Raw genomic sequence first — 234,137 nt, forward strand, 5'->3', positions numbered from 1 at the left:
AGGCATGTAGGAGGAGCCAGCTGCCGGCCCCATATGGTGGCTCTGCCCACTAACTCTGCCAGCACCTGGGGAGGAGGGGCTCCGGGGAGAAAGTGGGGGAAGAGGGGGCAGAACTGCTTTGGGCAGGAGTGTGGCTTTGGGGTGTTGTTGGTGGGTTTTGTTTCAGCCCCCCCACGGGGAGCAGGGTTGAGTGGCCAGCTGCTCTATGTACACTGTCTGGGCGACTTCTCATGCGACTCTTAGCCCTTGTACAAACGAGGCTCAGAGAGGTACAGCCACCCGCCTCAGGTCACACAGCTCGCGAGAGGCAGCGTGGGAGAGCCCGTGCCTGTGACGTCGGGCCTGTGCCCAGGACCCCCGTGTGTGGGTCTCTGGACAGGGGCCCCCAGCCTTGAGGGCGGGCGCTCCTGGCAGGTGGCGGGGTTGGTGTCTCTGACCCTCCCTCGCTGGGCTGCCCCTCAGGTACAAAGGCTTCATCAAGGACTGCCCCAGCGGGCAGCTGGACTCGGCGGGCTTCCAGAAGATCTACAAGCAGTTCTTCCCGTTCGGAGACCCCACCAAGTTCGCCACGTTTGTTTTCAACGTCTTTGATGAAAACAAGGTGAGCTGGGATGGCGGGGCCTCCCCCACAGCAGCTGCTCAGCCCTGGGGTTCCCGCAGCGGCTCCATACCCACTCTCTCCCCCAGTGTTCCCTCCGGGAGGAGGAACAACACGTGTGCACACTCAAAAGCGCACGTACACAGATACACACGAGCGCATGCACACCCACACATGCATACACACAGATGCAGGCATTCATTGTGCACGTGCTCACACCAGCACACACAGGCACCACCCAGAGATAGTGCGTGTGCATACCTATACCGTGTGCACACACGTGTGTACATGCATGCATGCACGTGTATACCTCAATGTTTTTCTTACCAGGACCAAATGCAGATGCCTCCAGGGACAGTAGCAGGCGTTATAGTTGGCACAGACATTCACTGAACATGTTACAGCCCTTCATGTGAGAGCTTACAACCCACGGGCGTGTCAGTTTTTCCCCCCAAAGCTTATTGGGTTTTTTTTGTTTTTGTTTTTTTTTAGAATACATTTTTATTGATTTCAGAGAGAAAGGGAGATGGAGAGAGGGATAGAAACATCACTGATGAGAGAGAATCATTGATCGGCTGCCTCCTGCAAGTCCCACACTGGGGATCAAGCCTGCAACCTGGGCATGTGCCCTGACCAGGATCGAACCTGTGACCTTCTGGTTCATAGGTCGATGCTCAACCACTGAGCCACGCAGGCGGGGCGGGCGTGTCATGTAAATATTCCATTTGCCGATGAGGAAACTGAGGTCTGAGAATCAGACAGTGTGGAGTCTTTCGGGCCTGGCACCTTTCACTGAGCACCACGGTTTCACGGCTTCTGAGCTGTTGCGCGTCCCCTCCTGGCGGTGGCCGCGCTGGCAGCTGGTGGATCCAGGCTTGGGCGTCCGCGGTCCTCTGGACTTGGTCCCACGCCAGCACTCCTCTGGCTCCCGGTGCTCGCGGTGGGTCTACTGTGACTTGTCCCCACGCTCCCGCTCTTGGGCGCTCGGGCTGTTTCTGTTCCGTGAGGCCCTGGCTTCCGCCCCGGGTGACTCCACGCTGACAGTCACCCTGCTTGGCCCTGGGGAGAGCTTCCTGGCCTCAGTTTCCTCATTTGCAAAACAGATAGGTAGGATTGCACCGTCTGGAGCCCTGTCTTCAGGAGCCCGGAGCCTGTGGGTCTAGGCCCGGGGGAGGGGACCTCCAGGCTCTCCCAGAGGTGGAGCCTGTGTTGTGGCCTCACCCCTTCCTCCCGCCCCTCCCGCCCGACCTGTCCCATTTCTAATCCGACCCCCTCCCCTCTCCTTCCTCCCCTTCCTGGTTCTGTCCCTCATCCTTCACTCCCACCCTCTCCATGTGGCGTCTGTCTGCCACGCTCTCGGTGCCCGCTGCTGCTCCCACCACCTGCCCAAGGTCTGGCCTGACCAGGTGGCCTGACTGACCGAGGCCACCTGCCCCTCTCTCCTGCCAGGACGGACGGATCGAGTTCTCTGAGTTCATCCAGGCGCTGTCGGTGACCTCGAGGGGGACCCTGGACGAGAAGCTGCGGTGTAAGTCCACCCTCGGGCTCCACTGGGCGGCCCCCGGCCGGGGATGGCCAGAGACGGGGCCAGGCCCTCTGTCCCAGCTGAGAGAGTGGCCCAGACCTGCTGTCGCTTCAGGTCCGAGGAGGGCTCCGGAGGTGGCCGTGCGGGAAGAACATGGCTTAGGCGGGCGGACAGATGGGGCAGGAGCTGAGGGGACATTCAGGCGGGTGCAGACATGGGACGCGGCCACTGCAGCCTGGAGTTAAAGACCCACTTCAAGTGCCGGACCCACGTGGGAGGCCGCTGTTCTGATGACTGATCTCATTCATTCACCCATTTACTCGTTCACCCAACGGATATTGACCAATCAGGGTCACATGTCTGTGCCGGGCAGGAGGCCAGGAACCCGGGAGGGGGGTCGGAGGGGGTCAGATAGACGGGCACCTGCTCTCACGGCTCAGTCTAGCATGAGACGTGATTTTTTAAAATCCCATAAAACCGAGACAGGAAGAGGGAGGTGAGAGCTGGCAGGGGGGAACTGACCCTGCGGTGAGTCAGAGCCGAGCTGGGCGTGGAGGGAGCTAGCTGGCTGGTAGGAAGCAGGGAGGAGGGCTCCAGGCAGGGGATGCGGAGGAGCGGGGACGAGAGGGTGCAGAGGGCAGCGGTGCGGGCCCACGCTGGCGCGGGTGACGGGAGGGAAGCTGATGAGAAGATGGAAACAGCCGGCCGGAGCGCGCTGCTCCCTAAGACGTTCGCACTGCGTTGTCTCAGCAGCGAGAAAACCCTGCAGTCTCTCTGTGTTGTTTTTTTTAAGGATAAAAGGGGTTGCCCTGGCCGGTAGTTCAGTGGTCAGAGTGCTCACCAAAGGGTTGTGGGTTCCATTCCTGGTCAAGGGCACACACCTGGGTTGCAGGTTCTAAGCCGAGGGGAGCATCTCTCACATCGATGTCTTCCTTTCTCCCTCCCTCTCTCTCTCCCATCTCTCCCTCCTTCCCTCTCTCCCACTCTCTCTAAAAGTCAATGGAAAAATATCCTCAGGTGAGGATTAACAACCACAGAAATAAGAAAAGAGGATTTTATTTATGCAAAAGCTCCTTGTCCCCTGGGCGAATTGTTTTATTTTCTGAGTTGGCCACAGGGACTGGAATGGGAGAGGCTGTGGCGGGGAGGCCGCGGGGAGGGGGGGGACCCTCAGGACTCCTCCTGGGCCAGTCCTCCCTCCCAGCTTCAGCCCTGGAGGCCTCGCACTGGCCGAGGCCCCCTCCTATTTACTCCCAGTTTCTTTCTTCCCAGTCCTAGTTGAAATGGTGCGTGCATGTGCGTGTGCATGCGTGTGCGTGTGCGTGTGCGTGCGTGTGTGTGTCTGCCTGTTGGTCCTGATGGAAGTATTTGCTGACTGGGTGAGGCATGGGTGAGGCATGGCTGTGGGCCCCCATCGCGTGCAGAGGTGCAGAGGGCGGAAGGCGGGAGCAGAGCTGCCCCTGCTCTGGGCCCTGGTGACCGCCTGGCTGGTTGATTGCAGGGGCCTTCAAGCTCTACGACCTGGATAACGACGGCTACATCACCAGGACTGAGATGCTGGACATAGTGGACGCCATTTACCAGATGGTGGTGAGAGCGCGGGGTCCCGCTGGTAGGAGATTGGGGGGCAGCCAGTTGAGTGGCTCTGCTTGGCCCACAGGGACCACCCCGGGGGGCCGCTCTCCTGCGGGGGGGTGAGTTGGCGGGGTGAGGGTCAGTCACTGCCTGGGGCCACTCGTACTTCTCCGTCCTGGGAGAAAGGTGGGGGCTGGGCTGCTCCAGCAGAATGGCAGAGAGGGAGGGGCGCTGGGCGTGAGGGGGAGAGGCCGTCCTCACCGGGCCGCAGCCCAGGTCTGCGGGGCAAATGTTTGGCCCAACGCCAAAGCCCAGAGCGCGGGAGCCCAGCCCCACCTTGTCTGTCCCCGGCAGGGGAACACCGTGGAGCTCCCCGAGGAGGAGAACACCCCCGAGAAGAGAGTGGACCGGATCTTCGCCATGATGGACAAGGTGAGGCCGTGGGGAGGCTGGGCTGACTGGGGAGGGGGGTGGACAGCTGGGGCCAGGCCCTGGGTCCTCACAGGTCCCACTGAGCACCTGTGGGCCTGGCTCAGGCAGGCAGCACGGCCTGGGGAGGGGTCCAGTGGCCTGGTGGGCAGCCGTCCCCGTCAAGCCTGTTTGAAGTAAGTTTGCCGAAGAGTTTTTCTCCCATAAACCGCGATTCTCAGCCGTTGTTATTTGTGCCACCGACCTTTTGGCATCTGGAGAAGTCTGTGGTTATCAGATAGATGCATAGGATCACCCAGGAAGCGGATTGTTCTGGAATACAGCTGTCACATGTTTTAAGAAGACCCCGCGATGCAGTATTCCAGGGGCCTCTTTATGCACACTTTAGTAATGACCTATCGCGTTGGGCCTAGCCACCCCATATTTTTGAAGCAATGATACACGTATGCGCTGCCTGCAGCAGCTGTGATGTGCTATGACCTTCCCGTGACCTCCACAGTTGGCAAGGTCACAGATACCGCTGCTTCGGATGGGGACCCTCACCCAGGTTCGTCCTGGGAGGAAAAGCTGAATTTCAGGGAGAGGATGGTGAAAAGAACAATCTCGTCTTTGCCATCTGAGCTCACAGACCTGCTGGATTCTATCCACGGGCCCCAGGTTAAGAAGCCCTTTACGTCAAACTTCCTTTGACCTGCAGTAATGTTGCTTTAAATGGGGGTCTGATATCAGGGCGGCCGGGAAGCCCAGCGTCCGTCGCTTGCCTTCAGTGAAAGAATATTAGTTACAGGGACGTCGGGCTCATTGTGATACGCCGCCGGCTGCCGGCTGGAGACAGGCGCTGGCCTGAAGCTCTGAGCCTGAGGCCTGTGCTTCCTGCATTTAAAAAGGGCGACGAGCCCGGCCAGTGTGGCTCCGTGGTTGAGCGTCGCCCCTTGAACCAAGAGGTCTCTGGTTCGATTCCTGGTCAGGGCATAAGCCTGGGTTGCAGGCTCAATCCCCAGTAGGGGCGTGCAGGAGGCAGCCAATGGATGTCTCTCTCTCTCTCTCTCTATTCCTCTCTCTTCCTCTCTAAAATAAATAAAAACATTTTTTTTTTTAAAGGGGAGAGCTTAGCCCGCAGCAGAGCGGGGTCAGGACATGTGGGCTGGGGCTCCGCTGCTCTCTTGATAATAATGAAAACGTGTGCAGAGTGGGGAGCAGGGAGCGCCCACTTCCTCACAGGTGGGCCAGTGGAAGTCAGTGCTGAGACCCTTAAATCTCCAGGTCATCCTTCCCTCACCCGGGGAAGCCAGGCCCACCCTGCAGTCAGACAGGGTGCTCATTCTGGCTTCCCCGGCTACCAGCCAGGGGACTCTGGGTGGGTGACCGAGCCTCAGTTTCCTCCCAGTAAAATGGGGGTAAGAGCAACGCCTCTTCTTGGGCTGGGCGTGGGGATCCCATGAGATCAGCCCGTGCACTTAGCACATGTGGGTGCACAGCAGGCGAGCTGGGAGGACGACCTGTTGGGCTGGGGGACCCCGGCCATGCTTTCCCACCGGAGGTCTCTGCTCACAGGTCTCCTGGAAGGGATACTGGCCAAGACCACCCCTCCCGAGACACCCCCTAAGTCCCTGTGCATGAGCTGCACCGGCCTCCTCCCAGGGCCCCCCGGGTCCAGGACAGACGCTCCAGGGACCGCTGGCGCCCCTCCAGGAGTGACCGGAGAAATGCATTAGGCGCTCAGCCCTTTGGGGTTAGCCACCGTGTACGGAATTCACAGCAGCGATAACGGTGACTCCGGAGTTCGGGGCGCCTCCAGCTCCAGCTCAATGCCCCGCGGAGGCCAGCAAGTCCTCTGTCCCCGATGAGGAAGCGGGCAGAGCCAGGCTCAGGGCGGCCAGCCAGGAAGCGTCGGTCTGACTCCTGACTCTTCTCACCTGGCCCGCTGCGCTGCCTCCTGACTCGCTGGGGGAGCTCTCTGGGGACCAGCCCTGGGCCAGGGGCCAGGCCCGCGCCTGTCCTCGGAGGCTGGCTGTCCCTCCCGCTCAGCCGCTGCCTCTCTGCTTGCAGAACGCGGACGGGAAGCTGACGCTGCAGGAGTTCCAGGAGGGGTCCAAGGCCGACCCCTCCATCGTGCAGGCGCTGTCCCTCTATGACGGGCTGGTATAGTCCACGCCCAGAGCTGGGGTGAGTCAAGGGGGACCTGGGGCCTGCAGGGGGGCGGGGGGTGGGGAGGAATCCCAGCCACAGGACGCCGAGGGTTGGCAGAGAAGTGCCTGCCCAACGTGGGGTCTGCCCGGTGCGGGCACGGCGGGTGGGGGCGGCCCCCGAGGCAGGGCCTTCAGATCAGCCCGAGGCCTCTGCTGCGGCCGACGACTGTCCTCCTGGCTTCCTTCTCGTCCTCTCCTGCGTCTGCTCTGCCTTCCCTGTGAGTCCCATGTGGGCGGGGGAGGGAGTGGATGACCCCCGAGGTCCTGTCCGGCCATGAACACTCGTACACGCCGTCTGGTGGACACATGTGTGCGCGTGCTGGCTGTTCGTCTCCGGTGACAGCATGGCGGGTGGACTCTGACATAACTCACGGAGACGTGCGAACGCTCTGTCTAGGAGGCCCGTCCTGCCCCCCCAAGAAAAAGTCAGATGGTGCCATTAATTTATTTAACACTCTTTGTTGTGTCCTCACAGCTTTCTGTGGAAGTATCTGTGTATGTATTTCCCGCGGCAACAATGAGTTCAGAACCATATGTTGTTCACGCGTTTTTGTTTTTTTTTTAATGGACAATTTATAGAAATCATTTATTTTTTTTTCTTTTGGAGACTCAGCGCTAAGAAAAGAGATGTTTAAACTGTTTCACCCTCGTTGGCTTGCCGTTCACATCCTGTTGTGCCCACAGGCTGTCCTTAACCTGACTGGTGTAGACACGTATCGCATCCTCACCAGCAACATGTCGACCAAGAAGGTGTACCTTTGTTTTCAAGACGCGCCTTTCCGAGTGACAGGATCCAGCTCCCACCAGCTCGTCCCCGCCACCCTCCTCTTTCCTGTGGCTCTTCCAGAGCCTCCCAGATAGTAATCATGTCCGTTTTGCCTTCTATCATTTGTGCAATTGATTTGCCTTCTCAGATTCCCGATGTATCCTAATTCCCGGACAAGTTACTGTTACAGAATTCAGCATCTGCATCAGCAAATGTTGTTGGAGACCATCCTTTTTCATAGCTGCATAGTATTCCGTCATAGAGCGGGGCCATAACTTAACCAGTCCCGTGGTGTGGGGCCTTGGGTTGTGGAGAATTTTGGGGGTGGGTTAAAGAAGTTCTCTATTACGGAAGCATTCACACCCAGTGGTAGAGAGAGTAGTGTAACACCGTGTCCCCAACAGCCAGCTTCAGAGTCGCCAACTCACAGCCGATCCTGCACCATCCCTACCCTCCCTCACACACACCCACACTGGGTATTCTGAAGCACGTTCAAGACATCATATTGTTTCATACATAAATAATTTCAAAATGTGTTCCAAAGAACGGCTCTTTAAAAAACCCCCACAATACCCCAACTTCAGGATTAATTCCTAATATTGCCCGAGCTTCAGTGGGTATCCCAGTTTCTTGTTGCCTCCCCAGGTTTGTTCACCTTGTTTATTGGAATCAGAATCTGAGTAGGGTCCACATGTTGCAATTGGTTGAGCGGTCTCTTAAGTGTATTTTAATCATTAAATTTTCCCCTTCCTTTTCTTCTCCTTCTTGCTGTTGGTCCAGAAACACCTTCCATAGAGGTTCCACGGTGTGGGGTCTGCGGGTTGCGCCCCGTGGTGGTGTGAACACCACCTTCTGCTCCCTGTTCTCCCTGGAAAGGGGCGGTCAGACCTGCAGGCTCGCTGCACGTCAGTGCGACCCACTTCGGGGAGAACACCTCACGGGTGGGGTTGTGTGTGTCCACGAGGTGGCACGTGATGACTGGCGCTGTCAGCACCATTCATTCATTCCTTCATTCATTCCTTCCTTCATTCCTTCCTTCATTCCTTCATTCATTCCTTCATTCATTCCTTCGTTCACAAGTGGTGCAAAATGAAGTCACCCCAGCTGCCGTCCCTGCCTCGCATGAGCTGCAGGCTTCCCTGCAGTCGCTCTTTGGTTACCCCAAGTCCTAGGCTCGAACAGGAAAGTCAGGGTAGATACTTGATTCTCCCCCTTGATGAGTTTTCCAAGTTGGATTTCCAACAGCCTTCATCGCTGACCAATGACTTTCCTATGTACATGTATATGCACGTAATCATGGCTTTCTGGATGAATGCATTCAGGGACTTCCATCATGTCTGTGGCTTTAAGCAGCAGACACAGTGCTGCCCAGCATCAGGGCTCACAGGTCCCTGCGGAAGGGGAGGAGCGTGGCTGGGAAGTCAGCCGAGCCCCCGGGGGCTGGCAGGGGCCATCGGGAGGCTGGGGGGACACGGGCCTCTCTCGGGGCGCTCTGACCTCCCTTGGGGTGGCTGCTCCTGTCCTCTGTCTCGCGTTGCCGTTGCCCCTTCCCCCAATGGCCACCCAAATCTGGGCCTCGCGGGGCCTTCTGACTTGCCCAGGCCGCCCGCACACAGCTCCTGCTGGCCCCGACCGCGTTTCAGATCCTCACACCGATCAGGAGAGGGGCCCCTTTGAGTCAGACACTGACACCTGTCCCAGGTGGGGGGCAGGGACGTGCGATGCAACACGGATGTGGAGCAGGTGATGGGAAGGGTGTGTGGGTGGTGCAGACAGTAACAGGCTGTTCCCCAGGCTGCCTTTTTTTTTTTTTTAATTGATTGAGGTAAAATTCACATGACATGAGATTAACCATTTTAAAGTGAACAATTCAGTGGCATAAAGTACAGTCACAGTGTTGTGCAAGCACCACCTCTATCTAGTTCTAAAGTATTCGTATCACTCCAAAATAATGCCTCCCGTCGCGCACTCTCCCCCCACCCGCCGCCACCAAGCCTTTGGCAATCACTCACCTGCCCTCTGTGCCCAGATCTGCCCCTGGGGGGAATTTTATATAAATGGACTCCCACGTCATGTGGGCTTCTGTGTCTGGCTCCCGTCACTCAAGGTTCTTCCACGTTGCTAGGCCTCCTGACTGCACGCGGACCCTCTCGTCAGTTCTTCATTCCTTTCCCTGGCTGAGTGGTAGTCCCCTGTGTGGATGGACCACGTGTTTACCCATCATCCCCTGATGGACACCTGGGTTGTTTCCACCTGTTGGCCATTGTGCATGATGCTGCTGTGAACACTGGGGGAGCATGGACTTATTTGAGTCTCTATGTTCGATTTTTTGGGGGTAGATGCCTCGGAGCGGAATTGCTGGGTCCTGTGGGAACCGCAAGTTTAACTTTCGGAGGAAGCACCAAACGGTTCCACTGCAGCTGCACCTTTTATATTCCCAGCAGCGATGGACAAGGGCTCCAATTTCTCCACACCCTTGCCAACACTGCTTCTTTTCTGTTTTTTTATTCTTTTTTTTTTTTTTTATGATAAGTCATCCTCGTGGGTGCGACGTGGTGTGTCTCGTTGTGGTTTCAATTTGCGTTTCCCCATCACTGATTCTCACCTTCTCATGCGCTTCTCAGCCATCCCACACCTTGTTCTTACTGGTTGCAAACTGGTTCATCCCATGGCTACGTCCTCCCTATCCAGCCAGTGCCCTGAGTGTGTACCCTGGGCTCGCTCCCTCCCTCCCTCCCTCCCTCCCTCCCTCCCTCCCAACCTCGTAATCTTGCTGTTACAGATGATACTTTAGGAAACGTTTATTTCTGAAGAGTAAATGCAAAGCACCCCCCCATGAGTGGGTCAGGGGGTGTGCACGTTGCCAGGCCCCCTGACTTCACGCGGACCCTCTCGCCGACTCTCCCGCCAGCTCTGCATGCCCTGCAGCCGCTCTGAACCCTCCTCCCCTCCTTGTGTCTTCCAGATGCCTGGGAAACTTGCCTCCTCCCGTGCCATGAGCCGCCTCCGCCCCGGCCCCGACACCGCCCTCCTGTGCCCACCTTGCCATTCTCCACGGGGCTGCCCCTGAACAGCGAGGCCCGGCTCTCCCCTCCTCCCGCCAACTCCCCCCTGCCCCCGCCTGCTGCACCCACCGCCGCCTGAAGCCACCGGCTCCAATCGCCCACCACCTCTGCTTGTCCAGAAAACACCATGAGACGGCAAAGGCTCCAGCCGTCTGCGAAGCCTGGGGCGCAGCTGCTTCGCAGGCAGCGCTCCGTCCCCTGCTCTCCCGCGCGTCTGCTTTTGTTTTTTATTTCAAACAGACATTGAAAAAGAAAAAAACAAAACACCTACCTTCTGTTCTAGAAGATCCGGACTGACAGGTGGGGAGAAGGCCTTGGGGACCTTGGAGAACTCTGCCTTGTCCGTCGGCCACCAGGGAGGCCACGGAGGCCCCGGCCTGGCCCCGGGTGGGCCCGCGTGTCCGTGTCGGGGGCTGCGTGATGCCCGTTACTTGTCGCCCCGTCCTCGGGCAGCCCACCGCCCGCGTGGCCGGGAGGACTGATCACGACGGTGATGACTCTGACGGCGTGCTGTGCTTTTCGCGGGGAAAGTGAGGTGGTTTTTTATATCCGTATATAACTATCCCTGTTATTTATTGGTTGTTAACTGTTGCTGCTGCCTCTGTGTCCAAAGCTCCCGTTTACATGTGCAGCCCTCGCCCACCTGCCAGCAGCGGCCGAGAAGCCAAGAACTTTGTTTTTTCAGATGCTGTGTTTGATGTTTGGAGAGGGGGAAGGCGGGCTTCTTAACTGGCCACCGCTCTGTTCCCTCCGGCCCGGATGCCTCCTCCTTGAACCCCTTTCTCTGTTCCCGTCCACACTCCGCGGTCCTGTGTCCTCCCCCGGTCCTCAGCACCTTTCTGAGGACAAACGGGGGGCATCTTTCGGTTTCTCGGCTCTTGCTTTGGTGTCTGTAGCAGCGAGGAGAGCGGACGGCTTGTCCTGCCTGGGACCTGCGCCAGGCAGGGCGGCTACAGAGGGAAAGATTGAGGACGTGGAGGAGCCTTTGCACACAGGTCAGCAGAAGTGGGGACTCGTCCTCCCTCCGGGTGGGCAGGCTCCCCTCTCTGCTCTCCTGCCTGCCTGGCACCTGGCCCGACGCTGGACCGGAGGGAAGAGAAGGGTGCAGGTCACCCCGTTCAGGTGGTGGCTGCTCTTGGGGCTGTGCCCACCTGCGCTCACAGGAAGAGTTTTAGCTCCATCTGCCCCTAGAAAGGGCGGCCCCAGAACGGCCACCAGGAAAGCCAGACGACCTTGGATGGAGGCCAGGAGCCCGAGGCCTGCTCCGGCTCCGAGTCTGTGAGCCACCCGGCCCTGTCTTGCCCCAGCTGCCCCCAGCAGAGCCCTGAGGCCTGGCTGAGTGACGTGGAAGGCCCCTCTGTGCTGACACGGTGTGATTCCAAGTGGGAGTTACCTGCGCGTGCCGATCCACTGGTGTGTGTGGCTCAGTGTGCCAGCCCCAGCAGACACGGGGCGTCTGCGGCCCAGATCTTCAGGGGCACGGCGGCCCTGGTGTGGGGTGTGGGCTCAGGTGACTCCAGAACTAGGACCTGAGTCGAGTTCCCGCTGCTGATCGCCCACTCAGCCCGGCCCTAGAGCCGGGCCCCCGTCCCCACTTTGAATTGTCCTCCGTCTCCACGTGGCACTTCCCAGGAGGCCGGGCTCCTGCTAATGAGGCCTCAGACCCTCCCCAGAGGACGCCCTCTGAGAGGGGCTCTGCCGTGGGCTGCATGTCTGCCGACCCCAGAACCTGCCCTTCTCACACACGCGGGCCCGTCGGCTGCACGCTGCCCCCGCTGTCAGCCCCCAGGTCCCGCGGGGACGGGAGCAGCAGTTCCATTTTCACAGGTGACTTTGAAGGCCGGGCTCTTCGAGGCCCTGTGGTCACCTTTCTGCTCCGGCCGCTGGCCCAGGAGGCCCAGGTCCCACCTCTAATCCCGCAGTCCCCTTGCCTGGCTCTGACCTGGGACCCCAGGGCCCCTTGGGGCTGGAGGGGAAGAGAGAGTGGGCCCCTCCCAGGTCAGATTGCTTTCTGGCCTCTGCCTGAGCCTCGGCCGCTTCTCCGGTCCAGCGGGAAGGATGCGGTTGCACAGCCTGCCCCGGAGGCACCGCGGGAAAGGGGCTGCGGCTGAAGGTTCTCTGGGATCAAGGACGTGGCCTTCCCCCCCCCCCCCCCCCCCCGCCCGGGCTGAGGCCGATTCCCAGGCAAACGTAGAGCATCTGTGTGCGGGACCCTCCTCCACCGTCCAGGGAGGCGGAGCAAGTGGTACCACGGGCCCAGGCTTCAGGGCGCACCTTGGGGACGCGCCCCGAGACAGCTCCGACTGCCAGAGGCCCCCCTTCTTCCCGGCAGCGCGCTAGACACGGGCATTTGTGCCGAGGTTGCCAGGCAGGGACAGTCTGTCCCCTTCTCTCACCAGGCCCCTGGCTGTGGCCCCTGGGAACCCAGAGCAGCCCGTGGGCCTCTCCCTTTTCCACCCGAGGCCCAGCCCTGTGACCCCGTGCGATGCTGCTCCCTGGCGACTCCAGACCAGCCGGGGGCCTGGCTCTCGGTCCCTCTGCCCAGCCTCGCTCCCGGGCCCAGGAGCAGGGCCCAGCCTCTTCCTTGCAGCCTCTTCCTCGCTTTGTGTGGATGGTACTTGGGAGAAGGCCATGGGTTCCCGTGTTTAACCAGGCAGCGTTCAGGGAAGGTCAGGCGAACGCGTCCCTCTCTCCCCTGTTTGACAGCCAGCTCCATAGACGACAGACACGCCTGAGCTTCCTGGGACTTTGTCTCTTCTCTCTGGGGGTGTGTGTGGGGGGTGGATGTGGGTCGGGGGGAGAGATTGGGGGGCCCGAGTTTCCTGGGCAGAGGCAGCCTCTCCCTGGAGATAGCCTCATGCCTGCCACCCCAGCTTCCACATCTAAGGGATCCAAGAAGGGAATGGGAGCGCCCCCTGGTGGCGGTAAGCTGCAAAGGCTCAACTGGGTAAATAGGTGATGCCGGAGGGTGGGAGGCGGCCGGTGGTGGGGAGGGAGTCAGGGGCTGTGACCTCCCCTCAGCCCTGGCCTCCAGCCCCACATTATTGACGGTGTGTTTCCCGGATGCCCCTCTCTAGGTGTCCCCCCGGGATGAGTTAGTTAGCGTAAGGGCACTGTGATGAGAAGGCCTGCTGCCCCCCCCCCCCCTTTTTAAAATATCTGCGGAATAAACCCAATGGTCGATTTTTGAATGAATAAAAGGCTTTTGTTGAATAAACAGCTGGTCCCATCTCTGTCTTGGCATCTAGGCCCAGGCTCTGTCTACTCCTGAGGACTGGGACAGATGCAGACTGCAGCCTGCCCCGCCCGCCCTCTCCCCCCTTCCCCCTCCCCGCCCGGCCGGGCTGTCCATGGTCATTTCCCCAGGTCTTTGCTGGAGAGGGACCTGCCCCAGACGCTGAGCAAGTGACTTCGGTTCAGTGGGACTCCGTTTCTCCATCCCTCAGGTGGCGGTGAGAATGCCCACCTCAGGGGCATGGTAGGAGCGGAACTGAGCGGCCAGTGCAGGGCTCGGACAGGCTTGGCACCCCCATGGGAGCCTGCAGCTTAGGAAAGGAATTTGGGGAACTCTTACCCAAAACACAAAAAGGCAGTGCTCCCCGCTGCGGCGTTTTCTCTGTTTGCCTCCCAGCCCTCGGCCTCTTTCTGGGGTGCGGTCCTGTCTGACTCGCTGGCTGTGTCTCCGGAGGGGGCAGGGCGAGGCCCCGGGTGGGCAGGCGCCAGGGGCATGCCGGCCTCCTCATGCTACTCTGTATGTCGTCCATGTCACGCCAATTAAACACGCTTCCTGATGTGCTCGCCTCCCTGTGTGGACCTGTTGCTGCGTCTGTTTCTGTTCTTTTTCGTTTCACCTTAGGTCTCTTCTTCCTCCTGTGACACCCTTTCTCTTGCTTGGGGTGTCGTTCCCTGGTCTCCCCTGGAGAAGTGCTGTGCCCAGGGGGAGCCTTGGGCAGAATGGCCAGCCGGGCACGTCGAGGAGTGTTTCTCGGAGGCCGGAGCGGAGCAGGGCGAGCCTCCAGCGCGCGCGTCGCTCCCAGCACCTCCGTTCCGGCCTGTGGCATCTGTCTGTTCGGAGTCTCTGAAGGGGTTTCTGAAGGTGTGGAAATGTGTGAAAGCAACTGGCCTAGACCAGTGCTCTCAGATTGTGGGTGTCCGCAACCCCCGAGGCTTGTTAACCCAGATTGCCGGCCTCACTGCCCGTTGCTGGTGCTGCCTGTCTGGGGGGCCACACTTTGAGAACTGGGGGGCTGTGTGCACTATGGGACACCCGGCTGGGTCCTAAAGGGGAGTCCTGCCTCCATGCGCCCGGGTCCAGCTAATCCTTCATTCCCTTGGATGTCTCCCCCCCTCTGTGATGTGTGGACACTGAGGACCCAGAGATCTGTCGCTCACTCGTGGAGAGGTGATCGGGAGGGCGTGGGTAGAGGAGCAGCTCCTGTGGGGACTCTCAGAAAGGCACCCCGAGATTGGCAGCCACGTGGCTGCATCTGGCAGGGTCCCCCTCAGCCTGGTCCTGGGATCTTGGTGGGATTTCCTCTTTCCCCTCGTGGCAAGTAACCACGTGTTTGCTCAACACGCGTGGGGCCCACAGGCGCTGGGTGCCTGCAGACGGGGTCAGAGGAGGCAGGTCCCCGCCTTCCCGCTGAGGACACCTCAATCCAGAGAACAGCAGCAGGCACTGTGGCCGCAGGTGCATACCTGCCGGTGAGAAACACACCATCGCTCTTGAGAGACACGTGACATCGAGGCTGATGGGTCAAGCAGCCAGTTAGAGTGAACCACCCCCTCCCCTGGAAAAATAGGTTGCATTTCAGAGTTGGTTTTGTGAAAGGGATTGTCAGACCGACACCACCTAAGACAGAGCTGCTGGGCCCAGCAAAACTTCCAGTTGGCGCTGAAGCAGCCACGGAAAAGGGGGTGCAAACACGGCCTCCATGGCCACGCCAGGCGCCCCGCTTCCTGCCTCGCTCTGGCAGGGATGAGACACACGGAAGCGAATCAGAGGCAGTGTGGGAGGCAGAGGCAGTGTGGGAGCGCAGTGGTTAGGGTGCAGGTTCAGACTCAGACCTGAAGGCAGAGGCAGTGTGGGAGCGCAGTGGTTAGGGTGCAGGTTCAGACTCAGACCTGGTTCCCAGCCAGGCTCCACCACCCGACATTGGGCATGTGTTCTGACAGTTTTCTCATAAAAATGTGGCACCCCCAATTAGAGGCAGGCAACGGCTCCATGGCCCCTCTCAACAACCTTGCCACCAGAGGGAATATTACAACAGAAGCAGGTCTTATTCTGCCAAATGCTCAGACGTTTGCTAGCAAACAGGGACCAACACAGTCATCCCCCCGGACGTGTCCGTCCAAGGAGTCGGGGCAGGGGGGCGGGCAGGACCTCTAACATCCTTTCGCTAATGAACAGACTCTAGTGCGGCTTTTAATAACAGTCTATATTTACAACGCTAACGTGGCCCCTTCTGGAGAGGGGTTCCTGTTCAGGGCATTTCAAATACTGAGGGACTGTCCCCGAGTGGAGATCGGAGGTCATTTACACGCACACACAACTCCATTCTACCAATGAATTGAAATGAAATGAATTTTCAGGACGCCTCTCTCTGGGAAGACCCAGATCTGGCTGGAGGAGCCCGTGTGGGGGTAGCTGGAGCAATGGCCCAGCATCAGGCCAGCCCACAGTGGGCATTTGCTGTCGCTGAAGGTGACTCAGTCTTTTCCAGGCAGCTTGGGGAGGCGTCTAGGGGACGAGGTCCAGAGCCCCTGTGGGCACAGGACATCATAACCCCTTGCTCTGGGTCAGTCTGCACTCACCTGCCCCTGCCCAGCCCGCCCTGGGTGGCTCACTGGGAGGGGAGGCCCAGTGAAGGCCCAGACCCCCACTCATACTCAGCCCCCCTTTCCTGGGATGGCTTGGACTGGCCTGGGTTGGACAGCCCGGGCGAACCCCGCAGATGGCTCCGTTTCTTCCCACTGTGGGCCTTTCACTCCGTCCCCCAAACCCCAAAGTCACATCTGCATGCTAGAAAGTGTCTCCCTAAATGTTACTCCCCAGAGGCCGGCTTGGGGCACCTCCGCACAGAGAAGAAAAGGGAGAGTGGGGAACGCCATGTGGACCTCTGCCCTGCTTGCTGCCTCCCTGGCGTGGCCCCCTGCAGCCTGCCCTGGCCCCGTGACAGGGCCCAGGTCACATCCAGGAACCGAAACTTTATATCCTCCAGGGTCCCAGGTCTGGAGGAGCCTCAGGGTGGCATGAAAGGGGCTTGGAAGGACGCCCGAATTTAGGAAAAGTGAGCTCGGAGAGGTGCGGTCCAGCCTTCTACCTGACCACATCTCTTGATCCATTTATAGCCGCTCACCGGGCTGCATGTTATAAAGGACTACATTTCCCAGCCTCCCTTGTAGCCGAGTGCGGCCACATGACTCAGTTCTGACCAATGGGATGAGAGCGATGAGCACAACTTCCCTTCCTGCCACCCCTTCCCGCTGACGGGACCAAGGACCAGGCAACAAGACACCTGGAGCGGCCACCAGCCCTGGACCATTTACGCCGGTACCGTTAGGAGGGAGAGAAACACACCTCTAACTTGATTGAGCCGGCTTGGGTCTCTGTGCAAAAACAGCCAAACTTATATTCTACCTAATACACCGAGGGGTCCACTGGGTCATTTTAAATATATTTTATTGATTTTTTACAGAGAGGAAGGGAGAGGGATAGAGAGTCAGAAACATTGACGAGAAACATCAATTCAGCTGCCTCCTGCACGCCCCCTACTGGGGATGTGCCCACAACCAAGGTACATGCCCTTGACCGGAATCGAACCTGGGACCCTTCAGTCTGCAGGCCGACGCTCTATCCACTGAGCCAAACCGGTTGTGGCCACTGGGTCATTTTAAATGATCAGGTGCCACCTACAAATGTTTCCTCTAAAGTCTCCATGGTTGCCAAAGCGATATAGTAAAAACGTGTGCAGCGGTGTGCTCCCCGCATCACCTCTTCTCACTCACACCTTCCCATCTCCTCTCCTTCCCCTCTGCCCTCCTCCAGGGCACAGGGGCCCAGGGGCCCAGTGGGAAGGACCTCTGAGGGAGGGCATTATTTTGCTGAATGACTAAAGGTCTGGGGGGGAGAGAAAGGGGGTGTTGGCCCTGGATAAGGTGGGAGGCCCCAGGGGACTAGGCCAGCTGGGTTTCCCCGGGGAAACCACAGTGAGGGTGCTGGCAGCCTGGCCTGACATTGGACGCAGGACCTTGCCAGCCGCCTTGAGACAGGGAGACCAGAACTCCCATGGTCTCTTCAAACTCCTGCCCTAGAAACAGTGCCCTTTCCCCAGCCCAAGCAGATCTTAGAGGTAACAGATGTGACCAAGGGTAAAATACCATTGTTCGGAGAGTGCGAGAAGGGCAGGCCAGAGCCACTTTGGTACCGTTGTCACCCCACGGAGGGTGGATCCTACTATAGTCACTGGGCTGCTGGTTGCCTTAGAGGCAAGGAGGTGTCTTTGCAATATTGTGGGAAACCACTTTAATTTTTGAGGATTCTGAAGGCCCAAATGAGTATGTGTCAGCTGCCTCCTGCATGCCCCCTACTGGGGATGGAGCCCCCAATCTGGGCATGTGCCCTGACTAGGAATCAACCAGCAATCTTTTGGTGCACGGGATGATGCTCAACCACTGGGCAACACTGGCCAGGGCTGAGGGTTTCTTTTATTGTTTGTGTTTATCTGGTCTTGGTATCAGGGTAATCAATGCTGGTCTCACAAAATGAGTATAAAGCGCTCCCTTTTCTTTTATCGGGTAGAATTTTGTCCCCCTTTAAATATTTAGTGTAATTCACCAGGAAGTAATCTGGGCCAAGGAGTCCTCCTTTTTGGAACGTTTTAAAACTACAGATTCCATGTCTTTGCTCTATAGGATGAGCCAGGTTATCTATTTCACCTCGGGGACTTGTGGTACTTTGTAGCTGTTGAGGAATTTGTCCATTTCGTCCACATTATTGGGTTTATGTGCACAGAGTTGCTCTCACTAGTCCCTTCTTATCCCTTTATTGTCTGTGTGGTCTGTAATGATATCCCTGTTTTCGTCCCTGCTAGTCATAAATTTCCTCTCCTTTTTTGCTTTGCAAGTCTTGCTAGAAGTTTATTCATTTTACTGATCTTTTCAGAGAACCAAGTTTTGGTTTCACTGTTTTTCTCTACAGGCTTTCTGATTTCAACTTCATCAATTTTAATTCTTTGTTTTCTTCCTTATGGTTTAGCCTTATTTTGATCTTCTTTTTCTAGTATATTGATTTCAGAGAGGAAGGGAAAGGGAGAGAGAAAAATCAGTGATGAGAGAGAATGATTGATTGGCTGCCTCCTGCACACCCCACACTGGGATTGAGCCCACCGCCTGGGCATGTGCCCTCACCAGGAATCAAACCATGACCTCCTGGTTCATAGGTTGACGCTCAACCGCTGAGCCACGCCGGCCGGGATTTTTCTAGTTTCTCAATGTGGAAGCCTAGATTACTGATTTGAGACCTTCCTTCTTTTCTGACATGAGCATTTCATGCTATAAACTCTCCCCAAGCACCACTTTACCTTCCCCCCAAGTATGTTGGTGCGTTGCCTCTTTATTTTCCTTATTGACTTCTAGGTCCCTTCCACTGTTTGAGAGCATACTTGGTCTGTGTTAATTCTCTTACATTTGTTAAGGTTCCCTGTGACCCAGATACGGGCTCTCTTGGTGACTGTCCCACTTGCAGTCGAAAGGACTGTGCATTCTGACATTGCTGGGTGGAGTGTTCTATAAATGCCAACTGGGCACTGGTGGTTGACTGTCTATCTCCTGATTCTACCAATGACTGAGAGAAGCTGAGGACCCCTGTGTAGGTGTCGGTTAAGCACGGGACAACATGCTGCTCATGAAGGACAAGACGGCTTGCTCCCCAGGAGGCTGAGTCCTCCCTGCTGCCTTGGTGTTGCTCATTGCTCAGTCCCGGGAGGCAGACACATGTGGGTTTGAATCCCACCGGTCCCCCTGCTCCCTAAGGGGAGTTCATGGTGAGTGGTTGGGTTTCAGACACCACCTATGTACATCCGAACTCATATATACCCAGAACTTATTGAACACTAGAGGCCTGATGCATGAAGATACGTGCAAGAATGGGCCTTCCTTCCCCTGGCTGCCAGCACCACCTTTGCTCTGGCCTGGAGCTGCCTTTCTGCCTTCCCACACTGCCCAGAGGCCCAGAGTGGCTGGGGTGGTGCGGAATGCCTGCGTTGTCACCATAGCGACGACGCAAGCGTCCCAACCTGCCCTGCCCCCTCAGCACCTGCGTATGTAAATTAACCCACAATCTTTGTTGGGTTAATTTGCATACTCACTCCTGATTGGCTTGTGGGCATCATGAAGGTACGGTCAATTTCCATCTTTCTCTTTTATTAGTGTAGATCAGGGGTCCTCAAACTATGGGCCGCGCCACATGCAAATACAAATATTGTATTTGTTCCCATTTTGTTTTTTTACTTCAAAATAAGATATGTGCAGTGTGCATAGGAATTTGTTCATAGTTTTTTTTAAACTATAGTCCGGCCCTCCAACGGTCTGAGGGACAGTGAACTGGCCCCCTGTTTAAAAAGTTTGAGGACCCCTGGTGTAGATGTTTAATGGACTCCCATGCTATTGGAAAGAGAAAAGAATCAATTGGGAAGGGCGAGGAGAGCGGCAGTGAGGAGAGGAAAGAGACCTGGAGAGGGACTGTGAGGATGAGGCTTTCGAGGGAGGCGTGTTGAAAGGGACTGTTAGGAGGCTGAGTGGGGGGCTGTAGGGTGGAACGCCCCTTGCCAATACGCCAGAGTTTCCAGGAGTGAAGACCGACTTGACTGTGAGGCCTTGGAGCCACACCGTGTACCCTTTGGCTATGACTTCTTGCCCAGCTGGGCTCAAAGGTCGGACAGAGGCCGAGCTGTCGGGTTCAATGCATTAATTTGGGGGACACCCTACAGGAGCTTGGGGAGTAGGTTTTCTCTCTTTCCAGGCCCAGAAGGTGCAGAACTGTGTTCCCCACGCCAGCAGGGGGACTTGGCGGGGACGGCAGGAGCCGGAGCTCAGGGAACTCCTTGATGTTGAAAGAGCTCTATTTAAAGTGCATCGCTTGCTCCAAGAGCAGGTCGTCATCTCCCTCGGTGAGCGCACTTTTCTGGTTATAATCAGAAAACACATTTCCCCTCGTTCAAGGTCACAGAGCTCGGAGGAACCCCTGGGGTGGGGCCTGAATTGGAGATATTTGGGAGAAAAGGGGAAACAACCTATCCCAAATCCTGAACGCGCCTTCTCCTGTCCCTCCCTCCGCAACCCCTTGGGCTCTAAGTGGGAAGGGGATGAGAGCCGAGATAATGACCCAGCAATTACTGAGTGTGAGCTGGAGGCCAGATCGCTTCCCACACTGTGACAGTGCCGGGGCAGGAGGATGCTCCGTGAATGTCTGCTGACTGACTAACACTGACCTGCTCTGCCAATGGTGTCTCAGTGCTCAGGGGTTTTGCTCCTTTTAACCATAAGCCAGTTGCCATCTCAAGAGAAAGGCGCACGAAGCCATTTCCTGAATAAAGTAACATTGCTCCACCTTCGGTATTTAGGACTTTTGTTATAAAAGGTGGAAACCCAACCCAAGAGAGCCTCGGCAGGAAAAGAGAAATTACCACCTCATTGAACGACACCACAGAAAGTCTGGAGGGAGCAGGGACTCCAGGGACTTCTCTCTCTTCCTCTCTGCTTCTTGTTTCTGCTGGCATCACACTCTCCTCCTGCAGATGGCCTCCGCCCTGGAGGTGGGAACAGGGCTGCTGGCAGCCCCCCATTCACCACCCATGAGTCCCATCACCCAGAGGCAACAGTGGAAACATCCCAGGGAAGGATTTTGATGGGCTCTCCTAGAGTCACATGAGCAGTCACGGTAGCTGGAGAAATGGGACAACATGATTGGTTCAGCCGGGGCCATGTGACCACTCTTTGGTTGGAGGAAGTCTGTTGGAACCCATTACCAGAAGGAATGGAGCAGCGTTCTTAATGGTAGACAACCGAAGCTAGCCTTTGCTGCTTTAAGCAGCACGATTGGGCGCTCACACTGAGCTAGAAAATTAATGCTCCGTGCTTCCATCACAGCTCTAGTCTGACCACTAGAGGCCATGGCTGGTACCCCAGCCCCCGCCCCGGCACACCAGGAACTTGATTTTGCTGCCACTGCCATGAGGGGGGGGGGGGGGGGGCGCGGGGGCGGGCACGGGGCGGTACCAGCTTCTTTGTGCCTGGCTCTGGACCCAAAGGCCAGCACCAGTGTATTTGATGGGCAGAGCCCATGACACACCCCCGTGCCTCAGCCGCAAGGCGGGTGGGAAATCCAGGAACTGGCCTTCTAGCATGTTGGGTGGCCAGCACTCACAGGGCATGCACACTCCAGGGCACATACTGGACAATTTGTGCAGAAACCACTAAGCACTTTATTCCCGAGGCTTTTTCCTGCGATGGAGGCCTGTTTTTACTAAATGTCAAAGGAGACGTAATCAGATCTCTTTTTGTAACGCAGTCCATCTCATAAATCTTGGCACTTGGCAAGCAGCTGCTCTTCATGCTAAGGAGGTCACGGCCTGCTGTCTGGGCCGGGGAGCACCATTTCTCTCTTTCAGATTTTCCAAGTGGGGTTTCTCGGGAAGCAGCTCCAGGCGCCATTAATTTAAAAATCGTTCCTCTAAACCAGGGGTGGGCAAGCTTTTTGACTCGAGGGCCACAATGGGTTCTTAAACTGGACCGGAGGGCCGGAACAAAAGCATGGATGGAGTGTTTGTGTGAACTAATATAAATTCAAAGTAAACATCATTACATAAAAATAGGTACGGTCTTTTTTTTTTTTTTTTTTTTTTTTTTTTTTTAGTTTTATTCATTTCAAACGGGCCGGATCCGGCCCGCGGGCCGTAGTTTGCCCACGGCTGGTCTAAACCCTTTTGCAATCTCTGCTTTAATCAAAGGTCAGCTGTCCTGGTGCAACTGTCAGGCTCCATCTGTTCTCTTGATTGACATCATGTTAGGGGCACTGGACCCCTGGGGGGAGATTTCTGTGGGGAAATTGAATCCGCAGGAAGTTAAGGGAGACTGGGCCGGGGTGCGGGGCGGTGGCAGAATCCAGGGCCCCACGGCCGCTGGCCTCCCCAGGCCCCCCCCTCCCCCCGCCCCGGCCACTGGGAAAGCCTTACTCTGGTTTTCCACCCGCCTCCCCGGGCACCACGCCCTGCCCTTTTCTTCTGAATTGTAGTAAAATACACACGACATAAAATTCACCGTTTAAAGTATTTTACAGTGCACACTTCAGTGGCATTTAGGACATGCACAATGCCGTGCAACCATCACCTCTGTCTTGTTCCAGAACATTTTATCACCCCAAAAAGAGACGCTGCTCCCACCCCCAGCCCTAGAGAGCCGTGAATCAGCTTTCTGTCCCCAGACTTGCCTATTTCGTATTGTGGGCCTTTCCAGATTCCAGGTATGTGGCCTTTTGCGTCGGCTTCTTTCACTTACCATGATGTTTTTAAGGTTCACCCCGCAGTAGCACGCGCCATTCCTTGTACTTGCAGAATAATATTCTGTTGTATGGATGGACCACATTCTGTTTATCCGTTCGCCTGTGATGGACGTTCAGGTTGTCTCTACCTTTTGGCTACTGGGAGTGATGCTGCTATAAACATTGCCGTACAGGTTTTTGTTTGAAGATCCATTTTCAGTTCTCTGGGGTGTATACCTAGGAGTGGACTTGCTGGACCATCTAGAGCAGCGGTTCTCAACCTGTGGGTCGCGACCCCTTTGGGGATCGAACGACCCTTTCACAGGGGTCGCCTAAGACCATCGGAAAACACATATATAATTCCATATTGTTTTTGTGATGAATCACTATGCTTTAATTATGTTCAATTTGTAACCATGAAATTGGGGGTCACCACAACATGAGGAACTGTATGAAAGGGTCATGGCATTAGGAAGGTTGAGAACCACTGATATAGAGGAAGGGAGAGGGAGAGAGGGATAGAAATATCAATGATGAGAGCGAATCATTGATCGGTTGCCTCCTACATGCCCCCTACTGGAGCCCACAACCCGGTCATGTGCCCTGACCCGTGACCTCCTGGTTCATAGGTCAATGCTCAACCACTGAGCCACACTGGCCGGGCCTTTTTAACTTTTGAGGAACCACTAAACCGTTTCCACAGCGGCTGCCCCACCGAACATCCCCGCTGCCCTGCTCTTTTTGACCCCGCGTCCTTCAATGCTGTGCCGTAATTTTTCTTGGCCGTCACGCACCATTTCCATTACCTTGGAGACAGGCTCTCAGAATCCTTTGTTGACAAGAGCCAGTCTGCTGAACAGTCCAAGCTAATGTTCTGATGGGAAAGGGCTGGGGACGTCGTGTCTCAGCCAAGTGCTGCATCCCAGAGGCTTCTGGAATCAAGTCGCTTCATCTTTGCTGCTTAACACGGAGGGGTGGTGCCCAGCAGGAGGGGAAGCATCTGTGACAGGAGGGTCCTGATCTGGGGTCAGGTGGGCCCGTATGGAATCGCTGGCTCTCCCGACTCCGTCCCCCAGACAAAACCCGTCCAATTCTGACCATGCTCTTCAGGCACCGGGGTCAGATTACTCAGCTAACGGGAGAGTCTAAATTAAGCCGTATTTTAATTGTACTGACTAAGCTGGTGGGCTTATAAAGCAATGAATGAAAGGGCGAGAGCTTTTCTTGTTCTATTCACCCATTATTTGCTGAGGTCTTACTTTGCCAGGTGCTCGGCTAGGGCTTGGGGATGCAGGAGACTGAGTCAAGGGTGCTGTCTGTCCTTTGGGGGCACTTCCTGCAGTGGGCAATGGCAGCTCTTCCCTCGGGGTACCTCAGCCCCTTCCCGGGGGGTTGAATTCCAAAGTCAACATATAAGAAGAAATCTAGGCTTTGGCTAGTTTGGCTCAGTGGATAGAGCGCCGACCTGTGGACTGAAGTGTTCCGGGTTTGATTCTGGTCAAGGTCACATGCCAGGGTTGTGGGCTTGGTCCCCATTGGTTGGGGCGGGGGGGGGGGGAGGGAGAGGGAGGAGGCGCATGCAGGAGGCAGCCAATCCATGATTCACTCTCATCATTGATGTTTCTCTCGCTTCCTTTCCCTTCCTCTCTGAAATCAATAAGAATATATTTAAAATGTTTTTTTTAAAGAAATCTAGGTAAAGAAAAAATTGTTTGATAATCACTTAAATTACTCATGAAAAGGCATGTATGTGATTTTCTGTTTGCTGATGGAGAGGAAATAATTGTGTAGAACTGTACACCACACCAGGAAAAAACAAAAGGAGAGGCATGTCTCAGTGAGAATGTTTTGGGCTTCGAATAGCAGAGAATGCAACCCACCTGGCTTAACGCTAAGGAAAATGCATTGGCCACGTGACGAGAAAGCCACCGATAGGGAAGCACCAAAGCACTCTTTTAGTTTCCCTTCCCGCCAGGCTGGCTTCCTCATGGTCTCAGGCTGCAAAGCTCAGGGCTCCCATGCAGGCCCAGCAGGTGGAAGAGCAGGGGCCTTTTTTTCCTTGTGCCTCTTTTCCCAGAAGCTTTATCATTTAGCTCTTACTCTTAGGCCTGTGAAACATCTCAAATGGATTTTTGTGTATGGCGTGAGGTAGGGATCCAGGTTCACTGCTTTTTCCATATAGTTATCCAGCTGTTCCAACACCATTCGCTGAGAAGACCTTCCTTTCCCCACGGGCACCTCTGTCGAGAATCAATTGCCCATGTATGTGCGAATCTGTTTCTGGACTCTCTTTTCTGTCCCATTGGCCTGTCCCTCTTCCTTTTTGCCTGTACCACACTGTCGTCGTTACTGCTGCTTTAGAGTAAGGCTTCAGACCATATCGTTTGTTCTTTTGTGTCTCTTCTGGAGACAGGCTAGCCCACACTCCTGCATGTCCCATTGGCCAGAACTGCATTAAAAGCCCCTTCCCAACCCACAGGGGTAACCTGGCCCATCAGGACCTCCCTTGGAGAGAGAGAAGGGTCACCCGCCCTCAAGTCACCTGGAAGAAGAATGGACACCTGAATCAGAAAGCTGGGGCAAAGCCAGGCTCTCCAGGAAGTGGGGGCCGGGGGCGGGGCGGGAGCCTTTAGGGTAAGAAGCCAAAAGCGTCGGCCAAAATGGGATTTATAATTATAAGAGAAAGAATAAAAGGGACTGAGCACATTTCTACTCATTCCAGATATTCTTGCCAGCCACCGATGACAATGATAAAGGTGACATCATGGCTTTCTCTACAGCACAGGGAGCAAGGACCACCTGCGGATGAGGCTGGCTCCTTCTCCACCCACGACAGCTTCAGGGGCTCAGTGCCACGTGAGCTCCATCCGGAGGACTGTGGGCCAGGTCTGGGGGGTGGGGAGCGAATCTTAGCTGCTGGCTCTGGTTTAGCTCATTTGTTTGTTTTTGAAAACATGGGGATGGGCAACGGTTCCTGTGTCTCTTGAGCTGCTCAGCTATTTCTTGGGACGCTCTCAAGCCATTCCTTATGGTACATGTGTTTTGGAGGCTGGTCCCATCGAGGGACTGGGCTCAGCAGTAAATCACTCGGGTGCCTGGCTGCTCGGAGCCCTCGCACAGTGGTGCTGAGTGGAGCTTCCTGGCTCCTCGTCCTTATCCTCAGTAGCTCCATCTTTCCAAGTTGTTTGTCAGTTCCTTCAACTCTCTGCTAGTCCTGCCCTCCAGGCCCTCACCTAATTCTTTTTGTTTGTTTTTTAGATTTAAAAAATGTTTCATTGACTTCAGAGAGAGAGAGAGAGAATTAGAAACATCAATAATGAGAGAGAATCATTGATAGGCTGCCTCCTGCACGCCCCCTACTGGGGATTGATCCCTCAATCCGGGCATGTGCCTTGACCAGGAATCAAACCATGACCTCCTGGTTCATGGGTCGACACTCAACCACTGAGCAACACCGGCTGGGCCCTCCCCTATTTCTTTCATTCCTTCCCAGAGAAGAGAAATGAGGCTGTGAGACTTCCTACTTCTCAGGTCCTGGTTGTGTGCGTCTACAGCAGGGGTGGGCAAACTTTTTGACTCCAGGGCCACAATGGGTTCTTAAACTGGACCAGAGGGCCGGAACAAAAGCATGGATGGAGTGTTTGTGTGAACTAATATAAATTCAAAGTAAACATCATTACATAAAAGGGTACGGTCTTTTTTTTTTATTAGTTTTATTCATTTCAAACGGGCCGGATCCGGCCCGCGGGCCGTAGTTTGCCCACGGCTGGTCTACAGACTGAGGGGCAGACTCACCTGCTCTCTACATGGTTGTTTCTCTCTCTCTCTCTCTCTCTCTCTCCTCTCATTTTGCCCAGGCAGTTTGGTTGAATATGGGTAGGAGATGAGTTTCCAGCATTTCAAAGGAGCTAAGTGTCTGAAACTTGAGTCCGAATCCAGCCCGAGTTGCTGCTCCCACATTTGTTCTGGAAGTTCTGCAGCTGGGAGCTCTGTACCAACCCTCCCGCCCCCACCCGCCCTGTGTCTGAGGCAGCGTGGAGGGGTGGATCCATCCTAGGCTCTGGGGAAAGGCAGATAGGAATGCAAAGTTCAGCCTGGACACAGGCCTTCACCTCTGCCTCAGTGTCCTCACCTGTCAGGTGAAGAGGGGACATTGATCTGAGTGGCTGGGCTGTTGGGGGGATCTAATGAGAGGGCGTTCCTCAGGTGATGGGCTCTCAGTGAGGACTGGGCAGACGCTCTCCACTGCCAGCCCCACTGGTAGGGAGGGGCCACCTTCCTTTAACCGCCCAAGTCCTGGGTTCTGATCAAGCCCCCCAGCTGGTCTTGGATCCCTAGTGTAGGCAGAGTGGACAGGCCTGGACGGCCAGGCCCCTGGTGCTCTCCACAGCAAACATGTGGTATGTTAGGAAACAAGCAGCTCCGCTGAGACCGCCCTGCTGGCAACAGAAGAAAAATGTGGATTATCTTGAGTTCAGAACTCGGATCCCAGGTGGCCTGGAGAGTCGAGATGGTAGGATGGGAGATGATTGATGAGGTTTTGGTTGTTTCCTCTGGGCCTCCTGTGCTCATGCTCGGTGCTGCCATGGTTACATACATGGAGGCACGGAGCACCCAGAGAGGCCCATGCTTGGGGCAGCACCCCTGGCCACCCTGGGTGGGAGGGGGTGCCCACCCAAGGCTCCCTTCCATGGCAACTGGTGGAGGCTTCGCCAGGTGAGCTCAGATGGTCTCTTGCATCCTGCCTTTGTCTCCAAGGGACCCCTGGTGGTGGTTGCAGAGTGGTGGGGCTGCAAGAACCAGGGAGGTCATCTCGTTAGCCCCGCCCACCTCAAATAATTCCACAAATGGGGAAACGAAGGGCCAGAGAGGGAGAGCCTTGCGCTAGGTCACAAGGCTATTTCAGGACTCAGATTCATGGTCCACTTGCCCTTGGGATCAGGCCTAGGAGAAGCATCTCACTTTCTTCGGGGCCAGCTCTGCTCTGACGTCCTCCGGGAGTAGGTTTATGGCTCCTTGGTGTCTCTAAGATCTACCCTTGGAACTTCTGCCGCTGTGACCTTTCGAAATGCAAATCGGATCATGTTGACCCCACTCCTCCTTCAGTAGCTTCTCAGGGCCTTTGGAAAAACCCCATGACCTTCACAAGACACTTAAGGTCCTTCAAGATCTGGCCTTTGTCCCCTGCTCTGCTGTCACCCTCCAGGCTCACTGGGCCAGAGTAGGTCACTCCTGTCCTCTTGCCTTTGCACATGCTGTTCCTGGCCCTCAAATGCCCTTCCCCTCTGTTCTTGCAGGCGTCTCAGCTCACTCTGTGGCCTCCTCTGACCCCTTAGGCTCAGACACTCCTTCCTCTGAGCTCCCAGAGCTCTTGGTAATTCCTCTATTAGCACTTATGTCATCGCCTTGGAATTATTTGTTTACGTGTATCTTCTCCCCAGGGTAGAAAGCATGTCTTGCACATCTGTATGCCCCCCTCCCCCAACAGTGCCTAGCAGAGTGCCTGACACGCAGCTTAGGTTCAGCGAATGTTTGTAGAGTGAATGACTGAAGTACTTGTTTGTCCCCAAAGGTCCCCTGTACTCTACCTGCTATGTCACTGTCTGTGAGCGCTGCCTGACTCCTGGCTCCTGTCCACCTTTGCTGTCCACAGCTGGGGCCTCTCTTCTCTCTCCAACAGCTGGCCCAGCCCTGGCCAGCCCTGGGGCCAATCATGGCCTTAGCCCAGTGAGATTTAAAGAGCCCATGTCCAGAAGTACAGGTGACTCAACCTCCCATGAGCTTGGACCCAAGTTCTGCTCTCACCTGGGTCTGGGCACTTGGTTCCGCCCGTATCCCACAAGGCAGGTGGCTCCACAGCGACCATTTCCTCCAGACCCCAGCCCTGCTTACACGTGGGCCTCGCCCTGGTCTAGAACACGGTCCCTGAGGATGTGTGCGGCCTCCCCCGCCAGGACCAGCACTCAGCTACCAGGCATCTGACACCCCCTGACCCATTCACGTGGCATTCCTTCCTTGGACACCTGCTATGTGCCAGGCACCGGGTCTCTGCTGCCCCAGAGCTCACAGGTGGGGTAGGAGGGACAGCCCTGCCACATAGATGACATTGGGAATAGCGTGATCAGTGCTAGACAAGGGCCAACACGGGCTGTGGGGTCACAGGGCAAGGTGCTGAAGCAGCCGCAGAAGTGGGGTGTGACCCAAGATGGCTGGGGAGGCAGGAGGTATGGGGAGGGGGTGGGGCTCTGGAGGGGCAAGGGCTGGAGAAATTTCCCCTCTTCACCCCCCACCCCCCCATCACAGACGCAGAGCCCTCAGCCATGTTTGCGGGGCTGCCTGCACCTGTCCTGGGAGCCTGGTCTTCTCAGAGGAGGGGCTGAGGGAGGGGCGGGGAACTGCCCAGTCGTCCAAGGCTTAGACCAGGCAGGCCACAAACGCTGTCGTCTTCTCTCTCTCTCTCTCTCTCTCTCTCTCTCTCTCTCTCTCTCTCTCTTTTAACAAGTTTTTATTTAATTTATATTTAATTTATTATTTTATTTTTAAAATCCTCACCCGAGGATATTTTTCCATTGATTTTTAGGGAGAGTGGAAGAGAGAGGGAAAGACAGAGAGCAATATCGATGTGAGAGAAACACGTCGATTGGTTGCCTCCTGCACATGCCCCAACCAGGGCCTGGGCTGGGGAGAAGCCTGCAATGGAGGTATGCACCCTTGACCGGAATTGAACCTGAAACCCTTCAGTCCACAGGCTGACGCTCTATCCACTGAGCCGAACCTAGGGGATGGATATATATATATAATTTTAGCGAGAGGAAGGGGGGGTTGGAGAGAAACATCGATGTGAGAGAGAAACATCCATTGGTTGCCTCCCGTACGCATCCCAACCAAGGTTTCAACTTAGATAGGACCCTGGCTGGGAATCGAACCTGTGACCTTTCCGTGCACAGGATGATGCTCCAAACAAGTCAGCCACCCTGGCCAGGCGAGAGCTCTTCTTTATTCAGGCAGCATTTGGTGAGGTCCCCATCATGTGCCAGGACTGGGCTGGAAACTGATGGGGGAACCCGGACACAGTCCCGGCCTCAAGGGGCTCCTAGGTCAATGGGGAGAGTCGCCCAGGGTAGAAATAAACCAGGAGGGCACAGCCCGAGATGAGCAATGGCGGTGGAAGGGAGGGGATGGCTAGCCGGAGCCCAGGAAGCACCGCCCGCACCTCCCAGGTGTCCCAGAACCTTCACACCAGTCCATGGGGCCGGGGGAGGGGGCCGGGCAGAGGGGCACCCATCTTCTGGAGCCATCAGATGACCTGTGACCTCCCAGGCAGCAGAAGCGAGGGTCCTGGGAATCTTTCTAGATCTGGCTTCTAGTCCTTTCTCCACCACTTGAGAGCTGAGTGACTGGGCAAATGACTTACCTCAGTTTGTAAATGCCTGCACCTCAGTTTGCTTCTCTGTAAAATGGGGTTAGAGTCAGTGCCTCCCTCTACGGTTGCAGCGAGCATTGGAGGAAATAACCGTGTGAAGACGCTTAGCACATAGTAGGTGCTCATCGTCTGGTGCTGGATTGTGATCACGGTAACAATTTCAACAACCGGGAAGCACAGATCCCTGTGGATCCGTGTGTGGGGCGGGGCAGGGCGTTTATGGGGAGCGGGGTGGAGGGAACAACTCAGCCAGCCTCCGCGGCGGCCAGAACTCCAGGACCGGGCTGTTGCGTCACCCCTCCCTCCCCCTCCCCCCTGCAGGGCGCGTGTCAGAGGCGCAGGTGTCCGCGGCCCCGTGCAGCCGCATCCCTTACCGCCTGGGCCGCCCCCGCGCCGCCTGCTGCGGGCGGTCCGCCCCGCGTCCTCCCCTAACCTTGGGTCTGGCCTGGCGAGCCGCGGGGGCCGGGAAAGTTTGAGTCACCGTAGGGGGCGGGCCCGTGACCCTGAACGGGGTGGGCTCTAGGACCCGCCTCGGGCTCCCAGCAGGGGGACCCCGCCTCGCCTCGCCTTGAGCCCCTGTCCCGAGCGCACGCACCGTCCGCGCGCCGCGCCGCAGCCGTAGCCGTGCACTGGGCGGCCGCGGAGCGCGCGGGACACACGGGACGGTCCGTTCGCCACGACCTGCGCCTCGGCCGCCGAGGCCCGTGGCCGCGCTCAGCACGATGCCCCCGGCGCTGCTCCTGCGGCTGCTGCTGGCCGTCTCCGCGGCGGCGGCCAGCGAGCCCGGGTCGGCGCTGGCCCCCGCCACGGGCGACGCCACCCTGGCCATCGTCTTCGACGTCACCGGCTCCATGTGGGACGACCTGGTGCAGGTGATGGACGGCGCCTCGCGCATCCTGGAGCGCAGCCTGAGCCACCGCAGCCGGGCCATCGCCAACTATGCGCTGGTGCCCTTCCACGACCCAGGTAGCGCTCCCACGGTGCCCTCCCCTGACCCAGAAGCGCCCACCGCGGCCCGTCCGCGCCCTGTGGCAGCGCTTAATCGCCCGCCCGCCCGCGGTGGCAGGCGCACCTGGACGCCCAGGGCTGCGCGCAGGCGGGGCGGGTGGGGCGCCTTCTGAGCGCTGGCGCGCAGCCCACCCGGGCACCGGGCACCAGGGCAGGTCCGACACCGCCCCGTCCTTCCCCGGGACCCGCAGTCCCCCGTCCCGCGCCTTGCGAGGTCAGGTGACTGGCAGAGAACTGGGGGGCGCTGCGTTCAAGTGCTGCGCAGCCACCTCCTGGCTGTGCGACTTGGGCAAGTGACCCCACCTTCTGGAGACTCACTTTCCTGGGTGAGAACTGCCTCCCAAAGTGCTGAGCCGTTGAAAGGAGGCATCGTGGACGAGCCTTTGCGTTTTCACTTTCTGTTAATTCTTAGAATCCGCGCCCAGCACGGGCTGGGAGGCCAGGAGAGCCGCTAGGCCAGGTGAACTCCCTCCTGCCCAGCTGGCCCGTCACCTGTTTCCCAGGGAAAACAGCAGCTCCCGCGGGCCAGGTCGCCTCACCCACAGCCCTGCTCCCACTGCCTGGTCCCCGCGCCCCAACACCTGTCCCCTCCAGCCCCTAACTCTCAGCTCAGTGTTGGGGACATGCGTTTGACAAGGGCCCCTGGGAGACCCCACTGTGGGGCCTTCTGGGAGAAACAGCTGAGGATGGTTCCCCACGTTCCTCTGAGCGAGAGGACGGCTCCCCCCAGCATTTCTCAATTAACAAACTCCGACTTACAGCACCAGGGGGGAGGGGAGCACGCCGAGCACCTGCCTGCCCACCTGCTGATCCCAGTTACTGTTTCACTGTTTGCTTTATCTCCTTGCGCCATCGACTCACCTTTCTATCAGAGGGTAGCTTTAGAAAGCCAAACTGAACAATCCAACTTGCAAAATTGTACTGCAAAGTGTTCTTGCGCTGAAAACCCACAGTGCCCAGGCTGTGAGGCGGCCAGCCCTGTGGGAAGAGTTTGCCCCCGTCACTCAGCATCACTCCGGATTCCGGAAGGATGGGCAGCGGTGGGTGTGACCCGACCCTGTAGTCCTCGGTCCCTCCGCTTCCAGGAGCTCCGGTTCCGGAGGGTCCAAAGCCCAGAGCCAGGGAGCTAGGAAGGTATTTCCGGGAGCATCCAAAGCACAGCTCCCCCCTCAGGGGCAGGGGCAGTCAGGTGGGGGAGCTGGGAAGATGTGAGGTGTGTCCTGGGCCTTCTGCTCAGACACAGGTCACCCCCCCTCCCCCAACTCTCTCCCTTCTGGATCATTCTTGGGCTTCCAATGCCATCCCCCTTCTCTTACACTTAGAGAAACTGAGGCTCAGGACATGAATGGGACTTACCCCAGGCCACCTGCCAGGGTGATGTAATTTGTCCCTAAAACGCTGGGCTGCAGTTGCAGAGCAAGGGAGCAGCCTGTTGGAACCCAACCTGGCGTCCCGGACTGGGCCTCCCGCGGGCTGTCCTCACTGCCCCCTCTCTGGCCATCAGCTTCCCTAAGCCCCCTTCCACCCCCTCCTCTCCTGTCCTCCTGGGTGCTGAGCGGGTGCAGGACGCTCCAGCCTTCACCCCATCCTCTGTGAAGCAGGGAACCAGCCCTCCTCCCTCCCGACAGGCACCCCAGGTCCAGGCATGGGGGGCGGCTCAGTGTTTATGGAGCCCCTGCTGTGTGCACAGCCTGTGAGCCGCCCAGGGTGAAGGGGCAGGAGCCAGTGGCTGCTGGAGACAAGGCAGACTGAGAGGAGGACGTGGCTGTGCTGGCGCAGGTGCACGGAGGGCTCCAAGCATTTCCCTGGCCGATGCCAGGCGCTGGGGACCCGGGGAAGCCGCGTGCTTCCTGAGCTCGCTGGGTGGCGGCTGGCGTGTGGGCACCGGTGGGTGGGAGGAGGGCTGAAATGGGAAAGCTGGGAGAGGCCAGATGGGTCTGGGCTCTGACTTCGGGGCTGAGGATCTGGAGCGGGGAGATTTCCTTCTATGGCTGTGAGCTGCCGCTGCAGGGATTGGAGCTGTGGTGTAGGTTAGCTGTGCCTTTTGAATCAGCCAATGGCATCCCTTTGGTGGAAGGGGAGCTGGAGAAATGGGGGTTTTAGCTGATTCTGCACCCCCCCGCCCCCCAGGGCTGCGTGCCTGCAGGAGCCTCTGCAAGGAAAGCCCCGTCCTCACCCCCAGGACCTGCCTGTGCGGGGCAGGTGGCGGAGGTTCTGGGCTGCTCTCGCGCGGAGATAAACCAGGACCTGTGCTTTGGCAAGGCGTTTCCAAGTGTGTAAATGAGGAAAGTGGAAAGTTCCCAAACTAGCGAGTTAGAATTTTGCTAATGGTTTCATTTTGGCCGAAAACGTGATTGTTTTCAGTGTTTCCTTATTAAAATACTGCAGAAGCATCTCGTCTTTTGTCTGCATCTTTTGATTTTTTTTTATTTTTTTTTTAGGATTAAGTTTCTCCAAGTGGAATTCTTAGGACATTTTTAGCACACGGAGTAGGTGGACGATCCTTCAAATTGTTTTACAAAATGTTTTGAGAGTTTAAACTTCTACCAGAAGCATTTGAGGGGCTGTTTCAGAGAAGCTGTGCCTACCACTGGGAATTAGGATAAAAACAGCCCCCCTCCCCCCAGTTCAAAAGATGGAAAATGGTATCTTCTTGCTTCCATTGCTAGTGAGGTTCAGTGCGTTTTCACGTGTCATGCGATTGTTTTTGGTGTGAATCTCTTTTGTAAATGTGAGTTCCTTTTCCCACTGGGTTTTTATTGGTTTTCTCATCAGTTGAGGACTTGATATTGATGATATTAACTGGATTTTGTCATGTGGTTAGTATTTTTCCTGGTTGTTGGCTTTTTGCATTGTTCGTCATTCCTGATGTTCTGAGGTTTAAATGTTTATGTTTTAAGTCTTAAATATAGTGGAATCCGCAGACGTATCCCTTTGTAATTTCTTGACTTTCATGCTTACGAAATACTTTTTTTTTTTTTCTATCACAAAATCAGTTAGGTACACGGTCTAAGCTTTTCCATTTATTTTCTCTTTTTCTTGTTGTATTTAATTCTTTAACCTGAAATTTAAAAAAATTGATGCATGGTGTAAAAAATAATCTACTGTAACTGCTTTAGAATGGAATAATTAATTGGTTAGATACATTTGGTTGAATAATCCATTCATTTGGATCCTGCCTTTATCTCAGATTACTCTATTAAGAATTTATTAATGATTATTTTTTTATCCTCTCCCCTAGGATATATATATATTTTTTAATTTTAGAGAGGGAAGGAGGGGGAGAGAGAGAAACAGCATGTGAGAGACAAACAGCAATCAGTTGCCTCCCGCGTGTGCCCTGACCAGGAATCGAACGGCAGCCTCTCTGGTGCCCGGGACGAGGCTCCAACAACGGAGCCACCTGCCAGGACCTCTGACAAGAACTGACCTGCGCTTCCCGTCCTGTCCCGTGGGGTGGCACTTCTCCTGGGAGCACATCAGAGTCACCATTCGGCTTCATCCTGTCTACTAAGAGGGCCCACCCTTCCTTGTATTCTTTTTTCTTAAAGTAAAACTCACCCCCCCACCCCCAGCTTTATTGAGGTGTAATTGGCACATTCTCTCGGGCTTGTTCACAGTGGAGAAGTGTTGACTCCATAGACTTGTAAATCGCAAAATGATTTAAGCAGCGTTAGCTAATACCTTCGTCCGTCACTTAATTCTTTCTTTTTTTTTCCGCGGCGAGAACATTTAAGATCTGCTCTCTTGGCAACAGCCAAGGATGTGACACGGTCTTACTGACTACAATCACACGCTGTACGCTAGAGCCCCAGCCCGTACCCATCTCATCATTGGACGTTCGTGCCCCTTGCCAGCATCTCCCCGTGTCCCCCCGTCCCCCAGCCCCTGGTAAACACCCGGGCTGTGTCTATGAATTCGGCTTTTTTTAGATTCCACATAGAAGGGAGACCATAGAGTATTTGTCTTTCTCTGTCTACTCATTTCACTTGGCACAGCGCCCTCCACGTTGGCACAGACAGGAGTTCCTCCTTCTAGCTGTATCTATTCATCAGCAGGCAGTTAAAAAAGTTTCATCAACTCTAAGTTTTAGAACAGCTGTAGATTTATAGGATTATTGCAAAGACAGTACGGAAAGTTCCCAGTTTCCCCACAACCAGTTTCCCCGTTATTAGCATCGTATGTTGGGCATTTACCACAATGAAAGGGTCGATAAAGATAGTTTTTTAGTAACTAAAGCCCGTTCTCTATCCACATGTGTGTCTTCGGTTTTTCCTTAATGTCGTTTTTCTGTCCCAGAATCCCATCCGGGGTCCTATGTTTCGTTCTCATGTCCCCTTAGGCTCCTCTTGGTGGTGACAGTGTCTCAGACCTTGCTTTCGACGAGCTTGACCAGCGTTGCTCTGGTGTCTGGTCCCTGAGCTGTGGTTTGTCCAATGTTTTTCTCCAGTCAGACTGGGCAGTGGGAGGAACATGCTCATCGCATTGTATCGAGCGCACGTGCTCTCAAGATGACTTCTCACTGTTGATGTTGACCTTGATCACCTGGCTGAGGTTGGCAGGTGTCTCTGCTGTGAAGTTACTTTATTTTTTTTCTTCCCTTTCCATACTGTCCTCTTGGGAGGGCAGCCCCTATGTGAGTAGGGGATGGAGCACGTATATAAGTCATGTGGATTCTTCTATATGAGAGACTTCTCTCTTCTCCCATACAGTTATTGGTTCAGTGTGGCTCCCGGATATTTACTGTATACTTTGGGCTATCACCTAATACTGCCTTATTTAGTTGCTCAATATTTCCCACCTGGGGTCGTCAGCAGCTCTTGCCCCTGGCTCCCGTGTGCCTTTGGCATACCCCATTGTTGTATATATATTTTTAAGCACTATCTTACTTTCTGGCACTACGAGTGGGTCCAGATTCATTTGATACATGTCCTGCCCTGTCCTGGGATTAGCAATTTCTCTCAGGCACCCTGGTTCCTTTTATAGTAGTTTTAGAAACGAGGATCTGCGGGCTTGGGGTGCTGGTTGCTGCTAGGGTGTCATTGCTGCTAGAACCTAGCTGAGAGAGCAAGGAGGTAGATGTATATCGAAACGGTGCCTACATCTGTGTCTATAAATCTCTACGCAACGGTCTGTACGCACGTTGAGCTGAACATGAGTTCCTACCGATGCCTCCAAGCCTGTGTCTATGCGGATTGCTCTGACCTCCTGCCTTTGCTTACCTATGGCCTTCCATCCCCAGAGGGACAGACCCTCCACTCACGTAACTGCTCCCTCCCAGCGTGCTCGGGGGCTGGTGTCAGCGCTGTCCGCTCACACCCACGGAACAGCTTTGCTAAGCCGAGTCCAGTTCTTTTGCCTTGAGTCTGAAGGCTGCTCATTTCCAGAGTTCCCGAGGCCGGCACCATATGGATGTTCTTTCTGCCCCTCTTCTTCGTTTTCAAAATATCCGTGGACACTTCTTCTTTCCGATGAAACATAGAAAAACTCAATCAACGTCCCCCAAAAATGCTCGCTGTGATGTTGCTTGGAACGGCGTTCAATCTTGATTAGGGGAAGAGTTGTCATTTTTTAAAAATGTCGATTGTTTCCATCCCGGACACATGCCTCTCCCTTTAGCCACAGATTTCCTTCGTTTAGTGGAGATTTATAGTCTTTTCTCCCTCCACCCATTTCTTTTAAAAATCATCTCTAAATATTTGGTTTTTCTGTTACTATTTTGACCACGAATTTCTTTCCCATTACATTTTTTGCAAATGAGTATTGCTAGCATGTTGGAAAGCAATTCATTCTCATATATTTATTTTGCTTCCAACTTTCTTAACTGAAGTTTTTTTTTTTTTTAAAGCTAGTTCTATTTTTTTTTTGTGTGTGTAATGTCTTGAGTTTTCTAGGTTGACAGGCGCAGCCTGTCCAAATTATAACGCTGTCTCCTCTCCCCAGTCAGAGGTTTCCCCGCTAGAAATGGGTCGTGGTGTCACCGGCGGGAACTCCGGGGTCACTGCAGAATAAACGGGGTGGCTGGGCCGCTCTCGCCCCACTCGTGACCTCTCACTGTCCTGTGATGTCGCCCTTGTCTGTGGTTTCCTCACCAGGTGAAGGACACGCTTCCATTCCTAATTTCCTAAGGGTCCCACAAAACAGAAACACCCCAAAGCAGGAACAAACCCACGGGGATGGACGCTGCCTGTAGCCCGGGACTTCCCGTCTGTGCTGAGCCGGTCTGCTGCCGACCTGTGGCTGGGGTTCCTCGTTTTGAACTCTTTCCACATCCCTTGCCTGCGCCCTGCTGGGTCGGCTGGTGGGTGCTTCTTTAAGATACCGCTGGAGGTGACGCGCCAGTGTTTCTTGTAGGAGTTTTGCATTTTGTTTCAATGCATAGAATCAATAAGGGCTATTCTTCCTTTGTGGTCTTGTTTTAGTATCCGGGCTTAGCTCTTTCGGTTAATGAATTCAGTTTCCGTCCATGTTGCAAAATTAGTACAGCCTTGTAAATATTCCACTAATTCTACTCTCAAGGGATGCAAACACTTTTTAATAGTGTTGTGTCCTTGCAGATCGTGTGTGTCATTCCCTCACATACATATATATATCCCCTTACTTTTTTTTATTTTAGAGAAAATGGATTGTACTGTGCATCCTGCTTGCAGCTTGCTTCCACCCCCCCCCCCATGATGAATCATAGATTTCTTTCTCTATCAGGAAATGGAGACCCACCTCACTGTTTTGTTCTGTTTTTAAAACACACACACACACATTTTAATTTCAGAGAGGAAGGAAGAGGGAGAGAGAGAGAAGCACCAGTGATGAGAGTGAATCATTGATTGGCTGCTTCCTGCACGCCCCGCACCAGGGATAGAGCCCAAACCCGGGCGTGTGCCCTGACTGGGAACCAAACTGGGACCTTCTGGTTCATGGGGAGACGCTAACCACTGATCAACACCAGCTGGGCCCACTTCACTGTTTTTAATGACCACAGAAGACACTACCGAAGGGACCTCAATTTATCTTAGTCTTACCTGGATTTACCCAGGGATTCCCATATGGTGGCAAATGGGTGGCCTTCCGTTTCTCTATAATAAATGCAGACATATTTGCTGACACATCTGTAGGCGAGGGCCCCAGAAATGCAGTCGCCTTATGAAAGCCTCTGGTCATTTTCAGTTTTGACAGCTGTTACCAAACCGTCCTCCACGCACACGGCACCGTTATGCCCTCCTGCCAGCAGGGTAGGAGCCTGCGTTTTGCCCACACCTCTGCTGCACCTGGGGACCTCACGCTCCCCTTTTTGGTGGAGGGGGTAGGTGAGCAATGTGACCCCGTTCAGTGTCTGATTGTCAGGGAGTCTGAGCATCTCCTCTGGGCCCCAGGTCCGCCGCCAGCTTTGCTCGGTGGTTTAGTCAGCCAGGGGCGTGGGTGCAGCAGGCAGAGCAAACGTGGTCCGTTTACAGACCGGCCTGTGAGCTGGGCGGCCCGGCTTCTGGCCGCACGGTCTGCGGGGTGTGTGTGTGTGTGTGTGTGTGTGTGTGTGTGTGTGTATTGTGACTGACTATTACCCAGCTTTTCATCATGAAATAGACACCATCAGTCTTGCCCCGAGGGGAAAACCCAGCCCCTTGGCCCCGGTGCTCCTCCGCGTGGAGGCTTGGAGGTCTGAGCTGTGCGCTGCTCCGAGGATGGCTGCCACATCTGCCCAGCTGTTTGGCACATGCCTGCCTCCAGTCACGAACCTCCCTCCCCCGCAGGATCGGGCAGGAGGGACTGGGAACAGGTTCCCGGGTGGTTGGGGAGCTTGGATCTGGGCTCAGACAAGCCCCGGTGTGAACCCATCTCTGCGGCTTCCTTGTTGTACGACCTCGGCAGCCCTTTTGCCGCCTGGGCCTCAAAGTCGCGTCTATGACATGGGGGTGATAGTAGACTTCGTAGGTTGCTGCACGTTTTTTTCTGAGTGAGTGCATACAAAGTGCGTAGAAGGTAACTGGGGACTTCGTAAATATTAACCCAGTGGTAGCTGCCATCACCATCATCATCATCATCGCCATCGCCACCGCCACCAGTGCTGCAGGCAGTATATGGCTTGTGGCAAAGGGCACAGGCTTGGAACCAAACTCGGGCGTAGTTCTAAGTTGAATCGAGTCCTCACACAGTTCAAGTCCTCTCCGCATCCTCCGCATGTGACTTTATTTGGAAACGGGGCCATTGAAGATGTCCTGGATTAGGATGAGGTCAGACTGCAGTGGGGCGGGCCAGCGTGCCCGAGGGCCTTATAAGAAGCGAAGGGACAGAGGCACCCAGGGAGGAGGCCCTGTGACAGCCGGCAGAGTTGGAGGGATGATGTGACTGCAAGTCCAGGAACAGCTACCTTGCCAAGTAGAACCGTGACCGGAATCGGCTCCCTGTGACCCGTCTTGATCTTCCATGAAAGGAGGCGCAACCTTCAGCCCTCAACTCCCCCAGCAGGAAGCACAGAGACGGCAGACAAGGGGGAGGGGGTCCTTCCAACTGGAGGACGGCTCATTGGTGATAACCCACAGTCCCAACTCCATTTCTCACGTTGCTGCAAAGGGGGGAGAACGGCTCCAGCGCCGGGAGCCGTCGGGACAGGCTGACATGGATGACAGTTCATGACGCGGGGCGCAGGGCCCACAGTCACAGCCGCGCCCTGCGGCGCCTCACCCGGTGTGCAGCCCCCCGCAGTCGCTGCCGATTCCTGAGCAGGGTCACGTGAGCAAAGCCGGGCACCAGGATGGTGGTTCCACCTTGGCAGGTGGACAGACCAGAGGCGGGGACATCTGGGAAGGGAAGACAGTAACGAGGTGACTGAATTTGCAGCCAGTGTCTTCACGAACGGCCTTGTCTTTGACCCAGACATTCTGCTCACGGGCCTCCCTCCAAGGAAACGAACTGCCGCTCTCATGTGAGGTATGGGAAGACGTTCTCGGTGACATTGTTCGTGATAAAAATTGGAGCGAAGACAAGATGGGATTAGGCAGGCCCGTTATTAGATGTTTATACAAAGGAAGGCCTTGGCAGCCGTCACAGGTGGTTTTGGGCCGAGGACTTGGCCTCCTGGAAAGATGCTCGCAATATGCTGTTCAGAGAAAAAAAAAAAAAAAGTTAAAAATAGTGTGTTATTTACACTTACATAAAAGTCTGCTTACAGGGGTCTGCACTTATGGAAGATTGTGGAGAGCAGCGAGTGTTTGGACAGGCTCAAGCCTTGGACTGAGGAGAGGGCACAGTCCTCTCATGGCCACGTGCAAGTCCCAGCTTGGAGGGCAGGGCCCTCCCAGCACAATCATAGCCAACAGCTATGGTTGTGAGCTTGAACCTATGGTCCGAACACGTGGCCCCACGTGCCTGAGTGATGTGGGCTCGATAGAGTTCAGGTGAATGTAGTTGAGTAGGCTCGAAACCCAGGAGAATGTTGTAAACATCTTGGCCACGCCCTTACTTTGCCTCGTGGATTCTGGCTATAAAATAAAGACACGGCTTGTGGTCCCTGGCCTGTCTCTCCATCTGGGAACAGCGTCCCATCCAGACCCAGCTTTCTTGTCTGTCTTTTCTCCATCCTTTACCTCCTCGCCCCCCTTCAGGGTCACTGAACCAGGCTGAGCTGGCGTGGCACATAAGGCGCCCTGGGGCTGAGTATGCCGTGGCTGTGCCAGCTCGCCACTGAAGATATACGTTTACAAATAAGCATACGAGTTTTGAAGGTTAGATGTAAAAATAGAAAGGACGATTTCTGGTTGGTGGGATCCCCTAGTTTGCCTGTCCAGGATTTCTGTGTCCAGTGCACAGGGGGTAAGTGTCAAGAGCTCAGATTCTGGAGTTGTGCAGACCTACATGCCTGTCCCAGCTCTGCCGCTTCCTGGCTGTGTGTCTTTGGGCAGGTACTTAACCTCTCTGGGCTTCCGTTTTCTTCTCTGTAAAATGTGCCTAAGCCTTGGACCTGGGGTGCCAGGGAGGACTCCGTGAGCTCATCCTCAGGACGCATCTCAGCACGTGGCCTGGTACTTAGTAAGTGCGGAGTCAACGTGTCACCAATGCCACACGTGAATTTACATGCATTTGTATTATTATGTGGCAAAGAAATAACAAACGTTGAATAAAATGATGGCTTTTCTTGGTCAAAGGAGGATTTGAGGACTCATTGGAGCAGGGCTGTCCTTGCCTGTCTGCCTCCCGTGAGGCTGCGGGCTGGAGCGTGGATAAGAACTTGTTCGTGTCAGCAGGGCCAGCCCCATTCGCTGAGCCTCCGCCCGTGCCAAGCTCCCTGCCAGGCGTTGCCCTGCCTCCTGGCTGCACTGCGTCCTCGCGCTGGTCCTCAGCGAGGATGGTATTCTCCGCCTCGTGTTGCAGATGGGGAGACGGAAGCCAGGGACAGTGAAGTAAGCGCCGAGAGGCCCCATGGCCGGTGCAGGGCGGAGCCAGGAGTCCAGGCAGCTCCGTCTGAGGTCAAGGGCCGAGAGCTTGGCTGCAGGCATTGCTGTTCAAGGCGGGAGGGGGGCGGCGGGCGCAGGGAAGGCTCGGTGAAGTCCAGCGCAGGCACGGAAGGGGGTGCTGGGCGTGATGGGTAAATGCAGAGCACGGAGGCTGGGGCCTGGAGTGTGGGGTGCTCTCAGAGTGTACGGCCGACAAGCTGCGGTCTGGACGCCTCCTCAATGGTGGATGAATGCTGGGTGATTCCACCGGCTCTCTGCTAGGGTCTGCTGACCAGTTAATACGTGTGGGGACTTTGGGGTGACTGGAATTTAGAATTCTTAAACTAAAAAATAGTCCATTGCTAGAGTTCACCAAGGAATCAAATGAACAATTTTTCTTCTTTTAAAAAAATATATATTTTTATTGATTTCAGAGAGGAAGGGAGAGGAAGAGAGATTGAAACATCAATGATGAGAAAGAATCATTGATCAGCTGCCTCCTGCACGCCCCCTACTGGGGATCAAGCCCGCAACCAGGGCATGTGCCCTGACTGGGAATCGAACCGTGACCTCCTGATTCATATGTTGATGCTCAACCACTGAGCCACACCGGCCAGGCAACAATTTCTCAAAGAGATCAGATGTCTGAAAAACTTCGCAAACTCCTATCATCCACATGGCCAGCATGGCCAGTTGAAAGTCTAGTCTGTTTCTGTGTCTTTCAATTACTGCCATTGGGGGGGTGGGGGTGGGGGGATTTTTTTTACTAGGAAACATTTCAAATACGTACAAAGTAAGCAGAGAGTACAATGAATTCCCACATACGCATCACCCCGCATCACTGAATATCAGGAAAACGCTGCCATTCTTGTCTATACCTCCTCCCACCCGCCACCCTACCTCCCCCCCCCCTCAGGGATCATTTTTATAGTTCGTTTCTTACGAGGTGAAATTTACATACATTGAAATGCACAAGTCCCCGCTTCCCATTCTGACACGGATGCAGCTGGGGCACCCACACTCCTATCACAATATAGAACGTCTCCTTTGCGTCTCCCTGCCCCCTAGACACCCTCTGTCCTGGTTTTTTCACCTTAGGGGAGTCTGCCTGCTCCAGAAGGTTCTATAAATGGAACCATGTAGTGTGCACGCTGTGTCTGGCTTCCCTCCTGCAGCGTGACGTCTGTGAGATGCACCGTGTAGCTGCCTGCACTGGTAGCCTGTTCTCTCTCCTTGGGAGCAGGCTGTGATGATGTGAACATACCGGAGTTTGTTTATTCATTCACCAGTGACGGACGGCTGGCTTCTTTCCATTTCGGGGCCCTTAGGAGTACAGCTGCTGTGAGCGGTTGAGCACATGTCTGGTGGACGCGTGTTCTCATTTCTCTTGGGTAAATACCTGGACGCGGACGGACTGGGTCGTGCGGCAGGTGCACGTTGAATGTTTTGGAGATTTCCATCGGTCTCCCGGAGCGGCTGACGGTTCTGCGTTGCCACCGGCCGTGGGTGCAGGTTGCGGTTGCTCTGTGTCCCCCCAGCGTTGGGTGCAGGCAACCTTGGTGGCTGGATTCTGCTCCTTTTAAATGAGCTAATATACGGGTGGAGTTTCTGGGAGATGTTCCCCTGGCTGATCAGCGGGGTGTTGCACGGTCGCTGGGAGGTCCAAAACATGATGTGCTCAATGCTGTTCCTGTGTCTTCCCAGAATTCCTTCCCCACCGACGATCAGGGCGGTTCCTGGGGGCGTTGGGGTCACAGAAGATGGGGCACTGCGGTTGTGAGGGAGGAGCTGGGCTGCCCGTGCCTCAGCTCTGCACGCCCCTGGAGCTCCGGGCCTGCTTGGAGCACGCAGGGGGCCAAGCGGTCTGCCCCGCTTACAGGCCTGGAAGCTGCTCCCTCACCACGTCCCATTTTGCAGGGGGTCCCTGAGGCCCAGACCTCGGCCCCTCTCACCACGGGGGGCACATCGTGGAACTGCTGCCCCAGCCATGCAGGCCGTGCACCTGGGGGTCCACGCCCACCTGCCCCCTCTCTTTCCCCTGCAGACATTGGCCCTGTGACCCTCACGGAGGACCCAGCGGTGTTCCAGAGGGAGTTGAGAGAACTCTACGTGCAGGTGGGCTGTCCTGCCCCTGGCTGCTGGCTCTCTGGGCCTTTCTTCCCGGGCCCTGCCAGAGGCCAAGGTCTTCTCAGACGCCCGGGGGCCAAGATGGGCTTCTGGCAAGGGCCAGTACCTGCCTCCCCGCTCTGCCTGGACCTGCACCGTGTGCCTTCGGGGTCCTTCCTCTTATTCAGTGACCAGGTACCTGCAGGAGGCCCTGTGCCTGGCACATAGTAGGTGCTTATGATTTAGTGAATGGACAGAGGGGTGGCAGGAGGGTGTGGTAGCTGAGAGGATCCGAGAAGTTCCAGTTCAGACCCCAAACCCAGGCTCCAGACCGGGCCAGCTGCCCCGTGGCCACCTGAGCTTCTGTGCTGCACTGCACACCCTGGTTCGGCATCTGTCCTTGCCCCGCCCCCTGCGCCCCTCCTTCGAGACCAGGAGCTTCCTGAAGGCAGGGACCCGAGGGCCCAGAACAGGGCCGGGACAGAGAGGGTGAAGGTGGGGTGAATGTGTGAGCCCAGGAGAGAGGCGTTTACTGCAAAGGAACCACGTGCAGACGTGCTGCTGGGCTGGGCTGCAGACCCGGGTGGCACAGGGCCGGCTTCCTGCTCCAGAGAGCGCCCGGCTGGTGGCAGGGAGGGGAGGCAGGTGTGTGTGTGTGTGTGTGTGTGTGTGCATTTGGGATGCATGCAGGACAGGGGTACACAGAGGGTTTAGGGAGGCAGTTTTGAATGCTTTCCTAGCGCCCACCTCTCCTCCTCCTGGCCTCCCTTCCCCCTCAGTCCTCCAGGCCTTGGCTGACACGTGGCTTCTTTGGGGCCTCTGTTGGATGTCCCCGTGCTCCCTCCCTCCTCCCACATTTGTAACACTCATCACGATGGTAATTAAATCATCGTGTTGTGCTTATTGATGTGGCGTCTGCCTCCCACACCGAGCCCCTGGGCAGGCCCGTCACTCCTGCGCGGCTGCGTGAATGAATGATGCTGAGCATCTGAGGTGAAAGCCGGTGGGTGCTGCGTTGTGTGTCAGGATGGGGACTGACCCCTGGCTGGCAGGACAGAGGCAGCTCAAGCGATCCCCCCTCCTGCTGGTTTCGGAGGTGCTCCTAGTGGGTCCCCCTAGGGGAGGCGGGCAGCGGCTGCTGACACGCCCTGTCCTCCAGGGAGGCGGTGACTGCCCCGAGATGAGCGTGGGGGCCATCAAGGCCGCCGTGGAGGTCTCCTACCCCGGCTCCTTCATCTTCGTCTTCTCAGACGCCCGGGCCAAGGACTATCACAAAAAGGATGAGCTGCTGCGGCTCCTGCAGCTGAAACAGTCGCAGGTGAGCGAACCGCCCGGGGGCTTGCGTGTGGGGACTGCAGGGGAGCTGGGGTCTCCAGCATGGGCATCCCTGAGCCCCGACGACAGCAAAGTCCAGGTGCTTCTTGTCTACCACCCGGGGTCCAGCCTCCGCCAGCCACGCCGGCCACCCCCCAGCCCCGAGCTGGTCTGGTGAACTCCAAGTGTGTGCTCATGCTCCGGGTCCCCGCCCGCCAGGGCCCGCGCCTCCCCGGGGAGGCCCGTCCTTGACAAACCCCACACCGCTCTCGCCTTACACACCCTGTCAGTGTCCGCACCATCCGTCTTCCTCCTGGCGCCCCGTCTCAGGACCTGGCTGGCTGAGGGGAGGGGGAGGGCTGTGGTGGGGACGCAGAGGGCTGCTGCTGGACATCCTGGGGCGGGACAGCTGCTCTGTGGTCCCATCGACGACAAACTCGGTTCTTCTAACTCTGCAGCCTCAGGGCCCCTCGGAGCAGAGTCGATTTCCATTCCCTTCCTTGTAAGCTGAATAGCCGCTCCGGTTCATGGCGTACCTTCGTGTTCCCGGGCCTGCGCCGACCCCTTGGCCTGCGCCAGTCCTGACCCCGCACCGCCCGGGGGGGTGCTCTTCTCCCCATTTGACAGATGTGTCACCTGAGCCCAGAGAGGAGAAAGGGCTCGCCCCGTCCCTCCTCCCTGTTTCGTCCCTGCCACTCACAGCCGAGGGAGGTGGCCGGGGAAGCCATGAGCCAGGCTGCGTGTCCCTCTTCCAGGTGGTCTTCGTGCTGACAGGGGACTGTGGTGACCGCACGCATCCTGGCTACCTGGCCTACGAGGAGATCGCTGCCACCAGCTCTGGGCAGGTGTTCCACCTGGACAAGCAGCAGGTGACCGAGGTGAGCCTTCCCTGACGTCCTGTGTCTCGGGCGTCGGGTCGCCATCACAGGTGAGCGGTGCCGAGTGTGGGGCTGGCCACGGTCCGGACTCACTCAGGTCGGCACCGACCCGGTGTCTGCGTCCTTGTCTCGCTCTCGGACCCGTGCCTGCCCTTCCTGTCCCCCGGGCCCCATCGGCCACCCAGGGCTCCCCCCGCTTTCCCTCTGTGCCGCAAGGCCATTCCTTCCCAGGAGCCAGAGGGGTCCTTCCAGGACCTGCCGGGCAGTTTTCACAGGCAGGAGCAAGAACACTCCCTGCCGTGGTGTAAATCCTGCCTTGGCTCCCTTCGCGCTGCCCCGGGAGCTCGCTGAGCAGAGCTGGAAAGGGACGCTCAGGCCGACGTTCTCGAGCCCGTGAGCTGGCTCCAGCATCCCGCTGGATTCCTCTGAAACAGATCCCACACACAGGCCCTCCTGTTGTCCCCTGGGAAGGTGCACACCTTCTCTGACCGCTGCCTCTCTGATCCCTTCACCTGGGTTCGCCCCTTTGCCCGCCGCCCCCGCCCTGCTGGCCTCTGCTATTGCTGCAGGGCCCCTGTCTTTCCTACCCCAGGGCCTTTGCTTATGCGCCTTGTTCTCTGCACTCTGCCTTCTGGCTCCTGCTCATCTTCCCAGTCTTAGCGGAAATACTCCTCCTCAGGGAGACCTTCTGACTGCCCGTCAAGATTAAGTCTCCTTTCCTGCCCTCCCCGTGCGGCTCTGCATCACTGTAATTTTACAACCGTGAGCTCCCCGAGGCTGACCCCACCCCCCACCCCCCACCCCTGTTCTCTCCCTTGAGGCAGGGAACCTGGGCGAATCCACCCGCTCATGGCCACGGTGCCAGACTTCCTGCCCGGGAGCCTGGCTACTGTATCCCCAGCACCTCGTCCAGCCACCAGCGCAGAGCAGGTGCTTGGTGAATGGCCGGGGAGTGGACAGACGGGGTCCCTTGTGCCTGAGGCCCTGGGAGGAGAAGGCAGCCCCACGTCTCCTGCTGGAGAGGGTTTCTTGTCTTGCGTATTTATGTTCTGAAGGGAACGGGCCAGGCGTGTTTGGATTAGCGTCTTAACTCCCTGTTGGCAGATGGCGTTCATGGTTCTCTGCGACACATTAGGCTGTGATTTTTGGCTTGTCCGTCTATTCTGGCCCGGAGCCGGCCAAGTCAGGGTGGAAGGCATTTCACAGTGTGGGGATGGCTTGGTCCGGTCCTTGTTTTTGGGGGAGACCTGCTTGGACAATTGCAGGGGAACTGGGGTCCTGCTAGGGCCACCGACAGGTGGGCAAGGACGGCTTGCCCAGGTGTGGGGCTGGGACCCCACCCCCCACCCCCCACCCTCCACCCCTGTTCTCTCCCTTGAGGCAGGGAACCTGGGCGAATCCACCCGCTCGTGGCCACGGTGCCAGACTTCCTGCCCGGGAGCCTGGCTGGGCAGCGCTCGGTGGGACCGCCGACGGCTAGGATTAGCCGCCTCCGGGTAGGGGCCTGGATCCCTCTCCTTCCTGGACACACAGCTCTGCCATTTGTTAGCTTAATGCCTTGGACCTGGCCCCTTCCAGATGTTCCCAGACATTCGGCAAAGCCTGGGAACGCGGCCGGGCAGCCAGGGCTGCGGTCATCCTTCCAGGAGGGGGACGGGGCCTTCGGCCCAGCCAAGGCGCTGCAGCTGGGAGGAGCCGCAGAAGCTGCAGCAGTCCCGCCGTGTGCAGCAGCCCTCCTACCTGTTCAGAGCGGGTCCAGGTGGCCGGGAGACACCTTCCGCGCTCCCGCCGCCCCTGGTTGACTGTGCACCTACTATGTGCCAGGGCAGCCGAAAGTGCTGGGCACAGAGGGATACTGTGTCTGGCGCAGGTCCCAGTGCTTTTGAGAATGGAGCTTTCTCCAGTTGTGGGGTTAGCCTCACGGAACCAGGGCCCCCCCCCCCCCCCCCCTGGCCAGGGGGATTTGCAGCCTTTGCCATCCCGTAGCAGACGGGGGAGGCAGGCAACACGGCCCCGGGGCCTGTCCTGAAATAGGCAGTTCTGATGGAGACTGAGCTGGGTCCTGGCTGCCACTTGCCCCAGCACAGCTGTCCTCCAGGCTTCCCACCCGCTCAGTACCCTGGGTCAGAATCTGTGGGCAGTCCCATCAGCCTGCAGCCTGCCTGGGCCCTGGGAAGCCCCGTGCCGGGGACCCAGACCCTTCCCCTGTCTGGCACCAGCAGGTGCTAATATGGAAAGTGCCCAGATTCTGTGCATCTGCTCGGCCAGGGGAAAGGTGAGGGCCTTCTGGGACAGTCAGGGGGTGGGGAGGGCCTGCCCAGGTGGTTCTGATTAACGGATCAGGAGGCACGGGCCCGGAGATGACTTCATCCTGGACCCTTCCCAGAGGAGGAGGTGGGGGAGCGTCAGGGCCACACGCTGGCTCAGACTCCAGCTGCCACCTGTGGGCAGTGTGCCCCAGAGCACAGCGTGAGCCTCTCTGAGCCTCCGTGTCCTCGCGCGCACCGCGGGGCTATGAGAGCCCCCGCCTGGTGAGACGGCAGTGAGGGCGCAAGGAAGACGCGCGTGGGAAGCCCTGGGCGCAGGGCCCGGCCGAGGGAGCCCTTGGCGAGGGTGGGTGACGGCTGTGACTGCGGCCCTGTGCTCGGGAAAGCAGGGCCTGGGACAGGTGCCCGGGGCGCCCAGTTGGCAGGGGCTAGAACTCTCCCTTCATCCATGCCCACCAGCTTCCTGAAGCTACAGGGCCCAGGATGGGGCCCTCAGTGTTCCAATCTGTGGCTCTGAGGCCCATTGGGGCCCTGGCTTCCCCTCTCTGCTGCTTCAGCTGCCTTGGCTGTCAAGTGTTGTGGGAGGAGCCTTGGGGGATGGCGGATCTGCCTGGAAGGGCTGACCAGCAGCCATCTGGCCAGGGTAGCAAGCCCAGAGTCTTCATTCCTTCCCCACCAGTGACAGAGATGGGCCCCCATGCACTGCTGGCTCCCAGGCCCCCGGTCCCGCTAACATCTGGAAGCCATTGCTTTCACCAAATAAACACCATGCTTGCTAGATGCAGGCTCTCTTCTCGGAAGGCTCCCTGGATTCCACTCTGAGCCCTGGGGGCATCGCGGGGGCCAGAAGGCCTTGCCCCCAGACCTGACCTCAATATGGGCAAGAGGGTCAGCCCATCCCCCTCTCCTCTCCCCACCCCCCACCCCCCAGACCTCCCAGCTCCTGAGTGGTGATGTGCTTACAGCACAGGCCCCGTGGGCAGGCCGCCTCCTGGCGAGGTCACTGGCATTCTGCCCCATCTCAGCCCTCCCCATGGCTCAGTAGCCTAAACTCCCGGGCCTCTTCCCTAAACAGAACATTCGAGAATGAGCTTAAAACAACAGTTGCAACACGGTAGCGGTGTGACTTGTCTGGGTAATTGTCCACTGTGCTGCCACCGCCCCCTGGCAGCTTTGCTCAGCTATGATTCCCCCCGGCCCCTGACAAGGCCTGGCCCCGGGGAAGACTGGTCCCAGAGCCGTTCCTGTGCCGCCGGGGGAGCCGCCTCACTGACTTTGCCAGCTTCTGTCCAGCTGGGAGCCCTGGCGGCGGCTTCCTCCCGGCCGCCCCCGCACGGATGAAGAATGTTGGTGAAGACAGGTGGGACCTTTTCAAGAGAAACATTACTTCGAAGGCCAGGCAAAACAGAAGATGGAGTAGCTCCAGGCCTAGGAACAGATGCTTTTCCAGAACACATCATTCTTAGCCCGTGTTAACTTAAATCTGGCTATAAAATCTAGGCACACAGGTTCTAGCTCAGTCTAAACAAATCATATACATTTTCTAAACCTTGGGCAAGTCTTCCAATTCCGTGCCTTTCCTTGGGAGATCGATGGGAGGCAGAGCTAAAGGAGAATGATTCAGAGCAAGCATGGCCAACAGATAGCATGCGAGACACCACTTTCTAATGTCATATCCATGGCAGACATTGCTAATCAATCACAGAGCTGTTTAAAATTGAGGCAGGATGTGGCTTCTTATTTCTTCTTCTAACAGTATTCCAGGAAGCCGATTCCTGTTGATTAGAGTTGCCAAGCAACAGGATACCACTATGGTTGCTCAGATATACAGTGGGGCCTTGACTTATGAGTGTCCCGACTAACGAGTTTTTCGAGATACGAGCCGCCTCTCGGCCGGTTTTTTGCTTTGAGTTGCAAGCTGAAATTCGGGTTACGAGCCAGCTTCAGATACCCCACCGCTAGTTGGTGCAGCGAACGTCACAGTGAACGCCACAACATCAGCCCAGCGTCACGTGTCTCCCTCGTTCACTTTTTGATTTGACTTACGAGTAATTTGAGTTACGAGCTCCGTCACGGAACGAATTAAACTCGTAAGTCAAGGCCCCACTGTATAGAAACGGGGTGGGGCAAAAGTAGGTTTACAGTTGTTGGTATGGAAGATAATACAATGTGTATTCTTTATAAGTGACTTTTACTTTAATAAATTACTACAAGGCCCTGCCTGTTGTGGTTCAGTTGGTTGGGCATCGTCCCGTGCATGGAAGAGTTGCTGGTTTGATTCCCAGTCAGGGTACATGCTCAGGTTTTGGGCTTGATCCCTGGTAAGGGGCAGCTGATCGATATTTCTCTCCCCCTCTCCCTTTCTCTTTAAAAATCAAACCCTAGCCAGTTTGGCTCGGTGGATAGAGCGTTGGCCTGCGGACTGAAGGGCCCCAGGTTCGATTCTGGTCAAAGGCACATGCCTGGGTTGCGGGCTCAGTCCAATGTGCAGGAGGCAGCCGATCAATGATTCCCTCTCATCATTTGCTGGGAGCCGGTCCATCCTTGCTGTTTCAAGGGACCTGGCATATATGGCATACGGTTCTTAATATGTTTGCTCACCTTCTTGGCGCTGTGTTTTAACCAAGGTCACCTCTCCGAGAAAGGTTGAATCCCCAGGTAGGGATTTTCCCCTGAAGTTAGAGAGGGAATAAAACCCCTCAACTAAGTGCCAGGCGGGTAATTAATCACTTTAACTATGAACAATCATGCTTAAGCTACATAATCTTTACTCCCTGGAATGGAGATAAGAAACGCCCTAACCTTTGTAATAGAGATTGATAGGATTGAATCAACTGGTATAAATACAGATGTAACAAGACAGCAAGAGACAGAAGTTAGAAGACAGAATTCAGAAGACAGAACCTACACGGAGCCTGGAGACAGAAGAGCTTCGCTGGAGAGAGCATGGCAGGGGATCCTGGACAGAGGCTGGCCTCAGAGCCTGGAGATGGAGCCTAGCGAGAGAACATGGCAAAAGATCCTGGACTGAACCTGACTACAGAAATATGGCAAGAGAACCTGACTAGAACCTGGTGACTGAACCTGGCTGGAGATCTCAGACAGAACCTGGCTGGAGAACCTAACAAGACAACATGGACACAGAACCTGGCTGGAGATCCTAAGCAGAACCTCTCTGGAGATTCAGACCAGAACTTGGCTGGAGATCCGGGCTAGAGATCCTGGCTAGGCTGCTGATCAACTGAACGCTGTCTCCGTGTCCTTCCTTCTTCGCCGACTCCATCCACACCTTTGGGGACCCCTGGACCCGCTGGGGTTGGACCCCGGCAATCATTGATGTTTCTATCTCTCTCTTCCTCTCCCTTCCTCTCTGAGATAAATAAAAATATATATATATTTTTAAAAAATCAATAAAAAGTCTTTAAAAAATTACTGTGAAAAATGTCAAAGATATAGAAAAATAAAAAGAACTTAGGTACCAGCTAGATCCAGCAATTAACATTTTAGCTCCACCTGCTTCATTTCTCTGTATACTTTTTGCTGAATGATGACACCTTATCCATAAATAATCCAGCATGGATTTTTAAAAAATAGTCTACAATATTACCGAATTAAGCGTACTTTGCTAGTATCATCTGATGTTGAGTCCACATTCAAATTTCCTCAGTGTCTTTTTGTTGTTGTTGTTAATCTTCACTCGAAATTTTTCCATTGATTTTTAGGGCGAGTGAAAGAGAGAGGGAAAGTCAGAGAGAAACATCGATGTGAGAAAAACACATCGATTGTTTGCCTCCTGCATGTGCCCCAGCCAGGGCTCGGGCTGGGGAGGAGCCCGCCACCGAGGTACGTGCCCTTGACCGGAATCAAACCCGGGACCCTGTGGTCTGCAGGCCGATGCTCTGCCCACTGAGCCAAACCGGCTAGGGCCCTCAAAATGTCTTTATAACCGTTTTTGCCCGATGGGACTTCATCACGGGCGGTGCATGTCGTCTGGTTGTCATGGCTACGGAGCCCTCTTACATCTGGAGCAGGCCACCCTCTGTACATGCCACTGGCTTGTCGATGAGGCACCGCCTTCATAATGTCCCATGTTCCGGATCCAGCTGATGGCTTCCTTATGGCGTGAACTTCGTCTCCTATATTTCCCCTGAACTGGGGGTTAGCGCTACACGCCTGTCTAGATGGAAGCCAACATGTTTGGCAGGAATAGTTCATAGCTGGTGCTGTGTGTATTCTCTATTACATCACACCAGCAGGCGAATGTCTGACTGTCCCACTCCTCCTGGAGAGAAGCGTGATTACTGGGTTGGGGTGTCGACAGCCAGCTCTCTGCATCGGAGGCCATGCGTGTCCCGTGTGACTCAGGTGGTCTGTGGGGTAGCGCTGGGGCTGCATGCGGACGTCCAGCCCCCCATCGCCCTTTCACCCACGGTGTGAGCATCCACTGAGGATGCGCTCCCGGAACACTTACTTCATGAGGGGCTGCATGATGATTTCCTAGTTGCATCATTCCTTCCGCGTTTGCCAGTGGGCGCTCTTCCAGGAAGGAGGGCTTTTGCTCATCGGAAGGAAGGATTCGGTTTGTCCGAAGCCCAGCTCCGATCAGAAGGGCAGGGATCACACTTAGTTCTTTCTCTTTAATGAAGAAGTCTCCTTCACTGGTGACAAGTGAGGTTTTACTGTTTTGAATTTTGCACTTCTTTTTGGAGGAGTATTATGGGCATGTGGGTTACATAATGCAGTGTGTTTTGATCGATGACTGTTACTCTACTTGGGGCTCAAATTTTTCTAAATTTAGCCAGTGGGGCTTCTGCAAGCCGGTGGCCGTGTCCTCTGGCTATGTCCCCGTTCGTCTTGGAGGACTTCCTCGCTTTATGGAGTTATCGGCTGCCCCAGGTTTGCATTGTAAATTGCCTGCCCCGGACTCAGAATCAGCCATCTCTCCAAGGAACCCTATTTCGGAATGGTATTAGGTTCTAATTCACTCCGAGTGGATTTAATATATATATATATGTATATGTATATGTATATATATATTATTGATTTCAGAAAGGAAGGGAGAGGGAGAGAGAGATAGAAACATCAATGATGAGAGAGAATCACCGATCGGCTGCCTCCTGCACACGCTGGGGATTGAGCCCGCAGCTGGGGCATGTGCCCTTGACCTGAATCAAACCCGGAACCCTTCAGTCTGCAGGCCAGTGCTCTATCCACTGAGCCAAACCGGCTAGGGCTGGAGTGGATTTATAGAGAATTAGACACCCGCAGTTCTCTGTGACACTTGGCTGTAAGAGGAAGTCTGGGCTCAGAAAACATTAACCTCCTCAGCGCCGTGCTTTATCCTACAAGTTCCCAGAACAGCCTCGCAGTCACAGTGTGAGAGGCTGTCAGCTGAAAGCCGCTCCGCACGTTTCTTTGCATGTCCCTTTGTCCTCAGTGTGCCCCCCACTGAGCACAGGAGTTCAACTCCTGGGTTTTCAACTCCCTGGAGGTTAATTTTTTCTCTCTGTGGTCATGGTACCCATCTCTCCTCCAGTCGGGGGTGTGCCCTGTGTTTCAGTTTTAGGGTTTGCACAGGATGCTTCCTTGACGTAACTTGGAGGGGAAGGAGAGGTTCTGACGGGAGGGGCTGCCCCTCTCCCTCTTTCCTGGTTTTCTGGCTGGGACCTGGGAGGCTTGGCTGCTGAAAGGAAGAGGTGTGAGCTGCGAGTGGGTGCTGGTGGAATTGAGGGAGCCATCTGTCTACAGGGTGAACCTGGGGTGGGTGCTGGTGGAATTGAGGGAGCCGTCTGCATCCAAAGGGTGAACCTGGGATGGGGGATGGTGGGTGTGGTCTGAGGCCCCTTGGGGGGTGATGGTGAACTACATTGGTCTGGGGCAGTGGTTCTCAACCTTCCTAATGCCGCGATCCTTTAATACAGTTCCTCATGTTGTGGTGACCTCCAATTTCATTGTTACAAATTGAACATAATTAAAGCATAGCGATTAATCACAAAACAATATGTAATTATATATGTGTTTTCTGATGGTCTTAGGTGACCCCTGTGAAAGGGTCGTTCGACCCCCAAAGGGGTCGCGACCCACAGGTTGAGAACCACTGGTCTGGAGCAAGATTCCAGATCTCCAGGGTTCATCTGTGTGTAGGAGGCATCAGGAGGGCTGCCTGGAGGAGGTGATGGGGGCCATAGAAGTTGGCCAGGTGAAGGAGGGAAGAGTCTTCCCAGCAGAAGGGCACTCCTTGCTCCTTCCCTCCGAGCTGAGTCCTCTGGATGCCTCAGTTCAGATGTCACAGCTCTGAGCCCACAGGCTGGGGATGTGGGTAATGCCCAGAATTGGGCCTGGTCAGGCTCGGGGGAGTGTGGGGTGCCTTCCAGATGACCTGGAAAGCCTGTATGCTGCCCGAAACCCATGGGAGAAGCCAGGTTCTGCATACAGCTGGCAGCCTGTTAAGGACCCTCCATCAGTGGGCCAGACACACGTAAGACAAGGTAACATGTTGGCGTCAGCTTCTCACACCTGCCTCCCAGGTGCTGAAGTGGGTGGAGTCAGCGATCCAGGCGTCCAAGGTGCACCTGCTGTCCACGGACCATGAGGAACAGGGCGAGCACTCGTGGAGGATCCCCTTCGACCCCAGCCTGAAGGAGGTCACCATCTCCCTGAGCGGCCCGGGCCCCGAGATCGAAGTCCGAGACCCGCTGGGTATGTGCGCCCCTCCTCTTTGGCCCCAGGATTGAGCTGGGAGTCAGGATGGGACAACGAGAGAGACCCGTGGTGACAGGGGTCTGGACACAAGGCTCTGGGAGCAAGGAGGGTGGGGGGTGCCAGGTGGGGGCAGAGAGGGTCCCGTGGTGGGTGAGGAAGCAGGAGGCTGGAAGAAGCCAGGTGAGGGGAATCAAGATGAGGACAGCCCTGGGATGGGAGGCTTCCACGGAGTCCTTCCCCACGCGCTCTAGAGGTCCCCACAGTAGCCTGGCGGGTCAGTGAGAGCACGGATTAGTGGCATGTAGTACAGATGGAAGCTGGGGTTCAGGGAGCTGGTTTGGACCTGGCCACCTGGCTCCCCGGTGCTCCGAGGATGTCATGAGAACCTCAGGCTATAGGCCAGGAGTGCATCCCACACCTGGGGAGGGGGAGGGGGGCGTGCAGAATGAGGGGGAGGCCCCAGCACTGCCAAAGGCCTCTCGTCAGTTTCTCTGGGAAGATGAGGCTGGTGTTTGGAGAGCCACGGGTTCCTGGGGATAGGGTGGGCCTCTGTCACCCCCCGGGAAAGTGTTGGGGACTGAGCGTCACTGGGGCTTCCATAGGGAGGATCCTGCAGAAGGACGAGGGCCTCAACGTGCTTCTCAACATCCCTGACTCGGCCAAGGTGGTGGCCTTTAAGCCGGAGCATCCTGGGCTCTGGTCCATCAAGGTAGGGGGCACTGGGTTCCCGGGCTGTGGGGAGCCCAAGCCACATGGAGTTGGGACACCATCTCCTTCCTGTCTGGCCTGGGGAGCCTGGGGTCCTGGGAAGCTGAGGGCTGGAGCTTGGGTAGTGATGTGGACATATCAATAGAAGTAAAGGGTCAAAAACAGAGGAGGGGTATTCTGCTTTGCAGCCGTGAGAGAAAGTGGAGTGGTTGGGTTAGTTAGGGGATGTTTAGGAAGGACGTGGAGAAATGACTTGAGCGTCCTGAGATGGGTAACAGAGCCCTGTCCCGGGAGAAGGCACAAAAGAAGCAAGGGTGGCCTCGGGGGAAGGCTTCGAGGAACAGTCCTGGTGGGGCGGGGCGGCGCTCCTGGAGCTGGGGCGTGGGGGTCGAGGGCCCCGGTGACCTGGGCCTGGGCTTGTGCTAGGTCTACAGCAGCGGCCGCCATTCGGTGAGGATCACGGGCATCAGCGACATCAACTTCCGCGCCGGCTTCTCCACTCAGCCCTCCCTGGACCTCAACCACACCATCGAGTGGCCCCTGCAAGGTGCATGCTCCTGGAGCTGCCTTCCGAGGGGCGGGGCTTGCCCGTGGGAAACAGGGGAGGGGTGGGGGCCGACTGTGAGTGGGCGGCTGTGGACAGGTGGCCCAGGCTGGGTTCCCACACCATGGGGCCAGGCCCCAGCCCCGGTGACATAGTGGCCATGTCCCTTTAGAACAGTGGTTCTCAACCTTCTGGCCCTTTAAATACAGTTCCTCATGTGGGGACCCAACCATAAAATTATTTTCGTTGCTACTTCATAACTGTCATGTTGCTATTGTGATGAATCATCATGTAAATATCTGATCTGCAGGATGGTCTTAGGCGACCCCTGTGAAAGGGTCGTTCGACCACTAAAGGGGTCGCGACCCACAGGTTGAGAACCGCTGCTTTAGAACATGCTCCACTACTGAGTTCACACCTTCCCCTTCTTCTGGGTCAAAACTTGTTTACCAAGAGCCTGGCTCCTCCAGTTTCCCACTTTGACGCTGTGTGGAGTGGAGGGGATGCAGCCTTGGGGGCCACTGGCTGGATGAACAGTGGCATTTCAGGACCATGGACAGGAGCAAGCCCCCCCCTCTCCTTGTCCCACCCCTAGTGTGAATGTCCCAGGGAAGGGAAGGTGAGGTAGCTGGTGAAGGAGGACCAAGTGGGCTGATCCCTGGCCGATTGACTGATAAACCAAGGGCCGCTCCTTGGGGAGGATCATGGAGCCCAGCACAGATGCCAGCACCTCCTCCCTCGCCCTTCCCTCTGCAGGGGTGCCCATCTCCCTGGTGATCAACTCCACGGGCCTGCAGGCCCCTGGCCGCATCGACTCGGTGGAGCTCTCACGCAGTTCAGGGCAGCCCCTCCTGACTCTGCCCACGCAGCTGCTCTCCAACGGATCCGCCCATCAGCTGTGGGGTGGGCCACCCTTCCATGCCCCCCAGGAGCGCTTCTACCTCAAGGTCAAGGGCGAGGACCACGAGGGGAACCCCCTCCTTCGTGTCTCTGGAGTTGCCTATAGTGGGGTGGCCCCAGGTGAGTGAGTGGCTCTTGCCACCCCTAGATTTCTGTCTCAGTTGCCAACCCATGTCTTCTGGGAGCCCTCCTGGTTTGATTAGATTCAGGAGTGTGTTCATTGACTTCTGTGGGCAGCAAGCTCTGCAAGGATTATGCTGAGTACTGAGCTGCTTCCGATGTAGCCCTCAGCTCAGATATGTAGTACAAAGTCATCCTTCACCCATGCATTCATCTATTTATCCATACATGCATCTGTCCACCGTACTCACTCATCCATCCAAACATCTACCTACCCATCCATTCACCCATCCACCCATCCACCCATCCACCCATCCATCCATCCATCCACCCACCCACCCACCCACCCACCCATCTATCCATCCATCCATCCATTCATCCATCCACCCACCCACCCACCCACCCACCCATTCATCCATCCATCCATCCATCCATCCATCCATCCACCCACCCACCCATCTATCCATCCATCCATCCATCCATCCATCCACCCATCCACCCACCCACCCACCCACCCATTCATCCACCCATCCATCCACCCATCCATCCATCCACCCATTTATTCATCCAAATATCCACCCACCTGTCTATTCAACATTTCATTTTGTGTCATTCAGAATGTGGACACAACAGTGGGCAGGGCAGTGGGTATGGCCTTTTGTTCTTATAGTCACTGTATAATCATGATCTTGCTAATACTAATTTAGCCATCATTTTGAGCACTTCCCTTGGGGCAGTCCTGGGCCAAGCCCACTTATCACACATTCACTCCTCGAATGCTTATAACATTTCTGAGATGTGTTTCCATTTTATAGATGAAGAAATTGAGGCCACTAAAAAAAAAAAAATTTTAGTAAAAGAAAAAGAAACGGAGGCCACCCACCTCCCAGGGTTGCTTGGAAGGTTCCTTAAGCTAATGCACACAGAGACGGCTCGTGGGGCCACTCAGGGTCTGCACCCAGGATGTGGGGGTTGTGGACCATGTTGGGTTGGTTCCCACACGTGTTGACTTTCTGCTGGTTTTCTGTGTGTCCCTGAGGTCTCACATCCTGTCTGGAAGCTTCCAGAGGGCAGGGTGGAGTCTCTGGCTGTCCAGCTCGTCTCTGGGCCTGGCAGGGGCATCTCAGTTCACTGGCCACTGGCTTCCATACTGGGCTCCACTCCCTCCTGCCCGCTCCCCCTTCCCATGTGGTGGCCTGGGAGGAGCTCACAGAGGTGGCTCACTGACATTCCAGGGTCCTTGCTGGGGATCTCAGCGAGGGGCGGACTCCTCTGTCCACATCACTGGGGGCGGGGGCAGGCCGGGGGGCACCAAGGCGCCCATGGTGAGGTGGAGGACTTGCAGACCCTGCTTTCCAGCCCCCTGCGGGCCTCCACTCCCCACAGTGGTCCCCGGCCACCTGGCCTTTGCAGCTTTGAGAGGACTTTTCAGAAAGAAATTTCAGCAGCAGAGTCACAGCCTGTGCTTCTCTCTCCTGCTCTTTGCGATGGATCCGGGAGTTTGGAGTTTAGCTCTGGCTCTTGGTCGGCACCTCGGCTCTAGATGAAGGTGTGTCTGTGGGGCAGGCAGCGGCGCGGCTTGGCCTTTTTGCGTCCTACCCTACCTCCCAGGTTCGGGAGGCTGGCGGTTCGGCTGAGAGCAGGAGGCTCTGGGTTTGGAGACGTGGAGGTGTGGGGGCTGGGCCTGGGGTCGCCGGGCCCTTGCAGCTCACAGAAGAGGAAGCCGAGCCGGCCTTGCAGAGGCTTCCAGTGTGTGTGTGTGCTGGAGGGGTGGCGGGGGGGGGGGGGGGTGGGGGCGGGGGGAGCTGGCTGCTTTGCACACAGCTGAGGACGTGGCTGGATGGTCCGGCGTCCCTCTCCCCTGGGACGTGGCAGGCAGCCTGCAGCATGATGTCACCGCCGCCCTCCCACCCCGGCTCTGTGCTCAGAGGAGGTCTGGCACACGGTCAGCCCGCACAGCATCTCCGGTGGGGACGCGGAGGGGGCAACACAGGGCTGAGCGCATGCCCCATCACCCCGCGAGGCATGGGCTCCGCCAGGGACCCTGCGGGGTGGTTCTCAGACTTCCACTGAAGTAACTCCAATAGCCAAGGAGAGAACGTGTCACCCCCAAGGCCAGGGTCAGGCGAGGGGGGCAGTGGTGTCTGCTGAGGGCCCCCAGGGGCTCATCACAAGCTGTGAGATTTCATTGAAGTCTCTTATTTTATCTCAAAAATGCGTGTGAATTTTGCCTTTGCAGCCCTGCTCCAACTATGCTTATTTTTGAATAAAAAAGGCTCCTCCCCTCCAACATCTTTGGGGAGAACTGACCCTCGGGCAGATGAGCAGTTGATGCCCCACCCCCACCCCTGGGGCGCCCCGTCTGGTCTCGGGCCTGATACAGTTGAGAGAATGGGGCACAGACCGGCCCGGCCCATCGCAGCCAGGGTGTCACAAACCATACAGGCAGAGCTTTCGTGGGCGCTTCCCACGCACCTCGCACCTCCTCATGCCAGCGACCAGCCCCACTTTACAGAGGCCTCTGCTCCTGGCTCCTCCCTGTGGGTGTGTGGCTGGGCGTAGGGCCAGCGGCTGTGGGGAGCAGGGCGGCCTGCTGAGCACTGGTCCTTGCCTGCAGGCGGGCCCCTGGTCAGCATGCCCCCCAGGATCCACGGCTACCTACACCAGCCCCTGCTGGTCTCCTGCTCCGTGCACAGCGCCCTCCCCTTCCGGCTGCAGCTGCGGCGGCACGGAGCCAGGCTGGGCGAGGAGCGGCACTTGCAGTGAGTCGCCCATGGGCAGCCCGTTGTCCTCGGCCACTGGGCTCCGGGGGTCCCGATGCCCTCGGGGAGCTGAGGGGAGTGGGTGGCAGGAGAGGGACCTGGGGCTTGGTCCTATTGTCCTCCAGGGCAGCCCAGCCTGGGCACCTCTCAGTGGGGCCAGGGATGGGGGAGGGTAGCCCCTGAGGTTCCCGCCACTGCTGGGCCATCACGGGGCTGCCTTCGCTTGCAGAAAACTCAACCCGTGCAGGGCCTTGCCCACGGGGCCAGGGCAGGAAAGACTCTCCCCTTTATGGATGGAAGTCCAGAGCTCAGAGAGGGGCAGGGACTTGCACAGAGCCACACAGCATCCTGTGGAATTTGCATGTCCTTGGCTGCCCGCTCCTCTTATCAGGCCTCCAAGAGGATTTGCCGCCCCCCCGCCCCCGGGCAGGGTTCAGAGGAACAGGGCCCCAGAGGGTGGGGGAGGCGGGGGACCCTGGCTGGGGGCAGTGTGACCGTGCGTGCCCGCCTGTCGTGTGTTCGCAGGGAGTCGGGGAACAGCAGCTGGGAGATCCCGCGGGCCTCCAAGGCCGAGGAAGGCACGTACGAGTGCACAGCGGTCAGCAGGGCTGGGACCGGACGGGCGCAGGCCCAGGTCATCGTCACAGGTCTGTCCCTCCCCGTCTCCCCTCCCCACCCGCTTGCTGACTTTTCCCGCCAGGATTTCCATCCAGGGAGCCTCAGTCCGTGGGGGAGCGTGCCAGCCAGCTGCTGGGGACTGTCCATCACCGAGTCTGGCTGCCGCGGCCCCTGCCCGCCGGCCCCGCTGGGGCTGTCTCACCCCGGATGGCCCGGATGGCGGGTCTCAGTTGGAGAGAGGTTGGGAACCTCGGCTCTGGCCGCGCTCCCCTGCCCAGCCTTCCTCCCACCCCTGATTGCTTGATCTGGACTTTGGGACTTGCCGGCCCCCAGACCTTTCCGGGGCCACTGTCCATCTTGCAGCCCCGACACCTGTGCCTCCACGTCCCCACGGAATGGCACCATTCAGCGCAGGAAGGTTGGAAATGCCACCGACCATCTCGACAGGAAATTGGTTTTATTTATTTTTTTACATTATTTTTTTAAAATGAAATTTTATTGATGTCAGAGAGGAAGAGAGAGAGATAGAAACATCAATGATGAGAGAGAAGCATTGATTGGCTGCCTCCTGTACGTCCCCCACTGGGGATCGAGCCCTTAACCCGGACATGTGCCATTGACCGGAATCGAACCTGGGACCCTTCAGTCCGCAGGCCGACGCTCTATGCACAGAACCAGGCCGGCCAGGGCTGGCTTTATTTCTTAAACTGAACCCCAGCTCTGGGGAAGAGAAGGGAAGGAGCCAGACAGCGTGGCGAGCGAGGCCTTCCGCACCCTCGGATCTTACACAAAGCGGGAGGAAGACTGGGAAACAGGCCGGGGTGGAGCGGCCTGGCGCCCTGCCAGAGGCGCTCTCCGGATGCGTTGACTTGCTTCCTTTCAGACCTTTACCTGCGCGCGCGTTTCACCGAAAATGGGAGACTAGTTACATACTTACAACAACCCGCGCTGTTATCACCTCACAATAGAGCACGTGAGCACACATGCTTAGGGCGGGAACTAACAAAAATGTGCCTTTTCTAAGTGCTGGTGAGCAAAGAGAAGTAGAGAGGCGTCAGGAAACTTGTCCGCCCGTTACTGAGAGTTCGCAGTGGCTCCCCGCTTTCCGTATCTGCTCTCTCTCCTCTCGGCTAAACTGTGTTAAACTCAAACTCAGGGCTTCGACTTTCAAGTCCCTGTCACTGCCTAATGCGCTACAGCCAGCGTCTACTGCTGGCCTCCCCCCAACACACAGGGGCCCCCGTCTGCACGCTGGCATATCGGGGTGCATCGGCATGATACATTGGTGTAAATTTGTTTAAAGAGAAATTCATGGCCGTAGTCATCCTGTAACCAGACAGTCAGTGGGTCTGCGCTGCCTGTCACTGCGTGAGCCAATCCAGCGGAGACGCGGTTGAGTCGTTATGAGTGTTTATTCAATCCTGCCGGCAGACATCTCCGCCCCCCACCATAAGCCAGCTGCTCATACTGGGTAGGATAGCGATGACATGGGGAAGTAGCCAAAGGGTGTGCCCAGTGGGCAGTTCACAGGTCATGGGGGCTGGAGACCTGCAGAGGCCCGTGGGCATGCACAGGCTGGGGGTCTTCAAAGGGCTGGCGGCTCTGGCTTCTGCAACAAGGCTTGCTATCTCCCCATGACAACAGGCAGCTCCCGGATGGGGAGGAGGGGCGCACTTCCAGGTGAGCCCCCAGGTCCCCCGTGGAACCCCCAGCCAGGCTGGAAGGTGCCTTCTTGAGTCAGAACAGAGCAATCGCGGTTCACAGAGCTTGATTAATATTTCCTCCAGTTCTAGCTGGTCCCCAGGATTCCATTTCTGCCCCTGCCAGCTGCCGAGGTCCGAGGCTCCACTTGCCTGGACGTCGTGGTCACTGCCCATGTGGCCTGTTGGATCCAGGTCCCCCTGCGGGTTCTCAGGCCCACGCCCCTGGTAGCGGGCCTCTAACCTCGCCACTTCCTGTGGCTTCTTCTTGGCGAGACGGCGGTTCTCTTTGCTCTCCTGTCTCTGGGGCAGAGGCCTCCTTCCTACATTCGTGTGTAACAGTAGCCCCGCTGCTTGCACAGAGCGTGGCTTTTACTCATTAATCTTTCCCTCCTGAGGGTTCGTTTGGAACCCCAGCTTTATCCCCAAGGGTGCAAATATTGGCTCAAAGCGTAGCTTTCGTTAGACACCGCAGTTGGCTGCCGGGAGCAGAGCGCGCACTCGCCACGCAGCCCTCGGTGGGTGTGTGATGGCGACAGGCAATGCGCCCTCCCGGGTGGCACCGTCCTGATGGTGAGCGGACGCCGGTTAACCTCCCTGCTGGCCGAAGCCTCCGGACGGCCACGGTGCTGGGTTCTGGCATCGGGACCCCACGGGGACCAGCAGGCCGTCCTCCCGAGTCAGCCCCGGCGAACCTCCCACGCGTGTGTCCTTGCAGACCCTCCGCCACAGCTGGTCCCGGCGCCCAACGTGACCGTGTCCCCAGGGGAGACGGCCATCCTGTCCTGCCGGGTCCTGGGCGAGGCCCCCCACAACCTGACGTGGGTGCGGGACTGGCGGGTCCTGCCGGCCTCCACGGGCCGAGTCAGGCAGCTGGACGACCTGTCCCTGGAGGTCAGCGCCGTCGTCCCCAGCGACGGCGGGCGGTACCAGTGCATAGCCAGCAACGCGAACGGGGTCACGAGGGCATCCGCCTGGCTCCTGGTGCGAGGTGAGGCTCTTCCTGCGTGGCTGTGCTCCCAGTTCCACACGCTGCCCAGTCTTTATCCCCAAAGCCCGTCCCTCCATCCCTCTGTCCCTCCGTCCCTCCATCCCTCTGTCCCTCCGTCCCTCCCTGTGCCCAGACATGGCCTCTGGCAGGCAACCTCAACCCTCCCCCTGTTTTTTGAACCTTCAGAGAAAGGAGTCTGAGCCTCAGAGCTTATGCCTAGTGGTTCTCACTCGTGGGAAGTTCATCCTCTTATCTAACCTAAATTTCTACTGCTGGAAGCCAAGCCAATTTCACTGTGTCCTGACCTTTTCCAGAGCCATTGAGCACCTGCCTTGCCAACCCCCCCCACCCCAATATGTAGGATAGGGATGGAACACTGGCAACTGCTGAAGCCCAGAGGTCAGGGGTGGGCAGCACTGACCAGATAGGGATGGAGGAGACAGTTGGAGGAGCACTTGTCTGGGAGTCTTAGGACAGAGCCGCCCCGCTGGGGTGCTGTATCCCCAAGTGTGAAAGTGTCGTAACAAGTGTGCTCTCCGGTGCCAGCGACCCCTCTTGGCGCCTGGGGGTGTGGGGAAGGGTCCTGAGGTTGCCTGGGGGTGTGGGGAAGGATTCTGAGGCCGTGTATGGGACACAGCTATGGGAGGGGCGTGTTCCCACTTCTAGGCGAGGGCCATGAGCTCTGTGGGAGCCTGGCAGGTCTGGCGTGCTTTCTGCGTTTGGGGCCAGCACTTGTGCCGGCCTTGGGGTCACTCAGGGTCACCGGAGGCGAGAGCCATCCCAGCCCTGGCAGCTGCCGGGCATCTCCCTAAGCCTGTCCGAGGTGCTCAGCCCAGAGGGGAACTCCAGGGAGCTCCCACCGGGGGCACAGGAAAGCAGTCCCCGTGCGCCCGGGGGATGTGCCTGGGTGGCTGCCTGGTCAGCCCTCGTCCCCAGGGAGGCCACTCCTGGGATTCAGGGCTTTTGCCTCCTGTGTCTCTGCCGTCGGTGGCCATGGCCGTGGCCGTGGCCGTGGCCGTGGGAGGGCAGGGTCCCAGGGCTGGGGGCTGGGCCGGCCCGGCTGCTCTGACAGGCTCTGTCCTGCCGCCCACTCCGAACCGCAGAGGCCCCGAAGGTGAGCATCCACACCAGGTCCCAGCGCTTCTCCCAGGGCGTGGAGGTGAGGGTCAGCTGCTCGGCGTCTGGGTACCCTGCACCCCACATCTCCTGGAGCCGTGACGGTCACACCCTGCAAGAGGACAGCAGGTGAGGGGCCCAGGGCCTGGGGCTCCGGGACTGGAAACAGGGGACCAGGACCCCCAGGCACCTGTCCCAGCCTCAGTCCTCTTACCCCTAAACGGGGAGGAGCACGGTCCTGCCCTCCTCCGGGGACCATGTGAGGCTCAGGAGCCCAGTCACTCTGGAAACGAGACGATGCCTCAGGGAGGGCTCCGGGGTCAGGAGCCACAGCAGCAGAGTCCAGCAGACCTGTGCTTGGGTCCCGCCGCTGCCAGTCAGGCTGTGTGACCTTGGGCAAGTCACCGAACCTCTCTGAGCCTCATGAATGAAAACAGACAATGCGTGTACAGCGCTGAGCTCACAGCTCGGCACAGGGCGGTGCGGGGTGGTGGTCCCTGGCGACGTTAGTGAGTTTGTTATTAACGATGACGGAGGGACCCTTGCACGGCCCGACCTGATCAACCCCTTGCCGTTGACCATGACTCCAGAATCCACGTGGATGGCCAGGGAACCCTCATCATTCAGGGACTGGCCCCAGAGGATGCTGGGAATTACAGCTGCCGGGCTGCTAACGAGGTTGGCACAGACGAGGAAACGGTCACCCTCTACCACACAGGTACTCGGGCCACGGGCATCTGGGGAGAGGGGCCTCCCTCCCTCCCTCCCTTTCTTCCTCTCTCTCGTCCACAAATACTTATTGAGCAGCTGCTACATGCCAGGCGGTGGGGACACAGCCGTGACACAGGTCCCTGTCTAGGGGGGAGGCATAAAACATAAGGAAGGCACTTTTGGGTGGTGAGGATGCGCAGAGCAGGGTGGGGTGGGTGATGGGTGACATGCGGGGGGGGGGGGGTGCCTGTCACACACAGGACCCGCTGAGGCCTCCTGAGGGACAGGATGGCAGGCAGAGGGGCCGGAGGGGTCATGAGTCTTGGGTGCTCAGGGGGCTGCCGGGAGGCAGGGGCGGGGTGGGGGGGGGCGGGGCCGGGGAGCGGCTGGCACCCCCTGGAGGGCATTCCTGGGTTTGGCAGGTTCAGTGAGGAGCTTTAGGGGTTGGTCCAGGAGTGACCGCTTTCACTTCAGGTCCTGGGCGGGAAGCTTGCAAAAAGTGGGCTGTGGCTAAATTTTCCTGGGGTGACCATCTCAAGGTGGGGGATGGGGAGGAGGCAGAGTGCTCCGCTCCCCCTCTCTCCCCTCCCCGCCCCCAGCTGTGGAAGCCACATTCTCAGTCTAGGGAGTGTGGTACCTCATTTCCCATCTGCCCCCCTCGCCCCCACGCAGACCCACCCTCGGTCTCCGCCGTCAGCGCGGTGGTGCTCGCCGCTGTGGGACAGGAGGCCGTGCTGGCGTGCGAGGTGTCCGGGGTGCCGCCGCCCCGGCTCGTCTGGTATCGAGGTACGTGGGGTGGGGAGAGGGCCCCGGGGATCCGATTTCCAGGACAGTCACTGGGGAGGGGGCACTCCGAACGGGTGCCTGGGGAGAAATGGCCCATCTCAGCAGCCCTCACCCCCTCAACCACAGTCCACGCAGCTGATGCAGGGCGGCTCGGGAGTGAGGAGCAGGTTTGGTTCCGGCTCCCTGGGCGCCCGTGGGTGGGGGCTTGGCATCTCTGAGCTGGCTCCCTGTCGGGGAAGCAGGAAACCCCAGGTGGTTGTGAGGATGAGATGAGTCCACGCAAGCAAAGTGTCTAGAACGAGCTGGCGCCCGGCTGCGCTCAGAGCTCCTAGAGAGGGAGGCGGCGGTGCTGGGATGGCCTGGGAGACGGAGGAACAGCCACGACTGTTCCGAGGCTCTTGGGGTTCGCGGGGGTGGAGTGTCCGCGGTGCTGGACGCCCAGCTGGAGGTTGGATGGGCAGGAGCTGTTCCACCGGTGGGCGTGGGTTCGGGGCTGCTGCCTCGGACATGGGCTCCTGCTCCGGTGTCAGCCAGAGCCCCGTGGTGCCCCCACCTGGACACGCTCCGTCCTTTGCAGCCGCTGTCTGCACCTGGGCTCTGAGAGAGGCAGGGATTCACTCAGACCACCGGCGGGCGCGGGGGCTCAGAGTGTGAGCATCCTGTCCCAGGGCCCCAGCCGGCGGGGGCAGAGGGCGCGGGACCCCTGATGTACCCTTAAAAAGGAATGAAGTTCAGGTGTGTGACGATGTGAGTGTATTTAACCCCACAGAAGTGTGCACATAACCGTGGTGAAGATGGTGAATTTTTTAAAAAATATATATTTTATTGATTTTTTACAGAGAGGAAGGGAGAGGGACAGAGAGTTAGAAACGTCGATGAGAGAGAAACATTGATCGGCTGCCTCCTGCACACCTCCTACTGGGGATGTGCCCGCAACCCAGGTACATGCCCTTGACCCGGAATCGAACCTGGGACCCTTCAGTCTGCAGGCCGAAGCTCTATCCACTGAGCCAAACCGGTTAGGGCAAGATGGTGAATTTTATGTTCTGTGTTTCTTTACCACAGCTTTTTAAATTTGTAAAAAAGAACCAGAAAAAGACAAAAAGAAAAAAGAATGCCATTCTGATACAACATGGATGGTCGTTGAAAACATTATGCTAAGTGAAATAAGCCAGACACGGAAGACACATATTATCTGATTCCACGTACATGAGGTCCCTAGAACGTGCTCATCCATAGAGACAGAGTAGAAAGGTGGTCGCGGGGGGCGGGGGATGAAGCGTGGAATTCGTGTCTGAGGGGCAGTTTCGGTTTGGGAAGATGAAGGAGTTTTGTGGGTGGACATAGTGATGGGTGCACAACACTGGGGATGCACTTCATGCCACGGATCGGACACTGAACGTGTTTACGATGGCAAAAATGTGTGTGACGTGTGTTACCACAAGTGAAAAACTAAATTACACGTTAAAAGGGGTTCAGAATCAGGTGGTCTGTCAGCCAGCCGCCTGGAGGAGAAATAACGGGGGGCCTCAGAGAGGCAGGCATGGGGGGTGTGGTCATCTCGGGGTGACCAGGCCCCTCCCAGAGCTGATCCAAGCCTCAGTCTGGACCCGGGGCAGAGGGTGGGGACCCAGTAGGGAGTCCCGGGCAAGGAGTTTTTGGGTGAAGAGCCTGTTACATGGAGGGAGACAGCCTGGGCCTCCCTCCTCCACAGAGGGGCTCAGGGGACTGACTGAGTGGTGCTGACTTTAAAAGGTTTAATTGCGGTAAAAGACACAGGAAAAATTTACCATCTTCACCATGTTTAGGTGCAAGTTCAGTGGCATCAGGGACACCCCACCGTCGTACAACCGTCACCACCATCCATCTCCAGAACTCTTCATCTGGCAAAACCACAGCTCTGTCCCCAGACTTTCTGGGGAACCTTCCCCCACCGCCCCAGGCCCCAGCCTGTGCGTCGCAGGAGCCTGGGGTCAGGGAGGCTGCGCCCCAGCCCCCCACGGTGACCGCGGGCCGAGCCTGATGCCTTCTCCTCTTTGGTCCAGAGGGTCTCGAGATGATCCTGGCCCCCGAGGCCTCGAGCTCTGGGGCGCTGCGGATTCCGGTGGCTCAGGAGAGGGATGCTGGCGTCTACACCTGCCGAGCCGTCAACGAGTTGGGCGCAGCCTCTGCGGAAATCCGGCTGGAGGTTGGACGTGAGTGTTCGCCTGTCCCCGCCTGCCCGCCCCTCTGCCCCACCGCCGAGCCGGGAGGAGAGAACCCCTCCAGGTAGCCGGCCAGTGCGGGGTTCCGAGCACTTGGGGACAAGGAGGTCCGAGGGAGATGGGTATGCATTACCTCTTTTTTTCCTTTTATTTTTTTAAATTGATTTCGGAGAGGGAGAGAGAGGGAGAGGGAGAGAGAGAGAGATAGAAACATCAATGATGAGAGAAGCATTGATCGGCTGCCTCCTGCACGCCCCCTACTGGGCATGTACCCAGGCATGGACCCTTGATTGGAATTGAACCCAGGTTCTTTCAGTCCTCAGGCCGACGCTCTATCCACTGAGCCAAACAGGCTAGGGCTCTTTTTTCCCTTTTTATTAAATTTATTGGGGTGACACTGGTGAACAAGATTCTACAGGCTTTAGGTGCACAATTCCAGAATGCGTCGTCTGTACACGGTACTGTGTGTTCACCACTCCAAGTCAAGTCCCCGTCCATCACCATGTATCCCCCCTATGCCCACCTCCCCCACCCCCTCTCCCTGCTGTATTACCTCTCACTGGGTCACAGTTGCCCCAAAACTTGGTGGCTTAAAATAATAAACATGTTTTCCCTCTCGGTTCTGGAGGGCTAGGGTTCTGAGAGGGGCTTCGCTGGCGGGCACATCCCCACTGAGCTCACTGACGTGGCTGCTGGGGGGAGGCCTCGTCCTTACCACGCGGGCTTCTGCAGCCTCTTGGGACATGGCTCCCCCAGGAGTAAGGAAGAGAGAGAGAGAGAGAGAGAGAGAGAGAGAGAGAGAGAGAGAGAGAGAGAGAGAGAGGAGATCCTTAGAATCAGCTACTGCCTTGGAAGTGACCTGCCATGACTGTGCCAGCTAAATTCTGTGGCTCACACAGACCAGCCTTGGACCACAGTGGGTGGGAGGGCTGCCGGGATGTGAGTACCAGGAGGCAGGTGTCACAGAGCCATCCTGGAGGCCGCCTATCACAGAGGCGAGCCTGGGCGTTGTCATCCTGAAACCTGCACTCCAGGCTCATCTCCATCACTTACCATCTGTGTTTGGTCAGGTTATCGAGCCTCAGTTTCCCCCAGCTGACCATACCACTGCATTTTTTTTATTGTAGAGAGAGAGACGGAGGGAGAGGGAGAGGAAGAGAGAAATATTGATGAGAGAAGCATCAACATCCATCGGCTGCCTCTTGCACACCCGCTACTGGGGATTGAGTCCACAACTCCAGCATGTGCCCTGACTGGGAATCGAACTGGTGACCTCTTGGTGCATGGTCAATGCTCAACCACTGAGCCACACTGGCCAGGCCAAACTACTTTATTGGGTTGCTGTGAGGGCTCAGTGACCTCAGGCACATAATGCTTTGCACATGGTCGGCCCATCCTGACTGCTTAGTAAACGAGGGGTGATGATCCCCTTCTCACAGAGGGCAGTCTGTTCTCTTCTGTGGCTGTACATGGCCTTGGCTGTGCGGGCCGCGATGTCTGAGTTCCAGGCCTGGGTCCCGGCACTGGGAGCTGCTCGGAAGTCGTCGGCACAGCTCCCTGGCAGGCTGAGCCGGGACGGATTGGGCTCTGAGGGTTTGCTGCAGCCACAACGGAGAGACAGGTGCTGGGAGATCTGGGAGGTGCAGAGAATCTGGAATGTGCTTTTCTGGGGCTGGGTGGGTCAGGCTAGGGGCTCCCCTAGGAGATAGAGCCCTGGGTGGGGCAGGCCCAGTCAGGAGGCTCTGGGCCTGGTGGGGACTGTGCGTATCAGGGTTGGGCTCCTGCCAGGTTTGGGGCACCCTTAGCCTTCATTCATTTGTTCCATCATTCATTCCTCTAATACGTGGTCACCAGGTGGACCAGGCCCTGTGCTCCAGGGCCGGTGTTGGGGACACAGTGGCATCTGCCTTTGGGTAGCTGGTGGGGTCAGTGGGAATACTCAGTGGCATCCTGGGGGTCTGTGGGTGCCCTGGAAAGGGGGCTGACCCAACACTGGGGGTTTGGGAAGGCTTCTTGGAGGAGGTGATGTCCAAGCTGAGCCCAGAGCTGTCATTCAGGTGGCGAGCTGTGGAACATGTTCCAGGCAAAGGGAACAGCATGTGCAGACGCCCCCGTGACAAGAGAAGCTCAGCAGGGAGTGCGGGATAGAGAGGATGGGGAGAGGGGCAGCTGAGGCGGCTGCTACCTGCTGTAGGTCACTCCCGGCCTGGCTTCAGGCGCTGGGCAAGGTCCGGGCTTTGTCCTGTGGGGGCGGCGAGAGGTTTTAAGGAAGAAAGCTATGGGCTCAGACCTTCCTGCATGGCTGGGCTCTTGGGTGGGGCAGGGTGGGTGTGGAAAGCCACGGGCTTAGAGCCTGATGATGATACAAGCAGAAGCTAACACTTCTGTGAGTGGCCATGTGCCAGGGCCAGCTCCAAGCAGGGTTCATGCACTCACATGTAATCCTCTCAGCCCTTGGGGTGAGTGCTCTCATGATCTCCTTTACAGATGGGGAAAATGAGCACAGAGAGGTTAAGTAACTTGCCCAAGGTCACAGAGCTGGCAAGTGGCAGAGCTGGGATCTGAACCCAGGGTCCCAGCCTTTAGCCCCTGGACTCGATCCTGATGCTCACCAGCAGGGTGAGCTCGGATGTGGTCTCTGAGATGTTGTATGAGGAAGAGAGAAGAAAGGCCTGCTCAGTGCCACTGTCTTAGCGATTAGCCAGTAGGTTCTGGGTGGGCAGAGAGGCTGCTCCGGGGGTGGCTGCACTTGGCATTCCTGCGGGCTCGTCCTTTGCCCCCTGTCTGATTTCTTTTTAGCAGAGCCTTCTTTCTGCGGGGCCCAGGCTGACATGCTGCCGGATCCTGTCGTTTGCCTGCCGGCCATTGGCCTTGGGGCCACCTCCCCACGTCAGAGAGAAGAGGCAGCTGGCATCTTAAAGGCAGGCTTCTGGGGCACTGTGCCACTGTGGCCTCTGGCTTTGAGGTCAGGGCAGCGGTGGACGGTGGCCCAGCACCTGTGTGCCGGGGCTTTGGCCTGGTGGCAGTGGTGGGAAATGGAATGTCCTGCCCATCTGGATGGCAGCTGTGGTCCAGCCTTCCTGGCCAGGCTGGCGGAGCCTTCCCCGGCCAAGCACAGGTGGGCGCCGTGCCCACATCCTGCCGGGGAGCTGGGAACTGCCCTCCTGGTGGCGTTCGGGCGCTGGAGGAGGGGGCCTCCTGCCGTGGGGTACGCCGGCCTGGTCTGTGGACCAGCTGCAGGCTTGGCACCGGCTCTGCACCTGGCCTCCCGTAGTCGAGTCCTGCTGCTCATTTGGCCAAATTATTTACCTCTCGACGCCTCGCTTTCCTCATCTGTGAAATGGGGACGATAGTAATAGACCTTGCCCAGGGGGTCCTGGGAGATTTAAGGAGAGGACGGGCTTTGTTCAGGGCTCGCGTGGGTAATATTCATCGCACGTGCAGTAGGCCGGGGGGCTGACGAGGGGCTGTTGAGGCAGAGTGGGGTACACTGATTTGTGCCCTGGCTGGTGACTGACTCCGTGGCAGGCGCCCCTCCCCAAGTTCGGTGCCTTTTCTATGACTTTAAAGACTTCACCCCGCTGATTTCTCTCTAAATGGATGAGTACCCACCCTCTCTCTGCCCTCTCATCTCAGTCCCAGCCTCCTGTGGGGTCCACCTTGCCCATCGGTATCGTCTTCGGGCCTGAGACCTCTCCCTCTTCCTGGTCAAACTGAGTCAAGGCTGACTGTGCACTCCTTCCCACCGACCCAGGGCTCCAGGCCATGGAATCGGGGGTTGGCCAAGGAGACTGGAGGTGGCTACCGCGGCTCAAATGATGAGAAAGCTCCAGAACCTTAAGATATTTGAGCCAGGGTAAAAATAGACTTACCTCTTACAGTGGGGAAACTGAGGCCCAGAGTGGTGAAGGGGTCACCCGGGGTGCCCAGTGGGGCCTGCCCAGGCTGTGGGCCTGCAGGCCGGTGTCCCTGGCCTGGGGACCGAGCGGGAGGAAGGGCAGCTGGCACCTCTCATGGTTGCCTCTTGGCAGCTGTTGGAACCCATGGGGTCTTTCCCCTGGGAAATTCCTGGAGGGGGAGCGGCCCCAGCTAACAGCACCCTCAGCTCCTCTGAAGATGAGAGGGCAGCAGGGGGAAGGCAGGGGGAGCCCTGGGAGCTGTGAGGAGGGGGCTTGGAGCCTGAAAGCTGAGGTGGCTGCGCCTCACGGACGGGGCCTTGGGAAGAACGCTGGGCGGCAGCCTGGCCCTCAGCCCGCCTGGTGCTGCAGGACTCAGGCCCCCGCCCCCTCCTCTGGCCAACGCGGGGACCAGAGGACCTTCAGCTCTGGCACCCGAGGGTTCTGGGGTCCCGCCTTTTGGAGGCTCCAGGTGAGGGTGGGGGACAGCTACAGAGCAGGGTGAGTCACAGTGTCCCGGGCAGGGTCTGAGTCTGGGATTGGCTCCTTTGGGATTCACCCTGAGAGGGGATGTGGGAGCTGGGTGCGGCTCTGGCTGGGGCTCGGCCAAGTTGTCCCCGAGGGCATCGGGGATGCAGGGTGCGGTGTCTGGGAGCCTGGGCCTTGGCCGCAGCCGGACCTGGGCTCGGCCCCTGACTTTAAGTCGTGCCCTTGGTTAGGTTCTTGCACCTCCCTGACCCTCAGTTTCCTCATCTGTGAAATGGGGGTTGCAGTGATGCCTCTTCCTAAGCCTGTTGAGACCATGAATGAACTCACATTCCTGGAAGCTCCGTCGCGATGCCTGTCCCTTGGCAGGCATTTGAAATGCTGCCCTTTATATGTATTCTTTGCTTATCATGATAAGGGTCTGTCCCATCTCAGGGGGAGGTTCGGGCCTCGGAGGAGGAGGAGGAAGAGTGTGCGCCTCACAGTAGCCCAGATTCGGGAGACAAAGTCAGGCTGTTTGGGGTCTAAGGAGGGAGCCAGAGAGAGTAGCTGGGAGGCCTGCCTGGAGGAGGGAGGTTGGAGCCGAGCCCTGCAGGCAGGCTGAGTGGGGTGGAGAAGGCAGGCTTTGGGGGGCAGGGGGGACGGCAGAGCCGTGCCCCCAGGCCCAGGCCCCTGCAGGCCCAAGGACCCGTCTGAGACGAGCCTGGGGCAGAGCCTTTCTGGGATTTTGAGTCTCGGCTGCCAGGCCCCGAGGAGAAATGGCGCGGTGGCGTCTGAGGTGGGGTCCAAGACTATCTTCCTCCTTGTAATTTTCCAAATTGTGTTTACATCTCCCTGGAACTTCCCTAATCCCCGAGGCCCGGAGGGAGTTTGACGTCATGATTTGGACGGACAGGGGGATTTCTGGAAAGAGATGGAAGGAACCGAGAGGTGGGGTGTTTTCCGTGGAGCTGGATGTGAAGTGTAACAAAAGGCTGGGGGCCTTCTGGCCGTGGGTCTGGGGCCAGGACCCGAGGCCAGGGTCCAGCGGCTGCAGGGCCAGGCCCGGGACCTGGCTGGAGTTGGGCTGCTTCTGGCCTGTTGCAGGGCCCCAAGGGTTGTAAGAGTCTGTTTTGGGAAATATCTCATCTTTCCTCCCCGACTGTAAAATAGGACAACGCTTAGAGAAACTGTTTGGAGGAAACGCTACCATCTATTAGCAGTGGTGACCGTGGGGAGGGGCACGGGCTCTGGGGATGCGAGGGGCAGAAATTAGGGGAAATCCTCGTGTGTGTTTACATTTTTTATAACTCAGGTGAGCAGGGAAGCCTGTGCAGAAATGTTGTCCTGGTGTAATTTTTTTAAAAATTAATTTTATGCCCAGCCGGCATGGCTCAGTGGTTCAGTGTCGACCTATGAACCAGGAGGTCACGGTTCGCTTCCCAGTCAGGGCACATGCCCGGGGTTGCCGGCTCCATCTCCAGTGTGGGGCGTGCAGGAGGCAGACGATCAATGATTCTCTCACCATTGATGTTTCTCTCTCTCTCCCTCTCCCCTCCTCTCTGAAATCAATAAAAATATATTTTTAAAAAATAACGAAAATAAAAAATTTATCTTTATTATTGAAAGTATTACAGATGTTGCATCCCCCCCACTAACCCCCCCCCTCTTCCCCACTCCTGTCCCCTCCCCACTGGTGTCGTTATTACTGCAGCCACTTTCTCTCCCAGTGTCCCCGTTTGGACCATAGAGCCTAAGGTCACGTTATTCCTACAAAGCACATTTGGTTCTGTAGCAGTGTTTCATATGCTCATTGCAACAAGTCCCGCAAACAGAAAGCCGTAGAGGGGAGATTAAGGATGGCTGCCAACCCCCCACAAAGGCCCTTTGGGGTGGCGTCACTAAAGGGGCCGTGGAGATGGTCGCTCAAGTCCAAGACGCCTGCTAAAGGAAGCTCCCCGTCCCAGGAGCAGGGCGACGGGCCTCAGAGGTTGTGACCTGCAGGCCTCCGAGGTGGGCTTCCCCGAGGCGTCTCTGCCAGGAGCAGGCGCGTGGCCCCGTGGCCAGCCCCGCACAGGCCTCTGAGGCGCCCCTGAGAGCGCTCCAGGGTGGGTCCCGCCCAGCTTAGGGTGGCCTTGGGGCCCTGACTCATCAGCCCCCAGGTGCAGGCCAGGCTGGAGGCCGGAACAGTCCCCTGGGGGCCAGGCGGGGCCAGCCCTGACGGTCACCTCCCTGCAGATGCGCCCCGGCTGATGGAGCTGCCCCGGGAGGTCGCCGTGGAGCTGGGCAGGAGCGCCCTCCTGGCCTGTCGGGCCACAGGCCGCCCGCCCCCGACCGTCACCTGGCGCCGTGGGGACAGCCAGCCGCTGGAGCCGGGCCGGGCCAGCAGGACCCGGCAGCCCGAGTCAGGGGTGCTGTTTTTTGAAAGTAAGAGCTTGGAGCTGGGGGAGGTGGGCAGGGAGACAGGGTGGCCCCAGTCTGGGTGGCTGGGAGCAGGACCCTGAGCCCAGCCCTGACCGTGGGTGATATTTGGGGTCGTGTTTAACTGGGCAACTCTGGTCAAGTCATTTCACTACCCTGAACTGGTCATAGTAACGACGGTGACAGTGTTACCACCTGGGTTTAATATTATGGGTGTTAGCCATCGCCATCATCATCATCATTGCCATCACCACCACCAATCACCATCACCACCACCAATCACCATCACCACCACCAATCACCATCACCACCACCAATCACCATCACCACCACCAATCACCATCACCACCACCAATCACCATCATCACCACCAATCACCATCACCACCACCAATCACCATCACCACCACCAATCACCATCACCACCACCAATCACCATCACCACCCCTGCTAAAGCTACACTGTGCTATGTGCGCGGCTGGATGCTGGGCACAGTGTCCACGTCATCTTACTGATCCTTTTCCTAATCACACTGCAAGGCATAGGTATGGATGAATTAGCCCCATTCTACAGATGAGCAGGTTGAGGCCTTCTCACCCTTCCACGCCCGGCCGTATCCCCCATCCCTCTCCTCTCTGCCATCCCCGCCCTCCCACCTGACCCCTGCAGGGCCAGGCTGTGCCACGGGCTCCCTCTGTGCTGGAGAGCCGCGCCTGCGGGGGCTGGAGCCGTGCCGTGGCCCCCAACAGTCAGGCCCCCCTCTTTCCTGCCCCTCAGGTGTGGTCCCTGAAGACCAGGCCCCGTATGTCTGTGAAGCACAAAATGTCTTTGGGAAGGTCCAGGCGGAGACCCGGCTCCTGGTGACTGGACACGGTTCGCTGGTGGATCTGGGGAGGCGGGGAGGTGGGAGGTGGGACACCCAGGGAGCTGCCCCCATGACCACCCATCCTTTGGGACAAATGTGTCCGTGGCCAGGTATCCGAGGGGAGCCAGCTTCCTGGGCAGGTTCCCGGGGGCGGGGAGGGTGGAGCCTCTGTCCCCACAGATGCCCACGGGATCCAGGGTGACCAGCACCCTGTCCTTCCCCACAGCCCCCCCACAGATCGCCAGCGGCGCCCCCACCGTGCGGGTGCTGGAGAGGCAGCCCGTGTCGCTGCCCTGCATCATCCTGGCCGGGAGGCCCTTCCCTGAGAGGCGCTGGCTCAAGGCCGGCCAGCCAGTGAGTGCCGGGCCCTCCGGGGGTAGAGGGGGAGGGGGAGGGGGGCAGCGGGATATGGGGGTGGGGTGGGGGGGTGGCTGTCGCATTCACACCTTGGCCTCCGCTCTGCTGCTCCCTGGTTGTAGAAGGTCCTCATCCTTCCCTGCCTCTTTCTAGAACCTTCTCTGATAATGTGCTGAGAGCATTGTCACCCTCTGAAGCAGGGGGGGGGGGGGGGCGGCGCCCCTTCTCTGCCATTGGATGTTTATAACATCGTTCGCAGGCCGTACAGCAGCATCAGCTTGAAAACCAGCCTGCTCTGTTCGGCCAGACACTTAATTAACTCGCCCCTCGCGCCTTGGCAGGGCTGGGCCAAAGGAGTGCGTGGGCCTTGCGTGGGCCTTGCGTGGGCCTTGCGTGGGCCTTGCATGGGCCTTGCGTGGGCCTTACGTGGGCCGTGGGCCGGACGTGCCCCACCCCTGCTCTAAAGCCCACCGGCCCCCTGGGAGCTCAGCAGGGGGGTCTGGCCTCCGTTAGTGCTGAGGTCTAGGGAGCGGGAATGTCGGGGGCACAGACACCTCGCACTGGTCACCCCGTTCTGGCTCAGGGCAGAGAAGTGACCTGTGCGGTTGAATACCCGCCCGACTGCCTAGCTCGGTGCTGGGCGCACGGTGGCTGCTGTACCCTGTCTTCTCTTCCCCTCTCCTGTGCACGCCTTTGCCCCCCTTCCCCTCAGTTCCTCTGCACTGTCCTCAGACACGGCGGGGGGAGGGGGGTCCTTGTGCCCTTGAGGCTTTAAGGCGGTGCCCTCACCCCCATTGAACTTCAAAGCCCCAGAGACGCTGCAGCGATTGTGGGGCTGCTTTTCTGTTCCCGCCGCCCCGGTCCTGGCACCGCTGTCTGGGCCCCGGTGCAGAGCAGACGGTGCTTCTCGAGACGGGGGGACCTCCCAGGGGAGACCCCCATCGCCCCGGCTTGGGTCGGGCGTCTCGTCCTGTCCAGTGGCCATGGGAGAGTGGAGTGAGGGAGGTGCTAGGGGTGAGGCCCACCTACCCCTGAATGAGTCTTTGGAAAGGACTGGGGGCTGAGCAGTCATAGCATCACCCCCCTTCCCCGCCAGCTCCCCCACCTTCTCTCGTCCAGCCTGCGCCCTGCGGGCCTGGCAGGCAGTGTGGCCTCTGAGGGCTCTGCAGGGGCCTGTGCTCTGAGCTGGTGCTTCCCCCTCACAGCTCCCGGCCGGCAGCCGGCACTCGGTGCGAGCTGATGGCAGCCTCCACCTGGACCGGGCGCTGCAGGAGGACGCGGGGAAGTACAGCTGCGTGGTCACCAACACGGCCGGCTCCCAGCACAGGCACGTGCAGCTGGTCGTCCAGGGTGAGTCCTGGGGCCCAAGGTTGTGGGGTGGGGCCGGGGGCTGGCCGGGATGGGGGAGGGTGCGTGGGGGAAACTTGATCTTGAATACCTTTGTTTAAAAAAAAATTGCACAAGTAGTACATAGTCACTGTAGGAAATTTAGAGACCAGACAGGTAAGTAAAAAAATACTCCTATAGCCCTAGCTGGTTTGGCTCAGTGGATAGAGCATCGGCCTGCGGACTCAAGGGTCCCAGGTTCGATTCCAGTCAAGGGCATGTACCTTGGTTGCGGGCACATCCCCAGTACGGGGTGTGCAGGAGGCAGCTGATTGATGTTTCTCTCTCATCGATATTTCTAACTATCCCTCTCCCTTCCTCTCTGTAAAAAATCAATAAAATATATTTTTAAAAAATACTCCTATAATACGCAAAGCTAAGATTAACCAGAATAACTTTACATTTTAGTGTGTATCTTTCATACTGTATGCACGTGTGAGCTTGCACACACACCAATCCTATCTAATAAAAGAGAAAAATGGTAATTGGCGTACGACGATACCCTTTTCATTGGCTAATCAGGGCTATATGCAAATTAACTGCCAACTATGATTGGCAGTTAACTGCCAACAAGATGGCAGTTAATTTGCATATGTAGGCACAATGCAGGGAGGCGAAAGGGAAAGCAGGAAGAAGCCCCCTGCCACTGACAGTGATCGGAAACCCAGGGGGGAGCTAAGAGCTGGGGGGCAGGGCAAAGGCAGCCCTGGAGCCGCCTTTGCCCTGCCCCCCAGCCATGATCGGAGAATCAGGCGCCTTTGCCGCCCTGGCCAGTGATAGCAGGAAGTAGGGGTGGAGCCAGCGATGGGAGCTGGGCACGGTCGAAGCTGGCAGTCCCGGGAGCTAGGGGTCCCTTGCCTGGGCCTAAAGTGAAGCCCACGATCGCGGCGCCCCCCGCTGCCACTGCGGGTCCCCGCTGCCTGGGCCAGACGCCTAGGCCAGAGGTGTTAGGCCTGGGCAGGGGCGGAGCCTGCAACCACGGGGAGCTGGGGGTCCCCTGCCCAGGCCTGACACCTCTGCCGGAGGCCTCAGGCCTGGTCAAGGGGCCGATCCGGTGATTGGTGATCGGAGGGTGATGAGGGTCAACTCCTCTGGCCGAGGCATCAGGCCTGGGTGGGGGGTGGAGCCGGGGATTGGGGGGATATGATGGTCCCCTTGCCCAGGCCTGAAGCCTGGGTCAGAGGCGTCCGGCTTGGGCGGGGGGTGGAGCAAGCGATCAGAGGGAGATGGGGGTCCCCTGCCCAGGCATGATTCCTGGGCCAGAGGCCTCAGGTCTGGGCGGGGGCCAGAGCCAGTGATCAGGGGGAGATGGGGGTCCCCTATCCAATCCTGACACCTCTGGCGGAGGCGTCAGGCCTGGGCAAGGGGCCGATCCTGCGATTGGAGGGTGATGGGGGTCAACACCTGAGGGCTCCCAGTATGTGAGAGGGGGCAGGCTGGGCTGAGGGACACTCCCCCCCCCCCACACACCCAGTGCACGAATTTCGTGCACCGGGCCCCTAGTATATATATATATATATATATATATATATACATATATATATATATATATATATATATATATATAATAAATTGTATATACGTTATATACTTTTAAAAAGTAGTTTTATTAATTTTAGAGAAAGAGAAAGGGAGAGGGAGAGAGAGAGAAAAAAAAAACATTGAAGTGACAGCGAAACATTGATTGGCTGCCTCCTGCATGTCCCCTACTGGGGATCGAGCCCATAACCCCAGGCATATGACCTGATCAGGAATGAAACGGGTAATTTTTTGGTTCATGAGACGACACTAAACCAACTGAGCCACACTGGCCAGGGCTAAGTCACATATTCTTTGTATAAATTATATATGCGTCTGTATTTCTACCCTGTGTATGAATTCCTTATAAACACAAACACATACATGTTTTAAGCCACGCTAGGGCCACATCATTACACCGCTGTCTGAGCCTGCGTGTTGCCCATGGCACTAGGTTTTATGATGTTTTCTATCAGTAAGTTCCCAGAGCCTCGGCCTAAGGCTGCGTGCGCTGCGTGGATGAGCCGTGAGCCTCTAGCCCAGGAATGGTGAACCGATGACACGCGTGTCAGAGGTGACACGCGAACTCATTTTTTTGGTTGATTTTTCTTTGTTAAATGGCATTTAAATATATAAAATAAATATCAAAAATATAAGTCTTTGTTTTACTATGGTTGCAAATATCAAAAAATTTCTATATGTAACACAGCACCAGAGTTAAGTTAGGGGTTTTCAAAATGCTGACACACTGAGCTCAAAAGGTTCGCCATCACTGCTCTAGCCTGTCCCCTCGCGTGAGCACCCCGGGGTCACCGTCCGTGCCTCCACCTTTGCCCACGGGGCCGAGTGTCCTTAGGATAAACCCCTTACTGTGGAGCTGAGCTGAGTCCCGGAGGTGGCCCATTTTTAGGGCTTTTCGGGCGTTTTTCCCAGTTCCTCTCCCACACACAGCGCCCGAGTCCCGGCTTCCCTTCGCCCTCCCACCCGGGTACCTCCGTCCTCTTTTGTGTAAGACGAGACGTTTAAAGGAAGCCTGGTTATATTTTGTCACTTACCACGCCTGTTAATACCCCCTTTTAAAAAAACCTTGTTTCATAAAATCCCCACGGGGTGAGCGGGAAGAATCCACTATTCTCCATTTTTTAGGGGAAAACCAACGTTCGGGCGGAGGCTGAGTCTAGAGCCCACAGGGGTCAGAGGTGGGGTGCAGGCCACTCGGAGACCTCTGTGGGGTTCTGCGGATGCTTCACTTCATTGTCATCACTGCTCCAGCAGTGGGCTTCCTGAAGTTAAGGAGGCTGGGGCTCAGAGAGGGGAGGAGCTCCTCCAGGTCGCAGGGTCAGTGGGCCAGGCTGCCTTCGCAGAGCGAGTCCCGGGGGTCGGGTGGGTGTGTGAACACGCTCCGGTCCCCCCCTCCCTCCCGCCACTCCTCTTAGAGACCCCGTTTCTGTGCTCGCAGATCGGGTGGTGCCCAGGATGGCTGTGGCATTTGTTCCCAAGTCCACTTGTTCTGTGAATTCTGTTTTTTGCCGTTTCTCATCCATCCACCCTCAGAGAGTGGGCAGTGACTTGGGGTCCATTTAGTTGTTTTTGCTGATCAAGGAGTATGGGTGCCAAGAGTCGAAACGGTTTATCCAAAGCCCCAGAGCGCAGAAACAGCACGGTGGGTTCCCAGGCACGGCTGCCCTCTGCCTGGGGCCTGACCGCACAGCAGCGGTGGCTGAGGGACCACGCCTTAGTGTTCCGCTGCTGACACTGTTGTTTTTAAATTGTGTTAAAATCTACATAACAGAGCTTACCGTTTAAAAAATATTGTTATTAACTTCAGAGAGGAAGGGAGATGGAGAGAGGCAGAAACATCAATGATGAGGGAGAATCATTGATCGGCTGCCTTCTGCATGCTCCCTGATTGGGGATCGAGCCCGCAACCCGGCATGTGCCCTGACTGGGAATCGAACCGGTGACCTCTTGGTTCCTGGGTCGATGCTCAACCGCTGAGCCACACTTGCCGGGCCCCATTTTAACCATTTTTAAGGGCACAATCTAGTGAGTGGCACGAAGTGGATTTACAGTTGCCTAACCGTCCCCACCATCATCTCCAGAGCTTGCTCATCTTCCCAAACGGAAACTCTGTCCCCGTGAAACACTGACTCCCACCCTCCCCCAGCCCCGGCGCCCCGCATTCTGCGTCCTGGCTCTATGGTTTGCCCACTCCGGGCGCCTCGGATAGAGGGAGTCACGGAGTATTTGTCCTTCTGCGTCTGGCTTATCCCCCTTGGCATCATGTCCTCAAGCTCGTGCCTGGGGCAGCACCAGATCTTTCCTCCTTGTCAAAGCTGGGGGATGCTCAGCATGGACACACCGAATCCTGTTTGCCCATCGTCCGTTGATGGATATTTGATTGTTTCTGCTTTTGGCCAGTGAGGATATGGCTGTGAACTGTGGTTTACAAAACTGGTTTGTTTTTTAAAAGTGCCCCCTAGAATCCGGTCCACTGCCACCCACCACGTCACCAACGAAGGGGTTCCGGCCTCTCTCCCCTGCGTCGCCTCAGGAGTCCCCACCCCCACCGTCACCTGGACCAAGGTAGGCGGAGCCCGTGACCACTGAGGGTAACAGAGGGCCAGGCCCCGTGCATCATGGGAGGGGAGCGATGCACGTTGCCGTGGGTGTGGGCTCCGCTGACGTCACTCACCAGTGACTCCACCACAGGAGACCAATGCCCTGACCTCCGGCGGTCCCCACTACAACGTGAGCAAGGATGGCACCTTGGTCATCGCCCAGCCGTCCCCCCGGGACGCAGGGGCCTACGTCTGCACGGCCACCAACAGCGTGGGCTTCTCCAGCCAGGAGATGCGGCTGTCCGTCAACAGTGAGTGAAGGCTGCCCCCATCCTGGGGGTGGGGGGCTCGGCAGGCGTGGGGTCAGGACCGGGACCCTGACCGTATGGCATCTTCCCTGGGCCCTGATCTACCTGCCCCCACACTCTCCCCAAGGAACGCTCCAGCCAGAGCTGGCCTCCCGGAGCGCTGTCCCTAGCAGTGAGGACGTGCTCAGAGAGCGGCTCCCACTTGCGTAGACGTGAAGTCGTGTGGTGGTTGTCTTCCTCCGTTTTGGCCTTTGTAGCCAGTGTGGGGAAGCTGTCACCCTAACAAGCCTCGGAAAGACACGCAGCCCTATGCTGGGCCCCCGCCCCCCACCTGGGCACCCCCCTGCCAGCCTCTCCTCCTGATGCTCTGTGCCCAGACCCTCTGACTTCCTTCCAGTTCCTCGAATGGGCCATCGTGCTGCAGGGCCTTTGCACGTGCGGTTCCTTCTGTTTAGATTGCCCTCCCCCACCTCTTGGCCCAGCCGACTCCTCCCATCCACAGATCTCAGTTCTCCCTGATCCCTTGGGCTGAGTCAAATCACCTTGCTGTGGAGGGTGGACGAGACCCTTCACAATGCCCGTCACAACTGTGAGCACATAAATATAGTGCACGAGCCGTTGGGCACCTGTGCTCCCTGTGGCCCCGGGCGCTGTGAGGACCAGGGCGGGGCCTGGCCTTGCTGCTATTTCCCCGTGGGCACCGCAGAGCTGGGCCCTCGGTAGCCGTCTGGCTGACTGAGCAGGCGCACGGCCGGTCTTCTATCGCTTACTCTCAGAGCCAGTCTTCATGTTGCAAACATTTTTTTGCCAGCGGGGTCTCTCTCAGCGTCATGATGTATAGGGAGCTGCACGCGGCTGCCTGGGCCTCCACATCCCCGGCTGGCTGGCCTGTGTGGTTATGGGTGCCCGGACAGGTCCTGGGTGCCTTCCGTGTATGAGCACGTGGCTGGAAATGGGGGGGGCGGCATAGAGAAGGAGGGATTCGGGGTAGTCTCTGCCATCAGGAGCCTCCGCCTCATATGAGAGCCAGGTGTTGGGCACAGGTTAGTGTAACCCCCGATGGGGTTGGAGGAGGCCAGAGGGAGACTGGGTGTCACCTGGTGATGGGGTGTCACCTGGTGTCTGATGTCCTGGGAGGAAGTGGGATGATCATGGGGGACAAGGTGGAGAGGGAAGAGGTGGAGGAAGGACCCGCCCGAATGTCCCCAGGGAGGGAGCAGCAGATGAAGAGAAGCTAGAAGCTGGGACGGGGGCACCGTGTCCGTGTCATCCTAGCAGAACAAGCTTCCAGAGGGAGGGCGGTGGTGGAGAGATTGGGGGTGGGGGAGGGACCAGGGAAACCATCGGGTCTAGCCTACCCCCAAACCTGCACTCCCCCATGATGACAGAGCCACACCCATCCTCTGCACCTCCCGGGAGGCAGTGCCACCTCAGCTTCCTGGGGGAGCTGCCCTGGTCTCCTGGGGCCTCGTCCCATGGCCCCCTGACCTGCTCACAGTTTCTGCCTGTTTCCACCAACAGCCAAGCCCAGGATCCACGGGAATTTCTCACATGATGCCGGCGAGCCTCTGAGAGTCACAGCCAAGGCCGGTGACGAGGTGACCCTGGACTGCGAGGCCCAAGGCTCCCCACCCCCACTGGTCACCTGGACCAAGGACTCGCACCCTGTGCCAGCCGCCCCTGACAGGTAACCCAGGTGCACGGGCAGGGGAAGAGCTTGGGGTTTAGGGGGAACCTGGCCTCAGGTGGCCAGTGGCCAGTGACCGGGCGTGTGAGGACCCTGCGGATGCTCCACAGGCTGTGCGTTCCCTTCTGCACGCAGCGCTTTTGTCCCTGGTCCCCTGACGCCACTCCGAGGACCCGCAGAGGGTCCGTGACGCCCAGGGCGAGACCCCTCGGAAATGGCAGGCGCCCCGTGTTTCACACCCTGGCTGCTGGGAGCTGCCCGCAGACTCTCCTGTGATCGGCACAGCAGCCCCCGATCTGAGCTGAACTGAGGCTTCTCTCTAACTGTCGGGTGTCCTGGGAGTGAGAGGGGGCTGGCTTGGGTCTCCTTCAAAGCCAGGCCGCACGCCCCCAGGCAGGGGTGTGGGGGTGGTGGTTCCAGACAAGGGAGCCTTGACACTCCTGAGGCCCTTGACCCTCGGAGGCGGGGGGCGGCTGCGGCTCAGGCCGGTGACATCAGCCCTGGCAAGGCCTTTGAGACGTTCCAGACGAAGGTCTGTGCCCCCCCCACCCCTCTGACACCCACACGTGGGTCTCTATCTCAGAACATCTGTTTGCTGAGGCGTTCCAAACCTCCAGCCTGCAGGCAGCCGGGGTCCTGTGCCTGGGCTGGTGCCCCCACCCCATGCCCTGTGGGTGTCTCTGCAGCTCCAGGTGTGAGTGGGGGTGGGGGTAGGCAGTGGGGGGGGGGGGGCAAGGAGCCTGCATCTCTCCCTGGAGAGCCTGGTCCCAGCCCCTTGGCTGGGCGGTGGCCGGCAGCCAGGTGCTTGTGAATTTACGACTTGCTGCTGACACGGCAAACCGCAATTCCCACGCGCTCAGCCCTCTTGTTGTGATGTGCGACGGACCAGCCGGGAGCCGTAAATCTGGGGAGCCGCTTTTGCAATCCTGGGTTCTGCTCTGTTCCTTCTCCCCTGCCCTCTCCGCCTCTTGCCGGCTTCCAGCTCTCTGAGATTTATGAGCTCCGGGAGTTGATCTCAATGAGGAGGAACACAGGCCCGGGGCGGGCGGGGTGAGGAGCGCAGACCCTGGAGCCCATCAGCCTTGAGCGCTGATCCCAGCGGGCCCGTCGAGTCGTGCGGCCGCGGGTCTCCATCTGCAGCGTGGCCGCGGTTTAAACAGTGCTCGTGCGGCTGGTGATGGATGTGCGACGCTTGGTCCGTCCCGAGTGCCCGAGCGCCGCTCCCCCTGACGGTTTCCTGCTGCTGCTCACAAACTGAAGCGTCGCTTCCAGCTTTTAAGAGAGGTCACATCTGTTACCCCGTTTCACTCGCATCCCCTTTGCTCAGTAGAAAAGCTTTATTGAGATGTAACTCACATGCTGTACAGTTCTAAGTCCGGGTGCGTTCCGAGTTGTGCAGTCATCACCGCCATCAGTTTACATTTCCAGCTTCTCTCCGTCCCTCCCAGAGCCCCCATCCTCACTGGCAGCCACTTCCCCTCCTGCCCCCGCCCCGGCAGCCACCAGCCTGCTTCCTGCCTTTGGATTCATCTGTTCTGGACGTTCCGTCTGCATGGAGTCCTGCCGTGTGTGGCTTTCGCGCCCAGCCCCTCTCTGGGAGCAGCATGCTTCTCGGTTCCTGCATGTTGTGGCGGCGTCAGACCTTCGCTCCTCTCTGTGGCTGAGCGATGTTCCCCGGTGCGGTGCCCTGGCCACCGTGCGTCATCGATCCGTGCGCCCTTGGAGGGGCATTTGGGTTTGCGCTTGTTGGTGACTGCGGACAGCCTCCCGACTGCGGATGGCATTTAAGCCGTTTGCGAACGTCACTCGCAGCTCCGGGTCCTGTGGTTCCTGGGCCCCCAGAGTGGTTCCTGGGCGCCCCTCTTCCATTTCTGTGAAACGTCCAGCACGCGGACAGCTTCCCACACAGAGCCCAGCTCAGTCTTCTCACAGACACACAGCCTTTCGCCCAGAAACTGGAGATTTAAAAACTGCATGGAAACACCAAGCGGGGGCAGGGGTGGTGACGGAGGTGGGTAGGGGACAGGCGTGCTGTCTGCCTGCTCTTCCTCGTCTTCCTCCTTTTCCTTCTCTCTTTTTTAAAAATATATTTTTATTGATTTCAGAGAGGAACAGAGAGGGAGAGAGAGAGAGAAACATCGATGATGATAGAGAATCATGGATCAGCTGCCTCCTGCACGCCACACACTGGGGATCGAGCCCGCAACCCGGGCATGTGCCCTGCCTGGGAATCGAACTGTGACCTCCTGGTTCATAGGTTGATGCCCAACCACGGAGCCATGCCGGCCAGGCGATCCTTTTCCTTCTCTGAGGGCGTCCCAAGGCTGAGCCTCAAAGCTGCCACACGGGGGGTCTGGGCAGCTGCCGCCCTCAGCCACCTGCCCGTGTGCACAGCCCTTTCCCGTGTGTTCACGTGCAGGCGTTTGCGGAACAAAACGTGGCGCGTCTTCTCTTCCGCCCTCATCGTCGACACTGCTCTCCGTTCACCCACTTTCTTGATTCCTCCCGGCCCACGTCACTTGCTTGTCATTTAAAGGACAAAATAACATTCCGGGCGTTTGTCTCTTCCATGTCGCTAAGCTATTCTCTGGGGCACGCGCGTTGCCAGCTGTCGGCGCTAATGAGCGGGCTCTTGGAACATCTTGCACAAATGCTCCTCCGTCTCCTGGTCACTTCCTTGGGGGATAGTTGCGAGAACACGCGGCGAGTCCGGGGGGGGCGGGGGGGGGGGCTGGTCAGTGAGTGCCTCTGACCATGCAGACAGCTGTGTGCAAACAGCCCGTGCAAGCTGTGAATTCACAGTTGAAGGTGGCACGATTTCATGAGCAACTCTTGTGCCCAGGACTGTGCCGAAACCGCGCCGCAGAGGACACGGGCCCGGCTGTGTGAGGTCAGGGCCAGAGACCTGGGGTCCTCTCCCAGCCTCGCCCCCGGCTCGCTGGGTGAACTTGGCCCTCCGTCTTCCCGTCTGAGAAATGAAAGGGTTGGACAGGCAACAGTGGCCAGAGAGCATCTTGCGGCTCTGGTCCCCGGGTCCACCCGGGAATGCCGGGGCGAGGCGGTGTTGCTAGGCAACAGTGTTTGTTTGTGGCTCTGATGTGTAGCTGGGACAGCTGCTAGCTCTCCTGGCCCGGCTCACACTCCCGGGGGCAGCCGGCCAGGGTCCCGTACTGGGCCAGATCCAGCCACATCAGGGGGAGCGGAGGGGGCAGCCGGCCAGGGCGGGCGATCTACACGCCCAACCCCTCGCTGGCCCAGTTACCCCCCGACACAGAGGTGGGGGTGGCAGCTGGGCTTCTAGTGACCCAGGACAAAAAGCCATTCCCCCCTGGCATGGCATGGACTGCCCAGGGCCCCTTGTGGGGTCTTCACCTTGGTGGGTCCTCACAGCTCAGCCTGCTGCCCGACCTGGTGGCCCTGAGGTCTTGGTCTTGTCAGCCTATGGCCAGTGGCTCTCTTTCTGGAAAACTTGGCAGTGAGTTAAGCTCTGAGCTGACGGGTGAGGTCACTGCGGTGGCTGGCAGGGCCGTAGCAGAGAGGGGGGTTGCGTCCCGGGTCTGCCCTGACCAGCTGGTGGCCGTGGAGGCCTCTGCAACGCGGGCTGAGGGCATAGGACCTGCCTGCGTGCAGGTGTGGCTGTTGGGAGCTTCACGTGAGAATGTCCATGGGGGGCGCTCCACTGTGCGGGGCACATAGGACCACCCCGTAGGCGGCAGCCGCCCGTGAGCATGGCTCGGTGTAGGTTTCTCGGGCTCATGGATGGCGCTTCTCCCTCTCGCATATGTTGTCCTTTGGGGTGTCTCGGGCCCCTCGGCCTGGATCCCCAGCTGGCTTTTCCATGCGGGGCTTCCTCATAAGGGTCTGTGATGCAGGGAGGCCCCAGCGAGGAGATGAGGGTCGAGCGGCCTTTGGCGGCTGAAGGCCCGGCTGCCTGGTGCGGGTGGGTGGGCCCTTGCTCTGTGCAGGCTCAGGCCCCGCTCTGGTGCCAGCAGATGGGCACGTGGGGGTGTCCGTGGGGAGGGCTGAGCATCTGCAGCCACTGACCTTTCTTCTGGAAGGGTCTGTGCCAGCGGTTCTCAACCTGTGGGTCACGACCCCTTTGGCGGTCGAATGACCCTTTCACAGGGGTCGCCTAAGACCATCGGAAAACACATATATAATTCCATATTGTTTTTGTGATTAATCGCTATGCTTTAATTACGTTCAATTTGTAACAATGAAATTGGGGGTCACCACAACGTGAGGAACTGTGTTAAAGGGTCACGGCACTAGGAAGGTTGAGAACCACTGGTCTGTGCTCTCGGGGTGATGGGTCCTTTAGAAACGGGGACAGTGGTACCAACAGCATGGGACCCAGCAGGAGGGACTGGGTGCAGACACACCCCTGACTCGGAGCAATCTGCGGATGGAGCACTCCCTCAAACCCGCGGCACCGGCCCACCTGGCCCCCCTCTGTGTCCAGAGAATGAATGAATGAATGAATGAATGAATGAATGAATGAATGGATGGGTGGATGGATGGATGGATGGATGGACGGATGAGCAATTGGCTGAACTGGGCTCCACGCAGCTCAGCGCCAGCGAAGTGCAACCTGCCTGGACTCACCAGGGAAGGCTCCATGGAAGAGCCGGAGCCGGTGCTGCCTGGAAGGAGTCTGGGGGGGCAGGAGAGTGTCCTTGGGCGGCAGGGAACAGTGTGGGCGGGTGGGAAGGGGAGCTGTGCGTGGACTGCTGGGATTTGCCGCCAAACATTTCTTGAGCACCCTCTGTGTGTCAGGACGTGTGCTAAGGGCTGGGACACGGCAGGAGCCTGGGCGCGCCTGGCCTCCCCCTCACGGAGCCATCTGACAGGACAGGTGATCACGGGTGTGATGAGCGCCGTGACGGCTCCAGGAGGTGTTCACCGGGAGCAGGGCACTGCCGGGGCGGCAGGGTGGCTGCCTGAGCGCCAAGGACGAGAGCGACCTGGAGGGTGACTGGCCGGGGTCGCAGTGAGGTGTGCGCTGGGAGTGCGGTGTGCGCTGGGAGTGAGGTGTGCGCTGGGAGTGAGGTGTGCGCTGGGAGTGAGGTGTGGCCTGGGACATGCATGCTTCTGGGCACTCCCTCTCAGGTGCCCTTTGGTCTCTCCGGGCAGGTAGGCCCCCCTTGGAGCTCGCAGGACCAGGGGGACCCAGCGGGGTAGTGGGTCCCTCTCAGGTCCACATCCCCCATCTGCGTGGCTGTGTGAACCTTGGAGCTGACAGGCAGCGAAGGCTCGAGCCCGATGGATGTCATAAACAGGAAATTCCCCGAGAATCTGGGCGCCGCACGGAGCCATCTGGACACTCACGCCACCAGGAAGGAGCAGCTGCCGCTAATTACGCCACACGCACACCGCAGCACTGTGCTCCCCACTGCTCCCCGCTCCCCCTGGCCCCGGAGCCCACCCCTGGGCTGCAGCCCCCAAACCTGCCGAGTTTCTGGGAACGTGGAGGAAGAGCTGGGTCACAAGCCAGCTGGTGAGGAAAGGGCAGGCAGCTGTGGGAGTCCGCAGGCTGCACCTTCCAGCCTTGGGCACCAAGGCAGCCTTCCTGGGGGAGGTGATGTCTAAGTATTGAGGTGTGAGCAGGTGCGGTCCAGGTGAACAGGAGGTGGAGGAGTGTCCCAGGCAGGAAGGCAGCATGAGCAGAGGCGCGGAGGTGGGAAGGGCCTGGCCCCTGAGGAAGAGCATGGTGCAGTGCTACACTGGGAGGCCGGGTGGGATTGGGGGACTGGCCTGGGGGTCTGTCCAAGCCGTGACACTGTGCTTGGGTTCTGTCCAGCAAGCAGTGGGCAGCGGCGGGGGACGGTGGTTACAGTGAAGTGCGATGTGGCCAGACAGGCACTGAGAGCGAGCACAGGCTCTGTGGGGCCGGCCTCAGCTTGTCCGTCTGGGAAATGGACTCACCTCTTCCGTTTCTTCCTTTGTGCCTAGGGAGCAGGTTCTAGGAAGCGACCTGGGGCTGCTCCCAGGAAAGACACATTGTTTACATTTCTGGAAGTTTCTTTTGTATTTTTTTTTTTTTTGTCTCCAGGTGCTCCCACTTCCTATTCCATTAAGGCAGTGGTTCTCAACCTTCCTAATGCCGCGACCCTTTAATACAGCTCCTCATGTTATGGTGACCCCCAACCATAACATTATTTTCGTGGCTACTTCATCACTGTAATTTTGCTACTGTTATGAATCGTCATGTAAATATCTGATATGCAGGATGTATTTTCATTGTTACAAATTGAACATAATCAAAGCATAGTGATTAATCACAAAAACAATATGTAATTATATAATGTTTTTCCGATGGTCTTAGGCGACCCCTGTGAAAGGGTCGTTCGACCCCCAAAGGGGTCGCGGCCCACAGGTTGAGAACCGCTGCTTTAAGGGCTTGGTGAGGGAGGCAGCAAGGGGTTCTGTGGTCTTTCGAGTCCCAGAAGGCAACCTCTGAGATAAAGGAGCCCGGAGCTGCCTTTTTGAATATGAAGTCCTGGGGTTCAGAGATGTTGACCGCCCTGCCTGAGGTTGCACAGCGTGTCCTTAGCAAACACTGGACCTCAGATCCAGAACGCTGGCTCCCAGCCCTGACCTCTTTCCACTGACCTACGCTGGCCCTGCTTCGCCAGCCAGGTTCGCTGAGACGTCCTGGAGGAAACCGCATCCCTGCCCCGAGTGGATGGAGTGTGCAGGTTTCAGCCTCCAACTGACTCGGCCTTTGCTGGGGGATGTCAACATTAATCTACTTATAAAAGAAGGAAATGAGATGAGAAAAGCCAAGGGGAGAGGGCGCCATGCAGGGGGGAGGTTTGCCCGTCACCGGGACAAATACGGCCCGTGTGGCCTCTTCCCTCACGGTGGACCTGCTCAGGGCTGCCCAGCTTGTGGGAGAGGGCAGGGCCCAGGCAGGGTGGGCGGGGCTCTTGCTAACAGCAGGGCTGTTCCCTGAGCACTTACTATGTCCCGGCACCGTGGGCTTTGCCGGCCTCGTGTCACTCGGTGCTCGCCCTCTCCTGTGACTCCCGATGGGGACGCCGAGGCTGGGGAGCTGCAGTGCTTGGCCCAAGGTCAGCCTGCAAGAGGCACAAGGGTGGGTCATGCCGGGGCCACTTGCCGTCACAGCCCGGCTCCCATCGGCTCTGCCGTGCCGCTTCTCAGGATGGGGCACTTCCAGTCAATGTTCCCAGTGGATGGTCCCCTGACATCTGTCTCAGAGCCGCCTGGGGCCTGGGAATCTGCATGTTTCGCAGATAGCTAGGAGATTCTTTTTAAAAAAAAATATATATATATATATATATTTTATTGATTTCAGAGGGGAAGGGAGAGGGAGAGAGAGATAGAAACATCAATGATGAGAGAGAAACATCAATTGGCTGCCGCCTTCAGTGCTGCTACTGGGGGTCGAGCCCACAATCCGGGCATGTGCCCTACGTGACCTCCTCCTGGTTCATAGTTTGATAGTCAGCCACTGAACCACAGCGCCGGGCACAGCTAGGAGATTCAGGTGAGACGCCCTAGCCTACAGGTGTGAGTGATGGTCTCCACCTGGAAGAGCTGATGGTGTTCAGGTCTGTGGCCTAGGAGTCCTGCTCCTATGTGTGGGGGACACCATACGGCTCTGTGTGTGGGGGACACCAGACGGCTCTGTGCGTGGGGGACACCATACAGCTCTGTGCGTGGGGGACACCAGACAGCTCTGTGCGTGAGGGACACCATACAGCTCTGTGCGTGGGGGACACCATACAGCTCTGTGCGTGGGGGACACCAGACAGCTCTGTGCGTGGGGGACACCATACAGCTCTGTGCGTGAGGGACACCATACAGCTCTGTGCGTGGGGGATACCAGACAGCTCTGTGCGTGAGGGACACCATACAGCTCTGTGCGTGAGGGACACCATACAGCTCTGTGCGTGGGGGACACCAGACAGCTCTGTGCGTGAGGGACACCATACAGCTCTGTGCGTGGGGGACACCAGACAGCTCTGTGCGTGGGGGACACCAGACAGCTCTGTGCGTGGGGGACACCAGACAGCTCTGTGCGTGGGGGACACCAGACAGCTCTGTGCGTGGGGGACACCAGACAGCTCTGTGCGTGGGGGACACCATACAGCTCTGTGCGTGGGGGACACCAGACAGCTCTGTGCGTGGGGGACACCATACAGCTCTGTGCGTGAGGGACACCATACAGCTCTGTGCGTGGGGGACACCAGACAGCTCTGTGCGTGAGGGACACCATACAGCTCTGTGCGTGAGGGACACCATACAGCTCTGTGCGTGGGGGACACCAGACAGCTCTGTGCGTGGGGGACACCAGACAGCTCTGTGCGTGGGGGACACCATACAGCTCTGTGCGTGGGGGACACCATACAGCTCTGTGCGTGGGGGACACCAGACAGCTCTGTGCGTGGGGGACACCAGACAGCTCTGTGCGTGGGGGACACCATACAGCTCTGTGCGTGGGGGACACCAGACAGCTCTGTGTTTGGGGGACACCATGCAGCTCTGTGCGTGGGGGACACCATACAGCTCTGTGCGTGGGGGACACCATACAGCTCTGTGTGTGGGGGACACCAGACAGCTCTGTGCATGGGGGACACCATATGGCTCTGTGCGTGGGGGACATACCAGACAGCTCTGTGCAGAGAGCTCTGGCGGTGAAAGAGCAAGAGGAGAAAGACGGGAGGGAAAGAAAGAGAAAGGAAAGAAAAATATATGTGTTTAAACGTCCACCAAACGGGGAGTAAATTAAGCACCTGTGGCCTGATCACACAAGGGAATACTATATAACAGTGAAAAATGAATGGGGTAGCCCTACACACATACTCATGATGCCATTATGTGTTTTAAACAATACAAAACTGCACTGTGGATTGTTTATGGATGCACTGTTGTCACCATGGTAACAGCTGACCTCTGTGGCGTCCTAGTCTGTTCCAGGCACTGGGCTGTGAATTAGGTCATTCGCTGTCTGGACAATTCTGTGTGGGATACAAACACTACTGTCGTCTCTGTTTTCCAAAATGAGACAACTGAGGCACAGAGAGGTTAAGTGACTTGCCCAACGTCGTGTAGCAAGCCCATGGCAGGACAGGGTGGCCTGGTCCAGTGCCGGGGATCTCGAGTCCACCACCCAACGAATCATGTACAGCCGTCCTCGGAGGACTTGCCCAAGTGCCTGCTGGGTGCCCCAGACACACCGGGGGAGGGGGCGGCTGGACGGGGGGCTGTTGCCTCGGTTTACAGATGGGGGTGCAGGGGCCCAGCAGGGCAGAGCTGGCAGCCCAGGCCATGCAGAGTGAACCGCAGCAGCAGCAGCGACCAGTTGGAGAAACGCACGCCCAGCACTTCGCCTGCAGCTGCCTGGGAGACGGGATGACCGTCACCCCATTTTGCCGGGGAGAAAACTGAGAAAGGGGAGTGCGACCCAGAAACGTGGGCTCTAGAGCCCAGCTGGAGCCTGGTGAGCACAGGCTGGGGCGTTGGCCCGTGGAGTTCCCACCCCCTTGCTGGCCACAGCCAGTGGCCACAGTTGCCTCTCTGCTTATGGGGGTAGGGGCCGCGAGGACCAGCACATATGGTGACATCATGTCTGCATGAGCCTGGCTGGGGGTCCCGGACCCTGTGGGATGGGACTCGGTGACCTCAGCAAGGTGGGCAGGATGGGGGAGCTTCCTCCTCAGGCCCAGCACAGTGCTGGGCAGTAGACCCTGCAGAGCACCTGGCACTTCGCCGCAGAGGCCCCCCGCTGGCAGATGCTCCCCCAAAGCCATGGGAAGGGCCTCCAAATGCAGCCTCTTCCCCCCACCCCCGCCCCCACTCAGGGGAGGGTTGAGGGGTGGCACGTGTGTGCGTTAGAGGAGGGGAGTCAGCTGGGGTCCAGCAGCGAGCCGGTGCGGGCCCGGGGTCGAGCCAACGCAGGGTCGGTTCCCCAGCCCCAGTCCCTCTTAGCTGCCCATTCTACAGATGAGGAAGTGGAGGCTCCAAGAGGCAAAGGGACTTCCTTCGTCCAGCTAGGAAAGGTTCAGAGTTTGGACTTGAACCCAAGCTGGCAGCCTTCTAATTCGGTGCTCTCTGTTTCACCGGTGGGGCGAGACCTGGCCTGGCTGGCAGTTCAGGGAAGGGGAGGTGGGGCAGGGGGAGCAGGGGGAGCCGGGAGGGTGGGTGCTGGCACTGCTTTCGCCCTCGCAGGCTTCCTGGGGACGGTGGCTGCCTTGAGTTGGGTCCAGAGGCCTGAGGTCGGTTGGGGTCTCACCGGTGCCCCTCACTCCTGCAGGCATCGCCTCCTCCCGTCGGGCTCCCTGCGTCTGGCCCAGGCCCAGGCAGGTGACAGCGGTCTCTACCAGTGCAGAGCCAGTAACCCCGCAGGGTCTGCCGCTCGGCACTACGTCCTCGGCGTGCAAGGTAGGCCGGGCTGGTGGCTCCTGTCAGACCCATGGTTCTGCCCTGACTTCTCAGGCCTGCTCAGTGCCCCTCCCCCAGCTCCCTGTGCCAGCTCTGTCACCTCCTCAGGGAGGCCTCCAGCTTCCCCATCACCCCTACTTCCTGCCCATCTCAAGCCACGTCTCCTCCCACCCCCTCTCCTGTACCCCTCCACCCCCTCTCCTGTACCCCTCCACCCCCTCTCCTGTACCCTTGGTTGCTGAGCGCAGGGAGCAGGGCCCAGCAGTGGGGACTTGGGGAGGGACCCACAGAGGGTTCTGGTCCCAGCCCATTGGGGGGCCTGGGTCCCCTTCACAGAAGCCGGCGGTGGAGTCACTCCGCCAAAGAGGCAGGGAGCTTGTCATCTCCAAGAGCCCCCAGGAATCAGGGGGGTCAGCCAACCAAGGCGCTTGGGCTGCGCCCGGGCCACGCCCAGCCCGCCTGCTGTTTGCATCTGGCCACGGGCGGAGAAGGGTGTCTCCATTTGGAAAGGCGTGGGGGAAGGGCGACGTTCTGTGACGTGTGGACACTGTATGACATTCAAGTTTCAGGCCGTAGATGCACGTTTTAGTGGCACGTAGCCTGCAGTTCCTTTACGTCTGGTCTGTGGCTGCTCGCGCCGTAAGCTGTAACGGCAGAGCTGAGCAGTTGAGACAGACCGTCTGGTCTGCAAAGCCTAAAATATTGAGTGTTTGGCCCTTAACAGAAAAAGCCGACCCCTGATCTAAGCCAACTGCCCATTTCACAGGTGGGGAGGCTGAGGCTCAGAGAGAGAAGGGACTCAAAGGTTTGCTGAGGTTTCGGGCCCACGAGAGGGGCACGCAGCAGGGGGCAGGGTGAGGAGCAGGGTGGGTTAAATCCTGACTCTGCCGCCCCCCTGGCTGTGTGACCTTAAGCCGCTGCTCGGCCTCCCTGAGCCTTAGTTTTCTTTCCTGTAAAATCCCGGAGTTGTCAGAAGGGGTACCGATGGCATCAGGCACTCAGCAGAGCGGAAGCTGTAACTGTTTTCAGCAAGTGGGGGTGGCGTGGACGGGGCAGGTACCCCTGGTGCCCTGGCCCAGGGGCTGATCTGTGCCCAGGGGCCAGGTTCCCATGTAACGGTCCTTTCTCGGCTCTTCCTCCAAAGCTGGGGGGGAGTGGGTGTTCCTCACCTTCCCCTGAGGGCCCAGACCACAGTCCCAGGCATCCGCTCAGCACCCAGAGCAGGGGGCCCGTGGAGTCCACGTGTTTTCCCGGACCCGGGGCCAAACCCCCAGGAGGCTGCCTGGGCTCCTGGTCACACAGACCCGGGGCTGGGACCGCTCCAGCTGCGGGTGTGGGTGACTCTGCAAATGGGAGCAGCTTACCTGCCCCTGGGAAGGCCCACAGGAGAGGGAGGGGGGACGCCCCGAGAATACTTCTGGGAAGGAGGTGAGCACCGGCAGCCTCCTGAACTCAGGGCAGGAGGATGGAGATGAGCGAGGGGAGTGCCCGCCAGGACAGGCCAGGCCAGGCCGAGCAGCTGTTTCGATCCCGGGCGGCTGTGAGGAGGGGCACGGAGGCTCTGGCCCAGCCGTGCAGGGTCCTGTGGCTGCGAGGACAGAGCTGGCATTTAAACCTTCCCCTCTGTGTGTGCTGCCTCCCAACCTTACTGTCCACCCAGAGTCAGTCCCTCTGGCCCCAGCCTCAGTTTCCCCATCCGGCACTATTATGTGGGGTGTCTCCCAAAAAGGTATACACACTTTGATTATACATTCCAGTGGGTTAGATCTGAAAAGAAAGAAGCATCAATAGAGCTATCTGCTGCTAAGTGTATATACATTTTGGGGGGACACCCCGTATTTCCCAGCTGTTGGTTTTCAAATGACATTGGGTGTACTTGGGTCTGGGGTAGGGCTGAGGGGAGGGGTGAGGGTTGGGGGAATGAGGAGTGGGGAGTGTTGAAGGGGGGGTGGGGAGGGTGGAAGGGGCTGGGGGAGCCCTCTCCATGGATCTGGCCTCTGTGACTCCCCCCAGGGCCCCCGCCTTGAACCCCTCCCCATGTCCCTGTCAGTCCCCCCTCAGGTGCAGCCAGGCCCGCGGGTCCTGAAGGTCCTGGCGGGTGAAGCTGTGGACCTGAACTGCGTGGCCGAGGGCACCCCAGAGCCCAGGCTGAACTGGTCCAAGGACGGGGAGGCCCTGCGGGGCGGGGGGCCCGAGGGCTCCGTCCATTTTGCAGCCATCCGAACTTCTGACGCCGGCATGTACCGCTGCGAGGCTGCCAACAGCGCCGGGGTAGACACCTGGGAGCTGGAGCTCAGGGTGCTGGGTGAGTCCCTGAACCCCACATCTCACCGCTCCCCACCTTCCCAACAGCGGCCTGGCCTTCCAAGATGCTTGTCTGCTCTTCTGGGCTCAGGACCTGCTTGGCCCCTGCCTTCCTCCTTCCCCAAGCCCCGTTGTAGAGCCTTTGTCAGCCCCGTGGGTACTCTGTCCACCGGGGAAGTGATTGACGAGCAGGGCCGGGGCCCCAGTCCAGCCCCCTCCACTTACCAGCTGGACAACTCTAGGCCAGTCATTTACACTCTCTGACCTCAGTTTTCTCACCTGTGAAATGGGTTTGATAATACGTGAGGGGTCAGCGAGGGAATGTGCAAAGCACCGGGTGCATGGGAAGATCTGGGCCAGTGGCTGCTGTGAATTTAAACAAACCTGGAAAGCGCAGCTGGAGGGGAAACCCCGCCTCTCCAGCCCTTGGGCCCTGTGTGGCCCTGGTGGCTTCTCCGTAGGCCACCCCGTGGGGGGCCAGCCAGCACCATGGCCCTGACTCCCTCACCCTGAGGCTGAGGGCTGCAGCACAGGGCTTGCACCCGCTTATGTCGGGCTGGGGCTCTGGAGGGGGGGCACCCTCCCCAGTGGCCCTGGACCAAGCTTTGGGCCGGGGGAGTGAGCGTGGCCACATCACCTCCCACCAGAGCCACCGCACTGGGGAGCCGATGAGACCAGCGGGCTGCTGGAGAGAGTGGCAGGGGAGAACGCCAGCCTGCCGTGCCCTGCCAGAGGTGAGGCTGGGCCAGGGTGGGCCCCGCTGGGAGGGGCTTCCCTCCGCACTCCAGTGCCCTGGGTCACACGCTGTGGGCAGTGCCATGGGTTATGGGGGATATGGCAGCCTCACTTCTAGCCAGGGCCACGCCAGGCATTTCATCCCACCCACACCCGATAGGATGGGATTAGCATTAGCTCGTTCAGGCCTAGAGAGGTGAGGCAGCTGCCTGAGGTGGCTCAGCCAGACGGTGGCTCACAGGGCGTGGTGTGGTGTGACCCAGCCCCTGCCCAGGTAAGCCCTGGCCCTCTGCACCTGGGGATTGTAGCAGCTGGGGCTGAGGAAGGCCCAGGTCCTTGTGGATCGGGGCTTGGTGGCCCTGCCTCTCCTCAGGCCCCCGACTTCCTCACAGAGGATGGACTCACAGTCCTGAGCAAACCAGCCCCCCCGAGACCCCCTTTGGGGCGGCAGCTGTGTGGGAAGTGACAGCCACTCTGTGGCCACCTGCCCCGCGTTGAACCATCCCGGCTGTGTGCGCGGGGGCCGTGGACGCCTCCTTCCTGAGCCTCGGTTTTCTCATCTGTAGAATGGGGCCATGCCCGCCCCTTCACGCAGGGCTGCTGCTGGGAGGGCCCAGTGAGGCAGCCTGAGTTTTAGGTCCCGGCACCGTGCCTGGCACATAGCAGGGGCCTGAGGGAAAGTGTGGAGGAAACGAATGTGAGTGAATGAATGCAGATCCGCGCCTGCCGAGTTGCTGCTCTTGGCTTTGGGCCCTTCTGGGACCCGAGAGGACACGCTGTCGGCGCTGTGCGTGGATGGCGCTCTCAGGAAGGCTGGTGTCGGGGTGTCCGGGGGGCAGGTGGCAGCTCACTGAAGGCCTGGCAGGAGCCGGGGCCTGGTTCTGGTCTCAGCTGTGCTTCCTCCAACCACAGGGCCCAGGGTAGGCTCTGGACCAGGTCTGAGGGGGAGGCCGGCAGGAGGCAGGCACCCCGTGGGCTCTGTGGGGTCCTTCCTGTCTGCAGAGCTGCCCACCTGCAGGAACCCAGTCGCCCTGCCCTTGACCATGCCGCCACCTTGTGTCGGTCTCTGGTAATAGCAGCCCCACTGCGCTCTCTGGAGGTGGGACCCACCCACCCAGACCGGCTTCCTGTGCTGGGTGCCTCCTGGCTGCCCACAGCCAGGGCCCTGTCCTCTGGGCTGGGCTTCGGCCGCATCAGCATAACGGAAGCCCCTCTGGTAAACACTGCCCCGCCCTGGCCGGCACCTGCCCCCCTGGCTGCCCCCTTTTCACGCGGGCGGCTGCCTGGTGGGCAGTGCTGGGCTCTGGCGGTCGCCAGCCCTGTGACTGTGGGCTGGAGGGCTCGGAAGCTAAGGGAGGCTGGTAGCTGCGGTGGGTGGCACCTTCGCCTCCCCCTGGGGTGGATGGGGGTGCTGGCCCCTGTAAGTGGGAGCGGGGAGGTGGGGGGCAGCTCTGAGCGCCCTGGCATCTTCGCCCGCCGTGCAGTTCTGTGTTAGAGCTCTGGCGGGTTAGACTTTATTTTATTTTTGCATTAAAGCTCCAGTTTGGGCACTTCCTCCCCACCCTCCCCTCCCCCTCTAACCTCCCTACCGCCAGCTAGCAGGGCTGCCTTTCTGTGCGCCCAGTGGATCCTTTAGCGCTAGGGGTCCTCAGACTTTTTAAACAGGGGGCCAGTTCACTGTCCCTCAGACCGTTGGAGGGCCAGACTATAGTTTAAAAAAAACAATGAACAAATTCCTATGCACACTGCACATATCTTATTTTGAAGTAAAAAACCAAAACGGGAACAAATACAATATCTGTATTTGCATGTGGCCCCCGGGCCGTAGTTTGAGGACCCCTGTTAGCCTCTTTCCTCTGTCCAGCTGGAATAAAAAAGAAGAATAAGTATCTTAATTAATGGAGGGAAAGTTCCAGGGTTCAAAGCCCGGTGCCCCTCCAGGCAGTAGCTCTGAAGTCCTGGTCCTCTGCAGTGGTGGGTGGGAAGGTGGGAGCAGCGGGGGGGGGGGGGGGGGGGGGGAGGGGGCTGTCGGGGAAGCTGAAGGTGCTGAGAGGGGTGTGTGGTGTGTGGCGTGTGGCGTGTGGTGTGTGCTGTGTGTTGTGTGCTGTGTGCTGTGTGCTGTGTGTTTGCTGTGTGCTGTATGGTGTGGCGTGTGGTGTGTGGTGTGTGGCGTGTGGTGTGTGGTGTGTGTTTGCTGTGTGCTGTATGGTGTGGCGTGTGGCGTGTGGCGTGTGGCGGGGCATGTGTTGTACTGCGTGTGTTCGTGCACATGTCCCCACAGTAGGGGGCAGGCCCTGGGCAGTGGGACCCTCTGACAGGAAACCTCAGCGATTCCACCAGGAAACAGAGCCCTGGGTGGGGTTAGCTCGCCCGCAGGTGCGCAGAGGGCGGCTGCGGGCCCTCCCTTGGCCCCAGGCAGCCGCAGGGACCCGGCTTTGAGGAGGAGCAGCGTGGCGTGGGGCAGGGATGCTCCCGAGAGATGACACCGAGGGCGCCTGGAATGTGCCGTAGCTTGGTCCTGCCCCCACGCCCACCCCTCCTTCCCTCCCATGGCCCTTCCTCTAAGAGTGAGGGAGACCGAGGGGGTGTGTCGCAAGGGCGCCCCCTGCCAGGGAGGTGGCAGGTGAAGTGCGGGCTGTTGATGATCAGTGTCAGCAGTGACCGCGAGTCCCGCTGACCAGTGGTGGCGGAGGATGATGGGGGGACCGAGGTGCCCAGGGTGCTGACCGGTGAGTTTGGGAGAGCGGCCCCTAGAGGCTCCCCCTCCTCCACAGCACCTGCTGTGTGCCAGGCACTGGGCCTGCCTCTGGGGGAGCAGCAGGGAACCAAGCAAAGACCTGGCCCCTGTGGGGGAGGCAGACAATAGACAAAGAAACCTAAGGGGGGGACCGATGTCCCTGAGGAAGTGGGAGGTGGTGGCAAAGGAACGCAGGGCAGGGCAGGGCAGGGACGCGGGCGCGGTGGGTGCGGTCCCGGCGAGGCGGGGCTCGGAGGGGACAGGGAGCTCTCAGCCGTGGAGGGTGTGGCCATGCAGCTGGGGGGGGGGGTGTGGAGGGGGAGAGGCAGGTGTTCATGCTGCTGACCCCCCGACCCCCGCCCCCCGGCCAGGGACACCCCAGCCGCAGGTCACGTGGCGGAAGGGCCCGTCCTCGGAGCCCCTGCGCGGCCGGCCGGGCCTGGCGGTGCTGGACGGAGGCTCCCTGTTCCTGGCCTCGGTCTCCCCCAGCGACGGCGGAGACTATGAGTGCCAGGCCACCAACGAGGCGGGCGCCGCATCCCGGAGGGCCAAGCTGGTGGTGCTCGGTGAGCATGGCTGCGCGGGGCGGCGGGCACCCACCTCCGTGGGGGCAGAGCTCCCCGCAGGGGCCGGGGTGGGAGGCTGAGGGCAGCGGGCACCCACCTTCGTGGGTGCAGAGCTCCCCGCAGGGGCCGGGGTGGGAGGCTGAGGGCAGCGGGCACCCACCTCCGTGGGGGCAGAGCTCCCCGCAGGGGCCGGGGTGGGAGGCTGAGGGCAGCGGGACAGGGGGCACCCACCTCCGTGGGGGCAGAGCTCCCCGCAGGGGCCGGGGTGGGAGGCTGAGGGCAGCAGGACAGTGGCGGGCGGCATGGCACCCCTTCCCCTGAGAGGCCCCCCAGGAGTGTGAGGGGCGAGCCCGGAGCGCCATCCGCGGCTGGGAAGTGGTCTAGGGGGTGCCTTCCTTTACGGTGAGCACCGATGGCCGCCTCCACGAGACCTGCACCCCCTCGAGTACCCCCCGCCCAGGGTGCTGTGTGCAGAGGAAAGAGCCCTTTCCCTCCACGTGGCCATCCTGGAGGGCGGAGGGGGGTGGGGGAGCCATTTTAAGGCTCCTCATGGGCCTCCTTCGGCCCCCCTGTGACCAGCCCCCCAGCTCGCCCTGTGCGGACTTGCCTGGAAGTCTATCTGTCACAAAGACCGACCGAGGAGACTGCACCTCGGGGCCCTTGCAGGGGAGCCTGCCGATGGGTTGGGTGTAGACCTGGCTGGGTCGGCCCTCCAGCATCTTGCAAAGCGGAGTGTCAGAGAGGGCGCCACTGGCTGGGCACAGCGGGGACCCCAGACTCGGGGGCTGCCTGTGCAGGCAGCTGCGGCTCCGGGGAGGGAGGCTCCTCTACCTCTCCTTGTGCCCAGTGCCCCCCAGCATCCGGGAGGACGGACGCAGGGCCAACGTGTCGGGCATGGCCGGGCAGGCCCTGACGCTGGAGTGTGATGCCAACGGCTTCCCAGCCCCTGAGATCACGTGGTTCAAGGATGGGCAGCTGGTGGGTGTCCCCTGGGGCGGCCCGGGGAGGGTGGGTTTGGCTGGGGTACGGGCTTTCCTGACTGGTTTGGCAGGGAGATGTGACAAGTCTCTTTAGGGATGCACTGGGGCTCGGGGCAGGGGAGAACTGAGGTCTCACAGTGAAGCCTGGAGGGCTGCATGGTGGCGGGGGCGCGGCACTGCTCTAGGAGTTAGAAGCCCCAGGTTCCTGTCACCAGCCAGCTCTGTGGACCTTAGTTCTCTTATTGCTAATGGTCTGGTACCCCGTCACCTGCTCCCTCTGACCTCTCTGCCCAGATCCCCGAGGGGGACAGCCACCGCCTCCTGAACGAGGCCCGGGCCCTCCACCTCCCCAGGATCCAGGCGGGCGATTCTGGCCTCTACTCCTGCCGGGCGGAGAACGCGGCGGGCACCGCCCAGCGGGACTTCGAGCTTCTCGTGCTCAGTGAGTGAGGCCTGAGCCCCTCCCCTGTGAGGCGGGCAGGGGACAGGGGCGCTGTGTGTGCTGAGAGCAGGGGCACAGAGGGGCCCACACCGGCCCAGCTCCTCACACAGCTCAGGGCAGACATTCGACAGTCACGTGACTGGCCAAGCAGCCACTGCTGTCACGTGCGTAGTGCAGGCTGTGCAGGGAGCACAGTGGGGGCTCCCAGGCAGGACGTGGAGGGAAGGGCGCACCAGGAGGGGGACCTGCATGGCCAGGGCCCTCGGTGGGCGGGGCTGCAGGTTGGAGCCGTTCCACCCCCTGCCCTTCTTGTCCTCAGTCCCACCTTCTGTGCTTGGAGCCGGGGCTGCCCAGGAGGTGCTGGGCCTGGCTGGTGCCCAGGTGGAGCTAGAGTGCCGGACCTCGGGGGTCCCTACTCCCCAGGTGGAATGGACCAAGGACAGACAGTGAGTGGCCCGCCTAGCGGACAGCCCGGGGTGGTGCCCATGCCTGGGCCGGTGGATGGGGGGCTCTGGGGAGGTTGAACTTGGGGGGGGGGCTTGACAGGCATCGCACGTGCCACCAGGGCCCAGGCAGAGGGCAGCGTGGGCACCTCCCACCCCAGCTTGGGGTCACCCAGGTGAGACCCCACTCTCACTCAGCAGGGTTTTCTCATCACTCAGCCTTCCTTTTTTTTTTTTTTTTTTTTTAAATGTTTTTGGGGTGAGGGGGAATCCACATAACCTGACATCAACCACCTAATGCCCACAGTTCAGTGGCATTTGGCACATCCATGGTGTTGCACGAGCATCTGTCTGCCTAGTTCCAGAACATTTCATCTCCCCAGGAGACCCATGCCCATTGGCAGCCACTCCCCCACCCAGCAGCCCCCACCCGCAACCACCCCAGCAGCCCCCACCCGCAGCCACCCCAGCAGCCCCCACCCGCAACCACCCCGGCAGCCCCCACCCGCAACCACCCCGGCAGCCCCCACTCGCAACCACCCCGGCAGCCCCCACCCACAGCCACCCCAGCAGCCCCCACCCACAACCACCCCAACAGCCCCCACCCGCAACCACCCCGGCAGCCCCCACCCACAGCCACCCCAGCAGCCCCCACCTGCAACCACCCCAACAGCCCCCACCCGCTCTCTGTCTGCAGCTGCACCTGCATTTCCTGCACGTTCCACGCAGCTACACAGTCCGGCTCATCCCACTTAGCACAGTCTGGGCTCACCACGGTGTGGCAGGCTCAGCACCGACTTCCCCCAGTGCCCCGCCGGCGCCAGGCACTGGGCCTGTTGGCACCTTTCGGCGACTGTGACTCTCTCAGCCTCTTTGTCGTCCAGGCGGCCGCCCCTGCTCGCCTCGACCCGAGTCGCACTGTCCTGACCTCCTTTCCAGGCCCGTCCTTCCTGGGGACCCGCACGTCCAGCTCCTGGAGGACGGCCAGCTGCTCAGAATCACCAGCAGCCACCTGGGCGACGAGGGGCGGTACCAGTGCATGGCCATCAGCCCGGCCGGCCAGCAGGCCAAGGACTTTCAGCTCAGAATCCACTGTGAGCCCGGCCCCTGCCCGCCCCCTGCCCGGCCCCAGCCCCGGCCCTGCTCCTCCCTGGGCTGCTGGCCATGCTCCCCTCAGCTGCCCACTGCACAGAGGAAGGCGAGAGCAGAATCGGGGGGCTGGGGAACGAGCCCCAGGCCAGCAACGCTGGGGAGGAGGGGGACAGGGAATCCGGACCAAGTTCCCCAAGCCCCGTGGTCCCATCCCACTTCGCAAGCTGTCCTACACCTGCTACCGCGCGGGGCGATCGTTTCTTTAACTTTTTTTTTTAAAAAAATCAAGTCCCTTTCTTTACGTGGAATGAATTTCTTTAAAAAGATATTTATGTCTCAGCTGTAAGTGGAAGCCAGGCCCACTTGGCCTTCCGGGGAGGGAGGAGGCTGCAAAACCCAAGCACTGAGAGGAAGGCCCTGGAAGTGCTGGGGCGCCAGCTGCCTGCAGAGGGCGCTGCGCTGTCTGCTCTCCGTGGTGGAGGGCCTGGTGGAAAGTGCTAGAAAGGTCCAGAGTGTAGTCTATCACCGGAGCCTTCTCCTTTGTGTGATCAGCTGGGAGGAGCTCTGTGAGACGCAGTGTCACTTCACGCTGTGGCCTGCGTCCTGCCCGTGGGAACCCGATTGCGTCCAGCCCCTCCTTTTACAGATGGGGAGGCTGAGCCCAGCGAGGGGACGTGACCTACCTGGTCACACAGCCAGTTAGAGGCAGAGTGGGGTCCAGGGCGTCCCCCCCACCCCCACCTCGTCCACCTCCTGTGCAGCCGGCAGCTTTCCACGTCAGCATACCCCGTGCCACCTCTCCTGTCTCCCCGACTCCCTCTCCTGCCGCCGAAGCTGCGACGTGTGCAGTGCTTGGGGCACGGGCACGTGCAAGCCACTCGGGGTGGGGGCTCCCTGTGACCACCCCCCCATTGTCCTCAGCACCCCCCACCATCTGGGGCTCCAACGAGACAAGCGAGGTGGCCGTCATAGAGGGCCACCCGGCGCGGCTCCTGTGTGAGGCCCGCGGCGTGCCTGCTCCTGACATCACCTGGTTCAAGGACGGGGCCCCGCTGCCCCCCAGCCCCAAGGCTGTGTACACCCGGGGCGGCCGGCAGCTGCAGCTGGGGCGGGCCCAGGGCTCGGACACGGGCGTCTACACCTGCCAGGCCCGCAACCCCGTGGGCGTCGCGGAGAAGGCCGCCAGGCTGGAGGTGTACGGTGAGTGGCCGGGGGTCAGCGCGAGCGGGGTCAGCTGGGCGAGCGGAGGGAGGGACTCTGGGCTGCGGAGGCGAGGGAGTGGCTAGAGAAGGGTCACCTCAATCTCCCTTCCCTCCTACAGGCGAGGAAACAGGCCAGGGTCAGAGGGCCTGTCTCGGGGCCCAGGCAGAGCCGAGTGGAGGACCCCGAGTTCCTCTCAAGATTTAGGGCTTTTCACGAAACCACACCCAAACCCTCTACCCGTAATTAACTTCTCTGAGGGAGCCACTGACTGTGAGCCAACCCCCAGGTCCTCACAGTATCAGCTCCTCTGTCAGCCGCAGGACCAGGCCCTCGTCTCTCCACCCACCGATGAGCGCGGTGGGCCCTGGGGATGTGATGGCCCCCAGTTCACACCTGGGGGGGGGCGGTGACCATAAACTTTGCACGGTTAACCTTGGTGATGGCCGCCTCGAGGGGCTGGCTCGGAGGCCCTGCAGAGAACGCAGGAAAGATGTGTGGAGGTGGGCAGGGGTGGGGCTGGGCAGGGCCTGGTGAGGTTTGGAGGGTGGGGTGCAGGCCAGTGGGTCATCCTGGCCCCTAATGAGGAGTCGGCTCAGGAGCTCTGGCCCCCAAAGATGCAGACACTTGGGCACTGGAGCCCTAGGGACCCCAAAGGACAGTTGGGCTGTGTGGGGTCTCTGAGGGTGAGCCAGATGCAGCCTGGGGAGCCTCCCTCTGGGGTCTGAGCCCCTCCTGGAAATTGGTTGGGGAATGCGTGTGTGCGTTTTCATAGGGACTTACGACCCAAACAAGGTTGAGAGGCACATCCTAGTCCGGCATCGCTCCATGTGCCCTGGCGAGGCCTCTGTGGGCTCAGCACCACGGCGGCCTTCCCCAAGAGGAAGAGAGAAGCTGCCCCCTTGGCCATCACGCGCCGTCTGGGCCCCAGTCGTCCCGTCTGCCCCCGCAGGCTGGAGGGGGGACTTGTAGGAACAGTGGCTTTGGTCTTAAGCCCGGGGAGCCTGTCGCTTTGAGTGCAGTGGGCCCTGAGCCCTACTGTGTGCCATTCCCAGAGACACACAAGCCGTTGTTCTGCTTCTGATGAGCCCGCAGGGGTAGCAGGGTCAGAGAAGATGCCAGCCGCGGGGAGGGGCCACCCAGGGGCAGAGGAGGGAGGGATGCTCCAGCCAGGGGCCTGGGGCAGGCTTCCCGCAGGAGCTGATCTCTGAGCTTCGGCCAGTGCAGGTGGGGGAGGAGGCTCGTCCCATGATGTGGGGTGTGCAGGGGGCTGAACCAGGGCTGGTGGGGAACTCCCGTCCCTGAGCGGCCCCTGCCTCTTCCCTAGTCCCGCCCACCATCGAGGGCGCCGGCGAAGGGCCTCACTTGGTGAAGGCGGTGGCTGGCAGACCCTTGGGCCTGGAGTGCGTGGCCAGAGGCTACCCACCCCCCACCCTGTCCTGGCACCACGAGGGGCTGCCCCTGGCGGAGAGCAACGGGACGTGGCTGGAGGCGGGCGGCGGCCTGCTGAGCCTGGACAGCCTGGGGGAGGCGGCCGGAGGCCTGTACAGCTGCGTGGCCAGCAGCCCCGCGGGGGAGGCCGTGCTGCAATACGCCGTGGACGTGCAGGGTGAGCCGGACCTGTCCCGCCCGAGCCACCGGGCTGTGAGCCCCTCCTCCCACACCTGCCACGTGCCAGTGACCGCAGCCCCTCTGGGGAGCTGCCTCTGGTCAATGGGCGTTTACCTAGAAATCCCTGAGGCCCAATGCGGGGTTGTGGGCAGTGGTCCTGGGGACAGGCGGGGAGGGGCCTTCCCCTGGATAGACATCTCTCGGGCTGATTCGGGGCTGGCCCGTGGGGCTAGAGATGGGGAGGGAGCGAGGCAGGCGGGACACCTGAGCCCTGGGTCTGGTGGTGAGACAGACGTTGAATAAATAGGGCAAGCCTCAGGGGTGATCCTGGAAGGCCCCCTGTAGGAGGGGGGAACATGAATGGTGGGGTGTGGCTTGGGCCTTGTTCTGGGGGCACAGGGGACTTAGGAGGGCTTTAGGCAGGGATTTACTCAGCGCTAACCACCCACTGGGGGGTCCGGCCTGCAGTGCCCCCGCAGCTGCTGGTGGCCGAAGGCTTGGGCCAGGTGACCACCCTCGTGGGACAGCCCCTGGAGATTCCCTGCCAGGCCTCAGGCTCCCCGGTGCCCACTATCCAGTGCGTATGTGGGGGGCCGGAGGGTGAAGGCCAGGCCTGCGGCTGGGGTGTGGGCAGAGAGCGCATGCTTTGGAGGTGGGTGGGGTCAAGAGGCACCCCCTTCCCAGAGGCAAGAAAAAGGCCAGAGACGTGCGAGCAGGCGGAGACGCTGCCGGGCCTCCTGCGTGTCCTGCTGGCCCTGCCTCCCCTGGCCTCAGGCTGACCGTCCCCCTTCCCACCCGCCTTAGATGGCTGCAGAACGGCCGCCCGGCCGAGGAGCTGGTGGGGGTGCAGGTGGCCTCCCAGGGGACCACCCTGCACATCGACCACGTGGAGCCGGGCCACGCGGGCCTCTTCTCCTGCCAGGCCACCAACGAGGCAGGCACCGCAGGGGCCGAGGTGGAGCTGTCTGTGCACGGTGAGGGGCCATGGGCAGCCCGAGGCCGGGGGAGGGGAGCCTGGACCGAGGCCATCTGCGCCTCTGGCCGGTCTGGGGGGCCTGGGGGGGACAGGGGGCTGGTCTTCTCTAGATAGTCCAGCTGGGCTGTACTTCCCAGCTCCCCAAAGAGAAGAGGCGTGAGAGGCTGGCCTGAGCTGTCCACCCCACTTGTCGTCTGTCCAGTCCTCAGGCCCTCGCTTTTCTCCCCAGTCTTCCCTCTCTGTCCACTGACCACCACGCGCTTCATTCAACTCTTTAAATACATCCGCTCTCTCACCTCCGTGCCTGCAAATGCTGTTTCTGTTCCCGGAACATTCTCCTTCTTTGCCTCCTAGCACCTCTTTATTTTTCAGGTCTGTCCTAAAACACCCCTTCCTCCCAGAAGCCCTCCTTGATGTCACTGTGGTGCTAATCCACACTGCCCACCCTCTCTTGGCTATCGCTCGCCACCCACTGGATTGGGAGTGCTTGTTTGGTTGTCCACCTCTCGGAGCTCTGAGAGGACAGCACAGTGGCCACCATTCCTTACTGTGTCCCAGTGCCTAGTTCACTTCGGGGCTCAGAGTAGATGCTCAATGATGGATGGATGGATGGATGGGATAGATGGATAGGTGGGTGGATGGATGGATAGGTGGATGGATGGATAGGTGGGTAGATGGATGGATAGGTGGATGGATGGATAGGTGGGTGGATGGATGGATAGGTGGATGGATGGATGGATAGGTGGGTGGGTGGGTGGATGGGTGGGTGGGTGGATGGGTGGATAGATGGATAGGTGGGTGGATGGGTGGGTGGATGGGTAGATGGATGGATGGGTGGGTGGATGGGTGGGTGGATGGGTGGGTGGATGGATGGGTGGATAGATGGATAGGTGGTTGGATGGGTAGATGGATGGGTGGGTGGATGGATGGGTGGGTGGGTGGGTGGATGGTTGGGTGGGTGGATGGGTGGGTGGGTAGATGGATGGGTGGGTGGATGGATGGGTGGGTGGATGGGTGGGTGGGTGGATGGTTGGGTGGGTGGGTGGATGGGAGACTTTTTAAAGAAAGGAAAGACCCACCCTGCTGGGTCCAGTCTGGCGCTCTTCCCCAAAGCCAGGTGTCTAGGGCTTGAGTGGGGGGAGGCTAGAGGGCAGCTCTGCAAGGCCACTCCTAATTCCCCAGGCATGAGGGGGCGGCTGGGCACCACTGCACCCTCCTGACCCTGACCTGGTCCTCCCTGCCTCTGCCCTGCCCAGAGCTCCCATCGGCGGTCATCGTCGGCGGTGAGAACATCACAGCCCCCTTCCTGCAGCCTGTGACCCTCCGGTGTGCGGGGACCGGGGTGCCTACCCCCAGCCTCCGCTGGTGGAAGGATGGGGTGGCCCTGGCAGCCTCGGGGGGGAACCTGCAGGTACATTTCAGGGGCCCTCGGGCTCGCGGGGCAACCTTGCACAGGAGGCGGAGCCACTTTCTAGGGGCCCTGGAAGCCCCAGCAGGACCCTGGGAGCCTGGGGGCAGGACCAGCAAAGAACCCATTCAGCTGGGAATTCTCAGTGGACTGAAGAGGGGGGACCTTTAACCTAGTCCACGTCCCCAGAGCTTCAGCTGCCAGAAGGAGAAAGTGGGGGGAAGGGGAGGGTCCCCAAGATCAGGGGGATTCCCTGGAGTCTAAGTGTGTGGTTCGGAACTGCACCCAGAGCCAAACTCGTCCCCATGCCTCCCTTCTCCTGCTCTTGGCGTCAGCGCAGCCTGGCCACTTGTCCTGTCCCAGCATCATTCTGAGTGACTCCCGGTTCTGGACCCCGTGCCCCCACCCCCGCCTCCCCGTGACACGCCTCTGCCTCCCCCGCCCCAGATTGAGAAGGTGGACCTGAGGGACGAAGGCGTCTACACCTGTGTCGCCACTAACTTGGCCGGCGAGAGCAGAAAGGATGCGGTGCTCAAGGTTTTGGGTGAGGACATGGGTGATGAGTGGTGGGGGACCCTTTGAGGGCCCTCGGGGCTGCTGTGGGGGCCGGGGGGGGATGGGGTTTAACATCTAGTCGTGCACTTGACTTTAGAAGTAGAAAGTCATCTGCTCACTCGTCCGGTGTGGCTCGGTGGTTGAGTGTCGGCCTACGAACCAGGAGGTCAGGGTTCGATTCCCAGTCAGGGCACATGCCTGGGTTGCGGGCTCAATCCCCAGGGTGGGACATGCAGGAGGCAGCCAATCCATGATTCTCTCTCATCATTGATGTTTCTGTCTCTCCCTCTCCCTTCCTCTCTGAAATCAACACAAATATATTTTTTATAAAAAGAAAAAGGAACGTCCGTTCTGTGGCCCCCATAGGTGGCTTTCTGAGGGGTTTTTAAGGGACACCCTTGTCCGCACCCCTATTTACCTTTGCTGTCTTATTCGGTTTGGGGGTTCCTTTACATCCTTGCATATGTGGGCAGGTCCTTGCACTTGCCACTTGCCATGGCTCTCCGGGTTCCGCCTGCCCACTGGGGTGGGCTGTTCCTGGGGGTGGGTGCTGGGCGGTCCTGGTACGATTGCAATGAAGACTTATTCTGTGTGTGGTTCAGGAGTGGGGTTCCTTGGTCAGAGGCCATGAGCCGTTGGGGGGCTCTTGTTGCCCAGGACCTTTCAGGAAGGCTGGGGGGGAGACGTTGGGATGGCTGAGATCTGAGCTACCCACCAAGCGAGGGCATGCCCTGTCTCCCCTAGTGCCCCCCAACATTGAGCCGGTCCCCGCCAACAAGGCAGTGCTGGAAAATGCCTCCGTGACCTTGGAGTGCCTGGCTTCCGGCGTGCCCCCTCCAGGTAAGCCCCTCCCGGCGAGGGAAAGCCACCTGCCGCCGGCCCCAGCCCCACCTGGTGAGGTTGCCGGTGCCCAGGCACCGCGCGGGTTGTGGACAATCAGGCTGCCATCCGCAGGCCCTTCTCCCTATTCCTTGCATTTTCCTCTCTTCCTTCCCCACAGCTGTTCACCCAGGGCCCATTAAATGCCTGTCACCGCCAGGCCCAGAGCCTTTGCGCTGGTGTCTGCCCTTGACCTTGGCCCGAAGGCCCAGAAGCGAGTGCCCTGGTGTCTGAAGCGAACCCGCAGGGCTTTGGAGTTGTAACGTCACAGGGCCACCCCGGGGCTGGGGGCGAGGGCCGGGCCGCCAAGTTGCCAAGTCGCTGTCTGGCCCCTTCTCTAGACTAACAGTTGAGGGGAGGGCTGGGAGCTTGGGGCTGGGTGCGGGTGTTCGCAGCCAGGATGGGCCCAGGAGGAGGGCCCTGTCCCCCGTTTGAACCAGGTCCACCCAGTTTTGCTGGGTAGCGAGCCCTACGGTTATCGCCCCATCCGATGGGGCAAATACCCTGTCAGGTTCAGGGACGGGCCCTGGCAGGATGCGAGGAGCTGAAGATACATGGAGCTAATGCTCCCTGTTTATGAGGCTGCCGTGTTGGGGTGCTCTGGGTTCTCCTCTAAAGCAGGAGCTGAGGGGGCCAGGCCGGCTTTGACTCTCCTTGCTCTCGGCTGCCCACCCCCTGGGGCTTCCTCTCTGCCCTTGGTCCTATCTCAGGCAACACTGCCCATTACACAGCACAGTCTGAGGGGCTGGCAGGATCCCCAGTGTCTCTTCTCTCCCCAGACATCTCCTGGTTCAAGGGCCGCCAGCCTGTCTCTGCTTGGAAGGGAGTCACGGTGTCAGCTGACGGGAGAGTTCTCCTCATTGAGAGAGCCCGACCTTCGGACGCTGGGAGCTACCGCTGTGTGGCGTCCAATGTGGCGGGTCGCACGGAGCTGCAGTACGGCCTGCGGGTCAATGGTGAGCTGCACTAGGACCAAGGGGTCCTTGTGCAAAAATTACTCTCCATCTATTTGTCTACAAATCTACTCAGTATCCATCCATTCACCATCCACCCACCTACTCATCCATCCTCCCTTCCTTCCTTCTGCCCATCATCCACCTATCCATTATCCACTCATCCATCTATAGTTCCTTGCATCCATAATTCATCCATTCACCATCCATACATCTATTCATCCATCCTTTCTTCCTTCCATCCATCATCCATTCGTTTTCCCGCTCATCATTCATCCATGTATCCATCCTTTCTTCCACCCACCATCCATCTACCCATCCATCATCCATTCATCCATCTACCGTTTTATCCATCCATTATCCATCCTTCTATCCATGCATGGAAATACCCAGCTGTCCACCCATTGATCCAATCATCTGTCCAATTCTCTGCCCATTCCTCCACCCATCTAACAATCCATCTGTCTACCCACCCACCCATCCATCCATTCAGCCACCCATTCCTCCGTCTACCCATCTTCTATGCAACCACATTTATGAAGGACACGCTCTGGGACAGCAAACCCTGGTGCTGCAGCCCTGAGAAGACAGGCCCATGCTTCCTGCTGGTGGAGGGTACCGTGGTAGATCATTACCCAGAGCACTGTTTCCTGATGCTGTGACAAGAGCTAGTAAAGGCGAGGTGCAGCTGAGGGCCTGGAACCAGGCTCTGACCTGGCCTGGGGGGTCTGGGAGGCGTCTTTGAGAGCTGGATGCCGAAATAGAGACCGCCTGCAGAGACCTGGGGAGTTGAGGAAAGGCAAGGAGGCTGGGGGCCTGGCGCTCACAGAACAAGAGGAAGAGGGGCCAGGCTGGGGAGATGGCCAGGTGGATGCTGGAGGGCTCCGGTCTTTGTCCCAAGAGCAGTGGGGAACTGGGCAGGAGCCCTGGACATCCTGGCTTGTGGCTCCCAGATACAGTGGACTCACGAGGGGCTGCCTGTAGGAGAGCGTTTAATCTGATGCCCCTGAGCTGGAAAACAAAGCCTGCCCCATGATATGCTGAGCAGAAGGCCCAGGTTCGGGTGCTGCTGGCCAACCTCGGCCCGAGGCCTTGCCCTCCTGGAGCCCTGGATTCTCATCTGCAGAGGCCTCAGGATGGTTTGGAAAGGATGAGATGAGCACTAGCCGGTTTGGCTTGGTGGATAGAGCATCGGCCTGGGGATGGAAGGGTCCCGGGTTCGATTCTGGTCAAGGGCACATGCCCAGGGTTGTGAGCTCGATCCCCAGCAGGGGTTGTGCAAGAGGCAGCCGATCAATGATTCCCTCTCATCATTGATGTTTCTATCTCTCCCTCTCCCTTCCTCTCTGAAATCAATAAAAAATATATATATTTATTTAACAAAAAGGATGAGATGAACAGCCTTGAGAATTGTGCAGGGCTGTGCCCATGTTGAGTGGCTGTCCCTGCGCTTTTGCGTGTGGCCTGGGAGGGGGGTGCCCAGCCAGGTGCCCTCTCTGTGATGTCCCCAGTGGGGCTCAGCCTGTGTTCTGTGTCACCCCCGCCCTGCAGTGCCTCCGCGCATCACGCTGCCGCCCAGCCTGCCGGGCCCCGTGCTGCTCGGCGCCCCGGTCCGGCTGACCTGCAGCGCCACCGGCAGCCCCAGCCCCACCCTGCTGTGGCTGAAGGATGGAAACCCCGTGTCCACGGCAGGGACCTCCGGCCTCCAGGTCAGCAGGGCTGGGTGGCCCGCTACCTCCCTGCCGCCTCAGGGGGTGCTGGGGGCAGAGGCCCGGCCCTGGGAGCTCCATGGGGAGGGAGAAGCAGTGACCGCCCCGGACGGCTGGTGGGAGGGGGGCAGGGACTGCTAAGTGGAGAGTCTCAAGCATCGTCTCCAGAAACAAGGCCCCCCCAAGTGTGTGAGTTAGAATGCCCAGTAGCTGCAGGAAATGCATAAGAAGAAACAGGTGAAAGCAATTTTAATAGACATTTTGGTTAACCCAGTAGTATATCCAAAAAGCATCATTTCATCATCATCAATGTGGAAAGTGATTAACGAGACGTTTTGCATTCTTTTCGTACTAACTCTGCAACCCGCTGCGTATCCTACGCGTGCCGGCCGCCTCCCAAGGGCTCACTAGCCGCAGCGAAGCTACAGTGTGGGGAGCCGCTACAGTGTTTGGACAGGTTCAAGCCTCGGACTGAGGAGCGGGCACAGTCCTCTCATGGCCACATGCAAGTCCCAGCTTGGAGGGCAGGGCCCTCCCAGCACAATTGTAGCCAACAGCTATAGTTGTGAGCGTGAACCTATGGTCCGAACACGTGGCCCCACGTGCCTGAGTGATGTGGGCTCGATAGAGCTCAGGTGCATGTAGTTGAGTAGGATTGAAACCCAGGAGAATGTTGTAAACATCTTGGCCACGCCCTTACTTTGCCGCGTGGATTCTGGCTATAAAATAAAGACAGGGCTGTGGGCGTGGTCACTGTCTCTCAGGGAAGCAGCGTCCCACCGAGACCCGGCTTTCATTCTCTTGTCTGTCTTTTCTAAGCCTTTCAGCCGCCCCCACTCAGGCTCACCCCTGGCCGTGCTGGCGCGGCACACTACAGGGGGCCCTTTTAAAGGACCCATGTGATCGCCCGGCAGCCTGCAGACGTGCCGAGGCCTGGGGGTTCTGGGCGTCCGGAGCAGGCTGCCGGGGTGGCGTGCCGTGCAGCAGGGCCAGCGTGGGAGGTGTGGGAGCTGGCCTTGGGGTGCCTAACCTCACGTGGGCTTCCTTCTGGGGGGCAGGTCTTTCCCGGGGGCCGCACCCTCACGCTGGCCAGTGCCCGGGCCTCCGACTCTGGCACCTACTCCTGCGTGGCCGTGAGTGCCGTGGGCGAGGACCGCCGGGACGTCGCCCTGCACGTCCACGGTGAGTGTCAGGCCCCAGAGGCCGTGGCTCAAGGACGTGGGGCTGGGGGGTGTCTGGCCACGTTCAAAGGAAGGGTGGTTGGGTGGGAGACATGCCGCCTGAGACCGTAGCTGCCTTCCTGTGGGGTCAGTTGGAGTGAGAGCTCCCCTATTATGGACAGGTGGGCAGGTGGGCGGCCCCTCTCGACCAGGTGACCCAAGTTCAGGGAAGAGGTAGCAGGGGCACGAAGTGGCCGGAGGTGCACACGGCCAAGAGTCAGGCATCGGACGTTTTCACTCTCCTGGGTCAAGTGCAGTGACAGTGCATTTGGGCAAGGTGGTGTGGGGTGATGGTTAGGGACCGGCTCTGGAGTGCATGAATCTGGGGTTCAAATCCTGCCTCCGCCACTTCCTGTGGCCATGACCTTGGGCTAGTCACTTCGCTTCTCTGAGCCTCTGTGTCTTCCTCTGGGAAAGGGGCGAAGATGGCACCCACTTCCAAGCTGTCGCGGGGTTCACCACACTCAGAGAACACAGTGACAGTTGCTCTGGTTTTAAAATGTCCTCGTATGGGATCCTGTGGGGTCTCTGGAGGTGCACAAGGGAACTCTGGGAAATGTAGAGCCTGGGTTGGGGGGGCCAGTGGGGGAGAAGCATTCCATTCAGCTCTTCCCGTCGCTGGCATCCGGATAATAGTTCACAGGCACGGTGTGCCCAGGGCTCAGCGACCTGTCATTGCAGTTCATCTCCGGTGGCCCCACCCGGTGGCCCCGCCCGGTGGCTACCCTCCTGATCACACCGTGACCAAGTGTCAGGTCACAGGACTCCAGCCAGGGCCTCTGACTCCCGACCCTGCCTTCTTGACCCTCCTCTGCAGGGTTGTTTATGTCTCGGGAGAAAGGTGGCTGAGGTCCTGCTTCTGAAAACACATTTTAAAAAATAAAAATACTGTAAATTTTAAAAAGAGTTTGAGATAATTGTAGGTTCACGTGCGTTGCAAGAAATAATACAGAGAAATCCAGAGTCCCTTCCCCCACTGTCCCTCGGAGGTAACGTCTCGTCCTGAAGTGCCGTCAGTCGGGAGGTTGCCGCTGTTACAACCCACCGATCCCCTCGGACCCGGGGCCTGGGGCCTCCTTCTGAGGCCGGCGCAGGAGGTCGTCGAGGGGGGGATGAGAGGGCTGCGGCTCAGGGTGTTGGCTCCATCCTGCTGCCCCCCCACCTGCTGAGATAGCGCCCTCCGCCCCCTCCCCAGTGCCGCCCAGCATCCTCGGGGAAGAGCTGAACGTGTCCGTCGTGGCCAACGCGTCAGTGGCCCTGGAGTGCCGGAGCCACGCCGTGCCCCCTCCGGTGCTGAGCTGGCGGAAGGACGGCCGCCCCCTGGAGCCGCGGCCCGGAGCCCGCCTCTCTGCAGACAAGGCCTTGCTGGAGGTGGGTGAGCGGAGCCCGGCAGGGCGGGCCTGTGGGTGCCCTACATGGTCAGTTCAGCTGCGTGGGCCCTGCAGGCCCCTCCAGACCCAACGCCCAGGGCGCAGCCTCCCGACCTGTCGGAGCTGCTTCCAGCCGAATGGGGACTGAGAGCGAAGGCCCAGGACTGAGCCTTCAGGCCCCTCAGCCCCTGCCCCCCCTCCCCCCCCAAGCCAGCAGCTCTCTTTCTACTTGTTTTTCACTCTGTTCCAAAGCCTCCTCGCCTTTGGGCCTTTAAGCCCGGGATCAGGCATCTGGCCCAGCAAGGCAGGGGGTGTGGGGTCGGGACTCTGGAGTCAGCCTGGATTTAAACTTGAGCTCTGCCTCCTCGGGCTGCGCCTCCCCCCTGGCGTCCTGACACACTGGCCTCGGGTCTCTCACCTGCAAACACACTGGTGCCTCTCTCCTGGGAGGCTGGGAGGGTTCCCAGAGGCAGGCCCGTGAGGCCCCACCCTGCCCCAGGGCACAGCTCATCCACATCAGCTGGGGGAGCGTCGGTGCCTCTCCTGCTGTTGGGAGAACCTTCCACTCCAGCCTGCCCCTCCTCCTCCCACCCCCCTACACCTTGTGATACGCTCATTCCCGACTCTGAGCACCTCCTGTGGTGTGCTCTGTCTGGAATGCCTGCCTCTCCTGCCCTTCATTCTTCAGAGCCGCAGCGTCACCACCATGTCCAGGTCTGACCCCTGAGGACAGGGTCCCCTCCACCCCACCCTTCTCCATCCCCCACCTTCTCCTCTGGGCTGTTCTGTCAGAACGGGGCTGGGCTGCGGGTGTGGCTGGTAAGGCTGCCACTTAGGGACCCACAGGAGGCCACCGCAGGCAGCGGCTTCTGGAAACTTCAGGGTGCGGGAGGTGCCAGGTTCCAGGTGGGGAGGTTGGGGCACAGCGAGGTGAAGTGGCTGGCCCACAGTCACACAGTCTGCCCCGGGCACCCCAGCTGTGTGCTGCCCCTGCTGATGGCTCCTGTCGCTGTCGGCAGGTGGACAGGGCAGAGGTGTGGGACGCAGGCCGCTACACCTGTGAGGCGCTGAACCAGGCGGGCCGCTCGGAGAAACACTACAACCTCAACGTCTGGGGTGAGGGTCTCTTGGGCTGGGCTGCGGTCCCCCCTGCCCTGCCCCTGCGCGGCCAGCTCACATGCCCTGGCGCACTGCTGCCTTGACTGGGTCCCAGGGTGCAGCCCGCTCCCCTCCCAGCCCCCCACCCCTCACACCCTCTCTTCTCTTAGTCCCTCCAGTGTTCCCCTCGAGGGAGCCCCGCATCCTGACTGTGACCGAGGGACACCCCACCAGGCTGTCCTGCGAATGTCGGGGTGTCCCTTTTCCCAAGATCACCTGGAGGAAGGATGGTAGGGTTGCTGGCTGGGAAGGGGCTGGGGTGCCCAGCGGACTTGGGGACCGAGCAGAATCGGACTGTCATTTCTGTAACCAGGACCCCAACCCCTGGGGCTGAAGGCCCACCCATCTCCATCTCCGCTGGGCTCTGGGGTGGGGCCACCCGCCGAGGGCAGGGACAGCCTCCTCCTGTCGGAGTTGGCCCGGACGGTGGGGGGACCGGGAACCAGGGGCTTTTCCTTGCTGCATCCAGGTCAGCCCGTGCCCCGGGAGGGGGCCGGCCTCGGACAGGTGTCGGCGGTGGGGCGGCTGCTGTACCTGGGACCAGCCCAGCCGGCCCAGGAGGGAACGTACACCTGTGAGTGCAGCAACGTGGCCGGAAATAGCAGCCAGGACCAGCAGCTGGAGGTGCATGGTGAGCCGGGCTGGGGTGACCTGAGTCAGGCAGAAGGGGCCGGAGGGTGGCCGGCAGGGGAGACCCCACCCCCGGGATCCAAGCCGAGACAGGAACAGCGATAATGAGAGCGCTTCCCTGGCCTCTTAGATTCCGGGCGTCTCCCGAACCGCCCCCCCAGCCAGCTTCCTGCGGCTCCGGCTCCGGGCCTAAGCCGGGAGTGGCAGTGTGACCCCAAGAGCCCCCAGCGGCCCAGAGGGAAAAACGCCGCTCGGAACAGAGGCGGAAAGGAATGTAGAATTTCTGTGAAGCTCCTGTGCATAAGGGAAACCTGAGTCCCGGCTGCTCGTCCTGCAGTGATGAGATGAAATAGCTCAGCCTAGGAAATAGGACCAAGAAAAGCATTTTTTTTTTCATAGTTCAATTTCCGTTTTAATCTATATCACCAGAAAACACTTTTTTTTTACATTTTTTCCCCTTTATTGATTAAGACATTACAAATGTGTTCTTATTCCCCCAATGAAAAGCATTTTGGAGAGAGGAACCCCGCCTAGCCGGCCCCCGCCACTGTCTGAGCTCCGGGAAGGCCTGGTTTCTGAGGAAGGAACCCTCCCGCAGCTCTTCAGGGCTGTGCTGAGAGCTTGTTTTCCAAACAGCAGGCCCCGCCCCGGGACCCCAGCATTAGGCAGGCAGGAGTGGAGCGCCGTATGGCCCCTTTATAAGGATGGAACATGGAGGCCCAGAGAGATGAGGTCACCTGACCAAGGTCACGCGGCCAGGGAGTGGCCGTGGGGAACGTAGGCCAGCTTGGGGCCCGGTGTGAGTGCTTGCTGCCCGGCGGCCACAGCGACTTTCTCCCCACCCCAGTTCCCCCGCAGATCGCTGGCCCCCGGGAGCCCCCCGCACAGGTCTCCGTGGTCCAGGACGCGGAGGCCACTCTGGAATGCAACGTCACGGGGAAACCCCCACCCAGGGTGACGTGGGAGCGGGACGGCCAGCCGGTGGGAGCCGCACCGGGCCTGCGGCTGCAGAACCAGGGTCAGAGCCTGCACGTGGAGCGGGCACAGGCTGCCCACGCGGGACGCTACAGCTGCCTGGCCGAGAACGTGGCTGGGAGGGCCGAGAGGAGGTTTGCGCTGTCCGTGCTGGGTGAGGACCCGGGGGCCGGCCGGAGCGGGGCTGGAAGGGGGCCCAGACTGGAGAAGGCAAGGCCGGGGGGTCACGCCTCATTCTCCCAAGAGGCAGGCCTCTGGTGAGGTCTGGTGGGGGAAGCCTTCAGCAAGGCTCCCAAATCAGGACTGGCTTCAAATGGCCCTAATCTCCCCCCACTTTTCCCCTCCCTTCCTGTCTGTCCCCCTACTCTGTTCTGGGCACTGTGGAAATGAGCTACTCTGTCCTGCATGACTTACATGTGATAGGGGAATTCAGGGGCCTGAACGCTGTCGTGGAAAGTCAGGGCAGCCTCCTGTAGGAGGTGGCCTTTCAGCTGAAATGTAAAAGCAGGGTGGGAGTTAACCAGGTGCAGGGTGAGGGGGAAATGTGCCAGGCGGAGGGAACACACCCCACAGAGGCCGGGAGGGGTGGCAGGTTCAGGGTAGCTAGAACAGCCTTGTGGTTTCAGTCTTTTATTGAGCTCCTACTGTATGCCTCAGGGCAGAAGCGCAGAGTGGTAGGAGAGAAGATGGGAGAGATGGGCCGTGTGGCTGGGACCCCACCCCACCCGCACACCCCGGCCTGATAGAGCGGGGCTTCCTTTGCGAGTGGATGCTCTAGACACCACGGAGCTCTGACGTGTGGATCTGGGGGACGCACTTGTGTTCACCTTTGCTCTCGGCCAGTCTCGTTTGCTCAGCATCGGCTCGGTACCAGGCGCTGTGCCGAGAGCTTTACACGGGTTCTTGTCGAATCCTCCCGGCATCCCTCTAGGGCAGCGGTTCTCAACCTGTGGGTCGAGACCCCTTTGGGGGTCGAACGACCCTTTCACAAGGGTCGCCTAAGACCATCGGAAAACACATATATAATTACAGATTGTTTTTGCGATTAATCACTATGCTTTCATGATGTTCAGTTTGTAACCATGAAATTGGGGGTCACCACAACGTGAGGAACTGTATTAAAGGGTCGCGGCATTAGGAAGGTTGAGAACCACTGCTCTAGGGGCTTGGAGAAACTGAGGCCCAATGTGTCTGCCTGACGCCAAAGCCCCGCCTGCGGTCGCCACTCACCCCTGTCAGGGGGAGCAGCTCTTGAAGCCTTCAGCCCCTCCTGAGTGGGGGTGGGGCTCCTGGGGGAGGGCCGTGCGTGGGGGTCGCGGAAGGAGCACGGCCCTGTCTGCGTCCTGAATAAGGCTGTTTCTCTGTGTCCAGTGCCCCCAGAGCTCATCGGAGACTCAGACCCGCTGACCAACGTCACTGCCGCCTTGCACAGCCCCTTGACGCTGCTCTGTGAAGCCGCAGGCATCCCACCCCCGGGGGTCCACTGGTTCCGAGGGGAGGAGCCCATCAGCCCCAGGGAGGACACCTACCTCTTGGCGGGTAAGGTGCCGACCAGGGGAGTGTCCGGTGATCGGGCCTGGCCCTCCGCTCCTGCCTCTGCTCAGCACGTGCCCATGACTTCTGACCCTGAGTGGCCAGCCGGGGTGGCATAAACATTTTGGCTGTTGGTCCCCCAGGAGTGCACCCCAAAACACTGGTCAGGTGATGTGCTCCAGGAAACACATTAGATTTGACGACGTTTAGAAAGGCTTCCTGCTCTGCTCCCCTCCTAGAGGCTCACGGTGGCCATTTATAGTCAAGGTTCTGATAAGTCCTGCAGCAAAAATTCTCATGGCACTTATATAACATCTCACACACAGTACAGGTGGGCGAACGGACATAGGGTCTAAGCATCTCTGCCTCTGAATAGTCGTCCTCCTCACAAAGTTGGTTTGCGATAGTTCTTGCTGACATACGAATGGGGAAACTGAGGTCCAGGAGGCAGTATCCCATCCAAAGCTTATAAGGACTTCAGGGCCCCCTGAAGCTCACCCTCAGTGACCCGTCAGCTGTTCCCCGCAGGGATGCTCCGGTTGTTACAAAGATGGGTTGGCCAATAAGCTTCCCCGTGTGCACCTCCTCTGAGCCCTTGGTGGGGCTGCCAGATGCATTGCGATGAGGTGGACTCAGGGGCTGCAGGAGGGCCCAGCAGAAAGGAGAGCAGTGATCGATTAGTGATGTCTGCCCGGGGTATAGGAGCAGTCGTGTTCACGTGCCCCATGCATGTGCCTTCCCTGGCCTGGTCTTGGGAGAAGGCGGCCTTTTCCAGGGTCCATCAGCGTAGCAGAGTGGTCTGACCTGGGCCAGGCCCATGGCTGTCCTTTTAGCCGTGGTCAGTCTCCAGAAGTGGGGGTAGCCAGGTGATAGATCCTTCTTCTTAAATGGGGCCGCGGGCTTACCCTGTGCATGTCTGATGTCCGGGGGGCTCCAGCCATCTGTTCACCCTCCTGGGCCTCAGTTTTCCCACCTGAGGGATGGGACACTGGGGTAGGCAGACACATCTGATGGAGACGCCTGGCACGCTCTTCTTCCTGGTGGTCAGCCTGGGCTCAGCTCACAGCCGCACTTGGAGCCCACTCTCCTCCCTCCCCAGGTGGCTGGATGCTGAAGGTGACCCGGACCCAGGAGCGGGATGGAGGCCTCTACTCCTGCCTGGCCAGCAACGAGGCTGGGGAGGTGCGGAGGAACTTCAGCGTGGAGGTCCTGGGTATGTCACAGCCCCATGTTCATAGCCCACGAGTCCTTTTCCTCCGGCTGGGGAGCTTACAGGGGGCGGTCCAGGACCAAGAGCTCTTGCTGTAGTAGGAGGTCCACTCAGGAAGGAGGGCGAGGCCAAAGCTTGTTTCCTCATGAGCAGTTCCTACTCTGAGGCCATCATGGAACTTTCTAGAAGCAGCAGGGACTACTATAATCCAACATGGGAAGGAGAAAATATTTCTAACACCCCCTTGCCCTGACCAGAGCCTTCTCCCAGGGCACTGGTCCTCCCTCGGCCCTGTGGAAGCAGGCACGAGGGGACGGGGAAACCAGGTGCCGGAAGAGAGATGCTCTAGGCTTTCTGCTCTGTGGTTCAGCCTGAGCGAGCCAGCTCCAGTCAGTGACCGGCTGTCTCCCTGCTCTCCCAGTTCCTCCCAGTATCGAGAACGAGGACCTGGAGGAGGTGGTCAAGGTCCCCGAGGGACAGACAGCCAACCTGACGTGCAACGCCACAGGTAAGGCCACACACGGCCACACGGCGGGCTGGGAGAAAGGTGAGAAGGCAGCTTTGTAAAGGGGGGGTGCTGGAGATCTTGCCCAGCCCTCTGCTCCCTATCCCAGCACTGACCACACTGATCCGTGGTGGCCTTGTGACACCTGTGTACCCCAGCTGGGCTCTGAGCTCCTTGAGGACCCACGGTCTACCTTGTCACCATGGTTCCCCCGGTGCCTTAGTTATGCTGTTGAGCTGGGATGGATGGATGGATGGATGGATGGATGGATGGATGGATGGATGGATGGATGGTTGGATGGATGGATGGATAGGTGGGTGGGTGGATGGATGGATGGATGGATGGATGGATGGATGGATGGATGGATGGGTAGATGGCTGGCTGGATGGGTGGATAGGTAGGTGGGTGGATGGATGGATGGATCGATAGGTAGGTGGGTGGGTGGATGGATGGATCGATAGGTAGGTGGGTGGGTGGATGGATGGATGGATGGATGGATGGATGGATGGATGGATGGATGGGGAGGTGGATAGGTGGACAAATTGGTGGATGGATAGGTGTATGTATGCATGTATGTATATATGTATGTTTAGATGGATAAATGGATGGAAGGAATATCTTGTCTTTCTTCTGTCCGTACCAGCCGTCTCTGTCCACTCCTCAGTAAGGAAAAGGCAGTCAAACCCCTTAGGAAAAGGCCCAGGCCCGTGGTGGCTGCTTCTGTGTCCTGCCCTGCTGCCTGGGCTCTGGACTGAGAAGGAAAACCCATGTCCCCCACCACCCCCTTCCTGCAGCGACCTCTGCTCCAGCCTGGTCCAATCCTGCTGAACTGTCTTACTTGCCTCTCTCCTCCTCACACAGGCCACCCACAGCCCAGGGTCACGTGGTTCAAAGACGGCCGGCCCCTGGCTGGTGGAGACACCCAGCACGTCTCTCCAGACGGGGTCCTTCTGCAGGTCCTCCAGGCCAACCTGTCCAGTGCCGGCCACTACTCCTGCGTTGCAGCCAACGCCGCGGGGGAGAGGACCAAGCATGTCCAGCTGAGCGTCCTGGGTGAGTGCTGGGCATCTGCTGGCCATTCCAGGTGCTGGCAGGAGGCAGAACCAGGTGGCCTGACAGGCAGCTTCCCACAAAGCCCTCCATGTTCAACAACAAACAACAACAGCGGCTCTAGCGGTTGAACCCTTAGAGGCCAGGCATATGCCCAGGCCTTCCTGGCTGGATCTCCACAGCAACACAGGAGGGGGGCAGTGCGCCTGTCCCCATGTCACTGATGGAGCTCTGGGCTGAGAGAGAGGACAAGGCTCCCTCCAGGCCGTCCGCCCCCGAGGGCGAGGGCGAGGGCGATGCGGCACCAGCTGTTTTGTTGGGCTGGAGAAACGGGGATTCGAAAACAAGAGGGGCACGGGCCAGTCTCATAAAATCCATTTCTAAAAGCGCTGGTGGCAAAATGGATGGTCCCTGCAGGGCCCGAAAGAGGACATTTTAGGGTCAGTGACAACAGAGAGCATCTACTCAGCAGGGACCATCACTCCACCTCCCGCCCCACCCTCCACTCCGGGAGTGGCACAGATTGGAAACAAACAGAATTGCGGAGACTCTGGTTAAATTACTAGATACCCTGGATGCTAAGAGGCTGTGGGGGAAGTTGAGGCAGAAATTGTCCAGCTTCCCCTATGACAGTGGTCAGCAAACTGCGGCTCGCGAGCCACATGCGGCTCTTTGGCCCCTTGAGTGTGGCCACAAAGTTTCAATCGCACTGTATGTGCACGCCCGCACGTGGTATTTTGTGGAAGAGCCACACTCAAGGGGCCACCATTTGCCGACCACTGCCCTATGGTATTGCTCAGTGGTGGAGAGCTGGGGACCTGGCCGCACCTGCCTGGCTCCACTGAGCCTCAGTTTCCCCTGTGCAATGAAAATAGCAGCAGCACAGCGGCTGAGCACCGCGGGTCTGAGGCTTTCCTGGGTCCTTGCGCCCAGGGTCGGCCTCTCTGTTCACGAGCACCCCCTGGCCTCCCCATCACAGTGGCTCCCTCCATCCTGGGGGGGACCGAGGACGGTGCAGACGAGGAGGTGACCGTGACCATCAACAACCCCATTTCTCTGATCTGCGAGGCACTGGCCTTCCCCGCCCCCACCATCACCTGGATGAAGGACGGGTCCCCATTTGAGGCCTCAAACAACATTCAGCTGCTCCCAGGTGATGCCCTGGGGGGGTGGGGAGCGAGGGGCCAGAGGGCGGGGCCGGTGAAGCCCAGCTTATGCCTGAGGCGCCCCTGGCCGCTGCCCCGCAAGCAGGTACCCACGGGCTGCAGATCTTGAACGCCCAGAAGGAAGACGCAGGCCAGTACACCTGCGTGGTCACCAACGACCTTGGGGAGGCCATGAAGAACTACCACGTGGAAGTCCTCAGTGAGCCGGGACCCCGGGCGCTGGTGGGAGGCAGGAGGTGGCTCGGAGCCCTGGGACCCCAGCGCCTACCAGGGGTGGGCAAACTTTTTGACTCGAGGGCCACAATGGGTTCTTAAACTGGACCGGAGGGCCGGAACAAAAGCATGGGTGGAGTGTTTGTGTGAACTAATATAAGTTCAAAGTAAACATCCTATCTAATAAAAGAGAAAAATGGTAATTGGCGTACGACGATACCCTTTTCATTGGCTAATCAGGGCTATATGCAAATTAACTGCCAACTATGATTGGCAGTTAACTGCCAACTAAGATTGGCAGTTAACTGCCAACAAGATGGCGGTTAATTTGCATATGTAGGCACAATGCAGGGAGGCGAAAGGGAAAGCAGAAAGAAGCCACCTGCCACTGACAGTGATCAGAAACCCAGGGGGGAGCTAAGAGCTGGGGGGCAGGGCAAAGGCGGCCCTGGGGCCGCCTTTGCCCTGCCCCCCAGCCATGATCGGAGAATCAGGCACCTTTTCCGCCCTGGCCAGTGATAGCAGGAAGTAGGGGTGGAGCCAGCGATGGGAGCTGGGCACGGTCGAAGCTGGCAGTCCCGGGAGCTAGGGGTCCCATGCCTGGGCTTAAAGCGGAGCCCACGATCATGCGGCCGCTGCAGCTGCGGGTCCCCGCTGCCCGGGCCGGACGCCTAGGCCAGAGGCCTCAGGCCTGGGCAAGGGGCTGATCCTGCAATTGGAGGGTGATGGGGGTCAACGCCTGAGGGCTCCCAGTATGTGAGAGGGGGCAGGCTGGGCTGAGGGACACTCCCCCCCACACACACCCAGTGCACGAATTTCGTGCACCGGGCCCCTAGTCATTACATAAAAGGGTACGGTCTTTTTTTTTTTTTTAGTTTTACTCATTTCAAACGGGCCGTAGTTTGCCCACGGCTGGCGAGGCCATTCCTGACACCCCGGACACCTTCACGGGCTTGTCTGCTCTGATAGTCGCCAGGCGGCGGGCCGGCTGGGTCATTCCCCATTTTAGGGCCCAGGACGCTCAGAGGGGGGTGGTGAGCTAGGACTTGGGCCACGTGATGCCCACCCGCTCTGGCCCTGGCTTCTTTCTGCCCTGATGCAGTCAGAACCTCCACAACTTGAGACCTGGGGCCCCCAGAGGTCACCCCAGGAATTCCCCTGCCTCCGACCTGCCCTATCCTGTAACCATCGCTGACGGTCTTGCCTTTAAGGCAGGGGTAGGGGACCTTTTACCTGCCAAGTGCCATGTGTTGGTTTTATGTTTTGTTTTTGGTGGTTGTGGTTTTTAAATATATTTTTATTGATTTCAGAGAGGAAGGGGGAGGGAGAGAGATAGAAACATCAGTGATGAGAGAGAATCATTGATGGGCTACCTCTTGCACGCCTCCTCCTGGGGTTCGAGCCCACAACCCAGGCATGTGCCTTTGACCGGAATCGAACCCAGGACCCTTCCATCTGCAGGCTGATGCTCTATCCACTCAGCCAAACCGGCTAGCGTGCCAATGGCCATGTGGATATTTATAACATCATTTGCTTAATATAATTAACTTAATATAAACTTACGTTGCTATGAAGAAAGCTCCTAGATTTTTTTTTACTTTAATAATTCTTTATTGTTTAAAGTATTACGTATGTCCTCTACTTCCCCCCGTTGGCCACCTAACGCTCCTAGATTGATTGAATTTCGAGCCTGGCAGGAGGGCTCTGTCCCGGCTGCCTGTCCCCTTTCTCACCACCATCTGACACGTCTAAGCCCCCAGATGGGCAGGGCCAGGCCAAATGATTTCAGGGGTCTTACACGGCCCGGCCTGCTGGCCGGACGTTCCCCACCCCCACCCTAAGCCAACGGCCCCAGGAGTGGATCCGTCTCCAGGCCCCTGTTCCTCCACTGTCCGGAGCCAGCCCCCCATTCCTGGGCCCAGGGAGAGCGCAAGCTCAGCGCCCCCTCCCCAGGCCGGCTCCTCAGACTCCCCTTGCGATTTGCAGTCCCCCCTTCCATCTCCAAAGACGACTCCATGGGGGAGGTCGGTGTGAAGGAAGTGAAGACCAAGGTCAACAGTACCCTGACCCTGGAGTGTGAGTGCTGGGCGGCGCCCCCGCCTGCCATCAGCTGGTACAAGGATGGACGGGTGAGCTGCGCCCCCAGGGCAGCCTCAGGTTCTCTCCTCTGGGTCCCCCGGGCCCTGCTCGGAACCTTCCAGTAGAGACAGGCAAAGCACCTGACCCCAGAGCTGGGCTGGGCCCTGCCTTGCTCTTTACGTGTTAATAGGAAATCCCACTCTTTTAAAAGGAAACAGGTCTCATTAACATTAAGCGTTATATTCACCCATTTAATTCACTTCCGACTGTTGTCATCCGGGTTTGGTTTTACCAGGTTTTCAGGGTGTCCTCCCATTTTGTCGGGTGTTTAAAACCTTGTTGGAATCTACGTATACTTGTCCGGGTGCTTACCCCCATTTGTGATCCCCGTCTCCGCCCCTTCCCTCCCCGCAGCCCGTGGCCCCCCACGAGCGGCTCCGCGTCCTGGGCGAAGGGCGGCTGCTGCAGATCCAGCCCACGCAGGTCTCAGATTCGGGACGGTACCTGTGCGTGGCCACCAACGTGGCCGGCGAGGACGACCAGGACTTCAACGTGCTCATCCAGGGTGTGTGGGGACCAGCAGGGCCTGGTGGGGGCAGGGGACCGTGGGACTGGGTGGCAGGGCTGGGGGCGGGGGTGTCTGCTTCAGAGTCGCTGGCAGGAGGGCTGCCTGCCTGTGCCCCCCCCCTTTTAATATTTTTTTATTGATTTCAGAGAGAAAGGGTGAGAAAAGAGAGATAGAAACATTAATGATGAGAGAGAATCATTGATTAGCTGCCCCCTACACTTCCCCTACTGGGGACCGAGCCCACAACCTGGGCCTCTGCCCTGACCGGGAATCGAACCGTGACCTCCTGGTTCATAGGCCGATGCTAACCATTGAGCAACGCCAGCCGGGCGGCCTGTCCCCTTTCTCACCACCGTCTGGCATGTCTGGCCCCCAGAGCCTGGCCTGGGCTCTTCCATTCACTGACTTTGTGACCTGGGAGCATCATTGCCCCCTAGGCCTTAGTTTTGCCTTTGTCACATGTGGGTGGCTGAATGGGGTGGCCTTGAGGGGCGCCTCAGTTCTGAAAGCCCATGATTTTATCCTCTGGGCTCCAGTAAACAGACTGGCTAAAGCTCAGGATCTGGCTCCCTCCCTTGAAAAAAACCACCTTGTCAGGAAAAGTCTGGCGTCCATTAGACATGAGCTGCGGTGGGCAGGTGCCTCATTCCAGTACCCAGCATAGTCATCGCTCAATAAACACTCATTGCAAAAAAAAAATAAAAATAAAATAAAATAAAAAACCACTGGTCGAAGGGATGAGTGAACTTTAAAAACGCCTTGACCTACGGGACGGGCTCAAACAGTGCGATGTCCACTCCCAGGGGAGGCTGGGCCGGGGTCCTTTGAGCTGAGGTCCCTCTCCATCCCACGCTGTGTGTGGTAATGCCTTTGTCGCCCCTCCAGTGCCCCCCATGTTCCAGAAGGTGGGTGATGCCAGTGCCACCTTCGAAACCCTGTTCCGGGAGGAGGAGGCCCGGGGCGGGGTGACGGAATACCGGGAGGTGGTGGAGAACAGCCCCGCATACCTGTACTGCGACACCAACGCGGTCCCGCCCCCGGAGCTCACCTGGTACAGGGAGGACCAGCCCCTCTCGGCCACCGACGGGGTGTCTGTCCTGCAAGGTAGGCCGGGGCTGCGGCGGAGAAGTCGGAGAAGTCGGGGCCTTTGCAGGCGGGGACCGGGGTCACACCCGCCTCGGAGCTGGTCCTCTCAGCTACCCTTCTGCCGGTCCTCTGGGCGCCCCCGCGTGCTGCTTGCTGTGTGGCCTCGGGCAGGGCCTTTGACAGGCTGGGCCTTCGCTGCCTCTGTAATCCGGGGCTGGCAGTTCTCTGGGCTTCGAGATCTGCGATGTCCGGAAATAAACCAACGTTGGCGTCTTTCTTAGAGGGAGCCGCTGCTGCTGCTGCTTTTTTTTCTTCTAATTGATTTCAGAGAGGAAGAGAGAGGGAGAGACAGAAACATCAATGATGAGAGAGAATCATTGATCGGCTGCCTCCTGCACACCCCCCAGTGGGGATCGAGCCCACAGCCCGGGCACGTGCCCTGACCGGGCATCGAACCGTGACCTCCTGGTTCATAGGTCGATGCTCAACCACTGAGCCGCACCAGCTGGGCAGGAGCCACTTGTTTATTGGCATCTCGTGATCATCCCAACCGTGGACGAGCCTCCCACTGGGCTGAGGGCCACACCGGGGCCGACTCAGGCCCTTGTGACCTTGGCTTTCCTTTTACTGCTTTGTATGTTTGTTTAAGGTGATTTAGGTTTTTTAAAGAAAACAACCCTTTTATTTAGAATAGTTTTTTTTCTGTGGAGGATTTTGAATTAAAAGGCTCCAAATGCCTGGCTTCCCTGGCGGCTGGCCGAGCTCCCTGGGGTAGAGCAGACCTGGGAGAAGTTCCAGGCACAGAGCCCTGTTGTGTCTCGGGGGATTCGGTGGTCTCCCGGCTCAGGATTTGCCCCGGGTCCTGCCAGGCGTGGACAGTGCTGGGGCCGGTGCGGGCGGGGGCGAGGGAGGTGAGGTGGGGCGTGGGGTGCTACTGCGCAGGGTCACCCCAGGGCATGTACTTTGGCTCTTGCAAAATAAGGTGGCCTCAGAGATCCGAGAGGGGCAGTGCTTGCTGACAGCTGTTTGCTCCTGTCAGAACCCCTGGATTGACCCCTCGCCTCCTCTCGGACCGGGACACTGGCCCCAATCCTGGGTACACAGAGACCTCAGTCACATGCTGCTCCCTGGCCACAGCCCCCGACCCTCTGTCCTCGCCATAAACCTTCAACCCCATCTTGAACTCTGACCCTGGCCACTGACTCCCAGTCCCGAGCACATAGATTAACCTCACACATAAATGACCCTGACAGTGGCCCCTCTCTCCCTCCTTAATCATGACCGCTATCCCCTGGCTCTGTATGTAATGAGCCCCTAGTTCCAACCCTGGTCACAACACCCCCCCCCCCGCCCCCACACACACACCCAGCCTGGTCCAGCGAGCCCCTGACCGAGAATGTGAGCACACAGTGACCCTCCCTCGGCCCCTGCTAGAGACCAGCTCCAGCCGCCAGAGATACCAGGGTCTGGCCCTGGCAGGCTCTGGATCACAGAGGGTCTCAGATGACAGCTGCTAGCAACATCCACCCCCAACTGCCACAGCCCGCAACTGCCTCTTTGCCTCCCAAGAGCCTCTGCCCAGCTCTCTGGCCCTTCCCTCTGTCCTCATCAAGGAGCTGGGCTCAGCACTGCGGGGTGCTCTTGGGAAGCCTCAGTTTTCCCATCTGTGAGATAGGAGTGTTTACAGCACCGAGTCAGAGAGCAGGGAGGTGTGGCCAGGCCTGGTGCCCCGGCCCCGAGAGCTGGGCGGGGCGGGCAGATGCTCTCCATTTCACAGATGGGGGTTGGGGGGGTGATGTGTCCCAGGTCCCCTACGAGGAAGGAGCAGGTTTCCTCACCTTTGCTCAGGCCTCTGTCCCCCCTCCCCCCATCCCTCTCCCCACAGGAGGCCGGGTCCTGCAGATCCCCCTGGTGCGCGCGGAGGATGCTGGGAGGTACTCGTGCAAGGCCTCCAACGAGGTGGGCGAGGACTGGCTGCACTACGAGCTGATGGTGCTGAGTGAGTGGCCAGCCTTGGGGGTGGGAGGGGGGTGTCACGTCTGTAGGCTCCGTGAGCCTCCCCCCCCCCCCAGGAGTCACAGTGGGGAACATGGTCTGGCAGGACTTGGAGGTTGATAATGTAGGGGTTGCGAGCTTGGGCTCTGCAACCAGACAGGACTGGGTTCAAACTCCAAGTGAGTTGCTTCCTAGCTGTGTGACCTTGAGCGGTTAGTTCACAGCCCTCTCTGTGCCCCAGATTCCTTAGCTGCACCAGGGCCTGGGAGGGCTTGGGGAGTGGGGCACAAAGAGCCCCAGCCAATGCCTGGCACCAAGCACTGCTCTCACCTCCATGCCTACCCCGCCCCCCCCGCCACCCCCAGGGACCTTTCCCAGGGAGGCTGCCTGCTCCTCACCCTCCTCTCCCCCACCCAGCCCCACCTGTGATCCCGGGGGACACGGAGGAGCTGGTGGAGGAGGTGACCGTCAATGCCAGCAGCACTGTCAGCCTACAGTGTCCAGCCCTGGGCAACCCCACGCCCACCATCTCGTGGCTCCAGAACGGGCTGCCCTTCTCCCCGAGCCCACGGCTGCAGGTCCTGGACGACGGGCAAGTCTTGCAGGTCAGGGCGTCCCCCGCCGTGGCTAAAGGCAGCAGCTGCCGAGGCTCAGTGGTGCTGGCCCGGGACCAGGAGCTGCCGTTACCTGAGCCAAATGAGGTCCCTGCCCGAGAGCCTGCGGGAGCTCCCGGGCTTCATTCACCCCCAGATGCGTGTCCACCACCACCATGTGCCTCGCGGGCAGGCACGGGCGAGCGTAGCGCCTGGGAATTCTGCTGATGTCACACCTACAGCCAGCGCGGCTCAGGGCCCTGGGTAGCACCCTTGGCCACCCAGTTTCGAGACACAGCTGCCCGGGACCCCTGCAGCTCAACACAGCAGAGGGCAGCCTCCTCCGGGCGGGGGGAGACCATCGCGTTTGCTATAGGGGGTCACCCAGCCCAACCTCACACCCCCCTCCTGAGTGTCACAGAAAGCCCTAGAGCAGGGGTTCTCAACCTGTGGGTCGCGAGCCCTTTGGCGGTCCAACGACCCTTTCACAGGGGTCGCCTAAGACCATCCTGCAGATCAGATATTTACATGACGATTCATAACAGTAGCAACATGACAGTGATGAAGTAGAAATGAAAATAATTCTATGGTTGGGTCACAACATGAGGAACTGTATTTAAAGGGCCAGGAGGTTGAGAACCACTGCCTGGACGGGTGTGGGGTGTGCGTGCCCATCAGTGGTGCCCCTACACACCGCTCCATGTAGACAGGTGGCCTCCTGCGGGGTTCCTCCTGGCGCCCGCCGTGCCTGGTGTGGTGAGGGGGTCCCTCCCAGTGGTTCCTGGGAAGGGGGACCACAGCCACCAGGTGCCCTCTCTCTGCACCCACAGGTTTCCACGGCAGAGGTGGCCGACGTTGCCAGCTACATGTGTGTGGCTGAGAACCCGGCGGGCTCCGTGGAGAAGCTCTTCACCCTTAGGGTGCAAGGTGAGCTGGGCAGGGCAGGCGGCCCCCTGGGGCTCCCCGGCTGAGGAGGGGCTGGTGCTCGGGCCCGCTTGACCTGCTCCGTGGCAGGCACAGCACCTAGTCCCTCCCTGAGGGCACCACCTCGTGCTTCCTGTGTCCCAGGCCCCGAGGCCGCACCCAGAGGTTAGTCATCCTGGCCTGGCACCAGCCACATCCCAGGACAGAGAGGATCTGGGGGACCCCGATCGCCCAGGGCCATCCCCAGATGACTCTAAGCCACTTTGGAGGTGGTCGGGGAGCGGCTCTTCTGGCCTTACGGCACCATGATTAAGCACTTACTGCGTACCTGGCCTGGGGCTGACTCCTTCCCGCAGAGCTCGGAGGTTAGCCAACCCCACAGCTGCAGAGACAGAGAGGTCACCCAGTGGGGGTCACCGCCCCAGGGCTGGCCCTCTTGACCTCCGCATTCTTGTGACACATGCCCCTCCGTGGCTGTGCGCTCGGCCTCCAGCTGTGGCCTCGGGAACAGAGGGGTGACGGCGTTGAGCACTCAAGGTCTAGGACTCAAACCTGAATTGATATTTGGCTCTGGCACTGGCCGGCTGAGTGGCCACGGGAAAGTGACTGTCCCTCTCTGGTCCCCACGCCCCGTGCTCCCATCTGTGAGCGGTGGTGGTGAGCAGGCAGCTGCACGGCGGCGCGGCCAGCTGAGGCCGGGAGCTGTGCGTCCTGTGCTGCAGCTGTCGCTCTCCGCTCCCCGGCCGGGTGCATCCTCAAGTGTCTTTCTTTATCCGGTGGCCACGGGGACAGTCCCACCACACATCACAGGCCCGGACTCAGAGCAGGTCACCGCCACCCTCAACAGCAGCGTGTCCCTCCCCTGCGACGTCCGTGCTCACCCGAGCCCCGAGGTCACGTGGTACAAGGACGGCCAGGCCCTCTCCCTGGGCGAAGGCGTCTTCCTCCTGCCTGGTGGGTAAACTGAGGCTTGGGGTCCAGCTCTGAGGGGACCAGGCTGGGAGTCTGGGGGCAGCCAGTTGCTGGTGCGAGGGGCTGACCCCCCCCCCCCCCCCCCGGCAGGCACCCACACGCTGCAGCTGGCCCGGGCGCAGCCGGCAGACTCCGGGACGTACGTGTGCGAGGCCCTCAATGCCGCCGGCCGAGACCAGAAGCTGGTGCGGCTCAGCGTGCTGGGTACGTCCTGTCTGTCCCCCCCACCGGCACCCTCCCCGCTCCTTCAGGCAGCCCTCCGCCCCCACCCCTCAGGCAGCACCGCCGGGGGAGGACCCCGGGGAGCCTGGGGTGCCAAGCCTCCTGCAGCGACGGTGTCCAGCTGCAGACTTGGGAGGTTCGGGTCAGGGTCTGCAGACGGGATGCACTTGAGTCTGAAACTCAGCTGTGCACTTACTCAGTGACCTTGGGCAAGTCGTGCCCGCTCTCTGAGCCCCAACGCTCATCTGTAGGTGCCAGTTGGCATAAGGACTAGTGGCAGTGGTCGGCAAACTGCGGCTCCCGAGCCACATGCGGCTCTTTGGCCCCTTGAGTGTGGCTCTTCCAGAAAATACCGACTTCTGCGCATGGGCCACGAAGTTTCAGTCACACTGTACGTGCGCGCCCGCACGTGGTATTTTGTGGAAGAGCCACACTCAAGGGGCCAAAGAGCCGCATGTGGCTTGCGAGCCGCAGTTTACCGACCACGGGACTAACCGATGGGATGGGAAGTGAGCGCTTAGCCCCGGGCCTGGCCCCGTGAGCTCCCATGCCTGACTGACCACGGGGTTCTCCGCAGGGAGCCTGTCTCAGGGCTCCTGATCTTCAGGATCCTCTGGGGGAAAAGCTGGCCCCAGATGTCCTGAGCAGGACTCGCTGGAAGGTTCTTCCTAGGCCCGGGGCTGGTTCACCCATTTGTGTGTTCGCCTGCTCTGTGACGGACACTGCCAGGCCCCGTGGGCTCACAGCTGGCAGTGGGGCTTCTGCCTGGGTTTGCTGGAAGGACAGGCTGTGGGGACCCAGAGGGGCTCTCACACAGGGGGCCCGCCCTGTGTGGGACAGGGCCCAGGAGGCTGAGGCCACCCAGCAGGTCGTTGGCATGCTGCCTGGTTCTCTTCCTGACTCCCTGGGTCTGAGCCCTCCCTGGGGTGGGGTCCTTGTGGCCCTTGTGGGCTTCCATAGACTGTTACGGGGGCCGGGGCTGGGGAGGACACGGGGGAGGCGCGGCACTTACTCTGCTTGTCCCCTGGCCCAGTTCCCCCCACCTTCAGGCAGGCTCTCGGCGGCCCCCAGGATGGGTTCCCGGTGAGGGCAGGGGACAAGGCCGTTCTGAGCTGTGAGACGGACTCGCTCCCTGAGCCAGCTGTGACCTGGTACAAAGATGGGCAGCCCCTGGTCCTGGCGCCGCGGACCCAGACTCTGCAGGGTGGGCAGAAGCTGGCGATCCTGGACACCCAGGTGAGCGACCCGGGGGTATGGGCAGTCGTGGGCGGCCATACAGTGCCACCTCCTGGTCCTGGCGGGCGGCTGGGTGGCAGGACGTGGGGGCTGCTGCCTCCTCAGCCTGCAAGACCCCAAACCAAGTTGATTGGCAGCCTCTGGGTCTGGGGAGTGGGAAGAGTGCAGGGCTCCACAGGGGCTCGCAGAATGACCTGGAGCAGGTCCCTTCTCCGCCGCCTGCCTCAGTTTCCCCAGGATCTGGAAGCTTTTTCCAGGCCCTTCACGTTCTAACTTCCTGGGAGTCAATTCTGCCCACCCCCTCTGGTGTGGATAGACAGTCGCAGTGTTTGTTGGGTGTTGGCTACTCCTGGGCTCCTCCCTCCTGCTCAGCCCCATCCCACAGCGAGGGGGCCTTTCCCGCCAGGCTTGGCTGCACGCAGGCCCGGGAGGGGGTGGGGGTCTGGAGCCTGTCTTTCACCTTACAGGGGCCCTCTTGCTTCTTGAGGCTCTTGGGAAAGGTCAGAGGGTCTCCCCTTGACTTCCCAAGCAGGACCAGCATATCTGGGGAGTCCCTGCTCTGGCAGGTTCTGGGACCTGGATGTTTTGGGGGAGCCAGAGGAACCCAGCCCCATGCACACTGTGTGCTCTCCGTCCCAGGTGTCAGACAAAGGTGTGTACAGCTGTAAGGTCAACAACACGGCTGGAGAGGCCATGCGGGCGTTCGTCCTCACCGTCCAGGGTAAGCTGGGACCCGTCTGCGAGCGATTTCATGGGATCCTTAGCAATACACAGGCTGCTGGGGATGGGAAGGGCAGCAGCTGGAAAGAGGTGGGGCTGCCCAGTGTTGAGGGAACAAGACCTGGAATTGAAAAGAGGAGGATCAGAATGGGGCTTACCTCTCTCATCTATAAACCCAGACGTGAGAGGGGTAGCTGGGTTCCATGTGGAAATTTAGAGGCCCAGGATCCTTCCATCTTGTTGCTCTCCTGTCCCTAGGGTATTATCCCTGTCCATGTGGTTGAAATTGGGACACAGTGTACCTTGTCCTAGCCCACAGGAAGCAGAAAAGAGCAGAAGTAGAATTGTTCCCTCTGCTTGCATTCCATTTGGTGAGAACTTAGGCAGCTGGCCACAGCAGGCTGCAAGGGAGGCTGGGAAATGTCGTTTCCACTTGAGCAACCATGTGCTCACTACTATTGCTGTGCAAGATGGAGAAGACAGGTTGGGCAGACACCAGCTATTCGCCACAAATAGCCAAGCAGTAGCGTCCCCACCAGGGGAGTAGTGGGGAGATCCAACCCTGAGCCATATTGAATACCGTTGTTATAAACTATTGATACCATGCCTGCTGCTCAAAGCTCACGTCCCTTCACCTGATGGCTACCTTGATGGACGGTGGGCAGGGGGCGATGTCTGGTCCCTGAGGGCAATGGCATTTCACCCTCAGCACAGCCGTCTCTGTTCCAGTGGCGGCGGCGGCTGCCTGGGGTACGTGACTTCCTCCTGGCTGAGCAGGAGAGTGTAGGGATTGATTAGTGATGTCTGTCCTGGCATAAGCTAGAACTGCTGAGCCATGAGCCATGCACTTACCATCCTTGGGCTAAGTGGACCCTTCCTGGACTCTGCTCTGTAGATGTTTTGGACCAGCCAGCTGCGGGTTCCCCTTGTGAATAAACCAGCGCACATCTCCATCAATGGCAAAGCCTAACATACCAACTCCCGGCCATGGGCAGGGCTTTCTCGAACATCTGAGAGGAAGGGAGGGAGGGCAGAGCCTTAAGACTCTGGGCATCTGGCCTTTCTCCTGCAGTGCCCCCAACGTTTGAGAACCCCAAGACGGAGACAGTGAGCCAGGTGGCTGGGAGCCCCCTGGTGCTGACCTGTGATGTCACCGGGGTCCCTGCCCCCAGGGTCACCTGGCTGAGGGACAGAATGCCCATTGGTGAGTGCATCCGATTCTCCTTATCTTTTTAGTGCTAAGTAGTCCTTTAATGAAATGACAGTGGAAGCTGGTGGAAACCCCATACCCGTTACCCTTCGCTCCCCATTTCCCTCAGACCGCCCCCCACCCCCACCCCAGCTGTAGACAGCCACTTCCTGCTTCTGTCTGTGGGTTTGCCTCTTCTGTCCATTTCACACAAATGGAAGCACACAGTGTGTGGCCTTTCGTGACTGGCTTCCTCCACTCAGCGTCGTGGGTTCAAGGTTCATTCGTGTTGTAGTGTGGGTCAGTTCTTCATTCTTTAAGTGAAATTAACTTCTGTTCTCCATCCTTTTTTATGAATGACTATTGCGTGGGCACGTCCCGTTTTCTCTGTCCGTGCGGCCGCTGGTGGACTGGGTGTTGCCACCTTTGGCTGTGATGACGCGTGTGCTGTGAGCATCCGTGCACGCGTGTTTGTGCGGCACGCACCTTCCTCCCTCGGGTTTCCGCCTGGGCGCGGGATTGCCTGGGCCCTGTTCGCTCTGACCTCCAGCGCTTGGCAATGCCGTTTCCTCCCTGAAACACCCACCCCGACTCCCCTGCCCACCTCCACTGTCGCCTGGCTGGTTCTTACTCACCTTCACGTCTCAGCTGAGACACCTCCTCCAGAAGGCCTGCCTGATTGCTCCTGGCTCCACCCGGGATGGTGCCTGTGTCCTGTCTCTGATGCCTTGAGCTCTCCTTGGGGACAGGGACTGTCTGTGCATCTTCCATTCCCAAGCTCACAGTCAGACATGCAGTAGTTGCTCAATTTTGTGCTGAAAGGCTGGCCGGACAGATGATCTGGGGCAGGCACAGTTAGAAGAGGCTTCAGGGCAGAGGCGCAGCTGGAGAGAGTGAAGGGGCGGCCTTTTAGGCTGGAGGTGGGCGTGCAGCCTGAGCTGGGGCCCGGGGAAGCCCCCAGCTGGCCTGTGTCGGGCTCAGTGAGTGGCTGGTTTGCCTTGATCAGAAGCCTGGCTCGGTGGGAGGGGCGGGTGGAGCTGGAGGGAAGGTGGGAGGTTAAGTGGGCCTGAGAGGTGACAGAAAGAGGACCAGTACCCGGCCAGTGTGGCTCAGTGTTGAGCACTGACCCTGAATCAAGAGGTCACAGTTCGATTGCTAGTCAGCGCGCAGGCCCAGGTTGCGGGCTCGATCCCCAGTGTGGGGTGTGCAGGAGGCAGCTGATCCATGGTTCTCTCTCATCACTGATGTTTCTCTCTCTCTCCCTTCCTCTCTAAAATCAATAAACATATATTTTTTTAAAAAGAAAGAACGAGGACCAAGTCCCAGACACTAAGGAAGTGGGGTCCCTTGGGAAGAACTGTCCCGGTGGGAGGGGCTGTAAGATAGAACCAGGACCAGGCTGAGGAAAGCCATGAGGTGGATGGGGGGAGCCCTGCCTCTGCCTGGGCCTCAGTTTCCCCGTGAACACAGGAAGCAATGAGTGGCGCAAGGATTCCTGGGGTCTTTCCAGCTTTGTGGGGGGCGGTATGGACTCCTCAGGAAGTCACATGACATTTGTGTCTGGGCCTAGGGGCAGCACCTGGGGTGGTGGGTCCGCGCAGGTGACAGCCCGGCCCGCCCGTCTGTCCCGCAGAGAGCAGCGTGGCGCACGGCGTAGTCTCCCGTGGGGGCCGCCTCCAGCTGAGTCGCCTGCAGCCGGCCCAGGCTGGCACCTATACGTGCGTGGCCGAGAACGCGCAGGCCGAGGCCCGCAAGGACTTCACGGTGGCCGTGCTGGGTATGTGTCCACCCTGCCCCCTGCCCATGCCCTCCCCTCACGCTGCCCCTGCCACGGCCCGGGCCTCACCGCAGCCCCTGCCGCAGTGGCCCCCCGGATCCGGAGCGCGGGTGCCCCACAGGAGCACAGCGTCCTGGAGGGGCAGGAGGTGCGGCTGGACTGCGACACTGATGGGCAGCCACCGCCCGAGGTGGCCTGGCTGAAGGACGGCCGCCCGCTGGGCCAGGGCGTGGGCCCCCACCTCCGGTAAGGCCTGGCCTGTGCCCTCCCCGCCCCGGCAGCAGGGGGCCACCCCTCACGCACCTGCTCCCGGCTCCCCCTCCCCGCGCAGCTTCTACCTGGACAGCAGCTCCCTGGTGCTGAAGGGCCTGATGGCCTCGGACTCCGGCGCCTACACCTGCGTGGCCCACAACGCGGCGGGGGAGGACGCCCGGCTGCACACCGTGAGCGTGCTGGGTGAGCGGCGAGGGGCGACGAGAGGCGGGCGCCATGGGGGCCTCCCCGGGCACTGTCCAGGGCATCTGGAGGGTGATGCGAGTGTAGGATTCGGGAGGCCTGGCTCAAGCCTCAGCCATGCCCACCTGTGAGCCCGGACGTGTGACTGCTCTGGGCCTCGGCCGCGTCCTCAGACCAGAGGCGCCACTGCAGCCAGGGGTCAGCGGGGTGCTGGGGATAAAGGATGGTGAGAAGGGAGCCCAGGGCAGGGGGTGGGGTGAGACGGTGGCCCCCAGGCCATGCCCTCATTCCTTCCCCGGGTGGATGGGGCAAAAGTCTAGGCATTGTCGCCGCCTCCCAGACCCTCCTTGGGAGAAACCCCTGCCCTCCCCGGAGCCCCTCTGTAGACCCCCTCACTGCCCCTTTTTTCTCTCCCCACCCCCAGTGCCTCCCACCATGGAGCAGGGGACAGAGGGCGCAGGGCCCCTGGTGCACAGGGCTGGGGAGCTGGTGACCATGGCGTGCCCGGTCCGGGGCTCCCCGCCCATCCACATGAGCTGGCTCAAGGACGGCCTGCCCCTCCCGCTCTCCCAGCGCACCCACCTCCACGGCTCCGGCCGCATCCTCAGGTGAGGGAGCAGCTCCTGGTCCGCCGGGGCCGGTGGATCGCAGGCCCGACATCTCCCGGCAGCTGGGCCTTGTTCACCTGCACGTGCGCCGCCTTCAGAGCGAGAGGCAGCAGGACGTGCCAGTGAGAGCGTAGGAATCGCTCTTCAGGACGCACTGATTCAGGCAGGATCCCCGAGAGTGTTCTGTTAGGAGGCCAGGGCGATGGCTATTTCTGAGACAGGGAAGGGGAGCGGTACGCCATGGAGGGAAGGCGTCGCGATGGGCAACAACCTAACACGGGGACGTCAACGCTGAACTGTTTTTACTTTCCAGCCCAGTCGTCACATAACTGTTTTCTTAGCTTCTGCAAACAGTGGTGCCCCAGGCCCAGTCCAGAGGTACCTTGCCCTGTTTAACACCCCAAAGATTTGAGACAGAAGACACGCAAGGAGCCAGTTTCTCTGGCACAGCCGCTCCGCTCGGCTCTGTCTTAAAGGGGCTCTTCTTATATTGTTGTTTACAGGCTTTATAGAAATTATAGAAACATACAGTTTCATGAGGGGCAAAGTGAGAGGGCCCCACCCCCAAATGAAACTCCAGAGATGAAAGGGGCCTCTGTCCAGAGGCTCTCACAGCCCAACGGGGGAGGCACAGATCCAGGGCGGGACATCTGGTTGTGCCCGACCCAGCCTGGCCTGGGGTGGAGGAAATCGGGGAAGGCTTCCTGGAAGGAGGTGCATGAGCAAAGCCTTCATGCATTCAGCAAGGCTTGCAGATGCTTGCTGTTCCAGGCATAGCTCTGGGCACTGAGATGTAGTGAGCAGGATAAAGGCCCTGCACCTGAGGTTTTGGAGGTAGAGGGAGATGGAAATCAAACAGCCTATCTAATAATAGACAAACATGGTAATTGACCATACCTTCACTATGCCTCCCATTGGCTAATCAGCATGATATGCAAATTAACTGCCAACAAAGATGGTGGCTAATTTGCATACTGGAGGCAGGGTGGGACAGCACCATCCTGCCTGCCCCGCTGCCATCTGGGCCTGCTATTTGCAACCTGGGGTGGTAGGGCGGGACAGCGCCATCCTACCTGCCCTGCCACCATCCGGGCCTGCTATCTGTGACCCAGGGCGGCCGGGCGGTGCAGCAGCGGTCGGCCGGCCCGCCCGGGTGTCCTGTGTGCGACCCACCCTGGGGTGGCGCCCCAACCCCCAGATCGGCCCTGCGATGTGCACGACCCAGGGAGCGGGGCAGTCACCGAGGGATTGGGCCTGGCATCTCCCACCTGGGGAGCGGGCCTAAGCCAGCAGGTGGTCATCCCCCGAGGGGTCCCAGACTGCAAGAGGGCACAGGCCAGGCTGAGGGACCCCCCTCCCCTAGTGCACAAATTTTTGTGCACCGGGCCTCTAGTATAAAAATGAAATCTCGCAAGGGACATGTGCTCTGAACAGTAAGGTAAGGTGAGGGGATGGGAGGCGGCACGGAGGGTGCTGTGTTAGGGGGTCAGTGAAAGGCACTCAGATAGCGTGCCACTGGAGCGAGACCAAAGGAAGTGGAAGGCAAGGCGAGAGGATCCATGGGGAAGAGCGTCCAGGCACAGAGGGGAGGGAGGTCAGATGACCTGGGATCTGCGGGTCCTTAGGAAGATGTGTCTTCCTGCGGAGAGGGAATGCCGAGAGGCAGCGAAGCATCATGATGTAACGTCCTTTCTTGTGGCAAAATGCACCTGATAGAAAACTTGGCCTTTGACCATTTTAAGTCTGTCATCGAGTGTGCGGTTTTACCCGTATTGAAGTACGGAGGGGCATGCAGTGCATTCACACTGTCGTGCCACCATCACCTCCATCCATCTCCAGAACTTCCTCCTCTTCCCAAACGGAAACTCTGTCCCCATGAAGCAGTCACTCCCATCCCGCCCGCCCCCACCCCCGGTCCCTGGCTCCCACTGTCTCCTTCCTCTCTCTCTGGATTTGGCTCCTCCAGGCCCCTCCATGAGTGGAGTCAGACAGTATTTGTCTCTGTGTCTGGCTCATCTCAGCATCGTGCCCCCCGGCTGCACATCATGATACCCCAGTAGCAGGGGTCAGGATCCCTTCCTGTAAGGCTGAGGGACACTCACTGTGGGGATGGACCACATTTCGCTCCTCCGTCACCCCTCGGTGGACACTTGGGTTGCTCCCACCTTGGCTGTTGTGAGTGAAGCTGCCGTGAGCACAGGTGTACAAGTATCTCTCCGAGTCTTCGCTTCAGTTCTTTCGGGTGATGACAGGTTTTTACACGGTCCTTCCGGCTGCTGTGTGGACAGCAGACTGTGGGGTCAAGGGCAGAGCAGGGAGGCGAGACCCAGTGCGGCCTGGACCAGAGCCTGCGGTGAGGCGGGCAGAGGTGAGCGACAGGGAGGAGTTGACTTGATCCGAGGCTCCCATCGGGGACCCGGGAAGGCTGGGGCCCTGTGCTCTGAGATGGGCCCGCGGGGGAGGGACAGGTGGAGGGGAGAGACCTGAGTCCTGCTGGAACATGGTGGGTTTGGGAGGCTCTCGGGCGTCCAGGCAGGATGGTGACCGGGCGTTTGTGGAGAGAGCCGTGTGGGACTGTCAGCAGCAGGTGGCGTTGGGAGCCAGGACTGGCTGCGACCCCGGGGCGAGGGTGGACTGCACCCCGGCCACCAGGGTGAGCAGCGGCCGGAGGAGTGGGTGAGGTGAAGGGGGGCTCGACAGAAAGTGGGGGACAGACAGTGGACGACTGGTGAGTCCTGGAGATGAGGAATTATCTAGAAGAGAGGGGGTGGAGGAGGCCCGGCTGGCGTGGCTCAGTGGTGGAGCGTGGACCTATGAACAAGGAGGTCCCGGTTCCATTCCCAGTCAGGGCACATGCCCGGGTTGCGGGCTCGATCCCCAGTGTGGGGCGTGCAGGAGGCAGTTGATCACTGAGTCTCTCTCATCACTGATGTTTCTCTCTCTCCTCCCTTCTTCTCTGAAATCAATAAAAATATATTTTTTTAAAAAAGAAAGAAAAGGGGTGGGGGAGGCAGGCCGTCCTAGGAGGGCAGTGGGGCTCCGGAGGGGGAGGAGGCAGCTGGCTGTGGAATGAGATGGCGGAGGAGGCATTGGGGCACAGGGAGCCAGGAAGGGGTTGAAACAGAGGCTGGACCTGCTCAAGTTTGTGTCTGAGAGCCGCCCTTTTGACTGGCAAGCCTTTGGGAGGCCGAATGAGAATGGGGGAGGGGAGGGACCTTTGCACTGAGCCCCCCCTTCTCTGTCCTCTCTCCCCCTTTTCTCGAGGGGCTCAGGATTTCCCGGGTGCAGTTGGCAGATGCCGGCGTCTTCACCTGTGTGGCTGCAAGCCCCGCCGGCGTGGCCGACAGGAACTTCACCTTGCAGGTGCACGGTATGGAGCAGTGGCGTGCCCTGGTCTGTCCTCGGCCTTGGGGTGTAAGAATGAAGGCCTGTGTGAGCAAACAGCGACTCGGTCTGATCTGTTCACCTCCTGAGTAGTCGCTGGACACCGTGGGGTGGCAGGAACTTGCCAGGAACTGGGGTACAGCAGTGAGCAGAGATGGCCCCTGCCACTAGGAGGGCAGGGCAGGACACCGCTCTGTAAAGAGGCGACCACAATCCCAGGGGACTGGTGCTGCGAGGGGAAGGTCAGGGTGCTGGGGGAGCACAGAGCGGGCACTGCACCCGGCCTCAGGCATTCCAGGAAGGCTGCCTGGAGGAGGTGAGGCCTAAGGCGAGGACAAGAGAAGGGATTGTCCAGAGCGATGGTCCAGGGAAGGGCCACCTGGCACGGGGTGAAATGACGCGTGCCCACCCTCTGCCCTGCACAGTGCCCCCTGTCCTGGAGCCGGCGGAGTTCCAGAACAATGTGGCAGTGGTCCGTGGCTCCCCGGTGGTCCTCCCCTGTGAAGCCCAGGGCAGCCCCCTGCCCCTAGTGTCATGGATGAAAGACGGGGAGCCCCTGTTCCTCCAGAGTCTTGAACAGGGGCCGGGCCTGCAGCTGGAGACGGCGGGAGCTGGGGACTCGGGGACCTACTCCTGCGTGGCCGTGAGCGAGGCGGGGGAGGCACGGAGGCATTTCCAGCTGACGGTGATGGGTGGGTCATCTGCCCCCAGCGCCAGCATCCCTGGGCCAGGGAGGGTCGGGCGGGCGGGCCTGGGGGGGGGGGGTGCTGGAGGAGGAGGAGAGGGAGCCGAGTGCCCCAGGGGCCTGGAGCAGGGCTTGGGGAACAGGCAGCGGGGATGCTGCATTCTCCTGGGGCTGCCTCCTCAGTCCTGTCCCCAAACCATGTAAAGTGGACAAGAGCCGCTGAAACCTGGGCAGGAGTGGAGTCCTACATCTCAAGCACAGGAGTTCTCCAGTGCCGCTGTGTATTAGAAACACGTGTGCCCATTGTGCCTGCGCCTCCACACTGTGTCCTTGTTAGTGTTAAAGCAGGAGGAACTGTCCCAGGCAGATGGGCCGTGGTTTCTCCGTTCTTAGGGCCTCCCGCACACCCCACCTGCCTGTTTATGGCTCTGCCTGCTCTGTCCACTGCCAGCACCTGGATGGTAGGGGCAGGGGATGCACCCCAGCTCCCACTTCTCCAACAAGGGCCCCACCGCTGATGCAGGCGTGGCGTTTCACAGATCCCCCCCACATCGAGGACTCGGGCCAGCCCGCAGAGCTGTCGCTGACCCCCGGTGCCCCCTTGGAGCTTCGCTGTGATGCCCGGGGCACCCCCTTGCCCAACATCACCTGGCATAAGGACGGGCAGACCCTGAACAGCCAGGAGGACAGCAGAGGGACTGGGCAGCGGCTCCGGGTGGAGGCTGTGCAGGTGCTGCTGTCTTGCCTGCTGTTGGGGGAGGGGGAGAGAGGGTCCCAGCAGCATCTGGCAAGGTTTGGCTGAGCTCCTCCTCTGTGTGGGGTAAGGATGTGGAGATGACCCACCTGGGCCATGCCCTCAGGAGCTCCCAGCCCTGTCAGAGCCAAAGCTGATGCAGAAACCATATAACCAGAGGAGGGCTGGTGCAGTCAGGGGGACTTCTTGGAGGAGGCAGGCTTTGCCCTAGCCCGAAAGCAAGGGTGAGATGGAGATAGAGAAGAAGCATCCCAGGGAGGGGAATAGGTGGGTTGGAAAGTGGGGTGGCAAGCTCAGTGGGGTCCTTAGTTGTAAAGGAAGGAGGCCAGGAGGTAGGCAGCCTGAGGCCAGGGGTGGCTGCTCACCCTGCTCCGTCCCCAGGTGGGCGATGGTGGGCTGTACACTTGCCTGGCCCACAACCCTGCTGGCGAAATCGAGAAGAGCTTCCGGGTCAGGGTTCAAGGTAGGGGTGTCGGGGGCGGGCAGGAGAGGGAGGCAGGATGGGCCCTGCAGGGGCGGGTCCATTCCTCATGCTCTCTCTTTGCCCCCAGCCCCTCCAAACGTTATTGGGCCCCGAGGCCCCCGCTCTGTGGTTGGCCTGGCCCCGGGGCAGCTGGTTCTGGAGTGCTCCGTGGAGGCGGATCCCGCCCCCGAGATTGAGTGGCACCGAGATGGCATCCTGCTGCAGGTGGGTGCCAGGCTGGGGGCCCAGGGACCCCTCCTTCTGTCCCGCTCAGGCCCAGACCCTGACCTGCCTGCACCAGCACTTGGCGCACCTGCCCTGCTGCTGTTCTCCCCCTGCTATTGTCCCCACATAGTGGATGGGGACCCTGAGGCAAGGCTCGGGTGTGGGCGCAGGGCTTCTGACGCCTCCCGTGTTCTTCCCATTGCAGCTTTGAGCGACACTGAGTGCTGTGTGCCCCGGGCCAGTTACTGAGCTTCTCTGGGCTCACCCCTGAAACGGGGGGCTCGCTGCTGGGCACCCAAGGAGTGTAGTCCTGGTGGAAGGTCCCACTCCTGTATGAGCATAAGCCCCCCTGCACCCTCCCAGTGGGCATCAGGCCAGGGCTACAGGCCAGCCCACAATGGCCGAGGCCGCTGTCCGCCCCCCCCCCCCATTCCTAGATCCTCTCTGGCTGGTGCCTGGGGACAGGCCCGGTCCAGCCCAGCACTGACCAGGGTCTCTCCACCCCGGGGGGTCTACAGGCAGACGCCCACACCCAGTTCCCAGAGCAGGGCCGGTTCCTCCAGCTGCAGGCCCTGAGCACAGCTGACAGCGGCAACTACAGCTGCACAGCCCGCAACGCCGCGGGCAGCACCAGCGTGGCCTTCCACGTGGAGATCCACAGTGAGTGGGCCTGCCCCACCCGCCCTGCCCACTCCCCTCCGCGTCGCCGGCTCCCGGAACCCACCCCCTCTGTGCCCCTCCTCCAGTGGTGCCCTCCATCCAGCCGGGACCACCAGCGGTGAACGCCTCCGTGAACCAGAGCGTCCTGCTGCCCTGCCAGGCGGAGGGGGCCCCGCCACCCCTCATGAGCTGGCGGAAGGACGGGGCCCCCCTGGACCTTGGGAGCCCCAGGTGAGTGTTGGAAGGGGAAGGTCTCAGGTACCGCTTTGCAGGTCATAAACAGAAACCCATCTGCACGGTTAGAGCAGAAGGTGACTGTGTATCGTTGGGTCACGGGTGCGCTCAGACCCAAGGATAGGCGTGCCTGTTTGTCAAGAGCGTCTCGAACCCCTGGTGGCTGTCTGTCTGTCTGTGTGGTTTGATCCTTTGGTGCTCATCTCTATTTCTGTGGGTGGGGGCGGGGGGCTTCCTGCCTCTCTCTCTCTCTCTCTCTCTCTCTCTCTCTCTCTCTCTCTCTCTCTCTCTCTTTCTCTCTCATAATCAATTTTTTCTGCACCTTCTTTCACAGAGATGGCTCCCTGTGGCCCCCAGGTTAGAGTCCTCAGTTCACACAACCTGCAGAGCCTAGAGAGCTGTCTGGGAGCCCCAGTTCCAAATTCCCAGGGCAGGGAATTCCATTGGCTCAGCCTGAGTGACGTGTTCCTCCTCAGTCCAATCAGCTGGGGCTGGGGGCGGGGTAACACAGAACTGACATGACCCCTTTCGAAGGGGCCGTTCTTAGATCTAGAGGCCATTCTCAGACAGGTGGGGGCCTCTGCCTGCTGACTCTCGGGGAGCGGCGAGGCCCAGGTAGAAACCCAGGAGGCCCAAAGCAGCCTCCTGCCCTTCCTGATGCCGGGTTGAGGGGTGCACAGCTGTGGCCCCGCTAACCTCAGCCTCACGGATGCGGGACTCGGGGTTGGGTCTCCATGGCAACCCCCCCCTCCGGTTCCAGATTGCAGGTTCTGCCCGAGGGTTCCCTGAGGATCCAGCCGGTCCTCGCCCAGGACTCTGGCCGCTACCTCTGCCTGGCGTCCAACTCTGCGGGCTCCGATCGGCAGGCCCGTGACCTCCGGGTCTTCGGTAGGTGGACAGGGGGAGGTGTGCTCCTTGCCTTCAGCATCCACCCCGTGATAGGACCGGGTCCTGCTTAGTGTCTGGGCCATTCTAGCGTCAGCAGCCAACAGCAATGGTCTCCAAATGTTTCTGACCACGAAGCTCATTAGTAAAATATGCTCAAAAGATGGATTTTTATACATATGTTACATACACCCACTATTACGCTATTATTTTTATTGATTTCAGAGAGGAAGGGAAAGGGAGAGAGAGATAGAAACATCAGTGATGAGAGGGAATCGTTGATCGGTTGCCTCCTGCATGCCCCACAGTGGGGATCGAGCCCGCAACCCGGGCACGTGCCCTTGACCAGGAATCGAACCGTGATGTCCTGGTTCATAGGCCGACGCTCAACCACTGAGCCACTGGGCTATGCTATTACACTGAGCGTGATAAAACACATAAGATATAAAACATTTGCAAGGATAAGACTCAGAATCGCCGAACCGGGCGCTCTGGCCTGCTTTCCCACTCCAACCCATCCCCTTGGAGGCCATGTGCGGGGCCCCGGCCTGGGTCAGACTGGTGGGGGCTGTGACAGCCCGGAGGTCTCTTCCAGGACAGGCAGTTAGGGGTCGCCAGCCTCTGGGGTGAGCAAAGGCCCATCACCCCAACTTTGGGAGCCCGTGGGAGTTCCCCAAGGGGCTTTCCTCCCGCCTCCTCTCCCTGCTTCCTGGGGGGTTGAAGTGGTGGGGTCCCCGGGCCTCCCCCGTCCCGGTCTCCTGACACTGCTCTCTCCCCAGAGCCTCCTGCCATCGCCCCCAGCCCCTCCAACCTGACCCTGACAGCCCACACCCCCGCCTCGCTGCCCTGCGACGCCAGGGGCTCCCCCAAGCCCCTCGTGGCCTGGTGGAAGGACGGACAGAAGCTGGACTTCCGCATGCAGCAGGGCGCCTACCGGTACTGAGCGTCCTTCTGGGAGCACCTGAGCCGCTCGGGGTGGGGAAGGGCATGCCCATCTCAGAGGGTGGCCCGGGTCAGGGATGTGCTCCGGGCTCAGCCAGCCACCACCATCCTCGGGGTTGGGGGGGGTGTTGGGGGGAGGGGAGCCTTCGCACTGAGATGTCCGGCAGGGCGCGGGGGCATTTGAGACACAGCCAAGCAGAAAACACACGCCCTTTAAAGCCGTGACAGTCGCAGCTTAGACACATTCCTGAAGCCCAAGTTCATGCTGGTGAGCCGGACCCAGGGTCTCCCCGCTTCTCCAATGTGGCTGATGCGGGAGTGGTCGCTGGGGCGTGGAAGGGGCCAGCTCACCAGGTCACTGGCCAGGCGTCTCTGTGCCCGGTGCCAGTCACCGCGGAGGCCTCCGCTCAGCAGGTCTCAGGAGACACGGCGGGACGACTGGGCGTGCGGCTGCCGTTAGAGAAGCTGTCGCCACGGGCAGGCAGCGTGGAGGTTATAGAGGAACAAGGATGAAAGCGGAAATGGCCCCCTGACTAGGCCTTTGGAGGTGGAAACTTCTCAGAGAAACTTCTAGAACGAGGGCTAGGGGCCAGAGACAGGAAAGGAAAATAGTCATGAGACACCCCCCCACCCCCCACCCCCCTACACACCCCTCAACCTTCCAGATTCGCAGGACAGGGAGACCATGGCTGGTTTGTCTCAGGTCAGCCAGGCCTGTCACTCAGCAGCCAACCGTCTGTCCGTCCGTCCCAGGCTCCTGCCCTCCAATGCCCTACTCCTCGCAGCCCCCGGCCCCCAGGACGCAGCCCAGTTTGAGTGTGTGGTGAGCAATGAGGTGGGAGAGGCCCGCAAGCAGTACCAGGTGACTGTCCACGGTGAGTTGAGATGGGGGCACGGGCCATGGGCCACCTCCTCCAGGAGGCCCTCCCTGATCCCACCCTGCCCACACTGACATAACCCCAACTCCAGCACAGTCCCTGGCACGTGCGAGCTCGCAGGAGACACCCCTTCTGATCCAAAATGTTCTAAACCCAAATCTTACCTCGTCAGCACCTTGGTTAAAATCCCCCCTCCACTGCCCCCTGTCCTCATAGAATGCGAGGTGTCACCCTGGCCCTCGAGGCTCACTGACTCCTCCCCAGGTTAAGCTCGCCCCATGGCCTGCCTCATTCTGGGACCCGGTCTGCTGGGTGGCTTTCTGTTCCTCACCCCTGGGCCTTCACACATGCTGTTCCCTCTGCCGTGAGCACTGTTCCCTTCGCCCTTCACCCAGCGGACACCGGCTGCTCCAGGCTCAGGTTAAATGCCACGCCCCCTGCTCTGAGCTGCCAGCGGCTCCCACTCCCCGAGGCGCCTGGCTGGTGTCTCTACAGAAAGCAGTTCATAAGCATCCCTGTGCCTGTCGAAACATTGGCCCTGAGCGAGCGAGTGGGACCCCTCTCTGCTGCCCTCCCTCCGTGGCCCTTCGTCACTCATCTCACCATGGGTCCTAGTGTCTGCTCATGGCTTCCCTCCACCTGGCCGCGCCGTGCGCCCCGGGACCGCGGGGGGCCTCACGCCTGCGCTTGGGTTTCAGTGCCCCCCACCATCGCCGACGACCAGACGGACTTCACTGTGACCCAGATGGCCCCCGTGGTCCTCACGTGCCACAGCTCCGGCGTGCCCGCCCCCGCGGTGTCCTGGAGCAAGGCAGGCCTCCCCCTGCGGGCCCGGGGGAGTGGCTATCGTGTCTCGCCTTCGGGTAAGCAAGGGGGACCCCAGGGAAGCTGCTGCTGAGGGGAGGCAGGGACCTGGGCAGAGAGGGTGACAGCAGCCCCGGGGGCCGTGTGGCGGGGCCTGGCTCTGCCATTATCCTTGCTGTGTGACCTGGGAGAAACCCCTGGCCCTCTCTGGGCCTCAGTCTCCCATTCTGCACACTAGGGTGCTGCTGTCCTTCCGTGGCTCTCTGATGACAGTTGGCAAACGAGTGCTGCTTCATGGCAAAGCGACGTCACCCGTAGCGATGAGCGTTTGCGCGCAGCCAGCTTGGTCTCCTTAGCGAGCGTGTAAACAGACGAGGCATGCGGCCCACTGGCCACGCGTTTGACATGCTTGCCTTAGAGCGCTGTCCTTTATGCAGAAATTGTGCTTCTCTTAGCTTTTCTTTCTTCTATGGCAGTGGTTCTCAACCTTCCTAAGGCTGTGACCCTTTAATACAGTTCCTCATGTTGTGGTGACCCCCAACCATAAAATTATTTTTGTGGCTACTTCATCACTGTGATTTTGCTACTGTTATGAATCGTCATGTAAATATCTGCTATGCAAGATGTATTTTCATTGTTACAAATTGAACATAATGAAAGCATAGTGATTAATCACAAAAACAATATGTAATTATATATGTGTTTTCCGATGGTCTTAGGCGACCCCTGTGAAAGGGTCGTTCGACCCCCAAAGGGGTCGCGACCCACAGGTTGAGAACCGCTGTTCTATGGAATTAGGGTGATTGCAGATGGTGACTTATAAAATATCTATTTATCAAAAAAGGAAAGTTGGAAACTTTATGGGGATTGAGGTGAAATGTACTTGCTGGTTAGTTGGTGAAATCCTCAAGTCAGAACCGCTGGCCGGGTCTGTGGCTTTTAAGCTCTCACAGAGCCCCAGAGGTCCCCTCAGGCAGCGGTCACGGGAAGCCGGCGTCCTCTTCCCACCCCCCCACCCCCACCCCCCAGGCTCTTAGGGCTCGTGGGACACGGTTAGAAACCACTTCACGTAACTGCTCAGGGGCAGCCTGTGGTCTCGAGAGGAGGACAGGGGAAGCGGCAATCCAGGGCACTTCCTGGAGGAGGCAAGCGCTAGGGCCTGGGGAGCTGTGGGTGGCCAGGGATTCCAGGCGGGCAGTGGCCGATCCTGGGACATCACAGCCAGAGGGTCTAGAGACCGTCCTGTCTGATGCCTCATTGCACACGTGGGGAAACTGAGGCCCTGAGAGGGGAAGGGACTTGCCCACAGCTAGGCTCCGGGCAGGAGCAGAGGCAGGCCTGGACCCAGGTGCCCCAGGCTGCTTACCTGTGGGCAGGGAGGCAGGCCGACTGGCCGGGACCAGAGACACCGGGTCGGGGTATGGAAGACGGGCTGCCTCCGTCCCTGAGGACTTGTCTCCAGAACCCTCACCTCTGCGTGCCCCCTTCCACCTCCAGGCGCCCTGGAGATCGGGCAGGCCCTCCCCGTCCACGCCGGCCGCTACACCTGCACGGCCCAGAACTCCGCAGGCGTGGCCCGCAAGCACGTAGCCCTGACCGTGCAAGGTAGGGTGCCCGGTCCTTCGGCTCAGACAGCTGTAGCCCTGGGGGCAGGGGCGCAGGTAAAGAGCCAGAAGCAGCTGGGGCTAGGGGCGGGGGTGGGGGTGGGGGGCAGGGAATGAGGACCCAGGTCCGATGCCCATTCCTGCCTGTGTTCTCATTCCTGGTGGGACTCTGGGAGGAAATCAGCCCTCCCATGTCTCCCGTGCCCCAGTTTCCAGAACCTCCCGTCCTTTCTGGAGTCCTCGCTCTCCAGTGCTCGGGGCCCTGGACGGAGGCCTGGGTGCGAAGGGTCCCCAGCCCTGTTCCCTTTCAGCCTCGCCCGTGGTGAAGCCGTCGCCCAGCGCGGTCCGGGCCCTGGTGGAGGAGGAGGTGCTGCTGCCTTGCGCGGCCTGGGGTGTCCCCCGGCCCAGCATCGCCTGGCAGAAGGAGGGGCTCAGCATCCCTGAGGGTGAGTCTGCACTGAGCCCAGAGCCTTAGGGAGGAGGGCAGAAGGGGCTGGGGTCCTCCTCCCCGCCAGCCCTCTGCAGGCCTGCCCACCCCCCTTCCCCTCCTGCACCCACAGCCCGAGACTGGGCCTGAGCGCTCGGTGGCTGGGCTGGAGGTCGGAGAGGGGCCAGCCTGGCTGGGCTCTGGGTCCAGCTTCCACACTCCCTCTGTCCCCGCATCACCCCGTGACCGCGGTGTGTCACCTGCTGCCTGACCTGACGGAACAGCCCAAGCCACCCTCCTGCCCTCCTCAGGGGTCCTTCGGCCCCAGCCCCCAGCCAGTTTCTTCCCACCCAATCCAGGAAGGGGTACCCAGGTCCTACCCAGCGGACAGCTGCGGATCACCCACGCCCGCCCAGAGGACGCCGGGAACTACTTTTGCATCGCCCAGAACAGCGCGGGCAGTGCCGTGGGCAGAACGCGGCTGGTGGTGCAAGGTGGGTCCGGGGAGCGGCTTCGAGGCTGGCTCTGAGCCAGGGGGGAGGGGGGGGGTTACCCCCGTGTCTTCCCCGGGGGCACCCCAGCACCGTCTGTGGGTCTAGAAGGAATTCGGAGAAAGCGTTGGGCCCAGGTCTGACTTCAGATGGGAGCTCGTGCCCCTGACTCCCCGCCTCTGATGGGACACGAACCTCATCAGCCCGCGTTCGTTCCTGTAGCAGCAGTCACCTCTGTCCCTTCTCCTGCACCAGCGCCCTTGCACGTGTGCGCGCCTTAGTCTGATGCTGGTGGTCTCCAGAGAGAGAGGAGGCATCGCTGGCCCCACATCCGCACGGCAGCCGGGAATGTTCGGTGTGGGCCGGGCCTGCTGTAACCCAGGACCAGCTCTGGGGGCGGCTTGGGGGCTGTCCCTGTGGGCGGCTGTGCACAGCTGGGGTCAGACTGTGGCTGGGAGCCCCGAGGGGCGCCTGGCTCCAGGCCTCCTCCCCAGCCTCCTTGCCCAGTGCACTCCTCTTCCCTGCGCCTCGGAGCATCACTGCGGTCACCAGTGGGCCAGGCACCACGCCTGCCGGGCCAGTGACCTGCCCCCTGCCCCCTGCCCCCGCGTAGCTCCTCCCCAGGGAGGAAGGTGCCCGCAGAAGGGACCTGTGCCCACGTGCAGCCTGGCCAGGGAGGCCTCTGTAGTCACTGCATGTGTGTGAGTGTGGTATACGCGCACGTGCATGTGTGTGCCAGGAGGCCACCCTCTCACAGCTCTTCTGAAAACTCGAGCCCCCAATTGTCCAGACCATGGGCCATGGTCTGTGCCCAGAGAGTTGGTGGAAGCAGCAGATGGGGGTGAAAGAGGGGACTGAGAGGTGTGCCAAGGGCCCAGGGGCAGGAGCAGCCCACCCTCACCCAGCCCAGTCCCCGAGTGGGCCTGCCTGTCCCCACAGTTCCTCCAGTGATCGAGACCGGCCTCCCCGACCTGGCCACCACCGAAGGCTCCCACGCCCTCCTGCCCTGCACCGCCCGGGGCAGCCCGGAGCCGGACATCACCTGGGAAAAGGACGGCCAGCCTGTGTCTGGAGCTGAGGGCAAGTTCAGCATCCAGCCATCCGGGCAGCTGCTGGTGAGGAACTCGGAGGTGAGACTCCGGCCTGGCGCACAGAGGGGAGCCATGGCAACAAGGGGAGCGGTGAGCATCGGCTGCACCCCCAGGTCGTCATGCTGAACGCTGTGCAGTCTCAGCCCAGGATCCTGGGAAGACAGGTGTCGTCGTCCCCGGGAGCAGATGAAGACACCGAGGCTCTGAGTGTCCCCAGGTCACGCTGTTCCCAAGCAGAACCACAATTTGAACGTGGACCTCCTGACGAGCTCCCGGGGAGGGAGGGAGCCCAGATGGGAGCAGGGGTACAGCCATGGCTCTGCGTCCCCAGCCTGCGCCTGGTTGTCCTCAGCCTCGTGTTGATGTTGACCGGAGGTGGGGATCCCGTCCCCTTCCCCATCGGCACTTAGCGGATTCTGTAATTACAAAACGGGCTGCTCTCCAGATGTGCGGCTGCTCAGACACACCTGTGGGGGGGGAGGGGGCTCAGGGCACCACAGGCCCTGGCCCACGGGAGGCCGGGTGGTGCAGTGGTGAGGCGCCGGCCCTATTCCTCTTGGAGAAGTCGCCAAAAGCAGGAGCTTCCTGAGGGACCGTGTTAGCGTGGATGGTGCTGGTCCAGGGCCAGTTCTGAGCACAGAGCTCGGCACGGAGTAGGCGCTCGGTGAATGGAAACTGCCGTGATGGCACGGTCAGGGCTCGGAGGAGGACGCTGCGGGGCCGCAGCGGTGCAGCGAGCCCTGTGCCAGCTGAGGGACTCGGGCAGCTCGCCGCCTCTGGCTGGCTGCCCCGCGGGAACCTGGGGGGCCCAGGCTGGGGGCGCAGGCAGTTCTCGCTGACCCCTCCCTTTGCCCACAGAGCCAGGATGCCGGTACCTACACCTGCACAGCCGAGAACCCCGTGGGCCGCGCCCGCCGCCGGGTGCACCTCACCATCCTGGCGCTGCCCGTCTTCACCACCCTGCCTGGGGACCGCAGCCTGCGCCCCGGGGACAGGCTGTGGCTTCGCTGTGCGGCCCGGGGCAGCCCTACGCCCCGCATTGGCTGGACCGTCAACGACCGGCCAGTCACAGGTCTGGGCCAGCTGCGGGCTGGCGGGCAGCACGGGGCCCTGGGAGGCGGCGGAGGCCCAGCAGGGGAGCCCACGCTGGCAGGGAGGTAGAGGGTGTGAGTCGGTGCGGTGGGTCCTGGGTCTCCAGACTTGGCCCTGGGCAGGGCGGTTGGGACAAACCCATGTTTGGCCAGAGGTGACTTGTCACGCGTCAGACCTGGCAAGAAGCCACCTGCAAAAAAAACTCCACCATGGGGAGCTCGGGCCAGGAGCGGGCCTGTGCTCCACCCGGGGCCATGGTGCCCACTGCGGGCCACGGCAAACCCCTTTCCTGAGGATTCTGGCTCCTACGGGGCCCAGGTGATGTTTAGGGGCCTGAAGGCTGCATAGTAGGTGCTCAGTAAATGTCTGCTGAATCGCTGAAATGCAAAAAGTCACTGCAAAATGACATTCCATGCCCTCCTAAGCCAGGAGACGGCTTTATCCCCCCTCACACCCTCCCGCTTCCTGGGTGGGAGCTGGGGCGAGTGATCCAGGCTCTCTGAGCCCAGCTCCTTCCCGTGAAGCGGAGATAGCAGGCGTCCGCGGGCGCCGCGTCCATGCAGAGGCCCACGGGAACAGGCACCCGGAGACCTGCCCTGACCGCTCACCCAGCTCACGGTGTGGACCTGGAAACGAGAAAGGCGGCCCCTCACCCACATCCTCTGAGGCGGCCTGTGCTTCCCCCTCGCCAGGCGCCCCCAGGGAGAAGGGCCACCGATTTCTGTGTCTTTACTAGGCACCTGCGGGGTGCTCAGGCCGGAGTTCAGGGCACCCTGAGAGGTCTCTTTCTTTGCCACAGAGGGCGTGTCCGAACTGGACGGGGGCAGCACGCTGCAGAGGGTGGCGGTCAGCAGGGAGGACAGCGGGACCTACGTCTGCTGGGCTGAGAACAGAGTGGGCCGCGTGCAGGCTGTCAGCTTCGTCCACGTGAAGGGTGAGGCACGAGCCCTGGGCTGTTCGCTCGAGACCGGCTGGCCTCCCTCTGAGACTGGCCTCCTGACCTTGGAAGTAGCAATTCTCCACCCTGGCTGTACCTAGCACCCCCTGGGACTTCATAACTCAGAGGCCCAGGTCCACCCTGATTTAGTAGCCCTGCCTCCCTGGGGCAGGGCCCAGCAGAGGGATTTTTAATCCCCGGACAGCCTGGCTGCAGGTGGAATGGGGATCTGACCGGGCAGCCTGCAGGATCCAACTGAGCCGCTAGAGAGGGCCCGTGTGGGAGGCAGGCCCGGGGGCCAGGGCACTCTGGCAGGAAAACACACGAAGCTTGCCAGCCCGCCCGTGGTCCCCTGTGCAGCCAGCAGCGACACAGTAACGGGTGCTGATCATGTGTTAATTTGCTCAACTTCAGGATGGGTAGGGTGGGGCTTGACGGAGGGCCATGAGCAGCCCCGGCACCAGGACACAGCGGCTGCTGTTGGTAGAGTCACCCTCAGGAAACCAGGAAGGGGAGGAACCGGTACAGCCATTCACGAGTGGCTTAAGGTTGGAGTGAGAGGAGGACAGGGACGTCTTGGTGTTGCTGTGGACAGCAGAGGTGTCCTCGTGACCATGTGGTCCTTGTTTTCCACAGTCCCCAGCAGGCACCCTGCAGCTGGGGTAATTAGTCCATGAGAGCGGCTATGTGACGCTCGTTGCATTGCCTTCCCTCCTGCACCTGCCTCAGACATCACTAATCAACCACCACACTGTTCCCACCTCAGACATCACTAATCAATCACCACACTGTTCCCACTCGGCTTCAGATCGTTCTCAGCAGCGCTCCTGGCAGCCGCTGCGGGTCTGTTTCACTTGACCCATCACGTGGGAGCTGTTTGCCGTCCCTGATGTGTTGACTGTACTCAGCCCTCCTGGGGTCTGGGGACAGGCCTCGGGGGACAGGATTACGGGAGGCTGAGCCTGAAGGGAACTTCCTCCCTGACCCCTTGTCCAATGTCACACGGTGCAGAGGCTCCTGTCCTACAAGGAGAAGCCTTCTCCTACCTGGTGGGACCTGTGGGGGGCAGCTTGCGCCTGGACTGTGTGGCCCACGGAGACCCGGCGCCTGACATCCACTGGATCAAAGACGGCCTTCCGCTGCGGGGCAGCCGGCTCCGGCACCAGCTGCAGAACGGCTCGCTGGCCATCCGCAGGACGGAGGCAAGGAGGGGCCTGGCGCTCTGGGCGCGGACATCTGGGGCAGCCCTGGGCCTTTTCTGACTGCTCAGAAGGGTTCTTTAGGTTGGCACCACCCTCTACAGTCTGCAAAGCGCTTTCCTGCCCGTTGTCCAGAGATTCCGCGTCCCCTCCCCTCACTAGGGTGACCTCCAGCCAGCAACTTCACTTCTCTGTGCCTCAACTACACCACCCATTTGATGGGGCTAACGATCATTTCTCCCTCACAGCTTTACAGTCAGAAATCAGTGCGAGGACCCCTACCAGGCACTTAGGAGTGACTGGCCCCTCGGTGATGACAGTAAAGGTTATTAATGACAGCAACCCCATGGGGCAGGGTAGACGGGTAAGAGTGCCCCATTTTACAGAGGAAGATACCGAGGCTCAGAGAGGCCCACAACCAGGAAGCCCCCGAGGCCGGAGCATACCCAGCTCTCCTGACTCCTACTTCATGCAGTTTCCAAAGCCTGTGCGCTGGGCAGCCCCCACTCCCCTTCCTTCTGCGTCCCAAGCCCCATGGTCAAGCGGAAATCCACCATTCACTCCTGTCAAGCTCATCTGAGGGGTCCTTGATCTTGCCCCTTTGGGAGCCTGTCCCTAGATAGTGATAATCATAGGACTGGTACTGACAGCGCAGTAGCTGTAACCGCAGCAGGAATAATGGCTGCTATGACCTGAGGCTGTACCACATACGCACCAGGCACCGGATGGCTGTGATTTCTTTTGATGCCACAACAATCCTAGCAGTTGTTATCCCCATTTTAGAGATGGGGAAACTGAGGCCCCAGAAACATGGTGATGTCTAGTAGTGGCTTCAGCATAGACCCGAGCGAGATTTCGTCCCATATGGGTCTGACCCCCCAAGCCTACACTTTTAACTGTGTGCAGGCAGGTGTTGCAATAGTGCCCACTTGTGGATATTCTGAGCACAGCACCCTGGTAATGAATTCTAGGAGTCTGAGATCAGCTATGCCTCTCAGTCTCTAGAGCCGGACAGTGTCAGACACTGTTTCTGACTAATTAGATCAGGCAAAGACCCAAAGCATCCAGAGGCCTCTGCCTGCAGACTGAAGTGCTGGATTCAGTCTTGAGTAGCCCTCAGGCAATTGTCCTCAGGTGTGGTGAGAAGTTTTCTAACAGGGTGGGGCAATTGCTTCCGCCTGGAGGCTAATGGTGATTCTCAGTCTCTTAATGGTCCTCAGAAACTCCACACAGCGGGGCTCGGTGTGTTTCCAATAGGGTAGGTCCGTGGTTGGCAAACTCATTAGTCAACAGAGCCAAATATCAACAGTACAACGATTGAAATTTCTTTTGAGAGCCAAATTTTTAAAACGTAAACTATATAGGTAGGTACATTGTTATTAACTTAATTAGGGTGCTCCTAAGGCTTAGGAAGAGCCACACTTAAGGGGCCAAAGAGCCGCATGTGGCTCGAGAGCTGCAGTTTGCCGACCACGGGGTTAGGTCAACTGTCTTCCCCCGCCCCCCACCCCACCCGGGGCAAAGCAAAAACCTCCTGGGCAGCAGTGGTCTGCCGGAGAAAGATGCACTCCCCAGCGTGAGGGAATGACTCAGCACAGGAAACGGAGGTGTCTGCCTTCTGATCACTCACTTCAGGGTGATTGTTTTGTAATTCAGTTGAAATTCCAGTTTGGTCCTGGGACCTTGTCTGTGTAGCATCCACGTGCTCTGCGGCACATTAGTATGGGATTAGGTGCAATAGCACCCCCTTTGGACATTCGGAGAACAGCACTCTAGTCAGGGAGTGTTTCAATAGCGCCCTCTGGTGTGTGTTCTGGTAATAGCACCTAGTAATGAATTCTGAAAAGAAAACCCAGTGGACAGTCCTAGGGGGCTGTCACCCTTGCAGGGTGTGTTGAATGGGGCCCTCTGGTGGACAGTCCCTCAGGAGCGGCTTCTGTGGTGTCATCTCTGGGCATGGACTGAGGCCACAGGCCCCCTGAGCTCTGTCCTGGGGCAGAGCTTCCACTCGGAAGTGAGCTGTCACCATCCATGGTCGCGGATGCCTGTGAAAACAGCTTCCCTGCCACTCAGTGGGGAAATGCTGCCACCCGCCTCCTCCGTGGGGAACTGGCAGTGCAAATGGGCCCGTAAACGCCCTGAGAAGGCCTGCCGCTTGGATGCCTTCTTGCTCCCTCAGTATTCCCACACTTATCGACCATGGACCTCTTCTTTCTAAAGGGATCCCTCAGCGTGCACCATAGAGTGATAATACCTCAACATACACAGTGTGGGAGAGGCACCCTAAGTCATCTTTGCAGCACGCAGCTCCCCAGCGAGTCCATGGCCTCAGTCCTCCCCTCCCCGCCCCCCAGGTTCCAGGAGTGAAAGGGGATGGATTCTCTTTGGATGTCTATTGACAAGTGGCCACGAAGGCCTCTCTCATGTGACATGTGAGGAGTCTGTGAGCCCCTGGCTGGTTTAGGCTCTAAGCTTCTTCCTGGTTAGATGGGCCTGGTTCCAGACACCCCTTTCCGTGCCCAGCTGCTCCTCCCCGCTCGTCCTGCTGAACGCCATGTCCCCCTCTTGTGCCACCTGCAGATGGGCGACTCAGGGCGGTACCAGTGCCTGGCAGAGAATGAGATGGGCGCCGTGGAGAAAGTGGTGGTCCTCCTGCTGCAGAGTGAGTGCCCGCCTCCCCGCTCCGGGGCCTGGGCAGACGGTGTGAGTGGGCGTCCAGGGAAAGCTGCGCCAAGGCCGTGGCTTGTACGGGGCGAACCCTGTCACGTGCTCCGTGTCATGCTCCTGGGGCACAGGCTTGTCGGGGAGACTGCCCAGGGGGTCAGTGTACTCATGTCCGTGGCTGCATTTCCTCTCCACAGTGTGGTCAACCAGAATGTGTGTGTGTGTCGCACAGGGAGGCTCCAGTTGGGGCGGCTGGGACAGTGCGGGGGTGGCATTCTCATGCCCGTCTGTGGTGAACACGCACAGACATCTCTTTCCGGGCATCGACCCGGGGGGCACTGCTGGGTCACACACCACACGCGTGTTCGGCTTCAGGGGACACTTCCCGTGGTCGGCTCCTAAATGGCTCCCAAAGACGGCCCCGCCCTAACCTCCCAGACCCGGGGGTGCGACCGTGTTTGGAGAAAGGACCGTTGCTGATGTCGCTAAGGATCTTGAGATTAGGGGGCCGTCTTGGATGAGAAACTGAGGGTGAAGCAGTGACCTGGTGAGAAGCGCTCGCCAGGGACGGAGCCGCGTCTGCCCGTTTCATGTGGCATCAAATACAGGCAGCACCGGCGAGGGTCACCCTTTCTTTGGAAACCACCCAAATGTCCTACGATAGGGCGCGGCTAAGGGAGCCATGCTGGAGCCAACCATGCAGCACCGTGCAGCACCCGGAGATGAACATTCAGTGACATGAAAGGGAGTCATGATCTATGCTAGAACGGGAGGAAGGAATGGATAGAGGGAGGGATGGAGGGGAGGGAGGGAGGGAGGGAGGGAGGAGGACACGGTGGTCACATTCTTTTTTTTAATATATTTTTATTGATTTCAGAGAGGAAGGGGGAAGGAGAGAGAGAGAGAAACATCAATTCTGAGAGAGAATCATTGATTGGCTGCCGCCTGCACACCCTACACTAGGGATCAAGCCCGCAACCCGGGCATGTGTCCTGACTGGGAATCGAACTGTGAGCCACTGAGCCACACCGGCCCTATGGTCACATTCCCACAAGGAAACAGTGTCTAGAAGGCAATACGGGAAGGGCATTGGCCTGGGGGATCATCTGTGATTCTCTCTGCCTTTCTGCCTCTATGCTTTCTATTCTGTTGAAATGAGCTTGAATATCTGAAAGGAATAAAATGTTCCTAAAAACTGCCTGGGCCTCCCACAGGCGCCCCAGTGTTCCAGGTGGAGCCCCAGGACATGACAGTGAGATCTGGGGACGACGTGGCCCTGCGGTGCCAGGCCACTGGCGAGCCGGCGCCCACGGTGGAGTGGCTGCGTGCAGGGCAGCCCTTGCGGGCCGGCCGGCGGCTGCGGACCCTGCCGGATGGGAGCCTGTGGCTGGAGCGAGTGGAGATGAGGGACACGGGCACATACGAGTGCGTCGCTCACAACCTCCTGGGCTCTGCCACAGCCCGAGCGTCCTTGGTTGTGAAAGGTACGAGGCGTCCCTGCCCAGACTGTGGGCCAAGGCGGGATCTCCTGCAAAATGGGGATCTGTGTGTGGTTTGTGGGGGACCTGGCCCCCGCCCTGCTAGCTCCCCGACTCTTCTCTTTGCTGAGAGTCACAAACATTGAACGAAGCAGCTGGGAGGGCCTCGTGGGTCATGGTGTCTGCCCTTCCCTGTGCAGTCAGAGAACCGAGGGTCTGAGATGCTCCGTGTTCGCAGCTCCTGTCGGACCAGGGACTCGGGCTCTTCCAGCTCCCCTAGCACAGACCCAGGTCCTCTCTTTGGACACTTTGCAGCTCTGCCTGGCCGGGTGGGTGCCCAGTAACCACTGCTGCTCCCAGCGGCACCACCTCTGCCGGCCGGCCTCCCCAGTCAGCGTCCTTCTCCCGTGGGGCAGCCCAGGCTTTAAAACGGAGAAATGACTATCCCGGGAAACCATAGCATGGCCCGGCCTGACTGGTGGAAAGCTGCTGGGTATTATTTCTGGGCGTCTGTTGTTTCTGTAAATACTCCACATTTGTGGCTCTGTATCTCCCACCCCGTCCATGGCAGACATCACTAATCGATCACTGCACACGATGCAGATTCCTTCCCCCACAGAACCCTGTTCCAGGCAGCAGCTGGGGACCACTTAGAGCTGGGACTTGACACTTCGCCACTTGAAACCCACTCACTCTGCCGCCGTTTAGAAAAACCCAACAAACCTTTTTAGGGGGACATCATGGCCTCCTTACCTTTTTATTGATATTTTTTAAAAGATATTTTTATTGATTTCAGAGAGGAAAGGAGAGGGAAGGAGGGGGGGGGCGGGAATATCAGTGATGAGAGACAATCATTGATCGCTTGCCTCCTGCACGCGCCCTACTGGGGATTGAGCCCAAAACCTGGGCGTGTGCCCTGACGGGGACTCGAACTGTGACCTTCTGGTTCATAGGTCGGTGCTCAACCACTGAGCCACGCGGGCAGGGTCTCCTTACCTTTTTAATGGAAACAACTGCTTTTGACTTCATATATGTTCGTTGTAGAAAGGCCTGGTAATTTAGAAAAATATGTGAAGAAAAAGGAATGATCAATCATCTCTCACCATGCAATGACCACAATGGCTTTGGCCATGGTTATTTGGGGTATATCTTTCTACTCTCTTTTTCTCCAAATATAAAGAGAGAGGCTTTTCTTTCTACGACTGAGATCACACGGACAGGCGTCTTTACGACCTGCCGTGGCTCCCAGGTATCGGACGGCACGCCATGACAGTGAGCCCAGCCCACACCCTCTTCATGGCTCCCTGCCATTACACGGCAGCGTTTCCCAGCGTCATTGCTGCCGGCTTTGTGGAATAGGCCACAGGTTTGTTCCCAATGTCTCCCCCTCACCCCATTGCCATCCCCCCAAACCACACTGTGTGCACACCCTGTGTGCTGGCCTGAATCTTTCTATAGGATAAATTTCTTCAAGGGGAAAAAAAAAAAATTCTTCAAGCGGCATCGCTTGAAGGTAAACGGTGTGCAAAGGCTTTGAGGCCCCCTCGCTATGGACTTGTCTTCTCTCCCTCCTTTTCCATGAGTCTTGGGGGGCCCATCCTGGCCTTGTGGGAAACGAGGCTGAGTCACTCCGTGTCTGAGAAAGTGGCCAGTGGCTTGTCATTCCTGTCCTCCAGTCCCCTCCACCACCCCTTTTTAAAGCTCCCAGGGGCCATGCTGTTGCTCTCTTGCCTGCAGCTCCCACTTTCTGCCTCAGCCACTCATGACAAGGCCAAGGGTCGGTTCATGCCTCCTCCTGGCCCTGCCATGAACTCGGGTCAGCAGACACTGGCCAGAGTCATCTCCCCAGACCCCGGCTGTGGGCTGCAGGACACGGCGCCGCTTCCTGGACTCCAACATTCACCAGCCCCGAATTCACCCGATTAGGAGCCTGGCGGTTCTGGTTGATGTTATGTTTTTGGACAGATCGTGGGCAATTTGTTGCTAATTTCCCCGGAGAGCTGGTGAGCACCGAGGCAGGCTGCCTTCTGTCTCTCTCCCCCTGGAATGCCATCTGCCGAATGAGGCATCTGGCCCATTAGCCAGAGGAAGCGGCCCCTGTGCCCACGCCACCCATCTGATTAGTGCGGAAGGGTGTCTGCTTGCAGACAGCCTGGTGGCTCCTCCAAACCCAGACCCCCGGCCCCCCCGCGCCCCCCATCCACCCGCCAGCCAGGTCCGCTGCAGGGCGGCTGGAGCCAGGGCCACTGTTGGAATGGCGGACATTCCAGTGGTGGCATTCAGCACCTGGCTCAGTGCCCTGCCCCTCAGCCTGGCTCCTCCAGCATGCCAACAGGTTTGGGGCACATCTTTGGTCCCACCCCCTCATTTGATAGACAAGCCAACTCAAGTGTGGCTTGGAGGCCTGGCTAGGCCAAGTTTCCGGGAAGGCGATGGCGGAGCCAGAATTCGAAGCTGGTACCATCGCCCCTCAGCTGGGTGCCCTTGGGCAAGTTACTTCACCTCTCTGAGCCTCAGATTCCTCCTTCGGGAAACAGGTACAGTAGCTGCTGATACTGAGGGCCCAGAGGCGGGTAATGTCACAGTTGTTCTCTTCCTTCCTCCCAGGGGAGCCCCGGGGGGGCCGGGGCAGCATGATCGGGGTGATCAATGGCCAGGAGTTGGGTGTGGCCACCCTCAACGCCAGTGTGCAGCAGGAGGCGCGCTCAGGGGTCACCACCTTCCGGAGCAGCATCGGCCACCTCCCTGCGAGTGTGGGTAAGAGGGACCAGCCGCCCGTGCTAGAGGCAGGAGGAGGCAAAGCCTGGGTTCCGGGGCTGCCCTAGGCCCGGTTCCCAGAGGAAATCCAGCCACCTCTAAGAGCCGAGTCCAAGCCAACCGGAACCCCCAAATAAAACAGCAGCAAGGGGGTGCACTTGTTTCATTTTCAACTCGGCCCAGCGCCCCCATAGAGGTGGTCTGTGCAGGTCCAGGCTCCAATGGTGACTCGTGGAACCGAGTTAAATGTCAACAAGTTCCATGCGCGTCTTTGTATGAATGTTCTGCTCATTTCACAACCCCTCCAAGACGGAGCTATTGGGCTTTGCCACTTGGTTCTGATCCAATCACTGGTCCAGGGAATCTTGGGGCCGAGCGCTCCTGGGGGCCATAGGGAGTCACAGAGGGACCTTGAGCCGGAAGAAGAGTGGCTGCCCTCAGCATCTGGCCTCTCCACCCTCCCGCCCCCCATCCAGGGCCTCTGATGCGGGTACTCGTGGTCACCATCGCCCCCATCTACTGGGCACTGGCCGGAGAGCATGGCGACGCCATGAACGGCCACTCCCTGACGGGGGGCAGCTTCCGGCAGGAGTCGCACATGGAGTTTTCTACAGGTGCGTGGGGGCTCCCCCAGGTGGGCCAGGGGGGACTGGGGCCCGAGCCCAGGGCCTCTCCCCCGTGGTGACTCCCGGCTGGACGGGGCTGGGTTGCAGGGGAGCTGCTTACGATGACCCAGGTGGCCCGGGGCCTGGATCCCGACGGCCTCCTGCTCCTCGACGTGGCGGTCCATGGCGTCATCCCCGAGAGCCTGGCTGACGCAGATCTCCGAGCGCAGGTGCGGGCGAGCCCGGGGTGCACAGAGGGGTGCGTGAGAGTCAGTGGGATGTCCTGCCTGCGGCCATCCTGACTCCCCAGCAGGGGCTGGGGCGTGGCCTAGCCTTGGACTTCAGGGGGGACGAGGAGGAAGATACTCTGGGCCCAGCCTGTTGGCCCCTGGGGGCGTTCTCCAGTCCCCTAGCAAGACCGCCTGTGACCTGCCCTGTGACCTGCCCAAGGCTGCCCAGTGGTGGGAGGCAGCGCTGTTTGGAAGTTGCAATTCCAGATGTTCTCCCTCCCCCCTTCCCTGCTAGGACTTCCAGGAGGACTACGTGCAGACGGGCCCCGGCCAGCTCTTCGTGGGCTCCACGCAGCGCTTCCTGCAGGACAGCCGGCCCGTGTCCCTGCGCTGCAACCACAGCATCCAGTACGAGGCGGCGCGGGGCCCGCAGCCCCAGCTGGTGCAGCACCTGCAGGCCTCGGCTGTCAGCGCAGCCTTCGACCCTGCGGCTGAGGCCCTGCGCTTCCAGCTCACCACAGCCCTGCAAGCCGGTGAGGGCCCTGCCCTGTCCCCACCCCACGCCCCAGCTCACAGTGGGGACAGCCTTGAGTGCACCTGGCTGAAGGCCCAGGTGACAGCCCACCGCCTGCACCCCCTGACCAGAGACCAGAGACTCTGGGCTGAAACAGCTCACCCCCTTGTTCCCATCATCCATCCACACCCCAACAGGGGCACAGCTCTCCAGGCCACTCCTGTTCAAACCCTCAGGCCTCAAGGTCAAGTCCACACCACCCCCATGCTGATGGGTCAAGACTTGAGTCATCCCTACCCTCCTCCCAAGGTGCGGCACCAGAGACCCCACCCAGGGGCCTGGGAGCCACTCTTCGAACCCCTGGTGGCCTGTGTGAACACGGCATATAGTCCCACTCACTGGAGGCTAAAAATGTGCCTGTTAGCATGGTTTAACCTTGAACATGGGGCCATGGTAAGCATAGCTTTGACATCAGGCAGACCCTGGTTCAAACCCAGCCGCCCCACTCCAGGGCTGTGAGACCTTGGGGGCAGAGCCTGGCCCTCCCTAGGCCTCTGTGTGCCCATCTGTGAAATGGGCATGGCATCGCCTGCCTTGCAGGGTGCGGGAGTAGAGGTGCTGTCTCTGTGACCCCCACCTGGCACCCACTGGCTGCTTCATCAAGGGTGCTGTCCCTCCGATCACTAAGGCAGTCCGGTCTCCTCCCGCCCCCAGAACACAGTCTGCGCCCACCCTGCCTCGGGCTCGCTGCCCCGTCCGATGCTCACTTCCCCCAGCAGAGGCCAGGCCCCTCCTCTGCATTGTCAGGACCGCAGCTTCGCCTGTGCGGTCTCCTGCTTTGTACTTAGCAATGATCTTGGTGTCTGCCAGCCACGGTCGGGCCAGCCCGCGTGAGCCCCTCATGACACGACCCACAGCCAAGGCCTGGGCTGGGAGTGGGCTCGCTGACGCTGGGTGCCGGCCTGGCTCAGGACAGAGGCTGAGGGCGCCTCGGCCTGGCCCAGCTGGCGGGAGGGAAGGACGAGCTGGGGCCACGGCCAGGGCCGCTCTGTCCCTGCACCCTGTGTCCTCAAGGCCTGTCCTCTTTGCCCTGCAGAAGAGAATGAAGGCTGCCCCCAGGGCTTTGAGCTGGACTCCCAGGGAGAGTTTTGCGTGGGTGAGCACCCTGTCCCCGCCCGGGCAGAGGGGAGGGAGGTCCCTCAGCCTGGGCTGGGCGCGCTGTCGGGCAGCTGTCAGGAGGGCCTGTGCGTGCAGCCCAGCAGCTGTCCCGCCGCAGACGGGGACGAGTGCGCCAGTGGGCCCAGCCCCTGCTCCCACTCCTGCCACAACGCCCCTGGCCGCTCCTCCTGCGCCTGCCCGGCTGGCTTCGCCCTGGCCGGGGACGACAGGCACTGCAGAGGTGGGTGGCCCCGCGCACAGGCTCTCCTGGGACCTGGCCCAGGTGTGTGTGGGTGGGGGTGGGGGGGGTCATTCTAGGGCAGTGGTTCTCAACCTTCTGACCCTTTAAATACAGTTCCTCATGTTGTGACCCAACCATACAATTACTTTCGTTGCTACTTCATAACTGTCATGTTGCTACTGTTATGAATCGTCATGTAAATATCTGAGATGCAGGATGGTCTTAGGCGACCCCTGTGAAAGGGTCGTTGGACCGCCAAAGGGGTCGCGACCCACAGGTTGAGAACCGCTGTACTAGGGTCGCCGAGGGGATGGTCTGTTCCGGGGGTCACTGGATGCCAGCAGGGTGTTCTGATGCCCTGTTCCCACTGGCACTTCCTGTGATGAGGGCCGAGGTGGAGAGGCTCAAGTGCTGGGGGTGCTGGGGGTCCCCAGAGACATACACGTGGCCCCCCGGGCTCAGGGCGCTCGTACCCGCTGAGCCTGACAGCCTTGCCAGCTTCCCTTCGCGCGGCAGCCGTTTCTAGTCACCTGGGGTTGGAGGTGAGCTGACCCCTGCCTCCCCTGCTGGCTCCGCCTGTCCCCTCGGCCAAGGTGCTAGACACCAAATCTGACCCTGAGACACTGTCCGGACGCTGACCCCTGGATCTGTGTCCCCCTACTCCCACCGTCAGGACCTGGCATTGCTGCATCTCGTTGGGTGCCCATAGGGCATTGTCCAAAACCTCCCATCAGATGCAGCCCTCGGGTCCCGGGGCGGGGGGCGGGGGCTCTGTGTTTGTGGGGGTGCCAAGGTGACAGAGCTAACAGGAGGGGTAGGACCTTCGTCCCTGGGGTTCCTGGGGCTGGGGACTTAGCCTTTGTGGGGAGGCTAGACCAGAGTTGGGGTTGGGGGGCCTGGGTTCATGGGGCCCCTGTCCCTGTCCGCCCCCAGATGTGGACGAGTGTGCGTGGCCTACTGACCTGTGCCCGGAGGGACAGCGCTGCGTGAACCTGCTGGGGTCCTACCGCTGCCTCCCCGACTGCGGGCCTGGCTTCCGGGTGGCCGCCGACGGGGCTGATTGTGAAGGTGACAGGGCCACGTGTGGGGTTGTCCAGGATTCAGCAGACGGGGAGCACTGTGTCCCTGGGCCTTCAGGGAAAACGGTACCCTCTTGACAAGCGGCACAGCGAGGCCAGGGAGGGAGCCTGAGCGGGGCCCAGGGGTCTGCGTTGGGCCTGGCCTGGCTGCTGGCACCTGGAGGATCTCTGACAAGGGTCTTCTTTCGGGGCCTCAGGCTTGCCATCTGCCCAGTGAAGGGGGACCAGGTCAGGGACGGCGAACGTGTGCCACGTCCGCTGCCACTTCCCCTGTCCCCCCTGCTGGACCCTGGCCCAGCCTAGAGACAGCCTCTGAGTCCTCAGCACAGCTTCTCCCGCAGCCACTGGGAGTCACGGGCAGTTGGCCTGTGAGATGACGCCCAGGTGCCACCCAGCCAGGGTGACTGCGAGGGTCCTTCCTGCCCCCATTCCGTGGCCTCGTGATCGGGGTCCTCCCTGCGCCTCCAGCAGAGGCCATCCGTGGAGGGACGGCGGGCGGCACTGAGCTCAGAAGAGGCAGTTGTTTGACTTCAGTGGCTCATGCCCTTCAGCGCCCTATTCATTGGGCTCCCTGCCCCGCCTTCCTTCCGCCCTCCCTCCCTTCTCCCACTAACATGTGCCAGGCCCCTCTGCCCTTCACAGGCGTGATCCGATTTGCTCACCATGGCCCAGGAAGAGGTCTTGTCCCACCCCTCTTTTTTTTTTTTTTTTAACATATTTTTATTGATTTCAGAGAGGAAGGGAGGAGAGAGAGACAGAAGCATCAATGATGAGAGTGAACCATTGATCAGCTGCCTTCTGCACGCCCCACACTGGGGATCGAGCCTGCAACCTGGGCATGTGTCCTGGCTGGGAATCGAACCCTGACCTCCTGGTTCATAGGTCGACGCTCCACCACTGAGCCACCCCGCCCAGGCCCACCCCTCTGTACAGCGGAGGACACTGAGGCTCGGAGAGGGAGAATTACTTGCTCAGGGACCAAGAGATAGGGCAGAGCTCGGCCCACCCCCAGACTCCTCCAAAGCCCCTTTCCTGTTTTGGACCCATAACCTCCTTACCTTCTGGAGCTGGTATGAGCGGGAGGCCCTGAAGTCGGAGAGGGGGCAGGATGAGGCCCAGATGTGCAGGGGCGTGGGATGCCCCTTGGGGGTGGGCTCGGGGCTCATCCCCGCCCCTGCCCACACCCCTGCCTCCCCAGATGTGGACGAGTGCCTGGAGCAGTCTGACGAATGTCACTACAACCAGATCTGTGAGAACACCCCGGGCGGGCACCGCTGCAGCTGCCCCAGGGGGTACCGGACCCAGGGCCCCGGCCTGCCCTGCCTGGGTGTGTATGGGACACCACGCCTGGCTCACAGGCAGGGAGTGGTCACCACAGAGCGATGTTCCGTGAATAGCCAAACGCAGCCAGAGCTGTCGTGCACTCGCCATGCGCCCGGACCCCTGCCCTGCTGTCCCCCAGACCTCACCCCTGCCCTGCAAGTCACCTTCCCAGGGAGCTCAAGGGGAGGAGGGTGGAGAGACGTGGGTGGGTCTCCAAGAAGCTTAGGAAGAAGGAAGGGCCTCCCCAGGACCCTGAAGGGAGAGGCTGCAGGACGGTTGGACTCTGGGATTCAGCTCAGAGCTGGGGGGCGGGGGGGTTGAGGCCTCTGAGCAGTGGGGGGTTGAGGGGGAGGGGGGGAGAGGAGGCAACTGGCTTCTGGGGAAGGCCAGGCACCTGTGCGAGCCCTGAGCCTCCCTTGGCCTCTGCCCCGCCCCCTCCTAGACATCAACGAATGTCTGCAGCTGCCCAGGACCTGTGCCTTCCAGTGCCAAAACCTCCAGGGCAGCTACCGCTGTGTGTGCCCCCCGGGCCACAGCCTCCTCCCGGACGGCAAGGCCTGCACCCCGATGGAGCGGAGTGCCCAGAATGTGACCACCGTCAGCCACCTGGGCCGCTTGGTGCCCTGGCTGCGGCCCCGAGCCCTCCTCCCCGGTGGTGCCTACCACGCCTGGGTCTCCCTGAGGCCACGCCCCAGGACCCCGAGCAGCGTGGGCCACGCCTGGTGCCCCCCGGGCTTCATCCGGCAGAACGGCGTCTGCATGGGTAAGACCACGCTCCAACCACCCCACGGGGACACACCCCACTCTGTTGTCTCGGGCTCCCAGGTTAGGTATGTGGGCACCACGCCCCGTGTTCAGAAACCCAGGGCTCGTGGGCAGGTGTGCAGGGTGGAGGGGGGGTGCTCTCAGAGCCCTGGCCATGCGAGTGTGCAAGGGGCTTCCAGAAGGGGGTGGGGGATTTTCCAAACCATTTAAGCTCAGGACACGTTGCCTGGTGTCCCAGGAACCCACTTTGAGAAACACTCCTCTGGCCGCACGGAGGTGGCGCCGCAGGGAGGGAGGTTTGCAGACAGGGAGTGTGTTCCAGGCTGACACGAGGAGGCGGACAGAGACCGGTGGGACCCAGTCAGCGCCCGGCTGCAGAGGCTAAGGGCAGTGGCCTCGGGGGCAGACGTGCTTAGGGGCTCCTGCCTGAATGGTGGGCTCGGCTGGGGGTGGTGCCCCCCCGAGGCCTTGAGGTGGACAGGACGGAGCTCCCCCTCCCCGAGTCCGCCAAGCCCCGGACCCTGCTAACCCCGAACCCAGAGTCGGGTGGGGCAGGGCAGGGAGAAGGCGTGGGCCACCTAAGTCACAGCGGGCAAGCGAGTGGCCACGGGGGTGTCTGTGACTCAGCCTGTATCTCTGCCTCCACCACCACCACCACCAATGCCCCGGCCAGACCTGGACGAGTGCCGGGTGCGGAGCCTGTGCCAACACGCCTGCCGGAACACGGAGGGCAGCTACCGGTGCCTCTGCCCCTCGGGCTACCGCCTCCTCCCCAGTGGGAAGAACTGCCAGGGTGAGCTGCTGCCCAGACGCCGAGGGGCCTGGCTTCGTGGGCAGGGGCATCCTCACGCCGCCCGCTCGCTCCAGCTCCTTCTCCACCGTCTGGTGATCTGAGGGAGGGGCAGGTGACAAGCCCACAGCCGGGCTGGGCCCCGCACACCGTGCGGAGCTGAGATTGCATCGGCCGGCTCTCAAAGCCCTGGGGGTCGGCCGCAGCTCGGCTGTGTGTCCCTGGGCAACTCACTTCCCCTCTCTGAGCCGCAGCCTCCTGGTGAGTGGGGCTGGCACAGGCCTCCCCTAAGTGCCCGGGTGAGACCAGGCAGGTGGGCTCAGAGCCAGTGCTCGCAGCAAGGCGGCTGCTGCGCGCAGGGTCAGGGAAGCCCTCCAGCCCCCAAGTCAGCGCATGTCCCCTGCCACTCGGGCGGGGCCGGCCATGCTGCTCCCCTGCCAGGCTGTGGGGGGCCTGCCTGCCCGCCTGTCGCTGTCCTTCCCTCTCTGTCATGGGGTCAGGGACTGTCCTCTGAGAAGGGTGGGACGCCCGCCGGCACAGACAAGGATCGGCCACTCTGCCCGTGGACAGTGGGCACTCCGGGTCTGAGGGCAGCCTCCTCTCTCCCAGGCTCAGGTTCCCAGGGTGCCCACCACCGTGTCCTGGGCAGATGGGGGTGCCAGGGGCCTGTGGGCTGGGCTGTCTCGGGTCAGGCTGGCCGGGGACAAGGAGAGAAGGCTGCCCACCTCCCCCCCACACACACACACACAGGCATTTCTCTCCCACTCAGCCCCCCGTGCCTTCCCTGGGGCCTGCCTTCTGCCCTCCCCGTTGCTCCATCCTCTCATCCCCGCTCTCTCCTTCCCCACCTCCCCACGCAGACATCAACGAGTGCGAGGAGGACGGCATCGAGTGCGGGCCCGGCCAGATGTGCTTCAACACCCGCGGCAGCTACCAGTGTGTGGACACGCCGTGTCCCGCCACCTACCGGCAGGGCCCCAGCCCCGGGTAAGGGCTGAGTTGGCTAGGGAGTGGGGGGCTGGGAGCTTACACTCTGGCTCCTATGGGCTGGACCCCTCCTCCAGGCCACGTCTCAGGCACAGGCCCTCCTACAACCAGTGGGGTCAGCCCTGCCTGAACTCCAGGGCAGCGCCTCTGTGCCCACTGGGCAGGGTGCCTCGTGCCATGCACCTGCCTGCGGACACTCTGGGTGCCAGCTGGCCCGGACACGGTCGATTCCTAGAGGGATGCGTCAGAGGAGTAGGGAGCACCGGGGACACGGAGAGGCCGGAGCTGGGCGAGGACGGAGGGCCAGGAGGCGGGACCACATACACATATGGGGACACATGAACACACACACAGCCCTGGACACAGGAACACACACAGACACAGATACACAAACACATTTCCACCACCGCTGCGCTTGCTGGGCTGCCCTGGGGGGTGGGCTGACCAAGGCCATGGCACGGACCTGCCCCAGTGTGAAAGGGCATGTCTCTGGCTTCCCTGGGCCTTCATTTGCTGATCTCTACAATGGGCTGACAGTGGTACTTGTAGAGAAGGCATTTGGGGAGCAGGGGGTGGCCGCAGGGGCGAACTGCGGCGTGGGGGGGAGAGGGGGTGTGGGCAGGCAGTGCTGGATGGCAACAGAGTCTGTGCGTCTGTCCCCCCACCCCCCCAGGACGTGCTTCAGGCGCTGCTCGCAGGACTGCAGCGCCGGCCCCTCCACGCTGCAGTACAAGCTGCTGCCGCTGCCCCTGGGGGTGCGCGCCCACCACGACGTGGCCCGCCTGACCGCCTTCTCGGAGGCCGGCGTCCCCGCCAACCGCACGGAGCTCAGCGTGCTGGAGCCCGACCCGCGGAGCCCCTTCGAGCTGCGCCTCCTGCGCGCGGGCCTGGGCGCTGTCTACACCCGCCGCGCGCTCACCCGCGCCGGCCTCTACCGGCTCACCGTGCGCGCCGCGGCCCCGCGCCGCCAGAGCCTCTACGTCCTGCTCATCGCCGTGTCCCCCTACCCCTACTGAGCGGCTCGTGGCCCCCCTGGCTGTTGCGCCAGCCGGAGCCTCGGAGAGAGGGGTGGGAAGGAGCTAGAATAACCCCCCTCGCCCAGGCCCTTGCGTAAGGGGCGTCATCTTCTCCCGCCTCCATGCGTCATCGGACTTTCAGTCAACACGACCCCGCGTGCAGCCTTGACCCAGGACAGCAGGACCCGAGCTGCCCCTCCTCTCCCTACTCCCCGTGGGGGCGGAGGCCCGAAGGCCGCTGACAGAGGCTGCCTATAGGCGGCAGAGCCCACAGGCAGAAATGGGGTGAAGCCTGCAGGTCTGACCGCCCCCAGGCTTGCCCCAAACCCCAGGGGCCTGGGCTGGGTAGGACACAGCGTCCAGGCCAGCCCGGGGCAGGGGCAGGGGCAGGGGCAGACCCTGGGGATGGCAGCGGCTGCCACGTGCCCACACCTGCACTGTCGCCAGGCCCCGGCGTGTGTATGTGTAATCATAAAAACGCTTGTTTTTAACCAGCTCGATTTCTTCATCCAGTTCTTTGCTTGATAAGGAGGGGCTGTAGAACTCCACCCTCTGTCCAGGGGCACTGGACTAGGAGCCCAGCAGCCTGGCTCCCTCTGGGTAGGGTGGCCCTCGTCCAAAAATATGAATAGGACAGGAGCCACCCAACCCCCCATAGGGCGGGGGGGAGAATTACATGAGAAGGAAAGGCATTGCCCGGATAGCAAGCAATAGGGGTTTTTTTGTTTGGTTTTGTTTTGTCATGTTTTTGTTAATCTTTCTTTACCTGAGGGTATTTTTCCACTGATTTTTAGAGAAAGTGGAAGAGAGAGGTAAAAACAGAGAGGAACATCGATGTGAGAGAAACACACCAATTGGTTGCCTCCTGCAAGCCCCCAACCAGGGCCCTGGCCTGGGAGGAGCCTGCAACCGAGGTATGTGCCCTTGATCAGGATCGAACCCGGGACCCTTCAGTCCACAGGCCAATGTTCTATCTGCTGAGCCAAACCGGCCAGGGCTAGGGGGCCGTTTTTAACAGACCAGTCAGGGTGGGCCTCGTGAGAAGGCAGTGTTTCAGCCGAGGCCTGGAGAAAGTGAGGCAGGAGGCCGGCGGACATCTGGGAAGAGTGTTCCTGGCAGAGGGACCCGCACACAGCAGGCTCTCGGGCGGGTGGGTGCTTGGTGGGGGAGGTCTGACCAGGAGGTGGGAGGCTGCAGGTAAGGAGGCTGGATAGGAGGTGAGGGGGTGGGGGAGAGGGAGGTGCCATCCGAAAGGCGCAGATCCTGTGGCCTTCGGGCCGCTGCAGGGACTTTGGCTTTGCGGAGTTGGGGAGGGACAGGATAAGCACACCTAGTGTGTACTGGCATGTCCCCAGTGCGCGGGGACAGGGTCTGAGTCCCAGCGTGGCTTCCCCCACTCCCCGTCCCCGCCCCCCTTCCTGACCTGGCAGCACCCCTGCATCAGCGACCCACCACCCTGCGGCAGCTGCCCCTGGATAGAGGCTGTCTTTTCTGCACGTGGTTTGGAGAGGAAGGATCCTTTCTCCCTGCCCCACGGGCTCCGTGTGGCACTGCCACCTCCCCTGGCACCCCCAGGCTCTCATCGGGTCGATGACAAGGGCAGCCGTCTGTCGTTTCTTCTTGAGGGGTCCATGGCGATCGGACTGTCCCGGCAATATGGGGTAAACAGAGAGGAAATCGCTGTGCCCATTTTCCAGATGGGGAAAAGGAGCTCAGCGAGGAGACGGGCCCTGGTGCCTTGCCTGATCGGTGACTGGTTAAAGGTTAGGCCAGTCTAACTCCTGACTCCAGCCCAGCAGCCCGATGGAATCTTCCCCAGAGCACGTGCACCTTCAAAGCTGGTTTCTTTTCAAGCGGGAGTCTGCAAGCATTTTCTGTCAAGGGCCAGACAGTGAACAGTTTGGGCTTCGCAGAACATAGAGTCTCTGTCGAAACGACCCCCCTCGCCATTGCGTCAGCGGAGCAGCCGCAGTCAGCACGCGGACCAATGGAGTTAGTTGCTTGATGGACACTTACATTTGAAGTTCACATAATTTTCACAGGTGGCGGAATCATCTTCTTTTGACTTCCCAACCATTTACAAATGCAAAAGCCTTTCTTAGCGTGCAGGTGGCTGACACCACAGAAGTCTCTGCTGGTGGAATTTCAGGCTGGGCGGAGGGGAGACTGGGGCAGTTGGAGAGAAGTGGGGGAAGGGTGTCCCAGGCCCTCCACACCCATCTGTCCGGGGCCCCACTGGGAGGCCCTGCCTTGGGCGGAACAGGCCCCCTTGTGCAACCCTGGGGGCTCGAGGGTTCATATTGTGACCTATGAACCCTGCCCTCTGCTGGGCTGTTAATTTTTTATGGAGCCTGGGACATGCAGCCCAGGAGACTTGCAGCAGAGGCGAGCCCTGCGGAGCAGAGGGACTGACTCCTCTTTCGCCCCTGCCCTCTCTGCCTTCCTCTCCCCAGTCTCACCCTGGCCCTTCGTGATGGCAACACCACCATTTGTTAAATGTCCAGGGCTCATGGATCTGAGTTTAGCTTATTTAATACAGGAGCCCCCATAGTTCCAGAGACAAAAAATAGGATGCCCATTTCACAGATGAGAGAGTGGGGCTCAGAGAAGGTGAGCCACTTGTCCCAGCTCCCACAGCCTGAAGGGGAGCAGGAGGACTCAACCCAGACCCACCTGCCTCCACAGCCAGGGCTCCAGCCTCCAGGCTGCCCTGCCTCCATGCTCTGAGGATGGAGGCGAGGGAGGGCCAAGGCAGGATGAAGAGGAGGGACCGCAGCAATTCAAGACTGCCAGGGGAGTGCTGGCCAGTCTGACCTCCCTCCTCCACACCTTCTCCTAAATCTCCCATCTGCGGCTCTGACACGGGGGCCGGTGGAAGAAGTGATTACTCAAAGTCACGCAGGAAGCCAGTGGCAGCCATGGCCTTGAATCCAGGCTGTGATACCCAGTCTGAGGCTCCCCCTCCCCGTCTGCCCCACCCGCTTGCACAGGGACTGTCAGCCAGTACAGGAGCCAGCTCCGAGGGGTGTCTCTGCTTCTACTCCGCCAGGGGCTGGCGGTCATGGGCCAGGGCCCCAGCCAGCGGCCCAGCCCCCGGGGCCACCTGACCTCCGAGGCTGTTCCGAACCATCAGGGCTGGAAAACAGCCCTGCAAGTCACTTATTAAACTCCATGATGCAGCTTTTCCAAGAACCCAATGACTGGACTCCGTGTTCCTTCTGGGTGGGGTCTCAGGCCAGTTCAGCCGGGGCAGAGACAACACGGCTTCTGGTGCCAACCGTGAGGTGGCTGCAGGACACGACCTGCGGGTGCAGAGCCCTTGAGTGGCCGCGGAGAGACAGGGCCGGAGGGGCCTGCTCCATGGGCTGCTGCACAGGCAGCATCTGTGTCTGTTGGCTGCTGGGGAATTCGGTGAGGTCACGTCCACCGTGTGCCCTTCAGCAGGTGGACAAGTAGCCACACACGTCAGCGCCAAGCAGTGGCAGAGAGAGAAGGAAAGAGAGCCAGCATGTTCCTCCATGTTATTGATGGAAACTACAGGCATCCGCACCCCCGCCCCCCCACCCGGCCAGCATAGGAGAGGAGCGATGACAAGGGACCAATCTGATGGAGGAGGGGACAGGGTCAGAGGGCATCCGCAAGGCACAGTATGTGCAAGGACATAAGGCAAGAAAGCGCTCAACATGTGGAAGAAACCAGGCAGGCAGCGCAGCTGGGCCATGGTGGGCAAGGGCAGTGGTCGGCAAACTGCGGCTCAGCAAACCGCGGCTCGCGAGCCACATGCGGCTCTTTGGCCCCTTGAGTGTGGCTCTTCCACAAAACACCGACTTCTGCACATGGGCCACGAAGTTTCAATCTCACTGTACGTGCACGCCTGCACGTGGTATTTTGTGGAAGAGCCACACTCAAGGGGCCAAAGAGCCACATGTGGCTTGCGAGCCGCAGTTTGCCAACCACGGGGCAAGGGCACTAGGTTTGACCCTAAGGGTGACGGGGGACCAACCAAGTCTTTCTAAAGATCCTTTTAATCATCGATATTTGAGAATACATCTCTGAACCTAAAAAACCTTTTACAACATATATCGGCAATACCACGCTCATGCCTCAGGAAATGAACAGTGAGTCCTGGCCACCATCAGATACCCCGTCAACCCTCCTTTGATTCTAACGTGGAAAACAGGTGCAAGCTGCCGCTCTCCGGGGCATTTTCTCAACCCATCGGGAGTTTGCTGCCAGGTCACTGTCGTCGGTTTGGCTCAAGTAAACTCATAAAAATTCTCTACAGGTTTGAGCATTTCTGACAAGGCCACCTGCGGGGACCTGATGAAACTCCAGCTCTGCTGGCTCTGAGGCCTTAAACCAGTGGTTCTCAACCTTCTGGCCCTTTAAATACAGCTCCTCATGTGGTGACCCAACCATAAAATTACTTTCGTGGCTACTTCATAACTGTCATGCTGCTACTGTGATGAATCGTCATGTAAATATCTGATATGCAGGATGGTCTTAGGCGGCCCCTGTGAAAGGGTCGTTCGACCGCCAAAGGGGTCGCGACCCACAGGTTGAGAACCGCTGCAAATGATTCTACCTGGGATGTCACTTGAAATAAAGGAGCTGTTGTATGGCACTCGGGGAATATATGTCAGCGCCATCTCAGAGCTACACCGCTGATTTACAACAAAAATGAAATTCACCTCAACTGAAGATCATTCAAGATGGAGCGTCCGAAAGACGGGCCCAACGGTTTGCACTTCTTTTCCGTTGCTTGTGTCAATAGCAATTAATACTTTTTTTTTTTTTTATTGCTTAAGGTATTACAAAGGGTATTACATATGTATCCATTTTATCCCCCCGCCCTAGACAGTCCCCTAGCCTCCCCTATCACCCAGTGTCTTATGTCCATTGGTTATGCTTATATGCATGCATACAAGTCCTTTAGTTGATCTCTTACCCCCCTACCTCCTGCCTCCAAACCCTCCCCGGCCTTCCTGCTGCAGTTTGACAATCTGTTTGAGGCAGCTCTGCCTCTGTATCTATTATTGTTCAAAAGTTTATAATGGTCTCTATTGTCCATGAATACTTTTGAATAAACAGTTTTAAGGTGTGTGTGTTTTTAGTTCCGGGACAATTTTAGAGATACACAAAAATGGAGATATATTCCGTGATCACAGATCGAAAGACTCATTATTGTTAAGGTGCCCAGTAGATTGACTGACATCCCCAATGAAAACCCCAGCAGGCTTTTTATATAAACCCACAAGCTGTTTCTACTATTTAATACAAAGGACCTAGAATAGCCAGAACAGTTTGAAGCAAGATGGAGTTGGAAGATATACACTGATGTCAAGGCTTAGTGCAGCCCTGGCCAGTTTGGCATAGTGGATAGCGCTTCAGCCTGTGGACCAAAGGGCCCCAGGTTCGATTCTGGTCAAGGACATGTACCTTGGTTGCAGGCTCCTCCCCGGCCCAGGTCCTGGTCGGGGCTCATGCAGGAGGCAACCAATTGATGTGTTTCTCTCATGTTGAAGTTTCTCTCTTTCTCTCTCTCTCAAAACCCATGGAAAAATATCCTCAGGCGAGGATTAACAAAACAAACAAAAAAGAAGACTTGGTTGGAAGCTGTAGCCATCAGGACGGTGTGGTATTGGCGTAAGGAGAAATAGATCAATGGGGAATTGGAAATAGAACCACACTTATATGGTCGATTAATTTTCATGGACTCTCTGCTGTTGGGTGGAGAAAGGACTGGAGGGAGGATGAGGAGCAGGAGGCTGTGGAGAAGGTCTGAGCCAGGAGCTGGCAGACCAGCGGGGAGGGGGAGAGGGAAGGGGCAGACGCTGGATATATTTAGAAAGTATAAACACCTCAGACTCCACTGCCTCAGTTTCTCCACCTGGTCAGGCCTAGTGCTGCTGTGCTTTTAGGGGTGCCACCCAAGGTGCCCTGGGTGGTGGGCAGGCTCCTTGAGGAGCCCTGACCGGGTGTGAGTGAAAGGCAAGGCCATGGTGGCTGAGCCCCAGGCCGGGGATCCCCTCTGGTCATGCCCCAGCCCTGGACCAGGAGCGGCTCTGCGGGGTGGGGCTGGGGCAGCGTATGGATGTTCACCTGGCACATGGAGGGGGGCGGTGAAAAGCGGCTCATGCAGGAGCCGGCCAGTCTCCTCTCACCTTGACCCCGTGTCCAGTGGGCAGGGCCCCTGCTGGCAGTCGGGGCCCTGTTTTCCTCCCGGGAGAGCTGTGATCTCACCGCTCCTTGTGTCACCAGCGTTTGTACCACAGGAAAGGGCAGTGCCCTGGGCTGCAGCCATTTTGCAGCAATGCAAGGAGTACATGTGCCCACAGCCGTGGCCCTGGGCCTGAGGCCTGGCTCCTCCGGTTCAGCTCAAGCCTAAACTAGAGCAGAGCGTTTGGGCCAGCGCTGCCGACACCGGGTCAAGGCCTGTCCTGCCACTTGCATGCTGTGTGGCCTTGGGGAAAAACACACCCTCTCTGTGCTGCCGGTTCTGGTGTGCAAAATGGGGGCGATAGTAGCAACTTCATGAGGGGTAGTCGCGAGAGCAAATGCCAGTCCGGAGAATAAAGGCGCGTGGTGCTAACCGGGAGGGTGTGGCTGTGGCCAGATCCAGAGGGAATGCTGAGCCTACCCCTCTTCCATGCCCGTGTCCCCCACCAGCCGCCCTTGCCTGGCCGGGCGCCCCCCTCGCCTGCCCTGACTCGGGAGCGTGGGGAGCATGGGGAGCATGGGGCCTGATGGCCTCCGCTTTCCTCTCCGCTGCTGCTGGACAGTGACACCCGAGAGTAAGACCTGAGGATGGAGCACTAATTCAGGGGTGAAGACGTGGGCAGCTCTGGGCAGAGGAGGCCGAGGCTGCGGGGGAGGAACCAGCCCCCACACTGGGCCGGGGTTGGCTGCGGATGCTCCTCTCCGGCTTCCTGCGCGTGTGGGGGCCCAGAGGTGGCAGGCGAGTGGCCTATGGGGCCAGCTGCCATCCGCCTCCCGGCAGGCAGGTGCCTCAAGTCGCCGGTGGCACGCAGCCCCCCAGGGCTCACAGGGGAGGGGTCGCCGCATCTGGGGGGCTTGCAGAGACTTGAAGCTGCGGCTTTGTTTGGAAATTGGTTTGATGCCTTTTCCCTCCTCGAAGGACTTGCAGCCACTAAACTGGCCCGCGGGCTTGAGTGACTGGACAGAGTGCCAGGCGGAGGGGTGGGGACTGGCCGGCAGAGGGACAGAGGGACGGAACCAGCAGCCTTGGCCCCGCTCCGCTGAGGGTCCCTGCCTCCGGCTGCTGCTTGTTGCAGGAAAGGGCCTGGGCCTGGGCTGCCTCCTTAACATCACCTGTCCCTGCACGTGATTTCCCAAGATGGCTGACTGCATGGCCTTCGGGCTCCCACCTCCAAGGGGGGCTGGGGTGGGGTGGGGTTCAGGGCTGGGAAGACTTAGGAAGCTGGTGGGGGGTTGTCCTATGGTGCTGCCTTGGGTTGGCCCAGACCTGCAGTTGTGCTGGGCTGTGGCTGTTCCGGGCTGTGGCTGTGCCGGGCTGTGGTTGTGTTGGGCTGTGGCTGTGCCGGGCTGTGGCTGTGCCGGGCTGTGGTTGTGCCGGTCTGTGGCTGTGTTGGGCTGTGGCTGTGCCGGGCTGTGGCTGTTCCGGGCTGTGGTTGTGCCGGGCTGTGGCTGTGCCGGGCTGTGGCTGTGCCGGGCTGTGGTTGTGCCGGGCTGTGGCTGTGCCGGGCTGTGGCTGTGCCGGGCTGTGGTGTAGTGGTTCTGCTTTGAGGCCTGCACATGGGCTGGGAGTCGGGAGGCACGGAGCCTCTAGAGGTCAGACTGGGGTCACAGCTCAGAAAGGGAACTGAAACCTCCTGTTGCCCAGCGGTGAGCAGTCAGCCAGGCTCCCAGTCGCCAGGTACCGGTGCCCTGGGCATTGTGGGCAGGTCCAGGCTCCAAGGAGGCAGCCAGGACCCCATCCTGGACTGGGATGGGACCCAGACTTCATAGTGCCACCTCCGCCTCCCGGGTACAAGGTGGGGGTCACAGGACACAGTGGGCATGAGACTCACCGCGCTTTGGTCCCCACTTTGAACCCCACTCCCACCTGGAAGCGCTAGTGCGCTCCCCACGCCCCCGGGCAGCCTGGCAAGGCTCAGCTGCGCTCCCCTGCCCCCCCCCGCCCCCTCCAGCCCCTGCAGGGCCCCAGGAGCCACCCACCTGGGTGCCAGGGTGGGAGGCGAGGCCCCTGAGCCCTCGGGTGGGGGGGGGGTGCGGCAAGGGAGGGAGGAGGGGCGCGGGTGGGAACTGCTCCCAGGGGGAGGAGGGACAGGGGAGGGCCCAGGGGGAGGGCGAGGCGGGCTCGGCCCACGCAGGTGGCGGCGTTGAACCGGGAGCCGCTCCTCGGAGGGGGCGGGCCGGGGGCGGGGCCTGACCGCGCGCGAGTCCCCACGTGTCCGGGTCTCCCGCCCGCCCCGGCCCCGCTTATAACCCGGGATCCGCGCTGCAAGCGGCCCTGCTCCGCCGCCACCGCCGGACCCGGTAAGATCGCCTCTCCCCCCGGCTCGGACCGGACTCGGACGGGAGGGAAGGCGCCGACGCCCGGACTCCTGGCTCCCGGGGCCGCGGGGATGGGGACGGGGGGCGAGGCCCGGTCTGCGGGGTCAGGTCGGTGGAGTGTCCCCTTCGCGGGCCGAGGTCCTTCCCGAGTGCCCCTTCCCTGACCAGCCTCTGCGAGCGGAGAGGGTGCGAGGTCCCGATCTCGCCCCGTCTCGGCTCACTCCCGGCTCGGTCTCGGCCTCTCTTCTCGGGGGAAACCGGAGTTCTACCCCCCTCGCCCTCGCCCCGCTACCCCAGCCTGGGCGCACCAGCCCAGCCTCAGTTTACTACCTGGACTGCCCGGCCGCTGCCCGGGGTGCTGGGCGCCTTCCCTGCCTTGTGCCTCCTGCAAGGGATGTGAGCTCCCTGCCCAGGTGGGCGGGTCCTGCTGGCGCTGGGCACTGGGCGCTGGGCGCTGGGCCCTGGGCTGGGGGAGGGGCCGCTCCGCAGGAAATGCCCGCCATCCGGGTGGCTGTTGCCTTTGGCCCCTCGGGCGGCTGCGCCCTGCAGGGAGGGAGGGTCATTGTGAAAAGGAGGAAACTCCTTTCCCATCACACTGGGCTCTTCCTGAGGAGGCCCCGTGACCCCTGACCCTCCCCCCCCAGGGTTCCTCTCTGGACCTGAGGCTCTCCTCCCGAGCCTGGCCCGCGGGCTGCACATCTGGGCAGAAACAAACCTGCCCTCTGTCCTGGGAAGGATCGAATCCGCTGGGGGTTTTGTGCGCTTTCCTCAGCTCAGGGCTGGAGGCAGAGGGCCGGCTCCGGGGGCCAGAGGACCTGAGCCCTGAGGGCAGGCACCCGGGGGCCAGTGGACCTGAGCCCTGAGGGCAGACACATCTGGGTGAGGCCTTGGGTCCGCCTCTCCACTTCCCGACCTCCGTTTCCTCCCCTGTCAGAGCTGCCAGGGCTCGGGGCTCAGGAGGAGGTCTCTGCAGACTTGCCTGGGGCGGTGCCAAGGGCAGTGCCATGCTGGGGGCAGGACAGGACCCAGGGTCCCTGCCCTCCTACCTTAGGTGCTGGTGGCAGAGGCAGAAACTGCACAAAGGGGATGGGAACTGGGACGCAGGACCTGGAGGAGTCTCCCTTAACCCCCTCCCCCTTGGCCCCCTCTCGGCCTGGGCAGGGGCCCTGGGTGGGGCTGTGCCAGGGAAGTCACTCTGGCTGTGCTCAGTGCTAGCCAAGGATCGGTGCGTCCTGCCCGCTGAGCCCCCAGGCTGGGCGGCACCAGGGAGAGTGGAGGAGGAAGGCTCCCGCCCAGCACCGGGCTCCCCCAAGTGCTCCCATGTGCCCCCCTCCGCTGCCTGCCTGCTCTGGGCTCAGTTGGCTCTGATAGTAACTGTTTCTTTTCCTGGCCCAGGGCCCCAGGAGCCTGACTTTTGGGGGGTGGGGGTGGGGGTGAGGAGGGGGCAGGCCCAGACGAACCTGCTATGCAAGCAGTTTTCCCTGGGCCCGGGAGGCTGCCAGGACAGCCGGAAGCCTGCCGTGGTGCACACAGCCCCAGAAGCGAGTGTCCTGCCTGTGGGCACCCGTGTGGAAAGAGCCTGGGGCCTGAGGCTCTGGTTTCTGCTGTAAAACGCTGGGAAAAGGGGATCTCCAGCCTTGGCACCCTCCCTCCTGTGGGCGGGCATCCGCCCCATTCTTGGGTAGGCCAGGCAGTTCAATGCTATTAGCAGAATAAACACATGAGTAAATGCACTCTCCCCACAGCCAAATGCCTGGAGGAGAGGGTTCGAGTGATGAGATTTATGCACCCCCCCCTTCCACCTACCCCAGGGCCTTTTCATTGAGCCCGGGGACTCTGCCTCCCTAAGCCAAGGCACACTCCCAAATGACCCCCAAGGCTGGGTGGAGGAACCTTTCTGGGGTGCTGGTGGCCCCAATAGAGCCCAGTGTTCCTGGTTGGTTCTCAGGCCCCAGGAATCACAGGTGAGGGCTCCCTCCTGCCCTCAGCTTCCTCGCCTGTCATTTGCGAAGAACACCCCCCCCCTCCCCCAGTTTGTCTCGCCAACAACATGCAGGTGCAATGAGTGGGGTCTGTCCAGCAACTGTTCAGGCTGAACCCTGCCAGCGCTACCTTGTGGTCAGAGTGTGGAATTGCAGGCTGGCTCTATCACACATTGATGAGGGCAGCAAAGGGGGAGTAGGAGCTGCAATCCGAGGGTGAGGAAATCCCAAGGTCCAGGAGAATTCCTGGGGCCTAGGTGGAGCGAGGGCTCTAAGCCAATGACCCCAGCTCCGCGGAGCTAGAATGTCGGAGAGGGGTTCCAGAACATTCGCCAGGCTGACATGCAACACAGAGAATGCAGACTGGTGGTGGTGCATCCGTGTAAAGGGGGGGAGAGCGCTGTGGTCTCCTAGAGGCCGAGTGTATAGGCCACAGGCAGCAAGGAGCAGGCAGTCTGCAGCCAGCCTGGCTTCTAGCCCCGCACGGCCGTGGGCAAGTCACTTCACCTATAAGAGTCTCCACCTTGAAATCACGCACGTGAATTCACGCCCGTGGCACCGGCATGGTCACTGCTCTTGTCATTGTCCCGGCTCTGACCTTCTAGAGTGTGTGGGTTTCCTTAGTATCGAGCGAGTGCCCAGCTGGTCCCGTGCTTCCCCTGGAGGCCGGTGGGATGGCTCTGGCTGGGGCCACGGAGAAGGCCCCCTGCCTTTCCAACGTAGGCCAGGCATCTTGTCGTGCTGCCACCTTCTTCCCTCTGGCAAAGGACGACGGGGCTGGCATCGGGAGCTGAGAAAGCCTGCTGTGGGCAGTTCATGTAGGGTGGGGTGGGGCCAGGCTGGGGTTGGGGGAGGCCGAGTCCAGCCAGGATCTGATAGACACCTTCCCCGGGCAGGCAGCCCAGTGTCCCAGCCAGAGGGTTTTCAGGTTGTGTGGACGGTGAGATGGAGGCCTGGAGCGTGAGGGGCTTGCCCAGGCTCGGCCAAGACAGTGGGAGGAGAGTTCAGCGGGCACAGGCTCCATGCCCAGCTCTGGGCTGCTTCCCCCGCATCTCCCTGAATCCTTGCAGGCCTGGGGGAGACGGGCTGCTCGCCACTGTTTTGCAGATGAGCAGCTTAAGTAACTAGAACCCAGGTCAGGAGGACCCGTTCAGTGTGCTTCCGGGCTCACCGGACCGGGGCCGACCTCCCTTCGCCTCCCTGTCTACCTTCCCCCCAAGCACAGGCCTCCGCTTCCTTCAGCTGCTGCCGCTGGGGCCTGGCTGGCTGGGAGGAGCTTCCGGGATGCTGGGAGGGCAGGAGCAAGGCCAGTGTCCGATTGCATCATTTTCCCAGGCCGCCGCCCAGCTCGTAACCTCTGGTCACACACATGCACGCACACGTTCGCTCTGAGATGCCTGCGTCTTGCGCACCGTGCAGACCCGAGGCTGAGGCGCAGCCTGGCAGGCAGGAGGGCTCACGCCCAGGGTTCCAGACGCGGAGGGCATTTTAACTCCCTCTTTGGAGGTGAGGAATTGATCGCCAAACGGCAGAATAGGCAGCATTGTCCTGAGTGCCTGCCACATGCCGGGCCCTGGCAGATGGTCCCTGTCCCCACGGAGCTCGCAGTGGGGGACGAGGGCAGTTGGAATACATCATGACCTGTGCTGTGATGGGCCCCAGCCAAGGCGTGGTGGGACCCCTGAGGCGGAGCAGGGCAGACAGAGGGTGGTCTGGGTTTCCATCCTGGCTCTGCCACTTCCCAGCTAAGCAGGACTTCGAGCAGGTTCTTTAACCTGAGCCTCAGTTTCCCTGTCTCTAACACGATGTAACACACGTGGACTACTCAGTTTGTAATAGACATGTTCGTTATCTTTTTTAAAATATGTTTTTATTGATTTCAGAGAGAGGAAAGGAGAGGGGGAGATAGAAACATTAATGATGAGAGGGGATCACTGATTGGCTGCCTCCTGCATGCCCCACACTGGGGATCGAGCCTGCAGCCCAGGCAGGTGCCCTGACTGGGAATCAAACCGTGACCTCCTGGTTCATAGGTCGAAGTTCAACCACTGGGCCTCACTGGCCGGGCAACATGGTCATTATCTCGATTGTGGTGATGGTTTCAGGGGTGCTGGGACGGATTTGTTGGATGCCCTCAATATATGCAGTTTATTGTATGAATATGCAACAGGGTGGGCACCAGGGTGGGGGAGGGGCTGCTCTGTGGAGACAGGCAGGCCACCCGCTGCCTCAGTGGCCCCACCACGCCTCGGGCGTGGCCCTTCACAGCACAGGTCACGCTGTGTTCTAACTGCCCTTGTGTGCCCCATCCCAAGCACACGCCTCCCCAAATCTGCGTGCTCAGCCAGGCTGCTAAAAGGGGATTCTAGTGGCTGGGAAGGCTAGTTCAGGGCCTCTGGCACCCCGCTCCCCGACCTGCACCCCCACTGAGGCTGCTGCGCCTGGACACTGAGCCGCTTTTGGTTCCGCAGAGTGGTTCGCCAAGCAGTGACGACTGATTCCAGAAGCCAGGAACCCACACCTTCACCCAGGTACCTCCTGCCTCCCTCCGCCCGGCTCCCCTCCATCCTTAATGGTCTGTTGTGTGGCTGAGGTTGCCATGGGCACCTCTGCTGGCCCCAGGGGCAGGGCCTGCAGGTGGTTGAATGGCCAGTGGAGGGGAGAGTTGTGGGTATCAATCAGCTCCACCCCCAACCTCACTGTCCCGCGGGGCCTTTTCTTCCAAGTCCGAAGGGCAGTAGGGACGTGGGCCCCGGGGCTGGCGTGCGGGGGGGGGGGGGGGGGGCGGGGGGGGACCTGTGAGACGTGAGGAACTGCATGGAGGACGTGTCTGGCCGCCGCGTCCGGCTGTGTCCAGGCTCCGCTGCACAGGGCGGGGCCATGGGGCCGCCCTTCACCTCTCTGGGCCTCCAGGCACATGGGGAGTGTCCAGTGTGCAGGCGCTGCATCCTGGTGGGGATGGGGAGTGTGGAGGGGTGTGGCTTCAGGAGGGAGGCGTCCTCAGCTGGCCCTGGTGATGGTGAACATCCTGTGACAGCTTGTCGGGGAATGAGGCTGGGGGGGTGGGGGGGGGGCCAGGAGGGAGCTGTTGGCTGGGGCTGGCAGGTGGGGCGGGCCGGGCCGGATCCATCCCTCACATTCGTCCTCAACTCCCTGCAGACCATGTCCGGCAAAGGCTCCGTGGTTCTGGCCTACAGTGGTGGCCTGGACACCTCCTGCATCCTCGTGTGGCTGAAGGAACAAGGCTATGACGTCATCGCCTACCTGGTGAGGAGGCGCCCAGTGTGTCTTCCTGCCTGCCCCGCACCCAGCTGCCCGCCGCTCACTGTCACTCCCAGCCGGCTCCCCCTCTGCGTCTGTCCTGAACCATGGGAAACGCTCTCCCTGCACCGCCTCCCTTTCTTCCCTGTAAACGGAGCGTCCTGGGTGTCCCCAGGCCTCGAGATGTCCCCCAGAGCACAGAGCAGGCAGCTGTCCTGTGGGGCTCACCTGAGCAGAATGCAGGGCCACGTCTGTCTGGGCGGGGCCCGAGCAACTGGAGGCCAGGCCGGGGCGCAGGGCCGCTGGGAGCCCGGACACAGGCCTCTCTGCCACCTGCCGGCTTCAATGGATGGTCAAGTGGCTGCACCTGGCTTTGTCCTGGGGGGGCGGGGAGGGGGTGGGGATTGCGGGAAGAGATAGATAGATGGTTCAAGGGAAGCCTTTGACCTTCAAGGCAGTGTTAGCAAACGTTGCAGCCCAGCGGCCAGGCCTGGCCAGTCCTCTCCCCCCCAGTGGTAGCTCCTGGAAATATTCGGGTGCCCTCTCTCCTCCCTGGGGCCTCACCCTCCCATGGAAACCCCTCCATCTGAGGGCTGTTATGTGGACGGCTCTTGCCCGGGGCCCCCCGGGCCGACATTCCCTGGGCTGATGGCCTCTGCTCCCGCCCCGCAGGCCAACATCGGCCAGAAGGAAGACTTTGAGGAGGCCAGGAAGAAGGCGCTGAAGCTCGGAGCCAAAAAGGTACCAAGTGGAGGCGGGTCTGGGACAGGAAGTGGGGTGTGGACATGGTGGGGCAGTGGGCCTTCCTGTTTCAAAGCTCCTTGTCCCCGACTCCCTTCTGATGGGTCCTCTTGCTTCCAAGAGGGAAATAAATCCCTTCCAGGTGTGTGAGTACACACCCAGCCACTCCTCCACCAACCACCTCCCCATCCATCCATCTTCCTCCTCCACTCACTCATCCACCTGTCCATCTCTCTGTCCACCCGCCCATCCCCTCACTCATCGGCCCTTTCATCTGCCCATCCACCTGTCCATCCCTCATTCATCTGCACCCACACAGCCCTCCTCCCATCCATTCGGCAGCAGCAGGAAACGCCAGCTGAGCTCAGCACGTTGATTGAGCATCTAGCTGTGTGGTGCGCAGGCCCTGTGCTGGGTGCGGGGCCCATACGGTGAACGGGCCAGCCTGGTCCCTGCTCACCAGGGTTCACAATGCAAGTGTGAGCCGCTCCCGGTGGGGGGGGGGGGGTTCCCCTGGCACCCAATTGGAAGCAGGTCCCTCTGCAGGGCACATGTAGCTCACCTGGAAGGCGGCCCATGTGCTTCGTGTGTGTATCTCACAGTCCCTGCTCCAGGGTTGAGATGTAGCAAAAGTAACCATCGTAACCGCTTCCAGACCATTCTTAAGTGCAGTTGGCACCGGAAGCAAGGCGTGTGGAACACAACAGCCCATTGGTGGTCGGGGGGAGGCCCGCTGCCCACCGTGGCTTTTGCATGTAATGATTGTATCATTATATCAAATGTTTTAGCTCAGAGTCTCCCGGAAAGGGGCTTGGGGACCCCCGGGGTGTACATTTTGAGAGCCAGCATCTCTGTCCTCTGCCCACTAGATGCCAGAACCCCTGCCCAACACAAACCAAAATGATCTTCGGGCATTGCCAGCTGACCCTGGGGACAAAGTCACCACTGGCTTTTGTGGCTGACATCTCTCTACTGCTCTAGATCTTAGGTGGCAGCTGAGTTTCATTTCAGGCCCAGAATGCTGTGTTAGGAGGGATTGAAGGACCACAGCTAGTGTCAGTGGGATGGTGTATCCGGATTGATTAACAATGTCTGCCCCGAGTACAGGACAGAGAGTAAGGGTAGAGTAGGCTGGGGTTGATTAGCGATGTCTCCTCCAGATGCAGAATGAAAAGCGGAGGTGCAGCTTGCCAGGGTCCGTTAGCAGTGTCTGCCTTAGACGCAGACCCTGTACATCGCCTGGGGCTCTGCCTCCTGACGAAGACCCCCCCCCACCCTGCTGAGACTCCCTCCCCTGGGCTCCCCCGTAGGTGTTCATCGAGGACGTCAGCAAGGAGTTTGTGGAGGAGTTCATCTGGCCCGCCGTCCAGTCTAGTGCGCTGTACGAGGACCGCTACCTCCTGGGCACCTCCCTGGCCAGGCCCTGCATCGCCCGCAAACAAGTGGAGATCGCCCAGCGAGAGGGGGCCAAGTATGTGTCCCACGGCGCTACGGGCAAGGTGAGACCAGGGGGAGGCCGGGCAGAGGGGGCGGCCAGGGCTGCGGAGGGAGACGTGGGCGCCGGGTGATGGGCAGCTGGCCCTTGGTCATCGTGGGTTCCCCCCATAACTGCCAGGGGTACAGCGGACGGACCGAATAGGAGGAATATTACCAGTACGTGCGTTTCCACGCGCGGTGGGAGGGATGTTGCCGCATTTGGCCAACTTGAGGCTGAGCGTTGGGGACGTTGCCGCTGGCCGAGGTCACAGAGCATGCGTCGCCATCTATGTGGTAGAAAGGGCCAGAAACGCCGAGTTAGCAGAGGTTCAGGGCCCGTACAGCTGGGTTCAGATCCTGGCTCCCCCGTTTTCACGCTGTGTGACTTCACCCCCATGCAGATAAAATGGGACCAGCTCATGGGTCGGCGGGAAGTCGTGAGAAGGGAAATTCCAATAGAGGCCTGGCACGTAGTGAGCGTTCAATGACAGGGACGTGCCCTGATTGTACGATGGTCAGACCTGACATAGGGGCTCCTGCAGGCAGAGGAAGGTCAGTAAGAACAGCTGTCAGCGCGGAATAAAAAGCTCCTCTGTCCATGCTGAATGAGCTGGGCAGTGAGATCCCCGTCCCAGGGGGTATTCAAGGCGGGAGCAGGGGACCAGGGTTCCGCAAGGGCTCCTGCGGGAGAAGGCTCCTCCTTCCGTGCCAGCAGGACTGAGGATGGGTGGCATTCAGGGCTGGTAGAGTGAGTGGGTGAGTGTGTGATGGGTCTGGCCTTGGCTTGAGCGGCTCTTGGGGTCCAGGGTAACCCACATGCAATAGCCACCAGCAGCTGTGTGCGCTGCTCCATTTGGCCACCAGAGGGCACCAGAGGCTTGTATTTGAGACCTTCTGGGGCCGAGACCCTGGAGGAAGCAGCTGGAGAAGGAGACGGCTGCCCAGGGGCCTCTGGTCCCCAAGGGCTGTGGCTCTGAGGGCAGCACCCTCTGTGGCGGTTGTGTGGCCCCTTGGGACCGGGGATGTCCCTGCAGGTAACACTCAGTGTCCAAACGAGGAGCAGCCAGACTGGGAACATCTCTGGGGGCCTCCACGGCCAGCGTCGTCCAGAAAACTATCAAGTTTGTGGGCAGGCGAGCCCAGGCACCTGCAGGGGCTGGGGGCTGGCTGGCTGGGGGTGGGTATCACATATCAGGAGGGGCCCCTGGGGCCCCTGAAGACAGAACCAGGGCCGGGGGGCTGGGCCTGCAGGAGGCTGGCAACCCCAGAGGAAGACCCCAGTAGGACATCTTGGCAGAACATTCTGGAAGGGTTCGCCCTGCAGAGAAAGAGCTGGGGTGTGCCCAGAAGCAGAGGAGATCCAGCGAGGACGGTCCTGAGGTTCCAGCCTGTGGCTGTGTCAGCTGCTGGCCTCTCAGATGCAGGGGCCTAGGGACCCCGGGGTCCTTGCTCCCGTCACAGGGTGTCACCTTCTGCATCTGTTCATTCGCTCTGTGCACTGAGTACTTGTCCAGCATGGACCTCCCTCCTCACATGGGGGCATTTGGGGACTTGGAACCCTGACCTAGCAGGGAGAGAGGGACGGTGGCACTGAGACATCCGATGGAGCAGGTGTTAGCCACCGACGCCGAGGGGGCAGGGCGCCCAGGCTGCAGGAACAGACTGTGCAAAGGCCTGGAGGCAAGAGGCAGCGTCCCGCCCAGGGCCCAGCCCGGTGGCACCTGGTACAGACCCTGACCCCTCCCCACCAGAGCTGCACAGGAGCTGGGGTAGCTCTCCCAGGGCCTCCTCCTTCCCACTAGTTTTGGAAAAAAAGACTGGAAATCTGAGCCTCAGACTCGGGCAGGGGCGCGGGGAATAGGAGTTTGGTAAATGGCGCCATCTGCATGGCTGGCCTGGGAGCAGATGGGCCACCCCCCTCCCAGCCCTCCCAGCCCCAGTGGGCACCGCACCCACACGTGTATCCGCACATGGGTGCACATGGTGTGTGTGTGTGACACCTACCCCGGACCTTTGGGGTGCTGCCAGGGGCTAGCCTGGTGCTGAGGGTCCTGGCGTGAGGGAGTGGAAGGATCTGATGGGCCTTAGCCTGGTCTGGGGCAGAGTTTGAACCAAGGCAACCTGTTTGGCTTCTGGGAGGGTCTCTGGCTCTGGAACAGATGGGTGTCCCCATGGTGGGCAGACACCGGCCCAGGGTGCTGTCGAAGGAGGCAGCAGCCACCATTGTTCTGGGGAAATGTGACGCCGTGGGGAAGAGAGTCCAGGATATGCAACGCCAGACCTCGTGCCTCACAGACGAGTCTGCTTGTTGTTATAGCTGCCCCGCTCCGGGGGCCGTGCTGGCCGGGGCCCTCGGGCAGGTGGTACTGCGCCTCGTCCATCCACAAGATGGGCATTAATAGAGCCCACCTCAAAGGCTGCTGTGATCCAGTGAGCTCCCGATGTGTGGAGCTACTGAGAAACTGAACTGTTAGGATTGTATTGCCTGCTGGCTGTGTGACCTTGGGCAGGTGCCTCCACCTCTCTGAGCCTCACACAGGGTCAAACATCCCACTGGCCCCAGTGGCTCTCCCAGGTGACAAGCAGTGTAGAGTAGGCGCTCACTAAAGGGATTGGATGGAGGGTGAGGGGGCGGCCGACGGGCTGCCGCCCGGGGCCCCAGGAGACCGGACAGGAGCAGCCCCCGCCCCTCAGCTCCTGGCTCCGCGGAGAGGGGCTGCGGGACTGAAGCCCGTGTTCCCATGGCGCCTGACAAGACTGGAAAATAACATGTTATTCCCGCCCGGCTCCGGCGCCCGTGCAGTTTTCACAGTAGGCGAAAGGTCCCTCTGTTATTTCCGTGGCGCTGTCTCCCTCCAGCCGCTGAGCTGATGGGAGGCGGGCGGGCGCTGGCAGCCATTGTCTGCCGGGGTCTGGGCTGTGCGGCCGAGGCCAGCTCTGGGGGGCGGCCTCTTCCATCATCATCGTCAGTGTCTGGGATGATGTCCCCTCACTGGGGGGCCAGGGGACCCTCACTTCACTGCAGAGGACACAGGTGCAGAGAGGCACAGAGTGGGTTCTGTGCCCTTGGACCAGGCCCTTCTGTCTCTGGGCCTCAGTTTCCCTCCCTATTCAGAGAGGAGCTGAGGAGCAAAGGGCCCCTGGCAGTGAGCTGGTCCCACCCCCTCCCTCCAGCCAGCCATTGTGTAGATGGGAAGCTGAGGCTCGGAGAGGAGACAGGGTTCCCGCTGGATGAGGGAGGGAGGGCGGGCAGGTCACAGCATTATGGAACCACACAGGTGGGGACCTGCAGGAAGAGGCTGAGGTGTGGGCAGCTCTCCCTGCCTGGAGAAGGGCCCCCCAGCCCTGCACTCATGTGTACCCCCAGAAGTGTGCATCCCTGCCACGTACCTAGACATGCGTGCCCTCCATCTCACCCCATGCCCACAATACATGTGCAACAGCTCTCTTTAATCTGCTGTGTTTCTGCATCCCCTGCACCCCACCCCGGGCCCACGCTGACACCAGTGCATGCACAGAAGTCATGGTATTCACCACATATGCCAGGCACTGGGCACCCTGTCCTGCACACCAGCTCGGCTCTGCTCGAGACCTGACTGCCTGTGGGGCAGGAGCTGGCGTTTCTTCTTTAAGAAAGCCATTTCCATCTTCACAACGGGCTTTAGGGCCCGCTCTGGAGGTTCTCAAAGAGCCATCCAGCCGCCTGCACTGAGCAGCCCACGCTGTTGACGCACAGCACACACCACCACCCCCGTTCCCACACCCCAGCTGTGGCTCCTGACAACCCCTGTTCTGTGTTTCAGGGCAACGACCAGGTCCGGTTTGAGCTCACTTGCTACTCGCTGGCCCCCCAGATTAAGGTAAGAAGTCGCTCCTCTCAGGGGGCGAGGCCTGGGGTTCTGGGAGGTGCCAAGAACAGGGACAGTGTGCACCTCAGCCTCCCAGGGGCGGGGGGGCACCTTCCCCACAGAGAGTGCCCTCCCTCACCAGCTGCCAGGGGGCAGCACTTTCTCCCAAGGGGCTGCCCAGGTGTCTGGGCCGTCAGGGCGCTGGATGGACAGATGTCGCTGTCCTTCAACCCGTGTCCTCGCCACTCCAAGGTCTGGCCTCCCGGGTGCAAGTGGCCGGTTTCTGGGCTCCCGGCAGCCCCCCTCGCCCCGGTCAGGGCCCCTCAGCGAAGGCCTGGCCCCTCTCAGCTTCCCGAGCCCTGGCCCCCGGTGTCTTGGAATCTTTCCTGGGATGGGAAGGACCTTGGGGACACCCCTGCCCAGGGAGGCCACCCAGTCCTGAGAGCACGTGTCAGCGGCGCTACCTAGCCTGCCGCCACCGCCCCGCCCCGTTCAAGCCGACCATGTGCATTCATTCATTCATCCATTCATCTCCTCATTCATTCATTCAGTATTCACTCAGGCCAGCCTCCAGGCACAAGGCTGCGCAGTAGACATACAATGCCCGCCACAAATGCCAGCCCCGTGGCCACGTTAAAAAAAGATAAAAGCAACGGGTGACATCTTCCGAATAAGATACGTTATTGAGCCCTATGTGTTCGACGTGTCATCGACGTAGAAAAGTTACTGAGGTGTTTCGTGGCCTTTTTCGTGCTGAGTCTTCAGGGTCCAGTGTGAGCTTCCCGCGTCCAGCTCAGCCGGCGATGGGGGCGGCCAGGCCGGGCGGCTCCCAGCACAGGTGCAGGTCTGCGCTCCTGCGAGGCCACCGCAGCTGAAGCTCCGGGAGACGTGCCCCTCTCAAGCCCCAAGGGGACCTAAGGGGTTTCCGCTTTTTCTTCCGTGGGCGTCTTCCTCTGTCCCTTTAACCACCCGCCGCCGCTCGGGTGCCCATGGCCTGGAGGTGAGCGGTAATCGCTCTAATGATCCATTTTGACCGCAGCCACCGGGGCTGCGGGAAGCCCTCGGACAGTGCGGGCCGGTGCCCGTGGTGTCTGGTTTCCGAGCCTTTGTCTGCAGAGGCCAAGCCCAGGGCCTGGGATGGGGCTCAGGCAGGGGTGCAAGCTGGGCTCGGAGCTGGGGTGAGGCCAGGGATGCTCATCCTAGGGTCGGGGGTCCTTCATCCTCCCCACCCTCACCCCCACCCCCAGCTCCACAGCCTGGAAATCACACCGGCTCCTGCGTCTAGTTGGGCCGTGGTGTGAGAGGCAGGGGCAGGGCCCTGCTTGGCTGCCAGGGTGAGTGGGGGCTTTTCGCTTTGAGGGCCTATCCCTGCCCCCCTCCCCCAGGCGGGTGGAATGAGCTCAGTCCCCAGTCAGGCTCTGACTCTCCTCCCTTCCTCGCCTAGAGCAGCTCAGGTTCGGAAGAAGGGAAGCAAGAGAATGGGTTTGGGAGATGGCGTGTGTCATCTCTGGTCCCTACTACCCTGGAGCAGGGCCACTGGGTAGCGCAGGTCCCTGGACCCCATCGGGGTGGGGGGTGGGGGCTGGCCCTCCGACCAGGGGTGCTGGTGAGAAACCCTCAGGGCTCAGTGGGGGAGACTGAGGCCCAGGGGGCAGGACCCGCCTGGGGACACATGACCATCCTGCCATGGAGTTTGGGCCTCTTGAAACCCACCCCCAACATGGGGGGTCCCATCCTTCCCTGCTTAGCGGGGTCCCCAGGGCTGCATCCTCTCTGGGGAGCAGCAGGAGACCCCAGGAGGCCATTGGAGTCTCCTGCCCCTTAGCAGAGAGGCCGGCCCTGTGCTCGGGGGCCAGGAGAGCCAGCAGCAGGGCCCCCAGGTCTGACCCCTTGCCCCATGTCCAGGTCATCGCCCCCTGGAGGATGCCCGAGTTCTACAACCGCTTCCAGGGCCGCAGCGACCTGATGGAGTACGCGAAGGTAGGAGCCCGCCGCGCCCCTGGCACTCCCTGCTGCCCCGCATGTCCCTCCCGGGGGCTGCGTGGACCCCCAGCTTGAGGCTGGGACTCACCCCCATGCCTGGGGATGGCAATCTGTCCAGCTGTCCCCCCTTTTCCAGGCACCTGTGCCCTGGGCCAGCCAGCCCCACAGAGGTGTGGTCCCTGCCTGGCTGGGCCTCTCCCTCTGCCTCCCATTCTCCTGCCACCTCTGCGGTGTGTGTCACTCAGGGGAGAGCCGGGGGTGGGAGCCGGGCCATTTTCTGCCCCTCATTACCTGGCGGCTAATTGTCCCCAGGGCTCTCCCGGGAGCAGGTAGGCGCTCGGAGGAGCCGCGGCCGACAAAGGCTGTGTCGAGCAGCCCTGCTGAAGTACAAGTTGCAATAAAACATATTAGAAGTTTTACATCAAGATCCTTAGCCTCTCCCCAGGGAACCTTTCTTTTTAGCGACGCGATGGCAGTCCTTGACAAACAGCCTCAATCAATCAGACGGGGGAGAGCAGCGCGGTGCACACACCAGAAAATTGCTCCGGTTTTTAAATAGCAGCCGCCCGGGCCGGCTGGGGGCTCGCGCTGCAGCCGGGGTGCCACGCGGCGGGGACGCGGCCCAGCCCCGCCGCCAGCATCCCATTAAGACCTGGAGTGCTCGGCGGAGAGATCTCCTGCCATCTGTTGTTTTATTATTAAGAGGGGAGTTTACAAGAGCAAGCCCATATGTTGCCAAACAAATTGTCAAATAGCAGAGCTATTAAGGGAACGGCTTGGCGAGGCCTTTTCGTCTCCCCGATCGGACAGAATCTGGAGCATGTTTCATCTTTGAGGATAATGAATTGGAACCCCCGCCCCATCCGTGCTCTCACGCCTGCCGTCAGGGTTCGAGACGGGGCCGGGCTGACCCAAATGCCGCTCTTCGTGTAAAACGTGCAACCCCCAGCCAAGCTGTTCAGGGGCTCCCCAGCAAAGGTGAAGTTCAGGGGTGTCGCTGTCCCTCCTGCCCAGGTTGTGGGGAGCAGGCGCTGAGCTCAGCTTCCGTCCCCAATAGAAAGTTTGCCCCCGAAAGTTGAGCCCAGGTCCCTCCTCGACCCGCCCTCCCTCGGAGGCCGGTGTCAGACCCTCTAGGAGGGAGGCAGTGGTTCTGCGCCCAGGAAATGGTCAGAATCACTGAGCAGCAACCAGGCTTTGTCCGAAATCCAGAGCCAGGCAGGACCGGGTTCGACTCAGAAATCCAGGGGCTTTAGAAAGCCCTGCTGCCAGGACGCCATCGCCGAGGCCAGGGGGCCTGCGCGAGCCCCATGAAAAGCACGTCTCGCTGCCCTTTCCACGTCCAGGGGAGCAGCACTCCGCACGGCCTCACCTTTTTCACTGTCACCTTCCCCTTTTATTTTATTTTTTTCCAATTTATATTTTTATTGATTTCAGAGAGAGGAAGGGAGAGGGGGAGAGAGAGAGAAATGATGAGAGAGAATCATTGATCTTTTGCCTCCTGCACGCCCCACACCCGAGATCGAGCCCGCAACCCAGGCATGTGCCCTTGACCGGGAATCAAACCATGACCTCAACCACTGAGCCACGCCAGCCGGGCTCACCATCTTCCTTTTTTAAGCCAGCATTTGAGTTTGGCGCTGGAAAGCAGGGCTGTGTTCTGTGTACTTGTGGAAGATGGCTCATTTCCTGTCCTCGATTGCAATGTGTCCTGGTTGGTGTGTGGTGGTGGGGAGGGGGCGGTGGGGGGCAAGAGCCTTTGGGCAGGGACTGTCGCTATTTTGGGCTTTTGTGGTGCTGCCCATCCTGTTCTCTCCTCCCTCCCCTCCCTCCCTCCCTCCCTCCCTCTCCTCTCTCCCTGCCCTGCCCGAGGCCCAGTGGGAGAGGGAAACCTCCACCCTCACAAAGGCTGCGGGCGGCCCTGGTTTCCCAGCCGCAGCCTGGCGGTGCCTCGCAGGCCCCGGGGTTCCGTCTGCACAGAGCCCGGGTCCCCACCCCCGACCCCTCTGCTGGAGAGAGCTCAGGACCAGTGTGTAGATTTGGCTCTGGGCCACTTGGGGGGACTCGGTTCCCCCCCAGCACTGAGCAGCCTCTCCCATTACCCCGTGTGGTTTAACTGGAAGAACACAAACATTCTCGCGTGGCCGTGGGCCGTCTCCTGGGAACGCTTGAAAACCAACCCCAGAGGGTTTTCGCCTCATTTCTTTTGAAATTCTTAAGCGATGAAGGTACCTTCCCTCCTTCCTGGGAATGAGGGCTGAGCCTGGGGGAGCAGAATCGGGAGAGATGGGGTGATGCGGGTGGGCCCGTGAGGCAAGGTGCTGACAGGGGGCTCAGGGGGCTTGCTGGCTTAAAGCGGCCAGACTGGGCCCTGAGCTGCCCCCCATGCCAGGCAAGCGGGGGAGGGAGAGCAGGACACGATGCACACGCTGGTGCCCGGTCCGGCCTGGTGCCCGCTGGGAGCACGGGGTCACCAGGGGACCCGCCTCATCTTTCATCCAAAGGCTGAGTGAGGTCCAGGCCAGGTCCTTGAGCCATGGACCGGGCCACTGGGGAAGCGAAGCACAGCCAGAACCAGCGGGAGGATGGGGGCTGCCTGGGCTGTTCCGCGTCGGGGTTTCGGGGTCCTGGGTGTGGCACACCCTACGTGCTTCAGGGGCCCTGGAAGTGTAAGTCCAGAATTTTCCGGAAGGAACCTCCACATTCAGCGTCCACTCGACAGCATCCCGGACGCTCGGTCTCGCGGCTTCTGCACGGCACACCCAGCACGGAGGCCCTCGCTGCCTGGGGGAGGGAGGAGACTGCCGTGGCCCCAGGTCTTGCTTGCAGGGGGGCCAGAGTTTGGGGCGGGCTGCGACCTTGAAAGAGAACCGAGGCGGCTGGGCCTGACCCTCCCCTCCGCTTCAAGCTCCCTCATGGTGCCCTGTCTCCTACCTGCAGCAACATGGCATCCCCATCCCGGTCACCCCCAAGAGCCCGTGGAGCATGGACGAGAACCTCATGCACATCAGGTACGACACCAGCCCCGTCCACAGGTCTGCCCGAGCGGGGAGCGCCTGCCAGGCGGGCCAGGGTGCCATGGTGGCCGGACACGAGTGGTCCCCGCCCTAAAGGAGTGCGGGGAGTGCAGACCACGTCTACCCACTTGTTCCCAGCTCCCCCTGCAGCCCTGCTGGGTGCCTGGGAGATGCCGGCATCTGGCCTCCTGGGTCGCAGGCGGGCCTTCTCTGAGGATGGGCTTTTGAGGTTAAAACCTCAAGGATGAGGAGGGAGCAGCAGGGTGCAGGGAAGAGCATTGAAAGCAGAGGGAACAGCATGTGTGAAGGCCCCTCAATGTGGAGCCCTAGGCCTGGGCCCCAGAGGACAGAGAAATGTCCAGGCCCTGTCTTACCACCTGCAGCTCCCACAGCCAGCTGCTGGGCCCAGGAGGTGCCAGGCGAGGTCGGCAGCGGTTGCCCCAGCAGAGAAAAGGGAGGTGGGGGTGGGGGTGTCGAGGTGTAGCCATGTCCCTCTGTCCCTCCCCTGGTAACCTCTGTCTTCCCTTTCCCTCTGCAGCTACGAGGCTGGAATCCTGGAGAACCCCAAGGTAATCCCTTCTCCTCCGCTCTGGTGGGAGCTGCTCGGCGCCCGTGCGGTCTGATGTGTTTGTAGCCTAATTGGAAATTTCATGGGGGGCGGGCGTGGGGCTGAGGCCGAGCCCTGCCTGTGTTCCGGGCCTCCCCACCGGGCCCCCCACCGGCCGCCCCCTCCATGCTGCACTTTAAGATCCCCCCACCCCGTGCTCCTTTCTAATTGCTGTGGATGAATAGGGGAAGGAAATATTTCAGGGCAGCGCAGAGAGGGTGCGATTGTGCGACAATAAAGAAACAATTAGGCAGATGAGACACTTGTGGGAGGGCCCAGCCGGTGCCCACCAGCTCTCAGGCCACCGCTGCCTCAATGGGGGGTGGGCTTAGAGCCCCGGGACCCACATGTCTGGGTTTGCGCCCCATGCCTTCAGGGCAGGCCACCCCATCCCTGTCCCCCGCCTTCCCGGCTGGGCCTCGCCCTTTGAAGTTTAGGATTTCTCTCCCGGGGGGCTTCCCTTTGTATGTCCCCCTGCGCACCGTGGGAGATGGGGAGGCAGGCTGAAATCTATCCTGCCAAGAGAAAAATCTCTTTGTCCCTGAGGGAACATGTCTTCACGCCCTGGCTGAGCCCCACACCCGGTGGCTGGTTTGGGGGGGGGGGGGGGCTTGTCTGAGAGGGGAAAGTGTGCTGTGGATGGGGGGTGCTCAGGCAGCTGGGTCTGGGGGATCCAGGAAGGCCAGCTGGAAGGGAGGATGCCCGGAGGGTTGGGTGAGGGTGGGGATCCCAGCTTGGCTCCTCGCGGACCAGGCTCTGGGTCTGTGTTGGCGAGAGTACAGCGTGTGTAGTGGCTGCTCCTGGAGCCAGGCCTGGGTTGGGCATGTCTCTGGCTTACTTCCCTTGGTTCTGGCTGTGAGCACCCTAATCGTATGGACGAGGAAACCGACGCCCTGCCAGGGAGTAGGTGCCAGGTCACCCCATCGCAGGAGCTGGCCCTCTGGCCTCTGTGGTTCCCCCACTGCCACAGCTCCCCCACCCCTGATTCTGTCAACCCAACTGTGTCACTCCAGACAGGCTCGCACCCTTGTCCTCTGGAGGCTGATGGCCCCATGAGGCTGCTGCCTGCTGGCCACAGGTTTTTCCAGTTCATGCTCTGCTGACCCCACGACACTCAGGCCAGCCACCCCTAATTAGCCAGTCACTCAGCGCCCAGGGCGGCGGGGGAGGCTGAGCGGGCAGAGCAGCTTCAAAGCAGGGTGCCCTCCAGCCTGCAGGGCCCGGAGCATGCTGGGAAAGCGCTCCCACCCTTCTCCCAGCGGCTGGTGGGCTCTCCCCTCGGGACTGGGGCGCAGAGCTGAGAACAGCCGTGGTGGGGGGCAAGTCCCTGTGTGACCGGCAGCTCCCCCACCTCCCAGGCCTCCTGTCTAGGGAGGACAGTGGGCAGATAAGTGAGCGTCAGGGAGGGTCTCTTTAAGGATTCCGCCACCCGGTCAAGGCGGGAAGGTTCATGTGTGGGTCCCAGAGGTCAGAAACCCGGGTCTGAACCCCAAGTCTGCTTCCATTGCTCTGCAACCTTGGGCAAGTCACTCAGCCTCTGAGCCTCCGGCCGCTCATGCACACAGTGGGGGACCACAGCGCCGACAGTGGGGGACCACAGCGCCGCCCTACTCGGTGTCTGAAAGGCGCTGGCCTGCCCATGGCCTGGGGCTGGGGGTCTGCCCTCCCCCACCCCCCCCGCAGGACCTTTGGGAGGAAGTGACCACCGTCCCCTTCCATCAGGACAGGCTGGGCTGGGTGGGCCCAGGGGGAGACCTTCCCGCCACGGCGCATGGAGCAGCCGGCCCTCCGAGGGTGAGGGCCCTGCTGGCCGCGGCTCCCGGCTGCCCCAGGTCCCCCGTGCGTCTTTGGATCTGATGTGGGGGGGGGGGGGGAGGGGGGGGCGGTTCCTCTGAACCCAGAAAGGAGGAGGGGCAGCAGTGAGGGGCCTGGGAGACACGTTGCTCCCTGAGCTGCCCGGCCCCCTGGGGAGGAGCTGGGGAGACAGTTCGGGGGCCTGGGCCCCCTCCCCCTCGCCCAAAAAAGCCGGAGACCCGTCGAAGGGAGGGTGTGGAGGCAGATGGTGGAGCCATTTTCTGCCTCCGTGAGGGCTGATTGAAGAGCAATGAGGCAGCTAATGCGAAGAAAGATAGAAATTTACTTGCTTTAACTTCATAGGGCCCACAGTGAAAGAGGGCATTCAGCGCCGGCCGCCATATCTGACGGATGAATAAACCATCCACAGCATCGATCATGCCTCTACATCATGGTTCAGTTCACGGGCCATTTGCTCCCAATCTCTCCTCCTCGGCCTGTTTCATGCTTTCTTTCGCCTGCTCCCCCCGGCCCCCCACCCCTCTCTCTCTCTTTTTTTTCTTCACTGTCTTCCCTCCCCCCCAACGGCCTCCCCCCAGATGACATTGGAAGTGAGCCCTCCCGCTGGGATGGATAAGTAGATGGTATTGATACTCAGCTACAAACTATTTGTCATTTGAACTGGGCTTTGAGGAGGGAGAGCGTGAGCCACCTTGGAATGCAAAGCAAATGTCGCTTTACTTCTATTTAGTTATTTTCTTTAATTGGCGCTGTCAGGGTGTCGGAAGCCGCCACCGGCTGCCTCCTACTTCCCCGGTGGAGGGCTGGGGCGCTGTCCTCGGGGTCTTGCATCCTCTCCTCCCGGTGCAAACCTTCCCATCCTGTGGCAGGAGAGAGGGACAAGCAGAGGGTCGGGCACAGCGGGGTGGGGGTGGGAGGGAGGCGGGCTTGGGTGGAGGGTTCTGGGTGCTCAGGGCTGGCACCCCAGTTTGAGCTCAGCCTGGACTGGGGGGACAGAGAGGAGCCCTGGGCGAGTGAGGAGAGGCTGCTGAGTCGTGTTGGTCACCCAGAGTCCCAAGTTCGGGTTCACTTGCCCAGGGATGGTGGGCAGTGGGGCGCAGTGGGGCTGGGGAGCATTTCTCTGAACCCCCCAGCTGCCTGCCCCCATGCCTAACTACGCTGGCTGTCTTTGGCCACCCCCCTCGTGCTGTTTCTCAGCCCTCAGGTCACTAAAACGGCTGGGAAACAGCATGGGGCGGTGCAAAGAGCACTGGACAGGGAGTCCAGACTTCCCGGGACTGGCTCCCACACCAGTGGGGTCAGGCAGTCTGATTTGAACAATCACTTCTTTGTCCTTGATTTTCTCTCTGGTCCGTGGAGACATCAGGCTGGGGGCCCTTAAGGACGTAGTTCAAATGACAGTTGTAGCTGTAGTTGATTTTGGGTCCTTGTTCCTGCCCCACATGTGGACACGGTAAGGAATGCGGCTGGCCCCAAGTCACATGACACTTGGAGGTGCCAGGGGCTCCGGCAGTTCCCATCGTGCCCAGGACTGAGGGGTTCCTCAGGGGTGTGGGAACTGGGGTGGCCATTCACCCTTCCAGAGAGCCAACAGGCCGAGTGCCCTCAAGGCGCTCTGATGGCCCACCCATCCTGGAGGGGGCATCTCCAGGCTCCACTCCAGCTGCCCTTCCCACCTGCAGAGCTGGGGACAGCTGGCTCCAGGCCTTGCTGGCATTTTCCTGGGTGATTTTCACAGCCAGGAAAGACTCTCCCTGAAGTGGTCAGACAGTCACAGGCAGGTCATTTCTTCCATCCTACGTACGAGGCCGCAGAGGCCCAACTGGGGGAGGCCGCTTGTCCCAGGCCCCAAGCCTGAGGCCTGACTCCACCGCCCTGAAACCCAGCACATGTTTGTGGAGGACCTGGTGGGTGCCCTGCCCTGGCTGCAGCCACGGCCCCTCCCCCTCGGCCTCTGTGTTCATCTGTAGATGAGGTAACAGTGCTTGCCTGGGTGCTGGAAGGACTCGAAAGAACCTGCATGGACAGGGCAGTGGGAGTGTTTGCAGGGTTTTCAAGGCGAAGATTAGGGCACTGCACTTCCCCGGATGTCAGCAGGTGGACAACGGCTGGGCCTGGGGTGCCCACAGCAGGCCATGAGCAGTCAGGCCCGAGGGGCCCCGTCCCACTGGCACAGCGTCCAAGCCAGAGCCCGGGGGGGCGGGGGGGGGGGGCGGGCAGGTGCGGGGAGCCGAGGCCTCGGAGACAGGAGGGAATTTTGAGAATTCCAGGCAGCCGGCCGCCCTCCGTGGCTGCGTGGAGACGCGAGGCCCATTTTCTGACGCGCCCAAGGAAAAATATACATAAGGGTTGATGTGTTTTCAAATGGGTTTTTGCTTTGCTTTTCTGTTTTCTCCCTGTGAGTATTAACCTCGGGGACCCGGGGCCGGCTCGGCTCGCTGGAGCACCTGCTGGGGTCACGCGTAGTCATTAGCTTTGCGGTCAGTGCAGAATCAACCCCAATCCTGGGAGCCGGCGAGAGCGTGCGCGCCCGCTCCCGGGAAGCGCGCCAATGCGCCTCGCGCCTCCAGAGTCGCCCTTTTCCTGCCTGACTTGTTCCTCTCCTGCTGTATTCTACCTCCAGCTGTGGGGGCGTCGAAGGAAGAGATGAGATCAAGTTGAGGGGAAAAATTGTCTGATTTCTTGAGCCCTTTGTTTCCCAGGCCCCTGGCAAGCGGGGCTGGCTCGGGCTGGGGGCGGGGAGGCCTGCTGGACTGTGCCAGCGGCCCCCCGTTTCTGGAGAGAGGTGGTGATCTCTGCAGGAGGTGGGGTGCAGGGAGTCGGGGTCCGGCATGGCGTGACGTGGCTCTGGGCACCCCGGGCACTAACCTCTTGCTGTCCTTTGTCAGAATCAAGCCCCTCCAGGCCTGTACACAAAGACCCAGGACCCAGCCAAAGGGCCCAACACCCCTGACGTCCTTGAGATTGAGTTCAAGAAAGGTAGGTGGTGGCCCGGCCCGCGTGGCTCAGTGGTTGAGCATCAAGCTATGAACCAGGAGGTCACGGTTCGATTCCCGGTCAGGGCGCATGCCTGGGTTACAGACTCCATCCCCAGGGTAGGGTGTGCAGGAGGCAGGCGGTCGATGATTCTCTCTCATCATTGATGCTTCTCTCTCCCCGCTCCCTTCCTCTCTGAAATCAATAAAATATATTTTAAAAAGAGAGGTAGATGGCCACCCTTCAGAGCTTGAGAGGGTGGGCTCAGGGCCCTGGCTCCTTATTGCATCCTGGAGGGCTGGGCACAAGCCCTCGGCACCCCTCCTGCATTTCTGGAGGTCAGAGTTCAGGCAGGGGCGTCGATGGCTCCCCACCTCCCCCTTCAGACCCATGGAGCCTCCAGGCTTGGGAGGAAGGCACCTCGCCTGCTGTCCACCAGCTCACAGGCGCCAGGTTCACTGTGAGAGCGTTCCAGCCCGAGCAGCCACTTTGGGGAAGTCACTCGGCTTAGAGAGCTGGCCCGAGGGCCGCACTGACCCCACAGCTACAGCCTCAGCTAGCCCCCAGTCAGCTGCTTGACGCTTCGCCCACGCCCCAACCCGGGGTCCAGACCCCACTCTTGCTTGAGTCCTGATCTCCATCCTCACTGCTCTCACCAAGAAGTGTTTGCTGGCCTGGCCTGGGTGCCCAGCCCTGGCACCAGGGACACCCTTAGCTCTGGTGGACGGAGGGGAAGGCAGGGCAGGGCATACCTGGTCATGGGAGGAGCAGGACCAGGCTCGGGTTAAAGCAGTGGTCGGCAAACTGCGGCTCGCGAGCCACATGCGGCTCTTTGGCCCCTTGAGTGTGGCTCTTCCACAAAATACCACGTGCGGGCGCGCACGTACAGTGCGATTGAAACTTCGTGGCCCATGCGCAGAAGTCGGTTTTCGGCCTGGGCGAGTCTATTTTGAAGAAGTGGTGTTAGAAGAAGTGGGGGTACGTTCGCTGAGGTCGACCCCCCAGATTGAGGACGTTTTTAGCAAAGGCCAGCTCAGGAGTACCCTAATTAAGTTAATAACAATGTACCTACCTATATAGTTTAAGTTTAAAACATTTGTCTCTCAAAAGAAATTTCAATCGTTGTACTGTTGATATTTGGCTCTGTTGACTAATGAGTTTGCCGACCACTGGGCTAAAGGCTCGGGTGGGAGGAGAGGGCCTTTCCAGGAGGCTGGGGAAATCAGGGAGGCTTCCTGGAGGAGGTGGTATACTGGGCAGAAGTTTGAGAAACCGAGAGGGCGTGAGGCATGGAGGCTCTTGGAACTTTACTTATTGCCTCTCCCTGGCCTTTCCCAGCAGCCTTGCCGAGACAGCGGGCATGCTCTTCCTCCCCATTTGTTCACACCCTTGAGTTTCATGCACTTGGGCACCTAAGGATTCTCGGTCTGAGGCCCCTAAAGGCAACTGGAGCGCTAAGTCCCTCTTGTGCCCACTCTGTCGGGCCCAGCCGGTTGGGACATCATCTCTGAGAAGATGGTGGGGCAGACCCAGGTAGTCCCCCACCCCCCCTGCCACGACCCCCCAGGAACTCAGGAGAGCCATGGGGGTGAGAGAGCCGGACAGGAAACGTGATCCATTTTCATGATTCGGGGACTGTCTGGAACAAAATAGACGGGAGGAACCGTCCCCGGCCAGTCCCCATTCACCCGCTAGTTAATTTATTTGAAGTTTTAATCTAATTATTAACTATTTTAAAGGCTAAGAGGCTTTCTCCGGCAGCAGCACCAACAATGTCAGCCCCTTTCTGGGGCAGGCCCCGTCCACGGCTGGGCGAGGGAGGGGACAATGGGGCGGAGGAGGCAGAGAAAGGGACCGGGGAGAGGCGGGGGGTGGCAAGAGGGGCTTAAGGTTCATTATTGGGCAGACTTACATTTAATAGCAATTTACAACCAAGTTATAAAACCCCTGGAAATGGGGGTGAAGAATGGGGCGGCTGACAGCGCCTTGAGCGAAGCCCCTCTGAGCGGCGCCCGGCTAATAAAGACTCGAAAGCCGCTATTGAGCCCTGATTGGCACCCGGTCGCCGGCTCCATGGTAATGAGCTGGGCAGATGGGTGGGGGATTAGCCGCCAACTTTGAACAGCCTTTCTTTGTCACTGTTACAGCTCTCTTGTTAGCCCCCTAATACATTTATTGCTCATTTCACACCGCTCGAGAAAGTGCCCCTTGCTATTCAAAGTCAACCCCGAACCCACCCACTGGCCCCCCCCTTCCACCCCCCTCGGTCCCTCCCGAGCGGCCGCCTCCCTCCTGCCCTCCTGCCACCCCAGACCCCACTTCTCAGAATTCAGGGTGCCTGCTGGAGCGGGCACCGTCTCACCCCCATCAATCAGATGGCTGCGTGCGGGACTGGGGTGTAGGGCCGGGGGCCAGCGGTCTGCCTGACAGACACGCAGGGTGTGTGTGTGTGTGTGTGTGTGTGTGCACCTCGGCCGGGCGGCCCCCCGGTAACTGGTGGGACAGAAGGTGCTCCTGGCATAAGACAATGGTGGAGCGTGAAATTCAATTAGTTCAGGGCCTGGTTCCAATTTCACAGCCCCTAAATGCAAAAGGGGCAAGGAGAATGGGAAGGGTGGGGGAGAGCGTTTTTATTGCATTTTCCCTTTCATTCCGGGGGGCTTTCTCGCCCCTCCGCTCCCCCCAGCAGGCCTCAACCTGCACAGGGCTTTTCACGGAGTCATTTGGAGTCCATATCTGTCACATCCATTTAAGGCGTTGCGGGCGGAGGGAGCGGGCGGGGTGGCAGGCCAGGCTCCCCCGGAGCTCCAGCCCCAGGCCCACTGCCTTCCCCTCCCGCCTCAGGGGTCCCCGTGAAGGTGACCAACGTCAAGGACGGCACCACCCACCGCTCATCCTTGGAGCTCTTCGTGTACCTGAACGAGATCGCGTGAGTGTCCGCCCCGCCCCGCGAACCGCCGTCTGTGGCCAGCACGGGCCGGCCATTGCGGCTGGTGGTCCTGCCCAGGGGCCCCGGAGCCAGGCCTGCGCCCCACAGGCAGCCTGGCCACCGCCCCCCTGTCTCTGGTTGGGGTCCCTGCGGCCCTGTCTTGGAAGGTAACGCCCCAGGGGTCTCCTGCACCTCGGAGCAGCCCCGCTGGCGCCTCCAGCTCTCAGCTGGGTCTGGGACCAGGAACGATGAGTAGAGGTTGGGGCTGGTGCCACGCAAGGTCCAAATGGGGAGGTCACGGCAGTTACGCCTTAAACCAGTGGTTCTCAACCTTCTGGCCCTTTCAATACAGCTCCTCATGCTGTGCCCCAACCATACAATGACTTCCGTTGCTACTTCGTCACTGTCATGTTGCTACTGTGATGAATCGTCATGTAAATATCTGATCTGCAGGATGGTCTTCGGCGACCCCTGTGAAAGGGTCGTTCGCCCGCCAAAGGGGTCGCGACCCACAGGTTGAGAACCGCTGCCTTAAACTCACCCTGTGACAAGCGACCTCTTCCGTGCCTGGGCCTCAGTTTCCCCACGTGTACAGTCTTCTACGTCTGAGGACGTCTGAGGGAATGGAATGCCTGGCGTCCTGCCTGTGGCCCTGGGGCGGGCATAGCCCAGATGGGCCCAAACTGCGGCCGCGGGTGGTGGCGTCGAGGCCGGGCCGTGGCAGCGCCCGGCCCCGAGTGACCCGCTCTCCCCACAGGGGCAAGCACGGCGTGGGCCGCATCGACATCGTGGAGAACCGCTTCATCGGCATGAAGTCCCGGGGTGAGTCTGCCCCCCCTGGGGCCGGCCTCGGACCCGGAGGCCCCGGAGGTCCCCGTCCCGTTCAGGCATTGCGACTCCCCTGCTACACCGGTGACTGGGCCAGTCCCTTCACCCCCACCAGACTCAGTTTCCCTCCTGAGATGGGGGTGGAGGGTGCCTTGCCACTGGCTTCGGAGGGTTTTGTGGGAAGAGCTGTCCCAGGGCAGGGAGGAGCCTGGGGGTCGAGGAGGGCAGGCTCTTCTGGGCCCGGTTCTGAGGCAGACGGTGCAGGGCTGATTTGGTATCATTAAGGCAGGACGGAGGCCGGCTGGCAGGTAGGGGGGTCCTGCCAGAGAGGGCGCCGTGGGCTGCACAGGCGCTGTGAGCAGCCCGGAGGTGGTGGGTGGGGGCTTTTCTAGGCCAGGGCTGCCACCTCGGCTAGACTGCCCAGCCCCTACCGCCTCTGGCCAGGCCAGGAGGGAGGAGAGTTTGGACCCCAAGCAGGCTCCCCTTTCTTCTCTTAGTATCTCACCCCATCATCGCCACCACACCCTCCCCTCGAGGACCCAGTTTCCCCATCCATACCAGGGGGTCTTGGCTCCCTGTGGGTCTGGGAGTTCCAAGCGGGAGGGGGCCAGCTTTCAATAGTGAGAGCCCTGGAACTGGGTACCTGAACTTTTAAATACAGCCGTGGGGTTGGGGTTCCCTGTGTTGGCAGATGTTCATATCGCTTTGCTTAGGGCCGATCTAAAAAGATAACACAACCAGATAAATCCAGGCCGAGGTGTCACCATGGCCTTTGCCCTTCAAGACGTTTAACGAATATCCTAAAATCCAAAGAGGGCTGATGGCAGATTTCAGCTGTTGGAAAAAGGGGCTGGTGCGGGAGGCAGGATGCTGGGGTTCTCACCCCAGCGCGGCCCTGCCCTGCCCAGTGACCTTGGACTTGTCATTCCTGGGCCTGTTTCCCCAGGTGCGTGCAATAGGCGTGTGCGGGGAGGCCATCCTTGGGGCTCTGAGCTGTTAGGGTTTGCCTCCAGAAGTGTGGGGCGTGGCAAGGGGCCTCGGCCTCTCCTCTGGGGGGCTGGGCTGTGATGGAAACAACCTAATTGAAACTCTCTTGGAAAGGCCTTGCGGAGAACAATAGTGCTGATTAGCTGCTGCTGCCTTTTACCCTCTCTTACCTTTGTCTCTTACCTCTATTCACATCTGATTAAAAGCCCTTTTGTCTCAGTCTGCCCTTGGGAGCCCTCACAATGTAAGCCGTCCGAGGCAGACCTGGGAGGGACCTTGGGGAGCCTGAGACCAGCACCCTCAATGTAGAGACGAGAAAGCGAGGCTCGAAGTTACAGGCACGGGGGCGGCAGGCCCTGGACGGATGCCCCAGATCCAGACGGGCTAAGAGCTTTAGTCTGGAGTGTGGCCCATCCAGGTTCTAGCCCGGGTATTGCAGCAGGGGAGGTGGCCCCAGGAGGATGCTGAAAGGACAGGGCAACCTATCTCCCCTGGGAGCTTCGAGGGGTCCACTAAGGGCCTTATTGTCATGCCCCTTCTGTGCCCTTGGCAGGCATCACTAGTTGATTGTGGATGTGTCTCCGTGCATCAGGCAGTCCTGACCAGTCTATCAAGATTGATATTTATGGTGAAAATGAATTTCCTTATTGGGAAGCCAAGCACTGGCCTGAGGTCACTCTGAGGTGGCCTCCTGCTAGGCAGGGAGAGCCAAGCAAATTGGAACTGAAGGAGGTAGTGATACAGGCCTGGTCTGGACTATTCTGGGAAGACATCCTGGAGGAGGAGGTGGCAGGAGAATAGGCATCAACCGGTAGATTATGGGCTAGAGAAGGTGGATCGGGAGGAGTAGGAAAAGTAGGAGGTGCCCCAGGTGGCCAGTTGGGTGGTGGGTTGGATCTGATGGGGGCTGAACCCCTGGGGACCTGGCAGAGGTTGGTATAGAGCAGTGATGGCGAACCTATGACACGTGTGTCAGAGGTGACACGCGAACTCATTTTTTTGGTTGATTTTTCTTTGTTCAATGGCATTTAAACATATAAAATAAATATCAAAAATATAAGTCTCTGTTTTACTATGGTTGCAAATATCAAAAAATTTCTGTATGTGACACGGCACCAGAGTTAAGTTAGGGTTTTTCAAAATGCTGACACGCCAAGCTCGAGAGGTTCGCCATCACTGGGATAGAGGGCCTAGGCTTTGGTGCCCAGCTTGAGTCCCCATCCTGGCTCCATCCCCACTGTGAAAGCAACAGCCTCCCTGAACCCCAACTTCTCCTGTGAAATGGGTTGTGTTAGGTCAAATCTGGAGAGCTCTTGGCCCACCGCAGGTGCTGAGCCTGGGTGGTAGACTCCATCTTTTCCCCAGAACTGGGCGCCATCACCATTGCAGGTCAGAGCCAGGAGCCTAGCAGGCAGCTCTGACTTCTTTGGTAAGAATGCCACGCACCAGAGGGACAGATGCCTGCCCTAGAGCCTGCACCCCGCCCAAGTAGTGTGTGTGTTCCCGAGGGGGCCTCGAAGCACAGGATGCCGTCACACAACTTGCTGTGTGGCCTCAGGCAAGTTGCTCTCCCTCTCTGAACTCCAGCCTCCACGGTAGGGAAGATGAGGTGATGTTGTCATCTCCCTTTGGAAGTTCTAAGTCACCTATATTCTTACTTGGTTTGGGAGGTGAGAGAAGAAAACTGTTTCCTAATTTTAGGCGGTATCTTGTTATTTCTCCACGCCCAGTGCTTTGTAGCGAGAAGGAAAGAGCGGGGCAATAAACTGGGACACTATGGATTCGCCCGCTACGGGGATTCTATTAAGTCTACGGTAATGGGAGAGGCTGCTAATTGCCAACTCTATTGAGGGCAGAGTAGGAGGACTATTGTCCGTGTCTCTGTGACAAGGGGAAATGTCACTTGTATCGATTTTACAAAGCTCATAATTGCAATTCGTTAAGGGCTTGTTTATTTGTGTTGTGTTTCGTTTTCTTGTTTTTATTTGGCTGGTTTTCTGTGTGTTTTTCCCCCAGGAGTTGGGGTGTCAGAGAGTTGGGCAGTGCCGGTGCGCTGGGTCTGAGGTGGCCGGCTCAGTGGCATCGGGGGCCATGGGGGCAGGGGGCAGGGGGCAGGGGGCTGGGGAAGCCGCAGTTGGAGTAGCTTTCGCTGTATTGTGGCTGTTCACATCGTCATTATCACATTATCTTTTTAACTCTGGAGGGGGGCTAATTAAGTGAAGTAAATGAAATCAGTGGGGAGGAGCAGGGGGGCAAGGCAGGCAGGAGGAGAGCAGGGAAGGAGCCAGCTCATGTCCTTCGCTCACCTTGCTCCTCTCCCAGCCTGGCCCCCCAGATCTCAACCCTCCTTCCCCTTCCTCCTCCCCCTCCTCCTCCCCCCCCCCTCCTCCTCCTCCTCCTTGCCCGCTTTCTCTGCCCTCTATTCTTTCTCTTTCACTCTTTAACCTTCTCCCTCCAACCAACCCATCCCTCCCCTCGTCTAACTTCCTCCTTATTCCTCTACTTTCTGGCTCAGAAGGAACAAGGGCTGACTGCCCACTTACCCACCTGCCCATCCACCAAAAGCTTCACACACATGGAACCTTCCAGGTGGAGAAAGGCGGGAGATCTGCAGAGCAACGGCATTTGCCCTTGCAGAGGCCTGGAGTAGCCAGCCCTAGAGGCCCACCCTGACTCCCAGGAGCATAGAGGATGGTTAGAGTCCCACCATCACTTGCCTCCCCGTCACCATAGCAACTGCCTCTCTCCTTGGCCCTGGTACCTACCAGGGGAGTCCTTGGGCTCCAGCCAACCTCCCTTCCCCGGGTGTTTCCAGATCTCTCCCTCTGGATTCCGCTTTCCCCAAGGACCAGAGCCTCTGGTCCAGGTGCCCTCGCCCCCGCCCCCGGACTCCGGCTGAGTTCGGATCCCGCTCAATTCTGCCAAATTGCTCAGTCTGGGCTAACCTGGCAGCCTCGGGGACCGATGAGAATGGAAGTGGCAGCAGCTGTTTTGGTCCCCACCTCTTCCTCTTTGGTCCAGTCTCCTGCACCCCCGCCCCCAGCTCCTGCCCGCCCCCCCTTGCCCCCCGCAGTAATTATGGTGTGATTGAAGCCGCTCCGCGGAGAACTGCTGACACCTCTGTCTTTTTCCTGCAAACACGGGGAGATGAAAATAGACACTTGGAACCGCTGTGCGTGTCACTCCGAAGATGTCTGTTGTCTCTTCCACGCGACGCCGAGTCTCAGCTGTCATTTCCTCCTCCTTTTGCTCAGTGGTTTGTATGCTGACTGTCAAAAGCCCCAAATCCATAGTCTTCATAGTCTTTTAGCATCAGGTTTCTGTCACCGGTTTTTTTAGTCATTTTTTTTCTCCAGAAGAAATACACAGAAATCATCTACCCTTACCCCTGTGGAGAGCAGAGATCTTAAGATCCTCTCTCTCTCTCTCTCTCTCTCTCTCTCTCTCCCTCTCTCCCTCTCTCCCTCTCCCTCTCCCTCTTACACACATACACACACACACACACACACACACACCAGCAGCAGCAGCAACCAGAAAACAAGCTTTTGATCAGTCACAATTAACTTTAACACCTTCGTAGAAAAGGAGCAGGAATATTAATTGTGCTGGTGTGTCCCGTGGCTGCCTGGGAGGGTCGACAGCCAGGAGGCCGGTTCTGCGGGCTCAGGAGGGGGTAGCTCTGCCCACCAGGCACTCGGGGACAGCACGCCACCGGCCTTGTGCCCTCTCTGCACTATTGGGAGGCGATGCTGGGGAGTTGCCTAGAGACAAAGCCATCAGTACGCATGCCCCACGGGGTGGGGTGAGAGTAGGAAGAGAGGGTCTGGGCACGTACCTTCAGGCAAGTGGCGTGGGACTTGTGGGCCCCAGCCCCGGCCCTGCAAATACAGCTTCCCCCATGCCCCACACTGGCCCCGCCAAGGCCAGGAAGATGGGGAGGAGGGGAGGGGACAGGTTCCCCAGGAATGAAAGTGAGCCCGGCTGTATCGGCCTGCCCACGATGGCGGGGGGGTGGGGGGGTGGACTGCCAGTGTGTGGGCTGTTTTTTTCAAAATGTGGTGAAACTAATCATCAGAAGTCTTCCCAAACCAATGAATCCTGAGTTCCGAGTCTGCCCGGCTGAGGAGACCGTAGGCCTGGACATGATCTTGCTTTAGGCGACTCTTGAGAAACGGCTTTATTCTTGGGGATACAGTTCCTGGGGCTGGAACACTGACCGCTTTAGCACTGTGGCTGCTGTGGCCATTTTGGAGGCGGACGTTCCCAAACGCTCAGCACACGTTTGGCTCTGCAAAGGGCTTTCCTCGGTCCATGTGCCCGGCGCCTGCTGGAGACTGTTGGAATCCTGGGTTTGCAGCTAAAAGTTGGGAGAACACGGGGTGATCCTAAAAGGCCAAGTGCTTCCGAGTTGGGACTTTCCTGTGATCCCCAGACTTGAGTCCTCAGGGGGCGGAATTCCTGGCTGGTCCCATGACTCAACCTCCTTTGGATTTGAGAGTTGAAAACAGTCTCCTTTATAGTTTTTGCAGTTTTTAAAGGATGGTTTAAAATTAAGGTAAAATATACATACCATTAAGTTTACCAGTTTAATCGTTTTTAAGTGTCCAGTTCAGTGACATTCGGGACATTCACATGGTTGTGCAGCCGCCGCCATCCATCTCCAGGACTTTCTCCTCTTTCTGAACTGAAATTGTCCCCCACTAAACCCTAACGCCCCCGCCAACCCTCCCCCCGCCCCTGGCAGCCAGCAGTCTCCGCTCTGTCTCCTGAATCTGACGTCCGGGGGCCTCAGGTCCGTGGAATCGCGCTGCACTTGTCCTTCCGCGGCTGTTCTCTCACTCAGCATCGTGTCCTCGGGCACATCCCCGCGGCAGCCGGGGTCAGAGCGCCCTTTAGGCCGGGGGAGAACGTGTCCTTGTGTGGCTGGACCCATGTCGATCCACTCGGCCGCTGACCGGCATTTCCACGGCTCCCACCTTTTGGCTGTTGTGAGCAGCGCGGCTATGAACACGGGTGTGCAAATCCTTTCGAGGTTTTTGGTGTGTGTTTTTAAGGCGGCAGCGAGTTTGGAAAGGCGATGGTGGTCCATTGTCAGGCTAACTGAAAACTTGCCCCTTTCAGGCTGTGACGTGGAGAGGAAAAGGCACTTCCTGGGTAGCGTTCGTGGGGGCGGGGGGCGGGGGGGGGCGGGGGGGGTAGCATCCATTGGGTCGGATGGGGCAGTTTGAACAGGGTCAGCTGCACATGCTCAGGTGAACTCATTCGAGAGGCCGCGGCGCTGGGCCAACAGGGCTCTGGCCATGTGCGTGGGCGACCCCGCCTCTCGGTGCCTCGTGTCCTCCCGTGGAGCCCAGCGCTGCCCATCGGACATCACCACAGGTCTGCTTCCTCCCGTCTGGTCCAGGCAGGCTGTTCAGCAAATGGAGGAACCGAGCCTGAGGTGGTGGGCAGGGCACTGAGCAGGACGGTGGGTTTGGGCCCGCATCGCCGGCTGACCCAGCGCAGCAGACAGCACCAGCCAGGGCCTCGGGGCCTGAATTCAGTTTCCAGCCCCACCTTGGGCAGGTCCCTGCGCAGGCCTCGGTGTCCCCGCCGGTACAGGCCTAGGTCACACAGCAATGCTGAGCCCTCTCGGGAAAGGTGCAAGTGGCAGGGGACTTCTGGGCCCCAGCCCGGCCCTGCAGATACAGCTTGTGCTGGGAGTGCAGCTCAAGGCCAGGGTCGCTCTGCAGAGACACGGCGCCACAGGCAGAGAGAGGCCTGGCCTGCGTGCACACGCGGGGACACGTGTGCGCACAGCATCCCTTCCCAGGCTCCCCGGGGGAAGGGAGGAAGGGATATTTGGGGCCCCGGGCTCCTCCGTCGTCGGTTTAATTACAGGTTTTCAGCCGCGGGCCGGTGGGCACGCATTGGGAAGGAGGGGGGCAGCTCCGAACCCTGTCATTTTCCAGCGTCTGCGGCCTCTTCAAAGGGGGGGCATCCAGACATTTTCTCCGCAAGCCGCAGCGTGGACTGTCGTGGCCCCAGCGTGAACATAATGACAGATGCATTTTGCAGCAAGCTGGGAGTGAATGGGTCCGACCGGCTTGTCTCCTGTCAGACGAGTCGTTATTATTTTTTTTTTTTTGTCATTTGCTGACAGTTTGGGTTTCATGTGTTTCTCTCTTTTTTCCTCCTTTTCCCCCTGCCTGGAAAAATGGCTAGGTATCTACGAGACCCCAGCGGGGACGGTCCTTTACCACGCTCATTTAGACATTGAGGCCTTCACCATGGACCGGGAAGTGCGCAAAATCAAGCAAGGCCTGGGCTTGAAGTTCGCCGAGCTGGTGTACACCGGTGCGTAGTCCCCGCCGCTGCCCCTCCCCTCCGGCCCACCCCGCCCACGGCCACAGCCCCAGACTAGCAGGTCAAAGGAGGTCAAGTGGGGACAGGAGACGAGGGAGCGAGGAGGGGATGCCAGGCCCTGCCCTGCTCACGGGGCGTAAAGGTGCCGGTCCCCCGAGCGCTGTCCCAGGGGGTCCCCCCAACTCTCCTAGGAGCAGCCAGCTCCTTTTACAGATGAGGAAATTGGGGCTCAGAGCGGAAGCAGCATGTACAAAGGTACACAACAGGAAGTGGCCTCGCTGGGTGTGACCCTAGGCCAGGCTGTCTCCAGGCAGAACCTGGAGCTCCTACATTAAGCAAGGGAAAGGCTGCCTCAACCCAGAGCTCGGCCCCAGGCCCGGGCAGCGTGTGAGCCGGACCTTAACCGAGGAATCGCCGGGACCGCCACGTGCCCAGCCCGTGCGTGGGTGACGTGAGCACGCAGTGCGGGCGGGTTCCCACTTCCCAGGCGAGGAGACTGAGTTTCTGGGCCTTACCTGTTGTCACGGGGTTGGGACCCAGGCCTTCTGACCCCACGCTGTATAACGCAGTCCTCAAACCTGGCCCATCACCGGTTTTGGTTCAGCTCATGAGCTAAGGCTAGTGTTTATATATAAGTGGTTGGGGAACATTTTTTAAAATGATACCCCTTTGTGACACGTGGAAGTTTCTGTAGGGGTGCAGTGACTGAGGAGTGTTTGGGTGGGGCCGTGCTCCTTTCACAGGTCGTCTCAGCAGGGACCACATGGCCCACAGAGCGCAGAGGACTGCCCAGCCCTTTCCAAAAACTTTTTGCTGGCAGCCTGCTCTCTGCCCTTCATATCTCCCTGATTAGAAAAATCTCACCAAACAGCCACTGGGGGACAGGCTGCTGCCTGCGGCCAATCTTGACAGGCACAGGGGCCTGGATGTCAGGACCCTGGGGAAAGTTAATATCCTATATAATAAAAGGCTAATATGCAAATCAACCAAGCGGCGGAACAACCGGTCGCTATGATGCGCACTGACCACCAGGGGGCAGACACTCAACACAGGAGCTGCCCCCTGGTGGTCAGTGCGCTCCCACATGGGGAGCACCGCTCAGCCACAAGCCAGCCTCATGGCGGGGAGCCGGTGTAAGCTGTCAGTCAGGCATCCCCCGAGGGCTCCCAGACTGTGAGCAGGTCCAGGCTGGGCTGAGGGCCCCCCCGCCACTCAGTGCACTGGGGCCTCTAGTTAATAGTTAATAACTCCCTGGATAAGCCTCCGTGCTCACCTCACCCCTACTGCACCCGGAGATTTTGATTTTGGGGGAGGGGACCCTCCTAACCACTGTCACTCATCTTGGCATTCCAAGAAGACTGTGGTTATTGGCTGGCGGCGTTTCTCCTCCCATTGTTTCCGGCAGCTTTGAAGCGGGGCCCCTGCCCAGGTACACACAGGTGTTTAAATGCCATTGTCTCCTGCGGACGCCCTTGCTCCCAGGGTTTCAGTGCTGGGAGGCGGGTTTGGGTTGGAGCGGGAGAGCCATTAGGACATGGCAGGCTGCGATGGAGGGGCGCGCACCTGGCCGGGCTGCTCCCATACAGGGGTGTCTCCACGGCTGAGGAGGGGCCAGGCCCCAGCCTCAGGTGAGGACACTCGTCTGAGGGGTCAGGCTGCGGAGGGGCGGCTGTGGGCCCAGGACAGGTGGCTTCAGAGGCGTAGCTCTCAGCCCCTCCAGCAGATCCCAGGGGGAGGTCAGAGGCTGGGCCGCTAGCAGGGGTGGTCCTGGGGCTCCGCGCAGGCACGGGGAGCCCTGGGTGTCTGAGGCACGGCGTGGCCCTGGGCTGTGGGCTCATGTCCACCAAGCACCTGGGCTGTATTCTTGCTCTGTCGCCCGCCGAGCGCTCTAAATCCCAAAATGAGTTACAGCTATTAGGAGGTTTCAAAGGACGTAAACCTCAGGGTGGAGGAGCAGGGGCTGTGTGAGGGCCCCGGAGACATGCCCCGGGCAGGCGTTATTCATATTCACGTTGCCAGGTGCCCCTGATGTCCTTGCCCCCCAAAGATGTCAAGATTGGCCTTGGCAGCAGCCTGTCCCCCCAACAGCTCAGAGGGGCTGCTTGAGTGATTTCTCCCAGAGATGTTCTAGGCCAGGGACCATCTTGAGCAAGTCACTTGGCCTCCCAGTGCCTCGGTGTCTCCATCTGCAAAGTGGGGATAATGATTGTGCCTGTAGTGAGGGCCAAACGCGTGAATGTTTCCGAAGCTTCTAGAACAGTGCCTGGCACGGCACGCTGTTCCCGGGTGTAGGAAGTAACGGCAAAGGCGTGGCGTGGCTTCCGAGCAGCATCAGGAGACAGAGGCCTCGCCTCTGTTTGGGTTATGATCTTGGGTAGGTCTCTCTCCTCCCTGAGCCTCGGTTTCCCCTCCTGTAAATAAAGGGCACCAGGTCTACTTAGCTCCTGTGATAGAGCCCGCCACTCCGCTCTGGCGCTTGGCTTCCCCGGGGCCCCTGCCGTCTCGGAGCACAGTCAGGGAAACTGAGGCCAGGGAAGCCTGTTTTCCTCAGCCCCCTGCTAGAGGCCCTGTTTATCATGCCCACTGTCTCCCTCTCCTCCTGCCCCACCCCCAAACCTCCTGGTCTACCTGCATGACCTTCTCCCTCCAAGAGCAGCCTCGGTCCCGGGAGACCCTGCCCCCACTCTGCAGGTCATCCTGGCAGAACCCCAGCTTCAGGACCCATCTCATCTGGGGGCATGGCTCGCCTCCTCTCCCCTCACCTCAGTTTCTTCAGCAGTAAAATGGGTGTAATGTAAACCCGCACAGAGGGTTGTCATCCCCGTTAGTACAGTGCTTGGCCCAGGTCTGGGACCTGCAGAGTCTCCCCCATGCAGCACACCAAGCTCACTGCCCCCCACTCCCACCCCCGGCTGGGTCTGCTGGGAAAAGAAATCTGAGCTGAAGACTGGAGACCCTGTGATAAAGCCCAGGCCAGGTGCTCCCACAGGGGTCTCCATGCCCATCTCTCAGCCCGGGAACTTAACAGTCTAATCATCCCGACCTAGTCAGAAAGATGGGGGGGGGTGCCATTGGGGTCCCCTACCCGCAAGGGTCTAGAGCAGTGGTTCTCAACCTTCCTAATGCCGCAACCCTTTAATACAGTTCCTCATGTTGTGGTGACCCCAACCATAAAATTATTTTTGTTGCTACTTCGTAACTGTAATTTTGCTACTGTTATGAATCGCCATGTAAATACCTGATATGCAGGATGTATTTTCATGGTTACAAATTGAACATAATGAAAGCATAGTGATTAATCACAAAAACAATATGTAATTATATATGTGTTTTTCCGATGGTCTTAGGCGACCCCTGTGAAAGGGTTGTTCGACCCCCAAAGGGGTCGCGACCCACAGGTTGAGAACCGCTGGTCCAGACTGAGTCAGGAGCACTCACAAGCTCCCATTCCGGTGTCTGCCTCCTGGATACAGTGAGGGCTGGCGGAGGCCGTGTTCAGTCTCAAATGCCTGCATCCTCTCGTTGCACCCACACAGCCCCCTGGGGAGTGCTCAGTAATAGCATCTCCTCGTGCGAGCGAGGAACTGAGGCACCAAGAGATAACCGTGCTTGTCGAGGTGGAGCTGGGATGTGAACTCAAGTGACAGGTCACTGGGCAGGACCCTGACCTCTTCTCTTCCTGCCCGGCCTCCCCCACCTCTGCAAGCCCCCGGCCCCATCCCAGAGGCGGCCCGGCCCCTTTCCCACCGAGAGCCCCAGCCCATGCCCCTGGAGGCCTGGAGCCCCAACAATAGCGCAGACCCCCGGCTGACCCGGCCTTTTATCAGGGCAGGAGATCACGAGCCATCTGGCCCCACAGCTGCCCAGGTGGGCTCACCTTCCCAGCTCCATTTCAGAGAAACCCTACCCCTCCAGCGTCCTGTCCCTCCCCCAACCCTGGCCAGCCGCCTGCTGGCCCCTCGGCAGCAACTAGAAAGGAGCCGCTGTTCCCGGTCTGAGCCTGCCCTTCCTGGGGACTGAGCACAGCTCCCCTGGCCTCCGGGCTCTGGGGGCTCTGGGGACGGGTGGGTGCAGTGAGGAGGGAGGGGAGGGGGGTATTCCTGTTTCTCGGGCCCTGGCGGGATGCTCCGGCCCAGGCCCCTGGCAGCTGTGTGATCTGGGGGAGGTTTCTCACGGGCTGTTCATGAGGAGTCAGAGCTTGGGCCCACATTTGCGCATGAAAATATAACACCATGGAGAAGTCAGGTCGCTGATTTCTGAGGGGCCTGCCCAGCCTGGGGGTGGGCCTCTTCCTGGCTCTTGGTCAAGACACCAGTGTTCACAGCAGCCCCTGAACCCAGGGCCTCCACCCGCAGGAAGCCCACCAGCCCGGGAGGGGGCTACTGAGTCACCCCCTCAACAAATGGGGACACAGGCGTGAAGGCCACATACACAGAGTCTTCTTTTTTTTTAATATATTTTATTGATTTTTTACAGAGAGGAAGGGAGAGAGATACAGAGTCAGAAACAGCGATCAGCTGCCTCCTGCACATTCCCTACTGGGGATGCGCCCACAACCAAGGTACATGCCCTTGACCGGGATCGAACCTGGGACCTTTCAGTCCGCAGGCGGACGCTCCATCCACTGAGCCAAACCGGTCAGGGCTACACAGGGTCTTCTTGCCCCCAAAACTGCCACCCGGCTGCTGGGCCCGGGTGACACGAGCCTGAGTCTTGCCCGGTCTCCTGTCCTCGTAAAACAGCTCCCTGTGGGCAAAGGACGGGGTCCCTTCACCCCAGCGGGTTAGTGTCCCTCCTGACCCACAAGGTCACAGGTCGGGGGCCTCGGCTCATCCCTGGGTGTGGTCGTTCGCAAGGACACGCGGCGCCGGAACTCAACGCCCTCCTGTTCCTTCCCCTCAGGCTTCTGGCACAGCCCTGAGTGTGAATTCGTCCGCCACTGCATCGCCAAGTCCCAGGAGCGCGTGGAGGGGAAAGTCCAGGTGTCTGTCTTCAAGGGCCAGGTGTACATCCTCGGCCGGGAGTCCCCGCTGTCCCTCTACAACGAGGAGCTGGTGAGGTAGGTGTCCCCCACCTGCCCCCTCTGGCTCATGCCCTGATGCCAGTGCCCCTTCTGACTGGCTTTCTCATCAGAGATGTGCCTGTGCGCGGGCAGGGCAGGGGGGTGGGGAGAGAGGCGCCAATCAAAGGATCGCCCGGATGTAGAGTTGGGAACCGTGGCCCCGGCTGTGCGGAGGGAGACCCGGGGCGCTCTGGCGTGGTCACTGAGAAGTCATCTTTGAGCTGATCTCCAAAAGAGTTCGTCCCGTGCCAAGGCTTTGAGCCTGGGGAGAATCCGGAACATTCCGGGCACCACAAGAGCGCGAGGGACAAGGGGCCGGAGCGTGAGGGTCCGAGAGCCGGATCTTAAAGGGAGGGCGTGATCGGATCGGTGTGTTTCGAGGGCCCCTCCGGCTGCTCTAGAGAGTGGATCTGAGTGTGGTAGGAGCGGCGAGGGTGGCACCCAGGGCTGCCTGGGCCCTGGGGGTGGCCTGGGCCAGGCTGATGGTTCTAGGAAAGGAGAGAAGCAGGCAGATCTGGCCAGTATTCAGGAGGTGGAATCCAAAGGGCTCGGCTGTGGAGGGAGGCGGGCAGGTCCCGCCTCAGCCTGGGTTTGGGGCACGGGCAGCGGGTACCTTCTGGTGGCAGATGCTGAGTTGAGAATGTTCTTGAGGAAAGAGCGTGCTTGGGGGTGGGTTTGCTTCGAGACAGGCCAAGAGGACTACCTGGACATGCGGGTCGCGTCGAGGAGAAGATGGGTTGGGGACAGTGGGCAGCGGTAGACATCTCGATGTCCTCTGACCCAAGAGGGGCCTGTAGGGTCAGTGAGATGGACAGGAGCGAGGAGAGAACCTTGGGGCTTCCTCACGACACGCCAGGCGGGGTGGCGAGGCCAGGGGGCTGGGTCGTAGGTAGCCAGCAGATGCTCATTAGCCGTGCCTGTGATTGCATCGTGAATGAGAGTGGCCTTGACCGAGGAGCGAGGCATCTGTTTGGGGGTCACCTGAGAGGTGGGGACAGACCCCTGGGGGACAGACAGCTGCACCTGACTCCGGGCCCAGCTTCGCTCCGCCTGAGGCCCGCACCCCCGTCCCGGGGGCCAGGTGAGAATTACAGCACGAGTTTTGTTTGGCAGTCAATATAATTTTTCTCTTCCCCTCTCTTTGCCATGTTGAGTTTCTCCCCCCTTCAATCTTTCTAAACACTTTATAAGCCATAAATATAACCGAATCAGTTTAGATCAGTCGGGGTAAATGTCAAATTATCTTCTCTCTTTCTCTCTCTGGCTCTTTCCTCCCTCCCCCTCCAAGTCAACAGCCTCTAATAATCTGTCCAACCCTTCATTAAGCCTTAGAGTCTCACTCAGGGAGATTAAATGAATAAAGTAAAAAGGGAAAGGGGAAAAAAAGAGAAAAGCAGGAGCATTTATTCTCACTGTGTCTCCGACGAGTTCCCTTTTCTTTCTGATTTCTACATCGCTGACTTGAAAGCCCATGAGTGACAGCGTCACAGGGCCCCGCGAGGAAGCCGCGAGAGGTAGCAGAACTGGAAATGCCGCGCACAGTAGGTAGAAAGTAACGTAATTATAGAGCAGGTCAGAGCCACTCGAATGAACAGAAATAAAAGCACAGAGGTTTTCTGTAGACTGTCAGGGGAGGTAAAAAAAAAAAAAAATCATTGTAAACTCTTTTCCACCCCCCAACCCCAGACCTCGGTTTGAAAAAGAGGTTTGTCGGTTCCTGAGAAACGTCCCTGGGAACGTTTCGGCAGCCTCGGCCTCGCAGGACAAGTCTGCCCCGCCGGGGCCCTCACCTGGCGAGGCTGTGGGGTGGTCCAGAGGGCCCATTTGGGGAAGGGGGGGGCGGTTGTTTTGCCACAGGAGACGGGGTGGAAGGACAGATGCACAGGCTGGGAGGCGGGGAAGGGCTCCTGCCTTCTCCCCCAGCCCCGCCCCCAGGCTGAGCACAGGGATCCGCGGACAGCGGGAGCGGACAGCGGGTGCGAGGCCTGTGTACCTAGGCTGCTGCTCTGGTTTGGCCCAGTTTTTCCTCTGCCCGGGGAGGGGTGCCACGCTGCAGGCCCTCTGAAGTCTGCCGTCGTGTCCCCTCACAGGGAAGGTGCTGGTTGGTGGCTGGAGGCTTTAGCCAGCTGGGCCCTGGAGGGGCCGGCAGAGGCGGAGAGGAGGGGGGTGGGGGCGTGGGAGTTCTGTGTACCAGCTTCAAGCCCCATGAAGGTCAGGGCAAGGGCAGAGGGGGCACAAGTTTGGGGTGGGGGGCAGGCCAGAGATCCCACTTTTGTTGTTGTAAAAAGTCCACAAAGAGCCAGTCAGAGGCACAGCCTGGGGGGCTCAGCATGGTGGCACTCCCTGTCCCCTCCCCTCCCGGCCCCACCTCTCCCGGAGAAGGCTCCTGAGGGGACAGGCCGCCTCCTTGTCAAGGAGAACCTTGAACCGGCTGTGTCCTGAGGCTGGAGTTCTGCAGACAGGAGGACAAGGGGCTGATTCAGGGCAGGGCCTAAGAAGGGGCCCGTGAGAAATGGGAGGGTCCCCCTTCCCGCAGAGGATGGAGGGAGGCCCTGTGGAGTCAGACCTGAGACCACAGCGCCCTCAACTTGTCCTCAAAGAGCTTACCACAGTCCTGATGAGCTGACAGGTGATCGGTGGCTTCCGTCTGCCCGCCCATGGGCACTGTGCTTATCTAGCTCCGGTTCCTCGGTGCCTGGCACGGCTCCTGGCAGGCAGGCAGTCGGTGCCTCATGAATATCTGAATGAATGAATGAGCGGACGAACGAATGGTGCAATAGTCTGCCCGGTCCGTATGCCAGGTGCCAGGTGCCAGCCGTATGGTTTCACGTGGAGCCCCATTTCCAAGTGAAAGACCGCAGCCCGGGGCGCAGGCAGGGCGCTGGCCCTGAGCTCTGTGGTGGGGAGCGGGGTGCTAGGACGCACAAGGAGGTAGCGAACCTGCAGGACTGCGGCTCAAAAGGGTTTCCGAGGGCAACTAGGGGGAGCTCCCAACTACCGACTCTGGGGGTGGAAGCCGGAGGTGGGGAACGAAGGTAAACATCTGTCCCGTGCGTACAGCTACGGTTGACCCGCACTTTCCATGACCCTGGCGTGGGGCGGGGGTCCCGTGTGAGGGTGGAGTAGACGGTCTGGCTGGTTGGACACACAGGTGGAAGGTGACTGGGCAAATCCTGCCCTGGGTGCAGGAGCCTCCCTGAAGCTTGAGGGACCCGCTGTGCAGATCCCAGGCTGTTCCCGTGTGCGCCCGGGGCTCCCCGGGCCCTCAGCCCCTGGACTCCATCGCTGTTCCTGGACCCCCCACAGCCCCGAGGGCGGAGCCGGCTCGAGCACATGTCCTCGGTTTACCCACGTGGTGCTCTGGCTGTTGGAGGACCTGCTCTTCCCAGCTGTGCAGCGCCGGGTGTCCCCCGGGTGCGGGGACGAGGCCGGGGGTGCTGACAGGCTTTGCTCTCTCCTTGCAGCATGAACGTGCAGGGCGATTACGAGCCGATCGATGCCACCGGTTTTATCAACATCAACTCCCTGAGGTGAGGAGCTCTGGGCCCTGACGGGTCCTCAGCGCCCCAGGCGTGGGGAGCAGACTTTCTGGGGCCTGACCACTCCGGCTGCTGCCTGCGCTGGACAAGCCCCGCCTTCCCATCCCTCCATCCACAGCATCCTCGGGGCCTGCTCCCGCTCTCAGCGGGGCCAGAAGGCACACCTGTAACAGCCGAAAGGGTCCTGGGCACGTGGGTTCCCGATTCTGGGGCCCTACCCTTCGAATCTGACGTTTACTGACACCCTCTCCACCTGCAGGGACTCCCCTGGGAGCCCCAGCAGGTCACCTGGCCGGCTCCTGCCTTCAGGTCGCCATACCTGAGCTGCAGGTCCAGCTGGGAGCCATCTTAGCCACGTGGCTCTCCGTGACCCAAGGGGGAGGCACACATCTGAACCTCAGACCTGGGTTCAGACCCTGACTGCGGGGTTCTCTCAGACCCCTTCAGAACGCGGGACTCCCACGTGGAGTGGTGAACTGTGCCTGCTCACAGGTGCAGGGAAAGTGGGGTAGGAGCTCATGGAAATCAAGCATGCGGGGAGAGCCGGACAGCGGGCCCTCTGCCTGGGCGTGACCCTGGGGCTGGCATGCTCAGGGGCAAGCGGGGCATTGATTGCCAGCAGCTACCAAAGACTAAGCCACTTCCAGGCATCGCCTAGGTTGTCTCATTTAATTCTTACACAAAATGCAGCTCTGGAAACGGGCCCAGAGAGGTTAGGTAACTTGCCCATGGACACACAGCTAGGAAGCCGGGATGCTGAGTCCAGAAGGGTTTTAATCACCAACTTCCTTCTCACGGGGCTTGGCGTTGGACACATGCGCCAGGAACACACCACCATTTCCTACCAGAGCCAGGCAAGGTGGGGAGAGTCTTCAGATCCAGCCCCACCACCCCGGACACCCTTCCCTCTGGGAGTCAGCTACCTCCACCACCCTGCCTCCTTTGCCCTCTCTCTGTGTTTTATGACTACAAACCTTTTAAATGTCTCCAAACACAGTGGGTTTTCATAATGGCCTCTTCCTGTCTCCCATTGCCAGTTAAATGTTTTGTCTTTAACAATGACAAGCAGTGCGCCCCCCCCCCTTAAAATAAATTAATTGCATTATCCTGATTGGAGGGCAGAGGGAATGGAAGGAGGAAAAAGGACAACTTCACACACGTCTTAACAAACAGCTGCCCCCAGGCCCCAGCTCTGCCTGCATTAATTGAGGGGAGTGCGTGTTGTTATTGTTCATTTACATTTCTCTTTGTTTCCAATCTGGTCTACAGGCTGAAGGAATATCATCGCCTCCAGAGCAAGGTCGCCGGCAAATAGACCAGCTGACAATGAGGCTGGGCCTCCTCACTTTGCCCATCTCCCAAGCACAGGCGCTAATTGTCGTGATAATTTGTAGTTGTGACTTGTTCTCCGGGGCGGGGCTGGCAGCCTCGTGGGGGTGCCAGGCCCCAGCTTTGTTCCCTAGTCCCCTGTAGCCTACAGAAGTGGTCAGTGAGGGGAAGGGTGGGGGGTGGCTATGGTGGGGAGCTATAAGATGACAAATAAAAAACAAGGTACGTTAGTCTTTTGTTTCTTTATTTCTGCAGAGACAGAGGCAAGAGTGTGAGGGCGTGTGTGCGCACGTGTGTAGTCCGTCATGCCTTTGTGTGTTGTGATTGAAGTGCCCCCAAAGGCCGCCTTCTGCGTGAGAATCTGTTTATGTGGAAGAATCGACCCCTCTCTCCTCCGGCAAGAAATGGGGGATCCAGAAATGCCCGCCTGGGTCCACCTATAGCCAGCAGCCTGGCATTTGTCCCCAGCTGTGGCCCTGTGGCACGTGCCAGGGAAACCAAGAAGCGTTCAGGTGGCGCTTGGGAGCTGTCCCGCCCACAGTGCCCCGCGAGCTACCGAGAATGGAGGAGGAAGAACCCGCAGTAAAAAGAAGCCCCAGGGGAAGGGAGAGAAAAAGCAGACGCAGAACTGAGTGGGCGCTTCGGGTGTCCACCTGGCCTACAAGCTTCCCTCTACCTCCTTCCCAAAACTGGGCCCAACTAGCCACGTGTGTGCTGTGACCCCGCCCCCTTGGTCCTGTCTGATTGGAACACGATGGACACCTACCCAGAGCTGGGCCAATCAGAATCTCACTCCCAGGAATTGCACCTGGGAAAATGGCCAAAAGCAAGGCTATATATTTGGTCAAACATTGAATTAACTCACCCTTAATGCCTTGGCAAGGCCAGACCAAACGATTTCACGGGCCTTATACGGCCCGCTGGCCGGACATTCCCCACCCTGGATTTAGGACTTAAGCTTGGTGAGAGCCCTGACCGGTTTGGCTCAGGTGAGAGAGTTGCTGCTACTTACAACCAAAAGCATCTTAAAATATATATTTTATTGATTTTTTTTTTACAGAGAGGGATAGAGAGTTAGAAATATTGATGAGAGAGAAACATCCATCAGCTGCCTCCTGTACACTCCCTACTGGGGATGTGCCCGCAACCAAGGTACATGCCCTTGACCGGAATCGAACCTGGGACCCCTCAGCCCGCAGGCCGACGCTCTATCCACCGAGCCAAACCGGTTAGGGCCCAAAAGCACCTTTACCGGGAAGACTTGAGCGCTGGTTGCTCTGGGCCCTACCCTGGCTCTGACCTCCACTCCACAGCCTTTGTCAATGAGGGTTTCTTTCCAAAGAAACTTTGCCTTCAAAACTTTTTCTCTGATTACAGAAGTTATAAAGGAGTCACTTCATATTAACTTTGTGTCAGGCACAAAGCTACACACTTTGCTCACATTATTTCATTGAGTCTTCAAAGCAGTACCGTGGAGACGCTTTTATCTCCATTCTGCAGAGAAACTGACTTGCCAGCGTTCACTCAGCCAGCAAGTGACAGAGCCAAGAACCAAGTCCTCGCTGACCCCCCAAATCCTGTGTGTTTATGTCTTTGACCATTGTGACATGCTCATCGTCCTTAAAAAAATAATAATCCTATAAAAATAACTACCACCCATCATCTTACCACCCAGCTACAAACACTGCTTAAGCTCAGTGTAGTTCTTCTCAGTCACATATTTCTAGGCTTACAAATATTTTTGCAGAGTTATTAGGTTGAAGTACTTTTAAAAATATATTTTATTGATTTTTTACAGAGAGGAAGGGAAAGGGATAGAGAGTTAGAAACATCAATAAAATAGAAACATCAATCAGCTGCCTCTTGCACACCCCCTACTGGGTATGTGCCTGAAACCAAGGTACATACCTTGACCGGACTCGAACCCAGGACCCTTAGTCTGCAGGCCTGCTCTAGCCCAGTGATGGCGAACCTATGACACGCGTGTCAGAGGTGACACGCGAACTCATTTTTTTGGCTGATTTTTCTTTGTTAAATGGCATTTAAATATATAAAATAAATATCAAAAATATGTCTTTGTTTTACTATGGTTGCAAATATCAAAAAATTTCTATAGGTGACACGGCACCAGAGTGAAGTTAGGGTTTTTCAAAATGCTGACACGCCGAGCTCAAAAGGTTCGCCATCACTGCTCTAGCCACTGAGCCAAACTGGTCAGGGCTTTTTAAAATATTTGTATTGATTTCCAAAAGGGAGAGAGAGAGAGAAACCTCAATGATGAGAGAATCAATGACCGGCTGCCTCCTGCACGCCCCCCACTGGGGATCGAGCCCACAATCCAGGCATGTGCCCTGACTGGGAATCGAACCATGACCTCCTGGTTCATAGGTCAACGCTCAACCACTGAGCCACCATGGCCGGGCTAAGTTATATCTTAATAAAGCTGTTAAATATTGTTTCCTAATGTAATTGTTGGGCGGTTGGGGTGGTCAGTGTGAAAGAACTGAGAAGAGCATGGGCCAGGAAAGCGCTGGGCGGGAGCAGAGCCAGGCTGGGGCGGTGACGGTGCTGGCCAGAGGAGCAAAAGCTTCTCCAGGGGCGGCAGGTGGGAGGGGCCGCCTGAGCCATTCAGGGACCAGACGAGCTACCTGGCTGCTTCCCCTTCCCTGTGAGACCTCCGCCGCCCTGAGCCCGAGTTCCTCCGTTCGTAGGATGGGAGCATGTGGGCCCTTCCGCCCAGGGATGTTGGAGAGCCCACTGAGGCTCCGGGTGCGCCACCCGGGCAGAGCCAGGGTCATCACTCCTCCGCGGAGAGGCACCGCCCGTCGCAGCAGCCGCTGATGACAGCGCCCTTCGCAGGCGCCCTGGGCGGACAGTCCAGAAGGCCCTTCTTCCCTCCTTATGCCTCGGGAGCCTCACAGCTGTCACGTGAGGAAGGGAGAACCCCATTTCTCCGGGAAAAATACATGAACCTCGGGCGGACGGCTGGGTGAGTCTTCCCCCGGGTCACCACCACTCAGATGAAGGCAGAGCGTTTTCCGTGCCCCCGAGGCTGCCTGGCACCATGGTGAGGCTGCTTGGACATCACAGGTTCAAGAAGGAAAAGGAGAATCATGCCTGCCCTTTAAAAAACCTATGAGGGCACGTTGGGTAAAGGAGGAAGCTCAGAGGCACCGGGGCTGCCCCCATCACAGCACGGATGGCAGGGCCGGCGGGGGCAGCTTGCTTGTCTGCGGCGAGCTCTGGGCTGGGCCTGCTCCCGGCCCTGCAGGTTCTCTGAATGAGGGAGGCGGGCGTGAACCACGGAGGCTGCACTTGTCCCGCTCCCTCGCTCTCAGCTGATTTTCATGAAGGTCTGGGGCTCACACGTGGGCAATGTGCCCTGCCCCGGGCTGTGTGTGGGGGAGGAGGGGCAGCGTGGGCAGGGAGGGGCGCACACAGCCTCTGCCCCCACAGAGCCTGCCCCCCGGCCCAGGCCTTCCCATTTCCAGTTCTCCGGTGCCGGACTAGAGGGAGAGGGAGCAGCCCTCTGGAGCTGCCAGGAGCCAGGCTGCTGGGGGAGAGGCTAACGTCTCACGGGGACAAGGGTGGCGTTGAGGTCTGTCGCTTCCTGGCCCCAAAGCTCCTCCTGTCCCCCAAAGGCTGGCATCAGACCGTCCTGCCCCAACAGCAGCCTCGCCTCTCACTTCCCACTCCCAGGGCCCGCCCGATGGCCCCTCTGGAGGCTCTAAGCCAGTGGTTCTCAACCTTCCTGATGCCGCGACCCTTTAATACAGCTCCTCATGTTGTGGTGACCCCCAACCATAACATTATTTTCGTTGCTACTTCATCACTGTAATGTTACTACTGTTATGAATCGTCATGTAAATATCTGATATGCAGGATGTATTTTCATTGTTACAAATGGAACATAATGAAAGCATAGTGATTCATCACAAAAACAATATGTAATGATATATGTGTTTTCCGATGGTCTTAGGCGTCCCCTGTGAAAGGGTCGTTGGACCCCCAAAGGGGTCGCGACCCACAGGTTGAGAACCGCTGCAAGCTGACCGCCCTTTCTCAGCCTCACACCTGGCCCACGTGAAACTCCCCTCTCACTGGCAGTTGTTTATCGCACAGGCCCTCTCCCCACCCCCCCTCTTGGAAGCAAAGAGCACGTGGAATCGAGATTCAGGGGCTGGGCCTCAGCCAGCCTAGACCCGCCCACCCGGTGGGGCCTGCTGTCCCTTTCCCCGGGATCTGGAAGTGCCTGGCGGCTGTGGGAGGAGCTGCAGCCCCAGCGGCTGGGCCTGGGCCGGGCTCAGAGCTGATCTGCACGCCTCTCAGGCTGGGGAAAGGGCTCGCCTGGGGTCAGCACAATCGATATCTCATCTGCAGCTCTCCTAGCGGAAGTGATGGCTATTGGAACACGGTAATGGGTGTTGTCTAGTGGAAGAGACTAATCTTCCCAGCTGAGGAGGGCTCCGCAGGTGGCCCGCGCGGCTCGCCGCCGCCCCCAACCCGGACTGTGGAGGCGCTTTTAAAGCCGCAGTGGCCTCGCTGCGTGCTGGTGTCTCTCCCAGCACCTTCCTGGCACAGAGCCTCAGAGGTGGCCCGACCCAGCCCTTCTGAGCGTGCACTGGGAGACCGAAGCCAGTGATCTGCCCAAGGTCACACCCGCAGTCAGAAGAGGGCCAGCCCGGCCGGCCTGGCTCAGGGGTTGAGCATCGACCTATGAACCAGGAGGTCACGCTTCGATTCTCATCTAGGCACAGGCCCGGGTTGCGGGCTCCATCCCAGTGTGGGGAGTGCAGGAGGCAGCCGATCCATGATTCTCTCTCGTCACTGATGTTTCTATCGTTCTCTCCCTCTCCCTTCCTCTCTGAAATCAATAAATACATACACATATTTTTTTTAAAAGAGCCAAACTAGATTCTGGCCTTCAAACTGCTCATCAATAGCACCCAAAATGCTGGCCATGGCAAACCCAGGGCCATGAGCCAAACTTGGCCTTCAAGTATGTCGGGGTTTCCTACTGGCTGGCTCGATATTTCCTGAAAACACTAGGTTTCAAATGCCATTGATGTTGCCACAGTCCCCACCCCTCTCTTATGTCTCACACTCAGCCAGCCTCCCTCATTTTGACTTTGGATCAGTAACACTGAGGCGCTGGCACAGTAGGGTGGGGAGGGAGAGAAGTGGGGTCCCCCGCACAGTCTTCCTTACCCCGGCGTACCCTTCCTTACCATGGAGGTTCGACAGCTGTGAGCCCGTGACGGCCAGGGCTGGTCTGTCTTGCCCTCTGCTGCGGGTGACGCTCAGGGCAGGTTTCAAACACCCTCACTGAGCAGATGCTGTATGCCAGGGCATGTGCCAGGCTCAGGGGACACATCTAACACAAAGCCCTCTGCTTACTTATTTTTTAAAACATATTTTTATTGATTTCAGAGAGGAAGGGAGAGGGAGAGAGAGATAGAAACATCAATGATGAGAGAGAATCATTGATTGGCTGCCCGCAACCCAGACATGTGCCCTTGACCAGAATCGAACCTGGGACCCTTCAGTCCACAGGCCGACGCTCTACCCACGGAGCCAAATCGGCGACGGCAACAAAGGCCTTTATTCTAGTTAGTGGCTTCCTATGTGCCTCTGGGACCCTGGCTGTCAGCACTGAGCCTGCAGCAGAATCCCACACACCTGTTACTGCCAGCAGCTCCAAGTCACAGCAAGTTGCCGAACTGAATCTACCTCTGACTTGCTGGGTGACCTCAGGGCAGGTGACTTAACTTCGGGGCCTGATGGCCGCCCTGAGGAGTAAAGTATGTGCATAAAGAGCTTACAGCAGGACAAGCTCCTGGTCACTGATGTTCTCTTCTTGCTAGTTATCGAGATCCCACCAGCCCCCCCTTCCTCCCGGGCCCCTCCCCTGCACCCTGACCCGGGGTGGGGGCAGCACCAATTGCTTTTTTCATTTGTTTGTTTGTTTGATTGATTGAATTTATTGGGTGACATTGGTTAATAAAATTATATAGGTTTCAGGTGTACAATTCTACAGGCACCAATGATGACTAATCATGACATGAGCCACGCCCACTGGGGCTCCCAGGGACCCAGCAGCCACTCAGTCAGGACGGTAATGAAGAGGCTGTGAAACCGGAGGCCTTCCCTTCGGGGACCCTGCTGCCCCGACTCCCCCCTGAGGCTTGAGAAATCGCCCTGTGGACCCAGAGCCCCCTCCGTGCCGGCTGTGCACACCCAGTGCGATCATTTACTCCTGATCACAGCCCGCCCCAGCTCCCATTGGTCTTCCCGGGTCTTCCCCGGGGCCTCGCCCTGCCCCTGCCAGGCCCGGTTCATGAAGACAGATGTCGGGCCCTGGGTCCCACGGAGGCAGCCCCAGCCTTCGCACCACTCAGAGGACGCAGTGTGGGGTGATGAGACAGGGGTACGGGTACGGCCCCTCCCCCTTTCTCGGGGTGGGAGCGGCCCAAGGGGGGCTATAGCTGTGGCAGAGAGATCAGGAGGCCCTAGAAAAGCTGTGGCATTAAACACAGGTGGGCCCTAGTCCTTCCCCTCCCACGTGATGCCCCTCGGGGGGCAGGTCCCGGGCACCGGCACTGCTCTGTGCTGGGGACAGGCTAAGGGAAGCATGCAGGTCCCCGTGCACTAGAGGGCACAGGGCCCGCTGAGGGGAGTGAGCGGGGTCGGAGGGCCACTGGATGCCGGAGTGAGGACGCCTCCAGGAGGGTGAGCAGGGGCAGCCGTGTGAGAGGCTCAGGGGAGGGCTTCCCGGCAGAGGGAACAGCATGACCAAGACCTGAGGTTAAAGGAACCAGAGGAGCCGGAATGGGCTGGCGGGAGGGGGGGTATGAAGGGGCCCGAGGAGGCGGTGCAGCCATGTCACTCAGGGTGTCACGAGCCTTGGTTTTATCTAAGAGCATCGGGAAGCAATGGGTGAGGCTGTGGTTGAGAAGAGTCAGATCGAGAGGTAGCCAGGGCACCCCCAGCCCCAGGAGTCCTGTTATCGGGGATCCAGGCCCTCAGCCCCACCCTCTGCCCTCCTGTGCCTGGGGCTCAGGGAGGCCGATGGCCCGGCTTCTGGGAGCAGCTGGCCCCCTGCACCCTGAGAGCCCCTGAGGGGACAGTCTCAGGGGAATGGGGTCCCTGTTCCCCAGCCTCCCAACAAGGCTGCTTTGTCCTCCCAGGCCCCCTGCAGCCGCCGGTGCTGAGCTCTGAAAGGCAGCTTTATCTGGGTCCCGGGCCAGATTGCTGGGAAGGGGCGGCCGTGCCTGGGATCCGGGCGGGCAGCAGCCGCAACCCTGACTCAGGGGCTACAAAGAGAAACCGGGGACAAAGGTTGCCCTGGGGGAGCAGTTGATCAAAGCCCCGCCCAGAGGAGGACAAGGGGACCACACAGCCCCCCCCCCCCCACGCCTGCAATCCGGTCACTCCATCGCAGCAGTCAATGACATGGCCCTTTGTGCAGCCCCTGCCCTGTGGGAGGAGGGGCACAGGTGAGGCCCGGCCACCTGTAACCGGACCCCCTGGGCCTGCTCCCCCATCCCTTTCTCTGGTCATGAGAAGCATCAGAGAGTGAGACCAAACCATCAAGGGAGGCAGCTTTCCACAGGAAAGGAGCTTCGAGAAAAATCTGTGCCCTCAGGCATCATGGGGCAGGCTGGAGAGAGTGAGAATCAGGAAGAGGTGATGTCAGGAAGGCGGGAGTGCGCTGAGCAACCTCTTCCCGGGTGCGCAGGGTGGTGCCGCCCAGCGGGTCTCTATCACCCCTGCTTGGCCCTCGTTAACCTTGATAATGGCAACCCTGACACCCATGAAGTACCTCCTGGGGATGATCCCCATGTCCACACTGACCCTTTGTGGCGGGGGGGGGGGCGGGAGAGGCCCAGGGAGGTTACAACACCTGCCTAAAGCCGCCCAGCTGGTGAGCAGCAGAGCCAGGATTCGAACCCAGGAACATCTGAGGCCAGAGCCCAGGCCCCGAGCGCCATGCCTCCTGACTGGGCTGTGCCTGCCCGCCTGCCAACCACAGGTGCGTGCAGAAGGCACGTCGGCTCTGTCCCAGATGTAAGAAATGGAAGGAACTCGGCCACGCCACCTGCCACCTGCAGAGAGCCGACTTACTATCATCACCCACTTACTATTTTTCCTTGAAGGGTCTCCGCTCTCTCTCTGTTAGAGTGAGTTTATTAACACTGCTGAGCTGCACATTTAAAAATGGATAAGGCGACATTTCTTGTTACGTGTATTTTACCACAATGTTTAGAGAAGTTCAATTTTCCAACATAAAAGGAAAAAGCGAGTTTAGGGAACGTCGAGGAGGCACTGAAAGACAAACCGACACCAACCGTCTCCCGCACAGCGAGGCGATGGAGGGAACGGAAGGGTGGCGCGTTGACCACAGGGGGTCCCGGGCTGTTTATTACACAAAAGCCAGCGTCCTCTGGGGGCCGCCAGCCGTGCCTGTTGCTTTTGGGGAAACACCAATCGTTGTACAAACGGGGAGACTGAGGCCCAGAGAGAAGGGGCAGCTCCCAAATACAGGGCCAGTTGTCGCAAAGCCAGGCCCTAGCCTGGGCCGCCGGCCTCTGGCTGCGCCTCACTCCTGGCCAGGCCTCTCGGGGGTCCAGCCAGGACAGTGAATGCAGCCAGGAGGGCAGGGGGCAGGTGCCCCACGCCCTGCGTCACACCTGCGCTCGGCCCATCGGTGCCGGCACCAGGCAGGTGTACTCTTTCCCTCAGCGGGGAGCTGAGGGTCCTGCAGGGGGAGCGGGCAACACGGGCAGCCACGCTCACTGCTCTGCCCCAGGTGCTGCTGGGCCTTGAACACAGAGCTGTGAGGATGGGGACAATGAGGCTCAGAGAGGCGAAGGCACTTGCCCACGTCCACACAGCCAGTCAGGGGCAGGGGTGGGATTTGAACTCAGGTCTGACAGACCGACCCCAGGAACTGTGAGGTGAGTGGCTGGGAAGATGGCGGGGGCGGGGAGTGGTGCTGGGAGGGAAGTTCAAGGGCTCGGCTCCCTCACACCAGCCCACTCTGGCCCTGCAAGCATCCCCGCTCCCCGTCCCCGGCTCCCGGTGTGAGCTTTCTGAACACAAACTGCATCACGCCATGCCCCGCCCGAGCTGAAACCCACCTGCGGCTCCTTAGGGTACCGAGCGGCCCCTGGCCACCTCTGGGGCCCCACCCCCACCTGAACGGACCCCCCTGATTTCGTCCCCCAGCCAGACTGACCCATTTGTATTTCCTCGACAGCGCACCTCAAAAGTTGGGCCAAGGAATTTTATTTTTGAAATAATAAGTAAGCTGGTCCACCCGGGCCAAGTCTGAGCCCAGTCTCCCCGCCCCCCGCCCCCCCCCGCCGCCAGGTGGGCCCGTGGAACCCACCCCGTCAGGGCTGACCCAATAGGAACGGGGCCTGGAAAGCAAGCTGTGAAGGCGGCACCCCATGACATGATGACAAAGGGGAGCAGACAAGCGAGCTGGCCGGCGGAGCTAGGTGCCTAGCCTGCTGGGCCATGGCCTCTCATCCCAGGCCATCCCTTCCTGGCCTCCCTCCACCCCCAGCCCCACCGTCCCCTGGGAAGCAGGTCCACCCTCAGATTTACTAGGGCATGTTAAGGACATGGTTCGAAGCCATCTCTGAGGTCACAGGTCATGGCCGTTTGCCATGGATCTATTTGCCCCTCCCTCGGCTGGAGCCCTTTGCCCCTGCCGGCCCTGAGAGCCGTATCAAACTTCAGCGGCCTCCACCCGCCTGGCTGCTCCTGAGCCAGGCCCCGAGGCGCCCAAACACAGGGCAGGGCTTTAAAACAGGCTCGCGGGCGGTTTACCAGCTGGGCTGCCCAACCCCTGACCTCGGGAGAAGATGTAATGCATCTCCCTGGTTTAGCTGGATCAATGGTGTCATGAAAAACAGCCCCATGTGGGCGGGTTAGGATAGCAGGGAGGGACCCCCGCCCCCAGAAACCCACCGTGACGGCCACCGAGCCGAGGTCTGCCTGCCCCAGGCTGGGGCATCTCTGGGTGTTCCAGCCTCCACCGACACGTCTCGGGGACAAGCCTGCAAGAGCCGGGATTACTGAGCTCAGCCACCCCGGTTAAGATGGGGAGACTGAGGCTGGGGGCCCCTCACGTCACAGTGCAAATGCAAGGAGGTCGCCAGTTTCCCCTCGGGCTCTCTGCCTGTCCAGCACTTCTGCCGTCTCCTGTGGCAGAGGTGGCCATCATGGTACTGGGGGTATTGCTGGCACCTCAGAAGGCCAAGCTTACCCGGCTGGCCATGGCTCAGTTGTTGAGCGTCGATCTACAAACTAGAAAGTCATGGGTTCGATTCCCAGTCAGGGCACATGCCCAGGTTATGGGATCAGTCCCCAGTGTGGGTCATGCAGGAGGCAGCTGATCAATGATTCTCTCTCTTCATTGATGTTTCTATCTCTTCTCCCTCTTCCTTCTTCTCTGAAATCAATAAAAATGTATTTTTTTAAAAGAGCCCTAGCCAGTTTGGCTCAGTGGGTAGAGCGTAGGCCTGCAGACCGAAGGGTCCCGGGTTCAATTCCAGTCGAGGGCACATACCTCACTTGCAGGATCCTCCTCGGCCCCAGCCCTGGCCCTGGTCAGGGCGTGTGCAGGAAGCAACCAATCAATGTGTTTCTCTCACATCGAAGTTTCTCTCTGTCTTTCCCCCTCTATTCCACTCTCTCTAAGAAATCAATGAAAAAAATATCCTCAGAGGAGGAAGGAAGAAAGGAAGGAAGGAAGGAAGGAAGGAAGGAAGGAAGGAAGGAAGGAAGGGAGGGAGGGAGGGAGGGAGGGAGGGAGGGAGGAAGGAAGGAAGGAAGGAAGGAAGGAAGGAAGGAAGGAAGGAAGGAAGGAAGGAAGGAAGGAAGGAAGCCAAGCTTCTCTCTCCCACAGCCTTCCAGCAGGACCACAGCGGGCCCTGGTGCCACCAGGCTGAGCTCCCTGCCTTTGACTCCAGGTGCCAGGCCTTGGGGCAGCTGCAAACAGAGGCACGGAGCCACCCTGTGCTCAGACCCCACACTCCCCAGAGAGAACAGTAGCGCTTTTTTTGTATAGCAAAGGTGGAAATTTATTGAGAAACAAGCACAGACTCCCACGTGGGGAGGGGAAAGAGTCCCGGGTGGCCTTTATTTAGGGAAGAAAGTTTGCAAGAGCTGGAGGGTCCTGAGTCTGAAGTTTTCTCCGTCCTCACGTGACTGGCGGGGGACCTGGGAGCTGGGAGCTGGCTAGACAGGCAGAGTCGGGCCCATTTCCCCAGACCCAGGGCCAGAGTCTGCATCTTAACAAAGCTCCCGCTGGCTCACACGCACCTGAGGGTGAGAAGCGCCCTCCTAGAGCTAAACGAGGCGGGACGTGCGCATGTGCACGTCGGCACGCACGCAGGTGAGCACACTTTCAGATCTTCACCCTAAGGAGCCTGGAAATGAGCAGGGAAGGGAGGAGGGGAGAGGAAGGCAAGGCTACTCGCCTGTGTCCAAAAAGTACTTGAAGTAACTTCAGAGCAGCACGTGGCAACTCACGGAAACAGAAGCAAGCGGAACAGATCCCACCTGAAGGAGGCGGAGGTAGGCAGGTGGCTGGGACGGGGGCTGCTCCAGTGGGCGGTGGGTTGGGCAGGCCCCCAATCACGCAGGCTCTTGCGCCACTGGAGGCCTTTGGATGCGGGGGGGGGGGGGGGGACGCGGAGGGAGAGTGACATGCTCCGATTTATAGTTTGGAAAGATGGTCATTTGAAAAGAGCGGCCACCTCTGCCCTCTAAATGCTGCCTGAGTAGCGGGAAGGGGAGGGGGTGCCTGGCCCTCGGACGGAGGCCTTGGTGGTCCTAGGTGCCCGGATAGGGAAGAGAGGGTGGTGGGTGCAGGGAGGGAGGGAAGCTGGGGTGGAAAACTGGGACTGGTGCTCTATCGAGTTACATAGAGTAAATTGCACAAATCTTAAGTGTACAGCTTGATGACGTTTTACTACTTAATAACCACCACGCGAATCCAGGTACAGAGCATTCCCAGCATCCCAGAAACCCCTTATGCCCCTCTGAGTCCTCTCCCTCCAACGGTGTATTAGTTACCTAAGCTGTGTAACAAACGGCCACAAACTGAGCTGCTTGAAACAGCATCCACTGACGATCTCACAGTCTCCGTGGGTCACAAGCTTGGGCTTCCTGGGCTTCCTGGGTCCTGCACTCAGGGTCTCCCACGGCTGCGGGCAGGGTGTCAGCTGGGCTGCGTTGCGAGCTGGCGCTCAGGGCTGTCTTCCAAGATCTCACAGTTGTTGGCAGAATTCAGCCCCTTGTGTTATAGGACCCAGTCCCAGTTTTCTTGCTGGCTGTCAGCTAGGGGCTGCTTTTGCCATGCGGCCCGCTCAGCTTCTGCCACAGGAACTTGCTTCTTCAAACCAGTAGAAAAGCCTTTCTTTTTGCCCAGGCGCCATGGTTCAGTGGTTGAGTGTCGACCTATGAACCAGGAGGTCACGGTTTGATTCCCAGGCAGAGCATATGCCCAGGTTGTGGGTTCGACTCCCAGTGTGGGGTGTGCAGGAGGCAGCCGGTCAATGACTCTCTCTCGTTATTGATGTATCTATCTCTCTCTCCCTCTCCTGAAATCAAATTTTT

The 234,137-nt window shown here is 59.7% G+C and overlaps 3 protein-coding genes across 3 annotated transcripts in view; all 3 read left to right on the forward strand.

Moving 5' to 3' along the window:
- NCS1 (neuronal calcium sensor 1) overlaps positions 1–10,409 on the forward strand; it is a 38,087-nt gene extending 27,678 nt beyond the window's left edge. Inside the window, exons 3-8 of the mRNA XM_059658328.1 lie at positions 463–601; positions 2,048–2,126; positions 3,625–3,713; positions 4,053–4,130; positions 6,177–6,293; positions 10,048–10,409. Of these exons, the coding sequence (XP_059514311.1) occupies positions 463–601; positions 2,048–2,126; positions 3,625–3,713; positions 4,053–4,130; positions 6,177–6,275 (484 nt within the window). The 3' untranslated portion in view covers positions 6,276–6,293; positions 10,048–10,409. The remainder of the gene's footprint in view (positions 1–462; positions 602–2,047; positions 2,127–3,624; positions 3,714–4,052; positions 4,131–6,176; positions 6,294–10,047) is intronic.
- Positions 10,410–30,521: 20,112 nt separating this feature from the next.
- On the forward strand, positions 30,522–170,738 carry HMCN2 (hemicentin 2). Its single transcript, XM_059658329.1, has 97 exons — positions 30,522–31,074; positions 43,585–43,655; positions 44,806–44,964; positions 45,716–45,838; positions 54,633–54,804; positions 55,410–55,516; positions 55,942–56,062; positions 56,816–57,079; positions 59,697–59,841; positions 60,367–60,488; positions 62,878–63,150; positions 64,254–64,395; positions 64,857–64,984; positions 65,650–65,763; positions 67,809–67,958; positions 74,567–74,755; positions 75,526–75,621; positions 75,840–75,967; positions 77,176–77,320; positions 81,348–81,460; positions 81,587–81,746; positions 83,265–83,430; positions 93,710–93,837; positions 95,888–96,142; positions 96,789–96,875; positions 99,985–100,179; positions 101,027–101,157; positions 101,454–101,601; positions 101,921–102,047; positions 102,984–103,138; positions 104,058–104,336; positions 105,664–105,945; positions 106,416–106,524; positions 106,752–106,921; positions 108,180–108,334; positions 108,779–108,875; positions 109,631–109,726; positions 110,545–110,721; positions 112,270–112,427; positions 113,486–113,609; positions 114,843–115,018; positions 116,037–116,133; positions 116,286–116,405; positions 116,645–116,806; positions 117,653–117,934; positions 119,152–119,319; positions 120,413–120,526; positions 120,945–121,031; positions 121,890–122,081; positions 123,058–123,231; positions 123,330–123,443; positions 125,444–125,586; positions 125,951–126,101; positions 126,990–127,208; positions 129,076–129,189; positions 129,603–129,790; positions 130,609–130,705; positions 131,495–131,656; positions 131,765–131,878; positions 132,930–133,132; positions 133,772–133,853; positions 134,925–135,056; positions 136,675–136,818; positions 136,905–137,064; positions 137,150–137,274; positions 137,699–137,882; positions 141,155–141,252; positions 141,692–141,958; positions 142,491–142,681; positions 143,087–143,168; positions 143,257–143,393; positions 143,912–144,053; positions 144,140–144,284; positions 145,048–145,175; positions 145,952–146,108; positions 146,868–146,989; positions 147,691–147,855; positions 149,294–149,401; positions 149,712–149,846; positions 150,187–150,321; positions 151,258–151,448; positions 152,268–152,481; positions 153,301–153,435; positions 154,450–154,640; positions 157,218–157,299; positions 158,516–158,785; positions 161,387–161,536; positions 162,013–162,150; positions 162,250–162,371; positions 162,667–162,904; positions 163,982–164,041; positions 165,218–165,352; positions 166,562–166,690; positions 167,129–167,449; positions 168,125–168,244; positions 169,102–169,228; positions 169,902–170,738. The coding sequence occupies exons 1-97, from the start codon at positions 30,831–30,833 to the stop codon at positions 170,242–170,244; spliced, it is 15,087 nt and encodes a 5,028-aa protein (XP_059514312.1). The 5' UTR covers positions 30,522–30,830; the 3' UTR covers positions 170,245–170,738.
- Positions 170,739–178,668: 7,930 nt separating this feature from the next.
- On the forward strand, positions 178,669–221,734 carry ASS1 (argininosuccinate synthase 1). The gene is made up of 16 exons (XM_059658331.1): positions 178,669–178,764; positions 183,236–183,295; positions 183,924–184,031; positions 184,698–184,766; positions 186,077–186,265; positions 190,046–190,102; positions 191,996–192,070; positions 195,011–195,081; positions 195,626–195,656; positions 200,398–200,488; positions 203,330–203,414; positions 204,172–204,236; positions 211,434–211,565; positions 216,477–216,633; positions 220,101–220,166; positions 221,445–221,734. The coding sequence occupies exons 3-16, from the start codon at positions 183,927–183,929 to the stop codon at positions 221,488–221,490; spliced, it is 1,239 nt and encodes a 412-aa protein (XP_059514314.1). The 5' UTR covers positions 178,669–178,764; positions 183,236–183,295; positions 183,924–183,926; the 3' UTR covers positions 221,491–221,734.
- Positions 221,735–234,137: the final 12,403 nt, after the last annotated feature.

The sequence above is a fragment of the Myotis daubentonii genome, chromosome 11 (genome assembly GCF_963259705.1).
Source record: "Myotis daubentonii chromosome 11, mMyoDau2.1, whole genome shotgun sequence".
Classification (NCBI taxonomy): domain Eukaryota; kingdom Metazoa; phylum Chordata; class Mammalia; order Chiroptera; family Vespertilionidae; genus Myotis; species Myotis daubentonii.

Excerpts from the sequence above, each read along its gene's own strand:
- ASS1 (XM_059658331.1), top strand. The coding sequence starts at position 183,927 with ATGTCCGGCAAAGGCTCCGTGGTTCTGGCCTACAGTGGTGGCCTGGAC. Across the intron at positions 195,082-195,625 it reads GAGAACCTCATGCACATCAG|CTACGAGGCTGGAATCCTGG; the intron begins GTACGACACCAG and ends TTCCCTCTGCAG. Across the intron at positions 200,489-203,329 it reads TGAGATTGAGTTCAAGAAAG|GGGTCCCCGTGAAGGTGACC; the intron begins GTAGGTGGTGGC and ends CTCCCGCCTCAG.
- HMCN2 (XM_059658329.1), top strand. The coding sequence starts at position 30,831 with ATGCCCCCGGCGCTGCTCCTGCGGCTGCTGCTGGCCGTCTCCGCGGCG. Across the intron at positions 121,032-121,889 it reads CCTGACGTGCAACGCCACAG|GCCACCCACAGCCCAGGGTC; the intron begins GTAAGGCCACAC and ends CTCCTCACACAG. Across the intron at positions 151,449-152,267 it reads TGCTGGTGAGGAACTCGGAG|AGCCAGGATGCCGGTACCTA; the intron begins GTGAGACTCCGG and ends CTTTGCCCACAG.